General features: G+C 47.0%; 7 protein-coding genes across 19 annotated transcripts; 4 read left to right on the top strand and 3 right to left on the bottom strand.

Annotated features, from left to right (window-relative positions):
- Positions 1-3574: 3574 nt before the first annotated feature.
- On the top strand, positions 3575-95396 carry Ccnd3 (cyclin D3). 5 transcript variants are annotated; one of them, XM_057794581.1, is made up of 7 exons: positions 46236-46514; positions 54932-55039; positions 76773-76841; positions 91442-91657; positions 94089-94248; positions 94651-94787; positions 95218-95396. In XM_057794581.1, the coding sequence occupies exons 4-7, from the start codon at positions 91487-91489 to the stop codon at positions 95383-95385; spliced, it is 636 nt and encodes a 211-aa protein (XP_057650564.1). In that variant the 5' UTR covers positions 46236-46514; positions 54932-55039; positions 76773-76841; positions 91442-91486; the 3' UTR covers positions 95386-95396. The 5 variants fall into 5 exon arrangements, with proteins under 5 accessions (XP_057650565.1, XP_057650564.1, XP_057650563.1 ...); XM_057794582.1 differs by lacking the exons at positions 46236-46514; positions 54932-55039 and adding an exon at positions 3575-3715; XM_057794580.1 differs by lacking the exon at positions 54932-55039.
- A 967-nt stretch (positions 95397-96363) lies between these two features.
- Bysl (bystin like) lies at positions 96364-108724 on the bottom strand. The gene is made up of 7 exons (XM_057794577.1): positions 108187-108724; positions 103826-103988; positions 100500-100638; positions 100136-100269; positions 98969-99129; positions 98744-98846; positions 96364-98338 (listed from the first exon to the last, which is right to left on the bottom strand). The coding sequence occupies exons 1-7, from the start codon at positions 108449-108451 to the stop codon at positions 97993-97995; spliced, it is 1311 nt and encodes a 436-aa protein (XP_057650560.1). The 5' UTR covers positions 108452-108724; the 3' UTR covers positions 96364-97992.
- A 144-nt stretch (positions 108725-108868) lies between these two features.
- Med20 (mediator complex subunit 20) lies at positions 108869-122168 on the top strand. Its single transcript, XM_057751004.1, has 4 exons — positions 108869-108980; positions 112501-112655; positions 118120-118373; positions 120715-122168. Exons 1-4 carry the CDS (start codon positions 108967-108969, stop codon positions 120928-120930), a joined length of 639 nt encoding a protein of 212 aa, XP_057606987.1. The 5' UTR covers positions 108869-108966; the 3' UTR covers positions 120931-122168.
- Positions 112525-190276, top strand: Usp49 (ubiquitin specific peptidase 49). 3 transcript variants are annotated; one of them, XM_057750993.1, is made up of 9 exons: positions 112525-112655; positions 127368-127596; positions 149562-149636; positions 154143-154242; positions 174831-176205; positions 177553-177757; positions 182888-182996; positions 183495-183700; positions 184326-190276. In XM_057750993.1, exons 5-9 carry the CDS (start codon positions 174859-174861, stop codon positions 184514-184516), a joined length of 2058 nt encoding a protein of 685 aa, XP_057606976.1. In that variant the 5' UTR covers positions 112525-112655; positions 127368-127596; positions 149562-149636; positions 154143-154242; positions 174831-174858; the 3' UTR covers positions 184517-190276. The 3 variants fall into 3 exon arrangements, with proteins under 3 accessions (XP_057606976.1, XP_057606977.1, XP_057606978.1); XM_057750994.1 differs by lacking the exon at positions 154143-154242; XM_057750995.1 differs by lacking the exons at positions 112525-112655; positions 127368-127596; positions 154143-154242 and adding an exon at positions 132846-132929.
- An 84-nt stretch (positions 190277-190360) lies between these two features.
- On the bottom strand, positions 190361-191988 carry Tomm6 (translocase of outer mitochondrial membrane 6). Its single transcript, XM_057751005.1, has 3 exons — positions 191757-191988; positions 190788-190888; positions 190361-190610 (listed from the first exon to the last, which is right to left on the bottom strand). The coding sequence occupies exons 1-2, from the start codon at positions 191882-191884 to the stop codon at positions 190792-190794; spliced, it is 225 nt and encodes a 74-aa protein (XP_057606988.1). The 5' UTR covers positions 191885-191988; the 3' UTR covers positions 190361-190610; positions 190788-190791.
- A 356-nt stretch (positions 191989-192344) lies between these two features.
- Prickle4 (prickle planar cell polarity protein 4) lies at positions 192345-199191 on the bottom strand. Of its 5 annotated transcripts, none has more exons than XM_057750999.1 (8): positions 198996-199191; positions 198394-198574; positions 196209-196356; positions 195094-195201; positions 194350-194487; positions 193859-194062; positions 193083-193287; positions 192345-192676 (listed from the first exon to the last, which is right to left on the bottom strand). In XM_057750999.1, the coding sequence occupies exons 3-8, from the start codon at positions 196293-196295 to the stop codon at positions 192354-192356; spliced, it is 1065 nt and encodes a 354-aa protein (XP_057606982.1). In that variant the 5' UTR covers positions 196296-196356; positions 198394-198574; positions 198996-199191; the 3' UTR covers positions 192345-192353. The 5 variants fall into 5 exon arrangements, with proteins under 5 accessions (XP_057606982.1, XP_057606983.1, XP_057606985.1 ...); XM_057751000.1 differs by having other exon boundaries at positions 198394-198503; XM_057751003.1 differs by having other exon boundaries at positions 192554-192952.
- On the top strand, positions 192872-210953 carry Frs3 (fibroblast growth factor receptor substrate 3). 3 transcript variants are annotated; one of them, XM_057750997.1, is made up of 8 exons: positions 199300-199705; positions 201117-201158; positions 201248-201390; positions 203343-203431; positions 204204-204390; positions 208305-208466; positions 209217-209368; positions 209601-210953. In XM_057750997.1, the coding sequence occupies exons 4-8, from the start codon at positions 203366-203368 to the stop codon at positions 210510-210512; spliced, it is 1479 nt and encodes a 492-aa protein (XP_057606980.1). In that variant the 5' UTR covers positions 199300-199705; positions 201117-201158; positions 201248-201390; positions 203343-203365; the 3' UTR covers positions 210513-210953. The 3 variants fall into 3 exon arrangements, with proteins under 3 accessions (XP_057606981.1, XP_057606980.1, XP_057606979.1); XM_057750998.1 differs by lacking the exons at positions 199300-199705; positions 201117-201158 and adding an exon at positions 192872-192923; XM_057750996.1 differs by lacking the exon at positions 201117-201158.
- The last annotated feature ends 2379 nt before the right edge of the window (positions 210954-213332 follow it).

Genomic DNA, 213332 nt, shown 5'->3' with positions numbered 1-213332 from the left:
CATAAGGAGAACTTCCCTGTCTGAAAAATAAGTAGATAGAAAGCTGTTGATATGAAATAATTTATTATTAAAAATACACTTTTGTTTTTGTTTTTTTTCACCCCGAGATTGGGTTTCTCTGTGGTTTTGGAGCCTGTTCTGGCACTAGCTCTGTAGACCAGGCTGGTTTTGAACCCACAGAGATCCACTTGCCTCTGCCTCCCTGCACCTCCACTCCCGGCCATGTTTAATTATGCATTTGTTTTTGTTGTTTGTTTTTTGAGACAGGATTGTCTCTGTAGCTTTGGAGCCTGTCCTGGAACTAGCTCTTTTAGACCAGGCTGGCCTCAAACTCACAGAGATACTCCTGCCTCTGCCTCCTAAGTGCAGGATTAAAGGCGTGCATCACCACCACCCGACTAAGAATACACTTAAGAATGCACTTTTGAGGGCTGGAGAGATGACTTGGCCACTAAGAGCACTGACTGTTCTTCCAGAGGACCTTGGTTCAATTCCCAGCACCCACATGGGAGCTTACAACTGTCTGTAACTCTACCTCCAGGGTATCCAACTCCCTCACACAGACATACATGTAGGTAAAATACCAACGCACATAAGATAAAAATAAATAAATCATTGAGGCCGGGCGGTGGTGGCGCACGCCTTTAATCCCAACACTCGGGAGGCAGAGGCAGGCGGATCTCTGGGAGTTCGAGACCACTACAAGAGCTAGTTCCAGGACAGGCTACAAAACCACAGAGAGGGCTGGAGAGATGGCTCAGTGGTTAAGAGCATTGCCTGCTCTTCCAAAGGTCCTGAGTTCAATTCCCAGCAACCACATGGTGGCTCACAACCATCTGTAAAGAGGTCTGGCGCCCTCTTCTGGCCTTCAGGCATACACAGACAGACATACAGACAGAATATTGTATACATAATAAATAAGTAAATATTAAAAAAAAAAAACACAGAGAAACCCTGTCTCGAAAAACCAATAAATAGATAGATAGATAGATAGATAGATAGATAGATAGATAGATAGATAGATAGATAGATAGATCATTGAAAAAAAAGAATGCACTTTTGGGCTGGAGAGATGGCTTAATAGTTTAAAACATACACCATTATTGGAGAGAATCAGAGTTCAAAATCTTTTTATTAATTCATATTTTTAAATATTTATTTATTTAATTATTATGTATACTATATTCTTTCTGTGTGTATGCCTGAAGGCCAGAAGAGGGAGGGCACTAGACCTCATTAGAGATGGCTGTGAGCCACCATGTGGTTGCTGGGAATTGAATTCAGGACCTTTGGAAGAGCAGGCAATGCTCTTAACTGCTGAGCCATCTCTCCAGCCCCAGAGTTTAAAACCTTAGTATCCCTAATGGGAACTCACCAAGGCCAGCTGGACTGGGACTGATGGAGCATGTGATCAAACCAGACTCTCTGAATGTGGCTGTCATGGAGGGCTGACTGAGAAGCCAAGGACAATGGCACTGAGTTTTGATCCTACTGCATGTACTGGCTTTGTGGGAGCCTAGTCTGTTTGGATGCTCACCTTCCTAGACCTGGATGAGGGGGGAGGACCTTGGACTTCCCACAGGGCAGGGAACCCTGACTGTTCTTTGGACTGGAGAGGGAGGGGGGATGGGGGGAGGGGGGAGGAGTTGAAAATTTGTAATAATAATTAAAAAAAAACTTAGTATCCATGTTGAGTGGCTCACAACTGCCTGTGACTTCAGCTGCAAGGTGATCTGATATCCTCTTCTGGTGTTTGGGGGTATTCAGTTGTGCAAATACACACACACACACACACACAAATACAATAATAAAATTAAGTGCTTTTCTTAAAAATGCATGCATATATTTTATGTGTATGACCATTTTGCTGGCATGTATCTCTGTGAACCCCTTGCATGCCTGGAGCCAGAGAAGGCCAGAAAAAGACTTTGCGTAGCCTAGAACTGGAGTTGCAGACTGTTGTGAGCTGCCAGGTAGGTGCTGGGAATTGAATCCGGTATTTTTTTTTTTTCCGGTATTTTTTTTAACTGCCGCAACATCTCTCCAGTTCTTAAAGGCACGTCTGAAAAGGCTCTAGAGGCTGAATGCATTAGCAGGGCTTTCTCAGTTTGGCTGATTTTTTAGCTAGTTGGGCCAGCCCAATCCCAGTGACCTCACTCTCTCAGAGAGGGCCTTCATACTGGTTGTTTTGTGTGAGACTGTGTTGTATGTAGCCTGACTGGTCTCAGGCTTGCTACATAGCTGAGGATGACTTTGAACACTGCGTGGTTTGAATATGAATGGGCCACATAGGTTCATATATTTGAATGCTTAGTCACCAGGGAGCAGCACTATTTGAGAGGTATTAGGAGGTGTGGTCTTGTTGGAAGATATGTCAAACTGCGGGTGGGCTTGGAGGTTTCAAAAGCCCCCACCTGGCCTAGTGCTTCTCTCTCTCCCCTCCCCCATCGCTCCCCCCCTTCTCTTTCTCTCTCCCTGCAGATCAGACATAGCGTGGTGTTTTCACCCTCATTTATGCTGCCATGCTCCCCACCAGTGGGGATGACTGTGGACCAACCCTTTACACCTGTAAGCAAGCCCCCAACTAAATGCTTTCTTTTATAAAGTTGTTGTCATGGTATCTCTTCACAGGTATAGAACAGAGATGAAGACAGGCACCCTCCCCAGATTATCCTACCTTCTCCAGAGTGCTGGGGTTACTGGAATCCACCACCATACTCCATTTATGCAGTGCTGGGGGAACTCAGGGTTTTCTTACATGCTAGGCAACTAACCACTCTGCCAGCTGCAGCTTTAGTCTTATTACCAAGCTCCTTGCGATTCCCGGCACTATCCTCTCTAGCCCTTAGCCTGCAACAAACAGCTAAGTGAACAAGGAAGCTTGTCTCTTGTCCCTTCCACTTCCAGTATGTTGAGTCCGTTTTACCAACTTCAGCCTCTCTGGACTGGAAATTCCTCAGGAGAGACCTTGCTTCTTCTCATCCCTTCTGGCGGGGGCTGGGGGGGGGGGCGGGGCGGGAAGGGGGGGGCGGGAGAGGGGCGGGGAGGGGAGCCTGGCCAGATGAAATCACGAGCTTCAGTCCTCACACTTGTTAGCCCTCAGACTCTGGCCACATTATCTAACCTCACTGTGCCTCAGTTTCCCTGCGTGATAACTGGGGGTGGAGTGAGGTAACAGGTGTTGCAGTGCCTGGCTGTGTGGTAAGAGTTAAGAACTCAGACCTGCTGCTTACTTCCTGAGTAACGTGCACCATGAATTGCAGATGCCCAGAAGGCATCCTCTGGAGTGCGTACACCTGAACCTGGCGAAGTGGCACCCGCGCCTCCCACCACCACTACCTGGGGCTGAGGATCAGGTCTGTAGACCTCCGATGGAGTACAGATTAGAGCTGGATAAGCCTCTCCTGTCTGCTCTGGGGGTGTCAGGGACCAAACCCCAGCGGAGTGCAGCACCCAGCTCCTTTGTCTCGCCCGCCCCCTCGTCCCCACTTCCTGCCCAGCTTCTAGCTAGTGATCTGCGATGCGGTGCAGACTTTGTAAACACGCCGCGCCTGTGGGATGGACATTCGCTCTGTTTGGGTGCTGCGGAGTGCACGCCCCTGTCATGTCCGTGGCTGGCGGCTGTGATCACTCCTACTGCCCAAAAACAGATGTCCAGCAGCGGGAGAGAACGTGAGGCTACCGTCAGAGCTCCGGGGGACTCATCGGCCAAGAGGTAGGCTTGGGGAACTGGAGAAGCCAGAATAAATGTGACGTTAGCATCGGCTGCTTTGCCTGGGATGTTACTTAGAGTCCAGGTTGGAGACCTGGAGGTGGAGAAAGCAGGTGGGTGGTGAGAGGACCGGGGACTCTAACAGGTGGGTTCAATCGGTCATCGCTCCGCTCTCCCCTCGGTTTTGGCCCCAAAAGCTTAGTTCACTTTCCCACTGAGTGTTTTTTTTTTTTCCTCACCGGAGAAGCCCCCAAAGCCTTGAGCCTCCTAAATGCGTGTGCATCCTCACAGCTATCCGTCCAGGCTGATGTGCAAGGCCGAGGGTTTAGCAGCATACATCAGCTTTAGAGGTCGGAGGGCCAACCAGTATGTGTTTGAGTCAGCCAGAGCAAAAAAAGGGGGCCAAAAACTAGAACTTTACAGACGGTTCCTGAGGGACTGATGTGTACCTGGTCTCAGCCTAGACCAGAGAGTAACTGAAGACGGGCACTGCTGTTGCAGGGAGGCAGTGTTCATTGACACTGGCTGTGCGCCTACTGTGTGCTCGGTATTGTTTCTGTTGGTGGCTGACTTCTCAGCCACTGCTGGTGTTGGTCTCAGGTATGACAGAGATGCCTGGGAGGCTGGGGAGGGGACATCTGGGTTGGGTTTCAGAGGATGATTGTTGACCTCAGAGAGAATCTGGTGGGAAGTTTTGGAGGTGCTTACTCTCCAGAGGTAGACTGAATCCGAATGGTTTACTGGGCACTGGGATATACAGGTAACTGGAAAACAGTTCCTGCCTGCCCTGTCCTCACTCACTTCCAGGCATAAGGAAGTAGGAATAAACAGGAGCAGTTCTGGGAAAGACAAGTTGCAGAGCTGGAGCCCCTGAATCCAGTTGTGCGCAGCTGGAGGGTGCCCCTGGGGGTGATAGGACACCCACTCCCCATCCTGGGCCCCGGAACTGTTTTCTCCAGCAAGCCCTGCCCTTTGTCCATCACCACAGTGTCCTCTGGGACTGGTCCTGGGCGGGAGAGTGGTTCTTCGGCTTCTCTCCCACGCGCCCTAGCACAGCAGGTTACACAGTCACTTAGCATCTTCTCATGTAGCCACACTCTGCCGATGTTGGGGACATCATGGAGTAAAATCAGAGTTTCTAGCCAGAGACTGGAAATGGAAGGCATCTCTGATCATTCCATTAGGGCTCCAGTCCATGTTTAACCCTTGAACCCATGAGCATGGCCTTAATGGTTCCAACCTTTTTCTTGTGTGTTTCTCTTCATGGATGCTAGCACAGAGGTACATAGCACCTTCAAGGGTTTATGCTGTTTGGATGTAGCATCTCATTTAATGCCTCTGATAGCTGTATTCCATCATCAACTAGTATTAGCTCCATTTTATAGAGGAGGGAGCTTGAACACAGGAGGTAAAGAGAGCTCCTTAAAGAGGGAGCAAGAAATGAATGTCAGGGAGCTGGAGAGATGACTCAACCGTTAACAGCACTTACTACTCAAGAAGAAGACCCAGGCCGGGCGGTGGTGGCGCACGCCTTTAATCCCAGCACTTGGGAGGCAGAGGCAGGTGGATCTCTGTGAGTTCGAGACCAGCCTGGTCTACAAGAGCTAGTTCCAGGACAGGCTCCAAAGCCACAGAGAAACCCTGTCTCGAAAAACCAAAAAAAAAAGAAGAAGACCCAGGTTCGCTTCCTAACACCCACACAGGAACTCTCACAAGTACCCATTTCCAGGGGTTCTGATGCCCTCTCCTGGTCTCTGCAGGCACCAGGCATGACCACGGTACATATACATACATGTAGGCAAATGCTCATACACATAAACAAAATAAATAAATCCTTTTTAAAAAGTAAAGAAATAGATGTCAAGCTGGGTGGTGGTGGTGCACACTTATAATCCCAGCACTTCAGAGGCAGGGACAGACAGAACTCTGTGAGTTCAAGGCCAGTCTGGTCTACTGAGTGAATTCCAGAACAGCCAGGGCTACACAAAGAAACCCTGTCTCCAAAAACAACAAAGAGAAGGAGGAGGAGGAGGAGGAGGAGAAGAGGAGGAGGAGGAGGAGGAGGAGGAGGGGAGAGAGAGAGAGAGAGAGAGAGAGAGAGAGAGAGAGAGAGAGATGGGATGTCAGAAAGGGGCCTTAAATCCAACTCACTTGACTTGGGAGATCTGTTCTTTCCTCTGAGACAGGGTCTTGCTGTTAGCCTAGGCTGTTCTCCAACTCCCAGTCTTGACTCTATCTCCCAAGGGCTAGGATGAGAGATACCCATCACCACATCCAGGTCAGAGTCCCTGCTCTTGGCCCGCTTAGCATGCAGCTGAGCGTGTGCTAGCTAAAGGGAGTCTGGGTTTACACAGAGTCCCCTGAAGGTCTACTCAGGATTCTGGGGGCAGCACAGCACAGAGGTAGTATCCTTTCTTGTGTGGATGTGGCTGTATGCAAGGTGTGATGTCACACACGTTTTGTCCCAGCTCTAGGGAGGGAAAGTGCAGGCAGATATTTATGAGCTGGATCCAGCCAGGTCCACATAGCAAATTCTAAGCCAGCCAGTGCTACATAAAGAGACCCTGTCTCAAACATACACACAAAACTTACTTATTTTATGTTTATTACTGTGTTGTCTGCATTCTTGTCTGTGGATCACATGTGTGCCTGGTGCCCACAGAAGCCAGAAGAGGGTGCTGTATCCCCTAGAACTGGAGTTGACTTCTGTGAGCTATCATGTGGGTACTGGAAATCAAATCCGGGTCCTCCAGAAGACCAGTCCATGGTCTTTGCCACTGAGCCATCTCTCCAGCCCTCAACTTATTTTTTGAGGCAGAGTTTCTCACTGAACCAGGAGCTGGCCGTTAGCTAGCGAGCCCTGGAATCCGCTTGTCTCCCTCCCTGTTCCACCTCACTGCACTTGTTTTACAGAGCTTTGCGGCTTCTGCATAACTGCTTGGGATCTGAACTCAGTCCTCATGTGGGTGCACAACTATGTCCCCGCCAACCATCTCCTCAGTCCCATCTGTCCTTTGAGACAGGTCTCATAACCCCAATTGTCCTGAAACACGGATGTAACTGAGTGTGACCTTGGGCTTCTGAGCTGTCTGGCTTCACCTCTGAAGGGTGCCAGCATTACAGGCATGTGCTGCCATGCCTGCTTTGTCGTGTGCATGTTCCAGTCTAGAACCCCCACATTCTAAAACCCAGGAAGAGCGTTCAGACTTGGTATCTGAGTAAGAGGATGGCAGAGAAGTGGGAGACACTGAAGTACTGTCCCCTGAACCCCATGTCACTTCATGAGAGGCAGTGCCCGTGTGTCTGCCCACTTCCCGCAGGCTGGCAGAAAGCCTGTGACATGAGTCCCTCCACAGGGACGCCTCCCTGAATTCTCGCTATTTTCTCTGCCTCCTCTCTGAAACATTCGGCTCCTCTCGGGAACCCCCTGCACAGATTTGGGGATGCCCAGCACTCGGGACAGGCCAGTGTCTGAGAATTTGGGGAAGGGCTGGGGCTACATAGTGAGACCCTGTCTTAAAAACATCAACTTGGCTGGGCAGCGGTGGCCCGCATCTTTAATCCCAGCACTTGGGAGGAAGAGGCAGGCAGATCTCTGTGAGTTTGAGTCCAGCCTGGTCTACAGAGCTAGTTCCAGGATAGCTAAGGCTGTTACACAGAGAAACCCTGCCTCAGAGAAACAAAAACACCAACACCCTTCCTTGGTTTCGACTACACATACACATGATACACAGACATACACGCAGGGAAAACATGCATGCACATAAAATAGATAAAACTGCTTTAAAAAAATATCTAAGCACTGATCCCCAAAAGGGGTGTCTGTTGAGATGGGTGTCGATGTTGGGGTTTGAGGGGGAGGTTATTAATAATGCAAACAGAGGCTGCTCTGCCCCCCTTCCTCTCTGCTCTGAGTGTGGGGTGCAGTGGAACCCTGAGCACGCCCCCTCCCCACCCCCACCTCCTATCCCCCACTGCCCCCCCCCTGCCGCCCGGCTCCCCCACCCTCTGCCTTCACTTGTCCACAAAGAACAGGCTGTACCCTTGAGAAACCACAAGAGGAAGTTAGGGCGGCTTGTGGGCGGGGAAAGTTCTGGGACCTCTGCCAAGTTTCCCTCTCCCTGCAGAGCAGTAGGTATGTTTATCTCGCCCACGAAGACTTTTAAATTTTAAATCCTCCGAGTTTCAAAGCTGTCAATTCCCATCTGGGTCCCACTGCTGGCCCAGGGCACCCTTTCTGCCCTGAGATTGGAGTCTGCGTTTCTGTTCAGCAGTCTCTGGTCTCAGCCCAGCGCCTCTTTCCCAAAGCGCCCCTAGAACCTTCTAACTCTGAGGAACGTGGTTCCAACAGCCACGTAGGGGATTCAGAGTGTTCCCAGGCGCGCCTAAGCGTTTCTCCTATTTGATACTCGCTGTAATTCGAGGTAGTGCATACTCTGCCTCCGGGTTATCAATGAGAAAAACAGTTTAGAAAGGCTTAAGAACTTGACAAAGCCACACAGCTTGAAAGTGGCAGAGTCCAGGGCTGAAGGTGGATCTAGCTCAATTTAGAGTATCTGCTTTTTACTTTTCAGTGATAGAAGTTGTGATGTAAAATTTTGTTGTTTTTCAAGATTGGGTTTCTCTGTGTAGCCTTAGCTATCCTGGAGCTCCCTCTGTAGACCAGGCTGGCCTCAAACTCGCAGAGATTGCCTGCTTCTGCCTCCTGAGTGCTTGAATTAAAAGCACACGCCACCAATACCTGGCTTATCTTTTTGCTTTTATTTTTATTTTTTTAATTTATGTTTTAGGTGAATATATTTTTTGTTTTCTTATTTTTTAATAATTTATTTAAATTTATTTTATCTACATTGGTGTGAGGGTTTCAGATTCCCTGGAACTGGAGTTATGTGAACTGCCATGTGGGTGCTGGGAATTGAACCTGGGTCCTCTGGAAGAACAGTCAGTGCTCTTAACCACTGATCCATCTCTCCAGCCCTCTTTTTGCTTTTAAATAATGCTGCAGGGACTGAAGAGATGGCTTGGTGGTTAAGAGCACTGGTTGTGGTGGTGCACTCCTTTAATCCCAGCACTCTTGAGGCAAAGGTTGGAAGATCTTTGTGAGTTCAAGGCCAGCCTGGTCTGGTCTACAAAGTGAGTTCCCAAACAGCCAAGCTGTTTCACAGAGAAATCTGTCTAAAAAAAAAAAGAAAAAAAAAAAAAGCTTTTCCAGAGGACTAGGGTTCAGGGTTCAATTCCCAGCATTCCCTGGGCACTCACACAGGGTATGGTGTTGTGCCCTTCTTTAATCCCAGCAGAAGCAGGTGATCTCTGCGAGTCTGTATAGTTTCAGGGCTATGTAGAGACCCCATCCTAGAAACAACAGAAATACACAGGCTATTCTTCTAAAAGACCCGGGTTCAATTCCCAGCGCTTACATGGCAACTCATAGCTGTCATCTGTGACTGCAGCTCCTTTTATTGAAGTCTATGGATCTTTTTTTTTTTTTAAAGATTTTTTTATTTTATTATGTATACAGTGTTCTGCTTGCATGTATACTTGCAGGACAGAAGAGGGCACCAGATCTCATTACAGATGGTTGTGAGCCACCATGTGGTTGCTGGGGATTGAACTCAGGACCTCTGAAAGAGCAGTCAGTGCTCTTAACCTCTGAGCTATCTTTCCAGCCCCCAAGTCTATGGATCTTGATCGGGTTTATTTTCTCTGGTAATTAAAGAATTAAAAAGCAGGAGGACCCCAGGTAGCACCAGAGAAATCTCAAACACTACAAGCAGAGAGCGGCGGTCAACAGTAGAAGAAGGGTGTTTCTTGGGAACGAGGAGACATAGATATGCAGTAGACATAGAGATAAAGACCCTCTGCATAGCAGAAGGGGTATTTAGAACTAGAAACTCATCTCTTCTCAGGGACTGGAGGCTTTTTAAGTCTCTGAAGAGTTTTTCTCCCCTAGTGTAGGTTGTTTAGTTTGAAGAGCGACAGGGTGGTTGATTGGCCCACGATTGTCCTGTAACATGTCCAGGCCTTGAACGCCAGCCAGTCCAATCAGCAGGGAGTCTACTGGTGGGAGGGAGACACCTACAGTGCCTTTGTTTTAAGCTGCTGGGCTGTTGTCTCAAGGAGGGCGAAAAGAAGCTGTTCACTTTGGGAATTCATGCCAGCATTACTGTGCCAGAGCCCTTTCCATCTGTCTGCCTACCAGGAAGAAGTCTGTGTCATGCCTCATTCTGACCTTCCTGGGCACCAGACACACAAGTGGTGCACAAAGATACAGACAAAATACTTATCCACATAAAAGTTAATACTCACACGTATAAAACAATGACACAGTGTGATGGTGTGGAGAGGGGAGGGGCCTGGGTAGAATATAGAATACAAACAAATTCTTTGCAAGTAAATTTTTTGAAAAAGGTCACAGGAGCTGGAAAGTTGCTCCCTGGTTGAGTTAATGCTTCACTGGCTGTTCTTCCAGAGGATGCAGGTCTGGGTCTCAGCATCCTTTGGGCACTGCACAACTGCCCGTTACTATAGCTACAGGGGATTTGATACCCTCTCTGGACCTCTATGGGCACCTGCATACATCTGACAAACACATAAATAATTTTTTAATTAAAAGAAAAGGACAGCCAAGTTGGTAAAAAAAAAAAAAAAAAAGATAAAATACAATGGTGTTTGATGTGCTAGTGATGCCTATGGTCCCAGCACTCAGGAAGCTGAGGCAGAAGGATCATTGGAAGTTAGAGGAGACCTAGGCTATGGAGTAAGACCTTGTCTCTAATCAATAAGTCAATTAAACAATTAAGGCATTGTGAAAAAGTGACGTTAAATTCCAGAAAACTGACAGAGATATGCGAAGTGTTTGAGGTAGTTCTGGGAAGCACTGGAGTTTTAAAAGGGTTTATTTTGCCAGGTGGTGGTGGCACACACCTTTAATCCCAGCATTCGGGAGGCAGAGGCAAGCAGATCTCTGTGAGTTCTGAGGCCAGCCTGGTCTACAGAGCAAATTCCAGCACAGTCAGGGCTGCCCAGAGAAATCCTGTCTGGAAAATCCCCCGAAAGTATTTTATTTTAAATTATGTATTAGTGTGTGTATTTGTGCACATACGTGCAGCTGCCTGCAGGTTGTGAGTCACATAATATAATGTGGGTGCTGGGAACTGAACTTGGGTCATCTGCAAGAGCAGCACCAACTTTAAAAAAAAAAAAGATTTTATTATGTGTATGGTATTTTGCCGTGCTGTACATAGACCCACAGGCCAGGAGAGGGCCGGATCTCATTACAGATGATTGTGACCCACCATGTGGTTGCTGGAAACTCAGGAAGGACCTCTGTAAGAGCAGGCAGTGTTCTTAACCTCTGAGCCATCTCTCCAGCCTTGAGCAGTACAAACTTTTAACCTCTTTTAATCTCTCCAGCCCCATAACTTTTTTCTTGAGTGGTTGGATTTTGTTTTCTGCTTTTTAATCTTTTTGACTTATTATTATTATTACTTGATTCTCACCAGATAGCCCTGCTACTATCCTAAGTAGACCTGGCTGTCCTCGAATTTGTAGCAATCCCGTGTCTTTACTTTCCGAGAACTGGAATCACAGTCGTGGAAAGAGCCACGCCCACTTAGCAAAAAATGAGAAGACTTTCTCACAAATAACCGACCCCGGATTGATGACGTGAGTCCCAGCCTCCGGGGTCTAGAGCGCATGCACGGAGAGCCTCTGCCAGAGTGTCAAGGCGCAGAGTCCATCTCTTTCCGCCTGGAAACTGGGTTGCTCACCGGGGCCCCCTTGCGTCATCGCCGTCCCGGCCCATGTTTTTCACACTCCGTCCACCAGATGGAGCTGTCGCCCAGAGTGTCCCTCCAGGGGCCCCTGTTGGGTGAAGAACCCCACCTGGTCCTTCAGGCGCCAGCTGGTTTCCTGGGACCTCTGTCCGCCCCCCCCCCCAGCTGTTTACACAGAGAGCTGTTCTGACCGGACCTGACAGAATCTCCATAAAATGTGTTCTTAACAGCTCTGGCCCAAGTGTGCAAGCCTGAGAGAATGTGCTCCTTTCCCCAGGCAGGGGCCTCCCCACATCCCGCCCCCCCCCCGACCTTCCTGTGTCCTTGCCACAGAGGGACCCAAGTTGCTCCAGCGCCAGCGTGTCAGGGAAGCTACGCTGGAATGGCCGTTCCTACCCTTCAAAGGGTGTGACACTTATATTGGTGCCTGTAAAGGGACCTCGGAAGCCACACCTCTCTGAAACTATTAGCCTTCTGCAGCCTGACCAGCTCCCACGCTGGGTAAAATTCCCCAACAGTGTCTCCTGAGATTATAGTGCCGAGACTGAGCCAGGCTCTCAGAAGGTGGGGCAGAAGGAAGATGTTGGTTCCTCCCATCCTGGGCCCGATCTGATTGCTGCCGGTCAGATCTTTAAGACGGCCATAAAGGGCTCAGGTGTGGCGGTACAGGCCTTTAATCCCAGCACTGGGGAGGCAGAGGCAGGCGGATCGCGGTGAGTTTGAAGTCAGCCTGCAAACTGAGGCCTGCTAGGCATGCATAGTGAGAGCTTGTTTCAGAAAAGGCAGAGACGGAGAGAGAACAAAGAAAACAATACAGCCAATGGGCTCTAGGGACTCAGCAGACAGAGACCAGGATGAGCGAGATGCCACAAGCACCTGAGGACTGCCCCTGAACGAATCTTGCTAGTACTACCAAGCTTTTAGTAATCCATTCTTTCCTAACCTCATCCCTCAAGAGACAAGGGGACCAGAAAGCCATCTTAGCTGCGAAGTAGCCTCCGCACAGAGACCTTAGGCTCCTATGGCACCGCTCGGCAGGAAGGCTAACTGGGCTGTTCGGTTGCAAAGGCGGTTCCCCATGCATTTCACTGTCTGGAGTGGCGAGAGAACGGTCCCAGCGTGGACAAGCTGCCCAGCTCTGTGTGCTGGGCTCCTTCCTGGCTATTTCTTCGCCTGTTGTCCCTCCCTCACAGTGGCTAATAATACTAGCTAAATAATACTAGCTATATGCTAAACAGCATCTGTGTCCTTGCAGTCCAGTGAGGGGGCGGGGCATGCCGAAGCTGGAACCCAGGCCTTTGAGCATGCTAGGCAAGTACTATGTCACTGAGCCCCAGCGCCAGCAAGACAGGCATTTCTTATGCCTTTACAGATGATGAATCGCGCACAGCCTAGCTAACCTGCATTGGATTTGAGAGAAAATACACAGCCCAGGCAGGCCACAGATGCTCATGCATGAGGGTTGCTGTCTTCATAACGAGAGCAAGCAGCGTTTTCCAGTAGAGGTGGGCATGAGACTTATCCAAAAGCAGTCGTCTGGTTTCTTTTCTCATCATCCTGCTTATAGCTCCCTCCTTCCCTCCCTCCCTCTATCCCCCCCATTCTCTCTCTCTCTCTCTCTCTCTTTCTCTCTCTCTCTCTCTCTCTCTCACACACACACACACACACTACTTTCTTTATTTTTAGACAAGGCCTTACTATGTAGCTCTGGCTGACCTGAAACTCACTTTTTTCTTTCTTTCTTTCTTCTTTCTTTTTTTTTTTTTTTTTTTTTTGTTTGTTTTGATTTTTCGAGACAGGATTTCGCTGTCCTGAAACTATCTCTTGTAGACCAGGTTGGCCTCGAACTCAGAGATCCACCTGTCTCTGCCTCCCAAATGCTGGGATTAAAGGCGTGAACCACCACAGCTGGGCCTGAACCTCACTTTGTAGTCTAGGCTGGTCTTGAACTCACAGAGTCGGCCACTGACTCTCTGGTGCTGGGATTAGAAGTGTGTGCTACTATGCTCCATATATTTTTAATGCATGGTTTCATAAAGCCCAAGCTAGCCTCAAGCTTGCTCTGTAGCCAGGGATGACCTTGAGTTCTGACTCCTCCACCTCCCAAGTGCTGAGCTTACAGGCACACCACCACACCTGGTTTATGTGATGCTGCAGATCCATCTCAGGGCTTGGTGTGTTGGCTAAGCAAGTGTTCTACTATCCAGCCAGAGCCCCAACCCCACCCCACCCCCCTTTTTTTTTAGAATAAAAATAGACCTGCAAGTTCTGGCCTGTGGGGAGAAGGTTGGACAGAGTCCTTGAAGTTGGGGCAATCCCAGAAACTCCCAATTCTGGCCCCAGCGTTTTCTGCTCCAACTCACCCTCCCTCCAGTTCTCTGCTTTTCCAGGCTGCTCCTCCCTGCCCCTCCCCTGGGCTCCCGGAGTTCTGGGAAAGGAAGTCAGGCTGGGGCCTCAGACAGATGCAGGCCTTGAGCATCCACTTCAGCTCCAGCTGGAGGAGGGAGGCCCCGCCAGGGGAGGAGAAGGCACCTGTGGGTCCATCCGCCTGTGCCCTGGAGGTTTCTGTCTGCTGTCACAGACTCTCTCCTGAGCTCTGGTTTGTGGAGCTTGCTGGGCTTGGTGCTTGGAGTCCACTTTGAAAAAGACCGCAGTGAACAGTGCTAAATTGGCTTGGGGGTGTTGGGAAGGGAGCTGTTTGCTCCGAGCGGCTGGCTCAGTTCAAGGCTCCCCTTTCCTCTCAGCTCTACCCTCTTCCTAAGACACACCCTCTACAGACCCAGGAACCACAATGGAAAGGCTCTTGGGGTCAGGGGTCACGAACCCTCCGATAGACTAAGTGACAGAGCAAGAACAAAGGTGTAGACCATTCTCTAAGCCCTCCCTATCTCCAGTCAGCTGGTACCTGCTGGTCCTAGGAGCAGCAGCCATCTTTTCTTTGATTGACTTCTGTGCGCAAACCCAGCTGAATTTTCTTCTCAGATTTCTGCATCTCTAAAGAGATAGTCTCTTTGCGGGGTAGGCGCAGACCTGATATAACCACTAAACTTGGCCCTTGGCGCCTCTGGGCAGGCCTCAGAAAGTTTCCCCAGACACAGCCACTGAGAGTCGTTTTGGGTGTTCCTCTTGAGCATATACTGTGTGGATTTTCTTTCTTTTCTTAACAAACAAACAAACAAACAAACACACATATATTTCGTGTGTTGGTGAGATGTTTGTGTGGGGGCATGTGCTCAGAGGTCAGAGGGTAACCTGCACAAGGTGGTTTTCTGGTTCTATCATGTGGGTTCAAGGAATTGAACTCGGGATATTAGTAAATAAATTTGTAATCAACATGTTTATTTATTAACTCGATTCTTACTTATTCTTCACACGGGTGCTGCGCAGAGCTGGAGGGTGTAGTGCAGTTGGTAGAGACCTGGCATAAGGTAGCCCTGGGCTCGGTCTCCAGGACACACAAAACTGGATGTGACCCCAGCACTTGGGAAATAGAGGCAGGAGGATAAGATGTCCAAGGCCATCCCTGAACTTGCAGCCAGCCTGGGATACATATGTCCCTCTCAAAAAAGAAAAACAGAACAAAAGGCTGGAAGATTGCTCAGTCAGTAACGTGTTTGGTTGACAAGTTTGTTCCTCATAACACATGTCAAAGTGCCTTACGTGGCGCCGAGTGCTGGGGAGATAGAGACGAAACCCTGGGGGCTCCCTGGCTAGCCAGAGACAAAATCCTGGGGTTCCCTGGCTAGCCAGAGACAAAACCCTGGGGGCTCCCTGGCTAGCCAGAGACAAAATCCTGGGGTTCTCTGGCTAGCCACTTTAGCCCAGCTGGTAAACTTCAGGCCACTGAGGGACCTGCCTCAAAAGAGGTGATGGCCTTCCCGAAGTTGACACCCAGGATTGTCCTATGGCCTCCACATGTGTACACATACATGCACATGTAACAAGCGGGTGCTCTGAGGCTTTCTTGTTTCACATATGAAGAAATGGAAGTGCAGGGGCCAAATGACTTAGCCCAAAGCCAGTGTTGAGAACCCGATGGCGGAGACCTTAGTGGCACACAGTGTTTATCCCAACACTGGAGAGGCAGAGCCCGGTGGCTCTCTATAAATTCAAGGCCAGCTTGGTTGGCATGCGTGTGCACCCACCCATCAGGGGACTGTGAGGTGACGCCAAATTCTCTATCGTGACAGTGCCTTAGTCTTTGGACTAGCAAAGCAGAGGGTTGGGGCTCCTGGACTGGTGTGAATGACACGCACATGTGTCTTGGAAGTAGGTGGTGTCATGAGTGTGCTGTTCCCAACCCCCACCCCAAGCATGCCAAGGCATCCTGGCATCCTGGATCCCTTAGTTCTCCTAGCCAGAACCTTGGCCCAGCAGGCAGATTAGGTGTTGCAGAGGACCCAGGAAGCAGGATCTGGGGGTAGTGGTGGATGTGAGCTTTGCTAGGTGGGGCTGGGACTCTGACCTATCTGTGGAGCCCTGGATGAATCAGCCTGACCACAGCCACCCAACCGAAATGAAGGTACAAACATTTTCTTCTGACGCCTCCTCCAACGTTCATTTTCTTTTTCCTTGTTCTTTCCCATCACGGCACTGGGGCGTGGCACTGGGGCAGTAGCTGAGGGCATAACTCATGGTTACGCTGGGTTCTAGGGCTAAACTGGTGACTTGGACCCTGAGGAAGGTTTGAGGTCTCTCATGGTTCACCTAGAGATAGGCAGCAGGCCTGCCTAGGACAAATGACACATGCCCCCACCAGAGGACAGGCTACATCGGTATAGGGCTCAGCCACCTGATACTGTCATCCAGAAACATCTAAAATACAGAGGCTTTGAAAGCCTTCATTTATCTGTTCTTCATGTACAGTAGTGTTATGATGTATTCAGTAGTGGGTTCAAAAGTCAGGGGGAAACCAAACAGCAAAGCCCCTAGTATGGGGCTGCAGAGATGACTCAGTGATTAAGAGCACTTGTTCTTCTATAGGACAACACCCAGCACCCAAGTCGGGTGGCTCACAATAGCTTATAAGCCCCCAGGGGATCTGATGCCCTCTTCTGGCCTTCCTGGGTACTGCACCCACAAGTTTATATCCACACGTATACATACATACACATTAAGTAACAAATCTTAATCCCCCATCTCCCCTCCCCCTCCAAAAAAAAAACTTCACTATAAAAGCTAGACATGATGGTCTACTCCTTTAAACCCAGTACTTGGGAGGTGGAGGCAGAGGGATCACGAGTTCAAGATCATCCTTGGCTATATAGTGAGTTGGAGACCAGCCTGGGACACCTAAGACCCTATATTAAATAAATAAAAAACCCAGCCCCCCTCCAAATACCATTATTAAAACGACCTTAGTCTTCGCATACAACCCAGTTTTCATCTAAGAATCTGTAGCATGACTGGTTTTCTCTGGGATAGCCTGGGTCTTCATCTTGATCTCGGGACCATGTTCCCACAGCACGGACGGAGGCTTCTTTGATCGCCGTCCTCTCTCCCGCTTGCATTAGTCACTATTGAGCGTTCTTATTCAGTTCGCTGTGCACGCTCTTGTGGGATAGCAGCCCACAAGAAGGGTTTGTGTGAAGTCTTGTGGGAATTTGGAGAAAGGGCTGGTTACTTTTGCACAATGGTAGGCAGGTTAAATAGAATTTCCTCTTGCTGAAAAGTGTTCTCTGAGGAAACGGAAGAAAGGAGATTTGGGTTTTGGGCTGGTGTGGCCCCTGCTCCCATGCTGGGGAACCAAGCCCAGTGTCTAACCCATGCTAGACAAGGACCCACACTGAACTCTAGCCCCCAGCCCCAAGAAGAGGTTTTGGTGAAATCATTCAAGAGCAGTTTTCTGTTTTCATTTTCTGAAAGAGGGTGTCTATTTGCACACTCCATAGCCCAGGGCTTGTCCCAGTCTCCCGGCTCCACAGGCTGGCACTGCAGGCGGGTACCACTAAGTTTGAGGTTGTTAAAGGGCAGTTTTTATAAGTTAAAAGGAAAAAAAAAAGCTAGGTGTTGTGTGGCATTCCTGTAATCCCTGTCAACTCAGCTGCCAAGGGTTGGAAAGTGGAAAATCAGGAGTTCGAGGCCAGCCTCAGCTACCTGAGACCTTATCTCCAAAGACCAAAAGGAATGCACCTCGGTTACAGACCAAGATTATGCCTCAAAAAGCAACAAAAGTAAAAAGATACCAATTAAAATCAGTTTTCTAGTTGGGAATGATGGTTCATGCCTTTAATCCCGGAATTTAGAAGTTCCATGCCAGCCAAAGCTACATAATGAGACCCTATCTTGAAAACAAGTAAGTAGGTAAATAGTTAGAGCAGTTTTCTGACGGCGCCACATTTGTTTTGTAGAAATAATCCCCTTCTCTCTTGTTTCAATAACTGTTATTGGGCTCATTTCTTATTCTCTTTGTGAACTATTATTGATTATCTCCTTAAAAGATAGTTGCACCTAGCGGTGGTGGGGCACACCTTTAATCCCAACATTCAGGAGGCTGAGGCAGGCGGATCACTCTGAGTTCTCACCCAGCTTGGTCTATGCAGGCCCCAAAGCTACAGAAAGGCGTGTCTCAAAAAAAAAAAAAAAAAAAAAAAAACCATAGTCACTAGTTTTATAATCATCATTAGTTCTATGATAGCAATCAGTTTCCCTGCTTTGGTGCTGGAGTTGACTTAGTGTGTAACTGGATGTTCACTCCACCATTGGCAGACATCCCTAGCCTGGATTTTTTTTTTTTTTTTGCTTTGTTTTGAGATGGGATGTGGGGTGTGTGTGTGTGCATGTGATTTAAGGCTGATTTTGAACTCCTGTCTTCTGAGTGCTGAGATCATAGGTGTGTGACATTTAGCACAGCTAGCTATCTTGTGTTTTTGAGCAAGCATCTCGTTGTATAGTCCGAACTGCTCTGGAATTAGAATCCTTCTTCCTGCCAGGTGGTAGTGGCACATATGTTTAATCCCAGCACTCGGGAGGCAGAAACAGGCAGATCTCTGTAAAGAGACAGACAAAGGCCAGCCTGGTCTGCAAAGTGAGTTCTAGTACAGGCTCCAAAGCTACAGAGAAACCCTGTCTTGAAAGAAATCCTTCTTCCTTTGCCACCCCAGTGCTGGGATTATAGGTGTGCACTGCTACACCCAGCAGGACATAGGGAAAAATTTAAATGTTTACTATTAATTCCTTAAAAACAACACTAACTCATTGCATGTTAATATAAGCTTTAAATACTATGATAATCCTGCTTCCCCAAACACAAGAAATCAATGAGAAGCGTGGCCTTAGTTCACATTTCTGTAGTTCTCTTCAAATGCCTAGTTTAATGGAAGACAGCCAGATTATCATGGAAGCTTCTGCTTCAGTCCGTTGTCCTGCGTGGCTTGGGTGAATTTATATAAGGAAAATTCAGACATGCCATCAGAAATGGGGGGACCTGTGTACTGGGCTAGAGGACAGTGGTCCTAGCAGATCACCAAGGTGGAGAGAGAGAGTGTTTGAGACAATAGTCAGACGCTGAGGAGGGGGAGTTGGTGCTTGGCTCAGTAGCTCTGAGGGAGCCACATGATCAGAATGGTTCAAAGACAATTCCCAAGGCTGTAGCAGAATAGCAAGGGGGAGTCTCTATAAGATTACGAAAAGGCTTGAAATTAGGGTGTTGGTCGCCTTTCTCGAGACTGTGACAAAATACTAAGAAGGGCGACTATAGGGAGGAAGGGGCTGTCTGGGCTCTGCTCTGTCGTGGTGGGAAGAGATGGCAACGCGGGGTGTTTGCCTCTGCAGCCACGAAGCTGAGAGAACCACATGCTGGCTCTCAGCTGCCAGTCTCCTTCCTCCATTTTTATTCGGTCCAAGAGCGGCCCCTCTGTGAGAAGGCGCCTCTCACTTTCAGAGGGGCTCAGCCCTCCTCAGTTAAGCAGCTGGAAATGCCTCTGGGTGTGTTTCCTGACTGCTTCCAAATCCTGTCAATTAAGAGTGGAATCCTACTATCCTATAGGGTGGCCTCCGCAGAAATGGAGGTGAGGGGCCGTTTGACAGCTATTCGGAGGGCTTCAGAAGCAGCAGAGCTGGGTAACTGGGAGGAATTAGAGTCACCCACACTTCCCCCTGCGAGGCACCCTGCATATTTCTGCGATGAAGTATGTGGTCTGTGCTGTGCTGGCTGCCTGCATTCCTTCTCCAGTGCCAGGCTGTGTGCTCCAGCCCAGGAGCCAGAAGAATCAAGGACAGTTAGGCAGGAGTGGTAGGACAGGCCTGCAATCCCAGCTACTCAAAGGGCTGAGACAGGAGGATCGAAAGTTCAGGCCCAGCCTGGGCAACTTAATGAGACCCTGTCTCAAAGTAAGTTTAGAGAAAACAAACAAATCTCACCATGGTTTACCAACAGAATGCTAGTAACATTAATAGAGACAGTAGAATCCTGAGAAAAGGTTCTGATACCCTTAAGTCTCATTGAAATAAGGACAGGGATGCTGTCGAGCTATGAAGGGAGGAAGTCAGAGTGGATCTTGAAATATACTGTCTTCTTGGCTATATGTATATGGGTTTTCAAAACAGGGTTTTCTCTGTGTAGCCCTGTCCGTCCTAAAACTAGCTCTGTAAACCATGCTAACCTCAAACTCAGAGATTCACCCATCTGCCTCTGCCTCCCAAGTGCTGGAACTAAAGTCAGGCACCCTCATGCCCAACTAAGAAAACACCTTTTTTTTCTTGGTACTAAAAATTTGGGGAGAACTATCAAAGCCTTGTAAGAGGTCTTGACTTTGTTCTGAGTCTCAAGTCACTCACAATCAATTAGGGAAATGCTTTTCTTTCTTTCTTTCTTTCTTTCTTTCTTTCTTTCTTTCTTTCTTTCTTTTCTTTTCTTTTTGAGACAGGGTCAGCACTTGGAAGATGGAGGCAGGAAGGTCACGAGTTTGAGGTCATTCTCGGCTGTACAGCGACTTTGAGACCAGTCTGGACTATGTGAGGCCAGCACCCTACCAACATAGCCACATTCCTAGCCTGGAAATGTTTTTTAAAACTTCTGTTAAGTTGGGCATTGGTACGCAGTACAGTTTTAGCTTCTAGAAGGTGGAGGTAGGAAAATAAGGTATCCGAGCCTCCTTGCCCTCAGAGCAAGTTTGAAGCCAGCGTGGGCTACTTGAGACCTTGTTTCAAAAACCAAACCAAAATAGAATAAAACAAATCCTAGAAATGTTTTCGTTTTAAACCATTTTGTCCACATATGTACAGAAACACACAAATATGTATAAAAAAACTAAACAAGATGTGCTGTAATGTGCTTGTGCTTGCTACAGCAGATGCACTTTTAATGTCTTAAAAATCTATTGTATTATTTCATTTGTAACACATACGGTCAAGCTTAGCTTGCGGGCCTGAGACCACCTGAGCTGGTCTCCAGAGCTCACTGGGGAAGGAGAGAACCCACTCCCGAACGCCGTGACCTTCACGAGCACTTCATGGCATGTATCCATCCACACACAGGCATGCAGTCACATATGATGATAATAAATTTTAAAATTAGTTTCCTGACTTCAAGAGAAGCTGGGGAAACATCCTGTCCTGTAATTGGGAAGACGCCCAGTTTGGGCTGGGGGTGGAGATCAAATTCTAAGTCGGAGGTTCTGGTAGCCCCAGGAACAAAGTAAAGCAAAGGGAATGAATACCTGGAGACTTGCTGGAAGATGAGCCTTGGAAAGGCCCGAGGGTGGAAGGGAGGGCCCTGCAGGGATCTGGCTGGGCCGGGTGGGAAGCAGGTTTCTGGGGTACAGGTCAGGAGCTTGGCTTCTGGATGTATGGTAAGGAGCAGGTGGCAATGCAGTCAGGTGGGGGGCTGAACTTTCCACAACCAAGGTGACAGGACACAGCAAAGGGAAAGGAAGAGGATGTGTCAGGATGAGCGTGCGTTGAGCCTGAACCGCCATGCTTATGCCCTGATGGTGTCTTATCATGCGGGAACCTTCCCTTCAGAAAGGAGTCTGGGGTAGAGCTCGACATACCCAGGAAGGAGAAAGGGAAGGAGGGCAGCGAAGAAGGGAAGAGAAAGGGTTGGGAGCCAGGCATGGTGGCAGGAGCTTTTAATGCCAGTGCTTCAGAGACAGAGGCAGGAGGACCTCTGAGAGTTCCAGGCCAAAAGAGAGGAAGGGGGTGGGGCTGGAATGTCGCTAAATTAATAGGGGGCTTACCTAAGTATGCAGGAAGACCTGTTTTCAATTCCATAAACAAGTGATCCTGGAATTTGGGAAGTGGAGGCAAAGAGGGTCGGGCGTTCAAAGCCTGCCTCAACTCCATAGCCGGTTTGAGGCCAGCCTGAGCTGTGTGATGTTGATTTCCCCCAAAGTGCCTCCCATACATATGGTTTAGATATGCTATACACATATTTTAAAAAACAAAATTAAAAACTGAAGGAACTACACAAATGTTAACAGTGGGGTTTTGTTTGCGTGGGCTTTTTTGTTTTGTGTGTAATAGGAAAGTAACAGAACTGAAATTGCTTTGGGGTACTGTTGTCCGTCCCCCCATTTTTTTTTTTTTTAAATTTAAGACATGCTCTCACTGTGTAGGCCTGGCCAGCCTGGAACTTAGTATGTACCCCAGGCTAGCCTAAAACAATGCTGTGTTTAAAAGCTTCCAGCAACCACCAAGACACCGCTCTACTTTTTTCCTTTTTTAAAAAATTCCAGCTGGGCGGTGGTGGCGCACTTGGGAGGCAGAGGCAGGCAGATCTTTGTGAGTTCGAGGCCAGCCTGGTCTAGAGGCAGGAGGATCAGGGGCTCAAGGTCCCCTCAGGTACCGATCAGGTTTGAAGGCAGCCTGGGCTATATGAGACTCTGTCTCAAAAAAAAAAAAAAAAATCCAGTTCTATAATAATAGGGATAGGAACCGAACCAGGCAGGCGTGTGTCCCTGAACTGAGGGGCAAGTATCACTAGTTTGTGGCATCTCATTGGAAGCCCTTGGTGCTAAGAGTAAAACTGGCGATGAAGGGCCCAGTAAGACCCGGAACCTGGTGTGGACTCTGCGCCCAGCTTTCAACTCTGCCTAGTAAGTCTAGTTACAACAATTAAAACACTGGTCTGCCAGGCACTTCTGGGGTGACCAGCTCAGGCCATCATGACAGTTGGGGCGGGTGGGGTGAGATGAGGGAGCAGTTACCCTCGGAGGGGCCCAGAGGGGGTCTGAGGAAGGCCGGCCTGTGCTTCCCGTAGTCCTTTGGAGCAGCCTGGAGCTGCAAGGGTGGCGGGGTGGGGAAGAACTGCGGTGGGAGCAGGAAGCCGGGCAGCATCCCGCAGAGTCTGCCTCCCCAGCTCAGCAACAGAGGAGGAGGTGGAGTCTGGGTTGAGCCCTGAGATAAGGAACAGGCCGCCGCTGACAAGGGGATCAAAACAAACAGCTGTGCCCCGAGGAGAACAAGCTTTGCATTCCGTTCTGTGATCCCACCCCAATCCCTACCTCTCCCCAGCGCACCCCACCCCCATCCAAGCACACACGGCGTCCCCGTCAGCTCCGGGGGCCTCCCCTCAGCCTTGGCTTGGCTCCCTGAGAGCTGTGTTCCCACATCAGTCCCCTTAGGCAGAGGCTCTAGGGGCCTTTCTCCAGCTGTCTGGAAGAACTGAGGACTCAAGACAGGTGGCCGGAGGTGGAAGAAGAGGGGCCTCTTCCAGGGCCAGCCCCCATCTGCCAGGCCGGGCCACCCTCAGTCTCTCTCCCCTGGGTCATCTAGGAAGGCCTGGGAAACAGAGTGGGGGCTAAACTGTGATAGCCCAGCCGGAGAGGCTGAGGCAGGGTCTGGGGTCTCTCTCGTGGGGGAAGAGTTTTCACTGGGCAGAGACATCTGCTCCCTGCCCCCAGGAACTCAATCCTGGAACTCAGAGAGCAGCCGGACAGTGGCTCCTAAGAGGGGCCTCCTGAACTGGCTTATGGGAGTTCATTCCTCAGTGTGGTGCCTGAGGGCATCCTGGCTCCAGGGATCTGCGAGGCTCCAGGTCTCCTGAGGCTTGGTGCTAGTGCCCCAAACACCCCCCACCCTCCATTTATTTCAACACATGCTAGCGTGGGGGTTAAAGTCTAAGCTACTGAAGCTAATGCTTGCTCTTTCCCCAGGGCTAGGCCAGCTCCTGGGGCCACCGTAAGCAGCAACTAATACCCCTTCTTCTGTGATACCCCCATAACCAGTCCCAATCTGAAGTATGCAAGGCTTCAGGGAAGCATTGCGCGGTCACCAGAAAGTGTCTTCCTTGTCCTGAAGAGCGTCTGATCACTTCTATGTTCCTGAGCCTGGACCTGGCTTCTAGCCTGGGTGGCCAAGGGTCAGATCCAGGGGGCAGCAGGGGAGGTGTTTGCTTTGAGATACACCAGTTAGATGACCAAAAGAAGAAAGCATGTCCCCTCTCTTCTAGGGCCCAGGGAGAGCATATGCAAGTCTCACTCTCCTGAGCCTCTGACTGGTGGCACAGGGCACACTCCCACACCGCTGCACTCAAACACCTCGAGGCCCCCCGAGACCCTCCAAAGTCCTACATCTTCAATAGGACTGACTAGAGGTTTCAATAAATGAATGTCCCAAGAGCTAGGGGCAGCCACTTATATATAAGAATCTCCAGGTAGAAGTGAGAGAGCGTTGTGTCCAGCGTGGTACCCATCGGAGTCTCAGGAGACTGCAGTATATTCCGGCCAGGAAGCCAGCCCTGGTGGTGACTAACATTTATTGGACACTTGCTATATGCCAGACACAGATCTCCGTCCTTCATCCTAACAGTCCTGTTATCCATACTGAACAGACAGGGAGAGGAAGCTAAGATGAGTCACCCAGCTTGCTGAGCTCACTCAGCAGCACCTCCGCGCAGGAACTGGGGACAGAACCCAGCCTGCCTGTCTCCCTCCGGAGCCTTGGCTCTTTCCCACCACCACAGGCAGAGAACCTCCAGGCTGGAGACAGTGCTGCTGGACCGGCAGCTGTGTCCCTTCTTCCCTCTCAGGCAGGCACGACACAGCAGCTGACCACAGCAGCGTGGTAACACGTTCCTGCCAGTCCTGCCAGTGATGGTGGCTAACCCTGGGCAGAGGCTCCTGGGCGGGGCACATGCAAGATGGGCACAGGATTGTATGAGCTGCAGGCAGCTGATAGACACCTCAGCTGCTTCCCCGCCCTCCCTCATGCTTGGCGTGGCCATCACGGGGCTGTCCTCTTTTCCCTCCCCTGATGTCACCCCAGCTCTGCCTCTCTTCCTCTTTGTGACCACAGTTTCCTCTCCTCTGCTCTCTTCCTGGCCGTGGGAAGGTCATGCAGGTCTCTTCTCCAACTGTGCCTGTGACATTCCCATACCATCTCCATAGTAATAACATCTGAGGCGGTGGTGGTGGTGCACGCCTTTAATCCCAGCACTAGGGAGGCAGAGGCAGGTGAATCTCTGTGTGTTTGAGGCCAGCCTGGGCTACAAGAGCTAGTTCCAGGACAGGCTCCAAAGCTACAGAGAAACCCTGTCTCAAAAAACAATAAATAATAAAAATTAAAATTAAAAACTGCTAGCTACTTAATATGAACTCTGTTGTCTTTTTCTTGAGAAAGGGTCTCATAGCCCAGGCTGGCCTCAAGTTTCCTACCTAACCAAGGAAAGAAACCCTTGAACTCCTTTCTGACCATTCTGTCTCTACCGTCCAAGTGCTGAGGTTACTGGCATTCACCGACCACACTTGGTTTATATGGTGCTGTGGATCGAACCCAGGGCTTTGTGCATACCAGGTATGCACTCTACCAACTGAGCTACACCCCCGGCCAATATATGTGCTCTTAATTTTCCCTGTAAACCCATGAGCATTCAATACTAGCCCATCTCACAAGGGCTTAGAGCAGGTAAGATGTCCATAGCCCAGCAAGACTTGCTGAAGCTCACCTATTCCCCCTAGTTCCGTGTGCTTCCCTGAGCTCGGCAGAGCCTTTATCAAACAGAAGAGAAACCATCTGAGAAAGGTCAGTTGGAGGGATGAAGAGGATATCTACTGGGGAAGACTCACATGTGCTCTCCATCTGACTTAAATGGGGACAATGGACTGACCTGGTAGTTTTGTTTGTTTCGGTTTGTTTGTTTGTTTATTTATTTATTTATTTATTTATTTATTTATTTATTTATTTATGTTGAGACAGGGTTTCTCTGTGTAGCTTTGGAGCCTGTCCTGGAACTCACCCTGTCGACCAGGCTGGTCTTGAACTCACAGAGATCTGCCTGCCTCTGAATCCTGAGTGCTGGGGTTAAAGACGTGCGCCACCACTGCCCAGCTGAGCTGGTGTATTTTATCTACCTGGAAAGATAGTCTCTGACGCTCAGAGAACAGACCTGATAATATCGAAGGACTGGGGAATATGGATGAAGAGGAAAGCCCCTCTCACGCACTTATATGTAAGAATCTCAAGCTAGTGTTGTTCTGTAGTAGAGCAGATGCTTACTATGTAGGAAGTCATGGTTCAATATTCAGGACAAAGAAAATCATATATAAAAAGGCTGGGCATGGTGGTGTGTTCCTTTGATTCCAGTAGTTGGTAGACAGAAGAAAGCAGATCTCTGTGAGTTCAAGACTAACCTTGTGTACATTCCGAGTTCCAGACAAGCTAGGTTACATAGTGAGACTGTCTAAATAAATCAATAGGTTGTACCAGCGTTAGGGGGCTGGGCTTCTGCAGCAGACACCTCACAGTTAGTCACTTGGCAAAATGGAAATTTCCTACATGTTAGGTTGCAGATGGCCTGACTCCTTGACAGTTCCAGAAGCCCAGTGCTCTTTCATGCTCCCTCCTGAGGCCACCATGAAGCCCCACAGAGCTGCAGAGAGCAGAGAAGGGAGGAGGGAGAAGAGGTACTGTATTTTCTTTAGAAAATGATTTATATAGTCTTATTTTGGTGTGGGATGCATGCCTCAGTGTACATACAGAGGTCAGAGGAAGTTTGTAGAACTGCTTCTCTTTCCACCTTTCCATGAATTCGGGAGATTAAATTCAGGTCACCAGACGTACACTGTGAACCTACTTACCGGGAGCCCCCTCGCCATCCCTGTCCTCTGTTCAAGACACAGCCCAATCCTGGCCCCTATCAGGCTGGAGAGATGAGAGAGAGAGAGAGAGAGAGAGAGAGAGAGAGAGAGAGAGAGAGAGAGAGAACCCATGTTGAGCTGCTCACAACTGCCTGTGATTCCAGCTGCGTTGACTCCATAGGCTCCTGTGGCCTCTGAGACACCAGCCAGCATTGGATGCACGACACACAGAGATACACAATTAAAATAAAAACATAAATCTTTTTCTCTTTCTCTCTTCCTTCCTTTCTTTCTCTTCCCTCCCTCCTTCCCTCCCGCCCTCCCTTTCTTTCTTTATCCCTGTCTATACTGGCATTCATTCTGTAGATCAGGCTAGCCTCGAAACCAGAGATCTGCCTTTCTCAGCCTCCAGGGATTAAAGGTATGTGCCACTATACCCAGCTCTAAGATATAAATCTTTAAAAAAAATTCCAGGGGCTGGAGAGATGGCTCAGCGGTTAAGAGCACTGACTGCTCTTCTCAAGGACCCGGGTTCAATTCCCAGCACCCACATGGCAGCTCACAACTGTCTGAAAATCCAGTTCCAGGGGATCTGACACCTTCACACCAATGCACATAAAATAAAGTTAAATAAACCATAAAAATTAAAAAAAAAATTCCAGATCATGTTATCTCCTCCCCCTGGAAACAGAGTCTTATGTATCCCAGGCTAGACTCAGAGTCCTGTGTATCTGAGGATGACCTTGAACTTTTTTATTTTTGTTTGTTTGTTTTATTATGTTTTATTTTGAGACAGGGTTTCTTCTGTATAGCCCTGAAAGTCCTGGAACTCTCTCTGTAGACCATGCTTGTCTCAGACTCAGAGATCTGCCTACCTCTGCCTTCCTGGTGCTGGGATTAAAGGCGTGCGCCACCACACTCAGCGACTCTTGTAGATCAGTATATTCGCCTCATGTAGATCCCAGAGAGCTGGGGGCGGGGGCTACACATGGGGCTTCTAGTTAAAAGGTACAGACCAGGGAATTTTAGGGGAGGGGTCAGAACAGAGGAGCCCATGGCACGTGAATGCCAACGGCTCCCGTGTGGAGCTCACATCCCCACACTTTGGTGAGGCTGCTGGGAAGGTATGGGCTGTCAGGTGGGGCACCGGTGATGGAACCTCTGACAGGGTCAGAGGCAGGGATGGAGACTCCAAGTCTGTCCTGACAGAAGCAGGGCTGAGGCAAGGAGGACAGGACCGCCAGACATAAGAGGAAAACTCTCTGTGGCCAGATGGCTACAGGCCATAGGAACACATCATTTATTGAATACCTACCATGGGTGTGGAGGAAAGGGAAGGAGAAAGACAGGCATGGTCTCTTACCTTGTGAAATTTATGAGCTTTCAGTTGTTCTCGGTCCCCTGGCTACCCCTGAGAGGATGGCGTCTAGGCCGTCCCAGAGACAGCTGTGAGATCCCAAAGGGAGGCCAGGAAAGCCTGAGGAAGGCCCTGAGCTGGGAACTGGATGCCCGCCATCTTGGGGCACAGTGTGGGCTGCGGTACTGGTTGGAATGGGCATTGAGGTTGTGGGTTTGACTCTTTCCCACACCAGGCATGTGACCTGATTTCTCAGACTGAGATGAGTGACCTCATGTGGGCTGGGGGCATCAGCCCCCTTGCAGGCCTCCAACTCTGGCTGTCCCTTTTTTTATTTAAGGTTGAGTAGGAGTCCTCTTTCCCATCACCCGAGACCCCCAGGCCACCAACTATACCCCTATTTTCCAGTGTGAAGTGGAAATCCTGTGAAAACGCTTCTGTGAGGCCTCGGGGCCCCGGCTTCGGCTTCCTGGGCCCCTCTTGGCTTGGCTGGAAGAGAGGCCCCATGACTTCACCTCCTCAGAAAGCATCCCAGCTCCCAGCTTCCTCTCAGCGCATTCCAGACCCTCCGCCTGTCTGCCTGCGTGCCTTGGCCCGTCTCACACAGCCTTCCCTTTATTCCCCCTAGAGCGGCCTCCTCCAGACTCTGCCTGCCTTCTGCTTAGACTTCAGGGCTGCTCCCTTGCAGCCGAGCCCCACTGACAAAGCTGAGGAGCCTCTCCATGAATCCTGTGGCCATGAGACATTCTCTTGCTGATTTTCCTTTCTTCCTTCCTTTCTTTTAGTTCCTTTTTATTTTATGATAGGGTCTCACTATATAGCTACTGGCCTGGAACTTGCTACATAGACCAGACTGGCTTGGTACTCAGCGATGGCCCTGCCTCTGCAGCCCTACCCCTCTGCAGCCCTACCCCTCTGCAGCCCTACCCCTCTGCACCCCTACCCCTCTGCAGCCCTACCCCTCTGCACCTCTACCCCTCTGTACCCCTACCCCTATGCACCCATGCCTCCCACATATTGGGATTAAAGGTGTATACTACTGTCCTGGGCCTGTTTTCTTTTTAAAACCACTTTTGTGGGTGCAGATGCAGCGTGATTGGTAGAGTGCTAGGTTGAGGCTCTGCCATTGAGCTTTTCTCCAGCTCTCAAGAGCATTATGTGTGTGTGTGTGTGTGTGTGTGTTGTACGTGTGTGCGTGCACAAGAATGTGCTTGTGTAGAGGCTGGAGGCAGCAGTGGGTGTCTTTCTCATCGCTCTCCAGCTTAGTGTGTTAGAGTCAGGATCTCTTAGTGAACCAGAACTCAGTGACGAAACTGGCGGGTCAGGAGCTCCTGGCATGTCTGCCTGTACCCATTGCTGCCCAGTTCTGGGGCTACCACACCCAGCTTCTATTTTTGTTTTGTTTTTGTTTTGTTTTGATTTGATTTAGTTTTTGCTTTTTTGAGACAAGAGTTCTCTATGTAACAGCCTGGGGTGTTTTGGAACTTGCTTTGTAGACCAGGCTGGCCTCAAACTCACAGAGATTCTCCTGCCTCTGCCTCTTGAGTCTGGCATTAAAGGCGTGCAGCACTGTGTCTGGCCCACAGTGAATTCTTAGTCCCTCTGCATTCCTGTGCCTCAGTGTCCTTGTCTGTAAAATGGGGACTGTAGTGACTGTAACAGTTCTTAGCTACAGAGTCATCAGGAGAATTACATGCTATTAGGAAACTGTAGACCCATAGAACCCTCAGAGCAGGGCCTGGCCCATAGCAAACTGTCACATAAGTATTAAGTTATTGTTATGGAACATGTTTGCCCTCGTGATGAAGATGTGTGTGGGCAAAAGTTTTCAAGTCAGTGCTGGTCTATTTGCTTATTTATTTATTTATGTAGGTTTTTCAAGACAGGGTTTCTTTGTAACTTTAGAGCCTGTCCTGGAACTAGTTCTTTTGTAGACCAGGCTGGCCTCAAACTCACAGAGATCTGCCTGCCTCTGCCTCCCGAGTGCTGGAATTAAAGGCGTGCGCCACCACCGCCCAGCCCAGTGCTGTTTTATAAATGCAGGGATCCAGACCAAATCAGTCAATGAAACCTTCAGATTTCCATGGCCCATCTGTGTAGTGAGGATGGCTCTGGGATAAAGACCTGGGACACTACGCCCAGCTCGGTCAGTCCGCAGTGTTTGCTGTGTTCACAGTCTGCACAGTCACGTGAACACTGCTCTGGCGACCGCTGAACCTTGCTCCTGTCTCCCACACCATACAAAACCAATGACAGAACCAACCGTACACCCACGTGGGTTTACATTCCCCTGCTGCCTGGAGGAGCACCTCTGCCCTTGTCCTAACCCAGTAGAGGGCTCCAGCATCTTTGATGGTGCCCATCCATGCCCCTTGGCCAATCTTTGCATATCTCCCCCAGTAGGGGTAAGGGCTGCTGCAGCTGCCACTGTATTGGAGGAGGAGTGATGTAGCCCTACCCTGCCCCCCACCACTCCCTGCTTCCCCACTGCACCCAGGGCCTCCTTGGTGAACCAGACCTACACATGCATAAAGGGCGGTGGGGATTATTCCAGCCCACAGCCACCTGTGACTCTGCTAGGGCAGGCGCTTCGGCAACACCTGGGGAAGACCCTTGGCGGTTTGGGGGGTCTGTTTGGGTTTGATCTTTATTTTCTCCTCAGAGGAAGTAAATAAATAGCCCTTCATGTGTCTGGGTGGATGCAAGGATGCCAGACTGTGTGCCTGCTGCACACCGCTAACAGCCGTGACCCGGCCCTAGAGGAAGTGGTAACGAAGCGATTGCTTGTTTTATTTTCCATTTACTCTTCTGCCTCCTTCCCGCCTCCACCCTTTCTATATGTGCTGAGTGGCTTTCTCTGTTGGCCTGGGATCTAATTGTGAGCCCGTTTATTCTTTAATTCACTCATTGTGGTGTGAGGGGGAAAATGGGGACTTCAGAGGAGCTTGAGCTAGTCTGGAGGTATGCACCAAGATGGCAAGCCAGCTGCCAAGCCACTCTAGTCTCGTGGGGCTTTGAGTCACACCGCACCTCACAGGACTGCTGCAGTCATTGGACGGGGCTGCAATTTGCTTACCTCAGCACTCAGTCCCTTTAACCTGGCAGTGGGTGGCTGGCTGAGGCCTGACGGCCTGAGCTCAGTCTCCATAACCAGTGTGAAGGTGGCAGGAGAGAACCGACTCCACAGCGCTGTCCCTTGACCTCCGCATGTGTGCTGTGACTTGCACTCCACTGCATGCATGTGCACACACAAAATAATAAAAGAAACATTAAGTTGTTTTTTTTTTTCCCCTTAAAGATAACACTAGTCTACAAAGTGAGTCCAGGACAGCCAGGACTGTTACACAGAGAAATCTGTCTCAAAAAACAAAACAAAACAAACAAACAATGTTTATTATTATTATTTGTCCTGGGGTCAGAAAGGATGGTATACACTTGTAATCTCAGCACTTGGGAAGAGGCAGGGGGACAGCTGTGAGTTCAAGACTAATTTGATCTACAGAGTAGTAGTTCAGTACAGTCAGAGCTATATTCCAAGACTTTGTCTCAAAAACTAAGGTGATGGTGGCGCACGCCTTTAATCCCAGCACTCGGGAGGCAGAGGCAGGCGGATCTCTGTGAGTTCGAGGCCAGCCTGGTCTACAAGAGCTAGTTCCAGGACAGGAACCAAAAAGTTACGGAGAAACCCTGTCTCGAAAAATGAAAAAAAAAAAAAAAAAACTAAGGCAAGAAGCTAGGCAGTGTTGGCACACACCTTCAATCCCAGCACTTGGGAGGCAGAGGCAGGTGAATTTCTGTGAGTAGGCCAACCTGGTCTACAAGAGTTAGTTCCCGTCATGGGGTCAGCCGTGCCTGTAATCCTAGCACACAGGAAGCAGAGGCAGGTGAGCCTTGAGTCTTGAGTTCTAGGTCCTATGCAGTAAGACAAACAAGGCTGGAGGTGGTGGGTGGCTTGGTGGGTAAGAGACCTTGATCTGTAAGCATGAAGACATGAATTCAAGTCTCCAGCATCTCCATAAAGAAGACATGAGACATGTACATGCCTTTCACCCAGCATTGGAGGTGAAGGGAGGGAGGGGGCAGAGATAGGTGGATCCAAAGAGCTGCCATGCCAGCCAGCCTAGCTAAATTGGGGAGCTTCCAGTTCAGTGAGATAACCTATCTCAAGGCAATAAGGGGGCCAGTGCTGGAGGAAGACATCCTGTGTCCTGCTTTGACCCCTGTGTGTGCACACCTATATCATGCACACTACACACACGCTAAATAAACACCAAAAACTAGGAGCCAGTCTAGTGCCCCAGAAACTAAGCTGGGGAGCCGGTGCTGGAGGACTGTGTGTTCAAGGCCAGCCTAGTCAATTTAACAAATAAAAAAAGTCTCGAGGGCTAGGGACATAGTTCAGTAGTAACAAGCCCTAGGTTCCATCTGCCTTGCCGGGAGTGGGGGGACCAGGAACATAGAAGCAGGATGGGAAGACATGTAGTTTGGTAGTAGATTATTGGTCGTTGAACATTTCCACGACTCAGAAACCATTTGAGGCCTCCTAGATCCTCTCGCAGAAGTTCGGTCCATCCTGGGACTTCCGTGCTGGGATGGGGCTCAGGCCAGCCTTCCAGGCATTTTGCCCATAGTCAATCAATATAACTCTCAGCTACCTATGATTCTAGCTCCAGGTGATCCCATTCCTCTGACCCCCAAGGGCAGCAGCGCCCATGTGCACACATTACCTCCCCCACCACCACATCATTAAGAAAAAAAAAATTGAAGTTGGTATACGAGCCAGGCATGGTGGCTCACTTCCGCAATCCCAGCATGTAGTGGTTGAGACAGAAGGACTGCTGTGCGTTTGAGGCCAGTATGGTGGTGTATGTTTGCATGAGTTCTTTCCCCGTGCACACTCATTATTCTAAATAGAGCTGTAGAAACATGTATGATCACAGGTCGGGCTTACTTTGCATACCCAATGTTGCATTTCACACTCTCTAAAAATATATATTTGGGGCTCACAGGTTAAGAACAGTGACTGCTCTTGCAGAGGACCCAAATTTAGTTCCCAGCACCTACATGGTGACTCACAACCATCCATAATTTCAGTTCCAGGGGAGCTGACTCTTTCTTCTGGCCTCCACGGGCACTGCGTGCACGTGGTGTACAAACATACACGCATTTGAGACACTCAAAGTAATTTTTTGATGAAACTAAAACAACAAAAATCCTAACTCTGTGTGTGAGAGAGAGAGAGATGGATCAGCACATTGGTGCCTGCTGCTAATCCTGACCATCCAGAGTCTGAGCCCCCAGACTCCCTTGGTGAAAGGATAGAGCCAATTCCTGAGAATTGATCTCTGAATTCTGCGTTTCTACACTGGTGTAGACGACCACACACATGCACATAGACACACAAAATAAATACATATGTAATAAGAAGAAAATTAATCCAATACGTATATCAAAAAATAAATGTTTTTTTTTTAAAGACTATTAAGACTGGGGATGTAACTGCAAGGTAAAATGATTGTCTAGTGTACAGAGGACCGGGCTCCTACCTCTCACTGCAATAAAGCAGATAAGTAACCCTTCCTTAGCACTTTTAACACTCAAAATCTAGCCGGGCGTGGTGGCGCACACCTTTAATCCCAGCACTTGGAGGCAGAGGCAGGTGGTCTACAGAGTGAGTTCCAGGACAACCAGGGCTACACAAAGAAACCCTGTTTTTGGGGGAAAAAAACCACTTAAAATCTAGCTGTGATGTTGAAAAAATTTTCAGGTTTTGTTTTGGCATATGGAAAATCTACAACAGCATTCTAAGAGCTGAAGGGAAACGAAATGGCTTCTCTGGTCAACATTTTATTGGCACAATACAAGATTTAAGGGCTGGGGAATTGGCTCAGCAGAAAAAGACTCTTCCTGCCCAACATAGTGGCCTGAGTTGGAACCCCGGGACTGCAATGGCCTGAGTTGGAGCCCCGGGACAAATAATAGTAGTAAACATTTGTTTGTTTTGTTTTGTTTTTCCGAAACGGATTTCTCTGTGTAACAGTCTTGGCTGTCTTGGACTCACTTTGTAGACCAGGCTGGCCTCGACTCAGAGATCCACTTGCCTCTGTCTCCCAAGTGCTGGGATTAAAGGCATATGCCACTACCACCCAACAATAATAAGCATTTTTAAAGATGCTAATAGTATTTAAAAAAAATAAGTATTGATTCCTACCTATATAATGAACTTTAATGTACTTTAATAAACTGTTTTCTTTATGCCAGTATATAGATTTTGTGTGTGTGTATGTGTGTGTGTGTGGTGTGTGTGTGTTATGTGCATGTGTGTGTGTACATGTAGAGGTCAAGGTTGACATTGTCATCTCTCTTCACATATGTTTTCTAGACAAGGCTCTCACTGAACCTGGAGCTAGCCATTTTGGCTAGACTGGTTGAGCAGTGAGCCCCTGCGATCTTCCTGCCCCTGTTGCCCCAGTTTTGGGGTTATAGTTCACCCTGAAGCAACGGGCATTCACATCCATACTAGGGGTCTGAACTCAAGTCTTCATGCTTGCATTGCAAACATTTTACTTACAGAGCAGTCTTCAAGGCCCAGTATGTGGATGGCTAATGCTTGTATAATAGTCCCCCATTTCACTCAATCCTCGTACAATTGCCTAAGTTTTTGTGTTGGCTCAGGAGACAAACTACCTGATTTTTCAGGCCTCTTAAGACCCAACCAGTGTCCGCTGGTGACGTGTGGCATGATGATCTTCCATTGGGTGTATAGAAAGTTTCAGGGGATAGGGCGATTGGGGTCCAATCAGGGAGGTCTTTGTAGAGACCAGACGTGTCTGTGACACCTTGAAGGAGGATGCCAAGGCTGCGGACAGTTTAGAGGGCTGCCACTGTATGACTCGCTATCCTTTCTGCTATCCGTTCTGTCGGTCCTATCGCACGCACACCCACACCCACTCAGGAGGTTTGTTTCTGTCTTCCCTTTAGAGATGACAGATTCTGCAAACAAGGGCTCCAGCTGTTTATCAGGGCCCCTCCTAGGCCCACGTGCCAGGGACTCCCACTCCCTGCTAGAGAAGCTGTGGGGTCCTGATTAAGTCAACAGCTGAGGCAGGGGACTGGGCGGGTGTGGAGGAGGCTGGGAAGCACAGTAGCAGCAGAGGTAGGAGGCTGGAGAAGAGGCGGTGGTGCCCCATTGGGGAGCCCGGGCAAGGAGAGGAAGCCAACCATGCCCCTCTGTGCTAGCAGGGTGAGTCTCACCCTCCTCTGCCGGGAGTAACGATGCCTCCCTCAAGGCTGTGACCACAGCACCTGCTCTGCAACCCCATGCATTCTGTACTCAGGATTAATTCCTCTGCTTTGGCCCCTCAACAAATCAACATGGCTTCTGGATGTGAGCTTCAGGGGGCTGGAGATGTGGTAGGCTGTAAAGTGTTCATCTTACATTATGAAGGCCCAAGCCGTGATTACCAGCAACACAACCAAAACAAGCAAGCAAGCAAACAAACAACAAAACCCTCAGAACTGGGGACAGGAGAAATGAGTCCATGGGTAAAGGCCGGTGTTGCCAATAGTTCACAGTGGAAGGAGAGAACCGAGTCTCTGTACATAGGTGTGCCCTGGCTTGTAACAGCAGTAATCATATAACCTTAGGTCTGAGTGAGGATGGTGCACCTGTCGTTCCAGCACTTGGAAGGTGGAGGCAGGAGGATTAGGAGTTCAAACCTGTCTAGGCTACATGAGATCCCGTCTCAAAAAAAATATTAAAAGTGAAGCTTAGAATAAGTAAACAAAAACTAAAAATATGAAGGAAAAAATGAATGGGTTGAGGATGGTGACACATATCTCAAAAAAAAAAAAAAAAAAAAAAAGGCCTGATTTCCTGTCATATTATTGATGATTCAGGGAGGTTGGTAGAAGCCTGAACTGGATGGTCTGTATGATCCCTTCCGCCCCTCACTTTATCCCGGAGAGGAAAACCAAGGGGCACATTCTGTGAATGTCTCCTAGCATACAGAGCTGGACATTAACCTCATTTCTGTAGTCAGGAGCTACCAAGGGCATACTTAGATTCCCAGCTTGTGAAATTCGAAGTCCTCAGAACACACTAATGTTGGTTTGGGGTTCAGATGTGGACTAAGGAAAAGTTCAACAGGCAAGCCACAGGGCCGGGTAGGAGCCACACGACTGAGCACAGAGACCTAATCTTTTTTAATGCTTTTATTTATGTATTTTTAAATATCTCTTTATTTTTATTGATGTGCATTGGTGTTCTGCCTGCATGTATGTCTAGGTGAGGGCACCAGATCCCTTAGAACTGGAGTTACAGACGGTTATGAGCTGCCATGTGGGTACAGGAAATTAAACCCAGGTCCTGTGGAAGAGCAGCCCCCAGACACCAAATCTTAATTTTGACATAATTTCAGACTTATACTGAAAGAATTGTACCAAAAAATTTCCCTGGAGAGATGGCTCAGCAGTTAAGAGCACTGGCTGCTCTTCCAGGTACTGGTTCAAGTCCCAGTACCTATGTGGCAGCTCACAACTCTCTGTAACTCCAGTTCCAGGGGATCTGGCATCCTCACACAGACATACAGGCAGGCAAGATACCAATGCACATAAAATAAAAATGAATAAACCTTAAAAATTCCACTCTAGTCTTCATAAAGATTACCCAAAATGCTAACATTTAAAGAACTCTTTTCTTGCATGCATGGTGTGCGCATGTTTGTGTTGGTGGGTCAGTGTGCGGCACAGGGATGGGACACACAGCGAGGTGTATAGAGGACAGCCACTGATATCAGTGCTCCTCCCTTGTTTGAGACAGAGTCTCCTGTTGTTCGCCACTGTGTACGTCAGGCCGGCCAGCCGGCCCATGGCCTTCTGGGGATTCTCCTGCCTCAACGCCCACCTTGCCTTGTTCTGGGACAACAGGCATGCTGCTGCACCCATACTTAATTAGGTTCTGGGGATCCAAATTCAGGTCCCCCCACACTTGGCAAATTATTTACCCCATGAACCATCTCTCCAGACCAATTTATGTTGTTTTCCATGCTGGTGCATGCCCAAGAACTTCTTAAAGAACTCTTATTTTTGTAAGACCAGGCTGGCCTCAACTTAGCTGAGGATGGCTGTAGGTGAGGATGTCTTCCTGCCTCCATCCCCTTGGAGGAGGATGTCCATCACTACTCGGTTTATTTGGTGCTGGGGATGGAACCCAGGACCCCATGCTCATTATGCAAGCATTCTATCAACTGTGCGACATCTCTAGCCCCCAGGCAAAGAACATTAGAGAGATCCAATGAACTAAGATGAGGAGGTTTGGCTGTGAATTCGCTTGGGTTCCCTTATCAAGCTCCGTTTCCCCATAGCAGTGGCTCCAGGAGCATCTGTGCTAATCCCTGTGTTTCTTTCCACGGCATCCCTACACAGATACTGGAAAACTGTGGCGTCAGGTGAACAGGCCTCCAATTGCTCAGCTCTGGAGGCCAGAAGCCTGATAATGAAGTGTGAGCAGGACAGCAGGCCCTGAGAAGCTGCTGTGGCAAGAGCCTTCTTGTCTCTTCCTGTCTTATGACCCCAGGCACTCCTGGGTTTATAGCTGGATTGCTGCAATCTCTGTGTCTGTCTTCAGAAGTCATCGTCTCTCTGTGTCTTGCACTGGCCGTATCAGATCTGGTGCCCTTCCTGCTCTAGAACTGGCTCATCTAAATAACCCTGCTTCCAGATACGGCCACATTCTGAGATTTAGGGTTAGAACTTCAGCTTCCATGGAGCTTCAGGGAGAAATTTGTAACATCCTCTACCTCATTTTTCCATTTGGGGGGGCAATCCATCCACCCCTTCACCTCATTTTCTTAGCTTGGCCCTGCACTTGCTTGTGTATGGGCTCTGCTTCAGCCATGCTGTCTCTTCAGAGGAGTGACTGGTGGGGGTGGGGGTAGGGGTGGGGTGGGGTCTGCTTTCTCAGACTGGCTCAGTTCCTGCCTGTTTCTCCTGTGCCTCAGGATCCTTCCTTCCCAACACAGGTGCTAATGCTAGCCTTCACCTATCTGTCACTAATTATATCCTGGGGATACTTCTGAATTCTCCAGGAAGCTGAGCATGGAGTCCCAGCACTTGGGAGGGAGAGGCCAGAGGCTCTCCAGGGATCCAGGCCAGCCTGGGCTACATATAGAGAACCTGTCTCAAATTAGAATCAAACAAATAAAACCCAAAGAAACAACAACAAACCCAAACCCGAGACAAACGAAAACCACCCAGCCACCCGCACACACAAACGAAAACATTCAGTACCCTTTCAGCTCTGTCTGGAAAGGACCAGTGTACCCATCATTTGATGGTGAAGAACAGAGGACCAGAAAGCATCCCTGCCCGAGGACTGAGGACAGGCATTCCTGGTCTCGCTCCTCGCTACCTTCTTGCCGAGTCACTGGTATAAGGTATTTCAGGGCCCAAGAGCAGCAAGCATGTTCACTGTCTTCTCTCTGAGGCTTGCAGAGCTGTGACCCGTCTTACACGGAGGCATCCATCTTCTGCTATCTGCCTGTGCAGCGTGGCGGCGCAGTGAGGAGGGTAGTCTGTCAGGTTCAGAATCGTGTCCTCCATTCTAGGGCAGGAGATAGATACTTGGTGGTCCCTTTCTTTCCTAGAGAAGTTCAGTTGTCTTAGAGGTGCACACCATCCTTGCCTTCCCCAGAGGAAGCGCCTCCTAAGGGATGTGGCAGAAACACAATGGCTCAGTCAGTGGTCTACCACACAAGCACGAGAACCAAGTGAAAACACAGGGTACGGTGGTGGCTGCTTGTAATCAGAGCTGGGGAGGCAGAGGCAAGAGGATGTCTGGGGGCTGGTTGGCCAGTCAGATTCCAACGAGAGATCCGGTCTCAGAAAGTAAGGTTGGTGGCTTCCGAGAAAGGACTTCCAAAGGTGTCCTCTAGCCTTGGCACATGGATTTGAACATGTACACTCACATACATGCAAACACGTGCATGTAGAAAATAAAAATAAACGAAAAGGCGTCTTTGGATACTCAAATACGGTAGATCCAGTGACTTCTTGAACTACCACAGTGTTTCTTTTACAGTTCTTATTACGTTTTATTTATTTTGGGGAGACGGCAAGAGCATGGAATGCATGTGGAGGTCAGAAGATTTACAGGGTCATTCTCTCTTTTCATGGTGTGGGTACCAGGTATTGAACTCAGGCCATTTAGCTGGGCCACAAGACCCTTTCCCCCTGAGCCATCTCACAGATCTTTGCTGCAATGTTTGCCCCTATGAAGACAAGTCAAGAAGAAATATAAGATTTCGACTTCATTTTTACAGTGGAACAAACACTGATCTAAATTAAATCTATTAAATAATATAGATTAGGAAAAGAGGGGGAAGGAAGGACTAGGAATTGTCATGACGATTGTTGTGGAACTTTCTAAGGCTTATCAAGTAGGAATTCCTTGGTATAGATGACAGCCATATTTAGCTCAGCCCTAGAAGGCCCTGGCCCACACCATCATAGGTGTCTCTGCCCTGGGGTGACTGAAGGCAGTTGCTCCCCGCCCAGAGGAGCCCAGCTGTCTCTGCTTGCCCTCACTCAGCCACCTGGACTCATTCACAGTTTTCCTGTCAGTTGGGCTGTGCGCGGGAAGGGGCCCCTGTGGGTGGGGAGGGGCTGTGTCTCATCTGCTGTGGGGTTTGGTATCTTTCCTCGGGCTTCAGCAGAACAGGTGCCGGCCAACCAGCTGGGTGAATTGAGGACATTCTTCTCCCCTTCTCTCCAGTCCCTCCCCCAACCCTCCACATCCCATTTCCTCCCCCTCTCCATTCACAGCCTTCCCTCCCTTCTCTGACCTCTACCCTGCTAGAGCAGCGCCCCATGAAGGGGACTCACAGGGAAAATGGGCGAAAGTGTCCCACCGCCACCCTCCTGTTCTGTTCTATTCAGAGGGGAGGGAGAGATAGGAGGACCCCCGGAGAAGGCAGGAGGTGCTGTTCTAGGGATGGCCCAGGTCCCTGACTTTACCTACAGGCTCCATGCACGTGCAGTAAAGGCCATTCTGTAGCTAAATGACCATCCCTCCAGGGCTCCCTCCTGCTCTCCTAAGGGAACAGGCATGTGGGTGGATGGTGAAGGAGTCAGACTAGAGTCACATTCTAGAACAAAGATCCTCACAGTGGAGCCTGGAGGGCCTCACAGCTTCCCCTGAGAGGTGATGGTTCTGTGGGACTGGAGTGGGGCCCAGGAACTGCATTTCCAGGTTGTTCCCTGGCAGGTGTTGCTGCTGCTCCTGCTCGTATAGGGACCGTACTCAACACCTCTATTCCAGGGCTCCTCCTAAGGGATAAGAACTCAAGGCAGAGGGGCCCCAGGGTGGCCTCTCCTCTTCAAGGTCCGTATGTCCCGTTTTACGCAGAGGGGTAATATGGTGTAAGAGACGAGTTCAGGGCTACCCTTGGCTACATAGTGAGTTCCGGTCTAGCCTGGCATGTGAGATGGCATTTGCTATGATACCCTGCTACCTGAGTTTGATCATCAAGACCCACCAGATGTAAGCAGAGAACCTACTTCCCTAAGTTTTTCTTCTAACTTTCGGACACACAAACACACAGATGCATGCATGCATGCACACATGTACATACATGAGCACACACGTAAAGGCAACACAGCCCCTTGTCTGTTTGCCCCCACCTGGCCTGCCCTTCTGAGCAATGCTGCCTGCTCACTTGAATCTCTTGTTCCTCCCAGCCCTGGGAGAAGAGACGCCTCTGTCTTCTCTGGGGTTTGCTTTTCACTGGTCCTGTGCTGTGGAATGCTGGGCAACAGGTCCAGAGCACAAAGCTAACTCTGCTGCAGCCGCCCGGGAGGGACCCACAGTAATGTGTTAGAGGTGTCGCTCAACTCCAGGTAGCAAATGCTCCTGCTTTTGCAAAAATTAACTACCATAAAGTGAAAAATAATGCTTGCAGAAGTATTTACGTACATGCAGACAGAAGGACCACCAACCAGGGCTCTGCTTCGAGATTTTAGGGGGAGGAATGGAGTTCAATGGTGATGGTAGTAGCTTAGTCTTCAGCAGGTCCTAACACCTTGAAGAATGAGGGGGACTTCCGCGTTTATTTTCTGTTTTTTTGTTTTTGTTTGTGTGTGTGTGGTTTTGTTTGGGCCTGTTTAACTTTAATTTTTATTTATTTACTTTCGTGGGTATGGGTGTTTTTCTTGCATTTTTGTGCATCATGTGTGTGCCCAGTGCATATGGAGGCCAGAGAGGGCATCAGATGACCTGGGACTGGAGTTCCAGACAACTATGAGCTGCCACGTGGGTGCTGGGAATCAAATCTGGGTCCCCTGAAGAGCAGTCAAGTGGCTCTTAACTGCTGAGAGAAAAGTCCTGGCTGTCCTGGAACTCACTTTAGACCAGGCTGGCCTCACAGAGACCCGCCTGCCTCTGCCTTCCAATTGCTGGGATTAAAGCTGTATGCCACCACCACGTGGCTGATTTAAAAATTTTCAAAGACTGGCTCTCATTTAGTCAAGGTTGGCTTTGAATTTTTTTTGTTTTGTTTGGTTTTTTTTTGTTTTTGTTTTTGTTTTTTGAGACAGGGTTTTTCTGTGTAACAGCTCTGGCTGTCCTGAAATTAGCTCTTGTAGACCAGACTGGCCTTGAACTCATGGAGATCTGCCTGCCTCTGCCTCCTGAATGCTGGGATTAAGGGCATGTGCTGCCACCACCAGTCTTGGCCCTTTTTACATATCTGAAGATGATCTTGAACTTCCGATCTGTCTGTCTCTGTGCACCGCCCCTGCCATGGATAGGGTCACATAAATTTGTGAGCTTCTCTGGGTTTATATGACTATAAAGATCAAACCTAGGACTTGGTACATGTTAGGATAGCACTCAACAAACCAAACTAGACCTCCCGCTCATTTTTTGTTTGTTTTGCTTTGAGATGAGATGTGAATGTGTAGACCAGACTGGCTTTGAGCTCGCAACGAACCTCCTGTTTCTATTTTCATAGATTTGCGCCACCACTTTCAGGAACTTGCTGTTAGCGCCAGCTCAAAAAGTCTGCCTTGCTTTGTAATTAAAAACTGTGTTCAGGCTGGGCGGTGGTGGCGCACGCCTTTAATCCCAGCACTCGGGAGGCAGAGGCAGGCGGATCTCTGTGAGTTCGAGGCCAGCCTGGTCTACAAGAGCTAGTTCCAGGACAGGAACCAAAAAGCTACGGAGAAACCCTGTCTTGAAAATCAAAAAAAAAAAAAAAAAACCTGTGTCCAGTCTTAGGAGCACAACTACTCTAGATGAAGACCTGGGTTCAGTTCCCATGTCAAGCAACTCACAACTACCTCTAACTCCAGTGCAGGGTAGCTTACACCCACCTCTGGCCTCCTCAGATAGTTGAATGTACTAAATATCCACACGCAGACACATACTTAATTAAAAATAATAACATCTTAACAAAACAAAACAATGGCCAGGTATGGTGGGTATAATCTCAAAACTGGAAAAGCTGAGGCAGGAGGAGAGCTTAAAGTTCAAGGCCAGCCTTGGCTTCATAGGAATTCTGGGCTAGGCTGGAATAAGACCATTTCCCATTGTTTTAGGAAGTAAGAATATAAAAATAAAAACGTTCTATTCTGTGATACTGTGACATAGCATGTAGGGAGCAGGAGGTAGATAGGGCTCGGGGTGCTGGTATTTCATAGCTGTATAAACCTGTGCACCTCTGAACCCTTTGGGCTTGTTTCAAGTTCGTCTTTTTTAATTTAAAAAGAGATGGAGATGCCAGAGAGCTGGCTGGTTAGGAGCACACACTGCTTTGCAAAGGGCCCCAGGTCAGCTCGCAGCACTGCCCGGAGCTCCAGCTCCAGGGGATTCAACGACTCTTGCCTCTGAGGGCACCTGTGCTCCTGTGCACATATGCACACATTGACTCATAAGTCATAATTAAAACAAATGGCGTCTCGGGCTCCCTGCCCTTCCTGCTGAGCTGTTGGCAGCCCGAGGGATTCTAGAGGAGGGGCAGCCATTGCTTTCAGAGTGTAACAAATGGTGAGCCCACCAGGCTCCAATGAACAGCGTCAAACCTATAGCCACACGCAGTCTCTGTTTAATGGGAAGTGGACCTGTAGACAGGAGGAGGGAATAACGGACGGGAGGAAACTAAGAGACGGCGATGGCTGAGGGTAAACGGCGCATTTTGTGCATGTATGAAATTAACAGTGAATACATTCAACCAATTAAAAAAGAAAAAGATGAGGCCAGCGAGCTGGCTCATTGCGTAAGCATGCTGGCCACCAAGTCTGACAAACTGAGTTCAATTCCCAGAGCCCACGTGGTGGGAGGAGGGAATCAACCCCATAAATTGTCCTGTGCTGTGGTACTCACCCATAAAGCACACAAACAGGAAATTAATAAATGTGGTTTAAAAAATTAACATGCATCACCCAAAAGATGCCAGTGCAGACAGATGTGGTGGTGCACACCTATAATCCTGGCATTAGGGAGATGGAAGCATTCAGGTCATCTTTGGCATATAAGGACTTTGCAGGTTACTGCAGGCTAGATTAACACTCTGTCCCCTACCCCCACCCCCGCCTGGCCTGTGTCAGGCTTACCCAGCTGTTCCGCCATCTCATCCCTAGGTCCCTGTCTTTCCTCCCCGAGTGGCCTTCACTTGCTGGCTCCATTTCCTCACCGGCTACTTTTATCTTAAAGAAACACTGAATGTTTTGTTTGCCAATCAACATCCTTCCAAAAAAGAGGATCTGGAGACTTTAACCCAGCCTCCACAAGCAGGACTCCATCTTCTCTGGCCTCTCCGGGGCGCGTAGCACATGCGTGCCCTTTCATGATTGTGATCTGTATAAATGCCATTTGTGTCTTCAAACGCTTTACGTCACCTAATTTGGGAAGCCGTCTGTGTGTGGACACAGCGTCATTTCTTCTGGTGCTGGGGCTGTGCAGCCAGGCCCTGATTGTTACACACTTGGGTGCTTTCCAATCTGAGGCACTATTGAACTCCCTGCGTTCAGCCGCTGCCTGGTCTCCAGTCTATAAAACCTGCCTTCCTAAAGGTCATGGCCATGGGTCTTCCCTGCAGCAGAAGCTGCCTCTTCCATGTCCTTGGCTAAACCCCAGTCCGCACTTTAATTGGACCTGCCTGACTAAAAGACTCATGGCCACCCACCAGCCCGTCCATCAAACTGGAATTCCAAGCTCCTCTCCTTCCCTTGTTTTCTCTAAGACTTCCCAGCCAGCCTGTGGGTACTAGACCTATAATCCCAGCTAGTGGTCAGATTGCAGCAGGAGGGACTCAATTTCAGATTTTACCTGGGTTACAGAGTAGGTTCAAGGCCAGACTGAGCAATTTAGGGAGACCCTGTCTAAAACAAGTGAGAGATAGGACTGATAACATAGCTCAATTAAGAGAGCTTACTTAACATTGTGTGAGGCCTTGGATTCAAACCCTAACACTGAGGGGAAAAGTACAAAGTTGATAAATCTGATAAGCCAAGCACAGAATTAAGGAAGTAAGAAGTGAAATGAATGAATGAATGAATGAAACTGCATTGCAGGTATGGTTGCAGGTGACAAGCCTCAGTGACTCAGGAAGCTAAGAGTGGAGGATCCCTTGAATCTATGCCTTTGAGGTAAGTCTGGGCAACAAACCAAGACCTTAGCTAACCAAAAATAAAAATAAATAGGAGTAGGCATGATGCCATAGGCCTTTAATCCCAGGCAGAGGCAGGAGCATCTCTGTGAGTTTGAGGTCAGGCTGGTCTGATCTAGCTAACTTGTGTATTTATTGGTGTGGTCCTGGGATGGAAGCCAGGGTCTGGTGCATCCTTGCCAAGCTTTCCATGCTAAGCTATGTTCACAGCTCTGTGGGCTGCTTTCTTATTGTGTTCATTTATTTATCTGAGTGTATGTGTGCACGTATGTGTGTGCGGGCATGTGCATGCATGTGTGTATGCATGTGTGTATGTGTGTCCATGTGTGTGCACGTGCATGCATGTGCGTGCATGTGTGTGTGCGTGTGCGTGTGTGTGTGTCAGAGGACGGCTTGGGGAGTTGGTTCTTCCTTTTCACCGTGTAGATTCTGGGAATTGCACTCAGGTCGTCAGGCTTGGGGGCTGGGCCTTTACCTGCTGGGCTCTCTCGGTGCCCCACAACTGGCTTATTTCTGAAGTTCTGGGATGTTCTGTCAACTGTCTACATCACCAGGTTACCTTTTTATTTTGTTTGTTCTTAGACAGGGTCTCCCTAAATTGCCCAGACTGGGGCCTTGAACCTGTTTTTTTTTTTTTTTTTTTTTTTTTTTGGTTTTTTTCGAGACAGGGTTTCTCTGTGGCTTTGGAGCCTGTCCTGGAACTAGCTCTGTAGACCAGGCTGGTCTCGAACTCACAGAGATCCGCCTGCCTCTGCCTCCCGAGTGCTGGGATTAAAGGCGTGCGCCACCACCGCCTGGCTTTGAACCTGTTTTGTAACACAGAAGGACTTGAAATTGGGTCCTTCTGCCTCCGTCTGCCCCAAAGCTAGGATTTGGGGGGACCATAGGGTAGGTCCTGTACCACTGAGCTATATCTGTGGCCCCTAATTTTGGATTTTTAAAAAATTTTCTTCTCTAGTCAGGGGGTGGTGGTGCATTCCTTTAATCCCAGCACTCGGGAGGCAGAGGCAGGCGGATCTCTGAGTTTGAAGCCAGCCTGGTCTGCAGATCGAGTTTCAAGACAGCCAGGGCTACACAGAGAAGCCCAAATAATAAATAAAATAACATAAGATTAATGTGTGTATTTGAGACTATATAGCCCCCATTGGTGCAGCTTTCTTTTTCAGTCCTGTAAATGGCTTTCTGTATCTACTCTCCATAGCATGGAACACACAGAATCTCAGTCTTCTGAGCTTTGACAAATGGAAACACCCTCACTACCATCAAATCAAAGTGGAGGACATTCCTATCACCCCAGAAAGCTCTATGGAGTACATTTTGGAACCATTTCCATTTCCCCTCCAGAATTAGAACTTTTTTTGTGTAGAATTTCAACTAAACAGCATCCGGCAGTCTATTTTCTTTCTGTATCTAGTTTTGCACAGCCTGTACGTGGTGTGCAGAAGCGATTTGTTCCTTTCCAGAGCCAAGTTGCATTCCATATATGGCTGTATATGTGCTGTTTGTTTATCCGTTCTGGTGTTGACAGACACTTGGGTTGCTTCCAGTTTGGAGCTCTTAAACATCTATGAGCATCCTTGTGCAAGGGTTTGTTGTTGTTATTTCTTGTTATTTATTTGGTTGGTCTGTATGTGTGTATACGTGTGCAAGTGCACGTGTGTATTGAGAGAACAACTTAGGGGAGTCAGTTCTCTTCTATCGTGTAGGTCCTGAGACGCAAGCAAACTCAGGTCGTCAGGCTGGATGGACGGGAGCCTGAGCAGGAAGGTGTACTTCAAAACAAACAAGGTGGATGAGTTGTTCCTGAGACAGTGAGAAATGCACCAGTGTTACAGAGTCCCCACGGTTTGACGTGGAAGAAGAGGTAACGGAGTTGAGCAGAGGCTTCAAGGAGACCAGAGCCGGAAGAGATCTCATCAGATCTCTCTAAGAGCCATGCCAGGGAACGACTTGAATTAATGGCTTGGATTCTAGTCTGGACACTCGCAGGTATGGGATTTGGGGTGACTGTTTCATCAGTTTCCAGGCTCGTCGTGGAGTTTTAGACTAAGCACACTGGTGTAATAAAACACAGAGGTGCATGCCTGGAACCCTGACCCTTGGAAGCAGAAGATTGGTGAATTCCAGACCAGCCTGGGCTGCACAGTAAGCCATCTTGGATTCTGTAACAAGACCTCGTATCAAAAACATGTAGGAAAGTTAGGGAGGGGATTGGGATGTAGCTCAGGTGGTGGGTGCTTGCCTAGCTTTCCCAAGCCCTCCTTTCGATTCCCAGCACAGGAGGATCCAGGCTTGCTGTGCACGTTTAACGCCAGCATTCTGGAGGTGAGGCAGAAGGGATAGAATTTCCTTTTTCTTTCTTTTTTCCTTTCTTTTTTCCTCTCTCTCTCTCTCTCTCTCTCTCTCTCTCTCTTTCTTTTTTGTTTTTGTTTTGTTTTTCAAGACAGGGTTTCTCTGTGTATCCCTAGCTGTCATGGAATTTGGTCTATAAACCACGTTGGCTTAAACTCAGACAGCTGCCTGCCTCTGTCTCCTGCGTGCTGGGATTAAAGATGTATGCCACTATGCCTGGCTGGAGAATCAGGTTTTCAAGGTCATGCTCAAAACTATCTATCCAGTTTAAGGCCATCTTAGGCTAGATGAGACCCCGTCTCAGAAGGAAAAGCAGCCAAGACCAGAAATTATTGCAATGGAAGTGTGGACGAGCCAGTACTGGGGCAGGAAAGGACTGGCTGCTTGAACTGGGACAATGACAGGGAAGAATGGCCCTTAAATAGGTAGACTCTCCAACCTTTCCATGCTATGGAGTCCTCTGGGTAGTTCTTGGCCGTATCCAGCCAGACCCTCCTCCTATTTATGGTTTTGACTTTAAGCTATTTGGCAAAGTAGATAGAATTTACTTTAATGACCGTCCAAACCTGGCCCCCCGACCCAGGCCTTTCACATGGATCTTTACTCTGCCACCCTCTCCCAATCCCATAGTTTCCCCAATACCTGCCAGGGTCAGATTCTGTGTCTATTTAAGGTGACACTGGCTCATCTGACAGACTACAGTCACAGTGTAAAGGCTGGCAGCTGCCTACGAGACAGACAAGTGGGGACACTGGCAAGGAGCGACACAGGCGAGTGGTCATGAGTATCTAGATATGGCGGAAAATGCCTTTAGTCCCAGCGCCAGGATAGAGTCAGGAGAATCAGGAGATCAAGACAGGCCTCTGCTGCACAGTGACTCTGAGGAGTCGGAGCTGCATAAGACTGTGTCAAAAAACAAACAGATTGAGCGCCCCTGGTCAGCCAAAGCTACATAGTGAGGCCCATCTCAAAAGCAAACACACAGGTAAATAAATAGGATAAATAGGTAAGATGTCTGAACAAGTAAATATGCTTGCTGCCAAGCCTGATGAACTCAGGGTAATACCCGGGACCCACTTAGTGGGAAGAGAAAAGTGACTCCCACAAGTTGTCTGTCCACACACACCACACACGCGTGCGTACACACACACTTTAAAAATATCTAGACATGATGGAGGCAAAAGGGGAAATCAAACAGGTAAGACTTGGGAGTGGTCACTTATACCTGTAATTTTATTTTATTTTATTTTATTTTTTATTTTATTTTATTTTTTTGAGGCAGTGTTTCTCTGTAGCTTTTTCTTTTTTCATTTTTCTTTTTTTTTTTTTTTTTTTGGTTTTTCGAGACAGGGTTTCTCTGTGGTTTTGGAGCCTGTCCTGGAACTAGCTCTTGTAGACCAGGCTGGTCTCGAACTCACAGAGATCCGCCTGCCTCTGCCTCCCGAGTGCTGGGATTAAAGGCGTGCGCCACCACCGCCCGGCTATAGCTGTAATTTTAGCACTGGAGAGGTAGAGGCCGAAGACCAGGATCTCCAAGGCTAGCATTTTCTATATACTGAATTCAAGAAGGCCAGCCCAGGCTACACAGGATTTTCTTCTCAAAAAAAAAGTACCTGTCCCTGCCAAGGAGAGAGGGAAATCTCAAGCACATAACTAGTAGACAAACGCAATGAGCTCTGACAAGGGCAGAGGGAGCAGAGACCAAACACAGGCAAACAGGAGCTGCCCATTCGGCCTACAGAAGGCTCCACGAGGAGGGTGACAGCGGTAATTTCAGGAGTTTTACGAAGTACAGACATTTCCCCACTGGGACACTCACCTTGATGCTTAAAATCTCAGGAGGAGACATACCTTATAGAAACTAAAATATGTGGGTATAATACCTGTCCTCACCTTTTTATTTATAAAGAATAGGAAGCCTGCCGGGCGGTGGTGGCACACGCCTTTAATTCCAGCACTCGGAAGGCAGAGGCATGTGGATCTCTGTGAGTTCAAGGCCAGCCTGGTCTACAGAGCGAGTTCCGGGACAGGCTCCAAACCCTGTCCTGAGACGACAGACAGGCAGACAGACAGACGGAAGTCCCTGAAGCAGTGGCCAGCTTACTCACATACCTCTTCTCCCTTCCCAGCTGAATTTTATTTTTTTGAGACAGGGTCTCCTATAGCCCATACTGGCTTTGAACATGTGTAGCTAAAGATGTCCTTGAACCTTTTTTGGTTCCGTTTGGTTTTTTGTTTTCTTTTGTAAAGCACAATTAATAAAAACTCATAGAGCAATTAGGGTTCAACCTGAAGACCAGAAAAGCAAAACAGCCAGCCAGTTCTTACCTTGAGCTCAGTCGATCCTGCCTCCAAAAATCTCAGAATGAGACTGTGCCTTAGAGCTGTCTCCTCTTGTTTTATAATCCTCTCTAGGGCTGGGATTAAAGATGTGCACCACTGGGATTAAAGGCATGCACTGCCCAGTTTCTATGGCAACTAGTGTGGCTACTGGGATTAAAGGTGTGTGTCACCACTGCCTGGTCTGTAAGGCTGACCAGTGGGGCTGTTTTGCTCTCTGATCCTCAGGCAAGCTTTATTTATTAAAATACAAATGAAAACCACTACAGTTTTGTTTTCCAAAGTAGGGATTTCTCTGTGTAGCTCTGACTGTCCTGTAACTTGTTCTGTAGACCAGAATGGTCTGGAACTCACAGAAACTCACTTCTTCTGCCTCCTAAATTCTGGGATTAAAGGTTTGCACCACCATGCCCAGCCCAGCCCTGAACCATTAATCTTCCTGCCTTCACCATTTGAGGTCTGGGACCACAGATGTTCCCACCTCACGGGGTTTACTCTGTGTTAAGGATTAAAGCTCAGGCTTCCTCCATGCTGAACTGGAGTTCTACGTCTGTGAAGGGCACCATCCTCAGCCCTAACACTCTCTCCCCTCTTAAAAACACGGTTTGCTTCATAGCCCAGGTTGGCCTAGAAGTCTCAATCTTCCCTAAGCAGCTCTACTGTTTGGGGTTTCAAATGTATGCCACCTTGTAAATTCCAAGCTGGCCTTGGACTTGCAACAATCTTCTTGTACCTTCTTCCTGAATGTTAGGATGGCAGCCTTGTATCATGATGCCTTGCTTTGTGTATTAACTTTGTATCCTCCAATGTTGCCTATAGTTATTCATTAATTCCAGGAGTGTTCTTTCAGGCTTTCTACATTGATAGGTCAAAGAAACTCTTTTGTTTTGTTTTATTTTTTTAGAGACAGGGTTTCTCTATGTAACAGCCCTAGCTGTCCTGGAACTCCCTCTGTAGACTAGGCTGGTCTCGGAAATCTGCCTGTCTCTGATGTCCACTTAATGTGAGTGCATAGTGAAATATTGAGCAGCAATGTATAGATTAACTATATTAGTACTGGCAGAATGGCTCAGTAGGTAGGGGGCTTGTTGTCGGTCCTAATGCCCCGCCTGAGTTTGATCCTCAGACCCACGTGGTAGGAAGAACTGACTCTGCAAAGTTGTTCTCTGATCCCCATGTGTGTGCCAAGGCACACATGCTCTCACACACAGTCCTAGTAAATAATAAAAGTATGTTTCAAAAATACTGAGAGGGCTGGAGAGATGACTTGTTGGTCTAGAGCACTGGCTGCTCTTCCAGAGGACCCTGGTTCAATTCCCAGCACCCACATGGCAGCTCACAACTGTCTGTAACTCCAGTTCCAGGGGATCTGACACCTTTACACTGATACACATAAAGTTAAATAAATCATAAAGAAATTCTTTTTAAAAAATATTGAGAAACTGGGTGGTGCTGGCGCACGTCTTTAATCCCAGAATTTGGGAGGCAGAGGCAGGTGGATCTCAGTGAGTTCAAGGCCAGCCTGGTCTACAAAATGAGTTACAGGACAGCTAGGACTGTTAAACAGAGACCCTGTCCCAAAAAAAAAATAAAGCCAGACCTGGTGATGTAAGCCTCTAATCCCAGCTCTTGGGAGGCAGAGACAGGCAAATCTCTTGAGTTCGAGGTCAGCCTAGTCTACAGTGCTAGTTCTAGGTCAGTTAGGCCTACACAGAGAAACTCTGTCTTGAAAAAGATCACAGAATTAAAATAAAAATATTGAGAGAAAATAGGAAACAAAATGTAGATACATAAATGTATATGATATATCTCAGGAATTTCTCATTGTGTGAGAGCGCTTGCTGCACAAATATGAAGTCCTGTGTTCAGCTCTCCAGCATCCATGCAAAAAGCTAGACTTAGCCCAATGCATACATGTGACTCCAGCCCTGGGTAGGGACAGAGACAAGAGAATCACTGGCTTGACGGCTTCTCCAACGCGCTGCTGGCCCTGGGCTCAGTAAAAGACACTGTCTCAAGGGAACAGGGCAGAAAGCAATAGAGGAAGGTGTCAACATAACATTCTCCTCATGGGTGCACACACCTGCACACACAGCTCCGTGCACAACACACCCAAATAATGTACACACACACACACACACAAACACACAAGCACACATTTACCGTAGGCTGGCCTTGAACTTCCTATGTAATCAAAGATGACCTTGAGATTCCTGGTCCTGGACTTGCCCAAAGACTTGAGTTCCATTGCTTCCGTGTTAAGGTGGAAGGAGAGACCCAATTCCACAAAGCTTCCCTCTGACCGTCACACACAGGCCATGACATACACATGCCCACACAAATACAAAAAAATAAAAAGGTTTTAAAATCTCTTGATCCTCCTTCCACCTCCCAATTGCTGAGATTTTAAGCTTAGACTCCCAGTTTAAAGTTGCTTTTTAAATTTTTGTTTTGTTTTGTTTGTTTGTTTGTTCGTTTTGGGTTTTTTTTTTTTTTTTTTTTTTTGGTTTTTCGAGACAGGGTTTCTCTGTGGTTTTGGAGCCTGTCCTGGAACTAGCTCTTGTACCCAGGCTGGTCTCAAACTCACAGAGATCCACCTGCCTCTGCCTCCCAAGTGCTGGGATTAAAGGTGTGCGCCACCACCGCCTGGCCTTGTTTTGTTTTTTGAGACAGTTTCTCTGTTTAACAGCCTGAGTTGTCCTGGAACTGGCTCTGTAGACCAGGCTGGTCTTGAACTCACAAAGATCCACTTGCCTTTGCCTTCCTAGGCTGGTATTAAAGGTCTGTGCCACCATCTCCCAGATGGTTTTTAAATTTTTAATCTTATTTTATTGTATTCATTTCTGTGTGTGTGTGTGTGTGTGTGTTTGTGTCTGTCTCTCTGTGTGTGTGTGTCTGTCTGTCTCTGTGTGTGTCTGTCTGTGTGTCTCTGTGTGTGTGTATCTGTCTCTGTGTGTGTGTCTTTCTGTGTGTGTCTGTCTGTCTCTGTGTGTCTGTCTGTCTGTGTCTCTGTGTGTGTGCCTGTCTGTGTGTCTGTCTGTCTGTCTCTGTGTGTCTGTCTTTCTGTGTGTCTCTGTGTGTGGATCTGTCTCCGTCTGTGTCTGTCTCTGTGTGTCTGTCTGTCTCTGTGTGTCTGTCTGTCTGTGTGTCTCTCTGTGTGTGTGCCTGTCTGTGTATGTATGTGTCTGCCTGTCTCTGTGTGTGTGTCTGTCTGTCTGTCTCTGTGTGTCTGTCTGTCTCTATGTGTCTGTCTGTCTGTGTGTCTCTCTGTGTGTGTGCCTGTCTGTGTATGTATGTGTCTGCCTGTCTCTGTGTGTGTGTGTCTGTCTCTCTGTGTGTGTGTCTGTCTGTCTGTCTCTGTGTGTGTGTCTGTGTGTGTGTGTCTGTCTGCCTGTCTCTGTGTGTGTTTGTCTGTCTGTCCGTGTGTGTCTGTCTGTTTGTCTGTCTGTGTGTGTGTGCCTGTCTGTGTATGTGTGTATCTGCCTGTCACTGTGTGTGTGTCTGCCTGTCTGTCTCTGTGTGTCTGTGAGTGGGGATACACCCATGCCATGGTGCACATGTGGAGGTCAGAGGACAACTTTCAGAAGTCTGTCCTTCCATCACTAGTGGCAGGGATCAAGCTTGGGTCATCACATTTGTGCAGCACAGGCTTTAAATCCTGTGAGTCACCTCGTTAGCCCCTGAGAATTTGTTTGTGTGAATCTTTTATTCTCTTACAAACTCTTATTTTCTGTCTGTAAGTGTTTGTATGTATTACATCACATGTTCGCCTGGTGCTTAGAGGACAAAGGTGACCGATCCCCTGACATTTGAGTCACAAGTGGTTGTAGGTGCTGGGAACTAAACCAGGGTCCTCTGCAAAAGCAAAAAGTGCCCTTAACCAGTGAGCCCTCTCTCCTGTCCCCTGAGTTTTCAAAGTCTAGTGACTTCATTTCATCTAGTGTGCTTCCCTTTGCCCTAAGCCCTTGCTCTGAGCCCTTAGACGTACATACATACATACATATTAGGTTCTTTCCCTGATAACCTTACTTGGCAATAACCTTACTACTTCTTGGTCTCCAAATTTTGGGGGAAAATTTTCTTGGTTTTTGAAATGTAAATTTCTGGGAATTAGTCATGGGGAAGGCAAATAGTTTGGTGGAGAAGGTTCTCTGAGGGTGTCTCAGTTGAGGGTCACAGGCTGGTCCGTTCCTCACACTGAGTCACCTGCCAGTGGGCGCTTCCTTCTGGGGACTGGAGGGTGAAGAATGGCTCATCACAACCTTCTCCCCACCACTGAGTTTGGTTTCTTTGCATACACCTGCCTGACAGGTGGCCCCCTCAATAACAGGCAGCCTTAGGCATCCACACATTCAAATTAGCAAGCAAGTCTGGTGTGTGGGGCGCATGCCTATAGTCCCAGCACTTGGCTGGGGATCGAGCTAGGGCTCCTATGCAAGGCAGGCACTCTGTCAGCAGCTAGAGCCCTAACCCCCACTTAAATATTTGTTTAATTTTTTGGGCTCTTTTTGTTTATTTGTTTGCTCTTTTTTTTAAAAAAAAATAAAACAATTAATTATACACATGCGTGGTATACAAACATGAGTGCAGGTGCCTGTGGAGGCCAGAATCAGGCGTCAGATTTCAGTTACAGGCAGCTGTGAGCTTCCCAAAGTTCTGGGACATGAACTTGGGTCCTTGCAAAAGCAATACAGGTACTCTTAGCTGCCGAGGCATCTTTCCAGCCCTGCCCCGCCCCACTAGGTTTTTTTTTCTTTAGGGTGTTTGTTTGACTTTTTAAGACAAGGTCTCACTCTGTAGCCCAGGATGGCTTGGAACTCACTGTGAAGCCCAAGCTGGCCTGTGTCAACCTCCCGGGGTTTGGATTACAGGCAGAACCAGCGCTCCTGACTCTCAGTGTTTATAAGAAACTGAAGTCACTGAGTGAGGAGAAAGTGCATTCTACGGTAGTGAGTGCCTGATGCAAACCTATAGCCCCAGCCCTAGAAGGCTGATGTGGGAAAAGAGGGCATGAATCCTGGAGTCCAAGACCAGCATGGGCAGCAGGAGAGACCCTATCTAAAAAGGTGGAAAGTAAAATACTGCCACTCCTAATAAATGATTAAGCATTATCTATGTAAATTATAATGATCACGCACGTTTAAAAAGTTTAGAGTGTAATGTGGAGAGGTGCTCAGTGGTTAAGAGCACTGGCTGTTCTGCCAGAGGACCTGGATTTATTCCCAGCACCCACCAGGTGACTCAATGCCTGTAATTCCTGTATCAGGGAATCTGACACCCTTCTCTGGCTTCCGTGGGCACCAGGCACGCGTGTGGTGCACATACATACACAGATGCAGGCAAAACTCCCAGAGAACACACTACACAGATAACAGTACATACATATCATACACAGAGAACAACACATAAATAACTCAAAAACCAGAAAGGGGCTGCTAGAAGGCTCCATGGTTGAAGGTACTTGTCATGTATTCAAGCCCTCCGGAGCCCACATAGTGGAAGGAGAGAATCAGCCCTACAGTAGAGCGATCTACTGACCTGCTCTCCTTGGCACATACGGGATGGACACACATCATACAAACACACACAATTTTTAAAAAGTATGTGTCATATTGATTACCCCAATTCCGTTCTGTGCAGAGAGCTGTGGGAAACTATTAGCCCATGGCCGATGACACACACTAGCGTTTCTAGGACTTACTATTCTCTTCTAGGAGAGATGCCCAAAGGATCAGAATGCTGAAGGCCATCCTCAACTGCCCAGCAAGTTCAAGGCCAGCTTGTACGACATAAGACCCTGACAGGCTCAAGAGAAATACCAGGTTGGTCAGCCATCTTTGTACCCCAAGTCCCTTTCAGGGTTGAAGTGATAGTAGTGACCGAATTTACCAGAGGAAGAATCAAGATGGGAAGTGAAGTAGGTTGTGGTTCAACAGGTGGCTACCCCTCTGTGACCCTTTCTAACTTGGGCTGTTGTTGAATAATAACAGGGGCACTGGGGAGCCTCCTCTAGGGGCCCTCTGTAAACTGGCAGTGGGTTTTCTGTATAACTGGTGTATAAACTGCTTCTGTTCAACTGTGTGCTGAGTTCTGTTTAGTGTTTTCCGACCAGACCGATGTGAGCTCCAGCTGTTTCCTCTCAGAGGAAGAGGGAGCGGGAGGGGGGGGGGCTCAGACTTGTAATCCCAGGACTGGAGAGGTAGACTCAGGAGGATTAGGAGTTCAAAGTCATCCTTGGCTACATAGGAGGCTTGAAGACAACTCTTAGCTACGTGAGATCCTGTCTTTAAACAAAGCAAAGCACAAGAAGGGGGAGAGGGAGGCTGGAGCGGGGCTGAAGACGTGGGGGTTGGAGAGAGGGGGGCTAGAGAGGGGAACTAGAGAGGGGAGCTGGAGAGGGGGTACTTCAGAGACGGGGCTGGAGAAAAGGAGGTTGAAGAGAGGAGATGGAGAGACGGGGACTATAAGGAATGGAAAGATGGGAGCTAGAGAGACGGGGGCTGCAGACCAGGGCTGTAGAGATGGAGGCTGGAGAAAGGGGGACTTAAGAGAGGGGGGCTCATCAGAAGGGAGTAAGCTACTCTTATAAAAGACTGAAGTTCTGTTCCCAGAACCCATGTTAGGTAGCTCATAACTGCTTGTAGCTTTAACCCCAGGGAATCTGATACCCATTTCTGGAGGGCACCCAAATACATGTGGCAAATGCGCACACAAACACACACACACACACACGTTAAAGAAAAAAAAAACTTCTTAGCCTCAAATACTTGTGTGGGATATCCTGTTTACAGATGAGAAAACAAGCAAGGGATAGAGAGTCTACCCAACTCAGATTGTACAGCTGCAAAAAAATAACAGAACCAGATGTGAAACCAGGCAGGAGCTGGAGGCAAAGGACTTGCCTAACATTGTGAGACCCTGGCTTCCATTCCCAGCACCACAAACAGAACTAAACAAAGCAGATGAGCCAGGCAGGGAGCCTGGCTGTGGAATGAGATTTTGTTTTTGTTGTCATTTTTCTGATGTCCAACGAAAGCAGAGAGACACAGACCCTCAGCAAGGCCACACAGCTGGTACCTCGGACATCTGGGAATCAAACCAAGTTCAAGTCCAGAACTCACCCTGGTAACCATGACCCTATGCTAGGCCCATGGTAGTTCTTATTATCGCTCATACGCTTGTTCTTCTGGACTGAACCCAGGGCCATGCTCAGACCAGACTGGGTCTGTTCGGTGTTAGGACCACAGACATGTGCAGAGCTCTACCCCTAGGCCTCATGGGTGCTTTCAAAATAGAGATCATGTGATCTGGAGAGACTGCTCAGTGCTAACGAGCATGCACTGGCCTTCCAGAGGACCCCACTTCTGTTTCCAGTACCTGTGTCTAACTCCAGGGGACCTGACGCCACTGGATTCTGAGGGCACCGGCACTAACATGCGCACACCCTGACACAGACATGCATGCACACATAATTTATAAAAAACAGAAGATCTAGAGCTGGGGATAAGCTCAGTTGGTGCAGTGTTTATCCAGCATGAATGAAGACCTTGGTTCCATCCCCAGCACCACATAAACTATGTGTCCTCGTTCTCACCTGCAATCCCTGCACTTGGGAGATGGAAAGAAAGTCAGAAGTTCAAAGTCAGAAGCAAAACAAACAACATAAAACAACCCCACCAAGTAGTGGGGACTGGGGAATAAAGTACTTGTCACACAAGCATGAGGATCTGAGTTTGATCCCCAGAACCCTGGGGAAAACATAGGCATGGTGTATGCTTACAATCCTAGCACTGGGAAGGCAGAGACTAGAGGCCCCTGGGGCTCACTGGCCAGCCATGCTAGCCTAGGAGAGCTCGGTGAGCTCCAGGCCAATGAGAGACCCTGTGTCAAGGGACATGCATGGTGTTTCTGTGGATGATACCCAAGGATGTCCTCTGCTCTCCCGTGCATAAGCACACACGTGCACACGTGCACACACGCACACACACACACACATATAAGCACAAGTTTGAGGTAAGTCTAGGCTACATGAGACCCTGCTTCAAAAAATAAATGGGGCCGAATGTAGTGGCGCATGCCTTTAACATCAGCCCTTGGAGGGCAGGGGTAGGTGGATCTCTGAATCAAGGCCAACCTGATCTACGCAGAGACTCCCAGCTCACAAAACAAAAAGTAAAACAAACAGCAATAAAATAGGGCTAGGAAAATGGACCCGTAAGTAAAGGCAGACTCACAAACCTGAGGACCCGAGTTCAATTCCCCAAATCCAGATGCAACCGGGTGGTGGCGGCGCACACCTTTAATCCAGCACTCAGGAGGCAGAGGCAGGTGAATCTCTGTGAGTTTGAGACCAGCCTGGTCTACAGAGTGAGTTTTAAGACAGGCTCCAAAGTTACAGGGAAACCTTGTCTTAGAAAAAAAAAGACAAACAAACAAAAAAAAAAACAAGATAAAAAAAAACAACAGCCAAGGCCGGGCGTTGGTGGCGCATGCCTTTAATCCCAGCACTTGGGAGGCAGAGGCAGGCGAATCTCTGTGAGTTCAAGTCCAGCCTGGTCTACAAGAGCTAGTTCCAGGACAGGCTCCAAAACCACAGAGAAACCCTGTCTCGAAAAAAAAAAAAAAAAAAAAAAAAAAAAAAACAAAAAACAACAGCCAAGTGGTGGTGGTACACACCTTTAATCCCAGCACTTGGGATGCAGAGGCAGGTGAATCTCTCTGTGAGTTCGAGGCCAGCCTGGTCTACAAGAGCTAGTTCTAGGCAGGATAGGAACCAAAGTTACACAGAGAAACCCTGTCTCAAAAAACCAAACCAAACAAAACAAAAACAACAACAAAAAACAAAACCCAGATACAGTGTATTTCTACAAGATGGAATGCGGGACAGAAAGGTCCCCTGTAAGCTTTTTGACAGCTAGCCTGGAATATACAGTGAGAAGAGACAAGAGACCCCGACTTACTGAGGTGGGAGGGGAGATCTGACTCCTGAAAGTTGTCCTCTGACCCCCACAAGTCTGCTCTCACTGTGCGGGCGCACGCACACACACATTAAACTTGAGAACAAAGCAGTCTATATACTACGTCCCAACTCGTACCATGTATGACATCCGTTATAAGGCAGTTCATCTACTGAGTCTTCTACAGTTGGGACGTTTTGGTTGTTTCCTTTTTTTTTTTTTTTTTTTTTCAGAGAGAGAAAGGGAAATGACAGGAATGTGGTAGGGTTTATCAGCTTGCCTCTTTGTGTAAAGGCTTTCCAAGACTGGAATTAACGGCCTGGAGCCGACACTCCAGCAGGAGAGGAAGTTCTGATTAGTAATGGTACCAGGATGTAGAGAAGAACAGAGCCACGCTGTTCGCTGGGGATTTGGCATAGCTTGCTGAGATAGGAGATTTGGGATGCATTTCAGAAGTATTTGTAATTCTCTCTCTGGGTATTGTAGTGTTCTTCAGTGCTCTCCAGCCTAGCATCTCACTGACATTTCCCAGACACATGTGGGAGGGGCAGAGCAGGGTGGGACCATTCTCTTCCCAGCTCAGCCATGTGCAGCCATTTGGAGTCCCAGGGACCATTCATCCCATCTCCTTCTCTTTCCCTCTCAACTCAGTGCCCCTTTAAAGTCTTCCCTTTAATGTTCTACTTTCCGGGAACTGGGAGATGGCTCAGTGGATGAGATGCCTGCTTTACAAGCATCAGCACCTGAGTTTGACTCCCCAGCACCCCACATATGACAGCAGGGCCTGGGCTCTGTAAACTTGTGTGGAATGGATGAAGACAGGTGTATCCCCAGATCCTGCTGATCTAGTCTAGATAATGTGAGAAATCTGATCTTCAAAGAATGGTGGAGAGCCATCTGGGAAGACAACAGACACACACACACACAACGTGCACACTCACACACACATGCACACACACACATGCACATGTACACACACAACACACACATGAATACACACGCATTCAAACACATGCAACATGCACACTCACGCACACACATGCACACTTGCACACACTCACACACATGCACATGTGCACACAACACACACATGAACACATGCTCACTCACAACACAACATTCACACACACATGCACACACGTGCACACATGCACACTGGCACATGTGCACACGTACACACAACACACACGAACACATGCGCGCCCACACACGCACGTGTGCACACTCACACACATGCACACTCTTACACATATATGGACATGCTCACACTCACACACACACATGTACACGCGCACATTCACAGTGTCTTCAAATATCTCAGGTCCAAACTGATAAGAAATCCAAGACCATCAGATGAACCTCGCCCACGATGCTCTTCGTTTGTGGTATCCTCAGCTTGGTCCTGAGCACTTCCCAGGCTCTGTCCTAGCTGTTATTATACATAACTTTATATGATGTTAACATAACTGAAAACAAATTGTTAAACTATTTATGTACTTGTTTTTTTTTCATGAAGGTAGGTACCCACGTTGGCACACATGTGGAGGTCCAAGGACAGCTTTTGAGAGTCACCCACCATAGCAGGGATAAAACTCAGGTCAGCCAGGCGGTGGTGGCTCACGCCTTTAATCCCAGCACTCAGGAGGCAAAGGCAGACAGATCTCTGAGTTCGAGGCCAGCCTGGGCTACAGAGTGAGTTCCAGGAGAGGCCCCAAAGCTACAGAGAAACCCTGTCTTGAAAAAACAAAAGCCAAACAAAAGCAAAACCTCAGGTCATCAGCCTCAACCAGCATTTTATAGAGGAGGAAGGAGGAAGTTTCCAGGACCTAAGGTCTTATCCAAGCTGCCTTGGACAAGGTAGGGTTTATGACCTGGGATTCAAGAGCCAGGGCTGTCTAAGCTCCCGGTCACACCATAGTAATTACCACATATTCTTTACAACCTTCACGATGTCCAGAGCAAGGGCGAGCATAGCGAGGAGAAACGCCCCAGAAGCCACAGGAGACTTTCCTCACTGAAATCCACACAAGTTCACTTACAGAACGTGGGGGCTGCACAGGATACCGGGCACACACGTCTTTCTCCTTTCTTTACTGTTTTAGGGTAGTGTCTGTGCTGTGGGTGTTTAACTGTGGGCGTGTGTCATAGATGCCTGTGAGTTCTGAGGTTCTCTCCTTCCATTAAAGGTTTCTCAGGCTTGTATGGAAAGGGCTTTTACCCAAGCAGACATCTCGCCAGCCCATCAATTTTATTTCTCTTTTGAGACGGTCTATTTAGCCCATGCTAGCCCAGAGCTCACTGTCCTCCTGCATCTGTCTCTAGTGTCAGTCTGTTTAGCCTATGCTAGCCCAGAGCTCACAGTCCTCCTGCACCTGTCTCTAGAGACAGTCTGTTTAGCCTGTGCTAGCCCAGAGCTCACAGTCCTCCTGCACCTGTCTCTAGAGACAGTCTGTTTAACCTGTGCTAGCCCGGAGCTCACAGTCCTCCTGCACCTGTCTCTAGAGACAGTCTGTTTAACCTGTGCTAGCCCGGAGCTCACAGTCCTCCTGCATCTGTCTCTACAGACAGTCTGTTTAGCCTTTGCTAGCTCAGAGCTCACAGTCCTCCTGTACCTGTCTCTACATTCAATCTGCAATTCATTGACTATCTTTTATTTTTACTTATTTTGTTTGTAACATCTTCAGCATTGTATTGATAACTTTCCAGGCTCTGTTCTTGCTATTTTTACAAACAACTTTATGTGTATTTAGATATACTGTATAACAAATAACAACTATTATCTTGACCAGATCTTGACCTGTAGCCTAGGCAGGTCTCAACCTTGAAATCTTGCCAAACTTTGCCAGTGTTGAGATTATAGGTGTGCACCACCTCTGTTGGTTTTATTTCTATGTAAGATCTTAAATTACTCTGTGTCTCTGTTTCTTTAACCACAAAATGGAGATAATAAAGACTGATTGATTCTATAGGACCACGGGGAGAATAAAATGAGATAATGCTTCTATGTTTTAAAAAAAATAGGCACAAACCTCGAGTGTGGGACACACTGATTCCAGCACTCCAGTGATGGGAGACAGGAGGGTTCCTGGTATTCACCGGTCGTCCATCACAGCCAAACTGATGGCTGCAGGACCAGGGGGAGACCTGATGAATGGCTGCAGGATCAGGGGGAGACCTGATGGTTGCAGGACCAGGGAGAGACCTGGTGGCTGCAGGATCAGGGAGAGCCCTGTCTCAGAACACTATGATGGGGAGGTTGCAGAGACTCAGCGTTTCAGAGCATTTGCTCTTCTTGTGAGGATCTGAGTTCAGTTCCTAGCATCTATGTCAGGTGATTCATAACCTCTGTAACTCTAAGCCAGGGCATCTAATCTCTTCTGGAATCCATGGGCTCATGTGTACAGCCCACACACAGTCACACATATAGACATGTATTTATTTTTATAACAGCAACAACAATAAATAATAATAATAATAAGGATGGAGCCAGATGTAGTTGGTACTTGCCCTTAGTTCCAGCACCAGGGAGGCAGAGGCAGGCGGATCTCTGTGGATTCAAGACCAGCCTGAGTTACATAGTCAGTTTTAGGTGAGCCCTGTCTCAAAACATGAAAAAGAAATTAAAAAAAAAAAGGTGGGTAGCTGCAGAGAAGACCACCTGATGTCCACATGAACATGCATGGATGCATGCACTCCCACACACGTGTGCGCAAGCATAAACCACATGAGCACATATATACATACCACACTCAAGGATGTATTTCCTGCCTTGAATGGGGCAGAAGAATGAGAGGAAGTAAGATTATTAATATAAACTTGAAATGTAGATTTCCTGAAGGGTGTCCCCTCAGCTCTGTGACCTTAAATGACTGATCACAGTCTCAGTTGTCTTTTTACCACACGGAGGAGAGGACCACAGAGCAGAGCAGGCACCTTACATGTAGTATTTACTGAGTCCTCGGGACAGCCCTGCAAGATTTAGGTAGAAGGAAAATCTGAGATTCAGGCAGATTAAGTCCCGTATCTTTCGCCAGGCAGTAGTGGTGCACACTTTTAATCCCAGCACTTGGGAGGCAGAAGCAGGAAGATATCTGTGAGTTTGAGGCCAGCCTGGACTAGAGATGAGTTCTAGGACAAAAGAAAAAGAAAAGAAACCGGGCGGTGGTGGCGCACGCCTTTAATCCCAGCACTTGGGAGGTAGAGGCAGGCGGATCTCTGTGAGTTCGAGGCCAGCCTGGTCTACAATGGCTAGTTCCAGGACAGGCTCCAAAACCACAGAGAAACCCTGTCTCGAAAAACAACAACAACAAAAAAAAAAAAAAAGAAAGAAAGAAAGAAAGAAAGAAAGAAAGAAAGAAAGAAAAGAAAAAAATGGGGGGAAGAGTACCATACCTCAGACCAGCAAGCAAAAGGTCTGGGATTTTGGTCCAGATTGCACAGAAGAGAGCGTATGCTTTCGAGAATTGCAGAATTCATTCACAGTTTTATTTTTGAAACAATGTCTTACCATGTAGCCCTGGCTGGCCTGGAACTCACAGAGATCCACCTGACTCTGTTTCCCCAGTACTGGGGTGAGAGGCATGTATATCAGCAAATCTAGTTTATTTTTATTTTTTAATTATTTTCTTGCAAAAGTGTCCATGCAGTCCAGGCTGGTCCCTGGCTCTTCTGAAATGCTAGGACTACAGCCGTACACCATCACACCTTTTGTGTGGGATTATCACTTATCTTCTTTTCCTGGAAACAGATGTTCATGTAGCCCAGGCTGGCCTCAAAGTTGATACACAGCCAAGGATGACCTTAGACTTCTGCCTGTACCTTCCCAGCGCTAGGGCTGTAGTGCCTGCTTCTTTTCCTGCATTAAGCTGCATACTCATTGCTTGCAACTTCATATTATACTGATTTTATAAATACTTTCCTTAGAATAAAATAAAACTAGCCAGGCATGGTGATGAACACCTTTAATCCTAGCCCTGTGGAGGCAGTGGCCGGGCAGGGCTCTGTGAGTTTAAGTTCAAGACCAGCCTGGTCTATATAAAGAGACCATCTCAAAAAAAAAAAAGTATCTTGTATGATTGGAGATGTGTATGTTTGTGTGGGGGGGTCTGTGTGGATCTGTGTGTGTCTGTGTGTCTGTGTGGGTATGGTGGCATGTGTTTGTATATGTAGGTACAATTGGAGATCAATGGCATCAAATCTCCTGGAGCCGGAGTTACAGGGTTTTCTGAGCCTCCTGATATGAATTCTAGGAACTGGAAAAGGGTTATTTCAAGCTGGAATTTGTAAGACACTTAAGTAATCCTGACACCTTGGAAGCTGAGGCAGGCTCGCTTGAGTTTGAGGCCAGGTTGGTCTACATAGTAAGTTCAAAGCCAGCCAAAACTGCATAATGAAACCCAGATTTTTAAAAACCCAAAAATAACAGTAACAAGAGTTCACTTGAGCTTCCCAGGCCATTGTTGATAATACCATACCCCATCAGGGGCATAGCCAGTTGTGGTGGCTCACACCTGTAATCCCAGTTCTTAGGAGGCTGAGGCAGGAGGACTGTCTGGAGTTTGTGGCCAGCTTGGGCTACAGAGTGAGAAGCTGTCTCAAAAAAATTTTTTTTTCGGGTGGGGGTTTTAAGACAGGGTTTCTCTGCATAGCCCTGTCTGTCATGGAACTCTCTCTGTAGACCAGGCTGATCCACCTGCCTCTGCCTCCTGAGTGCTAGGATTAAAGGTGAGTGTCACCATGCCCCTCCCCCCAATTAAGTACTGCAATTTTTGTCAATTTTGAGGAAACACTCTCAGAGATTCTTCCCCATCTGTAGCATAGCGTTTCCTGGTTCCTAGTGTAGGGGCTCATCTGCAATAGCCCTGAAATTTCACACCCTTTGCTGCCAGCTAAGTGCTATCTCCCTCAATGTCAGCGTTTTGTGTTGAGCCAGCAAGAAGTAATCTCCACCAACACGGTTTCCTGTCTTCTGTGCTCTGAACGTAGTGACGATGGCCAGCATTATGGAAATAACGTACAGGGCTGGGGGTAGCTCAGCAGCAGTGCTTGCTACCGCTGCAAGGATGCACTGCAGGGTCTGCCTTGCATTCTTGAGTCCCTAGGTTCAACCCCCAGCACCTCAGGAAGGAAGGGAGGGAGGGACATGATGGCTATAGAACATGATGGCTGACTCATTTCCCATTTGGGAAGCGGAGGCAGGAGGATCTCTGACATTTGGTGCTAACCTGAGCTACATAATGAGATGTGATCCTGTTTCAAAAAGAAAGAAAAAGAAAAGACGAACTCCCTTTTTATTGATCTCTGACCTTTTGCATTTATTTATTTATTATTTGTTTGTTTTTAAATCAAAGTTTTACTATTGTAGTCCTGGCTGGCCTAAAACCCCTAGTAATCCTCCTGCCTCAGCCTCCTGAGGGTTGGGATTACAAGAGTGAGTTATCACACCTGGTAACTGTTTTATATTATTATTCTCTCAGCTATTACATTCTGATCACACTTTCCCTCCTTCCCCTCACCCCAGTCTCTACCCCACCACCTCCCCTCTCCCCTTAGAAAAAAAGCAAGCCTCCCAGGGGCATCTATCAAATTCAACATAACAAACTTCCGTAAGACAGCTTGTGGGGTCTGTTCTCGCCTTCCACTGTGTCCTGGACATGGAGCTCAAGGAGGTGGTCATCAGGCTTGGCAGCAAGTGCTTTATCCCCAAGCAGTCTCTCAAACCCAGTCTGGCCTTTCGAAGGACGAGAAAGCATCCCAAGCATTTATAGTGGTTTAACCTAGAAGAGGGGAGGCTGGAAGGCAGATAGTACCCATGCTCTGTTGCTGGGGACATTGAGGGCGTTGGAATCACTAATGTTGAGACTTAGATCCCAGAGACTGGAGAGGTGCTGGGCAGTCCCACATAGCCCATCACTAGGCCTAAAGATGCCTGGAGCTCCATGGCCTCCAGGTGGTCCAGCAGTTGCTGGGGAGCTGGGTGTGTTGAAAACAAGCCTAAGATTTATAATTAATATCAAGTCTCTGTGTGGTTATTTGGGAACTGAAGGCAGGACAGGAAAGGCCGTCCACAGGAGGCATCTCATCATATTGAGTCAGCAATTCTTTTCCCCTCAGTAGCTCACAGAGAACCTGGACATGCTCTTTGATTTCCAGCTACCAACAATGCCTGGCACACAGGAGCCACTGTCCATGGAATACCCACAGCATGCCATGATCTTTACCCCTCTCCCCTCACTCAGCATTTAACTCACACTTTTAGGCTGAAATGGATAGTCCTGTTCTACAGATGAAGCAACTGAGGCTCAGTCCCCTATCCAAGCTCAAAAGTGGTGGGGCTGGCAATCAAATCTTGGGGAGTCCCACTACAAGCTTTCCAAGAGGATCTAGCAATGCTGAGTTGCTTATATACTGAATTTCTTTTTAAGCATTTGTTAATACCATTATTTTTTTATTTTACGTGTATGAGTATTTTGTCTGCATACATTTCTATGCACTATGCACCATATATCATGTGTGCTTGCCTGATGCCTAGGATCAGAAAAAGTCATAGGATTCCCTGGAATCGGAGTCACAGATGGTTGTGAACCACCATGTGAGTGCTGGGAATTGAACCTGGGTCCTCTGCAAGAGCAACGAGCGCTCTCAAGCCTCCCCCCCCCCCCCCCCCCGGCATCTAATGGCATCATTTGTTTTTGATGAGCTGTAGGAGAGAGTGAAGAAGCCAGGCAGTGGAAGTCACTGTTTGCCGGTCAGGAGGAGAGGAGCTGTGTGGTGGCCCCACTTCCAGGGCAGAAAGCCCCCTTGCCCTAACCCAACCCCCAGAGAGAGAGACACTGCCGCCCCGGCTCCACCTCTTGTCTCTTTCAAGATGTTCTTCTCTGTGACTCAAGAAAGATACCAAGGGTCTGAAATCAGAGATGACCCAACAGAAACACAAATTCCTCAAAAATGTGTTCTCTTCCTAGAGGAATTTCCCTTCCCATGTCTTCTTCCCTGTGCTAGAGAGTCCCTGCAGTCTGCAGGCTGTGGTCAGCTCTGAGCCTTAGCCTGGGTTCCCGGATTCACTCATCCCCCTCTGGCTCCTCACTGGGCCTGGGAACAACAGCAAGCTTCCGTGCATCATGTCCCTGATTCTTGATGCTGCCTGCTCTGATCCACTTAGTTTGATCATTAAATCCTAATCTGGGATTCCTCTGATCTGGGTTCAAATGCTTTGCTGTACTCACCCGCAAAATGAGGATAACAAAACAATACATTTGAACATAAAAGTCTTCTAGGGGCTGAGTTTACTGAGAAGGGTCTAATCTGGACTCAACTTATTTTCTATTTAAAGTTTAAATATATTAGTATTCTCTCATGATATATGAAATATATTTTAAAATATAGTATTTACAGATACATATCTCCATAGGTTCTGCAATCAAACTTGGCTTCTTATGTTTATAAGGCAAACCCTTCACTGACTATCTCTCTAAGCCAACAAACGAAGGCTGGGACAGGGACTCATGCACACATTGTCTTAGATAAGGTCTTACTATGTAGACCAGGCTAAGCTGAAGCTCACTATGTAGACCACGCTGGCCCCTCTGCCTCCTCATTTCTGGGCCACCATAGCCAACCTACAGTTTATTTTATTTTTATCTCTGTGTGTTGTGTGCACATGTGCACGCTCACATGCATGCAGATACCACGTAAAGAGGCCAGAAGAAGGTGTTAGAGCCACTGGACCTGGGGTTATAGGCAGTTGCTAGCTTCCATGTGGGTGCCAGGACCTGAACTCTGGTCCTCTACAATAGCCACTGATCATCGCGACAGCCCCTTTCCTTTCCTCCTCTCCTCCTCCTTCAAGTCTTGCTCTGTAGTTTAGGCTGAAACTTGGGATCATTCTATTGCCATAGCCTCCTAAGAGAGGAGACTATACGGTTTTTTGCAGCAGTCTCCTGTGTCCCAGGCTGGCCTTGAACTGAGATCCTCCAGACTTTCTCTCCCAGAGGCTGAGGCTGGGCTTGTAGTCATGAGTCACTCTCTCTGCTTAGCTCCTTTCTCTTTTCATCCGTCCTAGCCCAACCCCAGAATTCTGTGAATTCTCAATTATTCATGCTGTGGAGCGCTTAGGGGGCAACTGCAAATGAGAGAATATATTAATAAATTAGGAAGCTCCAGTTGCCCTCTGATAATAAGATTATTGTTATGGATGAAGAGGTTTGACTCAATAGATTGTTGATTTGAGAATAATTATATCCAGTTTAGAAGGGGTCTGGCCCTCTGGGAATTTCCGATATGGGATGGATAGAACATCCCACGGAGAAGTAGTTTACCGAGCCAGTAAATCGTGGGTTTGTTTGTTTTTGAGACAGGGTCTTACTATATATCTCTGGCTATCCTGGAACTCACTGTGTAGACCTGGCTGGCCTTGATCTCCCAGAGATCCATGAACTGACTGGATTCATTTGTTTTTGTTTTTTGCCACAGCATCTCTTATAGCCCACATTGTCTTCAGATTCAGTATATAGCTGAAGATGACCCTAAATCTCTGGTCCTTCTGCCCCTTAATGCTTAACTACTGAGTTCATAGGCATCCATCACATATCATCATGCCCAATTATGTAAGACAAATTCTTTTTTTTTTTCTTTCTTTCTTTCTTCCTTTTTTTTTTTTTTTTTTTTTTTTATTTGGAGACAGGGTTTTTCTGTGTAACTTTGTCCTGGAACTTGCTCTGTATACCAGTCTGTCCTTGAAGTCACATGGATCCCCTGCCCCCTGCCTCCTGAGTACTGGGATTAAAGGGCCACCACCGCCCGGCTGTAAAATAAATTCTTTATACAGAGGTAGAGAGGTACAAGAAAAAGAGGGTTGAGTCCTGCCTGGGGAAAGTCCTGTTGCTCTCAGCTCAGTTTCAGAATCACTTGGGGATGATATCTGGCCTGATGGCATTTACCTATAATCCCACCATTTGGAATTCAAGACCAGCCTAGGATACCTAATAACACCATTACACACACACACACACACACACACACAGAGTTATGTTGCATACCTGTAATCCTAGCACTGTGTTATCCCAGTGTTCAGGCAGGTGAGGAAATGGATCAGGAGTTCAAGGTCATCCTCTCTCATGTAGTGAGTTCAAGTCCAGCCGAACCACAGAAGACCCTGTTTCAAAATAACAAAAAAGGAAAAGAGAGGGAAAGTAATCATTAGAGGACTGGGGACGTGGCCCACTGTGAGTCTGAATGCCTAGTACACATGTAAAAGCTAGGCTAGAGCCAGGCGGTGGTGGTGCACGCCCTTGATCCCCTTGATCCCAGCACTCGGGAGGCAGAGGCAGAAGGATCTCTTTGAGTTCGAAGCCTGATCTACAGAGTTCCAGGACAGCCAGAGCTACACAGAGAAACTCTGTCTTGAGAAACAAAACAACATAAAAAACCTAGGCAAGGCTTCACACGGCTGTGACCCCAGACCTGAGGGGCAGAGGTAAGGTGCTCCATGACCAGCAATCCTACCCAAAATGGCGAGCTTCTGTTTCAGTGAGAGACCTTGTCACAGGGAATAAAGCAGAGACAGATGTCCAGCATCCTTCTACGACCTCCCCATTCACATGCATGGATGCAAACACTGGCATCTGCACATATGTTTACATAAACACGTTCCAATTTTAAAAAATAATAATAGCCTTTGTAAAGATAAAGAACTGACTCAGCATTAGAATGCTAATCTAGCATGTAAGCGGCCTGTTACAGCAAGCCATTCAGTCAATCCGTGCTTCTAGGTGTAAACCCGAATTCAGTCCCTTTCCGTTCCTTCAGACAGGTTCTCACTGGGAAGACCAGGGCCGGCCTCAGTTTCTGCATTTTCCTGCTCTGGCGCCATAGCTGTGGAACAGGGCGTGAAGGGAAGCGCTAACATGGAATTAACCACACGCATTATAAGCTGGACATTTTAGACCACCTCTGCCTACCAAGCGATTTAGATTCCCCTGCTATACAGACAAGAGCCTTGAGGCTTATGTACAACACTCAGTTGTACTGTGCCCCCGGCAGAGCCTCTGAACCTGACTCGGAGTCTACTGGACTTGTGTCTCCGGTCACATCCCACACCATCATGGGAAGTCAGTGTAGAATCCTCTTCCCAGAAACTGAAATGGAGTGGAGATAGCTCACGTGTGAATTGGTCCCTAATGGGTCAGAGCAAAGATATGCAGCCGATTGAGAGAGACACAAAGGCTGGGAGGCTGAGCAAGCCTCGACCTTTACCCTTTGGCCTCTGTTAGCATATCTAAAGGAGGAATGTGTCCAGGGGGTGGGCCTCCGAAGGGCAAGTTAATACAGGGAGGTCTATTGGAGGGAGGGGTCCTGGCCCACCAGCGGCTCTGCCCTCCTAAGCTGCCCGGCACCCTCAGTGGCCTCTTCTCCACCTACTCCTTAAATGTAGTTGTTTGCTGCCGCCGTGGGCTCTCCCACATTCCTTGTGTGATAGCATCTACCCCGGCTCAGCTTCCTGTGTCCAAGACTGCAGAGGTCCTGACTCAGTAGGAACCAGAGAGAAATGAACCCACACAGGAGGACTGACTTCATTTTTCAGCCCCCTTTGGGTCTTAGTAATTTACTGACCTGGCACCTGGCAAGTTGGCATAGTTGGTAAGGGTGCTTGCCATCAAGCCTCGTGGCAGGTGTTTGAACCCTGGAATCCATGTGGTGGAAGGAGAGGACCCCACTCCTTCAAGATGTCCTCAAGATGTCCTCATTGCCACGCATGCAGTGAGGTAAATACACCCCCGCTTCCCACACACAACATGCACCCCCTACACACATACACAAATAAAATTTGGAAAGAGAAGTTTCGCCGGGTGATGGTTGTGCTCTTCCTTAATCCCAACGCTTGGGATGCAGAGGCCGGCCTGGTCTACAGAATGAGTTCCAGGACAGCTCAGACTGTTACACAGAGAAACCCTGTCTCAAAAATACATAAATAAGTCAATAAATAAAAAAACCTTAAAATTAAAAAGAGATCGAGGGGTTTCCTGGTACTTGTTTTGAGAAAGTGTTTTGCTGTGTAGCTCAAGCTATCCTTGAACTATCAATCCTGCTTTGGCCTCCGAATAATTGGGAGCATAGCCCAGGGAGCCATGCCCACTGCTCTTGGAATTTTTCAGGATTTTGTTTCCAAGAACCTTTTAATGGCTCCCCACTTACATGTCCCCAGACCCTAAATGCTTAGAATTCAGTTTCTGGTTTTGATTAAGACCCCTTAACAAGTTTGAAATGTACAATAAATTACTATTAACCCTTCCCTGCCTGTGCTGTAGCAGAGACTACTAAAACTTGAATGCACATGGGTGATATTGTAATGGAATTCATATATGTTGCTTGTGTCTTTTGAGATAAGGACTTACTCTGTAGCCCTGCCTGATCTGAAACACCATATGTAGACCACGCTAGCCATAGCCCTGCCTCAACTGAAACTCCACACATAGACCAGTCTGGCCTCTAACTCACAAAACTCTGTCTGCCTCTGCCTCCTAAGTGCTGGGACTGGGGGCAGTCCAATATGTGTCGATTTTTTCTAAAGCCTTCAACATAGTGTGATGTACCTGTAATCTTAGCGCTTGAGAGGTAGAAGCAGGAAGACTCAGAGTTTGAGACCAGCATGAGTTCCATGAGACACCATCTCAGAAGTCAAAACACATCATTTGTTCTTGGGCTGAGCATAGTGGTGTCCCCGGAACTTGAGGCTGATGGAGGAGGATTATTGCATGCTATCCTAAGGTACATAGGGTTCAAGGCCAACCTGGGCTAACAGTTAGACACTGACCTGAAACAGAAGCGCTCTGTTGCTTTTGGGCATTGTTCAAATCCTCCTCCTGGCACAGTCCCCTCAAGATTGGTCCCGCCTTCCTATCCAGCCTCTGCCCTTGCCTCTCTCTTATGTCTCTCATGGCGCTGGGGTTTGGTATCCTGAGTGAAGACAAGCACAGGCTGGTTGCCTAGTAGGATTTGGTTCACTTAGTAGCTCTGTGTTTTCTGCTCTGTGCATGCCTTCATGACCTTTATAGAAATGGTTGGCATCTGTCCTCCAGGCAGTCACAAAGAACAAGCTTCAGGCTGAGAACAGGGCCCTGGACTCTAGGCCCTTGACAGAGTCAGGGTCCTCTTCCTTCCCTGCTCAGTTTTCATGGTGACCCCTTTCTCACCACACCCATTCTTCACATCTCAGCAGGGAGCTGCGGTTCTTTGCAGATGGCATCTGACTGGTCTTGACGGGTACAGGACACTTCTAGTGTGGTGGAAAAGGGTGAGAGAAGGCTTTTAGGCAGACAGAAGTCTCTGAGCTAAGCAAACACACTAATACTGGGCACATTCAATGGCGCCAAGTCTAGATGCTTCTGTGCTGGGGAAGAGAATACAAGGCTAGAGAGAGAATTTGGGTCCAAGCGCCGCACTGCACCATGGCAGCCTTTGCCTTTTTTCTTTTCTTTCTTTCTTCTAATGACCTACTTGCCATATTTCAAGTCAGAGCTCAGTGGTCCTGAAGCTTTGGGAGTCTGGATTTTACCCTGTAGCGGTAAGGGGTTTGAGGTTTATAAGAAGTGGAGAAGGCAGTGTATTCCTGAAGGTTCTGAAAGACTGCTTGGGGAGCCGTGGGGAGCACAGGCTAGGGCTGGCGCTGGGAGATGGAGAGACAACTGCGCCAGTCCCAGGGTTAGATAGGAACGCCTGAGCAGCAAGAAGGACCAGATTCCAGGAGCATCTGGAAGCCGTGGCGACAGGACTCAGTTGCAGACTGTTTTATCCACTGGGACAGGAGAAGTCACTCAGCAGATCCCAGTTAATGGGCGCACAAAACAAGAGACAGGACAGTGGGTTTTGAGATCTATGGAGCATCAGTGTGATGTCCAGTGGGGATTCTGTGATGTGGTGGGGGTCTGGGAAGGAGACTGAAGCTAGAGAAAGGCGAGAGCTGACTAATTGAATTGAGCAAGACAACTCATTGAGGTGTACCCAAGGGAGAAACAGGGGCTTTGGCTTCGCCTGGACACCAGTGGAGGAAGAGCCAGTGAAAGGGTGGAGGGGTTAAAAAGTGAGTGGCAGGGTACAGTGTTGTCACCTGCCTGTCACTCCAGTACTCAGAAGGTGGAGGCAGGAGGATCACCCTCAGCTACATACCCAGTTCAACACCAGTCTGGGCTCCATGAAACTATCTCCAGGGTGGGGGTGGGTGAGGGCGAAAAAATGTGTTGCTCAAGGCATTTCTGGGGCTCCTAGGCAAGTCTCAGCAAAGGCAGCTGCCTATCAGGGCAAAATGGAGCTGACCTTTGTCTTATCTGCTCAGAGACCAGATGCTTCTGCTCAGCCCGGGCTTGCTTCCATGGTCTGTCTTCCTGCCGTGTGCTCCACCTTCTTCTGTCGAAAGGAAACTCAGGAGAGTGGGGATGCTCCAGCCTGGTCTACAGAGCGAGTTCCAGGCCAGCCAAGGCTACACACAGAAACCCTGTCTCTAAAAACAAAACAAAGAAAAACGTGGGGCTGCTGACCTACCCCCACTTTTCTTCAGAGACACACAGGAGCTCAGCACACGAGCATAGACCCTGAGCGACCCAGCAGAGCGAACAGCAATGTGACCTTAGTTCCCTGCTTTCCCCGGGTGAAGTCACTCTTTGGTAGGGTACCATCTCACCTTCAGGCATGGGTAGAAATTGCTCTGAATTTTGAGTTATTTACACTCGTTTCACCCCTCGTTTCATGGATCTGTCCATCTGCCCATCCATCCTGTAGTCTACCTAAAATTTTGTTTACACTTGTTGTCCTGTACTGTCAATCATTCATATTAAGCCACCAGAGAGAGAAAGTGACCATCAAATCGTTACGGAGACCGAAACACTTGTTTTTGCTTCTTTCTCTCTCTGCATGTGTGTGTATATGTATGTGTGAGCGTGTGTATGGGTGTGCACACGGACACTCACACACTTGAGGGCCAGAGGAGGTGTGGTTTGATCTTTCTCTGTTTAATTGTCCTGAGACAGGGGCTCTCATTCAACATGGAGCTTGTTGTTCTTTGGCTGGCCGGCCAGTGAGTCCCAGCAATCCTCCTCTTATGTCTATTTTTTGTCCCTACAGATTTTTACATTTTTCTCTAGATGGGGTCTCCCTGTGTATCCCAGGCTGTCCCAGAATTCTCTGTGTAGCTGAGAATGACCTTAAACCCCTGATCTTCCTGACTCCACCTCTCCAGTGCTGGGACTGTATGCGTGCACCACCCTGCTCGGCAGACTTCGAGGCTCTGTTTGCTTCGCATAAATGGAATCCTAAACCATGTATTCCTTTTGGGTTCTTAGGCTAATGTTTTCAGAGTCCATGCAGGTTGGAGCGGCTATTGGGGTTATATTATCTGTCTGTGGTTGTTTGTGGGCCACACTAGGGGTTGGGCGTGGGTCCTTGTATATGTTAGGCAAATATTCCAGTGTTAAGCTCAATACCCAGACTGTCTCTCTTTTTTACTTTTAATTTTGAGGTGCTCCTATATTCTTTTTCTTTTATTCTAAATCCAGTTAAATTTATTATAAAAAAAAACAAAAACAAAAACAAAAACAGTCGTGTGTATTGGCATAAGCCTTTAATCCCAGCACTTGGGAAACAGAGGTAGGCAGATTTCTGAGTTGGAGGCCAGCCTGGTCTATATAGCAGTTCTCAGACATCCAGGGCTAATCAAATATACCTGAATCAAAAAAACAAAATAATAAAGCCATATATGGGAAGGTAAAATGCTAACAGAACATTGCTACTTCATGGAAACTAGTATCTGTTGCTTTGCTTTTCTGGCCCAGAGAGAGGACGGCTCCTGTCCATGTGGCTGAATAGGAGCAATGTGCATCTTCAGAGCTCAGCGGTGCGCCCCATCTGTGCAGTGCCCTAGCCACAGGAGACGGAAGTGAACCCTAGCACAGTGAAGTCCAGTCTGAGTCTTCATTCTTAGAACACAGACCTGATGGTATTTAATGTAGAGAACGGCCCCATACATTTCCAGCTGTAAGTCACTATTTAGAATGGGGTTTAAATTAAAGTGGTTAGCATATCAAAAAATAAATAAATAAAATAAAAACTTGGACATAAAAACATCACACACCAAAATTAATGATAACCAAACTCTTGGTGAACTTCTATCCAGTTAGGACAGCCATCCTGAGGCTGTAGAACTTCACACTGGATTTTACACTTTCACTATCAAATACATTTTTATGTCCTTATCCTCCATTAATAGAACTAGAAAAGCAATTCTCTGTCATAATTTGTCCCCATTACCATGTTTCGATTTTGGAAAAACATTGGCAGTCCAGTGAAGTGGTTCAGTGGGTAAAGGTGCCTGCAACTAAGCCTGAGGACTTCAGTTCTAATCCTCAAAAACCACAGTGGAGCTGGTTGGTGGTGGCACACACCTTTGATCCCAGCACTTGAGAGGTAGAGGCAGGTGCATCTTTGTGAGTCTGAGGCTACCCTGGTCTACAGAGCTAGTTCCAGGACAGCCAGGGCTGTTACACAAAGAAACCCTGTCTCAAGAAAAGAAAATAAACAAAACAAAACAAATAAACAAAAGAAGGAGGAGGAGGAGGAGGAGGAGGAGGAGGAGGAGGAGGAGGAGGAGAAGAAGAAGAAGAAGAAGAAGAAGAAGAAGAAGAAGAAGAAGAAGAAGAAGAAGAAGAAGAAGAAGAAGAAGAAGAAGAAGAAGAAGAAGAAGAAGAAGAAGAAGAGAAACCATCATGGAAGGAGAGAACTGATTCCTCCAAACTTGTCCTTTGTGTCAGTACCCGTGTCACAGAGCTATCTCCCTGTCTCTCATACACACAATAATAAGTATATTATTTTTTACAAATTAAAAGAACGAAATGGGGCTGAACATACTGGCTTATACCTGTAATCCCAGTGGGGTTCTGAGGCAGGAGAACCAAACGTTAGAGACCAGTCTCATATATAGTCTCAGTCTAAAGATGGGGAAGGAAGACGTGGCCTGCTGACTGGATGGCTCAGTGAGTGATGAGGGGCTCGCTGCCCAGCCTGAAGCCCCGAGTGGATCCCAGGACCCACATGCAGAAGGAAGAGCTGACTCCCACAAGTCGCCCTCTGACCTCCATTGTCACACGTGCACCCCCACACATACACATAAATACAAAATGAATAAATATTTTTTTTAATGAGCTGGGTATGGTGGTGCATACCTTCAATCCCAGCATTCTGGAGGCAGAGGCCGGCAGATTCAAGGCCAGCCTGTTTTATAGATAGTTTAAGAAAAAGAAGAAGGTAAATTTTTAAGAAGGAAACTAAAGTGTATCTTCATCTATGCAGGACAATATTTTTTTCTTTAAGATAAACCTGGACCAGACATGGTAGAGCACCTGAGACACAGAGAGGGAAACTGAGCCCAGGAGGAGTTTGAGGTCTTCGGTCAGCTTGGATGACACAGTGTGACAACTCAACACAGAACACACACACACACACACACACACACAAAGCTGCTTGTGATGGCACTTGGGAGTCAGAGGAGGAATGGGGTCAGGAGTTTAGGGTCCCTCTTGATTGTGTAGAGTTTGAGGCGAGCCTGGGCTACATAAGATATAGGAGCTCATATCCTTTGCATTGTTCATGGCCCAGCGGTGTCTGAGGTTTACTGGGGGCTCAACAGAGACTCGCAGAGTGAGTCTAAGTGTGAGTAAAATGCGCGTCCAGAGTGAGTCTAAGTGTGAATAAAATGTGCGTCCAGAGTGAGTCTAAGTGTGAGTAAAATGCGTATCCTGAATGAATTGCCTGAAGAGGCTGAGTTTCAGGGAGGGTATGAAAATGATTGATTGATTGATTGATTGATTGATTGATTGATTGATTGATTAGATTGATTGATTGATTAGATTGGTTGGTTGGTTGTTTGATTAGAATTGGGTGAGGTCTTACTGTGTAGCCCAGACTGCCCTGAAATTTACTCTGTAAACCAGACTGGCCTTGAACTCACGGAGATCCACCCACTTCTTCCTAATTGCTGGGATTAAAAGCAGGAGCCACCACACCCTCCCCCTTTTAAATTTAAATTACGTTTATTATTTTTCTCTGCATATAGATGTCTGTAGGGTCACAATTTCTACAACAAAGGTGTGAAGGTCAGAGGAGATCAATTTCTTGTGTTCTTTCCTTCTACTTCGTGAGTCCCAGGAATTGAATTCAGGTCATCGGGCTTGGTAGCAAGCCCCTTTACCCGCTAAGGGGACAATCTTGAACTTTTCTCTTCTTCCCACTGCCACAACTCTATTGATTAGTGTTGTCACACACTAATAACTAATGTTAAATTGGAAAAAGAAATAACCCACGAAAACCTTGATATAAGGGAACTTTAAGTTAAACTGTGCAAATACTGGCTGGGGCCAGACAAGAAAGACTGTCTATGTGGGAATTACCTGAGCACCCATCTTCAGGTTCTTCCGGCAGGCTAGCCAATTTTGCAGCTACTCTCACTCCCACACAACTTCCAAATCTTTGAGGACAAAGAGGATTTATTTATAGGAAGCACGGAGAATAATTTAGAACAGTGGCTAACTTGCTGTCCCTGATCTTTTCTTTGCAGCCCTGAAAGCTTCTGGAAGTTGTGGACCAGACAGGGTTTCAGGAGGACAGAGCAGGAGGACAGGCAGTGGTGAGTGATAAGGCCCTAGGTGGGCTGAGTGCTGCGGGCCAGATAACATTGGCTAAGGCAGCCGGGGCCTCCAGAGGAGAACTTTAAAAGCTGGGCTGGCTGACTTATAAATTGACCCGATAAGCAGGTCCTTGGACTGGGATGAAAGAGGTGTCACTGAGAGATTAATCTGATGGCCTTGGGCCACCAGTTCAGGATCTCTCCGGGAGCAATGTGAAGGTGGGGTGCTGTAGAGACTCTGGCAATGGCCGTGGGGCCCAGCCGTTCAGACTTGGATCTCAAAACCCCGTTGAAACCCCTCTGCCACTTGAATGACTTGTAGCTTCTGTGGAGTTCATCTTTCCTTAACCGTAAGAATTCAGAGCCTTACGGAGGTGGCTCGGTGGGTAAGGCAGATGCTACCAAGCCAGGGGACCCTAGTTCAATCCCTAGGACCCACAGTTGTGGAAGGAGGGACAAATCCCTTTAGGTTGTCTCTCACCTTCACATGGACATTGTGACATGTATTCCTTCCCCATAAATAAATAAATAGAATAAAAACATTTAAAAAAGAAATAAAAAGACTAATTTATTTTTCTGTTATATATTACAATAATTGTGATTATATCCTAGACCAGAACATGAAACTATGTACTTTTCTGAGGTAGAATATAAAGTCTTCAAATAAATATCAGATTTGCATGGAACGTGATCAGACCATGGGATCAGTCCCTTTCTCTGCTGTGAATGAAATTATTTGGTGGCAGGTTTTAAGAAAGGGCAGAGTCTCGAAGGCCCTGGGGATGTACAGTGAAATCCCCCAATCCAGGCACTTGGGTGGTGGCAGGAGGATCAGGTACTCACCGAACCGCAGGGCATCCTCCTTCAAAACAAATGAACAAACAAACGGAAGGAGTGGATGAACTGGAAAAGTGGGATCTAAGAGATCTAAGGGAGCAGTTCTTGTTCCTACCAGGCAACCACTGCATCAGGAAATCAAAGCAAGGAAGAAATTCAACATGGTACCAGGGTTTAAAGAGCAAGTACCCAGTGGAACATGGTGGTGACTCACTATTAACCCCAGCAGAGGCAGGCTGATGTCCGTGAGTCTAGGCCAGTCAAGGCCCCATAGTGAAACTCTGTGTCTCAAGTAAACAAGCAAACAGATAATAATACAAAAATAAATAAACCCAGAAGTATAATAACAAACAGAATTTGTTACTAGCGCCAGTATAAAGAAGAAAAACAATAAACCAGCATGTAGTTTAGTATAAAGTCAACTTAATCACAAGATACCACTCTTTTTATTCATTTATTTTATTTTTTATTTTTTTGGGAGTGATATTTGTTTGTTTTGCTTTTGAGACAAAGTCTCACTATGTAGCCCTAGCTAGAATTCTCTATGTAGACCAGACTGGCTTTGAACTCATGGATATCTGCCTGTCTCTTCAGTACTGGAATTGTAGGCTTAAAATTACATGAATTAATTAGTTAATTAATCAGTGTGTGTGGGTGCCATGATGTGAGTGTGGAGGGCAGAGGATATTGTGAGATTTACGGGTTCCAGGGACTGAACTCAGGTCCTTAGGCTTGGCAGCAAGTGTCCTTACTGCTGAGTCATCTCAACATCCCCAATGGCTGCAGTTTTTATATATCAATGGGATTCATCTGCTGGCATCTTGTTTAGGGCTTGCATCCATGCCTTGAAGTGTACTTTTCTTTCCATACATTGCTCTTGCTTCTATTTCCCCCTGTGCTGTGGATTGAACCTGCTAGGCAGATGTTCTACCAAGGAATTATATCACAGCCCTGAGACATTCTTTTTTTTTTTTTTTTTTACTTTTGAGTCAGGGTCTCATGTATCCCAGGCTTGTTTCAATTCAAACTCACTATGGGAGCTATGGGAGGGTGACCTTGACTTTCTGACACCTCTCCCACCTTCCCCCTCCCCCTCCCCCCACTGCTCTCCTCCCAGGTGGAAACTACAGACAGGAATTACTAAACCCAGTTTACACAGCACTATGGAATGTCACCCAGGGCTCATACATGCTAGACAAGCACTCAGCTGAGCTACATCCACAGCCTAAAACAGGCTCTTGCTAACTTGCCCAGACGGGCTTTGAACTTGTAATATTTCTGTCCTAACTCCACCTCCTACTGGATTTTAGGAATGTACTCAGATACCTAGCTTCTCTTTGGATTTTGGAATTAATGCTACATAAGCGAGTTGAGAGCCAAACGGTGGTGCACATGTCTTTAATCCCAGCACTCATGAAGCAGAGGCAGGTGGATGGATCTCTAAGTTGAGGACTGAGGATTTAACTCAAGAAGTAAAGCGCTTGCCACACAGGCCTGAGGACCTGAGCTTGGATCCCCAGAACCCATGGCCTGTGGTGGGCAGCAGCTGCTGTCCCAGTGCCTGTGGAGAGCTGAGAGGCAGAAAAGGGAATCCCCGGAGGTAGCCCAGTGTACGCAAACAAGGGAGACCTTGTCTTTACAAAGTAGAAGGTGTGGGCTTCTATGACCAAAACAGATGTGTTGTGACATATTTATTCCTGTACACACGCACACACACACACACACACGTATGTATGTACACACACACGTTGTGCAAGCACACACAAAGATACAAGAAGGAGAAGAGGAGGAGCTAAGGCAGGTCATTCAGGGAATGCCTGGGATGTCTCCCTGTAGTGGGGTCCTAGCCCCAGGCTTTATCTGCTTTTGGCCAGTACACTGTCACAGACAAGAGCTGACCGGACCTGATATGACCTTCTTCTTCCTAGGATATCTCAAGTTCCTAATGGTCTGTGTGTATGTGTGTGCATGCACACGCATAGTTGATCCCCCAAGGAGCTAGAGTTACAGGTGATTGATAGCCATCTGACATGGGCGCTGGGATTTGAACTCAGGTCCTCTGGAAGAGCAAGCACTACATGGTCTTTTTTTTTTTTTTTTTTTTCATATTTTGAGACAGGGTTTCTCTGTGGCTTTAGAGCCTATCCTGGAACTAGCTCTTGTAGACGAGGCTGGCCTTGAATTCACAGAGATCCGCCTGCCTGTGTGCTGGGCTTAAAGGTGCGCCACCACCCACTGCCTGGTTCGTTACTACGTGCTCTTAGCTACTGAGTCATCTCTATAGCCCTTGCATTTATTTTTTTCTTTCTTTGTAAAAGGTTTTTATTTCTAGCCGGGCGGTGAGTTCAAGGCCAGCCTGATCTACAAGAGCTAGTTCCAAGACAGGCTCCAAAGCTACAGAGAAACCCTGTGTCAACCCCCCCCTCCCCAAAAACGTTTTTATTTTATTTTACTTTATTTTATTTTGAGACAGGATCCCACTCTGTAGCTCTGGATGGCCTGGGACTCAATAGGTAAGGCAAGCTGACCTCAAACTCACAAAGATCCTTCTGCCTCTGGCTCCTGAATGCTGGGGTTGAAGACATGTACCACCATACCTAACATTTTTACGTGAGTGTAAGAGTGTGTGTGTATGTGTGTGTGTGCACGTGGATACGTGCACAGAAGTGCAAGTGCACTGTGGATGCCAGGACGTTTGGAGCTGGAGTTATAGACGGTTGTGAGCCACTTGAACTTGGATCCTCTGGGAGAGTGACTCATGTTCCTTACTGTTGAGCCATCTCTCCGGACCCAAAACCTTGAATTTCTGATATCCCTGCATCTACGTCCAGCGTGCTAGGATTATGTGAACATATGGTCACACTTGTTTCACATAGTGCTGGGAATCTTCCTCGGGGGCCTTCATTCCAGGCAAGTACTGTAGCAACTGAACTAAGTGTTCAGCTTAAAACAGCATCATTTAATTATTTTTAAGATTTACTTTTATTATTTTGATTGTGTGTGTATGTGTGATGGTATGTGCAAGTGAGTGTAGATGCCCTTGGAGGGGTATTGAACCCGTCTGGAGCTGGGGTTAGAGGTGACTGAATGGTAGGTGCTCTTAACTGCTAAGCCCTGTCCCATGTCCCACCGATCCCCCCGTTTTTTGAGACAGGGTCTCACTATGCAGCCTTGGTTGACCTGGAACTTACTATATAGACCAGGCTGTTCACAAACTCACAGAGAGCCATCTGCCTCTGCCTCCTGAGTGCTGGGGTTGAAGGTGTGCACTACCATGTACAGCCCAAAATAAATAAAAATTAATAAAATAAAATAAATTAGTTGAGAAGTCACCCCTCTTGATATTCTCTGAGTTGGTGATGACACCTTTCTTGAATGTTTGCAAGACTCTGCCTGTTTGCTACTGAAGGCTAGCCCAATGTGCAGGTGAAGGCTAGCCCGGTGAATCAAACTTTTACTTGAAGAGTGAAAGTGATTTAAACAATAAGGAAGGGGCATCACTCCTTGCATCACAGAAAGTCCAGAGGTAGCCTCAGGCCTGGTTAATCAGTAGCTCAGTAATGTCACCCGGAGGGAGATTCATTCTGATAATCCACTAGGCCCCTTTCTTCATTGCAAGATGGCAAAGGCTGCTTCAGCATCACACACAGTGGTTAAGAGCATAGCTTTGTGGTAGCATTTATCTCTGGTCCCTTTGGTTGGGAAGCTGAGGCAAGAGCATTGCCAGTCTAGGCAACACGGTGAGTATCTGGTAAATCAGGGTACACCACAAAATCCTGTCTGAAAAAAAGTGAGAACAAAACAGAAGGGTAGGGAGTTTATAAATGGAGTGTGGGCCGGGCAGTGGTGGCGCACGCCTTAAATCCCAGCACTCGGGAGGCAGAGGCAGGCGGATCTCTGTGAGTTCGAGACCAGCCTGGTCTACAAGAGCTAGTTCCAGGACAGACTCCAAAACCACAGAGAAACCCTATCTCAAAAAACCAAAAATAAATAAATAAAATAAAATAAAATAAAATAAATGGAGTGTGGTTGCTAGAATGCTTGCCTGCTTACCTAGCGAGTAGGAAGCCCCGGTTCCATCCCTAGCAATCCATAAACTGTGCATGGTGCTTCATGCTGCAGTGACTCTAGCGTTCCTCCACTAGGGAGGTAAAGGCAGGAGGGTCAGGAGTTCCAGACCATGTCAAGTTTAAGTCTAGCCTGAGCTACACGATACCCTGCCTCAAAAGGAAAAGAAGTTCAAAGTTATCCTCAGCTACACATCAAGTTAGAAGCCAGCTTGGGTACATGAGATGCTATCTGAAGAAAAAAGGGGCCAGCAAGATAGCTCAGTGAGACGGCTCAGCAGGTGAAAGCCCTGTTTGATAAGCTTAAAAACCTTAGCTTGAGCCAGGCAGTGGTGGTAAATGCCTTTAATCCTAGCAGAGGAAAGGTGGATCTCTGTGAGTTCGAGACCAGCCTGGTCTACGGAGTGAGCTCTGGGACAGCCAGAATTGTTGTTACACAGAGAAACCGTGTCAAAAAACAAAACAAAAGTTCTGGATTTTAGGTTTGATTCTTGGAACCCACAGTGGAAGAAGAGACACACCAGAAAATTGTCCTCAGGAGTGAGTACATACACACACCCCAAATGTAATTTGAAATTTCTAAATATATCTGAGCATACTTGTGCAGGCCTTTAATCCCGGCACTCAGGAGGCAGAGGCAGACAGATCTTTGTTAGTTTGAGGCTAATCTGGTCTACATAGTGAGTTCTGAGACAGCCAGGGCTACATAGTGAGGCCCTGCCTATAAATAAATAAATAATTAAAATATAACAAAATATAATGGGGCCTACAAGAAAGCCATCAGGTAAAGACTCTTGCTGCCTGGTGACCTGAGTCAATCCCCAGAACCTACATAATTGAAAAAGAAAACAAATTCTCTCAAGCTGTCTTTTGACTTCTGTGTATGCAGTAGCATGCACAAACACACATGTGTACATTTAAAATAAAACATAACAGTTTCAGCGTGGAGATAGCCATACCTCAGTGGGTAGAGTACTTGCCTAGCCTGTAGGAGGCCCGGGTTAGTCCCCAGCATTGTATAAACTGGCCATTGTGGCACATGCCTGGAACCCTAGCATTCAGGAGACAGGGTCAAGCAGGATGAGAAGTTCTAGGGCATCGTCATCTACAAAGCAAGTATGAGGCTAGCCTGGACAACAGGAGATACTAGCTGAAATCTTTCTATGGGTATGGATACTCAGCTTTCCTGCTGGCCTGTGGTTGTATATACCTGTAATCCTAGCACTGGGAGGGCAGAGGCAGGATGGCCACAGGCTTGAGACCAAATGTGTTCACAATGAGTCTAAGCCAGGTAGACCTTGCCTTAGAAACATTAACAAAACAACAGCAATACCAGTTTTTATTTATTTGAGACAGTCTTTCACTAAAACTAAAGCTTGCTGTTTAGAATAGGCTAGCTAGCCAGGGAGCTCTACCCCATCTTTCCATGCTGGGGTTATAGGCATCTGCACCTGTGCCCAGCATTGATGTGGAGCTAATCAGGTCGTCTTGATTTCCCAGCAAGTTCTCTTTACCTCTGATCCCAGGCTAGAGTTAATTAATTCAGTAATTAATTAGGTTATAGTCTTCTTTCCTCCCTCCCTCCCTTCTTCCTCTCTCCCTCCCTCCGTTCCCCCCCCCCCCCACTTTCCTTTTGTTTTTCTTTTTTTTTTTTTTTTTTTTTTTTTTTTTTGGTTTTTCGAGACAGGGTTTCTCTGTGGTTTTGGAGCCTGTCCTGGAACTAGCTCTGTAGACCAGGCTGGTCTCGAACTCACAGAGATCCGCCTGCCTCTGCCTCCCAAGTGCTGGGATTAAAGGCGTGCGCCACCACCGCCCGGCTTCCTTTTGTTTTTCTTAAGACAGGGTCTTACTATGTAGCTCTGGCTGACATGAACTTATTGTATAGAATAGGTTCACCTCGAACTCACAGAGATCCTCTTGCTTCTGCCTCCTGAATGCTGGAATGAAAGGCATGAGCCACCTCTGCCCAGCTTTCTTCTTAAAATTACATTTTATCTGTTTCTCTCTCTCTCTCTCTCTCTCCCTCTCTCTCTCTCTCTCTCTCTCTCTCTCTCTCTCTCTCTCTCTCTCTCTCTCTCTCTCTCTCTGTGTGTGTGTGTGTAACACTTGTGGGTCCTGGATATTGAACTCAAATACTCAAATTGTCAGGTTTTATATCAAGTGTCATTCTCACGGAGCTATCTCACCAGCTCCAGAGTTTCTTGATCAATAGGGAAACCTGCCTAAAGCTGAATGATAGTGTTTTGGCCACTTGTAAGGCATTTCATTGTGAAGTGGGAAGAAACATTCATGTGTGGTTTTTACCTTGTTCTTTTAATATTATGTTACGTGGTACATTATGTATGTATGTCATAAGAACAATATGGACATAGTTTATCTATTTACTTATTTTTGGGACAGATACTCACTACCTAGCACAGGCTGGCCTGGAACTCCTTATGTAGATCAGGCTGGACTTGAACTCACAGAGATCCACTCTCCTCTGCTTCTGGAGTGAAGAGACTAAAGCCATGTGCTACTATGCCTGTCCAGAATGTAATAGTTTACTTTATTGTTTTTTTGAGACTGTGTGTTTTTCTAGCAGTCCAAGGGTTCCATGTTTTTTGTTTGTTTTACTTTTTTTTTCCTTTGCGATGGGGACTCATGTAGCCCAGTCTGGCTTCAGACTCACTAAACAGCTGAAGATGATCTTGGGCTTCAAACAAAATTTTATTTTTATTTTTAATTGTGTGCACATGTGCGTGTGTGTGCACATGTGTGTGTTCATGTGCCCAGGGCTCTCCATGAACCAAACTCTGGTCCTCAAGAACAGTAAGAGCTCTTCTCTTTGCTTGTTTTCTGAGACAGGGTTTCTCTGCATAGCCTTGGCTGTCCTGGAACTCGCTTTGTGGACCAGGCTGGCCTCGAACTCACAGCAATCCACCTGCCTCTGCCTCCTGAGTGCTGGGATTAAAGATGGGCCTTTGTTTTTAAAGCCTCAATAACTGTTCTTGTTTTTAATGGGTTATTCTAGCTCCTGTTGGCTTGGAATTCCCTATAGCCCAGGTTGACCTTGAACTTGGGAGAGTCTCCTATTAGGATTCCGCATCTATGCCGTCACACTCAGCTTATGGTATTGTGTTTATTTATCAACTTTAAGAAAAAACTTTTTATTTTGTGCATGGGGGTATTTTGCCTGTGTGTGTCTATGTGCACCACACACATGCCTGCTGCCTGTGAATGCCGTTAGATCTCCTAGAACTAAAGTTACAGATGACCTATGGGTGCTGGGAATCGAACTTGAACCTCTCCAATAACAGCCAGTGCTTTTAACCACTGAGCCACCATCCTTCCAGCCTCTTAACTTCTCAATTGTAATAAATGTTTGTAAAACAGTTATAAAAATGGGCCATATGGGACACATATTCTTGGCATCCAGGAAGCTCTGGGTTTAGGTCTAGCCACTATTATTGTATTGATGGTTGTAAATACCTTTACACAAGAACAAGCCTGCCTTTTAAGTACCCATAATCACAAGGAACTTTTTTTTTCTTCCTGTGGATCTGTGGATTGAACCTAGGAACCTCATGAATTCTGGGCAAGTGCTTTACCACTGAGCTACACCCAGCTCAGAGAAGGGTACTTTTGAGAGAGGCGGGGGAGGGGGAGGATTATTACAGAAACGACTTTCTTTGGGGGGGGTGTTGTTAGTTAGGAGGACAGGTTTCACTACTGGGTAGCCCAAACTGGCCTTGAACCTGAAGCAATTCTGCCTCAGACTCACCAGTACTAGGATTATAGGTGTGGCCACCACAGTTAGTTTAGAAACTACTGCCTTTGCGTGCTCACTCTGCCCCAGATGTGCAAGACACTTTGGGCCCTTTGGTCTTCAGAACACCCCTGGAGAGCAGGGACCTTTGCTGTTACCCAACTGGAGGAAAAGAGAAGCAGTCAAGGGAGGACTGGTCTTTCCTCAGAGTCATGGGTGTGGACCCAGATTTTGAACTGAGAGCAGCTTCTTCCTGTTTTGGGGTCATGTCCCCTCATCTTCGCCTATACCTAGTTTGTCTCCCTCCCTGTCATTTTAGTGGGTCTGAAGGTAACTGTGGGGTGATAGGCCTAGCCTGGTCCCCCCTTTTTGGGTCTCAGTTGGAGACATTCCAGTGATAAAGAGGTGAGGGAGTGGGAGGAGGAAGGAGGAATGGTGTTCTTCTTCCTTGGGGCCTTTCCTCTGGCGTGGGACATTTCATTCCAGCTCTCCTCTTTTGTGCCATTTCATAGAGTAACTTCTGTGATTGGCTGTACCTGGCCCGAAGCGCTTTGACGTACCTCCCTGATCGTGGCTCTGCTTCTTGTCTTTTGTCTTTTCGAGACAGTCTCCTGTATCCCAGGGTAGACCTAAACTTCGGATCTTCCTGCTTCCACCTGTGACTGCTGAGATTACCACTGCATGTCACCACACCTAGCTTTGCCCCGTTTTTCTTTGTTTTATGTGGTGCTGGGAATTGAACCTAGGGCTTCATGCTTATCAGTCTATATCAGTCTAACACTCTACCCACTGAGCTACATCTCCAAGCTTTGCTTTGTTGCTTGGTCTTCTTAGTTCTATTCTTTGAGGGGCAGCAATGATGAAACAGGAGTTCTCCGAGGAGCCATCTGCTGTTCCTTCAGCAGTCGCCCTTCATGTAGCTGGCCAGGTCCTTGGCCCTGAAAACCCCAGACAGAGGGGCTCTTGAACAGCTCTCCAAGAACACAAAGCAGCTTCTAGGACTCAACTGTCTCTGGATGCCCTTTCTCAGTTAAGGGACCAACAAGGAATAAATCAATAAACATCCATGGGACAACACCAGAGGCAAGGAAATGAAGTGGTCAGGAGCTGGGTAGGCAGGCGCTTTCCAGCCCTCACTGCTAAGCCCCCCTACTTTTCTAAATCAGTGTTTCGTTGTCTTTTCCCCCATTCTCTCTTCCAAATTCTTAAGCATGTTTGTCCTGGCGCTCTGGGATTCTCCCTGTTTTTTCCTGAAGATGCTCCCAGTCCATGTCTATGGATACTTCTCCATTGCTGATTCTGACTCAGCAGGTGTGGCTTGATTTCTTCTTCAACCCATCGCCCTCTTCCTGGCAGCTAGCTACCTTCTTTGTTTCTGTTTTCAAATTCTAATACAATGGTCCTCAAGCTTCAAAGTAAAAAGAAACCATGGGGTTAGAGATGTATCTCAATGGCAGAGAGTACCGGCCTAGCATGTATCAAGTCCTGGCTTTGAACCCCAGCATCTCTCCCCTCCTGGCCCCCACCCCCTGCAAGGGCATGAACTTTGGAGCCAGACTGTGGCCTGTCCTCACCACTTGCTAGCTGTGTGACCTCTTAATGGTTACTTCGTGGCTAATTCCGAGTACTAGCACCCCAGCTCCTGTTAGGGACAAAGTAGCTGAACAGTGGTAGTGCACATCGTTAACCCCAGCACTCAGGAGGCATAGGCGGGTGGATCTCTAAGTTTGAGGCCAACCTTGTCTACAGTGTGAGTTCTAGGACATCCAGGGCAACACAGAGAAAATCTGTCCTTCCCCCCAACCCAGGGAGGGGGTAAGATAATATACTTCCTCTAAAGTTGTGGTGTAGATGAAATGATTTATTACATCTCAGGTATGTTTAGTCCTGGGACATGGTTTATGTACATGAAGAGCTGTTACTGCTGCTGGTCCTCATAGAGAGGAGATGCAGCCGTACAGGACTTAAGGACAGAATCTGAGAGGAGGAGGCAGTAGGATTGTTTCTGGGGGCTATCCTGCTTGTCATGGGCCAGAGCTACATAGTGAGACCCTGTCTCAAAAACCTAGCAGAACGTTTGTGTGGGTGGTGCATGCCATTGGACGGTAATGGCAGAAAGATCAAACCCAGCCTCAGTCATAGAGTAAATTCAAAGCCAGCCTGGGTTACATAAGACCCTGTCTCAAACGTGCCCCCTTCCCAGTTTTTTTTTTTTTTTTTTTTTTTTTTTTTTTTTTAGTGTACAGTTTGCAGTTTAAGCATCATGGTGCACACTTTTAATCCCAGCACTTGGGAATCTGGGAAGTGGACTGGGGAGTTCAAGGTCAGTGTGGGGCTAAAAGGTAAGAAACCATTGGAGAGGTGACCTTCTGTGGACTAATCCCATTATGCCTTATTCATCCCACATGGGGATGCAGTGGTGGATTCTGACCCCTCCAGCATGCCGATGGGCTCTGATTATCCTTTGTCTATCCTTGTGTTAGAGCTCACTTGGGCTGAGGGACGGAGCAGTGTACTCATGGTTCGGTTCCTGTCTTCTTTCTTTCCTTCCTTTTCTCTTTCTCCCTTATTTTCCTGCTTTCCTTCTATTTTTGTTTTTGAGAAAATTTCACTTTATAGCTCTGGTTGGCCTACAACTCTCTACTTAAACCAGGCTGGTTTTGTTTTTTTTTCTTTTTTTTTTTTTTCGAGACAGGGTTTCTCTGTGGTTTTGGAGCCTGTCCTGGAACTAGCTCTTGTAGATCAGGCTGGTCTCGAACTCACAGAGATCCGCCTGCCTCTGCCTCCCAAGTGCTGGGATTAAAGGCGTGCACCACCACCGCCCGGCAGGCTGGTTTTGAGCTCACAAAGATCTGCCTGCCTCTGTCTCCGAAGTGCGGGGATTAAAGGTGTGCGCCACCACACCACACCCCGTCTTTTACCACTATCCTTTCCTCATCTGGCCGGCCTGGAATACTCCACAGGCCCCCTGCCTCCTCCCAAGTGTCTGATCACAGGCATGTATCAACATGTTCAATTCTGCAATATGATGGTTTTTTGTTTGTTTGTTTTGTTCAGAGACAGGGTCTCATTCTAGTTCAGGCTGATCTGGAAATTTACCGTAGTTCTTTCAGCCTCTGAAGTCCTGTTATTATAAGCACAAGAAACCACTTTGTTATTATTATTATTCTTTAGTTTGGTTGTTTTTTTGCTTTTGAGATCTTCTATAACCCAGGCTGGTCCTGAACTCATTAAGTAGCCAAAAATGACCTTGAATTTTTTTTTTTTTTAAGTTTTTCAAGACGGTGTTTCTCTGTGTGACTTAGCTGTCCTGGAACTAATAGATCAGGCTTGTCTCAAACTCAGAGATCTGCCTGTTTCTGTCTCCCAAGTGCTGGGATTAAAGGTTTGCACCACCACTGACCAGTGACCTTGAATTTTTGATCTTCCTGTTTCCACTTCCCAAGTGCTGGAATTACAGGTGTAGGACAACATTCCTGGTTCTACAGTGCTGGTGAACCCTTAGCTTCGAGCATACTAAGAAACTGGGTATATCCTCAGCTTCTCTATCTCTTTGATTCTTCTCTGTGTATGTGCACGCGTGTGTATGTGGTAGAGAGATAGAGGTGTGTTGGGGGGGGGTCTCATCAAGCCCAGACTGGTCTGAAGTGTCTGTGTAGGGGATCCTGATGACTTTGCTCGTTCCAGAATCACACGCTTGTGCTACCACATCCAGCTCCAAATGGCTTTTTTTGTTTGTTTGTTTCTGGAGACAGGATTTCTCTGTGTAGCCCTGGCTGTCCTGGAACTCTCTCTGTAGACCAGGCTGGCCTCGAACTCACAGAGATCTGCCTGCTTCTGCCTCCTGAGTGCTGGGAATGAAGGCATTTGCCACAAATGGCTTTTAATATGCTGATTTTGACCAACACTGTTCATACTGAAGTGTTCCACAAATCTCTAAACAATGCTGTGGCCTATCCAGCAGACCTGAGAAACTGCATTTCTTCTTTTGCTTTTCATTTTTGTAATTTAATAATTTCTATAATTTTATAATAGAATTTGTGTGTGTGTTGGAGGCATGTTACAGCGCTGGTGTGGAAGTCAGAGGACAGCTTATGGGAGTTGAATCTTTTCTTCCACCATGTGGGTCACAGGGATCACACTCAGGTTGTCAGACTTGGTGGCATGATCCTTTACTTTCTAAGCCATCGAATCAGCCAGATTCTGGTCAGCTTGCAGGTCTGTGGAATTCATTTAAGTAGACAAAGATTCTAGAGCTAGGTTTCCCCAAGGACTGACAGTGAGATCTTTGCAATTCACTTCTGTGCTTCAGTTTCATGGTCTGCAAAATAAAGCCCAACTCAGTTCATCCCTGGAAAGCACCTTAAGATAGGAGTGAGCCAACTATGCCGCTATTACCACATTCCCTAGAGCAATGAAGTACGGCACATACGTGAATGAATGAATAACTTTTGGCGACTAATTCTTTCCTGGGTAGCCAGAGTCACGGCAGGGCCCATTGATGGGTAAGAAGGCATCCTCCCAGAAAGTTCTCTCCACCCTCTCGGTCAGGAGGGCCCCGAGGGCCCGGAAGCCTGCAGGCCGGGCGCCCAGAGGACCAATGGGGCTGCGGGGAAGGAGGGGATAGCGCCCGCCAGCCCTTTCCGTCTGCGGCCCCGCCCCCTTGGAACGTTGTGACGTCGAAGCATTCCACGGTTGCTACATCGTCGCGAGGGGCGGGGCGCCTGTCAGGGAAGCGGTGCGCGCGGGTGGCGGGCGGGCTGGGGCTTCTCCGTACAGTGCCAGCGCCAGCGCCAGACCCGCCCGCACCCCGCGCTCTCCCTCGTGCGCGTCGCCTCTCCCAGGACTTCCCAGCCCGCACTCCTGCTCTCGCCCGTGAACCGTCGCAGAATGGAGCTGCTGTGTTGCGAGGGCACCCGGCACGCGCCCCGGGCCGGGCCCGACCCGCGGCTGCTGGGGGACCAGCGTGTCCTGCAGAGCTTGCTCCGCCTGGAGGAGCGCTACGTGCCGCGAGCCTCCTACTTCCAGTGCGTGCAAAAGGAGATCAAGCCGCACATGCGGAAGATGCTGGCATACTGGATGCTGGAGGTGAGGCCCGGACCGGTCCCCTCTCCTCACCCCACCCCCACCTCCGGCTCTGAGCAAATCGAAGTTGCCCTGTCGGGGCATCATGATCCGAACCACAATCTGTAAGATGCTTTGGCGGCCCAGACTTAAGGGGCCTGGCCTTTTCACCCAGGCACCCTAGCCAGCTGCCTGCGTTGTGTGCCTTTCCTTTCCCCAATCCCCATCGGCTTCTTCTGTGACTGCCAGTCACTTGGCACTGTAAACTTCACTTCGGGTCGGGAAAATGGGCTAAGGGCCACTATTTCCCCTCTGGCTACTTTGGGTGTCTCTTGCTTCCTTCCTTGCCCGGTGTTCTCGGGGAGCGCGTTTGGAAAACTCTGGGCTCGACCGCCTTCTCTCCAGAACTGGTTCCTGTGTCTGTCGCGGGGTTCTGGCGGGGGAAGCTGGTGGGGGTGGCGCGCGCTCGGTTCCGGTCCACAGGGAAATGAAAAGTGCAGGAGACCGCGCAGGAGTTCCCTCCCTTCCCCTTGGGAGTGTGTGTGCAGTGGGTGGTGGTAATGAGGGTAAGGTCCCAATTCTCTGTAGGTGACCCTTCCGTCCCCCTTCCGCTCGACGTGGGGGAGGGGAGTCTGGAATCCTTGGTGAGCTAGGGCTTCTCTCCTTTACACCCCCTCCACTCCGGGGTGGGGAGGAGGCCATGTAGAGGAAGTGGGGGGGTCACCTTGGGGAGGGCGCATCCTCCTCTGTTATAGATACTTGTCACTGTGAGTTTAGCCCCTCTCTGTTTATTTTTTGCTCCACATTCCACTCTCTCTCCACCCCGCATGCTGCTGTGTTTCACTTGGTCCTTCCCTAGCAATGACTCGTGCGCCATCCCTCAGGTGTGTGAGGAGCAGCGCTGCGAGGAGGATGTCTTCCCTCTGGCCATGAACTACCTGGATCGCTACCTGTCCTGCGTCCCCACCCGAAAGGCGCAATTGCAGCTCCTCGGTACCGTCTGCCTGTTGCTGGCCTCCAAGCTGCGCGAAACCACGCCCCTGACTATTGAGAAGCTTTGCATCTATACGGACCAAGCTGTGGCTCCCTGGCAGTTGCGGGTGCGTGTGGAATCCCCCCCTTTGCAGCCCCCCCTCCCCCGCTCTCAACATACTGTCGCCCTATGTACTAGAAAAAGGAATGCCAAGCTCACCCCCTCACTCACCAACCCTCCCCTTCCTCCAGGCCAGTGTTTTGGAAAAGAACTAGGGTGGGACAAAGGCCATGTAGTGTGGTATAGTTGTGCTTCAGTTGCAAGCTTGAAACTAAATGAACCCCCTTCTCTAACCATAGTGGGGTTCCACTCCTAACTCGTCTTTCCCCCAGATAGCAACAAGTCCTGTTGCCGGTCTATACACTAGTACTTTGCCTCCGGGTTTACACAGCCACTGTGAGTTATTTATTGGCAGCAGCAGGGCATGTCTGCACACCCCCACCGGAGTGGAATGTGCTTCACGTGGGGGAGGGGCTGCCTTGCACGGGTCTTTATCCCCGTGTGGACTTTGTGATGGAAAAGCCTCCCGGAGCTGATTAAAGCCAGGCCCTGATTGCTGGAAGGAAGTGCTGAGGTGTTTTCAGCCCTTTCGCTTCTATTCCCAAAGACAGAGCCCCTTCCCTACCCTCCCTTCCCCGGCTTCTCAAACACTGGAGCAGCTGCCCTGGGCCCGTGGAAGGGTTGGTTTCTCCCTTTGCCTCTTAGCCAGAGGCCAGAGGCAGACAGGGAGCTCAGCTGCAGCTGCTTCCGATGTGATAATATGATGCTGGTCCCCCCGGCCCTCCCACTCAGACCGAGGGCTTTCATAACCCTGTGGGGAGCTGCTGTCACTCCAGTGGTTTGGGAAGTGGCTCCTTGGGGCCTCTTGCTGGGAACTTGGGCTGGGCTCCTCCAGGCGGGGCAAAAATCGGTTGGGTTCTGCCCTGCCCCGGAGGAGTCTAGGGAGGAGGTGGAGGAACTGCTTGGATCTGGAAGAGAGCATGAACATCATCTCCCACAGGGTCTGGGGGAGAGGGTGGGTGAACTGGCACCTCCCTCCACCTTATTCTGTGGCTGGCCAAGCCTTCCCTGACCCTGAAAGGACTCTCTGGGCCCCATCTCCTAGGGAGGAGGGCAGCAGGCAGACTAATGTGATTGGCTGGCTGGGAAGCTAGGGTACTGGGGCCCCTGACTGCTGTGAGTCGGGGAACTGGATTCCTCTTCCTGTCAAGCAGCTCTCACGGATGGGAGGCCTGAGTTGGGAATCCGGGAGGCCCCACAGCTCTTTGTGAGGAATCTAGTAGTTTCCAGAGCCAGGGAGCAAGATGTTTTTGAGGGACTGAGGCAGGGAGGTAGACTTTGAGAAGAGATTAGGGTGGTCTACACGAGTGTGTGAGGGGAGTTTTTTCAGAATAGGCAAGTCCTTCTCCTACGGGCCCGCGCTCTGAGTGGCCTGCGGTCAGAGTTGTGAGGGACCTCCAAGAACACCAGCAGTCTAAACCCTTGCACAGCCGAGGCTGAGGCCCAGGAGAGGAGGGGAAAATTCCTACTGCACAGCGCGGACCAGAAGGCCTTAAAGCCAGGGCTGAAATGCACTCTGTCGGCCATGGTGTTCTGGAAGTAGGGTGGTGGTTTCCATGTTGTCCGGCTATGGGGGGGTGGTCACCTTCCCTCAGTGAGGACCCCCACACACACTCTGGTTGCCTCTTGTTCCCTCGAAGACTGGATGCTATGGTTACCAGGGCAAGCCTCTATACCTTACTTCTGGCTCTAGCCCAGGCGCTGTCTGTAGGGTCCTCTAAGAAGCCTGGGGCTGACACCTAGGTCGGGAGACAAAGAGAGGGACAGCTGTGGCTGGGGTCCTGGAAGAGGTTGGGTGGGGCTGACATTGCTACCTCATTGAGGAGTCAAACCCATGAGTTCCTTCCTGAGATAAAACAATGAAGAAATCCTCATGTGTGCAACTCGGAAATGCAACTCAGGCCCGGACTGGGAACCCCAGACGAATGAGCCGGGGTTAGTGCTCCTAGCCTCCTTCTAAGACCTCTCATTGGCTATGTAGGCTTGGGCTGGTTCCTCAGGGATCATCTGGATTCATCCTGTTTGACTTGGCCTCCCTGTCTTAAGACAGGACCCACCCCTGATGTCCCACAAAAGGGGTGTGGGTGGGGTTGGGTAACCTCCCTCTGAGGAACCTCAGGGGTGTTTCATACTGGTTCTGTCTCTTTAAGAGGCCTGGCTGAGAAGCAGGGCTGGGGAGGGACAGGCTAGGGATGATGCCCTCTCAAGTTCTTGCAATTTACAGCCTGCTTCAACTCAGGCTGTCCTCAAGTTCCTGAGGACTAAGGGATGCCAGTCATCCTGGCACCCAGTGATACTGAAGGGATGCTGAAGTAAATGCCCCAGCTCCTGCCTGCCCTCAGTGCCAACCCCTGCAGCCAGAAGCACAACTGTGAACCTTCCGCCATGTTCTCATGCCAGCCACTGACTGTATGCTTATCCTAACCCCCAATCCCCAGGAATGGGAGGTGCTTGTCCTGGGGAAGCTCAAGTGGGACCTTGCTGCTGTGATCGCACACGACTTCCTGGCTCTGATTCTGCACCGCCTTTCTCTGCCCAGTGACCGACAGGCCTTGGTCAAAAAGCATGCCCAGACCTTTCTGGCCCTCTGCGCTACAGGTAAGGGTCTTGGATAATCAGGATTTGAAGGATAAGCAGTATCCAGGAGATTGGTTCAATACTCAGAGCTATTTATGTAGGATCTTGGCAGTTCTGGGATGGAGGTGAGGCACTGTATAGTGACTTGCATAAGGCTTCCACCCCAGGGTTGTGGGCATTCTCTAGCCTGGGTGGATGGAACTGTTCACACAAGGTAGGGTGGGGTATAGTGGTTCAGTGGTAGATGCATGCCTCAGTCAATTGCCAGCACCATGCACACACACCAAACCCTCCCCTTGGCCCTGCGTCACCCCACCCGCTTCTGGGGGTTCCCAGTATGCTGTATTCATGCAGTCTGGCATGTTGTAACAGGGAGTAGGAAGTATAAAATGGCTCTTCTCACGGTTCCCTCTCTTTTACAAGATTACACCTTTGCAATGTATCCTCCATCCATGATCGCCACAGGCAGCATTGGGGCTGCAGTGCTAGGCCTAGGTGCCTGCTCTATGTCTGCAGATGAGCTCACAGAGTTGCTGGCAGGAATCACTGGCACCGAAGTGGTAAGTCTCAGGTCCCATTCACAAAAAGCTGTGCTATCTCTTGAATCCCCAGAAGAGGGCGGCATTCACTCCCACCCCCAAATTCCAATTGTACACTCTTGCCTGCTTCTGTGGCCTTTATCTCCTGCCTCTGGAGAGGACCGGGTGGGGTGAAAGACACTGCATGTAGCTGCCCCTCTCTTGCCAAGTGGTATGCTGCTGCGGCCTGGGGTGGGGGACTTGGTGTCAGATGCAGGGCTGCTCTCACACCCTTGCCACATCCTCTTGCCAGTTTCTGAGAACTAAAGAGCTGATTCCTGGGCTGGGCTGTGGCCTAACCTCCCCAGACTTCCCGGTGTGCAGGGAGGGGGAGGTGGCCTTTCCCTCCACCAGGCTGCTCTCAATGCTGTGGGGAAGAATCCCATCTGCTGACCTCGGTTCTTCTTCCTAGGACTGCCTACGGGCCTGTCAGGAGCAGATCGAAGCTGCGCTCCGGGAGAGCCTCAGGGAAGCTGCCCAGACAGCGCCCAGCCCAGTGCCCAAAGCTCCCCGGGGTTCTAGCAGCCAGGGATCCAGTCAGACCAGCACTCCCACAGATGTCACTGCCATCCACCTGTAGCTTGGAACAGCCCCTTCAGGTGGCCACCAAGCAGAGGAGGGGCCACTGCCACGCCCTCCCTTCCTCTAGAACAATCCATGCCATATCTGAAGAGGGGGACCCTTCTTCCTCTCACAAAGCCCAAGGGGCCAGGTCCTGCCTATCCCCACAGTGTGCACTAAGGTGCTGGCTGGCCATGAGGGCTCTCTGCATGGCCAGTCAGCTCCACCTGACCACCTTGGCTCTTCTGGGCCATTGCTGGTTAGAGAAATTCAAACAGGTAAAACTCATGCACCAGCATTCCCTTTAGAGTCTCTCCTCTCTGGGGGTCTAATCTTCTCAATTGCCAAAACGCCCCAATTCCTTCCAAAGGTGTTGCCCCTCCCAGATCAGTGCATTTGGGTTTGGGTCCTTCAGGCATCCTGACAGACATGCACGAAGAACCAGACAGATGGCTGCCGAGTAATCCATGCTCCCAGCTGCTTAGAGGAAACAGCCTAGGCCTTGGTCAGAGGGGCAAGAACCTACAAAATTCTTGCTTTGCTTCCTGCTTAGCTTCTGTGATTGAGGGGTCTTGAGGGGTGCTGATGGTCATTTTAATTTATTGCTTTGAGTACAACTGTAAGAGGGTACAGTGAGGCCTGTACCCCACAAGTGGTGGTAACCCTGGCGGTTGCTGTTTCCCTCCCCTCTGCTACTGCTTTGTGGTCCAGGAGCTGCTACAGCCTGGGATGGGGCCGTGCCTTCCTCTCCTGAGGCTCTCTCTGTACCTCATCTTCCATCTGAGGGCTTAAGCAGGGATGGATGCTCTGGAGGTAACGGGGCCTATCTGGAGAGGGCAAACCCTATTGACACAGGTCTTTCCTTAGGCCACAAGGTTTGGGCTGGTGGCCCATCTCTATCATGCTGCCTTAATAAAGATTCCGGAATAAACCTGGCTTTTGCAGTCACTGGGATTGTGTATAGAGGTGGGAGGCATGAGTCAGGCATCTCAGGCATGGAGTGCTAAGGCAATGTGGTCCTCTTTTAAATTATGGCCTAAGGAGTGGCTACCATACCCCAGAAGGCTCATGTGAAAATAGGGCTGGACAGTTTTATGTGAAAATTTTGCTGTGCTCCCACATAATGGGATTCCTGTAGTCTTTAGAGGAAGAAGTTCTAGGGTAGCCTGTGCTACATGGCAAAATTCTAAGACACGTGGGGCTGGAACAGTGGCTCAGTGCATTTGGCTAATCCTGAGAATCTGGATTTGACCACAGCCATCTCTAACTCCAGTCCTGGGGGATGTGATGCCATGCAGGCATGATGCTCACATATATTAAAAAATAACTGATGAGGGCTGGAGAGATGGCTCAGAGGTGAAGAGCACTGGCTGCTCTCCCAGAGGTCCTGAGTTCAATTCCCAGCAACCACATGGTGGCTCACAACCATATATGGTGGGATTTGGTGCCCTCTTCTGATGTGTAAGCATACATGAAAGAACACTGCATACATAATAAATAAATCTTCAAAAACTGATGAATGGGGTACGGGTGTGTCTGGAAACCCTTCCCCAGTACTGCAGGGAGGCAAACTGCTATGGTGAGCAATTTGGCTTGCTGAACTAGGTGTAGTTTTCTTTGCATCTACCTACTGTTTCCGAGACGAGACGGACTAAAAGTGCAAGCAAATGTGAATGTATCAACAGACTGAAACTGTTTCCAGATAAACGAACTGGACTCTAACTGGTGCACTTTTTTGAGAGCAAGAGTGGTATAGTAGGATGACTGGAGTCAGTTGTGCAAAACAGGGGGATGTAGATGTACCTCCCACCCCAACTGTTTGAGATAGGGTTTCACTGTATAGTTAGTCCTGACTAGCCTCAAACTTGCATATCTATGCTTGCTGCAACTAAGATTTCATACAAATTTCCCCAAGCCATTAAAAACTATGAAGGTTGTTCTTTGCTCATCATCTATACAAACAGGCTTTTGACCCTGGTTTGTCAACCACCTAAAGCTCTTGTTGCTGAGAGAGCAAGGAAGAAACCGCTGGACTTTGACTCTGCTGCTGTCTGCTTGAGAAAGGGTCTGCCCCTGCAGTCTTCACTGACAGCGATAGCTGTCGCCTTTCCAATGGACAACTCTATGGCGGCAGCAGCAGGTGTGCCCCCAAAGGAGCCCATGAATGTCATGTCAGAGGTCGGCGGGGCACTCACATACACACAGACAATGGTGAAGAGTAAGGGGCAGGGTGAGGGCTCTGACCTGGAAAAAGCTACAAGCGACTCTCACCTCTAGCTCCGGGGGAGGCAGGAACCTCCAGGGACTGTACCAAAACACAGAGCTCCAATAAATATCTGCCTTTGTTTTATCTGCACCCCAGTGAGCTGACATAGTAACTAGAGAGAGCAGCCCTTAAAGAAAGTGCCAGCTGGGTTGTGGGATTACTGAGCTGGGGTAACTCCTGTTAGCTCCCAGAAGTGAGTAGGGACCAAACCCTAGAATGGCAGAGAGCCAACCAGATTCAGTCTTCCTGCCCAGGGCTGGAGCCACAGATGCCATCGTAACCCTTCAGTGCCCTGACCTAGGTTTTTACACCCTGGGTTACCAGCTCCCATGCCCCCTGGACTAAGAGTGGTGACTGTTCTCATTCCATGGTGACGGGGACATCTTCCACATCTCTGGGGACTGCACTCTGAAGCTCACGTCTGACTTCAGGAGACAAGTGTGGGTGGGGCTGCAGGCGAAGCAGTTCTAGGAGGGCCTCCTTCTGTTCTGTGGCCAAATCAGCCTTGTAGCGTTGTGCCAGTGTCAGAAGGCACTGGTGCCAGAGCACAGGCAGCTGGCGCTTCTCTGTCCGGAAGCCCAGAAAATGGAAGACCAGGGCATCTAGCACACGGTAGGGCAATGCGTACTTCTTATCCAGCAGTAGGCGCAGGAAGATGCTGTTGGCACCGCTGTACTCCATCTCAGCAATCTTCAGCATGGCCGCACTAGGAGGGAAGGTGGAGTTACGGGCCACAGAGGAAAGTCTCCCCAGACTGAGCCTTACCTACAGCATGTTTAAGGTGTCACCACAGGCTCCTCATCTACTCATGACTCCACTCCAGGATTCGCTAGCCCATCTCTCCGTCCACACCTCTGCGCCTGGCTTGGATAGCAAGCAATCCCTGTATTCTCACACGTTCTTCCTAGGTATCCATTCATTCATGCAACCATTCGACTATTTACTGAACACCTACTATGTACCAGGGCCCAGGACCCTGTTCTTGAAGACCTTCTCTTCTACTAGAGTAACCATACACCCACTGGTTTAGAAAGCCAATCTTGCCAAGTCCTGGCCTCTCTACTACACGGCTCTCCACACTGGCCAGTCCCCTCCACCTCGCCAACACTACCTGGAGTGCAACACAGGGATGGAGCACTTAGTGATGATGCTGCCCACGATGATGGCTTCTCGGAGGGTACAAGTGCCAGACTCGCACAGTGGGATCAGGATTCCTAGGCAAAGTCATGGAATCCTGCGGTAAGGGAAATGAGGCAGTACCCAACCACCCTGAATCTAAGGACCACCAATGGAATACAGCCATTTGCCAAGCAGGACCTTTGACCCCTCCTTTCACCTTTGAACCAGGCTCCGGGCTTGAAGAGGGCCTTCTTGAGTGCCATGTAGAGGTGAAAGTTGAGCCGTTTGTATTCAGCAATGTCGTCTCGTACTCGGGGAAGCAGGACAAGGTTGTAGAAGCGTTGAGCCATGCGTTCTTTCAGGTTAGAGGCAAAAATCCTAGCAGGGTGGGAGTTTCCAAGTCACAAGACTGTCTGGTCCTGGCCCTTTAAATATCACTGTGGATGGTGCACGCAAGAGGGTTTTATAGTAAGATATGGGGACATCATTTCAGAGAGCTGTATATGGGAGCTGTGTGCAGACCACATCCTGGTCAGCTTAAAGAGAAGAGGTCGGCAATATAGGATGACCCCCAACAGAGAGCATGCACTGTCTCCCTGGTGTTGTTTTTTTTTTTTTTTTTTTTTTTTTTTTAAATATTTATTTATCATGTATACAATATTCTGTCTGTGTGTATGCCTGAAGGCCAGAAGAGGGCGCCAGACCTCTTTACAGATGGTTGTGAGCCACCATGTGGTTGCTGGGAATTGAACTCAGGACCTTTGGAAGAGCAGGCAATGCTCTTAACCACTGAGCCATCTCTCCAGCCCCCTGGTGTTGTTTTAATTTGTTATTTTATGTGTGTGGGTATTTTGCCAGCATTATGTCTGTGCACCATATATGTGCCTGGTACCCATGGACACCATAGGAGAAATCTAACTTCCTGAAACCACCATGTGGGTGCTGGGAATTGAACCCAGGACTTCTAACCCACCGAGTCACCTGTCCAGACCCTATTATTTTCTTACAACGACTGGGGCTTGAACCCATGGAGTTCTGTGCATTATTTAAGCAAGGCACTTCAAGCCACTCCCGTAGTCCAGTTTTTGCTGGCCTCTCAGCTACTTGCTCTCCTTTCCCCATCATGAAGGACCTGCCATCACCTGGAGAATCAGAATTCTCAAGCTATTCTCCCACACCAGGGCCATAGCCTGGAAGCTATCTAAGCCCTTCTCATAGAAGTGTACCACAGGACTTTGTCCTACAAATCTAAGAGGAGAATAATAAGTTAAGAGAATAATAATGGGGAGAGGGATGGGCTGGCCCATGGCATGGCTAAGGGAGGCAGAGCCTGCACACCCACACCCTGTCCCATAAGGCAGCCACCATAGCCCATTCATGCTACCTGGTAGCTTGGTACATGGCAGCTGCAGTCCAGGCCTCGGGCTCAGTGACATAGAGGATTTGCTCCCAGTTGGACAGTGCGGGGATGATCTTAAAAGCCTTGGGCAGTTTCCCACTGCGGTACTTAGATAATACCTGGGGACAAAGGAGGCAAAGTCATCAGCACCCACGGTTGTGGCCCTGGCCCCATCGCTGTGTTTTCATGCGCTGCCTCACCTTACCTTCAGAACAACCCAAAAATGCTCATTTTTCAGGTGACCAGAGTTTAGTGACTTCCAGGTAAGAGGCAGCGCAAGAGCCTGAGCCCACCAATTCTACCTCAGTCAGGTGCCATGTGTGAGAGCCCTCCTGTTTTTAACCCTTACCTCCCGGACCCCTCTGTAGACCTCCAGGACTCGGGGGTCCAGCTGAGGCATGGGCAGGCCTGACACCTCTGACATGACAGTCTCCACCTCTGTCTGCTTCTCAGTCAGCTTCTCCATGATGATGTCAGCCAGAGTGCGCCTGTGGAGACGGGAGGGACAAAGAAGTAGGGTCACTTTCAGGAAGCTTTAAAGTCCCCTCACCCTTTCATGGAAGGGCGGGAGGGAGAGGGAAATAAACAAGCCAGCCAGCCAGCCATGGTGGCACAAGTCTTTAATTCCAACACTTGGGAGACAGGCAGATCTCTGTGAGTTTAAGGCCAGTACGGTGGCCTGCATAGGGAATTTCAGGTCAGCCAGGACCACACAGTGAGATCCTATCTCAAAGGGAAAAACGAAAGCCACAAAACAGTCCCAAAACAAAACAGGGATGCTCCACAAACTTGCGTGTCATCCCTGCATGGGGCCACGCCAGTCTCTTACTGTTTCAGTTTTAGCATAAGTGCTGTTAGAAGCAAACAACTTACAATTCCCCGGATGCTGACAACCTGCGATCCCACTGGGATATGCAGCCTCAACTCCCCAGTATGTCCACTTAGCCACCACAGACTGCTGCAGAGAGCGAAGGACCTGAACGTCACCGTGGTGTGGAGGTTAGGTCCTTGCACTCTGAAGCCAGTCTAATCAGGTGTCACTCTTCTGCCCCTGTGCGACCTTGGGCCTGTCCCTTGACTCCTTTACGCCTCAGTCTCCTAGCTATGAAGTGACGACAGTAACAGGAAAACCTTGCCCAGTCAGCTGAGGGGTGAGATCCGAGATGCATGGGCACCACTCAGAACCACCAGTCTAGAGTCAGTGTGTGTCCCAGGATGCCTACTTCAAACACACCTATCACCGCTGGAAGAATGGGGAGCACTGCAGAGTGCAAACTGGAGCTCTGGCCTCGTGGACATGACATGCATCTCTATCCAGGCAGCTTCATTCACTAAGGAGACCACAGCAACAGCTTCCTTCCATCATAGAAACCAGTCTTTAAGTCAATAGCCCACTTCTCAGCCTCTTTCAATTACCTTGAAAACTTTACTGTTATTGTTGTGTGTGCTCATGTGAAGTCAGTAGACTACTCTGTGGAGTCGAGTTCTCCTTCCACCTTAAAGTAAGCTGCGGGGACTGAACTTAGGGACCAGGCTTGTGTAGCAAGCATGTGCCACCCACTGAGCCATCTTGCTGCCTCCCCATTTCAGCCTCTTTAAACAGAAGCTATCAAATGAGGATCCAAAATTACCACGGCCTGGAGATGGAAATACAACTCAGAGGTTACGAGCACTTACTGCTCTTGCAGAGGACCTGGGTTCAGTTCCCATCACCCACACAGTGGCTGTGACTCCTGTTTTCATTCTTCTGACTTTCATGGGCACCAGGAATGCACATGATGTACATACATACAGGTAAATACTCATACACATAAAGTGGTGTAGGAGTTCCTTCTGCTTGTGTGTTGCTTTCATTGGAGAATGAATAAAGAAACTGCCTTGGCCTAGTTGACAGGACAGAACTTAGGTAGGCGGAGTAGACAGAACTGAATGCTGGGAAGAAGGACAGAGTGGAAGACACCATGGATCTCCTGCCTGAGACGGATGTTGGTTAGAATCTTGCCGGTAAGCCACAGTCACGTGGCGATACACAGATTAATGGAGATGGGTTAAACTAATATGTAAGAGTTAGCCAATAAGAAGTTAGAGCTAATGGGCTGGGCAGTGTTTAAATGAACACAGTTTCTGTGTGATTATTTCAGTTGTAAGCTAGCCAAGCGGCTGGGAGGGAACAAAGGGCCACCCTCCTTGTGCAACAATAAAGTAAAATGAAGAAATCAAAAAATAATTACTACCATAGTAGGTTATAGTCTGTTGATGGCATCTGTGTCCTATGATCTGAGGACACAGATTTTTTTGAGACAGGGTTTCTCTGAGTTCCCTGGCTGTAGATGCCTCTGCCGGGTGCTGGGATTAAAGGTGTGAGCCATCAGTGTGGCTGATGGGAGGTGCTTTTATTCCAGACATAGACGTAGGACTTGAGACTCTGAGGTTAACAACCCACCTAAGGCCTTAAGGCTTTATTAGGGAAAGGGTGAGATTTCAGTCTTTCAACCTCTAGTTTGGGAGCTTCCCAGTGCCTCCAGTGTGCCCTAGATTACAGGGCCCGACGGAGCTTCACAGCACCTCCAGTGTGCCCTAGATCACACGGCCTGACATCGCTTCACAGTGCCTCCAGTGTGCCCTAGATCACACGGCCTGACATCGCTTCACAGTGCCTCCAGTGTGCCCTAGATCACACGGCCTGACATCGCTTCACAGCACCTCCAGTGTGCCCTAGATCACACGGCCTGACATCGCTTCACAGTGCCTCCAGTGTGCCCTAGATCACACGGCCTGATGGCTGTGTTCCCAAAGAACTTGACCTGACTTCGGAAGATGCCAGCAGAAGTGCTTAGAATTCCGAGTCTCCTTTTCTACTGTCTTGTCACTAACAGCAAATTGTAGAAACATATTCTGCAAAGTTTATCAGAATCACGAAAGAGCAGATATGAGGTGGGTCCGAGAGCCGTCTGGGGACAGGCACATGGCCCAGATACACGCTTTGTGACTTCTATTAGAGCTGTAGACATCGTCTGGGAGGGCTCCTCTCCATTCTATACACTCAAGCCGCTCACCATTTCACATACACACTTGGAAGAACTGAAGGCCACATGTTTGCAGGGTCAGAATAAACTGGATGAGGGCCTTCTGCCCTAAACTCACTCCCCTCCACTGGGCTCAAGAATCTGACCAGAGGCAGCCTAAATACCTGCATGCTTTAGAAGCAACATTTATACCAGATGGGGATGAAGATGAATCTGCGGTTCTGCCTGAAGGCAGTTTTACCCTCTGGTGATAGTTAGCAATGCCTGGGATAATTTTTCATTATCACCACTGGTATTTAGAGGCAGATGTCAGAGGAGCCTCAGGTTCTAGCTTCCACACACAGTAACCCAGCCCAAATGCCAGGGTCGAGACTGAAAGCCCCGAATTAAAGGACGCCTAAGATCTGAGAACAATACACAAGAACAAACACAGTGGAATGGACTCCAGATATTAAAAGGAACTGGGTAATCTAGGGAAGTTCTACATCGGATGCACAAAGGGCAGATATTTGGAGTCTGAGTGACGCCCATTCAGAAGGTTTGGTATCCTACAGTTGACAATGCTCAAACCAAAAGTTGGCCAGGGTATTTACTAGTCTGTGGGGACTTTCTACCAGGATCCACTGTCCCAACACTGAAGCAGCCCTACCTGACGGGAGGGTTCTTGTTCATGAACATTTCAATGGCACGCTCATCCTCGGGGTCCACGACCACCTCTGCTTGGTGGTCCACCCCGGTCATTCTGGCTGCCTTCTCCAGGGTGGGCCACTCCTCATCCTCATCATCAGATCCATCCTGTGGCACTCCCGGCCCTAAAGAGAAAGGTAAAATGGTAAGCACAGAGGGTAGGGGCTTCTGAGTCCGTTCACTTCTGCCATGCGCCACATGCCTGGGTGCTGGAGACACACGTGTGCAAAAAGAGGGAGCACAGCGTTACCAACTATCTTTCTGTCTTCTGAGACTCGGAAAGTTTCTTTGGGGGAAGGGGAGGTTGAGACAGGATTTCTGTGTAGCTTTGGAGCCTCTCCTAGAACTCTCTCCGTAGACCAGGCTGGCCTCGAACTCACAGAGACCCGCCTGCCTCTGCCTCCCAAGTGCTGGGACTAAAGGCGTGCGCCACCACTGCCTGGTAAGACTTGGAATCTTGAGAGATAAAATACAACTACATGAAACAGAGTAATGCCAGTAAATAATGAATGACATGCTGCTCCCAGTAATCTAGAAGGATCTACACACATGTAACCTGGTTAGTCAGATAACCTCAAGAAATAGACACTATTGTTGGGCAGTGGTGGTGCACGTCTTTAATCCCAGCACTTGGGAGGCAGAGGCAGAGGTAGGCGGATCTCTGTGAGTTCTAGGACAGCCTGGTCTACAGAATGAGTTCTGGGAAAGCAAGGGCTACACAGAGAAACCTTGTCTCAAAAAACCAAAAAGAAGTCGGCACTATCACTGCACCAAGTTCAAACTAAGACGGAAAAGTTGATGTGTCCAGAGCAGGCAGGTGGGATCCCGACTGCGCCTTCTTCCCTGCTAGCGGCTTGCACGGTAGAGCTGAATCCTGCGCTAACACTAAAAGGATGGTAGAGGCGGCAGGTGCCACGCACCGATGAGGCTCTGGATGGGCGATGTAAGAGCTGCAGTGGGTCTCATGTCCTAGAAAAGGACTTTAATACTATCAGAATGCTGGGCATTAAAGAGTCAGAGACAGAAATAGGACCACAGGGCCAGAAAGGAAAGGTACAGCCAACCTGGAAGGCCCCAAGGCTAGGCAGTGGTATTCAGCCTCTAATCAACCAATACACGTAAGTTACCGACTTGGACCCCCAGGCCCCAAATCATGACATGACACTGTGAATGCTCGGCCTCAGCTTTAGGCTTCTTTCTATCTAGCTTTTTTTTTTTTTAAACCTAAATTAACCCATTTCTATTAATCTATGTGCTGCCCTAAGGCTCATTCACCTCATCTAGGAACTGTGCATCCTGCTTTCCTGCTTCCTCTGTGTCTGGCTGGCAGGTCCATGCTGGGCTGGCCTTTTTTCTCTCTGCACCCCAGACCATCCTATCCCTCTCCTGCCTAGCTACTGCCTATTCAGCTTTTTATTAGACCGATCAGGTACCTTAGGCCGGCAAGGCGAAACAGCAATACATCTTTACATGGTTAAATCCAATACATTTTTAGATAGTTAAACAATTATTCTGCAACACAAACAAAAGTAACACATCCTTACACAGTTAAACAAACATTCTATTCTGCAGTACTCACTCATACAGTCAAGGATGACCTGGAATTCCTGATTCTCCTGTCTCCACCTCCCAAGTATTACAATCATAAACATGTGCCACAATGCCTAACATTGAACTCTTGATTTTTTTTTGAGAGACAGGGTCTGACCTTGTAGTCTTGGCTGGCATGGAGCTTGCTCAAACTCACAGATATCCATTTGCCTGTCTCTGCTTCCTGAGGATTTATAGTCATGTGCCAACATACCTGGCTGACTTTTGAAACACCACACATAGCTGGCAAAGCACCTGGAAAAGAGTCTAACAAACCAAAGGAGTAGAAATACCATACAACAATAGGTCATTTGCACCAGAACTGGAATAAGGGTATACATAGCTCAGTAGAGTATGCATAACACGTCCAGTGAGAAGCGTTTTTTGTTTTTAAATTTTGTTTTTAGATCTATATATATTATTATATGTGTATGCTGTTCATCACAAGTGTGCCTGGTGCCCAAAGAGGTTAGAAGAGGGCACATGATCCCATGGGATTGGAGATATAGACAGCTGTGGTCTGCATGTGAATATTGGGAACCAAACCCAGGTCTTCTGCAAGAACAAGTATCCCCTCCCCCTCTTTGAGACAGGTAGCTCCAGCTGACCGGAACTTACTATGTAGTACAGGTTGGTCTCAAGCTTGGAGATCTGTCTGCCTCTGCCTCCTAATTGCTGGGATTAAAGGTGTGCATCACCACTGCCCAGCTACGAACAAGCTTTCTTAAGATCTGAGGACCAAATTATTGAGAGTTTTCCCCTGCTCTCTACACATCATGGCACACAAAATAAATAAATAAATAAATGTTGGCAAGTGTTGTGAAACGAACAGGGCAGAGCTGGCTGTTGGCATATGTGGGGTAGGTATCTTAGTTCTGCATGTGCACTCTTGTATCGTGTGTGCAGCAGAGGTGAATCTTCGGTGTTATTCATCAGCATGTGATGACCTTGTTTTTTTTGTGACCGGGTCTGGCTGGGACCTGGGATGAGCTGATTAGGCTTCAGCCTAGAAGCTTTGGGATCACAAGCTGCCGCGGGTGGAATTCAGGGCTTCATGCTTTTCAAAGCACATATTTTACCAAATGAACTACTAGTTTGTTTTTTTTTTTTTGTTTTTGTTTTTGTTTTTTTTTTTTTTTTGGTTTTTCGAGACAGGGTTTCTCTGTGGCTTTGGAGCCTGTCCTGGAACTAGCTCTGTAGACCAGGCTGGTCTCGAACTCACAGAGATCCGCTTGCCTCTGCCTCCCGAGTGTGAACTACTAGTTTGTGTTCAGACCGACAGCAGAGGAGGGCCAAGCAGAGCGCCGCTGATCTCTGGCTGTTGAGTGGACTACAGAGGTTACAAAACACAAGTATGATGCTACCCCAGTAATTAAGGGGAGAGACCATGATCCTTTAAACAGGAAGATGTTCTGAGTTAATGGAAAGTGATCCGGTTCTGGATATATTCTGAAGACAAAATCATCAGGGTTCACTGACTAATCAGATGTAGAATGAGGAGGAGGAGCCAAGATTCTGCTTTGAGCCTGGGAAGGCTAATGTGCTAACAGACTCCATGGAGCAAGCGGAGAGATGTCAGGCAGACAGCTGGATATAAGGATGTTTACTGGAAGAGCAATGTCTGGGAGAAAAAGCTGGGAGTATTTATCAAATAGATGGCTTCAAACTGGAAATCTGCTGACAGCAACACAGGAGGACCAAAAGCTCAGGCCTGCCTTGGTCACAGAGCAAGTGCAAGTTCAGTATGAGCAAATTAAGGAAACAAAGTATAAAAATTAAAAAAAACAATTTTTTAAGAGCAGGTGTGGTACTAAACATCTATAACGCCACCACTCGGAATCAGAGGCAAAATCAGCAGTTCAAGGCCATCCTCACCTACACAGGAGTTTGAGGTCACCCTGGGCGTGAGACCCTACCTCAGAACACCTAAAAGAAAGCAGGTAAAGCTACTACGGCCCTACAGCCATAATCAATGATCTCAATACTGCTTTCGGGACAAAAAAAAGAACAGAGAACTAAGCAGCTGGAGACCAACAACACTTCCTTCCCAATGAGACAAGAATCAAGCCCTTTTCACTCATCTCTGCGGCCTTCGCGCTTCTAAAGCAGTGTTTGCCTTCCTCTGATACTGGAACATTTCCCGTTTGCTTTCCGGATCTTAGTTAGAAAGGCACGAAACCTGGGATACCCGCCCTGGAGAATTAATAGCGGTTTTGTTTTGAATAGGAATATATTCATTTTCTTCCACTCTCTTGAGGGACAGGGTTATACCATGTAGCTCAGGCTGAACTGGAACTCACTACGTAGTCCAACAGGGGCTTCTGCTTTAGCTTCTCGAGTGCTGGGATTACAGGCGAGCACCGCCGCTCCTGGCTGGAATATATTACTCTAATTATCTACTTAATGTTCTCTGCTTTGGGATAGACTTCTGATGCTTACAGCAGGGACGAGTATCTTGTTTATTTTGGTATTAGAACTGCCTAAATTCTTAGCACAGTTAAAAGCATTAACGCAGGTAGCCCACATATACTTCAAAAGCCCAGAGAATAAATATTAGAACTTGGTGTGCGCGGTCACTTCCTGTTGGCTTAACTCTGGGGTTCCGGAAGCCAGAGGTGGAAGTGAAGGACCACGCGGGAAAGAAAAGTTGCCTCTTCTTTTTAACTCCAACCCAGTATCTGGATGGACTGCGGTAACCCAGCCCAACCCACCACTCCACCTTCTGTCACTAACCCAGCCGCGTGGAGCGCTCTCGCGGTTTTGCAGGCTGGTCTCCAGCGCCGTGCTCGGTCTCGAGTTCCTCCTGCTGCTGCCGGGCTTGCTGCAAGATCCGTCTGCTCAACCGGGGTCCCACATACTCTTCCTCCTCTTCGACCCCGCGACCTCGCCGTTTGTCTCGGGTTCCTGCGCGCACTGCATTCCCAGCCAGAATCTGCTCGGCTAGAGGTGCATGCTTCTCCTGATTCCCGGCCCCTCGGGCCGCCTTGAATTTGGGCATTTTTCTCGAAAAACTTGCCCACAAGGTTTACACGTGGGGAGCCGGCTTTAAAGCTATGATTGCGCTTGCGCGCTGAATTCCGGTGGCCAAGAGATTACTGAGAGATCACAGCGCCCCCCAGCGTTCGGAGGCCGGAAGTTCCTCATATACCGCCAAGTCTCGTAGAGCTCCGGGGCTTGGAGCTGGACTCCCCAAATTCTCAGGTACTCTCATTGTCTGGAAGAGGTGGAAGTCCGAGTCACCTTTTCCAGACCTCATGAATGTAGGCTAAGGTGTCCTGTCAAAGCAAAGCGCGCCTTGGGGGCGGAGCCGGGTCGATGACGTACTAGAAGTGTCACCGCTGGAGCGCTCGGACACGCCCCTTTCCTGTGGGCGCGCCGCCCTGGCGCCCAGTATTTGCGTATTTCCGGAGCCCGATGTACGACTGCGTCCTGCCTTAGGTGGCTTCACCTCCTGTGGGCCTCTGAATTCTCAGTTCGGGTGGTTTGGAAGTGCCTCCTTTTTGACCCTACGCCATGGGAGTGACTTGGTAGGACTGCAAGGGCTTCTGTGGGGCGGAGCTTGGGGTCGTGAAGGCTCCTGTAAGCTTGTAGTGGCCCCGGGAGGGAGATCGGGACCGAACTTCTCGGATCCTCGCGGGCTGACAAAGATGTCCTCAGGTCGTGTGGAGCAAGGGACACCGTGTGGTGCTTCTTCTTTCCCAGACGCATCCCTTTGGCAAAGAGAGTGCTTCGTCCCTAGAGGCTGCCAGGAGTTGAACTTTCTTTTTCTTGGTATTTCTTCCTGTCCGTGAGGACATAGTAACTGTTGGGAGTAGAACCCAAAAGTTGCATATAGGGTTTTTGGACTAGGAATTATTTGCAGGCAGGGATAAAAAAGGGCGCGAGGAGAAAGTGCTTTTTACATTTTGCTTGCAATTATAGCAGCCTGGCTTTAATTTGTCCACTTTAAGATATTGGGTCTAGCGTCAGGGGGAGGGGAAAAGGAGCTTTGAGGATTTGGAGATCGGAGTTCAGGGTCATTAACTATTCAGTAATCACTTCCTAAATGTTTGAGTTAGTTTTGATTATTGACTTTTTATCTTAAACATGTTTTAAATCTCACTTGGAAAAAGAGAGGTGGCTTCTTTCCCTCCCTCCCTCCCTCCCTCCCTCCCTCCCTCCCTCCCTCCCTCCCTCCCTCCCTCTCTCTTTCTCTTGGTTTTCCAGACAGGGATCCTCTCTAGCTTTGAAGCCTGTCCCGGAACTAGCTCTTGTAGAGCAGGGTGACCTTGAACTTACAGAGCTCTGCCTGACTCTGCCTCCCAAGTGCTGGACACTGTGCTTTTTCTGGGCATTAATTTTTTTTTTTTTTTGGTTTTTCGAGACAGGGTTTCTCTGTGGCTTTGAAGCCTGTCCCGGAACTAGCTCTTGCAGACCAGGCTGGCCTCGAACTCACAGAGATTCGCCTGCCTCTGCCTCCCAAGTGCTGGGATTAAAGGTGTGCGCCACCACCGCCCGGCTGGGCATTAATTGATACTAGGTCTCACACTTTAAAAAAAAATCTTGGCAGTGGTGTGCATCTTCCCAGTTAGAGAGACCTGGAGGCCAGGGTACGTGAAGTCATGAACAGCAGGGTTGTTCTGTGAAAGTTGCCTGTGGGAAGTTCTTCAGGTAGCCCAGGCTCTTGCATGCTTTTTAGTGACTACACGTGCCCACAGTTGATGCCTGAAGCCTTATCTCAACCTTATCACACTGTAAATAGTGTCTGTCAGCGATGAAAATAGAAATCCCAGCCGACTCACTGAGCCCTAGAATCCCACCATGCCCCATCTTTATGTTTAATGGACCTTTTAGGCCAGGCTGCTCTGTAGCTTCTGATTCTTTGCCTCTGACTGCTGCATCCTGGGATTACAGGAGTGCGCCGCCATGCCTGCCCACCTTGGGTAATTGTACAGAGAAGGGAGTCCCTGGCAAAAAGGTTCCCTGCCTACTAGTATCACTTCAGCTTTCTCAGGATCCCAGAATTTCTGTCACAGGGTCACTTTAGCAAGTCTCTTCTGTTTCATATATTCCTCATTGGTGCTTTTTTCATAAAGAGAAAAGATTTTAGTAACAGTAGGGTTCTCCCTTAGTAGATTTATCTGATTGATTGTAAAGGAAGACAGGGTTTTTAAAACATAGTAGTTTGGGGGGAATTTTGATTTTATGAACAGTTAAATATCATCTGTGTTATTATTTATTCATTGTTCATGTTCATAGGTCTCAACCAAGTGTGTGTCTGTAATTCCAGTACATAGGTGAGCAGCAGCAGGATTGCTAAAAGTGGGGGGTCAGCCCCTGCTAATGTAGTGAATTCCAGATCAGCAGTGGCTGCAATGTGAGTTTGTAGTCTCCAGCAGTCTCTTTAAAAATATTTTAGCAGATTGCTACCTTGCCAGTCATTGTGACTCATGTCTTTAATCCCAGTATTCAGGTAGCAGAGGAAGGTAGATTTCTGAGTTAAAGACCAGCCTTGAACTTGGTCTACAAATTGAGTTCCAGGACAGCCAGGGCTACACAAAGCAACCCTGTCCCGGAAAACCAAATAAATAAATAAAATTGAATGAGTATTAGCAGGTCATGACATCCCTAGAGGCAGTGTAGGAGAGTGGGTAAAGAGCACAGGTGAGGCCCTTGGGAGGCAGAGGCAGGTGGATCTCTGTGAGTTTGAGGCCAAGCTGTTCTACAGAGCGAGTTCAAGGACACTTGGGTTACACAGAGACACCCTATCTCAAAAAAAAAGAAAAGAAGAAGAAAAGACAAGAAAACCAAATCAAGCAATACACTCACAGATGTGGAGAAATCAAACCAAACCAAACAGTCACAGATGCAGAGCCCAGCTGCAGGACTTTGAATCTTATCTGTACTATCCATTAACTGTACGACCTTGTGCAGACTGTTTAGCCTTTACAGTGCAGTTTCTCCAGTTGCAGTAAGTTGAGGTAGGACAAGACCTTTCTGGGGGCCACTGGAAAAGTCAGTCACTCCATCTGAAGGGCCACACCTTTGATCCCAGTACGTGGGAGGCAGATTTCTATGAGTTGGAGGCCAGCCTGGTCTACATAGTGAGTTCCAGGACAGCCAGAGCTACATAATGAGACCTTGTCTCCAAAAATAAAAAAGAAAAGAAAGAACAATCATCCGAAGGCTCACAGGTCTTACACATAGCTGGTGCTTGACAATAATTACCTACCGCTCCATGGGGAAGCTACCATAAGGTAGAAACCTGGAAAATAGTTGCAGTTCTTGAAAGAACTGTTGGGTATCTTTTTCTAGACTTATACCCTTGAGGGCTGCTTCACACTTTTAGTGCTGGTAAATGAGAACCACCACAGTGTCCAGAACAGTAGCCACCAGCCTCCTGTGGTTCAGGACCTGACAACAGCAACCTGTGACAGTTTATTTTGACTCACTGTTTGAGCCAAAAGAGTATGAGGTGGCTAGTTACATTGTGTCTGTAGTCGGGGGTGAGGGGAATGTCCCGCTCAGCTCTTTTATCCACACCTCAGTTAAATATAGACTCTCATAGATGTGGTCGGGAGTCTAAGAAATAGATCTCAGCCAAGTGTACCCTGTAATTCCAGCCCCTGGGAGGTTAAGACAGAAGGGTTGCTAAAAGAGTGAGGTCAGCTTGGGCTGCGTGGTTGTGAGACCCCGTCTCCAACAAGTAACCAGTGGTTGTCTCTCAGGTTGGCAGCATACATCATCACATTCATTGAACAACTCAATGATACTGGATGTGTGCAGTGGGTACCACCTAGAATCTTCACAGAATGTTGGCACACGTGTCTTCCCTGGGGATGTGGTAGAAAGCTTAATGTCCACGTGTGAAACACTTGAGACCTGTGCTCTGCCTCTTAGAGGAAACTCTTGCAGACTGTGGGCCTCTTGTCAGGTTTGAGGGGCAGGGATCAGAGTTAGTGTTATCTAACGTAACACCTAGCCCTGTTGGACTGTGACCTGTCTGGAATGAGTGACTGAGCCAGAGCACGTGTGCTCTGGATATCGCTGACTTGTTCTGTTTTCCAGTGTGTCCCAGATGCCTGTGGCTGAGGGCAAGAGTGTCCAGCAGACAGTGGAGCTCCTCACCAGGAAATTGGAGATGCTCGGGGCAGAGAAACAAGGGACATTTTGTGTGGACTGTGAGACTTACCACACAGCTGCCTCTACCCTGGGCAGCCAAGGTCAGTAGATGGCTGTGAGCAGATGGTAGGCCCTGGCTTGGAGTCCCACACACATTTATATTTATTGGCATCTATTTGCGGTGCTCAGATTGCAGTTTGAACCTACTTGTTTGTTTAGTTAAAATTTTGTTTTTATTTTTAATTGTGTGTGCATGCGTGTGTGCGCACGTGAGTACGCGCGTGCTCGAGAGCATGTGCTCCTGTGTGTGCATATTTGCACATGAGTGCAGGTGCCTGTAGAGGCTAGTGCTGTCAGATTCCTTGGAGTTAGAGTTACAGGTGGTTATGAGCCACCTGATATGGGTACTGGGGACTGAACTTGGATTCAAGCCCAGCCTGGGCTAGAGAGTGAGAACCTTTCTTGGGAAACAAAAATTGTCTACAACAACCAGAAGTACTTTCTTCACTAAAGAGTAGGTTGGGGCTGAGGGGATGGCTCATTAGTTGAGAGTACTGGCGGTTACTCTAGAGAACCCAGGTTTGATTCCCGGCATCCACATGACAGCTCACAGTCATTGTAACTCCAGTTCTAGGGCATCCGATGCTCAGTGCCTTCTATGGGCGCCTGATGTAAGTGGTGCACCGACACACACGAAAGCAAAAACAGTTGTATACATAAAAGTAAAATATTATAAACCAGCGTCCCAAGAGCTGATGCTGTAGTGGTAGAGCACACGCCAAGCATGTGTAAAGCCCCGGGTTCAATCCCCAGCAGTCCCCCTTTCTCAAAGTCCTTAGCTGATTTTTAAAAAGTTCAAGGCAGTACAGCTTCATGTAGTATGAATCAGATATGTAATTACAGTGTATAGTATGTTTTTTTCTTTTTATTTTTTTTTACACAGTTTTTTTGGGAGGGAGTTGTTTTGTTTTTTGTTTTTGGGTTTTTTTGAGACAGGATTTCTCTTTAGCTGTAGCTGTTTTTTTTGGAGCCTGTCCTGGACCTAGCTCTTGTACACCAGACTGGCCTCGAACTCACAGAGATCTACCTGCCTCTGCCTCCTGAGTGCTGGGATTAGAGGTGTGTGCCACCACCTGTAGCATGATTAATAAAAACCCAGAGACAGGTATTGGGGTTCAACCTGAAGGTCAGAAAAACAAAGCAGCCAGCTACTGGCTTTTACCTCTACCTCAGTCTGAAGTTACAATCCTGCCTCCAGGAATCTCAAAATGAGACTGTGTCTGAGACCTGTCTCCTTCTGTCTTTTATTCCTCTCTAGTACTGGGATTAAAGGCATGCGCCACTACTGCCTTTTTCTATGGTTTCTATGGCAAACTAGTGTGGCAACTGGGATTAAAGGTGTGTGTCATCACTGCCTGGTCTGTAAGGCTGACCAATAGGGCTGTTTCACTCTCTGGTCTTCAGGCAAGCTTTATTTAACATCACTACAACAGTGTATAAACCTGAGAACAGAATAAGATCAACTTTGAGTGACTCTGAGGGATAACATGCTATTAACTGGATTTGTTTTGTTTTTTGTTTTTCAAGACACGGTTTTAACTGGGTTTTAAAAGAGATGGAAGGTGTGAGTTGGCAATACAAACAGAAGGGATGGGTGCTGGAGATTCAGTGCAGAGCCTGCTATATTCAGCAGGGGGCAGCAGAGAGGCCAGTGCTGTACAGGGAAGGCCCTGAACTCCCCTACTCCCACCATCTTTCCCTCTTCCCATTACTAACTTTTTAAACAAAACCTCAGTTTTACTTTATTTATCTTTTGTTTTTAAACAGGGTCTCATTATGTAGCTCTGGCTGTTCTGGAACTCACTACATAGACCAGGGTGGTCTTAAAATCAGAGATTTGCCTGCTCTGCCTCCCAAGTGCTGAGGTCAAAGAAGTGCACCCTATACCCAGCTTTATTTTATTTATGTAGATGGGTGCCCATGGAGGCCAGAAGGGAGCATAGGATGGATCCCTTGGAGCTGAAGTTGCAGGCACTTCAACCCAGTGTGGATGTTGGGATCTGGACTCTAGTCCTCTGACAGAACAGTAAAGGATCAGAACCACTGAGCCATCTTGACAGCTTCTTGTTATCCCTGCTAGAATTGGAATTCCATCTTTTCTGCCCTGTGGGTGGAAGACCTTCCACATTCTCCTTCAAGTCCTCTTTTTCCTTTGATCTTTTCTTATGCTGACGTCTTAGATTTCTGGTCCCTTTCAAGTAATCACTCTTTTTAAATTTTTACTTTATATTAATTAATTAGGTCTTTTGAGGTTAGGTTTTCTGTAGCTCAAGCTAGCTGTGGCATTGCTTTGTAGCTGATGACTTTGTGTTTATGCTCTTTCTGCTTCTATGTCTCTAGTGCTAGGATCTTAGGTGTGCATCACCACATTCAGTTTATGTGGTGCTGGGACTAGAACCCAGGTCTTCATGCATACATACTAGGCAAGGACTATCATTACCAGATCCTTTTTGTTTGTTTGTTTAGTTAGTTAGTGTTTGTGTGTGCGTGCGCATGGTTGTGTTTGCCATGACATGTGTATGAAGTTCTGACTGCCTGAATATCTCGAGACAGGACCGCCCACTATGGATAACTAACTGGCCAGTGGATCTCAGGATCCACCTCTCTCTGCTCCCAATGCTGGGATAACAGGCGTGTGCAACCTTGCAGGCTTTTTACCTGGGTGCTGGGGATTAGCACTTAGGCCCTCACTGAGCTATCTTCCCAACCCCCATTCCCATTTTTAAAAGTAGATTTTTGCATCTATTTATATTTTTATTTCATGTGTCTGTACATGCACCCTAACAAGGAAATAAAAGTCAGGACAACATGCAGACATTGGTACTCTCTTACCATCATATGGGCCCCAGAGATCTTGTTGTCAGTCTTGAGAGCAAGAGCCTTAACCTATTGAGGTATCTTCCCGGCCCTATTTATCTTTTTCCGACAGGGTCTTGCTGTGTAGCCCAGGCGGATCTGAAACTTGAGGCAATTGTACTTCCCAAGCCTCTTGAGTACCCATGAGCTACCATATGGCGTTTACTTGGAGACTGGGTCTCCTTTCGTGGCTCTCCCCACCCCGGTCTCAGCCTTCCCAGTGCTAGGATCACAGCTTGAGTCACTTTTGTTTGCTGTTGTTGACTCCTGACCTTTTTTTTAAAAAATGTCTTGTTTTTTGTTTGTTTTTGCTAGGGGCAGATTGTAGCAGGTAAAGGTGCTTGCTGCTGAGTCCGACACTCGTGTTTTATCCCCAGGACTACATGGTAGAAGGAGAAAAAAGACTCTCCCAAGTGCCCTCCTCTGAATCATACACATCCTGTGACCCGCATGTGCCCATGCTGCTCAACATAAATAAATGTAAATTAAAAGACTTGGGGGGGGGGGGCTAGGGAGATGGCTTCATTGGTAAGCTTCTTGCCTTGTAAGCATGAGAGTTTGAATTTGGATCCTTAGAACCCACTTTAAAAGTTGGGTGCAAGCCAGGTATGGTAGTGCATACCTTTAATCCCATTCGAGGCTATCTTAAAAAAAAAAAAAAAAAATCCCAGGGCTGGAGAGATGGCTCAGAGGATAAGAGCACTGGCTACTCTTCCAGAGATCCCGAGTTCAATTCCCAGCTACCACATGGTGGCTCACAGCCGTCTGTAATGTAATGAGACCTGGTGCCTTCCTTACCAGCAGTACATTGTATGCTTAATAAATAAATAAATCTTTTTTTAAAAAAAAAAAAAATTCCAGAACTGGGGAGGAAGAGACAAGAGGAGGATTCCCTAAGGTTTGCTGGCCTGATAGTCTTGCTCTGGGTTCAGTGAGAGGCCCTAAATCAAAAAATAAGATGGTGACTCCACACTCGTGCACATATAGATAGCACTAATTGGACTTAGTGCATTCTTGAGAACAAAATAGGGAAGGACATGAAGGAGGAGGAGCAGGCAGGGTTTGAAGATGGATGCTTTTAAATGTATAGCAGATATTTCAAATTGTGGGCCTCTGTTCTCTCTTGTAGTGTATTTTGGTTTTAGTGTTTTGACTTCTTCCAAGTCCTATATAACCAAATATATTCATAGCTCTCCCTCCTTGGAGAAAGTCTGTAGAAGACCAGGTAAGAAAGGCCAAGTCTGATGACCTGAGCTTGATCCTCAGGACCCACAGGGAGAAGATGGATAATTCTATCCTAGGGTGGTGCTTTAACCTCCACCTGAGGGCTATGGTCTGCGCACATACACTGGCACACACAAATAAATGTCTGCGGGTAGGGGGAAGAGTTTAGAGCGGGGTGGTGCACACGCCTTCAATCCCAGCATTGGGAGGCAGAGGCAAGGGAATCTCTGAGTTCGAGGCCAGCCTGATCTACAGAGCTAGTTCCAGGAGTTCCGGGATAGCCAAGGCCACACAGAAAAACTCTGTCTCAAAAAACAATAATAACAACGTGTGGGGGGGTGGGGGGTGGAGAGATGATGCAACCATTAAGAGTCCTGTTCTTCCAGAGCACCCAGCACCCACATGGCAGCTCACACTTGTGACTCCAGTTTCAGGGCTTCTGACACCCTCATACTTGCAGGCAAAACACCAATAAACATAAAATAAAAATAAATTTAAAAAAAGAATGAAGAGAAAAAGACCAAACCAAAGCCAACCAACTAAACAACAGTAAAAATGAAGAAACTCACTTGACAGACTGGAAAGGGGCTTCACAGTCCAGCTTGAGGTCCCAGAGCCCAAGTTCCTCTGTGGTGTGCTTGCTTTCCTAGTTGTCTTCACTGACGTTTGCAAACATTGCCCTCACTCGCAGGAGGCACTGCTAGCTTTTTAAGGCAGCTCAGCTTGGCTGTGGCCTGCTGTGCTAGCCTAAAGTCCACAGTCCCCCATTCCAAAGCCTCTGCAAGAGCATTTAGATGTCAGATGAGGCACAAGCTGAGGTCCAGAGAGATGTGCCAAAAGTTGTTGCTTCTATTTTTAAGTTTGAGGTTCTGGGACTGGAGGTTGGGGCTAGTCCAGTACCTATTGCTAAGCCACACCACCAGTCCTTAGGCTTTTGTTTTTGTTTTGTTTTGTTTTTCTCGAGGCAAGGTTTCTCTGTAGCTTTGGAGTCTGTCCTGGAACTAGTTCTTGTAGACCAGGCTGGCCTTGAACTCACAGAGATCTGCCTGCCTCCTGCCTCCCAAGTGCTGGGATTAAAGGCATGCACCATCACCACCCAGCTTCAGTCCTTAGTTTTACTTATTATAAATGAGAACATAGAAAAGAGTTTCTGTATGGTTTACTAATCATGATAAAGTAGCCATCTGCAAGCTGCTCTCAGCACTCTGAGAATTGCCTGGTGTTCTTCAGGTGTATTTAGCCCCTGTTATCTGGCCGGCTTTTCCAGTTACCTGGCTCCTCTGGAAAAGGTAGCATTTAAGGATCCTTCCCCTTCTCAGACTGCCAGGGTTCCAACTACCAGCTGGCCTTGTTTGGTGCACTTGACCTGTCCTGGGGTTTGTTGATAAAAGTCCTGATCATGAGTGGGCCATCTGTCCCTTGCAGGCCAGGCCGGGAAGCTGATGTACGTGATGCATAACTCTGAGTACCCCCTGAGCTGCTTTGCCCTCTTTGAGAATGGCCCTTGCCTTAGTGCTGACACCAACTTCGATGTGCTCATGGTGAAGCTCAAGGGCTTTTTCCAGAGTGCTAAGGCCAGCAAGATTGAGACCCGGGGTACTCGCTACCAGTATTGTGACTTCCTGGTGAAGGTGGGCACGGTCACAATGGGGCCCAGTGCCCGTGGCATCTCTGTGGAGGTAAGACCTTGGTGAAGGGCAAGCAGAATATGCTGTGGGCTGCACAGTAAGGGCTCTGGAACTTTTCCAAGCCCTACTTAGTTCAGATGGACTCTTCAGTATCTCCCCTGCCTCTGTTACAGGGGTCTTTTGTTTGGGGGATGGGGGCGGGCAGATTTATGTCTCAGGCCTTGAACTTACTATGTAGCCAAGGATGATAAATTTATGATCCTCCTGCTTCTACCCCCAAGCCCTGAGATTACATGATATACTACTACAGCAGCTTTTTTCTAATGGTATTTATTTATTTAAGGCAGTCTCATTTGGCTTGAACTCTAATTCTTGTGCCTTCACCTCCTGAGTGGTGGGGTTACAGGTATATTTTGCCATGCTTGATTTGTGTGGTACTGAAGTTGCAATACAGGCCTTTGTGCTTCTGAAAGAGAGAGAGAGTCTTAGTCTATAGTTCAGCCTGGTCTTGAACTCATGCAATCCTTTTATCTCAGCCTACAAAGTACTGGGATTATAGGAGTGAGCCACCATTCTTGTTTCTCCAAGGATTTTTTAGATTTGTTTTTTATTTTGTGTGTGTGGGGGTGTTTTGCTTGTGTGTATGTCTGCTCCACATATGTGCAGTGCCCACAGAGACCAGAAGAGAGCATCTGACTGATACCCTGGAGTTGGAGTCAAAGACTTAAAGTTGCGAAGCACCATGTGGGTGCTGGGAACCAACCCCAGTACCAGGAGCAACAAACAAGTGATCTTAACTGCAGAGCCATCTCTCCAACACCTTGCTAGGATTCTTTTTTTTTATCTTTTCTTTAGCCATTCATCTCTAGCCTAGAATTGAAGTGAGTTTACGTCTAGTAAAAATCTTAGAGAGGCTCTCCTGCTGGAAAACTGAAGGCAGAACCAAGGAAGCAGAGGAATAAGGATATGGATAGGAACCAACCACCCTTCCCAAGAAAGGCTGGAATAGACAGTTTTCTGAGGGGTGTTTAGGAGGTGGGATGTCAGTCACGTGTCTGTATACCCCTCCTTAGTATGTTTTATGAGAGGTCTCCAGAGCTGTGGAACAAAACTGTCCCTTTTGGTACCTATCAGTTTTCATAGGGAACAAGAATATGCATATGAAATGCCTTCATCTAGCTTTTTAGTTTAAGACAAATGGCTACATTTGTTTCTTGTGGACGTAAGTGTACATATGCACAGCATGTAGGCGGAAATCAGAGTCAGTTCTTTCTTCCTACCATGTGGGTCCTGGGAATTGAACTCAGGTTCTCGGGCTTGCAGACAAGCATCTTTATTGACTGATTGCCTTCATCTTTGAACCTACGTATATCAGTATTGAAAGTGGAATATGGGGAGTATAGTGAAGGTTCACAGCCCCTCATGTGTCCGGCATTAACTGAGATTCAAAAAACAAAACAAGTTTGTAGGGCCTATCTTTTGAAATGTGTCATTTAGTAGACAAACAAAGCTAAAACACACTTTTGTTTTGTTTTGTTTTTCGAGACAGGGTTTCTCTGTGGCTTTGGAGCCTGTCCTGGAACTATTCTGTAGACCAGGCTGGTCTCGAACTCACAGAGATCCGCCTGCCTCTGCCTCCTGAGTGCTGGGATTAAAGGTGTGCGCCACCATCGCCCGGCTAAAACACACTTTTTTGAAGCTAGTTTAGAAATACCAGCTGGGCCGGGCGGTGGTGGCGCACGCCTTTAATCCCAGCACTTGGGAAGCAAAGGCAGGCGGATCTCTGTGAGTTCGAGGCCAGCCTGGTCTCCAAGAGCTAGTTCCAGGACAGGCACCAAAGCTACAGAGAAACCTTGTCTCGAAAAACCAAAAAAAAAAAAAAAAAAGAAATACCAGCTGGGCGATGGTGGCTCATGTCTTTAATCCCAGCACTCAGAAACCCTGTCTCTGAAAAGCCAAAAAAGAAAAACAAGAAAGAAATATCCTGAAAGGTATTTGGCTCAAGGGGCTGAGGCTGTTGGATGTCTGTAGTTGCGCCATTTCTGTAGAGCAGTGTAGAGAATAAGGGACCCCGAGGCTGGGAGTGCTGATGCCTGCCTCCTGTCTCAGCACTTATCACAAAGAGGCCAGCTTGGCTGCATAACTAGTTCAAGGCCAACTTGAGTTGCACAGTTAGATCCTGTCACAAAAATAAAAACCAGGGGGAACTGAGTCTGGGGAGTGTCCCAGGTAGAAAAGAGGACCCTAGTGGCAGTTTCTTTTCAGGACCCTCCAGGGCCAATATTCTCTAGCCTTGTCAGTTTGTGACTTTCAACGGTGACGGTGGCAGGAGGAGGGAGAGAAGCAAGCCTCATCCTCGTCCTTACCCTTGCCGTCTGTTCTTCTGTCCCAGGTGGAGTATGGCCCTTGTGTGGTGGCTAGTGACTGCTGGAGCCTCCTGCTTGAGTTCCTACAGAGTTTTCTAGGTAGCCACACACCAGGGGCCCCCACAGTATTTGGGAACAGACACGATGCTGTGTATGGACCAGCAGATACCATGGTACAGTACATGGAACTCTTCAACAAGATCCGAAAACAGCAGCAAGTGCCAGTGGCTGGGATCCGCTAGTGACTGGCAGCTGTCCACCTGCTGAGCTGTCACCTGGGTACTGCCCAGGAGGAGCAGGCTCCTGGGCCTCTGGCCCCAGCTGGTTCCCAGCTGTAGCTTGTGTTCTGGGGCTCTGAACTCCCCTCCTGACCCCGTCACAGCTGTTTTTTACTTCATCCCTTAACTGGATTTGGCTTGTCCTCAACAATAGTAATTGTGAAGGATGGAGAAACTTGGGCCTTTCCTGCTGTGAGGTAAAGGTAGGACAGGGTTGTTCCTGCCAGCCCTGAAGGGGAAACTAGTATGTGTCCCCAGATTCTGAGGGTTTGTTATCGGCCACACTGCTGTGAGAATCCCCGCTCTCCCCTTTTGCTTGATGACATGGCTGGCCTCCCCTGGAGATGGATGGGCGGCACGACTGGATTGCTCTCGCTTTCCGACCTGTTGGCTGCGGTGATTTGAGAACAGAACTGAGTCTGCTCAAGTGTTGGTTTCATCCTTTGAACTCTTTACAGTTTCCCTTTCTGTTTTGAATACTGTGACCCTATAGGCTAAGCTGCTGTAGCAAAACCAAAGCACAGGGCTCTTACTGCACATTTTTTTTCTTCCCTAATAGCTCAAAGGCAGTCAGTTCCACAGGGCAGAAGTAACTCTAGGGTTAGCACAATTAGGCTTCTTATGTCTTGTTGTTCAGGCACTGCCATACTGGTTTGCTTACCACAGGATCTAAGCACACTCATTAGCTCCGTATCACTTCTAGAAGAGAGAGGGAGAAGGGTGGTTTCCTTCCAGCATTGCTCAGATCTCTGCAGACACGCTTTTCTGACACTCGGCACAGCTTTGTTAGGGTCGTCTGTTGTGCTTCACAAGTTGTCCTCTTGTCACACTCGAGTGTGCCTTGAAATTATTCATTGACACCGTTGCTCACCTCCCTCTTACCTGCTACAGAAACAGTTAGCCAGGCTGGTATTTGAGATCCGTGTAGATAGGCTTGGGGCTTGGCAACATTGCTAGATATACAAAGTGTAGTGTGTCCCTGAGGAGTCTGTGCTCAGAGGACATGTTTCTGCAGCAGCTGTGAGGCACTGCTCATGTGCTCCCTGGTATTGACTGGCAGGGAAGCTCAGCATCCCTTCCTACCTGTAGGATCTGCTATCCACATCGGTTACTGTTACTTCTTGCTTTTGTTGTTAATGTTTATTTTATTTTTGTACTTTAAAAATTGAGATATGTTTTAGATATCACAATAAAATCTACAAATACTACATTTTGGCCTTCTGTTCTATATTTGGTCTTGTTGCAGTGTATCTACTTTGTACTTTTGATAGGTTGCCTCAAATCCTTTGTGGATGAGACAGTGTGCAGGCAGAATTTTAAATGTGCATGGTAGTGAAAACACAGATGTTAAATGCAGTAAACATGGACTCTTGGCTCCCACATAAGAAGGGGCTCAGTTTCTAAAAGATAAAGAGAAGTGTACCCAGTCAACATCTTCATTTTGGTGTGTGTGTTTTTTTTTAAGATTTTGTTTTTAATTTGTGTGTGTGTGTGTGTATGCTTATGCGTGCGCAGTGCCATGGGAGGCCAGAAGAAGGCATCAGATTCCCTGGATATGGTGTTAGATGCAAATTTGGGAGCTGAGAATTGAGTCAGTTTTCTGTAAGACCGGTAGGCACGCTCAACTACCAGGCTGTCCATTTGGTTCTTTTCTATTTGTGCTCACATGACTGGCTTTAAAATTGTGACATGAGCTCAAGCTTGAAGAATGGCCAGCCACACAGGTACTTTGCTTTGTCCTTGTCAATTAATAGAAACACCACACTGAAGGAATCTGGCTAAGCGAGCACCTGAAATGGAGCAGGTGATGACTCTGCTGGCAGACACTGGAACTGAACTGACTGCTGGGAAAGTCTGTATGTCACCTGGCTTTCATGTGCAAGTCTGTGGTGGGGCTTCTGAGAATACTGTAGGACACAGTTGTCATCTCTTTCTTGAAGGTTTGAGTTGCATTAACGTTGGGGTTATTTGTATAAGTTTAAGGGAGAAGGACATGGTTATCATCATTTTATATGTACTTGAATCTGGGGCTACTGATTTGGCCAGGATGGTTGGCTAGCAAGCCTCAGGAATCTGCTGAGATTGCACACGTATTGCTTTACACTTGCCTTTTTAGCTGGGTTCTCAAGTGCCATGCAAGCACTTTACTGACTGAGCTATCCTCGGTTCTGAGTCAAAGATTCTTGATTTTTCTTGCATTTCATTTCATTTTCCAACATAGCCATCCAGGTCCTATCATATAGCACAGTCTAACTTAAAATATGTAAAAAATTGTGAGTGTGGTGTGTGTGTGTGTGTGTGTGGTGTGTGAGAGAGAGAGAGAGAAAGAGAGAGAGAGAGGAGAGAGAGAGAGAGAGAGAGAGAGAGAGAGAGAGAGAGAGAGCGCGCGCATGTGCTTGGTTGTGTGCATTTAAGTGCAGTGCCTGAGGAAGCCAGAAGAGGGCATTAGATCCCCTGGAGCTAGAGTTATATGCAGTTGTGAGCCACTTGACATGGATGCTGGGAATTGCACTGGATTCCTCTACAAAAGAAGTATACACTCTTAATTCCTGAGCCATTTCTCTACCTGCACATTGGCTCATTTTTAAGGGTAATATAAATTATACTGAACTTTCTTTAGAGTCCATTAAAGCGAGAATTTAGCCCAGCACAACTTTAATCAGGAGGCAGAGACAGGAAGAACTCTGAGTTTGAGGCTAGTCTGGTCTACATAGTGAGCTCCAGGACAGCCAGGACTACATAGACACTGTCTTAAAAAAACAAAAATAAATAAGATAGTTTATGGCCTGCAAGATGGCTTGGCAGGTAAAGGCATTTGCCACCAAAGAGAACCAACTCTGTAAACATGCTGACTTTCACAGGTGCAGGTGCCGTATGCCATGTGTATACTTGCCACTAACATATGCACACGCTCGAGCACACATACACACACGTGCGCACACACTAAATACTTAAAAAGGAAAATTTGGAGAGTACATTTATGTTGTCCAGGTTTCCCTGGAGCTGAATTTAACAGTGAGAATCTGTGTAGGAAAGGCAAGGCTCGGGTTGACAGATGTGCTGGGCTGCCGGTTAAAGGGATGAGAACGCTGGTTTAGGAAGACAACTGTCTGGGAGCTAGCTGTAGTACTAGGCTTAACGTAATCACATTTGCTTTGGGTTGTAGCTATATAGCGGGATTGTAGAGATGTTGAAAGGGAAATAAATATGTGCTTTGTGAACACAAAGGTGAGGTCTCTGGATTCTCTTTTCTTTGTTAATTTTACGTTTTGTCTGCATATATGTGTGTGTACCACATGCGTGCCTGGTTTGCACAGGGACCAGAAGAGGGCAGAGTTACAAATGGTTGTGAGCACCCATGTGGTGCTAGAATCAAAGCTCAGACCTCTGCAAGAGCAGCCAGTGCTCTTAACCACAGAGCCATCTCCCCAGCCTGTCTCTGGCTCATTTTAATAGTTCTGATGTTGATGATGGAATAGGATGTTTAGGATGGAAAGTTAGACTGATGTGGGATTCCTCTCTATACTATGAATGTTTTATTACTGTTGGTTAATAAAGAAGCTACTTTGGCATGGCAGAATATAGCTAGGTGGGCCCCTGGCTTCGGGAACAGGCAGGCTGGGGAAACCCGCAGGACAGAGAATACTTATAACTACATTTGACACTGAGGCACATGACTGTAATCTGGCCACAGAGAGGCTGATACAATTGAAGGGCTAGCCTGGGTTACAAAACAAGAACCTATCTCACAAAAGAGACTGGAAGAAAAGTTGGGAGGTTGTGGAGCATTGCTTAAGCAGGGTAAATTCACTTGAAACAAAGAATGTTCTGCATTAGAGTATGAAAGCTGTGAGAGAGATGGTGTGTTATACAGCTTTCTTTGTAAGACAGTCTTACTGGGTACCTCTGGCTTCCTGGAACTGGCTGTGTATGCAAGGCACACCTCAAACTCATATCCATTGTGAGTGCTGGGATTAACTGTGGGCCAGCATGTCTGGCTGATGTTATTGTTCTCTTTTGGTTGTTAGAGACAAGGGATTCCCCTGTGGCCCAGACGATTATATCCTGTAGACCAGCCTTCAGTCCGCAGTGATCTCCTGCTTCGCCCTCCTTAAAAAAAAAAAAAAATGGGTGTAGTTTTTGCAACCAGGCAAATGAGTACAGTTGTATAGATCATCTGTGAACTATATATATGTAATAGATCTTTTATTTATTTTGAGAAACGCTTTGTTGTTAGGTTTTGAGAAAGACCAGTCTGTAGCCCAGGCTTGTTTAGAACACAGTGTGTACTCCAGGCTTGCCTCCAATCTAAGGTGATCTTCCCAGCCTCACCCCTCCAAAATAAATAAGTAAATATATATAAAATTTGGTGGTTTACTTGGGTTTTTGATTTTTTTGAAACCATCTCACTTATCTAGATTGACCTTGTACTCTCTGTGGAGCTGAGTATGACCTTGAACTCCAGGGAACTAAGTTTTGGAATCCTGGGTGTGTGCCACCAACCTGAGGCCTGTCTACTTAGAATAGCTTTTAGTGTTTAACCTGAAATTTAAGTGAAACAGTTGTTTTTGTATCGTGCCATCAAAGAACACTTGGACGCTACTTAGGTTTCTTGTAATTTGTGCTTTTGTGGCAAGTCAACAGCAGTTGTATTCGTTGTTGTTGTTTTTTTGTTTTTGCTTTTCCAAGACAGGTAACAACCCTTTCTGTCCTGGAACTAACTTTGTAGACTTGGCTGGCCTCAAAATCACAGAGATGCATCCTCCTGAATGCTGGGATTAAAGGAGTGCGCCACAACCGCCCAACTTCACTATTGTTTTTAAAATATTTTTAAAGTTACATTCACTTATTTGTATGTGGGCACACACATGTAACTGTGAGAGGACAACATCTTGGAATTATTTCTCCTTCATGTAGTCCCTGAATCAAACGCAGATTGTGAGGCTTGGTGGTAAGTGTTTATAGGCTGAACCATCTTGCCAGCGTCAACCTTAAATCACATTTGTGTGTGTGATGTGTTTATTGTGTGGAAGCGCACACAGTAGGACAACTTGCAAAACCCTGTGCTCTTCTTTCGTGTGCATCTAGGGATGGAACTGGAAAGGCAGGCTTAGCAAGAGCTTACCCACTGGGCCAGCAAGTTTCACCCTTACTGTTCTGTTTTTATCATCAGTCCAATGACATTCCCACAGCAAATCTTTTTTATAAGATTTATTTATTATGTATACAGCGTCCTGCCTACATGACAAAAGAGGGCACCAGATCTCATAGATGGTTGTGAGCCACCATGCGGTTGCTGAGAATTAAACTCACAGCTTTTGGAAGAGCAGCCAGTGCTCTTAACTTATGAGCCATCTCTCCAGCCTCCAGATTACTTTCAATATTATTTTAAAACTAGTTTGTGACTCAGAGACCCTCCGAATGGATCCCCGGCAGCAGACTTGGAGAACCACAGGTGTGATGTGTGCCGACAGTGGTGGGGCTGTTTTCCCCCTACCTATTCTGAGCACATAACTGCCTCAAGTTTTAAGTGGCTTCCAGATTTCTCACTCAGAAAAGCACCATGTTAGGAAATGTTGAATAAGATGCTTAACTGTCTTCAAGAAGTTGTTGGGAACTGGGGAAAGAGAACAAAAGACAGCTTTTAAAATGTTTATTATCACATCCACTTAAGGTAAAGAGTTACAACTTAGAATCCCATAAAGAGAACTGTTAAAGGTGCATGGCCTCCACTATGGGAATTGAACCTTGGACCTGCGTCCTCACCCAGGACGCTCTTGTTACTTCTCCAAAACTGTCCCTGAATCCACCATGCTGTCTATAGAGTCTAAGAACTCAATGCCATACTCTGCCTCCTGATTGACTTGATTACCACGTCCGGCTTTATTTTTTAATTTCTGCCATTTTTACTCATTCCACATTTACAGACATAAAGCCTTGAACCACTGTAGCATATAATATACATTTCTTTTTGTTTTTATTTTTTCCTTTTGTTTTTCGGTTTTTAGAAACAGGGTTTCTTTGCGGTTTTGGCGCCTGTCCTGGAACTCGCTCTGTTTGTAGCTTTGGAGCCTGTCCTGGAATTCGCTCCTAGACCAGGATGGCCTTGAGAGTTCTGCTTCCTTCTGCCTCCCGAGTGCTGGGTTTAAAGGTGTTTGCCACCACCCGGCTTCTTTTTGTTTTTAAACTGAAAATGTCTTTGCCTGCCTTAGCCTTGTCTTGGGTGTTGTAACACTGTATCTTCTTTGGAGGGATCCTCTCCCGCAAGGTTGGTCAGGACAGTGCCACCCAGGAAGCTTACCTACTTTGTGAGTCAGTCTTTACTTTCTGTTTCAGAATGGATTTCATCCTTCTTGGAAGTCCTTAGGGCTACCGCCACCTCGGTCTGATTTATTTCCTAGGCCCCATTTGGGGAGCAACGATCTTTTCCTTCTCCTGTTGAAGAGGATTTTCCATCAGTGGCAAAAGTTCACACGTGTGCGCTTGTCCAGGCGCCAAGAGTAACTTTTGCAAACGCTGCCTCGGGGAAACTCCATGGTTCGCTGGCTGCCGCTGCACCGTAAAGAAAACAAAACCAAAAAGCAAGCAGGAGTGGAAAAGGCCTCTCTGGAGCGGTGAGACAAATTAAAGGTAAGCCGCAGAGTAAACGAACTCGCGTAGAATTCCTTTACAGATCCCGTAGACTAAGGGCTGGGAAGAAGGGGGTGGTGCTCGGCAGAAGCCTGGCCCTTTAAGGAGGAGGGCCAGACACTAGACTCTGCACCTTTAAGAGTCTCTTTGTCTAGAAATCTTCTGTACACTCTTGTGACTCAACCAAACTTTACCGGCGATTCTCCCGCGCCGCTCCGCGCCTGCCCCCTCACGCCGACCGGCCGACGGCCGCCTCGTCTCGGCTGACCCGAAACTTGGTGCCCGCGGCGCGAACCCGCGGAGAGGGCGTAGAGGCCAGGGGTCGCGGCCAGGAGGCGCGCCGTTGGCGCATTGCGGGACCCTGGGGGCGGGGCTATAGTAGGCGTACCAATGAGCGATGGGGGGTGTGGCCTGCCCGCTTGTCTCGCGCCCTGGTGACAGCTCGCGCGTGCTGATGATGGCGGTAAATATAGGGGGGGTCTGGGAAGGGGGCGGAGGGCCGGCGAAGCGGCCAAGGGGGCGGCCCGGGGGGCGTGGGGGTCCGCGGTGGCTGGGATCCCGCGCAGACATTCGGAGGCGGGGACACCCGGCCCCGGCATGCCGGCCCTCCCCTTTTAAAGGAGAAAAAAAAAATCCTCTCACACACCGGGTGAGGGGCGACAAAGGCGGCGCGCGCCTGGCGGGCGGGAGGAGCGGCGGCAGGGGGCGGGACCGCGACGCCGGCGGTCCTGGGGCGCCCGGGGCGGGGACGACGGGCGGCGACAGCGAAGGCGCGAGCCCCGGCGTGCGGGCGCTGCGTTTTGGCGGGGTGGGCGACGTCTGGGTTCTGAGGTGAAATCCTTGAAGGGAGAGAGGGGAAGGCAGGCTGCTGCGGGAGCGGTTGCTGAGTATAAGATGAGGAGAATTAGGAGAAAGGGTTAGAAGCCGGGAGAGGAGTGAAAAAGAAACCCAGGCTGGCCCCGGGATGAGGTTAGGAAGCCCGGGGCTGGGATGAGGGATCCGGGGTCAGGGCTAGGAGCAGGGGTCTACAAGGGGCTTGGCAAGGTGGGTGGTGTTGGGGTGAGGGGTACCAGGGCCAGAAGAGTTGCACGGAAAGACAAGGAGCAGGACCTGGTAATAGTTGGGAGTAGGGGAGAGAGAGTGATTAAGAGCCAGACGTGACAAGGGTGTGAACTAGTGCCGAGCCAGGGATGAGCTGAAGGGCTGGGATCAGCTGGGGTAGGATCGACAAGGTGTGGGTCAATAGCTGGGTGATGGGTGTAAATTCTGCAAAGTGAGGGAGGCAGGAGACCTGGATTACAACCAGGTGGAGTCAGAAATTGGAGCGTTAGTGAAAGGAAAGCGAGCTTAGAGCTGGGCGTTAATAGGACAGTTGTGGGAGAAAAGAAAAGCTGAGCGGACGCTAGAAGCACGGTTTAAGGAGTGATGGTGCTCTGGGACAGGGAACCTGGGGACATTGGAGGGCTTCAGCAAGGACTGGCTGAAAAACAGCCTGAGAAGATGAGTAAGGAAGAGATGGGCCCTGGAATTTAGAGGATGGAATGGGGAGTAAGGGAAGAGAAACGAGATTAAGGGAAGCGGGGAGAGTCCTGATGGGTGTCGAACTGGGGTGGTTGCACAGGAGTGGGAGCCGAATGCGCAATTTGCTCTGAGGTGCCCCAGAAGGTCTGGAAGGGGCAAGGCACAAATGCTGTAGTGAAGAATCCAGGGTAGGGGCCTTTGGTGCAGAAGATAAGGAACCATGGTGAGTGAAAGGGGCCCTCGAAACAAGGGTAAAAGCGAACAGTAGGGGCCCAGGTGGGGTGCAGCACAGGAGTTCTTTGTTAAGAGAAATGAGTATTGAATTTGTGACTCCTTTTGTCCCTAAAAGTAGGAAATTCCAGATCCCGTTTCTCTCTTCAAGGAGTCTTGGATCCAGTTTCCATCTTTCATTGCTTGAAAATCCACTCTCTTGGCCACTTTGAAAAGATGGGACCCATTTTGACTTGATTTTGTTCTTGTGTAATAGAAAAATGGCAGCGTTAGGTGTTTAAAACCTTGTGATTTTACTACCGTGCTAAGGGGTAAAGGGCTATGTTGATTTACAATGCGCCTGTGTGCTGGGGTAGTTAGGGTGGGTCTCGTCAACAGGGTTTTCTTTCCACTGAAGAGTGAACCACTGGGGTAGAGACAGCTAGGACTCTGGCTGAATAAGGAAAACAGAAAAATTTCTCCTTAGTTGTTTTCAGGGGCTCGAGAATAAGGAGAAACCATTCAGGGAAAGGTGAATAACCAACCAGGGAACTGTGCTAAAGGGGGATTGAGTTCCTAAGCTGCTCTCAGCTTTGTGTAGAACATTTTTGTGGAGTTGCTTACTCCTCAGTTTTGCAGACTGTGAGAAAGAAAGGTGGAGTGGAGAGTTGTGGAGAGTTTTAGAGCTGTGGACTCATCTTTTAGATTGCATAATGCATTTTTCAATGTCTCTTATGAAAAAATTCTGTAAGATAAGATCGCCATCCCTCTGCCTGCTGTATTTTATGATTGTAACTAGGAAGGACATATCAATATTTAGAACCTTTTGGTTTTTAAGACTTATTTTAAATTAAAATATTTACATTTATTTATTTATATGTATGTGGAGCACATGTGGTCGGAGACAACTTACAGAAGTTGGTTCTTTACATCATGAGGGTACTAGGGATTGAACTCAGACTGTCAGTCTTGGCAGCAAACTCCTTTACCCAATAAACCATCTCCCTTGCCCTATAAGACCATTTTGGAGATTAAAAGGAAGATTAGAATTTTGGGGCAAAATTTAGGTTATTCTTTCTTGGTAGAAGTTTTTAATGATTTTCATTCTAAAGCGTTTACATTTCACTAAGAATATTGATGAGTATTTACTTTGCATTTGATAATGTGAAGGACAGTGTATGATTTCCTGTAAGGGGGACAGAGGGTACAACTATTCTTTTTTTTTTTTTTTTTTTTTTTTGGTTTTTCGAGACAGGGTTTCTCTGTGGCTTTGGAGCCTGTCCTGGAACTAGCTCTGTAGACCAGGCTGGTCTCGAACTCACAGAGATCCGCCTGCCTCTGCCTCCCGAGTGCTGGGATTAAAGGCGTGCGCCACCATCGCCCGGCCGGTACAACTATTCTTGACAATCTTGTTTGAAATTTAATTTTATGTGTATAGGTGCTCTGTTTGCATGCATGTATATCTGTGCCTGCAGAGGGACACTGCAGAAGATGGAATCAGATCCCCAGGAATTGGAGCTACAGACAGTTGTGAGCTGTGTGTGTGTTCTGGGTCTTCTGGGAAGAGCAGTCGATGCTCTTAACCACTGAGCCGTCTTTCTAGTCTTGAGTTTATTTCATTGGTGCACATTCAGAGCCACAGTGATGCCTTTTCTCCCTCAAGTCCTGTAGAGGTTGCAAGTGTTGCTGATGGTGGAGCACTTGTCTATCATGTGCAAGGGCTTGGGTTGGCCCTCAGCTCGGCAAGCCAGACTGCAAACCTCAACAACCCTTATTTTAGGGACTTGGGATGTAGCTCAGTTGGTAGAGTGCTTGCCTAATATTCACGAAGACCTGGGTTTAATCCCCTAGCACTGGATGGTAGTGCATGGCTGTCTTCAGAGGACTCCCAAGGTAGCAGGAGTCAGCCTTGCCTACGTGAGTGAGTATGAGGCCAGCCTGGGTTACATGAGACTCTGAAACAAACACACACACGTAAGGCCTAGCCCACTTCTTCAAAGTTGTGTGACTTTAGATTGCTCTCACTTGGTGGACATTTGCATAAGTAGCAGAAGATAAGTTTCTGGCATTAATAAGGGTTAGCAAAGTTTGCTTTTGATTTGTGGATATCAGAAATGTCACACACATATATTTGGATATTTTAGAATCTGAACTCTGGGCTAACTTTTAGCTGTGCTAAGGGCAAGTGGTTTATTTTCTGGATTATTCTAGGCAGATTGAAGGTAGGTAGATTTATTTGGCAACTTATAGAAGAAATTTAATTACAAATATTTGCTTCTTAATTTGAGACTAGTCTGGAAATAACTTTGAAAATGAAGTGTGACTTTAATATGAGATGTCTGTTTCTGCAAGGTATGTACACATGCCTTTGTAGCTGTGCTTGGGCTGGCTATACTCTGTTTAAGATATTGCCATTTTTATGATGCATTTTTCAAAAGGTGATCTCTTTATCTGGCTGTCTGTCAAAGGAAGGAGCTTATTTGAGTGCTTATTTTGTTTCTGTTACATTGCTACAGTGTGCTAAACCACTGTTGCTGTGAATGATTGTTTCTCAGTGATCTCCTCTCTCCTTTTCTTTTTCCTTCATCCTAGTTCCTTCCTTTTTGCTTCTTCTGTGCTGGGAGTGAACTCCAGAGCATCACACATGCCGACCACACTCTCAGTCCTCAGTTCATATTTCTAAAACTGTTTATGAGACACTGGTCTCACTGTGTAGACCTGGCTGGCCTGGAACTTGCTATGTTGACTAGACCATGATAGCCTTTTTTTGGTTTTTCAAGACAAGGTTTTTCTGTGTAACAGTCCTGGCTGTCCTAGAACTAACTCTGTAGACCAAGCTGGCCTCGAACTCACAGAGATCCACCTGCTTCTGCTTCCCAAATGCTGGGATTAAAAGTGTGTGCCACCACCGCCAGCTCAGGCTGACCTTTAACCCACAGAGATCGGCCTGCCTTTGCTTCTGTTAAGCTGGAATTAAAGAGGTGGGTCACCATGCCTGGCTGAAAATGGATGATCTTTTAATACAGACATTATTACTTATCATAAGGACTCCAGTGTTAAATTTAAGCTGTTTTCTTTTGTTCACCTAGTAGAACTATTTTGTTTTGAAACCAGGTCTCACTATATCCCTGGCTGGCTTGGAACTTACTAATTAGACCAGGCTGACATGAACCATAGAGATCCACTTTCTACCTCTTCTGTCCTGGGAGTAAAGATGAGCTCTACCACATCCGACTTGTCTCTAGTTTTCTGTGTTTGTTTTGAGATATGACCTCACACTGTAGCCTGGACTGTTGAAACTGACTACATAGTCTAACCTAGTCTTAAAGTTGTGGCGAACCTCCTGCCTAGTCTCTCTGAGTGCTAGGATTATAGGCACTGGCTACCATACCCAGGTATCAATGGAACGTCACTTTTATTTTGGTTATTATTTTATTTGCTAAAGATAAAACTTATTTATATTTCTAGATTAGGATGAATAGGTTGTACATAATTAATTTTCTTTTCTGGTTAATCTTAGAGTCTTTGGATGGGAAGAGACGTTGAAAGGATCTTGGGTTTATTCTGCAGCTTCAGTCAATATCCCACCTAAGTCATCCCAGGTAGATCAAAACTCACCCTATTTTCTTATAAATCTTCAGTGGCAAGATTACCTTATAAATAATCTCTTCTAGCATTTTATTATTTTCAGGAAGTCTTTTTTTTCTAATCAGCACACATTTAATGCTATATTTGTATTTATTTATTTTTGCCTTGCCAACAATCTTTTACTAGGAAAAAATGTTTGCTTGTTGTGGTATTTATAAAAGCTCTAACTGGTGTGGTAACCCATGCCTGAAATTCCTGCGTTTAAAAGGTTGAGGCAGGAGGATTTCCAGGCTAGTCTGTGCTATAAGGTGAGACCTTAAACAAATAAGCAGGCAGCAGACAAGCAAACAAAGAATGAAACCTTACTTACTCATGGCAACAGAAGGAGTCCGTGAGGTGTCTGCAGGACTCTCCAGTGCCAGATTCTGTTGTAAGTCATCCCCTCTCAGTGACCTTGAGGCAGGGGGCTGTTAATTGTTTTGAGATAAAGTGTCCTTTGAGATAAAGTGACCTGCCTATTTGGTCGCTATAGTCTTTGAGCACAAATACTATTTCTGTCAGTTGTTAACCCAGTGATACATTTACTCTTTCATTTCTGATGGTCGTCATTGCTCCCACTGCTTCATGTACACTAAGATTATGCTCTACCACAGATACCCTTCAGCCCCTCAATCTTGTGTGTGTGTGTGTGTGTGTGTGTGTGTGTGTTCACGTGCGCGCGGGTGTAAGTGTGTGTTCTTCCTCAGTCATTCACTCCCTACCTCTTCTGGGACAGGGTCTCTCACTAAATCCTGACTTCACCAGCTAGGCTAAGCTAGCCAGTCAGGAAGCTCCAGGAGTCTGTCGTTTCTGCTTCTCCGGTACTAGAATTACAGACAAATGTCACCCTGTCTGCCTTTTTTGTATGGGTACTAGGGATCTAAACTGTGAAATTAGTCCTCTTAGCAGGTCTTTCCCAGTCTTAATGATCTTCTGGAATCTGTTAGGAAACAACTCCCAGGAATTGAAGGCCTGTGCCTTCACCTCTGGCTGATGTTGAATTCTTAGCCTCTTGCTTCAGTTCTGAGTTCTAGGTACTTGCTGCCACACTCCACCCTACTCTGTTTCTTTGTAAGTGGTGAACCTAGGACCAACACCCCAAGGGTGCCATCTAATACACATATTACATCAAGGTTCTCCTGTGCTTTTATGTATTTTTTATTCCAAAATTGTTTTTACAAAGCCAACAACCCCAAACCAATTTCATAGCACCTTACTGTGTTGCAAATTGCCTGTCTACTTTTGAAGTTGGAAAAATATTTTATACTCAGTTGAAAGATCATTGCTATGTGAGGAAGAATGGAAGTTATGCTTCAGTGCAGATATCCATAAGTAAAAATCTGTTCAGAATACTGCTGTTTTATTTTCTTTTTATGTATGCCTGTCTAAGAAATGTACCAAATACTCTGCTTTCATTTGGTGAAGTAAATTAATTTACTCACTAAAATTAAAAATGTAGCTTGCTGAGTTTGGTGGCTCATACTTGGAATTCCAGCACTGGGGAGGCTGAAGCAGGATTTACCACAAGTTTGAGACCAGCCTAGACTAGATAAGTTCTAGCTCAGCTTGGGCTGCAGAATGGCCCTTTTCAAACAGACAGAAAGCAAACGAAATTATTTAGGGTTTACCTTAGGTAAACATGAAAATTGTAACCGGAAGCAACCTGGCAGGGGGCTTCCATTAGTGGCTGGCCTGAACCCACGGAGATGGGCCTGTCCTAGCATCCTGCCTGCTAAAGTTTAAGGTGTTTGGTGTAGCAGTAACTTGCCTTGGACTCTTGAACCTCCTGCCTTCAGTCATACAGTCTCTTGAACCTCCTGCCTTCAGTCATACAGTCTAGGGGTATTGAAATGATACAGTCCAGGGGTCTGGATTGGATTCATTTTTTCTGCCAGTTAAAAAATAACGAGACAGGAACAATCTAAAGCATAAAAGGTTAACACCATGGAAACTTCAAGCACCACAGACAGTTAAAAAAAAAAAAGGCGTTCATTGGGGGTAAGAAGACATATGCCACAGGCAAAGCAGAGGGCCACAGAAAGCTAGAGTCCAGCTGTCCTTAGGGCCGAGAGTTTTAAAGCTGTGGAAGAGTTTTCCCTCCGCTATTAGGGGTTGGTCAGTTTGAAGACAGACAGGATGATGGTTGATTGGTCTGTAACTGTTGTGTGACACGTTCTGATATGGCCTTCAATCAGCAGGGGCCTGCTAGTAGAAGACAAAAGTCTGAAGGGTGAGGAAGGAGCTGCCATCTTGGAAACTTGACACCTCTATTACCTATACCTGTGGCCCCTCTGTCTGTCTGTCTATCACAGAGTCTAACTCCTGGTCTCTCACTACCATGACCTGAAAAACCTTTTTTTTTTTTTTTTTGATGACTATGGGTTTTATTACAATTTTTCAGTCTTGAGGAAAGTTACAGAAATGATACACAGATTTTATATGTCTTTTCTCAAAATCGCTAGTTGTTTTCATTTCACCTGACTTGCTTTATCATTTTCTAAGTATTTTTAAACAAATAAAATAGGAGAAACTTATATGAACACATTCGATTTAAAAAAGAAAAGGGAGGGGACTGTTGAGATGGCTCAGTGATTAAGAGTACTTACTGCTCTTGCAGAGGATCTGAATTCAATTCCCAGCACTCATGCTGGGTGGTCTCTACTGCTTGTGATTTCAGCTTCAGCCTCAGCGGCATCTAACAGTCAAATGTGCACATCCACACACATAGGCATAAAAATAAATAAAACTAGGCTTTCGGGGGGTGGGGCACTTAGCGATGACTCATTGGTTAGGAGCACTTGATGTTCTTGGAGAGGACCCAGGTTTTGGTTCTCAGCATGCCCATGGCAGGTCACAATTGCCTATAACTCTAGTTCCAGTGATCCTATGACTTCTTATGGTTTCTAGCATCACCAGGCTTGCATGTAGTGCACACATGTACATACAGGAAAACACACTTATGTACATAAAATGTTAAAATAGAGGCCAGGTGTGGTGGCCCGGTTTGGAGGCAGAGGCAGGAAGATCTCTGAGTTTGAGACCAGCCTGGTCTATATAATAAGTTCCAGGAGAGCCAAGGCTACATAGAGACCCTGTCTCAATAAATAATATATTGAGAATAAGTGAAAGGGAATAAGTTTGGTATATATTTTATTTTAGTCAAAGTCTTTAAGGTAAAGTAATGTCAAGATGGAATTTAGAAGTCAGAGATATTGGTGCAAAGCCTGGAATCCCAGCACTCAGGTTGGGGCATAAGGGTTATCATAAATTCCAGGTCAGCATGGGCTACATTATTTCAGTCCAGCTTGGGCTAACAGTGAGACCTTTTCTCAAGAAACCTAAATCAATAAATATTAGGAGGACTTTGTGAGGTTATGCAGTGTGCTTTAGTAGATTGTGGGAAAGATTCTGTCACCTGTTAATGACAGATGTATAGGCCCTGTTATTTACAAAACATTGTGTTGTCAAATGCTTTTCTGTTGGGAACTTGTGGAAATCACATCCTTAGAATGTGGTAGCTGCTAATATGCATGATGATTGTGTGAGAATCAGGGCTGGGGTTTTTGGGTTGTTTTTATGTTGTTGTTTGTTTTTCGAGATAGGGTTTCTCTGTAAAACAGTCCTGGCTGTGCTGGAACTCACTCTGTAGACCAGGCTGGTCTCGAATTCACAGAGATCCGCCTGCCTCTGCCTCCTGAGTGCTGAGAATCAAGGCTGTTAAGCCATACCATGAAGTATTTGAGATGAAATTCCTACCTTGGAGATCTTTATGCAGCTTCAAGGAGTTAAAAAGAACCAATGCACACAAGGTCTAACTTCTGAAATGTTGACCGGGATTCATACAAATAGGTCTGCCTTACGTGGAGGTGGTCCATAAAAGTATTAACATGGCCACCATCCCCAAACCTAAATTTTGAGTCTTTTCCATTGTTTTCACTTAAGGAAATGGACTGACCCCATTTCACTTCCAGTCACCCCAGTGTGTGCGATGTTAAACGTGACTGTAGACAGCCTGTCTGACTTAAGCCGTAAGCCTAGTGGTTGCATCCTGATAAATGTGAGACACAGACCTCGTGGGCTCCGTCTCCTTTTCTCCCCTCTTTAAGCTGCTATCAGAGCTATGAAATATAGCTCCTTATAAACGCTGATTGTAATAATTAGAAACACTTCCCTTTCATAAGGACGAGAAAATTACAAATTATTTGGGAAGCATTGTTTCTAGTCATGTGTTATTGTTTCTGAGACATGGACAGTTTTTAAAGACTAATACCATTCCTTTTCCATTCACGTGTTAATAGAAGTCTGGGAAGTAAGGGTTCCTCTGAAATGTTCCGGGTTGTTTGTATTATGTGTCAAGTTGTAAACAGCACTCTGTGACAGGTATTCTCTCTTTGTCTTCCTTTGAGCTAATTAGTAATTTACACTCCAGTAGCATGTCTCCCAGTCTCACTGTGAAAATGCTTCCCGTGCAAATGATTAGGGGCAAATGTTGGCTAGCACATTAGAAGAATCAGGGTAAAAATTAATTTTTGCATGTTTTTGGTAGGCTTTTGTACATGTGTCTCTCCCTTTCCACCATGCCTTCCCTAGATATAAGAATGTTAGGAACTAATGTAACCCAGAACTACTGCCCATGGTGCAGTTTGATAATTTGTGTGCTGTTTCCCACCCCCACCCCTGTGCTGTGGGACTTGGGGAGGATTAGCACAGCACTCTGCATAGTTTAAAGTCCAGGAAACTGGTCTTTACTGTTCCTGCCCCATTAGAATAGCGGGCTTCCAGCATTGTGTTCAGAAGCTGCCCAGCAGTGCTGCTCTAGCAGGGCAGTGACTGCTCCGTGGTGAGAGGGCTGCACAGCTGCTGGTGCGGTAGGAAAGGAAAGGCAGTCCTGCCATAGTATCAGCCTTTTCAAAGGCAGCTGAGTGACCAAAATATAAATTACAGCTAAGTTTTAGCTGCGTCACATAAAGATCCTGCTCTTTGTAGCTTCTTGCTCTCTTTCTTCCTCCAGTCTCTGACATGGGGAGTATGTGTAGGGGTCATTTGTGTGTGTTCACTCGACAGGCCCATGTGGGGGTGTTAAAGCAGCAAGAACATTTGACTTTAAAATAACCCAAAGGAGTCTTTTGTCTGTGAATGTAAATTTTACTTGAAAATTAAAGCAAGGATGGGTAGAGGTTTATTGGTTTATCAGTTTTGAGCTAAAACTCTTCTAGAATGATAGATAAATTATGGTACTTATTCTTATAATAATAGCTACTGATTTATCAGGATAGTAAGGTCAAAGTCCTTGTTAGAGCTAATTTGATTCTCCTTTTAAAAAACTGTTACCTGGAGGTAATCATTAAGAGAATTGGGTAAGAAAATGTGTGAATAGCTTGTTTCAGCCATCATTGCTAATAGGTTTATCATCATAGGCATTGAGCCTTTGACAGTGAATCAGCACTTGTGAGTAGAGGTCATCTCTTTCATGTGGGCACTTACAGAGTATGTGGGTCTGAATTAGTGGTTTGTTTTTGTAAATCCAAATCCCAGCCAGGAATGGTGCATTCTAGCACTTGGGAGGTGGAAGCTTAATGAGCTGGAATTCAAAGTAATCTGCAATTGTAATACCTAAGCATCATGGGAGACTAGATTTTGATTCTCAGGACCTTCTTTGGATGTCTGAAAACTCTGTTATTCTAGCTCCAGGGCATCCATTACCCTCTTCTGACCTCTACAGGCACATAAACCTAGTGCACGTAACCCTCACTGCCCCATACATAGAACACAAGATGAAGATGATGACGATAGGCTGGAGAGATGGCTCAGTGGTTAAGAATTCTTATTTCTCTATGTAGAAAATTCAGGTTTGGTTCCCAGCACCCACATTGTTCACAGCTATCTGTAACTACGGTTCCAGGGACTCTTAACACTGTTTTCTGCCTTCTTCGGGCACCTGCACCCATGTAATGCCCATAAATTTATGCAGGCATCTTCACTACATATAAAATAAGCAAATCCTTTAAAAAAATAACCCTTTAAGTCTTTTAGTGTTCTATTGCCATGAAGAGACACCACATCATGGCATTCTTATGAAAGAAAACATTTAATTGGGGCTGACTTATGATTTCAGAGATTTGGCCCATTATCCTCATGGCAGCATACAGACAGACATGGTAGCTGAGAGTTCTACATCTGAATCCAAAGGCAACAGGAATAGAATGAGCCTCTAGACCTGGTTTTGGCTTCTGAAACCCCAAAGCCCACCTCCAGTGACACACTTCCTCTAAAGGCCTCACCTGCTCCAACAAGTCACATCTCTTACTCCCTCTCCAGCAGTCCTACTCCCCAACGACCAAGTCTTCAAATAGATGACCGTATATGAGCCTATGGGGGCCATTCCTATCCAAACATCCAAGAATGTCTAGGATATCCTCATGGATACCCAACACTAAAATTGAGTCTTTTTAAAAAATATTTATTTAGTGTGTAGTCTGCACATACCACAGATTATTCATGGAGGTCAGAGGACAACTCATGGGAACTGGTTCTCTCCTTCCACTATGTGAGTTCCAGGGATCACACACAGGCCACAAGACTGGGTGGCAAACACCACTGAACCATGTTGGTCACCCCAACATTTACTTTTCTGCTCCTTTTTCTATGTTCATTACAGCTACCTATACCTTGATTTTATTGGATGCTCATGGTTAGACATTAATTACTAATGTTAGACCTTTGTACTTTATAACAAAAGATCAGATTTATTATTGGCAAATAAAATGTCATCCAGATGTATTGATCAGAGAGTAAAGAAGTTATAAAGGCTGGGGTGTAGTTCAGCACTTCCCTAACATGGGCAAGGCCTGGGTTCTATTGCCAGAGTGGCAAAACTAAGTAAATGCATAAAGTTAGGAAGGTGGATACATGAATGTAGGACCAAACACAATCCTAAATGTTCCAGATGTTTGGCAGAGCCTAATGAGCTTGCCACTGCATCTCAAGTGAAAGGCATAAAGTATGCCATAAGACACATCTATGCCATTTGTGTTTGATGCCATGCTATACCCCGTGCTGAAATTCTTAGTTGCTCAATCGACATCAGCTTCTCCAGTTACACTGTTAATGTGACTCTTGACTTTTCTGTAAGCAGTTTATCTTAGTATACGTCTATTATTAGTTGTAAAATATACCCGAGCTGCCGGGCGGTGGTGGCGCACGCCTTTAATCCCAGCACTCGGGAAGCAGAGTCAGGCGGATCTCTGTGAGTTCGAGGCCAGCCTGGTCTACAAGAGCTAGTTCCAGGACAGGAACCAAAAACTACGGAGAAACCCTGTCTCGAAAAATTAAAAAAATATATATATATATACCCGAGCTTTAAATTCAGTAGTTTCAAGCATTTAAGTATAAATATAAAATGAAACATAGTTTCCTACCCTTTTACCTATAAGGCTGACATTTTAAGCCATTGCTTGCCAGTATTGTGGGAAAGCTGAAAACCTTGCCCACTGCTGTCAGGAATGGAGACTTTTCTGGAGGTGGATTTGGCAGTGTTTACTGGAATCTAAAATGTATATATCCCTTTCTAGGAATTTTTCCCACGTTCATGTATTTGAGATAAAAACAGAAGTACAGGCCAGGCAGTGTGGTACATGCCCTTAATCCCAGCACTCGGAAGGCAGAGGCAAGTGGATCTCTATGAGTTCGAGGCCAGCCTGGTCTACAGAGGGTGTTTCAGGTCAGCCAGGGCTGTTACAGAGAAACCCTGTCTCGAAAAACCAAAAAAGAAAAAGGAAGAGAGATACAAAGCCTGACATGGTGGTGCCAGCACTGGGGAGGCTAAGACAAGATGACAATCACATGCTTAAATTAGCCTGGGCTACATAGCTAGACCTTGTCTAAAAAGATCAGAGAAAAGGGGAAGGTAAAGAGTTTTTGTTTGTTTTTTTTAAACCTTCATGTTCTGTCCTAAAAGATTGTGGAGTAAAACTGTCACTTTGCACTGAACATGTTATTTGTATATATGCAGGCGTGTACTTGTGCATGTTCAAATGTGTGCCTGTGTGTGAAGGTCAGAGGTCAAACTCAGATGTCATCCTTTAGGAGCCATCTGTGTTGGTTTTTTGAGACAGAGTCTCTTACTGGGGACTGGGGCTGGCTGGGGATTCTCTGTCTGCATCTTTCCACCACTGGAGTCCCAAGAGAATTAGCCACCATGCCTTACTTTGTATGTGGGAACCCAGGACTTCATGCGTGTGCAGTAAGTGCCTAACTGACAGCCACCTCCCAGTGTGAGTCAGCTTGTGTTAGTGCGTGGCAGCGAGCACATTATAATGCACAATGTGTCCAGCAGTCAGCCTGTAAAATCTCTCAGAACGTGGGAATCTGCTGAGACGGTTCCTGAGCAATTAGATTGATTTCTTTCTTTATTTTTTCTTTTTTTGAAAATTCTCCAAAAAGTAGTTGTTTTCCCAGTGGAAGTGTGAGGGAAAATGTATTCCCTGTGGACTGAGGTATGGCTGTCACTGGAGCTTTAGAGTTTGCCTTTGTGTCCCATCCCAACTTGTTCTTTGAGGAACTTGAAGCTGTCTTAGTATTTTTGTTTGGTTTTGTTTTTTAAAGATAGGGTCTCATGTAGCCCAGGCTGACCTTGAATTTGCTATGTAGCTAGGACTAGTCTTGATTTCTTGATCCTTCTGCCTCTTCCTCCCAAGTTCTGGCATTTGACTCTCAAAATATATTTCTATTTTATATAAAAAAACTGAGAGACAATAACTTAGTGGAATATAGCACTTACCTAGTGTGCATCAGGCTCGGGTTTGATCATAGCTTAGTGGAATATAGCACTTGCCTAGTGTGCATCAGGCTCGGGTTTGATATAGCTTCATTTGGTAAAACTTTTAAGAATGATGAGTTCTGAGGCTGGAGAGATGGCTCAGTGGTTAAGAGCACAGAATGCTCTTCCAGAGGACCTGGGTTCGGTTCTAGAGTATCTGATGCCTATTTATGACTTCTGTGGGCACACATGTAGTGCATATATGTACATACAAACAAAACACTCATACATATAAATAAAATAAATTAAAAAAATATGATTCCTAGAGGGTTGTTTAGTCAGTAAAATGCTGCCCTGTCCTGTGAGGATAAGTTCCTTTTCCAGATGCACATGAGGAGCCAGGCATGGTGACTGCTCCTACAGTCCCATTGCTATAGGGCCATGGAGCAGAACTCATGAGCCAGCCAGCCTAACCAAATCATGAGTTTCAGTGAGACTCCAACTCCAAAAATAAATAAGTAAGTAAGTAATGGTGATGGGTGATCAAGGAAGGCTATCTGGTATCGACCTCTGGCCTCCACATGCATATCCACACATATACAGGAGCACACACACATATACAAAACCACAGTGACAAGTGCATACAACACATACACATGCTGAGCTTCTCACTTTGTAGTAGTAGTAGTATATATAACTTACTTTTCCTCATAAGTCTATTTAAACGGAACTCTTGCCATGTAAGAGCTATTTAGAAGGTTTTATTGGATCAATTAATATATGCATGAGTAAAAAAATGTTTTTCGACTTTTGCGAGGTTTTTGGTTGGTTTTGTTTTGGGGGTGGGGTGTTTGAGACAGAGTTTCACTATGTAGACCAGGTTGGCCTCACACTCACAGAGATCCAGCTGCTTCGGCCTCCTCAGTGCTGGAATTAAAGGTGTGTACCACAATAACTAGCCCTTTAAAAAGATTTTTTTTTAAAGTGTGTGTGTAGGTTGGAGGATAACTGTGGGTGGGAGTTGGTTCTCTTCTACTGATACATCCCAGGAATTAACATCAGGTCATCAGATTTGGGAACAGTCATCTTTACTCTCCCATGGCTTGGGCACTCTTGCTTCAGTGGACAGAGGCCTTCTGTCCACCTTTCGAGTATTCCTTCTCTACCGACTCCTCTCTAATGTAGCTTATATGAGCTCTTAATTCTATATGCATCTTTGTAAACATTTAGTAATGGCGGTGGTGTTTATCTTTAGTCACAGAATACCTGGTTCCACCCTGCTATTGTAGAATTTGGCTTTAGAATCTCCTGGAAATGCCATCTTACTCTGTTTTTCACTGTTTACTAGTTGAAGATCTATTTATGCTGGATGCAGACTTAGCTAATTGGTCTTAACTGTTACATAGTATTCCATGGTGTACATAGATCTCCATAGCAATGGGTACCTAGGCTACTGTAAACAATACTACCAGTAGCAGTTTTGCAGTGTCCAACACAGACTTGTTTTAGAATTCCTGGGATACAGACGCCCCCCCACCCCAGGATTGCCATGATGGCATAGATTCTGTTAGGAAATGAATGGATGTATCACTTTATACTCCACAAGCATGGCATTTCTCTGCTGCCCTAATACTTCCTCTACTTTTTGCCATTTAGTAATGTCTCAGTGTAACTTATGTAAGGCACTAATGAGCTGGAGCATTTCTTCATGTTTCAGTTAATTGCTTTCCTTCTGTGTTTTGCCTCTGTATGTTCTTTGTTTCCTATAGAAACTGGAAATTATATATGATATAATAATCATAAACTTAATATCTAGACACAGTTGCACAATCCCTGGTGGTTTTGAGCCATAAGAATATCATCTTAGTATCATCTATTAACTTTGTGTGTGTTTTTCTTTATTGAATACAAATGCTTGAATTTCATGTACTCAAATCCATCGCTTTTAGCTTTAATATGTTTTGTTTACACTAGTGCTTCTTGGACTTAACATTCCCAGGTTGTCTCCTAGATTTCTTTCTTTTAGTTTTATGAATTTACTTTTCCTGCTATATTTAATATGTGTGGAACCCTTCCTTCCTTGGTTTACATCACCAAATGTTCTTTTAGTTTACTGTTTTGTTGCAGGGTCCCTCTAGTCTCTTCTCTAGTGTTCCTTTCCATACCTGTGTGATAGTCTCTGAAACAGCACTCCGTGGTGCTAGGATTAAACCCAGGGCCTCAGGCTAGGCCAGGGATCTACCATTGAGCTAGATGGTCCAAGTTGTCTGCAAGTGATCTATCCACGAATCCCAGAAGAAGCAAAAGGAAAATTAGCCAATCACGTCTATACAATGAACATGTTATTACATACATACAAACACATACATAGTGCACATATGCATACATAGACGGCACAATAACCAGACCCAGTGAGGTGACACGTCCTGCTCGACATTCAGCTGTGATTTTTTTCTGACTTCATCAAATGAATAGCTTTGTGTTACCTTCCCATTCTTGAAAACCACATGGAGAAGATGGACCCCACATTTTGTGAAATTTAAAAGTTATATTTTTCTTCCTTATTGGGGTCTAGTTTTATGTTGATGAATTTTTTTTGTTTTCAAGACAGGGTTCCTCTGTATAGTCCTGGCTGTCCTGGAACTTGTTTGTAGGCCAGGCTGGCTTCAAAAAAACTCTACATGCCTCGGCCTCCTGAGTGCTGGGATATAAGGCGTGTGCTACTACTGTCTGACTTATTTTGATGAATTTTAAAACTGTGAGAAATCTATGCTTTATGTTTAAAGATTTTTTTTTCCTTTTGGTTTTTGTACTTATTCTGTAGCTCAGGCTGGCCCTAGAACTATATAGCCAAGACTGGCCATGATATCAAGGCATTTTTCCTGGCCCAGCCTTCTGAGTGCTAGAATGCCAGTACTGAGCCACCACACTAGACCAGAGCTTTTTGTTTTAAAGAACTTAAATCAAGCATTAAAGGGCTTCTCTTCTACTACTACTGTTCCCTAATTGGTCAGTTCATTGTGGAAAAGGATAGGTTCATTGTTCAATTATTTCAAACCATAGGCACAACAGTATAAACTATATTTCATAGTTACTGGAATGCACCAGTAAAGCACCTGGCCCTAAGTGCCTCTATTTCTGTGGCCATGCATGGGCTAGTCATTGACTGAGCAGTTTGACCCTACTTTGTTCTATAAAATACCCTTGACACCTATCTCATTTTAATACATGACAGAGCAGATGTGTTTGAAACACTCCAGCAGGAGTGATGTCTGGGAGGAGTACAGTGAGCATGTTCCCTCCCTGCTGAAGTTGCAACTCTGTGCTTGTAAAACTAATGTCTAGTGTTTCTTCTTTACAGTTTTCGTGTGTGTGTGTGTGTGTGTGTGTGTGTGTCTGTAGGTAGGGATTTTGGATATTGGGAATGTGAATGAAATGCCCACAGACTCCAGAAGCGGGTCCCCTGGAGCTGGAGTTACAGGTACTTATGAACCACCTGATGTGGGTGATTGGGAACCAAACCTGGGTCCTTACCAAGAACAGCCTTTGCTCTTAACTGTAGGTGAACATTTCTGTCCTGCCAACCAGTTTCCAAAAAAACCACATATAGACTCATTAATAATTATAAATACTTGGCAGATATCTCATGGTTATTATTAACTAGCTTTTAAAAAATTGTGTGTGTATTTATATGGGTGGCTTTTTCTTGCATGTATTTCTATGCACCATTTTTTTTAAGATTTATTCATTTACTATGTATTCAATGTTCTGCCCAGAAGAGGGCACCAGATCTTATAGATAGTTGTGAGCCACCATGTGATTGCTGGGAATTGAACTCAGAACCTTTGAAAGAGCAGCCAGTGCTCTTAACCTCTGAGCCATCTCTCTAGCCACTATAAACTAGCTCTTACATTTTAAAATTAACTAATATTTCTTATCTATACACTGTCTCGTGGTGGTACCTTTTTTCAACATGGCAAGTTCATCTTGCTTCTCTCTGTGTCTCTTTGAGATTCCTTTCTTTTTCTTTGTACTTTCTTTTTGTCCGCAAGTCCAGCCTAACCTCTACCTGTCTGGCTATTGACCAGTCAGCTCTTAATCAATGAGAGTAATACATATTTACAGTGTACAAGGATTGGTCCATACCATTTAACCACGGAGGTCATCTCTCCAGCCCACTGTCTACTTGGTCAGAGTCTCTCCTTATCTGTCTGTCTCTTCTCTCTCATTTTTAAAACTTTAAATTTGTTTGCTTGTTTGTTTATGTGACGGGGGAGGATACCCTTGGAAGACAGAAGAGGACATTGGGACTCCTAGAGCTGAAGTTATGGGTAGTTGTGAACCTTCTGGCATAGGTGCTAAGATTTGAGGCCAGGTCCTCTGGAAGAGCAGCATGTGCTCTTAACTGTTAAGCCGACTTTCCAGCCCATGTTTTAGTATTTTAAAAATGGTGTGGCTATATGTAAACATTAGACTTTACCGATTAGCAGTATTTATTTTATGTAGAGATATAAAAGGATTACAATTCTGAAGTGATTAAATGGGAACTCTGATGCATGCTAAGGTGATCGTTGTGCCTGCTTCTGCTGCTGTTCATTATGGATGCAATTTGGTATTGCTTTCATTTGCATTTAACTAGTATGGTTGGGAAGAGTACAATCATACTAAGCCATTGCTCTTAGATATTATTGTTTGTTTTTTTTTTTTTTTGGTAAGAAGGAATTTCTTAGTCTAGAATTCTTACCTAATTATGTCCTTTAGTCCCTATGAAGCTTATTGGTTAAAACTAGATATTATATAGCTAAAGTAAAGAACCAAATGTCAAACGTACTTCAAAATCCTTTCAATTCTGCCTGGAAGACCTGGCTCTTGCATCCCAGTTTGCTCAGAGCTCCTGGAATGTTTAAGTACCAGGTTCTCCTCTAACCAGAATAATATCACACATGTACAGTTCTTGTCTATTTGTAATGCATTTATACACAATTTCTTATTGATCTTTGCAGCATCTTTGGGAGTACAGCTGATGTTATATCCATTATAGGGAGGAAGTGTAGAGGTCTCAAGTCATAGATGAATTGTCCAGGGCTTCTCACATCATAAGCCTCGGACGTAGGCTCAAGCCCTCTGATTTTTTTTTTTGTTGTTGTTGTTGGTTTTTTTTTGTTTTGTTTTTTGACACAGGGTTTCTCTATAGCTTTGGAGCCTGTCCTGGAACTAACTCTTGTAGATCAGGCTGGCCTCGAACTCACAAAGATCCACCTGCCTCTGCCTCCCGAGTGCTGGGATTAAAGGTGTGGGCCACCAAGCGCCCGGCTAAGGCCCCCTGATTTCTAAATCTGCGGCTATTTTAAAACTTTCATGTTCTTGTGCCCCTTAAACAAACAGATACTTCTAATGGCTTATTAGATATAATGAAGTACAGAGTGAGACCTCATTTGAGATTTGTTGTAACAGGAAGGACCGCTTGTTGGTTCCCGGTTCACCCAGCTAGCTTATACCCGAAATAACCACACAGAAACTGTATTAATTAAATCACCGCTTGACCCATTAGCTCTACCTTCTTATTGGCTAACTCTTACATCTTAATTTAACCCATTTCTGTTTCACCATGTGGTTGTGGCTTACTGGCAAGGTTCTGCATCTGACTCTGGTAGGCAATCCATGGCGTCTCTCTAATCCTGCTTTCTTCCTCCCAGAATTCAGTTCTGTCTTCCCCGCCTACCTAAGTTTTGCTCTATCAACAGTCCAAGACCGTTTCTTTATTAATCAATGAAAGCAACACAGAGACAGAAGGACCTCCTACATCAATTTGTGGTGCTGGGATTCAAACCAAGGGCCTTGAGCATGCTAGGCAAGCACTTTATCACTGAGCTACATCCTCGACTTCTCTTATGAAAAGTGTAGGTCATAGGCTAGGGATACAGCGTTATTGGTAGAGTGCTTGCCTGATGAGCAAAGCCCTAGATTCAGTATTCAGTTCTATACTTAGCACCATACAGCCTTGAACTCAGAGAGCCACCTGTTCAGCCTTTAAAGCATTGGCATTAAAGGCATGTGCCACCACACCCAGCATGGCCGTTTGACCAAGATCAAATATAGGATATTAAGCATAATTTCCATGTAGTTACACATCCTGCATGCTATTGAGTATAAAGGTGGTTAACATACTTAGCTTAGGAGAGGCATCTCGAATTAAAATTACTTGGTCTTAACTGTAATTAGTTTTTGGGGGGCTTTGTTACTTTGGAAATCAGGTTTGGATGGGAGAGAGGGGTACTGTTTAAATTTGAGGCTCCATTCATAGTTTTGGGGTGGTTTGTCTGAGTAAGTATTGCACATATAATATATAGTAGATAAAAGCTCTCCCTAAGAGCATTTGTGAGTTTCATGGTCTTGCGCAACTTTTTCTGCCATGTGGGGCCAGACCTTCTTGCCCTGTATACTGATTTGCACCATTGCACCCAGATGTAAAACTTGGTGCCTCTGATTTTCAGAAAGGCTCTATTCATAGAGCACATTGTGGATTTGTGTACCTAACTAAAGAAAGGGAGAGAGCCTCACTTTGCATTAATGCAGACAACTTTGAGCTGTCCCTGGCCTGAGCTCTTCACCCCCACCCAATCCTAGCTTTGCCCTATTGTACTAGCTCCTCTTTTCTTCTCTGTCCTCTCATCATTCTTCTCTCAGTCCCTTTTTGAGATAAAACAACAAATTCTTCCCCTTGTAGAATGCAGAGCAATTTCCTTTTCTTGACAGCTATTCTGGGATCTTGACAGCCATTCTTCACGGAACCACCCACTCTTGGGGAACTGAACCTGAGAGGTTGGGGCCCCATATCAAGGGTGCATATTTTCGCAAAGAAAGTTTCTTTCAAGAGGAATTCTGTGTTCACTGTTAGGCTGATAAAAGGGAGAATTTTCCATCCTGTTATATAGCAGCTAATACACCGATCAAGTTTTATTAAATTCCCAATAAAGTGTCAGAAGTCTAAAAAATGATTACATCTGTAATTTATTGAACTCATAAACTCTAGTTATCTTTGCTTAATATAATATTCTGTGTATAGAGTATGTTGCTTTAAAGATACTTGCTGCTTGCATATAGGTCATAACACAAAGGAATTGTCTCATACCTTCTCTGAACCATTATGCATTTCACTTATGCATAAATAAGTTTAGCTTTTGATACTCGAGTATTTCTATTAGCATGATTTTTCAGCTCTGACAGTTTTAAGTTATGTAAAGATAGTGTGTATGCTTTAGAACTCCATTTATTTTTAGAAGAAAACCTTTATTTTTTTATATTTATTTAGTTTTTTGTTTTATTTTGTTTTGTTTTCAAGATAGAATTTCTCTGTGTAACTGTCCTGGCTATCCTGGAACTTGCTCTGTAGACCAAGCTGGCCTCGAACTCAGAGACCCACCTGTCTCTTAAAGGCATGCATCACCACCACCTGGCTAGTTTGTTTTGTTTTGTTTTTGAGACAGGGTTTATCTTGGAACTCACTCTGTAGACCATGCTGGCTTCGAGCTTAGAGATTGACTTGCTTCTGCCTCCCAAGTACTGGAATTAAAAGCGTGCACTACCATCACCCAGCGAGGAATGCTTTAATCCTTTAGTGCTTGTGTTTATGACTCATTTTCCCTGTAAATGACTGAATCTTTGGTTGTTCTTTGCTGAAATATGGATCATATTTTTCCTATTTTTAAAAATGTCAGTGTCAAAAAGGGTTATAGGGATCTCACTGTTGTAATATATTAATCCTTTTCTGAATTTATAAATAAAATGTATGAAATTGCTTTTTTCTTGCCATGTATCAGCCCAGACTCACAGATTGTTTCCCTTATAGGTAATAGAGAAAAGGAAAACCCAGCCAATGATTATGTGATAATATGGAAGAAGATGGGAAAAAACTGTTTAATGGGTAAGGAACAATGCTGTGATATAAAATCTTATTAATGAGAATCATTCCTGATGGTATGACCAACCTGTCTTTGGTTAATTATGATCTGTGTCTTAGTGGTGTTCTGAACTTCTGCTCCCAGCGTCCATCCTGGCACATTTTTCATACCATAAATTAAGAGGTAGTACAGTCGTATTTAAAGATAAAATGGACCTTGAGACCAGCAAGAATATTGAAAAGGGATTTGAAGTGATTGGTTGTTGACTGAAGACTGCACTTGCCATGGCCTGTCAAGAGTAATTACCCACCCTTCTTTTTCTCCGAATACTGCAGCTGCTGTGACAACAGGCTCACCATGGGGATCTTGTTCACTTGAGCAACTGCAGATGTGTGTCAGGCAGTAATCAAAATTTCAAAAGCCCATATATTTTTATTGTCTAGAATTCAGATATTCTAGATAACCAAAACTGTCCATGAATGCTAGGTCCCTACCAGAGTCTAGAAGTTTATGCAGCATTTATTAGATTAGGGCAGCTTTCTTCTCTGTCTAAGCACTGGTTCCCAACCTTCCTAATGCTGTGACCCTTTAGTACAGTGCCTCATGTTGTGCTGACCCCCAACCATAAAATCATTTTTGTTGCTATTGCATAGCTATAATTTTGCTACTATTATAAGTCATAATGTAAAAAATATCTGACATGCGACTCCTGTGAAAGGGTCATTTGACAACTTGTCATGACCCACAGTTGAGACCTTTGGTCTAGTGGTTGAAAACATGAGCTTTGATCCCAGACTACTTTGGGATAGTTGTTTTTAGCTTGCTTGGGCAAGTTGATCTCTGAGCTTCAATTCTCCAGCTTAAAGTTAGAGACAATAAAATATTTATAATATGATGATGCTGAGGATTAATTAGTCCATATGAAAAATGCACAGGAATGCCTAGAACACAGTAAGTACTTGGTAAATATCATCTCCATGGGATCACTCTGTGATGTTGCACTTTGGGAGTTAGCCCATCTTAGGGAATGCTAGTGCTGAGGGCAAAAGATTCTTTATGAAAAGTTTTGTTTTAGCCTAGTTTCTTTTCTCTTAGAGTGTATTGCTCAACTGTGAGAACAGAGTTATCCACTTCCAGCTCTTACTGCATATCTTATGGTGTATATGAATAAACAGCCATTTCCTGGCTTTATATAATAGTTCTGCCTCAGCTTGTGTCACCTGCTGGTGGCATGCACCAGTTTCCAGCACTCAGGAGGCTGAAGAAGAAGGATCATGAATTTGAGGCCAAACCTCAGCTCCATAGTAAGGTACTATCCACCCTATTCCCCCCCCACCAAAAAACAAAAGAGATTCTGTCTGTGCAGGATGTATGTAGTTTTTCTTCTTTCAAGATAGCTATGCCAGATTTTTGGTTCAGAGCATGGCAGTCTCATTGAACAAAAGAGTCCCTCTTAAATTTTTTTTTTTTTTTTTTTTGAGACATACTGGCCTTGAACTCACTCTGGAGCTGAGGGTGACCTTGAACTCCTGATCCTCCAACCTTCACCCCAGTGCTGGGAAGCAGGTGTGTAGCACCATGCCCCTGCTTTTGAGTTTTTTTCTTTTTATTACAGTATTTTTGTACCTTTGAAAATGTGTGTGTGTGTGCTGTTTACATGTATCTGTTTACCATGTGTGTGCTTGGTGTTCATGGTCGCCAGAATAGGGCATCGGATCTCCTGGCACTGGAGTTATAGGTGGTTGTGAGCTACTATGTGGGTGTTTGAAAGAGAACTCATCCTCAGGCAGAGTAGCAAGTGCTGCTCTTTGTCACGGAGCCAGCTTTCCAGTCCTTCAGATTGTCTTTGATGTCTCTCCCATTGCTTGTCACCTCTTGCTGAAGTCAGTAAGTGGTACTCACACCTCCTACCTGCTCCGTTAATAGTGATTCCTTCTCAGGTCTCTGAGGGACTTGAAGACCAGATAATTACAGATTTCCTTGTTTACCAGACAGAGAAAGGGAGTTATGATAGAAGATAAATTAGGCACAAGACTTTGGACTCACCAAGATAGGAAAGATATGGAGTATTTTCTCATAATTTGTCAAATGCAAATGGACTAGACATTGTTGATGTACTTATTGCTTGTATATATTATATATAGCTATTATACTTACTGTATATAGTTTTCTAATATTAGTTATAGCCTTTTTTATTTTAGACAAAAAGTGAAATTTAGTGATATTTTATTTGTTTTAATAAAGGAAGTTTGCCTAAAAATCAGAAGGGCAAAGCTAAGCCACTAGAGGTCAGGCAGTGGTGGCACACACCTTTAATACCAGGATTTAGGAGACAGAGGAGAAGGATCTCTGTGAGTTCAAAGCCACTCTGGTCTACACAAGATCAATGCAGAAACAAATCCAAGTGGTGGTGCCCCATCTTTAATCCCAGTACTAGGGAGTTATGCCTTTAATCCCAGCACCAGAGGGAATATAAAATGGGAGGAAAGAGAGACTCAAGCTGCTTGATCTACTTAGTCTGCAGTCGACTCAGCCTTGGTAGAGGTAAGACTTCTCTAGTGGCTTGGTTGCTTTGATTTTCAGGTTGAATCCCAATAGCTGTCTCTGGGTTATTATTTGTGCTCCAGGTTTTTATATTTTTTACTATTATTATTATTGTAATAGAGTATAAAGAGGATTGAGAGGAGATTGCTTGTCATATGGCTCAGTACAAAATTTAATAGTCTCGTTGAGTGTTTTCCCTTTGTGAATGAGCCTCTCCATTTTCCATTTTTAGGCAGTAAGATAAATAACCAGGTGAAGGATGCAGATGTAGAGAGAATCACACCTGATCCTTTGTAGTTGAAGGTGGCAGTCACTGAGCATTTGCTGTGAAGCCACAGATTCCTACCAGCTATGCATCCCAGCCTATGATTCACAGCCACAGGCCCACATTCCACACTTGGCACAGTTTGCTCCTACCATCTTCAAAAAGACTCTAGATGCTCACTAGGCCCCCTAAGGTATATCTGCTACTGTGATTCCATGTCCCCAGTGAAGCTGTATCATTTGAAGTACATTTCCGTGGATCTTCAAAGTCTTTCTCTGGCAAATTCTGCTTGATATTTTTCTGTTCACCCAGTAGCTACTGAAGCATGCAAGGCAGAGGCTTTCAGAAACAGGATGCTCGAGAGGCTGCCCAAGTGTTGGAGCTCCAATACTACAGGTTGTCAGAACCTCCCAGTGTGCAAGCAGACAGTTGAAAGTCATAACCCATAGTCATAGCTCAGTGGCATGGTAGGTTGTGTGGAACTAAGCGGTTGGGTTTCATTTGAAGAGAACTAGCAAGAACCCAGAGTAATTGTTTCCCCAGTCACACTTTGTTACCTTGTACCGTTTGACCAGTAGGAAGGGGAGTTTGTGAGGTCTGCTGAAAGGACCTCAGCAGGAGGTGGCTAGTCAGGGTTAGTGTGCTCTCAGTGTCTTCTGACTGTAGGAAATAAATGTTTCCTGAGCTCTATTGGTGCCAGGCACTGCTTGAAGCATTTCTTACCTGTTAACTAATTGAATAATTTAACAATTCTATGTATACTCATAGGAATATTCTGTTTCCTGAAGAAACTGAGGTCTGGAGACTGCCTGTGGGTCATATAGAGCTAACAGGAAAGTGATAGAATCCCAAACTAGCTAGCTTAGCTTGACCTAACTACTGTGCTGATGCTGTTTGGTTCGTTTGCAAATTAACATTTTCTCTATTCACATTTTATAGTTGTAGGACCAGAAAATTTTTAAATTAAAAAGTATTTTTAATTTCTCATAATAGTATACAAAAGAAAACTCTAGCAGAAAGCCCAGCACCAGTGCTCCAGCTCACATGGGAGGCTCCCTAAAGTACTGTGTTTTAGAGTCGTAGAACCAGAGGCTGGCAGGGCTCTGCAAGCTTGCTGCTGCTGCTATTTTTTTTTTTTTTTCGTTTCAAAAAAAAAATATAGCTCTAGCTGTCCTAGAACTCACTATGTAAAACAAGCTAGCCTCAAACTCACAGAGACCTGCATGCCTCTACCTTCTGAGTGCTGGGACTAAACATGTGAGTCATCATGCCCAGCCATTTGTTTTAACATTTATTTTATTTGTGAGTGTGTATGTGTACACACATATGAGGAGCTCAGAAAACAACTTGCAGAGTTGGTTCTGTCCTTCCATCATGTGAGTCCCAGGGATTGAACTCTGGTGTTCAGGTGTGTCAGCAAGCACCTTTACCTTCCTAGCCATCTAATCAGCCTGGTTTTGTTTTGTTTTGTTTTTTGAGTCTTGAAGCAACTATATATTTAACATAGTAAAAATATGAGATATAGTAATAAATACTAGTAATAAATTCACAAAATATAGTGATTCTTCTATTCTAACAACCACATCTGTTTCAAAGGGATGACAAGTACATGTGCCAAGACTTTGTTCTTGGATGCTTTGACCTGTATCAGTGGTTCCTGGTGATTTTAATTTCATGGATCTTTTAAATACACACAATAACTACAACCTATTGTTTGCAGAACAAAACACTTTAACATCAAGAATGTTGGAGATAAAATCTATTTGTAAAGAACCAGGGTTTCCCAAGGACAGGCACATCCTGGCAAGTGAAGACTTGTGGTAAGATTCTCATTTATCTGGGTTGCTGGGGTCAGATTCCATTTGGACCAGATGACCAGTGCAGTATAGCATCCTCCTGTCCATCCAAAGCATGCACAGGGACATGGACCGGCAGAACCCCTGCTGTAGGGCATTCCCACCCTGCCTGACCACATTCTTTTTTTTAAATTATTATTTCAGATGTACACATGTTTTGCCTGATGTATGAATGTGCATTGCATGTGTGTCTGGTGTCCTTGTGGGCTAAATGAGGTTACTGGATCCCTTGGAACTTGAGTTATAGATGGTGTGGGTGCTGGAAATGGAACTTGTGTTAGAAGAGCAACAAGTACTCTTACCTGCTGAGCCATTTCTCCCTTTTTGTTCTAAAAATGACCTGAGTGCTGTTGCTTCTAGGCTCTTTAGGGTTTCCCCAGAGGTATTCTGGTTCATACAATGCTGTTAATAAGTTAGATACCCTTCTGATATCTGACCTTGTTCAGACTGTCCTCTTCTAAAAAGAGCCTCCACATCCCGGGACCCACCCACCCAACCTCCCTCCCTCCCTCCCTCTCCCCTCCCTCCTTTTTTCCTTTTTTGGTTTTCAGTACAGGGTTTCTCTGTATAATAGTTCTGACTCTTATTTTGACTAGATATTCTTTTGCTATTAGAAATATTGTATGTGTGGAGAGGGCATAGTGCCTGCTATCTCCATCTACGGGAGAAGAACCTCTAGCTACCCACACCATTTTGTTTACAGCACTCCTTCTACTGCCTTTTTAAGAAAAATTTTGTTTTTTATTTTGTCATCTATTGTCAGAGGCTATTTGTTTGTTCCTGGCTGCCCAGACCCAAAATAATCACTCAGAAACTATATTATTGCAATTCTGTTCGGCCAATAGCTTAAGTATATTTCTAGCTAGATCTTACATCCTAAATTAACCCATTTTCATTATTTTATATTTTACTATGAGGCTTGTGCTGCTGGCAAGGTTCTGGCTGGTGACTCGTGTCTTTCTCCTCTGGTGGCCGGCCACATGGCATCTCTCTCTGACTCTCTCTCTATATCTCTTTCAGCCTGGTTTTACTCTGTTAAGCCATTGGCTGAAAGCAGCTTCTTTATTAACCAATGGCAATAAAACATATTCACACCATACATCACCTCCCACATCACAACTCAGAGTCTTTATATGTAGAATAGGCTGGTGCACACATGAATTTTTAATAATTAATGCATGGCATTGGAGACAAGAGGAAATGACAGTTACCTTGGAATCATTTGCCTTACTACTGAGAAGAGATGTATTTATAAGTTGAAAGTACCTGTATCTGGTAGACTAGTGAGTAACAGGAGCTAAGCTCAGAGGAGGACACTAGCTTGTGGACCTTCAACTTAGTAATGGTACTAGCCCATCTGTCTTTGGAGGCAGTTTTTAATGGAAGAGAATGTTTGAATGGAAACTTTTCCTTGAAGGTGTATAAAGTAGAGCCCTTCATTGGGGGAGCTGTGCATCTATTCATGGAAAGGGGACAGAAATAAAGGGGGCAAGAGCATTTCAGTTTGTTTTAAATAGGACAAACTCCATGTTTACCGGTCAATGTGTCTTGTTTCAGGGCCTCAAATCTTGTGAAGACATTTAATGTTCCCTAAGTGCCCAGAAGTTCCTTCTCAGCGTCCTTCAGGCACACTCTGCCTGCCCTTGGCCAGTCCTGTTTTACCCACTCAGTTGTGTTGTTGAATAAGGTTTCCTTTATTTCCTGTACCATTTCTTAGCTTGCCCTCTGGTTTTTCTCTTAGACAAACAAACCAATGAAAGGCTGAACATTGTATTGTTTTACCATATGCTACAATCAATGTAGATAAAATAGGTATAACCTCTTGAAATAAAGATCCATGAACATTCAGAGAGGCTACTATTAAGACATTATAGCAAGCAGAAGACGTCTATCGTGCTGCGTGTGCTGCACGCTGCACATGTACTTCTCCTCGACAGTCTGTGGTTCATCAAAAGTGTTTCAAGAAATCTCTGAAAGATTTGACTACAAAAAAGGAACAGTGGGGGCTGGAGAAACGGCTCAGTGTTAATAGTGTTTGCTGCTCTTCCAGTACCCACATGGTAGGTCACAAGTCTGTAACTCTAGTCCCAGGTGATCCAATACCCTCTTCTGGTCTCCACAGACATGTAGACATATAGTGCACATACATATATACAGACAAGACACTTATACATACATAAATAAATAAAATTTAAAACTTTAAATATAACCAAAAGAATAGACTTTGTGGGGTCTGTGGGGATCGTGTTGAAGACATCCCATCTGCATGGGTCATGTTGAACATTCTGCAGACAGAACTGTTCTGAGTCTGCAGCTGCCTGGGGAACCTTCCTGAGTTCCTCCAGCATCACCTTTGTGATGAACCCATCATGGCATGGCACACTCAGAGCTGGGTCGACTGTCCAGGGTCATCCTTTAGATCTTAAAACAACAGTTGTTTTTGCATTTCAGTGCTTCCCATTTTCCAGTAACCTAGCAAACCTAAATTGCAATAAAATTTTCTGATTTTTCTGTCATACTACCTTTCTGAGTTTATTGTTTTGTTTTGTTTGTTTGTTGTTTTGTTTTTCAAGGCAGGGTTTCTCTGTGTAGTCCTGGTCTTTCAGAATCTTTTAATGGTGATGTTAATGACTTGAACACTCCTCTCAGTTGACTAACAGTTCCCTTACTGCTGAGCGTGGCCTTGTCATCCTTCCGTCTACTCATCCATTCATTCAGAAGGCCTTATTGAGCCATCGCCTTTCTGGGAAATGTCAGATAAATGAAACACATGGCAGCTCCATAGCAAGCTGTGTTCTGTAACCTAAGGAATACCTGGACAGTGGGAAGAGACTCCACAAAACTCTTTCTTCTGCTATCATCTTTCCATTTCTACTGTTATTTTTCCCTCTATTCATCCATTCCATTCTCTCTCCCTCTCCCTCTCTCGCTCTCTCTCGCTTTCTCGCTCTCTCTCCTCTCTCTTTCTTTCTTTGTTTCTTTCTGTTTCTCCATTTTAGAGGTGGTTGACTTAGGGCCTCTTACAGCATAGACTGGCTTCAAACTTGATCTTGCTGTGTATCTGAGACTGGCTTGAATTCCACCTGTCAAGTGCTGAGACTGTGGGAATGTGCCACCACTCTCCTGCTTAAGTAGTGAAGCACAAAATGCTCCCAAATCAGGCTACCCGAATTTTTACTTTCTTTTTTTTAAAACTTTACAGCGATGTGAAAGCAATGCATATTACATATAGAAACTGTACTTCAAATTTAGGTGTTGCTCTTTTTCTGGACTAGCAATCTGCTCTATTAACAACTTGGACAGTGGCAACAAACCACAGCTCCTAGTCTACCACATGATCATGAGAGTGACAGGCCTATGTACAGATGATGAGATGGCTCGGTAGAGAAGGTGCTTGCCATTCCAGCCTGCTGATCTGAATGAGATTGTGGAAACCTCAGTTAAAGGAAAGTCTGATTCCTGAACATTGTCCTCTCACTGCCTCATTCACACCACGGCATGCACATGCACACACACAGATACAATAAAAACCAAGCAAGAACTTGCACACTTGCAGGGCGGTGGTGGCGCACGCCTTTAATCCCAGCACTCCCAGCACTCGGGAGGCAGAGGTAGGCAGATCTCTGTGAGTTTGAGACCAGCCTGGTCTACAAGAGCTAGTTCCAGGACAGGCTCCAAAACCACAGAGAAACCCTGTCTCAAAAAACCAAAAAAAAAAAAAGAACCTGCACACTAGAGAACACCATGCTCTCAGCTGTGACATCATGTGCATCTGATATCACACACCATTCTGATTAATAACCACGGTTTTCTGTATGAACTGTCAGCACATTCTTCATCATTTGTTGGGTGGTAGGTTTTGTTTGTTCTTTCATTTTGAGTTATATGTCTGGGTGGGGTGTATGTGAGAGTGAAAGTGCTCTTGGAGGCCAGAAGCTGTCGGATCCCTAGGGCTAGAGTTAGATAGTTGTGACCCCTGGAGTGTGTCTTAAGAACCAAGCTAAGTCCTCTGCAGGAGTAGTACTTGCTCTTAACTACTTATTCATCTTTCATGTTTTTTGTTTATTTACACATCTGTGTGTATGTGTACATACATGTGTACGTGAGGATGCCAGAAGACAGCTGAGGTTGATGTTGGATGTTTTCCTTAGTTATCTTCCACTTAGAGACAGGGTCTCTCACTGGACCAAAGTTCACTAGTCTAGCTAGCCAACTTACCCAAGTAATTTGGGATCCACCTCTGGAGGCCTCCATGCCCATTTTTACATAGGTATTGGGGATCTGAACTCCATGCTTGTGTCTCCAATATCTTCTCCTTTCCCCTCCTCATGCTCTCTTTTAAGACAAACTTACTCTGTAGCCCAGGCTATCTGAGCTGTCCAGGTACTACAGGTGTCAACTACCACACTCAGCTGCAGTTGAACTCTCAAGAAAGTATCTTTGGGCAACATTGTATAAGCTCATTTTAGATTTCATAAGTATGGGACAAAAGTAGTCAAATTACTTTAGAAAAGATTTCATGGAGAGACTATGGTTGGGGCCAACAAGATTTGCACAGCTTGCGTTGTCCTAATCGGAGTGGTGTAATGATGGGAGAGGAAGAGTACAGTCGATCACCCAAGAGACATGCAGACCAAGCGGGCTGGACATAAACAGCCTAAGTCAGCTAGAAAAGAAACCAGAGGGGATATTTTTATTATATTGTAGCAAAACATCACATGAGGACATTAACTATAAATCTTATGTATGAAAAGACATTTGAAACAAAAGACATGCCACAGAAAAAGATTTTGGTAAGACCTCTGTCTGGTAAGTGTTTGTATATAGCTTGTATAAAGAATGTAATTATTTAATGAAAAAAAAAGACAACCCAACTGAAAACAATTGCTTGATCTCTTGGACTATGAAATGTTTGTTTCTACTAATATTTAATCTCTAGTACCTACAAAGTAGTAGGTAAATAAAGAAATACATTTAAAAATTCAAAATCAGATAGTGAATAATCATATTTTTTAAAAAAAATTTTGTTTATTAATTCCTTTGAGTGTGCCACCTGTATGTATGTCTGTGTGCCTTGTGTGTGTGGTGCCTGAGGAAGTCAAAGGAGCTCATCAGACTCCCTGGCCTAGAGTTAACAAGCCATTGTGAGCCACTGTGTGGGTGCTGGGAATCAAACCCAGGCCTCTGAAAGAGCAGCAAGCACTCTTACTCTTAATCACTGAGCCATCTCCCCAGTCATGTTTCTTTATTATTATTTTTATTATTATTAATATTGTTTTATTTTTGAGACTATAAATTCATGGCTTCTTATTCATTGTTATTACATATATATGCATATGTGTGTTTATGTTGTGTACATATATGTGTATGAATGTATGTATTTCTAAATACTCAAGTACAGTGTGCTCACTTGTATAATGTTACTTGTGTACATGTTGTGTATGTTTCAGGGTTGACCATTTGGAACTACAATCAGTTGATATGCTCTTCCCTAGGGAAGACTGTTTTTCCTATTCTCATTCCTTAGTTGCTTGTAGTTCTTTGTGTAGAGTTGAGGACTCCTGCCCCCGACACACACACACACACACACACACACACACACACACACTAGTATGTCTAGTGTTGTCCTGGTTCGTCTCACATTTAGACAGGCATGTTAGTAAGACTTGATGGGTTTGAGGGGGGAAGTTTATTTTTGTTTTGTTTTGCCTTAGACAGGATCTCCCTGACTGTCCTGGAGCTCACTATGTAGATCGGAGTGGTCTCAAACTCACAGAGATCCATTTGCCTCTGCCTCTTAAGTACGGAGACCCAGCATACCCAGTTTTTCAAAGCCAGTTTTGAAATCTGATAAACAACTTAGTCATGTACCAGCAATACAACTTTGGAGAAGGTTCTTTACTTTTTCTAAGCCTACTTATGCTTAAAAAGGGGGTTACAGAACCAGCGAGATGGCTCAGCAGGTATTCTCATGGCACCTGCCATCAAGCCTAAATGACCTAAGTTCCATCTCTGGAACCTACGTGATAGAAGGAGAGAACCAGCTCCTACAGGTTGCCTCTGACCTCCACAGATGCCCTGTGACACATGCTTGCCCCACCACAAACATAAATATAAAATAAATAAAAACGTAATAAAAAAATAGATCACACAAAAAGGGATATAGTCCAGTACTTCAGCAGCTTGTCATGAGACGTAAATGATACTTATCTTAAGTTTTAGATTAGTTCCAGGATATAGTTTTTGCTAATTGAGAATAGGTTTAATCATTTATAATGCCATAAATTATATGAATGTAGAAAAGCATCTTTCCTTCACTAAATTTATCTGTGTTCTACATGGAGAGTGTGGATGGAGAGCTACCTAGTCTGAAAACGCAGCTAGCTACAAGCCTCTTACTTACAGCCCTCTCAGATGGCATTACCCCAGTACAGTCATAACTAGGGTCTGGACCTTAATGCTGGAAGTTCAGAACCTCAATTTTGTGAAAACATGATGTGATGACCAGCTTTCTTGGGAACAGACACATGTGGTCATAATCACAGAGTGAAGATTCATTTACAGTGAGGAATAAGACTGTTACGCACACTGATCCTTGAGTGTGGTGGTTATTGCATTCTGTCCCCGAAGGCTAGCTCTATGGAAAATCAGTTTTGGTTTTCTGCACAAGCAGTAAGTGCAGAGAGAACCTTAACCTTGTTGGATGGTTTTAGTAACTGATTCCATCAGGCTCTTTTATGCTATCAGCAGGCTCAGTCCTGTAGGAGGAACACTGACCAATTAGTGCAAAGACTCTCTATGCACACACACTGAAGACCACCAGCCTGTGGTTAGGCATAGGCTCATAGTCCTTTACAGTTACATTCTCTCTGGCTATCTAAAGTTGTACCTGGATCACTTTGATCAGTTTGGGGGTTCACAGAACTCTGAAGTCAAAGTCAATTAGATGTCTGACATCTTGTTAATACTAGACCTCAGTGTTTTGCTATTTTTTTAAAAGATTAATTATTGTGTGACCATTACATAACTTTCTTCATTCTCAGGTGTTAACCTAAAGCTGTTATTGTAGAAGCATTTTATGTCATTGCTATGTATAAACATAAAATACTCATGCTGTCTCTGTTGTAGGAGGCTGCTTATTCGTTCCCCGCTACCCAAGATCACGAAATAATCACTCAGAAACTATATTATTTGCAATACTGTTAGGCTAATTAGCTTAAGCATATTTCTGGCTAACTCTTATATCCTAAACTAACCCATTTCTGTTAATCTGTATATCGTCATGTGGCTGTGGCGTACCGGCAAGGTTCCAGCTGGCAGCTTGCGCCTTTTCCCACTGGCGGCTACATGGCATCTTCTGACTCTGCCTTCTTTCTCCCAGCATTCAGTTTAGTTTTCCCCGCCTAGCTCTGGTCTGCCCTGCTATAGGTCCAAAGCAGTTTCTTTATTAATCAATGGTAATCACAGCATACAGAGAGGAGTCTGTCTGTCTGTCTCCCTCCCTCCCTCTCTCCCTCTCTTCCTTCCCCCTCCCCTCTCTGTGACTGTGTGTGTCTGTGTCTATATACACTAGAGTTTAGAACCTTGGACCTTGTGCTTGCTAGGTAAATAACAGCTACATCTGCAGTCTCTCTCCCTCCACTTGTCTCTCCTTCCCTTCCCAGGAACTTGCTACCTAGACAAGGCTGGCCTCAAGCTCATAGAGATCCATCTACCTCAGCCTCCCAAGTGCTGGAATTAAAGGTGTGGACTGCCATGCCTGACTTCTTAAATCTTGACTATGTTCAATGGTTTTATGATGGTTAGTCTCAGTTGTCACCTTAATGAGAGATCTAAAATAACCTGGGACAGAAGCTTCTGGGCTTGCCTGTGAGGGATTATTCTGATTAGGTTCACTGGGTGCCACTATCCCCTGTGCTGGGATTCTGGACTGTATAAGGAAAGCAGAGGGAGCACAGTAAATATAAAGATCAATCACTCTGTCTTTCTTACTTGGGATACAATATAAACCATCTGCTTCAACCTCCTGCCACTTGGCCTCCCTGCCATATGATCTCTACCGTGGAACTGTGAGCCAGAACAGGAAGAATATCTGTACAAACAAATCACTTAATTGGACCTCCCTCCGTCTTTTCATTCAAGCCCACCATGTCTGAGCCTTCCTCTGGGTTAGTATCCCCAGGGATATAAAATAATAGCACTATTTTACTCTGCCAAATTAGGTAGCATGTTTCTAATCTGTAGTTCCTTCAAAGCAATTTAGTTCTTATTTGCTGTAGTAATTTCTTCAAATGATACAGGGAGTGAAGATATATAGGTTTGTACAGTTTGGTGGTATTATTTATTTAATTATTATATTATAATAAGCTATTATTTAGCCAACCATTAACTTAAAGATAATAAGCAGGACCTGTAGACCACTTGTCTAGAATCTGAAGGACCTGGTTGTGATTCATAGTACCACAGACAAATAAGAAAGGTAAGAATAAGGGTCAGTGAAATAGCTCAGCGGGTGAAAGTATTTACAGTGCAAGCCTAATGACCTGAGTTCAGTTCCTGTAGCCCCCAGTGGAAGAAGAAAACCAGCTCCAGAAACTTTCCCAGGTTCTATACATACCATTCATGCACGTAATAATAATAGGAACTAAAATAAGGAAAATAAAAGTAAGTTAATAGGGATAAAAGGTTCAGACAACATGTGGATCATACACAAAAAGTTTAATTTTAGAATAATTACCCCTCTTAACTGCTATATTCTGTATTTAACTAAGCATAGCGTTGCACTCCTGTAGTCTAGATACTCAGGCTGATACAAGAAATAACCTGGAGCCTGGGGTTTGGGGGCTGGACTAGGCAACTAGTCTTAACAAATAATCAGATAAAGTCTCAAACTAATGAATTATCTTGTTTTTTAAATTTGATTTTTGTTACAAATATGCATCATTGATGTTATTATTTGGTCAGTATCTAGAGGCAACATAGGGATGTGGAAGAAAATGAAATCAACAAGATTCATGTTTTGCATTCTCATCCTTTACTTGTCATGACCAATGTCGTGAGTCGTGTCAGCACTACAGCTCAGTTCCTCCTCCTGTGGGGTCTCAGGCCACGATTCACACGTCTCCCTCTTCTTTCTTTCTGCCTATATTTGCTCATGTAGTAGCCTGTCACCCAATTCTGCTTTCTGATCCCTGCTGTGGTCAGTGAACCTGCACTAAGTTATTAGCAGCTGATTGGCTTATTTGTTTCCCTAATAGATTATATGTTTCCCTTGGTACAGACTTTGACACCTTAACTTAATGGTAGAACTGGCTGGCAATGCAGAAGCTGTTTTTGTTGTTGCTGTGTTTTGTTTGATTTTGATTTTTTGAAACAGGAGCAGAGGTGCTTGTGGGACTTGAACCACAAGAACGTTGCCTACATGTGTATTGGCCTTTGTGTGAGAGCCGGGCCAGTCCTCACCTCGTGGGCCTGCTCACTGTACTGTGTTCATAGTACACAAGGGATAAGAGGTCATGCACAGTTCATGTCTTTGACACCCTTCTGTGTCTTACTGAAAGAAGACTCCTTTCTATTTCCACCACAGCACATTCTGCAGATTCAGTGTACACCCCCACTAAAGGCCGAGCTGGGGCTAACTCAGCCTCTTTAATTCAACTGCACTGAGTTTGCTTTTGACATCTTAATTGGACTTTTACTATCCTTGCTCTGTGTTGCTATTAAATAATTTTGAAAGACTTTAGAAAAATAAAAAATATTGGATAAAACCTTTCCATTTCTTTTGAAAAGCTCGCTCTAAGTTTAACATGTTCTTTAATTGCTTAACAGCTCATTATGAATGCCTTGTTGAATGATACTCTCTGGATGAAGTCAGGACCAGCTTCTTGGTTCATATAGGACTCCAGACTCTGTAGAGGCCCCAGGAGAAAGCCTGCCTCAGAGACAGGGCCATTGTTGACCAAGTCTACCATGGACTTGATTGCATCAGTGATTTATAAAGTATAGGGAGTCTGTGAACAGTCTCTTCACTGAGCCTCCCCTCGCTGAGTCTCCTTCCTAAGTGCCTGTCCTTCCCTCTGTCCTTCAGAGTGGTTAGTTGAGTATTGGGGAAAAAAAAATACTGACCGCTAAAGTGGACTATTATTGGAGCTGTCCCATTGGGGGAAAGACAGTCTTCTCAAAAATTCACTTCTATGAACAACTATTGGAACTGGCCCCTGGGAAGAAGAGAAATTACCTTGCTACCTTGGTTGATATGAAATGTGAGATGATTGATACTTCACTGATGGAAGCTCCGTTGTTTTTCCACTCCACTTACTGCTGAAGAGGGTTGTACTTTGTCACTCATCGACAGGGAATTGGAATGAGGAGAGGGCTCTTTTAGAAATGACTAGTTTTTAAAAACAGAATTTCTTAGTGTCATTAGACTGGCTATATTATGTTTCCTAGTGAAAGTGTGGTCAACTATATTGCTCTATGCTTAACATAGGGCACCTGCCTAATGCCTGAATGTTCACTTTTGTTTGCACGCACATGTGCGTGTGTGTGTGTGTGTACTGAGCCAGAGGCATTGAATTCCCTGAAGCTGGAGTTATAGGCAGTTGTAAGCCTTCTGACATGGATTCTGGGATCTGAACTCAGGTCCTCTGTCAAGAGCAGCTAGTGTTCTTAGCCATTGAACCATGTTTCCATCCCATCATGCCTGAATTTTTAAGACAACTGAAATATCAAGTCTCTCAGTGCCATCTCCTTTTGAAAATAAGTAACAATGTTTTTTCCCCTCAAAAGGGAGTCTCTTTTCCATCCCTACCCACACATGAAGACACGTGTTATAGCTCATTTTTTTTTTTCTTTATTCTCTGGCTTTCATTAGGTCAGAGGGCACTCATGACATATAATACAATATTTTTCCGTTTGTTTTTCTTTTCACATGCTGTATTTTTAAGTACACACAGAGCCACCCTTTCTCTGCATTTTAAAAAATGATTAGTGGATTCCATATGTGGCTGATTTATAACATCTTACTGTTGCCTTTATTTAGCTTTTTAGACAGTCTCATGTAGCCAGGCTGGCCCAAACTCACTTTGTAGCCAAGGATGGCCTTTACTCCATGACTCTCCTGCTTCTACCTCTCAATTTCTGGGATTTTATATGTTTACATGCTACTGGGGACAGGACCCAGGGCTTCATACATGAAGGGCAAGCACTCTGCCAACTGATCCACATCCCAGTCCTGACTTATAGTGGCCCTGGCCTATTTCCTGTTAAAGTGCCTGATTGTTCTCTTTGTCACTTTCCGTTTTCTCTTGTAGTGTGCATTTAACAATACAGTTTTTTATATTTGTCATCTTTACTCTTGAAATCAAATGCTGAAAGTTTGTGGTTCCATTCATGCAAAATTCAGTGGGTTTCTGTTCTGACAGATACACCTAGGTGTGCTGAGAGTAGACAGGGTGCACAGGATTAAAAGTGTCCCCATGTCTTATAACAGCCCAGTGAAGTAACCAGCACTGACATCTATTCCAGAGGATTCCTTTAAATATTCTAGTAAGATGAATTTTTTTAATTCACAGAAATTATCCTTTCTTTCCCCTTCTACCAGTGGTTCTTAACATATAAATGTGTCTTCTGTGCAGACAGCTGTGTGTGGAAAGTCATCTTCAGACACGTGGAGAAAGTAGGGAGATTCCCAGTTTCACTGCTTAGGCTACAGCTGGAAAAACAATTGCTGGCATCTTAAGTTTCAAGTTTGAATTAATTTTTTCAAAGAAAATATATTTGAGCCATCTGTAATCCCACTACTTGGGGGGCTGAAGTAGGAGGATCACTACAAGTTCAAGGCCAGCCTAGTCTACATCAAGAGACCCTATCTTCAAACAAAATACTTTCGGCAGCTAGCTGCCAGTGTGGTAGTGCTGATACTCTAACCTCATAGACACCTGGTAGGTTCAATGGGATTTCTAAAAATGTTTTTAGACTTATTTTATGTGTATAGGTCTTTTGCTTACATGTATGTCTTTGCACCATGTGTGTGCAGGGTCTTTGGAGGCCTAAAGAAGATATCAGGTAGGTAGGTCACCAAGAGCTGGAGTTATGACAACTACCATATAAATGATGGGAATAAAACCTTCATCCTCTAGAAAAGCTGGTGCTAGTAACCACTGAATCATCTTTCCAGCCCCTCTATCGTATGTTTTGAGATAGGATCTCTCACTGAACCTGGGCTCACTGATTCAGCTACCGCAGTTGTCTAGTGACAGCTAGAGTTACGAGCATGCATCACCATGCTTAGCTTTTTCATGGATTATGGGGATCTGAACTCAGGTCCTCTGTAGTTGGAATTTTCTTTGGTCTGCCAACCTGCTCCCAAATAAAGACATGGAGACTTATTTATTGTGAGTGCTCAGCCTTAGCTTAGGCTTACCCACTAGTTCTTTTCACTTAACCTGTTTCTCTAGTCATCTACGCTTTGCCTTGGGACTTTTTACCTTTCTTCCATTCTGTATGTCCTACTTTCCTGTTTCTTCTATGTCTGGCTAGCTGGCCTCTGGCATCTCCCTGGCATTTCTTTCTTCTTGAGCCCATGAGTTCTGCCTATATCTCCTACCTCACTGTTGGCCATTCAGCCTTTTATTAGACCAATCAGGTGCCTTAGGCAGGCAAGGTAAAACAGCAACACATCTTTACATATTTAAACAAATATCCACAGCAGTCCTCAAGCTTGCCTAACAAGCATATATCTGTAATACCAGACTCCTGAAGTAGAATGGGAGGTAGGGATGGGGACTCCCTAGAAGCTAGCAGGCCAGATAACCTGGCATACATAATGATGGACAGCAAAGAGATTTTGACTCAAACAAGGGTGAAGTCTTGTAGAAGGAGCTGCGGGCTGCATTCCTGCTGCCCTGCTCCTGGCCGCCTGGCTAACTTATACCCCAAAATAACAACACACAAACTGTATTCATTTAAACACTGCTTGGCCCATTTCTATTAATGTGTGTAGCACCACGAGGTGCGCTTACCAGGAAGATTCTAGCCTACGTCCATCCTGGGTTGGCACTTATTGCGTCTGCCCTAGAGAGCAGAGGCATGGTGTCTATCTGAGGCGTCTTACCTCACTTCCTCTTCCTCCCAGCATTCTGTTCTTTTTACTCTGCCTACCTAATTTTCTGTCCTATCAGGGCCAAGGCAGTTTCTTTATTTAACCAATGACCTTCCTCCATCAAAGTCTGACATCTAAAGCTGTCCCCTGACTTTCACACATGTTCTTTGGAACACATGTGTTGAACTCACACATGAACATGCACACATTTACATAGCTGCGTATCATATACATACCATATACTGCTCCCCCAGGAGGAAAAATTGGACCAGTGGGATGTCTTAACAGGTAAAGTTAGTTGCCATGCAAACTTGACCACATGGGTCCTGTTCCTAGAACCCATAGTAGAAGAAGAGAACCATTTCCAGAAGTTACCTCCTGACCTCCAGACATGACTCAGCAAATATTCAGACTACTGAACTTGAAGCAGGCTCACATATGTAATGTTTCCATGGCAACCTGGTTTCGTTCTCTCAGCTGCCATCTCTCTGCACAGAGTTGTAGGCTGTCTTTCTTGAGATTCTAGGGATTGAACCAGGGGCCTTACCCATGTTGGGCAAGTACTCTACCATTGACCTTCTTTTACCTTTTATATTTTGAGACAGAGCCACACTAAGTCGCTGTCTTAGTTACTTTTCTACTGCTGTGACAGCCCCATAACCAAGGCAACTTGAAGAGTTTATTGGGGACTTACAGCTCCAGAGAGTTAGTCCATGGCCATCATGGTGTGGAGCATGGCAGCAGGTAGACTGGCATGGAGCCGGGACAGTAGAGCTGAGAGCTCACATCTATCTGATCCACAGACACGGGGGCAATGGAGAAAGAGAGAGCACTAACTGAGAATGGCACTCATGAAAACCCACCTCCAGTTACACATCTCTTCCAACAAGACCACACCTTCTGATCCCTCCCAAACAGTCCCACCAGCTTCAGAACAAGCATTCAAATGTATGAATCTATGGTGACCATTATCATTCAAACATTACATTCCACTCCCCAGCCCCCATAGGCTTATGGCTGTGTCATAATACAAAATGTATTTAGTCCACCTTCAAAAGTCCCCATAGTCTTTCAGTCTCCAGACTGTTTAAAAGTTCAAAGGTGAGCCGGGCGGTGGTGGCGCACGCCTTTAATCCCAGCACTCGGGAGGCAGAGGCAGGCAGATCTCTGTGAGTTCGAGACCAGCCTGGTCTACAGAGCTAGTTCCAGGACAGGCTCCAAAGCCACAGAGAAACCCTGTCTCGAAAAACCAAAAAAAAAAAAAAAAAAGTTCAAAGGTGAGTAGTGGTGGTACACACCTTTAATTCCAGCACAGGGGTGCGGGGAGCCCGGGGGGGGGGGGCGCTGATCTCTCCAAGTTAAAGGCCTGCCTGCTCTACAAAACAAGTTCTAGGATAGCCAGGGCTACACAGGAAAATCCTGTCTTGAAAAAAAAATTTTTTTCTAAGTCTCTTTTGATACTCAAGGAAGTCTCTTAATTGTAATTCCCTGTAAAATAAAAAATCAAAATACATTCTTCCAAGATACACACAGAATATACATTACTATTCCAAAGGGGAGGAATAGGGGCATAATGAGGAAATATGTGATCAAAGCAAGACTGAAACTCAGCAGGACAAACTCGGAATCCTGTAGCTCTATGTCTGATGTCAAAAGGCTTTGATGGTGACTGCAGTACAGTTTTTCTCTTGGGCTGACTTTGCTCCTGTATGCAGCGCTCCTTGTTGGACATCTGTCCGAACCTGTCCCAGCAGTAGCTCGCTCCCTGCCTTGAGAGTATTAGTTAACAAACACACACCCTGTGTGGTCCACCACATCAGGCACAGGGACAGCAACCTGAATGCAAGGGGGGTCCTGTAGCACAACAGAGCTGCAGGCCAGGCTGCCTAAGAAGCTGGCACTACTGAAGACATCAAAAAAGACAGGCCACAGTCCTAAAGACACCAGGAGTTTGCAAGTGACACCACAAACCGGCTGGTCTTAGGGAAGAGGAGGGCCCTGCTCTAGTCCTATGGCACCTAGAACAGTAGTGAGCAAGTGCGCTTAGGCTGACTTCCAGGTGCTGAAGATGTACTCAGCTTCCTCTGGTCTTGGGGGAGTCTTTATTGGTGATAGACCTGGCTCTAAAAAAGCCACCCTCATTTAACACTTACCTTTAAAAGCATCTTTACTATGTCGCCTCTACAGTCTGTGTAGATTCTGTGGGAGACTCAAATCTGGGTTCATTTAATGAATGGAAGGGCTAAAATACCCAGCAAGATTGCATATGGCAATGAGCAGAATCACAGGTGTTGATGACATCACATAATTAATATTATTTTATGTAAATGAAGGCTGTCAGCATGTTACCATAGTGTCTACTGTCTGAGTTGGGATATATGCCATTTAGTCTCACCAAGACCAAGGAGAAATTCCTTGGTCCTTAGTTAGATAAGAACTGAGAAAAGGGAAATATAAAAAAGAGAGAAATAGAGATCTTCCTGTAGAGATTTCCATAATTTGTTTCCTATTTTATTCATTGAAAATTTTGGTGATGTAGTTACACATTGCTAACATATTTTCTGTGTGAGAATAATGGGAATGACCCAAATTAAAAGACATTTTCATGGGGCTGGGAAGATGGAGCATTGGCAGCTCTTCCAGAGGTCATGAGTTCAATTCTCAGCAACCACATAGTGGCTCATAGCCATTTATAATGAGATTTGATGCCCTCTCCTGGTGTGCAGATAGAGTACCATATATATATATATATATATATATATATATATATATATATATATAATTTTTAAAAAAATATTGTATTGAAAAGACATTTTCATGCTTTAGGTTTTCTTGTTTTTTTTTAAACAATAATTGTAATGTTCATTCATCTCTTGAAGAGATGACTTAGTGGTTAAGAGTGCTTCCTGCTTTTCCAGAGCTTCCAAGTTAAGTCCCCAGCACCTACATCTGGCACCCTCAACAGCTTATAACTCTAGCTCCAGGGCATCCAACTTTCTCTCCTAGTGTCCATAGTCATGTACATGTACATATAATTAAAAAGAAAATAAATTTTAAACAATATTTATATGATATAATAAATCAAGAAGTTTCTTGTCACAACAAAAGGCAATGGTTAGATTTTATTTGACACTTAGGGATAGTTAATTGTGGGATCATTTAAAGCTTGATTCTGGTTTTATACCCAGCTGATTCAGCTTTTGGCTTCCTCCTCTCTTCCTCTCCTCCATGGTTTCTGGGGATACTGAATCTAGAGCATCATGACTGCTAAGCAAAGCACTCAGCTACACCTACAAGTGTAATAAGGTGCTGGAATTGTGGTTTATACCTGTAATCCCGTGTACTGGCTAGTTTAACATCAACTTGACACAAGCTAGAGTCATCAGAGAAGAAACTGCCTCAGTTGGGAAAATGCTTCCATAAGATCAGGCTGTAGGCAAGCCTGTAGTGAATTTTCTTAATTAGTGACTGATGGGGAGGGCCCAGCCCATTCTGAGTGGTGCCATCCCTGGACAGATAGATGGTCCTGATTCTATAAGAAAGCAGAGCAAACCATGAGGAGTAAGCCAGTAATAACACCCCTCTATGGCCTCTGCATCGGCTCCTGCCCTGCTTGAGTAGGAACTGACTTCCCTCATTGATGAACTGTTACCCAGAAGTATAAGTGAAGTAAACCTGATGGGGAACCTCCTTCAGCCAGTGACCTTGAAGAGGCTGGACCAGGTTGGGGTGTGACCTTTTGGGTACCCAGAGAAAACTGCTGGCCTGCCCAGCTCTTGCTCTCTATTTTCACGTAACACACCTTGAAGTTGGACTTCTCGCTCCTATTCTGTGAGTTTTCCCCTTACAATAAAGAATAATAACTGGAATCTTTCAAAGTTAGTTTGGGATTGACTCGCGCTCACCCCCCTTTTACACATTCAGTTACATAAACCCTTTCTTAGTTACTTTTGGTCACATTAACCCTAACTAGGACATGCCTAGTTAACCCTAACCCAGCACTTGACAGGCGGAGGCAGGAGGAGTGCAAGGACAGCCTGAACTGGGTGTCAGACCCTGCTTCAAAAAAAAAAAAAAAAGAGAGAGAGAGAGAGAGAGTAAATAAACAAACTATGATGATTAAAAAATCAAATGCTAATACTTGCTGGATTTACTTTTACATATACACCTGAATCCGGGGTGTGCAGGGCATTTGTAAATGAAATGTCTGGTCTACTCCATTGCAGAGCTGCTGAGAGGCAGTCCGTTCTTTGCCAGTCACACTTAGGTTCGTTTGTTTAGAGTATTGAGTACCTGTCACAATGGTGATGTATGTGTCAAGTGAAAATTTAGAATTATTGTGGTCTTTGAGAATATGGAGAGAAGAATGTACATGTCAGAAAAATACAAAGTAGAATTCCCTTTCTGTTAGTGGGGTTTGGGCCTGTTCTGAAATAAAGTCAGAATGCATGTGGGAGAGTCACACCTATTAGAGGTTGTGTTCCTTCTACTCTGTCTTGTATTGGATAAGGTACTTGTTTTTATTTGCATTACTTTGTGAGATTTCCATTTTGAGATCAGATGTGCTGTCCTTTGAGAAGCTCGTCTGCCTAGCTGGGGTGATTGGTGTGGTGCAGAGTGGCCTAGTGTTTTCCTGAATGGTGTACTCTGCCATGTGGCAGGCTTAGTGAGTCACCTTTATAGATTTGTAATGGGGAAGGAAGCTGAGCAGGAAAGGGTATGCTTGACCAGCAGTTTACAGATCATCTCCACAGAGACAGTGTGGGTTGTTGGGTTGTGGTCTGTGTTGTTTCTCTAGTTCATTTTAGCCCAGAAGCTGACTTTAAAAGACATTAGTCTTTTGGTGCTGTATTTCACAGTATCAGATTTGGTGGCAGCTAACTTCTGAAGATACACTAGGACAAAATGGGCATTTTCTGGGCATCAGAATCTCGTAAGAAGGGGTCATTAAGATATAAATCTGAAAGCCTCCACTCGGCTGGGCCTGGTGTGTTTAAACCTGTGTTATCACAGACTGTAGTCACTAGCCAGATAAGACTATATTGTTGTGGGGTTTTTTTTGTTTGTTTGTTTGTTTATTACAGGGTCTCCCTGTGTAGCCCTGACTGGCCTGACTGGCACTTGCTCTGTGTAAACCAGGCTAGCTTTGAACTCACAGAGATCCACCTGCCTCTGCCTCCCAAATTCTGGGATTAAAGGCATGAGCTATTCTCAGCTTCTCCTGACTATCTTAATTAAAATTGATGAAATTAAAAGTTGAGTCCTGCCAGGCAGGCAGTGGTGGCGCACATCTTTAATCCCAGCATAGGAGGCAGAGGCAGGCAGATCTCTGAGTTCAAAGCCAGCCTGGTCTACAGAGCCGAGTTCCAGGAATGCCAAAGTTACATAGAAAAACCTTGTCTCAACCCTGCCCCTCCCTCCAAAAAAAGTTCAGTCCTTTAATCCCATTAGGCACATTTCAAGAGCTTGGTGGTCACATGTGACTAGTTACTACAGTATTGGAAAGCAAGAGAGAGAATATTTTATTATTTTAGGCATTGTTGGTCTGAGTGGAAGAATTTAGAAAATAGCCAGGTACAGTGGAGCACACCTTTAATCCCAGGTACAGTGGAGCACACCTTTAATCCCAGGTGCAGTGGAGCACACCTTTAATCCCAGGTGCAGTGGAACACACCTTTAATCCCAGGTGCAGTGGAACACACCTTTAATCCCAGGTACAGTGGAGCACACCTTTAATCCCAGCATTCAATGGAGCACACCTTTAATCCCAGGTACAGTGGAGCACACCTTTAATCCCAGCGTTCAATAGACAGAGGCATGCCAATCTCTGAGTCTGAGAAAAGCTTGCTGTATGTCACAAGTGCCAGGACAACGAGGGCTGCCTAATGAAATAAGATCCTGCCTTTGGAAGGGCTTTGGAAAATAGAATTCTTTTCTGGTTTCTGAGTTCTTCATCCTAATTTGTTGGGTTAATGCAATGTTTATGTGTGAGAGACTTATCTCTGGAGTTTGTCTAAAATGGATATTTTGGCTATCTGCAGATTCCGACTCATCAGGTATGACGTAGTAGGTGGGTGGGAGCCTGAGGAGATGTGATGCTGGTGGAGCTCAGGGACTGGTTTGAGAAATAGAAACATGCCATTTCTGCTGATTCTGTGTTCCAGTAGCTGGTTTGAGAACATCAGAGGCAGATCAAGCTTGCACTGTCGTGTGTTGAGTAGCATCTACCCTTTCATCTCTTCATCAATATGTGTGTTGTAATTTGTCTGTGCCCCAGAAATGCTTATTTCAGGACTGTTTCAAACTGGGAGAATAATTCCTTCCGCTACTAGTGTTGAGGATTAACCGTGTGCTCTGTCAGAGCTGTATTCCCAACCCCCGAGAAAGTCATTCTGACAATACTGGTCAACCTGTAGTTGAACACTCAGGTCTTTGCCTTGTGACACACGAACTCTTCTCTAGAGATTATGTCTCACCAAAATAAACAAACACGTCTAGAGAAGTTACTTAACAGGTGCATAGCTCTAAATCAGTAGGAAATAATGAGGATAAGAATGAGTAATGAGAGGACCTTGGTCTTCATGTAGAGCAGGGAATTTGGACTGCTCTTCAGTATCGAGAGGGAGGGGGAGTGGACTAGGGGGAGGAGAAGTGGAGTGGGGATAGGGGGAAGGGAGCGGGGGGAGGGGGCAATATGTGGGAGTTGGGGGAGGGAAATGGGAAACGGGGAGCAGTTGGAAATTTTAAGTAAAAAAGAATAAAAAAAAAAAAGGAAAAAAAAAAAGAATGAGTAATGATTAGAAAGTAATACAGTAGAAGCTAGTACTCAACACCAGCCTGGGCTCCATATGAGTTCCAGGCCAGCCAGAGCAACATAGTGAGACCCTATCTCAAAACACAGGCAGAAGGATTGCTACCAGTTTGAGCCAGCCTGGGCTACAAATTAAGTCAGTATCAAAACCAAAGGGAAGCAAGCTTGCCTCTGTTTTCTTATTTGTTTTGACTGGGTGGTTAACTTGAAAACTGCCATCCCAATAGCCACACCACCTCTTGTCCTATCAGATTTATTTGTCTATTTACTTTTCCGGAAAGACAGTGAGAGTTTGGCGATTCTTTCTACAAAATGTATCCTCTTCAGAAAGGCTAGCTTCTAAAATTGAGGCTGGGGCGCTGCCTCATTAGTTGTCATTTGACTTTCTTTTTCTTATCTTTCCCTGATTCTGCACCTCTGTTTTGAAATACACTGAAATTGATCTAAGGTTGTCGGGTTGGTTTTGAGACTTTTGTCTCTCTCCTGGTGGTACTTGAAATACCAGTTTCTGCTTTCAAAAGAACAAATTTTGAATTTAAAAATAAGTCTTGCACAGATATGCCAATTACAACCCCCTTTTTTCTAGGAAAATATTTTGCTGAAATTCTGCTTTTTTTTTTTTTTCCTTTTGGGGGGCAGATTAAGAGAGTGGCGACTGCTCTAAAACATGGATAGATGCAAACATGTAGGGCGGTTACGGCTCGCCCAGGACCACTCCATCCTAAACCCTCAGAAGTGGTGCTGTCTGGAGTGCTCCACCACGGAGTCTGCGTGGGCCTGCCTCAAGTGTTCCCACGTGGCCTGCGGCCGCTACATTGAAAACCATGCACTGAAACACTTTGAAGAGACGGGACACCCGCTGGCCATGGAGGTCCGGGATCTCTACGTGTTCTGCTACGTGTGCAAGGATTACGTGCTCAATGACAACCCCGAGGGGGACCTGAAGCTGCTCAGAAGCTCCCTCCTGGCGGTGCAAGGCCAAAAGCAGGACCAGCCCGCGAGGCGTGGGCGGATGCTACGGTCTACAGCTGCAGGCGAGGACGTGGTCCCACCGCAGCGCACTCCTCAGGGACAGCCACAGATGCTCACCGCTCTGTGGTACAGGCGCCAGCGCTTGCTGGCCAAGACGCTGCGACTGTGGTTCGAGAAGAGCTCCAGGGGCCGAGCGCAGCTGGAGCAGCGGCGGCGGGAGGAGGCGCTGGAGCGCAAGAAAGAGGAGGCCCGGCGGCGGAGGCGCGAGGTCAAGCGGCGACTGCTGGAGGAGCTGGCCAGCGCGCCGCCGCGAAAGAGTGCGCGCCTGCTCCTGCACGCGCCCGGGCCTGTGGCCGTGCGCCCTGCTACCCTCGCTACCTCCCGGCGCGCGCCCGCGGCTACACTTAAGCCGCGCCGGCAGCCGGCGGTGGCCCCAGGTGTCACCGGCCTACGCAATCTGGGCAACACCTGCTACATGAACTCCATCCTCCAGGTGCTTAGCCACCTTCAGAAATTCCGGGAATGCTTCCTGAACCTCGACCCTTCCACCTCTGAGCATCTGTTTCCCCAAGCAACCAACGGGAAGGCTCAGCTCTCTGGTAGGCCAGCCAGCAGCTCTGCCGCAGAGTTATCAGTAAAGAGCGACCCTGCCCAGGGATACGAACCTCAAGGCTTCTGCTGGAACAGTGGAGCCTCGATCAGCAAGAGCCTGGAGCTCATTCAGAACAAGGAACCCAGTTCAAAGCACATTTCCCTCTGCCACGAACTGCACACCCTCTTCCGAGTCATGTGGTCTGGGAAGTGGGCACTGGTATCGCCCTTTGCCATGCTTCACTCAGTGTGGAGTCTCATTCCCGCCTTCCGTGGCTACGACCAGCAGGACGCACAGGAATTTCTCTGCGAACTGCTGCACAAGGTGCAGCAGGAACTTGAGTCTGAGGGCTCCACGCGCCGGATCCTCATCCCCTTCTCCCAGAGGAAGCTCACCAAACAGGTCTTAAAAGTGGTGAACACCATATTTCACGGGCAGCTGCTCAGTCAGGTAGGTGTGTACCTACCTGAAGCAAGGTGGGAAGTTTGGGTGGTAGTTGGACTTCCAGATCCCTGGGCTAACTAATTAGTATAGCCGGTATTTTTGAGACTTTACATGTTTCAAAATGGTTGTTTGTACCTGACACTGTATGCTGGTGATGATGAAGGTGAACTTGAGGTTCTGTCTGTCTTGATCTTTAGTCCAGTTTATAAAAGTGAACAGTTTGTGTAGAAAACTGTTTCCAGAGTCGTTTGAAAGAGCCTTTCCTTTTATTTATAAGTAGTAATTGGAACTATGCCGAAGGCCAAGTAAGCCTCCTTCCCCCTACCCATAACCACCCCAAATATATGGTCTCCAGTAGCTCAGTGTGTTTTAACTATGCAGCTGAGGTTATTAAACTTTTGGTCCTCCTGACTCCGTCTCTCAGTGCTGGATTATAGACTTCATGTCCTTATTATCTTTCATTTTCAGGATCAAGACCATGTCAAGACTTAAGCAAAGATTCCCAGGCCTAATAAAAATATGCACAAAAAGAATTATCATAGATTTTTAAAAATAAAGGGTGGGCAACGTAAGGAGAATTGGGTAAAGCCTCTCCACTGAGTTACAGAGGTTTTGGGAAGTATGATGAGTAGTCTAGGAAGGGAAACAGGGCTTTCTCCTTCCTTCCTGCATGTGAAATGGCATCTAGGAATATTGTCCTATAAGAGCAAGTCTAACCACAGCATTTTGAGGTGCAGCAGACGGGACATTGTAGGAAACGGGTAGTCACCACCGCAGCACTTGAGAGGCTGAACTAAGAGAAACCAGAATTCAAGGCCAGCTGGGCTATATAATGAGTTCTAGGCCAGTAAGAATACACAGTGAGATTTTATGTTAAAGGAAAATAAGAATGAGGGGAGTATGGGAGAAAGGGAAGGAAGGAAGGAAGGAAGGAAGGAAGGAAGGAAGGAAGGAAGGTAGGAAGGAAGGAAGGTAGAAGAGGTAAATTTGCTACCTGGAAGGACCAAGTGAGAATTTGTGGGTGCACAAAGCAGACAGTGACCTGCCAATTCTCTTAGCCCAATGAATGCCTCCGAGGTAACTTGCTATCTCCACTGAGGCAGCATTCATTGGGAGAGAAGGGGAAAAGCAAGGGGTGCCCTGTGGTTCCTCAGTTACAGCTAGTTAGTTTCAGCATGCTTAGAAATGCAGCCGTGCACAATATGTCCCAATGCTTTTAGTACAGTTATTTAAGTTCTTATTAACCTTTTTGGGAGAAGTGGTTGGTGATTTTATGTCTTCTTTACAACAAACAAAATTGTATGTGGGAAGCATGGAAACTATATAATCTGCAAACCAATCTTGTCATTCTAGGTTACATGTGTATCATGCAATTATAAATCCAATACCATTGAGCCCTTTTGGGATCTGTCCCTGGAATTCCCTGAACGCTACCACTGCATAGAAAAGGGGTTTGTCCCTTTGAATCAGACAGAGTGCCTGCTCACTGAGATGCTGGCCAAGTTTACCGAGACAGAGGCCCTGGAGGGGAGAATCTACGCTTGTGACCAGTGTAACAGTGAGTGCTGCATGGAGAGGGGCGGGGATTGCAACTGGAGTACAATTTAAGAAGCTGCTTTTGACCCTGTAGTCAGAAGAAATGTGGAGACACTAGTGGGTCTAAACCATCTTTTCAAGATATTTTTCTGTATCTATAAAAAAAACTAATATGGACTTTACACATTAAAAACAGACCTGGGCCAGTGAGATGGCCCAGTGAGTAAAGGTTCTTTTACACAAGCCTGGTGACCTGAAATTCAGTCCTTAGAACCCACAGAGAGGTAGCTAGAGAGAACAGACTGCCATAGCACACACACCTATGTACACACACTTTAGCACTGAAAACAATGGCCTAAGAATTGTGCCTCCTTTGACCCTTCTGACTGCTAAGTGTATGAATGTGGTTTCTGAAACAGGGGCTGTGGGAGCATTAGTACTTAGCTTCATAATACTGTGGGGTCCCAGGCTCACACATGTAGTCTGATAGTTCTTATTTAGCCTAAATCCAGGTGGCATACCCCATTTGAGTGCTGTAGGATAAGAAAGTATGTTTTTGTACTGAGTCTGTAGATTTAAAGTCTGTTGAACCTCTTGTTAAAAAATGGCATAATGGGGTGGGGAGACTTCTCAGCTGTAAAGGGTTTCCTCTACAAGCAGTCAGCTGTGGTGATGTGTGCTTTAAACCCTAGCACAGAACAGGAAGGTACATGTGTATCCCTGAGGCTCACTGGCCACCAGGCTAGACTTCTTAGCAAGTTCCATGCCAGTGAGCAACTTTGTCTTAAATAATAACAAAAGCACCATGGATGGCTCCTGAAGAATGACACCCGCAGTATCTGCTGCCTCCAGAAGCACATGGCACAAGCATCGCCATACACACATATACATACACAGACAAAAGCACCATGGATGGCTCCTGAAGAATGACACCCGCAGTATCTGCTGCCTCCAGAGGCACATGGCACAAGCATCGCCATACACACATATACATACACAGACAAAAGCACCATAATGGCCCCTGAAGAATGACACCCGCAGTATTCTGCTGGCCTCCACAGGCACATGGCACAAGCATCGCCATACACACACATACATACACAGACAAAAACAAGATGGCTCAGCAGGTAAAGGCACAACCCTACATGGTTGACAAAGAGAACAGACTCACACAGGTTGTCAAGTGACCTGCACAGACACACACCATAAATGAATGAATGGATGGATGGATGTGATTTTTAAGATATTGGGACCACATAACCAATGCAGCATATTTTATGGCACTTGATAAATGGCAACCTCATGGATGTTTTCTGCTTTTTTTCTCACATGCTTGCAAAGTTTGTATTTCAGAGAAAGTCACAATGAAGTGTCTGTGTCATTGGTTTAATTTAAGTTGGGTCTCTTTCTGTGTGGTTACATGGACATGTGCAGGCCCTTCTTTGTCATTATATTCACACCTAGTGCTTCTGCTGGCCCAGCATGCACAGATAGACGTGCATAGCAGATGTATGGGTGCTTGTGTCTGGTGATGGTATTTAAAGATTGGCTTGTTTTTATGTGTGTATTTCCCTGTATGTATGCCTATGCACCATGTGACCATTTGAAGTCAGAAGAGGGCTTCAAATCTGCTCGAATTGGCTTTGAGCAGCCATGTGGGCCTTGGGAACCAGACCTGGGTTGTCTTGCAGAAGCAGCCAGTACTCTGAATGCTGAGCAATGTCTCCAACCCTGGAACCCTGGTGTCGGATTTTATGATCTAATAAAGATTTAGAAATGAAAAATACAAAGTTTTTTTTATTTTATGTATTTTTATGTATTAACACAATTGTTAATCCCACCAATTGAGAATAAGACCACTACCACAGTTTAAAGCCAAATTTGAAGCAATTTTTAATTAAGTAATGGCCAGGTGGGTGGGCTCTGGCCAAATCCATACCCAGATTCCTGGGAAATAGCCAAGAATAACAGTTTGCAGTGGCTTAAGAAGGAAAACCCACAATTCATGGCATTTCCCATCCGGTCCAATCAGGGGCAAGCATATATACTGACATATTTCCTGCCTGCGAACCCCTGCCCCCATGTTACCAAGCACATCCGGGACAGACAGGTCAAACAAGGGTAATGAAGAACAAGTGTCTTGTCATCTCGCATAAACAACAGCCTCCAGTGTTTAAAGAACTGTCTGTCCTTGAGCAAGGGACTTGCAGACCAGAGGCATTTTTTATTTCGTGGATCTCTTAGACATAGTAATTAAAATTTAAAATGTAACTTTGGCTCTCACACAATGACCTAGGTATCAGTTTATTACTTTATATTAATTGTTTGGAGTATATGCTGGGTTTTTTTGCGGGGGGGGGGCATTTTCTATGTTTTTACTTTGTTTCTTTGTTTAATACTGGGTTTCTCTATTGTATAGTCCTGGCTGTCCTGGAACTCCACTATGTAGACTAGGCTGGCCTCAAACTCAGAGATCTGCCTTCCTCTGCCTCCTGAGTGCTGGGATTAAAGGCATGCACCACCACACCTGGCCAAAGCTTTTTACCTGTAAGAAACAGAGGGGCATTAACAACTTTGTATCATTTTTGGATGTGACAGATTAGGCAGGAAATACTCAGTTTTTTTCAGGAAGTAATTTTTTTTTTCTGGAGTAGTCAGGACTTCTCTAAGCTCTATGCCCTGCTAATGCAGAAGAAAGGCCCAGCAGGCTTAAACTGCGTTGGCGTGGTGCTTGTGAAGCTTAAGGATTGTCTCTCTTCTTCCTCTCTGTGTCTTACCTTAACTAAACGGAGACAGAGCTGGTCCATCTCAGCTGGGTCAGCAATTTCTTCTCTGTCTTTCATTGAGGGAAACAGACAGTCCACATCATTTTCATCTTAGCTCATGTCCTCCCTCTGCTGTGGACTGTGGTCATTGCCAGCTAGTCCTTCTCAAAGGCTGATGAGCAGGAGTGGGAAAGTCGGGCAGAGCCCTTCTCTGGGTGCTTCTTTGCATATTCCACATGTCATGACTGCATGGCTGGTCAAAGTTCTGTAGCAACACATGCAGTCTGATGCAGTCTGCCCTGAGCAGCTAGCCCTCCCTTCATGTCTTGTCACAGAGGGCTGTTCTCACAAGTGCTACAAACAGGACTTGAAATCAGATGCCACGCTTTCTACTCTGAGCCCGGAGAGCAACAGCTTAGAGACAAGCAGCTGGACCACCTCTGAGGGATCAGTAAAGTGCTTACAGAGGTCTCCAGTTGAAACAGAGAAGGTTTTATTCCCATTGTGTATTTTCTAAGGATTTAGGGCTCCATTTCACTCACAAGTCTATAGTTTAGAAACAAAATTAGAGTCAGCATTTGTTCTTTTGGTTTAGACCAGTGGTTCTCAACCTTCATAACGCTGCAACCTTTTAATACAGCTCCTCATGTTGTGGTGACCCCACCAATAAAATTATTTTCATTTCTACCTCATAACTGTAATTTTGCTATTATAATGTAAACATCTGTGTTTTCCAATGGTCTTTGGCAACCCCTGTGACAAAAGGATCATTTGACCCCTTTGGGAACCACTGGACCAGATGAACCTGGCTACCTTCCCACCTTGTCTATAAGAAACACACTTCAGGGGCTGGAGAAATAGTTTAGAGGTCAAGAGCACTGGCTACTCTTCCAGCGGTCTGGAGTTCAATTCCCAGAACCCACATGGTGGCTCACAACCACCTATAATGAGATCTGTATGCCCTCTCTTGGCATGCAGGCATACATGCAAATAGAACACTGTATATATAATAAATAACTCTAAAAAAAGAAAAAAGAAACACATTTCAGCCAGGCAATGGTGGCACATGCCTTTAACCCCAGCATTCAGGCGGATCTTTGAGTTTGTGGCCAGCCTGCTCTATAGAGTAAGTTGCCAGAACAGGGAGGCTAAGAGGGTACGGGGTGTGAGAGAGAAAGAAAGAGAAATACATTTTAAATCCTGTGGCATAAAAACACAGAACTACTGCCCTAGTTAGCTTTCTGTTGCTGTGATAAACGACACTTGGGGAGGAAAGGGTTTATTTTAGCCTATAGGTTATATGCAGTTCATCATCAAGGAAAGTCAAGGAAGGAACTCAAGGTAAGAGTTTGAAGCAGAAACCCTGGGGGAAAGCTACTTCCTGGCTTGCTTCCAAGCTCCAATCAGCTACCTTTCTTATGCCATCTAGGCCCAGTTGCCCATCGGTAGTGCACCTACGGTGGGCTATACTCTTCTATGTCCATCAACAATCAAGGAAATCCCACACATACATGCTCACAGGCCAATCTGATGTAACCACTTCTTCAATTAGGATCCCTCTTCCCAGGTGTATCAAGGTGACAACTAAAATTAGCCATCACAACTACCAAAGTTTTTTTTTTTTAAAGTTTATGTATAACATAAACAAACATGTTGGACAAAACTGCTTTCGTATTCTGTCCTTTAGTAATGATAATTTATCATCTTTTTTTAAGCGTTAAATATATGTAACATTCAAAAAATATATCTCCTTGTGAGGGAGCTGAGGCTCAGAGTTTAGTTATAAGGAGGAAGTTCAGCTAGGCCTGTCCGTGAAAAGAAAAGGCCCTTTAAACATAAAGTGCATGATAATTTAAGTGATAGGGATGTAAAAGCATAGAACCCTGGTGTTCAACTCAGTGTGTTCACTGTGGTAGCAGCCGTCTGTTGTATTCCAAGAAAGTCATGACACCTGCAATATACTACCTAGCACCCATATCACCTCTGGAAGCTGTTGGTGGCAACAATTTAAAAGCAGATGTATCAGGATCAGGTTTGACTGCTTTTAAAAGCCCAGTAACAGTGACTGTCATATAAAAGAATCTGGAGGACATCCCAAGGCTAACATGTGGCTGCACAGACATCAAGGAATGCAGGCTCCTACTGTTTCATTATCGGGGTTTAAAGCTCCTATCCTCAAAGTTAACTCAGGGTCCCATCACCCTTTTCATCTTAGCCACAACTTCAGAGCCACTGCATTTGGGCCTGTGAAGCTGGGAAATGCAGACATATTTGGGATGAGTCACATTACTATCATAAATAAAACTAGGAGAATGTCTATTGAGTGGCCAGTGACTGTGGTTGATGCTCCTCACTGCCTATGTCTCACACCTTTCCAAACCATATAGGCAAACGACGAAAATCTAACCCCAAACCCCTTGTTCTGAGTGAAGCCAGAAAGCAGTTAATGATCTACAGACTACCTCAGGTCCTCCGGCTGCACCTTAAAAGATTCAGGTGAGCTTTGGGATGAGCTGCCTCGAGGGCTTGGGGAGGACAGATGTCTTATTTTGGTATGGGAAGGAGAAGCCTGTTTCTGTGGCACCTTGCACTTGCTGTGGAGAGTCAATGGTTCTTGTATGAAAGGGGCAAGTAACAGACTATCCAGAGGCCATGCATGAACTGTTTCTTTCTTAGGTTTTTTTCAAAACAGGGCTTCTCTGTAGCTTTGGAGCCTGTCCTAGAACTCACTCTGTAGATCAGGCTGGCCTCAAAGTCACAGAGATCCTACTACCTCTGCCTCCCAAGTGTTGGGATTAAAGGTGTGTGCCACCACTGCCCAGCTCTGAACCGTTCTCTAGGGGTTTGTAGGTTCAAATACTCCATGGAACTGTCACAGCAGATATGCACATGGATTAGCGGGATGGGGGGGGGGGCAAAAGGAGAAACAAAAGTTATTTTCCTAGCTTCTTGTTTAACTAGTTTAATGAGTAAGAAATTCATTCCATGTTCTAGGTGGTCTGGCCGTAATCATCGTGAGAAGATTGGGGTCCATGTCGTCTTTGACCAGGTATTAACCATGGAACCTTACTGCTGCAGGGACATGCTCTCCTCTCTTGACAAAGAGACCTTTGCCTATGATCTCTCCGCAGTGGTCATGCATCACGGGAAAGGGTTTGGCTCAGGACACTACACAGCCTATTGCTACAACACAGAGGGAGGTGCGTGCGCTTTACTCTGTAGGGTCGGGGACATGGAAAAGGGTTGGTTTGTTCACACTGTATTGCTTTGCATTATTTCCATCCCCCTGGGTCAGCTAGGGACAAATTAGATACATTAAGATTCAGTGAGAAGCATTATGAAAGTTAGGGGTTTGGTAAGGATGTAAGGTTATGCTTAGGAATGAACAGAACTAACCATATCTAAGTACTTAGATCTAGTGCTGGAGGTTAGCACAGTATCATCAGTAGTATTGATTACTAATGGAATTTCTGCAGACCTCAGCTTCCTTCTTGGTCATGCAAAAAGAATGGGGCCTTTTAACTTCACGGTGATATGTTACAAATCTCTAGTCTCACTCAAATGACTCTGAGGACATTTGGGGCACTGGAGGCTTTAGCAGACAATAAAAAGAGATAAAGGAAACAAGGACAAAATTGGTCCGTCAGTACCGAAGACAAGAGTCTTTTTGGTGATAGTGGGGTGAAAGGGATTACAGTGACCCTGCCTCCCCACCAGTAATCAGAAGGTGGCTCTGTCCCCTGCGTTCTCTCCCCATCTCCTGGCAGCACCTGTCTAGAGAGATAAACTAGCTTGTCATTTTCTCTCTCTCTTTTGGTTTCCTAGGTTTTTGGGTCCACTGCAATGACTCAAAGCTGGATGTATGCAGTGTCGAGGACGTGTGCAAAACCCAGGCCTACATCCTTTTTTACACTCGAAGAACAGTTCAGGGCAGCGCAAGACTCTCAGAAACCCAACTCCGAGCTCAGGTGCAGTCCAGCAGCAAGGACGAAGGCAGAACATACGCACTCCCCTGACTGGGAGGCATGCATTAAAATGTCCTTACCTTTTTCCTCATGGGTAATAAGGCTTGCACAGTAACAGATCACTGGGCTTGCCTCTCTAGGCCTAAAGGAGAGAATGCCAGGTGATTCCTGCCCTGTCAAAAAATTGGTAGTCACTTTCTTTTGAAAACATTTGAAAATTCCCTCCTTTCATAAAACAAATCTAAAGGAGTAACTTCTATGAAGATTCTTTTGTCAGTTGCTTCTGGATAGTTGAGGGACCTGGAGGGGGGTAGGCAAGTGATCACCCAGCCAGGAGAGCAGCCATGCCTGTCTTCTCTCTGTCGTGAGCCCCCTACTCATCAGGATCTTTCTGCAGCACTGCAGAGCACATGAGGAGGGGCCCAGGGCTGGCAGCTGGTGGGAAAGATTGGTTCCAGAGTGGAAGGTAAAGTCACAGGATTTATCTCACAGAAGAGGTGACCATCAAGGGAGTGAGGGGCATGGAGCAGATCTCCTGTGCCAAATAGGAAGGCTTTTCAGAGCTGGGTTCCTCCTGAGCTGCTGTCATCTCGCTCTACACGGACTGGGAGACAGGGCCTAGCAGTCCCTTCCCTTTGAAGAGGCAGTCATAGGAGGCACAGACCAGCGCATGGTCGGTCTGTGCATGTTAAGCCAGACACTCCTGACTCCTCCAGTCCTGTAGCAGGACCCTGGCTCAGGTCTGGAACCAGCTCGTGGTTTGGGTCAGTGGTCAGAAGCCTTCTCAGAATTCGGGAAGGCGAGTTGGGATTGTCCCAGTGCCTGCTGCCCTATGGTCTTACCTTGTGTGCTACGTAGCTTCTCTCCTGCACCTACAACATTGGTGCTCACAAGATTTGGATCTTTCGCTTCCCTAGGAACTGACCGTGTGTCCAGCTCTTGGTTGTGGCCTTTCATGTTCTCTTCCCACTCGCTACCCATTCTCTCCAGCCCTCAGTCCATGAAGTAGAGAGACTCCTGTCTTTTACTCTGCTATTAGTAAAAACACATCTTTAAAATTTGCTCCATTTCTAAATGGAGTCAAATGCCCAGGCAGAAGCACAGTAAACTCTCATTCTCTCTGCAGTGACCTGTGCAATGCCCACAGCCTCTCCTGTGAATAAGTAGCTTGTGTTAAGTAGTACAGTTGTCACTTGAAGGGAGTTGAAGGGGGGGGCACAGAGACAGTGAGGCTGAAGGAGGCACTGTTGCGTTTCCCAGGCACACCCGTAGTATTCACTGCTGCCCTCAGTGGAGATGAACTCCCGTAGGCCTGCCAGACATCACTGAGACATGGAAGAAATCAGACAGAAAACAGCTCCCTGACAGGGATGAGTGGCTAGATTTAAACTTGCCTTTTTACAACACTGTGAGATTTCTGTATCAGCTTTTATTTGGAAGCGATAATGTATGGCATTTTTGTGCTGCTTGGTTTTTACTGTCTACTGCAGGCTTTTTTGTGAGCTTTGCACGGCCTCCTCCTCTCCAGGACACTGTTTTAAAGTGTCCCGGTTGTCCACACTGCCTGAGGTCCACATTACCAAGGTACATGATAGTGATTTGTTACCATGGTAGCAAAGCCCATTCAAAAACAAAGCTCGGTGTGCTGGTACACCCCTGGAAGGACGGCACTTGCTTGGGTGAGGCAGGAGGATTATGAGTTTGAGGCTACATCGTGAGACCTTGTCTGAAAAATGAAAATAACAAACTATTGGGAGTAAAAAAGGAAACAAGACTGGATTGCACCTCATCTTAAACCCTGTGTTGTTTATTCTAGAAAGAGAACTTGCAGGCAAAGAATACAGATCTGACTGTTTAGAGGGGAAAACATTAATCAATATAAACACTTAAAGGAAAATTAGAAGGTTCTAATTCAATTTTTTAAAAAAAAAAAGTTTTTTGTTTTTTTTTTTTTGTTGTTTTTTCGAGACAGGGTTTCTCTGTGGTTTTGGAGCCTGTCCTGGAACTAGCTCTTGTAGACCAGGCTGGTCTCGAACTCACAGAGATCCGCCTGCCTCTGCCTCCCGAGTGCTGGGATTAAAGGCGTGCGCCACCACCGCCCGGCCAAAAAAGAAGTTTTGTATCAACTATCAGCAAGACCAGTAAGCAGAATGGGGACTTTATAAATGTTTAGCTGACCTGAACACCCACATATGAGATTAATGAGTTAAAATGAGTTCTAACTAAAACTAGCTGTCTCCACTGAGCCACCCTCATGAAGGTGCCACCGCAACCAGACAGCACTTCAGGCAGCAGGAGCAGTAGCATGGATCTCTGTTGTAGAAGCACTGTGCACTGTCTGGGCTGCTGTGCTGTGCTGTGCTCCCTCTGCTGCCTGCAGCGCCTAAGAGGGCTGTGTCAGTTGGCATCACACTGAGACATTCTGAAGAGAACAGATAGATCATGACTCGCTGGCCCCAGGCCAAATGCCAGGTGCTGCTTTGCCAGCAGCAGTCTCTCTCTGAACCCTTTGTAATCGGCTGGTGTGTTTACTTACCACTGTAGCCAGCCAAGATGAATACACCCCAGCCCTCAAAAATGATTTCTTACCTCAGTCTAGCCTGGCCCTCATGCTCGTGGTTGCCCCTAAGAGCAGCACCCATGCTAGTGCAGAAGTAGCAGGGATACCCGTGGCAGCCAGGAACTGCAGCTCTCATCAAGCCGCAGGCAGAGCTCTTGCCAGCTTTACCAGCTTTAACCAGCCCCTCTGGCTGAAATAGGAGGGCAGTGCCACATGGTAAAGAATTCTAGATGTCTCTAAAAATGCCATGAATAAAGCTGTAAACTGTAGAAGTGTTCGTGTGTCCTATGGACTCGATAGCAGAGTTTATTTTTGTTCACGGTGGCAAGGCTTCTAGAGTCCATGATCGTGTGAGTCCCCTGCTCTGGTTATGCCTTCAGCTCCATCCACATTCAGGGGACAAACCAATGTGGTGGGCTGGCTGGCAGTGCTCCAGAGTGCTGAGAGGTCGACAGTAGTGCAGAATGAAAACTTGGTGGCGGGGGTGGGGGGAAGCCAGGGAGATCTGACATTTGTTTTACTGATAAAGCTTTGTGAACTAATTTTATACAATTCATAAAATTTGGTGCCTTGTTCTTAATTACAGTTTGCATGAGATTGAAAAGTTAAGGGGAAGGGTTCCTTTTTGTTATGTCAAGTGGCAGGTGGATCTGTAGTGTTTAAAGGGTATGTGTTATCAGATTTTATAGAACATTCTTATCTCCTGTGTATGAATGCAAATTGTCCTTACCAGCAAGTTCTTGAGTTCCAGTGTCCATAATTGTATTTATAATCATCCATCAGATAGCTGTCTTTCAAGGCAGCCAACATACACTACTGTTGTTCATTGCCTCTTGTATATGCTGAACATTAATGCTGACCTTTTCTGGAAAGTGACCCTTTCCTGAATGTGTACCACATCCCTATCTGGGGTTGCAGCTTATGTGTGGAAGGGTTTCCAGCTAGTTGGGAGAGCCAAATGATCAGAAGTTAGGCAATCAATGGCAGTGGAATCTTCATCGATTCTGGAGTCCTTCTGCACAAACCATCAGGAAGCAGTGTAGGAAACAATCCCCCCACATGTGAACCTTTAGATTGTAAAACAAACCAGTACACTGTGTAATATGCAGAGTGAGTGATGCAAAAATGATGTCCCTGACATCACCACTCAGGACTTCCTGGGCAGATGCAGCTGGGATGGTGCTAAGTGACTGGAAGGTTAGCAAGACTTGGGCTGTTCACAGCCTGTCTTTCACGCCAGCCCAAGGGTTTCCAACTGAGCTCTTGAGACTTCCCCAAAGGTGTTGACAGGTTCGCCATTCAAAGCGCATTTGGTATTGGGTCTCTCAGCCCAGTTCCTAATTGGGACTAATTAGGTAAAGAGTGCATCTTTGGGGTGAAATTTTCCAGGGTCACTTGGTTTTTACCAGCTAAGAGTGGATCTCTCGGGTGGTTCTCTTTTTGTCAGCGCTAAAGCGCCTTCTCAGAGTTGTGCACGTCATCTCTTCCACATTCCTGTCTGCTCTCAGTCCAGAATTATCCTTTAACCACTATTTACTTGTCAACTCACACATGGCTGTAACTACACGACAGCTTAGTAGCCATGGGCAAGCGGTCACTTTTGTTAACTCTGTCCATACTTATGCTGGCATGTTTCTTTTAAAATACAACAGCTGCTGACGAAATAGCTCACTGCTACGGCACTTAGCTAGCATGCCTGAGACAATGGGTTCCAGGTCACATAAACCAGTTTAAACAAAAACTGCCAAACCAGCGTTATGACTTCAAAAAGCAAGAGTAAAGTTACTTGAGATTCTATCTTAAATTTGGAATGAAAAAAAAACTATATTTTTAAAAGCTATGTCTTAATTCTATCTCGATTCTGATTTTCAAATTTTTAACTAACTAGACTACTCAGCTATAGAATCATATAGCACACTTTAAGGTTTTATTCTTCAAAACAACAAAACCAGGCTGCTATTTCCTAGCTTAGCTGCGGTCCTGTGGGGTTCTGCATCTATAATACAGCTTACAAAGCTGCTTCCTAGTCACTTTATGGGCCTTTGGAAGTAATGGCTTCAAACCCAAGCCTTATCCATGTATCATAGTCATGACCCTGCTCCCCTCCCCTTTTTTTTCCCAAGTCATGGTCTCACTGTGTAGCCCTGGTTAGCCTGGAACTTTAGACGAGGCTGGCCTCAGAGATCCACATGCCTCTGGGATTAAGTATGTGCCATGAAGCCCAGTCTCTTAATAGTTTCTAAAACAGACTTCAGAGTATCTGTGACTCAGAGTAAACTCTAGATTCGTGTGAAGCCAATTCTAGGCCTGAATTTACTCACAGTTTCTGCTGGCCCGCATCACATCACACAGGTTCTTCATTCACAAGAAAATGGTATCCCCAGCCCATATCATACATGGCGTAGTCAGTGCAGTGCTTACCTAGCAAGCCTGAGGCTCAGAGTTTGATCCCAGCACCACGTAAAACCAGGCATGGTAGAGCACACTTGGACTCCCACAGTTTCCCACAGTTGGTGGAGGCAACAAGATAAGGAGTTCAGGGCCATCTTCAACTGAGGCTAGCCTAGGCTGCAGATATCCTGCCTCCAGAAAAGAAAAAAGAAAAAAAAAAAAGGCTTTTTCCCCGCTTTCTTTCAGTGGGTGTTTGGAAGTCACATCATGAGTGTCTGGAAAGCAGCCAGCAGTAACTGTCATCGTCATGCAGCTGTGGCCCAGTTACACTGGCCCTTCTCATTCGTGCCCTGTTATCCAAGACCAGTTCCAAAAGGGCCTTTGCACAAAAAAAGCAGTATTTTTTTTTTTTTTTTAATGCCAGTAAATTTGACTAAATGAGACTCTGGAGAGCCTACTTCTAGCACCAGCTTGTCCCCCGGCCACAGGAGTCTGCACAGAACACAGCCAGGCACTAGCATGAGTCGGGGTAGGTAGTTGCTTCCCACTAACAAGGTGACTCCACCCACACATCAGTGCTCTCTTCTGCCACCAACTCTCTCTATTCCAACAACAGTGCCTCCCTGGTGCCTGGAAAACCCATCTGGTGAACTAAAATGCCAAACAACAGCAAATGGCTTCTTCCCCAGGAATGCTCACCAGCAGTAACTGCTCGAGAGTCAGCTGCGCAGCTCAGCTTTATCACTGTGCAGCAGGACGTTCCCTTTCAATGTCTTTTTTTCTATTCTCTTTTTTAAATGAGACAAACATCTCCATTACAATTCATGTTTGGGGCTCATTGCTGTCTCTTGAGTGTGAAACACAAATCCATGGTTTTTTTTTTTTGTGTTTTTGTAAACTGACTTTTTACACCGTGGTTTTGAAAGAAGTTTCTTATTAAAAGAATAAAACGTCTTTGTGTGCAGGCTTTATTTGAAATCTGTTTTCAAGAACTATGACTACTCCTTGGGACAAGGGCAGAGATCACCCTCTGCAGAAATGTAGGGATGCACACACAGTTGTGCAGTCAACATTTGAGCTGAAGCTGGGGGCTGCCCAGGGGGTGGAGGTTCAGCTGCCATGGGAGTAGTATCTTGTGGTGGTCCTAGACAGTAGGCTGTCTTGGGAAGTTTGAGTACACAGGAATTCCGTTCTCTGCAACCAGATAACAGGTGGTATTAGAAATTGGAAAACAAAAAGGAAACTGCTTTCACCTAGAAATCCAAGAGTGAGGATTTATACCAAGTCTCTCTCCTACTTTCTGTGAATAGCTCAACAGAACTGCTGTCTTTTAGAACTGGAATAGGCAGAGACAGAAAATTAAGTGCTTACTTGGCTACACCCCTGGCTGAGGTGCCATCAAATCAATGTCACTCAAGTTCCTGGCCAGCCAAACTCCCGCAGCAAAGAGTCCCAAATTGAGGATCAAGTTCCTGAGTAGAAAATATATTTCATTAACCCTGAGGTCACTGAGTTTGATGAAGCTAATGACATACCATGGGAAGTTTACGTCAGTACCACCTTCTGGGAGGTTTTGATCAACACTCAGTATTGTGTATTGTACGTCACACAATACGCACGTGAGAATTTGGAGTTTACATCTATTCCTAACACAAGCAAAGGCCAACTTAACACTCTAACGTAAAATTCTGATTTATGCCTTGGCATCTCTTTCCTGCCTTCTAGGTCAGGGTGACTTTTTAAAAATAATACATTCAGGGCTGGAGAGATGGCTCAGAGGTTAAGAGCACTGACTGCTCTTCCAGAGGTCCTGAGTTCAATTCCCAGCAACCACATGGTGGCTCACAGCCATCTATGAGATCTGGTGCCCTCTTCTGGCATGCAAGAATACATGGGAGGAATGTTGTATACATAATAAATAAATAAATCTTTAAAAAAAATAATTCATTAAATTGTATGTGTGTGATACTGCATGTTGACACAGTGCAAGTGTGGATATCAGAGTACAACCGCAGGGGTTGGTTATCTCCCTCCACCTTGCAGGTATCAGGAATCGAACTCAAGTCCTCAAGCTTGGCGGCAAACGCTTCCACCCGCTGAACCACCGCTACAACCCAGGTCGACATCCTAGATACCTTGAGAAGCACGTGACAGATATTTTTTGACATCAATGCATTTTACGAGCCTACGGCCTCAACAAAACACAGAAAGTTACCACGAAACCACTATGTTGTCAATGTGGTTAAAAAACAATACAAAAAAACACCTAGGATTGCCAGCCTCAGTAGGAAGGGAAATACAAGTTTATGAGGATCAGAGAGAGGGGCCAGCCTCGGTTACCTCCGGAAATCGTTCCGATCGGTGGCGAAGCGATAGACGCCGCGGAGCCAGTCTCCCACGTTGTCTGGAACCTCGGGGGCCTCGCTGGCCGAGCCGGAGGCGCTCACCGCCATCCCACTAGAAGCCATAACAGCACCGAGCACCTCCACAGTGCCTGCGCGCGGCTCAGAGTCGGCGCAGACTGATCGCGCAACTTCCGACCTCGCACTTCCGCCTGCCGGTAGTAAGACGCAAGAAGACCCGCCCCCGGCTGCTTCCACGAGCTTGGAACCCAGGTCGGAGGTGGAGCCGGTGCTCGCTGCCCCACCTTCCCGGCGCCTGGGGCGTGTTACTCGTGTAGCGCCACCATTCCGTTAGTTTAAGCAAGGTGCTGACGGTGGGGCTAAACAGCCCTTAGGGATAGGGGCTAGCTCACCCAGGAAGTTCTGGGCAGTGGTGTTTCTCCAACAAACTTTTCTACAGGTTAGAGAATGTGAGTGTGGATGGGACTGTCCCGCGTGTCTGCCTGCCTTCAGTCTCGGGTTTTTTACACTGCAGTCTTGTTATCCTGTTTCATAGGTTCCCCCATCTCACTACTCTGCTCTCCGGGCTGCCCCACTAACAAATGGTGCAGTGCTTCCTGGAGATGTCTCTGTCATCTGTCTGGAGGTTTTGGGAGGACTTCCAGGGACCTGGAAGGCGCTGGCCCAAGAAAAAGCCTTCGGGTTCCGACTCAGAGGAAGAGGAGCAGGTGGGGCAGGGGCTGTGCTCTTTGGCGTTTCCGGGAGTCTTAGGGCTCTCTCTGCCCTGCCTTTTGGACGCCCCACTCGGGGTTTTCAGAGTGGAGCTGGCTACTGTAGAGGGAAGTGTAACTTGGGAGGTGATCTTGTCATCCGAGGAGGCACCATTCCAGCCGACGCTTGGATCGGGTTCTGTTTCCCCTGTTAGAAATGCTCATCTCAGAGCCCCCAAATCTTTGTGCAAGAGGCGGGCCAGGGTTGCGTGCAGCCTCCCGCCCCGCCCCAGGCTGGTGCCGTGCGCGCCGCCGCTGCCGCCAGTCTACCCCAAGGGCCCCCGCCTCCGTCCACCAGTGGGCGACGGCGTCCCCAGCCCGGGAGCGAGTTTGGCGCCGCAGCCCCGCCGGGAGGGTTCAGGAGGCCTTCGGAGCGCGCAGGCCAAGGACGCGCGGTGAGAGCTTCGGGTCCCAATGCTCGCGTCTGGGGGGTGCGGTGGGAAGACAGCATGGGGAATGGGACGAGGGGTTCTGGCCCGGGAGATTCCCCGCTTCTATGATCAGCCTAAGCCGCCGCCCCCTCCCCCTTAAGATCGCACCGTCCCCTCCTTTACCAAGGGACGCTAGCCCTTCCAGTGCCTCTACTGAGCTAGAATCTGCACTCCGGTAGCGGCTCACGAAGCAGCTGGGGCAGCAGGGGCTGCCCCCGGGCAGGGCATAACGTCCTGCACCCAGAGGCCCGGCGCAGTCTTGGCAGCAGAAGTGGTTCTCGTGCCAGCGCTGTCCTTCGGCCTCGGTACAGCTCTGAGAGAAGATCAGCTGGGAGAGGTTGAGGAAAACGATTGATTCATCCATCCATCCATCCATCCATCCATCCATCCATCCATCCATCCATCCAGTAACCACACCTTATACCCATTAACGCTCAAAAAAGAAAAAATTGCCCACAGGCATTCCGATTTGGAGTACTTTGTAACTCTAGGATTCTGGGAGGGTGACTGGCTTTGGCCGGATCCTCCATGTAGCAGGTGGCATAGCCAGAAGTTGGGCCCCAGAGCTTTCCTGACTCCCAAGGCTCAGTACTGTCTTTCATGTTGTTAGGGTGGTTCTAGCATGGTCAAGCTCAGCACTGAGCATCTGGCATAGTGATTATTCAGGGATCCAGAAACGTTCTGAGTCTAAGAGAATTTACAGACCCGTTTGCACTGGGGGAGCAGAGGTAAAGGTCCCATGTGCGCAGAGCTCTTGAGTGGCCCTGGCTAGTTCCTCGTTCTCTCCACCCTGTTCTCCACTTCTAGAAGACCCTCCAGCCTAGGAAGGTGACAGCTGCTCCAGCATTGCTGGCTCTGGGGAGGAATTCTCCCAGTGTCTCTCTCCCCTTTTGCTCTACCTGGTCACAAGCAGGACATCGAGGTCGCAGCAGCTCTGCGTGATGGCGGCCACAGTAGAGATGTCCATCGTGATAAAAGTAGATGAGGTTTATCAGGGCCTGTCCACAGGCCTGGCAAGTAAAACAGGGTCTGTGCCAACAGCACTGCTCACCAGCCCTGGCCGCAAACACGCCGTACTCTCCTGGATTCAGCAGCTTCTTGCACTGCCAAAGCAGAGGCCCTGGGCTCTTAACCTGAACCTTCTTAGCTTCGCTCATAGCTCTCCAACCACACCCCAATCCCCCAATCCAGCTGTTCATATTATGCTGCAGGCCCATCTCCACCGCAGAGGCCAACTCCCCAAACCTGGCTTCCTCTTTTCCCTAACATTTACCAAATCACCAATCCTGAAAACATTTCTCCGCCAAACTCCCCCCAACCCTTTCTGCAGAGCAAAAGGCGGAGGAAGGGAAAGGCTCAGGGATGGAGAAGGGACAGACATACTCCCTACCTTCTCACAGGTGTATCCTTCAAGCTTGGGAGGTAACAAGCGAGCCACCCCCTGTCCCATGGATTTCTGCTTCCGCTGGGCACAGAAGAGCCGCAGTTGGGTCAGTTCCTCCTCCCCTAGGGCCAGACAGTAGCGCTCCTAAAGGAAAGGCCCACATGCACCCAAACCTTAGAACACTGCTGGATTGACATGTTCTCTAAGGTTGATGCTGGCTGGGAGAGAGGCAGAGCCTTGGGAGGGAATGACGCATGTGCTGCCGCGGAGAAAGCCGGCACTCGGGGCTGCACAGGGTAGCACTTAGCACCATCACCACATAGTGTGGCCCTTGTTCCCATTGAGCTAGGTCCCAGAATCCCTTTCACATGTGTTCTCTCTGCTCCATTGACTGTCTTGCCTCTCGATGAATTGTAAGTCTTTAGGCTGCACATGCTGGGGCCCTCAATAAACACTGAACAACCACATTTCTACATTTGTGCACCCCATTCTTGGTTTCAGATGCCGTCCATGTCCATTTCCCCATTTGCTCTTAAGCTAAGCCGTGTGATGCGCAGGACATGTATTCCTGCACCTGTCTGTCATTAGCTGTGGAAACTCAAGCTAAAGGGAATTGCTTCCTCCAGCTACGGACAAAATTGAGCCTTTTAGTCATACATCTCGAATTCTAGACCAAGACTCTTACTACACAGTAGGTAACAAGGTGTGGAGAGAGAGCGAAGGAAGAGCGAGGGAAGGGGGGGGACCCACGTCACTGTCCTGTGGAGGAAACTGCTGAAGGAGGGCCCGAAACTGGCGCCAGCTTGAGGCTTGGTTGGTATCCAGGCAAGGTGGGCCCAAGCTCGATCCTGGAGGAGCCTGAGGAGGCACAGGAGAAGGGGGCTGGGTCTTCCCCTCCCCTCCCTTCCCTTCCCCTTATCACCTGCCCTCCAATCTACAGCAGCTCTTAAGCGTTCCTCTCCACTTGCAGGAAACCCCCTCCTGCCCGTCACTAAAAACAGTAGATCTGTCCGGCATGGTAGCGCACGCCTTTAGTCCCAGCAGTCGGGAGGCAGAGGCAGGCGGATCTCTAACTTCACGCCTGGTCTACAGAGTGAACAGTAGGTCCATCCTGACCCGAGACCTGCCTGGAAGGAGCCCCCAAACACCACTCCATGTACTGGAAGCCCCACATTCACACACTCCTGGAACCAGGCTCTGACAACCTAGGCGGACTTGGGAGAGGTGCTATTATGTTTGCAGGAATGAATTTCAACCCCTAAGTCCTGAAAAGAGAACAAGTCTACAAAGAGTTAGGCAAAGCTGAGGGGGTGTACAGCCCCACCCACTGGGAGGCTGAGGTAGGAGGACAAAGTTCAAGGGTTACATGACAAGGTCTTACCTCAAAGTGGGGGACAGAGGACCAGGGATAGCAAAATGGCTCAGCACGTAAAAGCACTCAACACCAAACCTGGGTTTGATTCTCTGGATCCTCATGGTGGAAGACTGACTCCCGCAGGTCCTCTGACCTCCACACGTGTTGTGGTTCACAACACACACACACACACACACACACTGAGTAAATATTTAACAAACTTCGGGTTTGGTTTTGTTTGAGACAGGGTGTGTTTCTACAGCCCCGAGTGGCCTAGAACTTGATACTCATCCATAGACCAGGCTGGCCTTGTACTCACAGAGATCTGCCTGCGTCTGCCTCCTGAGTTCTCCTGGGTGCTAAGACTAAAGGTGTGCCCACCACACCTGGCTAATAAAGGCTTGGTTTTGTTTTGACGGAAAGAAAAATGCAAACATCTCCTGGTTGGTAGGAGGGGAATGAGGACCAGAGGATGAGAGCATGGTGGTCTCAGAAAGAGTGGGACTCCTACCTCAACAGAGGTGTCTTCATCGCCCTCTACTGGCTGCTGGCCTGCGCCACTGTCTGAGTTAACTGGTGGATCTGGCTCCCTGAACATAGAACTGTCCTGCTGGAGGGATCAGTCAGTTCTGAGCTGACACTGGTGACCGACAGTCTGCCTGGAAAAGACAGAAGATCAGCTCGTTCAGTGAGCCTTCCCAGAATGCCAGGCAATGCCAAGTGCTTTCCAAGCGCCATCTCAGTCTTGTCAACAGCCAGGAGACTGAGGTAGGCGTTGTCCCCAGCTTACAGGCGACCAGGCTGGGGCTCAGACAGCACTGGTAGGTGTGTGTATCCAAGGTCAAACAGCTGTAAGTGGCAAGGTCAGATCTTTAGTCCCTGAGCTTGTGAAGTTCAAATTCTTGGATATTACAAAGCTGGGTGGTGTAGAAGAGAAAGCAACCATGGAAGGAACCATTTTGCTCTCCCATGAGCCTCTGGGTAGGCTGGAGCTCTCCTACTCACCTTGCCAGTCTTCCCAAGGTCCCTCAGTGCAGCCCACCACACACACCCATCTCCGCACTACACCCTACTCAGGCTGTTCCTCAGTCACCCCACACATACTTGCCTCCTCACTACACCCTACCCAGACTGTTCCTCGGTCACCCCACCACACACACACACACCTGTCTCCTCACTACACCCTACCCAGGCTGTTCCTCAGTCACCCCCCCACACACCTGCCTCCTTACTACACCCTACTAAGACTGTTCCTCAGTCACCACACACACACCTGCCTCCTCACTACACGCTACTCAGGCTGTTCCTCAGTCACCCCACACACACACCTGCCTCCTCACTACACCCTACTCAGGCTGTTCCTCAGTCACCCCACACACACCTGCCTCCTCACCACACCCTACCACACACACACCTGTCTCCTCACTACACCCTACTCAGGCTGTTCCTCAGTCACCCCACCACACACACCTGTCTCCTCACTACACCCTACTCAGGCTGTTCCTCAGTCACCCCACCGCACACCTGCCTCCTCACCACACCCTACCACACACACACACCTGTCTCCTCACTACACCCTACTCAGACTGTTCCTCGTCACCCCACCACACACACCTGTCTCCTCACTACACCCTACTCAGACTGTTCCTCGGTCACCCCACCACACACTCACCTGTTTCCTCACTATACCCTACCCAGGCTGTTCCTCAGTCACTATACCACACACATACCCATCTCCGCACTACACCCTACTCGGGCTGTTCTTTTCCAGCATTGCCCTTGCCCAGCATTGCCTGGCTGAAGGCCTCCTTGCCAGGAATCCTCCTCATCTTCTCTGGTCTGTACCAGTTCTCCCTTCCTGAGTTCTCAAAGGAAGCATAGTCAGTGGCCCCAAATTAGTACCCAGTGTCTCCTCATCTAGTCTAAATGTCTCAAGGGTACAAGAAAATTCTGTGTCTACCCCATAGCCCCTCACAAACCAGACAAGCCCTCTTCCACCAAGCTATACCTCCTGTCCTTATAGCAGCATGAAACAGGGTCTCACAGAGCCAAGGCTGGCCTTGAACTCCTGATCCTCCTGCCTCAACCTCCAAAGTGCAGAGATCCAAAGCATGCACCACCACACCCCACTTTATAGCAGCAATTTTAATGACTAGTCCCAGTGCACCTCTTTAGGCACAGTCAAAATGGGATCACGGTGTCCCTGGGCGGGACTAACTACTGATGCAGAGAAAAGATGGGCACTGCTCTGGATGAGGTCGCAGGCTAGTGAGCAGGAACCAGAGAGAATAGAGTTCATGCACCTGTATTCTGGGTGAAGGGCTGGGTTGTGTGGGATGGTGACAGCCGAAGCAAACATTTACAAGTTTACTCAGTGTCCGCGACTATTCTAGAACTTTATATACTAGGTCCATTCTTACCGTCCATTGAAGCAGTTTCTTCTCCGCTTTTACAGTTGAAAAACCAACCAAACCATTGACCAATGAGCAAACTACAAAGTTCCGGGAGTTTTAGGAGGTACCCTACCTGGGGGCAGCAGCTGAGCTCAGGAGAACCAACAGTGAATCTCTAGGCTTTGGGAAATCCTGAGGTTCCGTGTATAACCACCAGAGCGCCACCCAACCCCATGGACACCCCCCCCAGCCCCCTTCAAATATCCAGTGCCACCCTTCCCTCCTTCCTGGCTCCACACCCACCTGTTTCCTTCCTGTCAGTCCCTCAGGGCAGGTTTCCTGTGGAAGGTGGCCAGGATGGACTCCATACTCAGGGATAGGAACAGCCACACCCCTTAGCAGCACTGTTTCAGCTCCACAAAACAAAGGGGGAGGAGGTTTCTGGGGTACCCTCTTCCGGATTAGTTCTAGTTTGCATGGAACTCTGGCACAAAAATAACTCTCAGAAATCAGACTTCTACCTGTCACCCTTCCTGTACCCCACCTCCGAGCAACCTGATTCACCTCCAGCTACCATTGAACCCCATCTTACTAACACGCTGGTTTCCTCCCATAGTTCCCCTCCTCTCCTTTCAGATAAGATCGGGTCAAACACTGGCTCCCGCCTCTCGCCCCAGATGCAACCTAGCTCAGGGGTTCAACCTCCCCAAGCAACACCCATTCTTGGAAGGATGAGCCCCAGAGGTCCTAGGCACTAGAGAGCAGTAGAGTGGAACGGTATCCCTGAATCAGAGGGAAAAGGGAGGGAAATATACGTTCTTATCAAGTGGCCTCTCGGCAGAGCCCCAAAGTTTTCCTAGGACTTTGCGGACCACCCGCAGGGCGGAAGCTCGACGTGTGCTTACCGAGTTCGCTTGGGGTCCCTGTCTAGCTGCTGGTTTAGGAGTGGGGTCTCAGCCGCCCGGGCTGTTCTGGTGAGACCCGCCGTCGGGCCACAACTGGGTGCTGCAGACTGAGGGAAGCGCTCGTGGGTCTCAGGGAGGGAAGGGCGCAGGTATCCGCGGACTTGGCGACGCGATGCGCCACCGCGAAGCCCGAAAGGTCTAGAGTCTCTCGGCCCGCCCCCGGCTTCAGCCCCGCCCCCCCTGCGGGCCTCTCCAGCTCCTCCCCTCTGTCCCCAGTGTTCCTCGCTACTTTCCCTCCTGGATTCCGAATCCTGTCCCGCTTCAGTCCTCCGATCCGCTCTGCTATCTCTCGAGATTCTCTTCTGCTAGAGAGACTACTGACATCTCTGCTCCCCGCCCCACCCCGCGTCGGGCCCCTCTCAAGACAGGCCACGCCCCTCAGGATTCCCAGCCGTCGGCCCCTAGCGCCCTCTGGCGTCTGCGCATGCTCTCTGCCCCCGACTGCAAAGTCCTCCAAAGGGACCTTCTAGGCAGCCTGCCGGTCGCCCCCGCTCGGGTCGGCCGGCCCGCAGCGTCTCGTTGGTGCAGCCCGCGACCTCCGACCCCGCGGGAGCGGGGCGGGGCGGGGAGGCCTTAGCTGCGGGCGGGCGGCGGCTGCTGCAGCGGGACCCGGGAGCGGGGGCCCGGCGCAGCCCGGGCCGCGGGGCGATGTGAGTCGGGGCGCGGCGGGGCGGGGACCAGGCGGCTCTACCGAGACCGTGTCGCGCCGCGCCGCAGTCTCCGCTCCTATCCTTAGAAAGCCCCAAGCGGGCGAGCTAGCGGCGGACCCGGGGGCTGGGGGCGGGGATGCAGGCTCGGAGCGCGACTGCGACCTCCGCATTCCGTCTGGGTATCTAGAAAACCTGTAACCAGTTCTGCCTCTCGCTCCCCAGATCCCACCCTCTCCCCTCCCCCTGGTTACACCTTCAGGTCTCTAGGATTCCGCAGAACCCCCACACTCACCCACCCAACCTCTTGAAATACCCACAGACACATCTCGTTCTCCCTTCAATGGCCCAAAGGCTTTCGCAGTCACCATCCAGAAATTCCTCAGCCTTTTCATTTCTGCACCATGCCCAAATCCAGAATCTCCCAAGCCCATCTTCTCCCAAAGCTTCGAATATATATTTCAGACCACATACCTCCATCTAGTGCCTGTCCCTACCTACCTCAGACCAGAACCTCCCCCACCCCACCCAATGTAATCCATCTCAATGGATTATCTAATAATGTGTTTGAAATTTCAAAGAAAGAGGGGAGTCGGAAAGGTGCAACCCCTCCCCCATCTTGCATCCAGTAGCTCTTGGCTTCACATCCTTTCCCAACACCCTGTTGATGGTTTAAGCCCCCATGGTCTTTTCAGTACCTGCCCTTAGCCTGCACACAATTTCTTTAACCTCCTTACTCCTTCCAAAGAATTAACCAGACCAAGAGGTGTGGGGTTCTTTTACCTAGAATTGTGCAGGGCTGGTAGGGGGACACTGGGAAGTGCTGTTTTCCTGAACCGGGAGGGAGGGATTTCAGGAGTTTTCTTCAGAGTCCTGGTCTGTTGATTCATCTACCTAGGGCTCAGATAATCTAAATATTTGCATCTTGTTGTAACTGTCCCTTCTGACACTAGGAACAGAAAGCCTGACCAGCTTTCAAATGGGAAGTGCTTCACTAATACCTGCTTCTAGAAGTTACTTCAGCTAGAACTCCCATAGTTGATGGATATTTCCTCAGAAAAGGGGAAGGGTCAGGAGTTGGAGATGGTGGAGGGAGAATGACAGACCCTCCCCCAGATATAGCAACAAAACGTTCTAGAATGTTGATTTTCAGAATCTTAAACTGGTGCTCTTGCTGGACTAGCATATTGTTATTGTTCTTCTGAGAAAGAAAATTTTTTGTAGGGTTGAAATTCTCTGCAAGGTCAGGTGGTGGTCTGAGCGGCAGGATTCCGAGGGGACGCCAGTGATGGCTGCCAACTGGAGGTGTTGGGCATCTCAGAGTTCATTGTCCTTGGTCATAGGGAGGTCCATCCAGGGCTGCAAAGTTGTGGTCTTTCGTCTGAGATCGTGTTGTGTTCATTGGTCTTTCTAGCTGGACCCAGGACCCACTAGGACCTGGACCAGATAAATCCAGGTGGGAGACACTGATAAGTCCGTTTCATGAAGAGTTTGGGGCTGAGGGTAGGTTTCCATTAACTGTATGGTCTCTGTCTCCTGTGCTAGGTGAGCCCCAGGTGTGACCCACAGGGATCCAGGTGATTTTCTGCAGACGCTTTGCCATGACACCCCTCCAAGGACAGGGGGAGTGAAGTGGGAATCCTTTCCCATGCCCCTCCCAGGGCCAGCTCCCCAATGGCCTGGGTGAGGTAAGAACTGCGGCTAGGTGTCAGTTTTGTAGAGTTTCTTAACTTGGGAGGAATGTAGGGAACAGGTCACTGGGTTGTCAAAGGTTCTACCACAGCAACAGAGGTTCCTGGATAATCCACTACCTTGTGCTTTTTTGCAGTAAAGTGAACCTCTTAAAACTGCTGGCTGGGGGGCTGGAGAGATAGATAGCTCAGTGGTTAAGAGCATTGCCTGCTCTTCCAAAGGTCCTGAGTTCAATTGCCAGCAACCACATGGTGGCTCACAACCATCTGTAATGAGGTCTGGTGCCCTCTCCTGGCCTGCAGGCATACACACAGACAGAACATTGTATACATAATAAATAAATAAATATTTTAAAAAAAAAACCTGCTGACTGGGCTGGGTGGTGGTGGCGCACGCCTTTAATCCCAGCATTTGGGAGGCAGAGGCAGGTGTATCTCTAGGAGTTTGAGGTCAGCCTGGTCTACAAGAGCTTGTTCCAGGACAGGCTCTAAAGCTACAGAGATTCCCTGTCTCGAAAAACCAAAAATAAAGATAAAAAGCACTGTTGGCTGGGCCTAGGAGTGTAGCTGGGCAGCAGAGTGCTCATGTAGCGAGCACAAAGCACTGCAATGGATTTCCAGCACGAAGAACAAAACCTCTGTTTGGGTTCTGTCCGTGTGTGTCTTGTTCCCTTAGGTCACAGAGGTCTAAGTGGTTTCCTCTCCATAGTAAGGCAGAAACCTGTCTGTTGTGACTGTCTTCCCATTACCAGTAGCCTGAAGGGAAAAGCCAGCTAAGGTCTCCTATCTCTGCTCCTACCTTTGGGAAAGCAACCCAGCCTTCTGTGAGTTGCTTTCGTGGAGTGCTGGGAGTTCAGTCTGGAGCCTCATAGGAAGTATCTACTGCTGAGCTACATGCTCAGCCCCAGCATTTTTCTTCTTCAATGAAAAAATATCTAACCAAGGTTTTTTTAAAAAATCATGCTAGTTTGAGCCCAGCCTGGTAGTGTTTTTACTCCCACCACTTGGAAAGCCGAGACAAGAAGATCTCTGTGAGTCCCAGTGTTCTGTCATTAAGTGTGGGTTTGCCTTTTTTTTTTTTTTGGTTTTTCGAGACAGGGTTTCTCTGTGGCTTTTGGTTCCTGTCCTGGAACTAGCTCTTGTAGACCAGGCTGGTCTCGAACTCACAGAGATCCGCCTGCCTCTGCCTCCCGAGTGCTGGGATTAAAGGCGTGCGCCACCATCGCCCGGCTTGGGTTTGCCTTTTTTTGTTGTTTTGTTTTCATTTGGTTTTTGGTTTTTTCGAGAGAGGGTTTCTCTGTGTAGCCCCAGGTGTCCTGGATCTCTCTCTGTGGACCAGGCTGGCTTGAACTCACAGATATCCGCCTGCCTCTGCCTCCCGAGTGCTGGGATTAAAGGTGTGCACCACCACCGCCTGGATTGTTGGGTTTTAGGATCACAGTGTACTAACAGTTTACTTGAAGAGAACACCAGAAATACTCATTTCTGGTGGATATTAGGGTGGAGCAAGGGAGGAAAGAGAGAACATGGCTGGAGTTAAATGGGTAAGGTGAAAAATGAGGGAAAGAAAAAGGAACAAGATAGTATCTGCGACACGCAAGGGACACTGTTGGCTGACTCCAGATAAGGATCACAGCTGTGACAGCCACTCCCCATGCCCCTTATAGCCTTGCTGCTCTTCTAGTCAGTCACTCCACAGGCCAGACCCCTGTGTGCTTCCCAGGCCTCTGAGAAGCTTGCTGTCGCCCACCTGTAGGAGTCCTTCACTCATTCTAACTTGAATTAATGTTTATCCCAAGTGTGTTTGACCACGGGTTGAGAGAGCGTTCCCTCAGGGTGCGTCTGTGTCCTGCAGCCTCTTGGCTGGAGGATGTGCTCACAGTACAGTGTCTGCTCAGAACTCCTTGGCAGGGTGACTGGTGACCTGCTCATCCCTTGTCTGTCCCTAGGGTGGAAAGGCTGCTTTGACACCATGGGGAGCTGCTGTAGCTGCCTGGACAGAGACAGCGTGCCACACAACCACCCTACCAAGTTCAAGGTACCCAGAGCCTCTCCCTGCTCAGGTTCCCAGGGCCTGTTGAGTTTAGGCCTCCAGTATGTCTCGGGAAGGAGAAATGACAGGCTATGGTGTGGACTCAGTAAGGTGCCTTGTGCTTGCTCTCTGATATCTGAGGTGGTCTGGCAGGGGCACCTAACCCCTTTTTTTAATTTCTGGTTGTTCTTTTCCTCCCACCCCCTTCCCACCAAGAATAATGTGTTTAAAAGAGAGCATACATAGCCCTGAAGAAACACTATATTGGTGTTTTATGAACCTTAGCTCCCTACATCCCATAGGAGGCGCCTTCTCCTCACACTGGGCTTTGTCAGGGCCAATGTTTCTCCTTCCCAACTAGAGAGGGAGCCCTCAGCAAGTTTGCACAGTTTGGGGATTGGAGGGTGGCTGTATCTGTTCAGCAAGTCTTTCAACTTTGAATTAACAGTTAACCCCTTCTTTGTTGACATCCCGGCCTTTGAAATTAAGCCCCAGGAAGTTCTTGAGCATCGGACAGCTAGCCACCTGGCCTTGGAGGTCAACAGGTGACCTCTTTCCTGTCTGCAAATGTCAGAGCTGAGAGCCATAGAAGAGATTACCCCATAGAACTGTCATGCCCCATGGCACTGCTCCGTGTGACCCAAGGGGGGCAGTGTTCCTGTGGTACAGCTGAGAGCCACTCAGTCTCCTGGCCCTAACCCCACAGTCACTGTCTCCCAGTGGCCCTTGCATACACTTCTTGGGTTCTTTACTGACCCTGTGTCCATTCTCCCTGCAGGTGACTAATGTGGACGATGAAGGGGTGGAGCTGGGCTCAGGGGTGATGGAGCTGACCCAGAGTGAGCTGGTGCTGCACCTGCACCAGCGGGATGCTGTCCGCTGGCCCTACCTCTGCCTGCGGCGCTATGGCTATGACTCCAACCTCTTCTCCTTTGAGAGTGGCCGCCGCTGTCAGACAGGCCAGGGTGAGTACCAGCTCTGCCCTCCAGGACAGGGACATGGGCTTGTTACAGAATTGGAGCGTGGCCTTTCACATGCTGACATCAGACATCTGACTTGGTGGTGTTGCTCAGAGCAGGGAAAGATCCAAGCATCTCTGCTGTTCTTCCTCGAGCCCTGTGGGAACATGTGGTGTGCAATCCACGAAGTAGCCAGTGCTCCGCTACTAGGCCAGAGCCTACCTAGCAGAGACAAACCACTCTTCCCATTGTTGCTATGGTTTCAGGGTTCTACTGCCGTTGCAGTAGAAAAAAAAAAGCCTTCTGAGCTACCATGTCATACACCCTGGGTCTCATCCACAGTGGAAGAGAGGTCAGGAAGAAGACTGGCTGCTCTGGGCTGAGATCTGGGGAAGCAGGAGCTTGGGTCTCATATACAGATTAGCCTTCAGGAGCCCAACATTTGTCTGTCATCCCCTGTGGGCAGTGGAGAGTACTGGTTCCCCCTGGGCCAGCCAGAGGTCAGGGGCTGGCAGCTTGTTCCAAGAGGCTGAGGTTAGGACGTGAGGTTTGGGCTTGTCCATTATGTCCAGGTGTGCTCAGCTCCAGAAGTCCTTGAGGTTGTGCTGCAGGCAGACAGGTGGAGGAGAGCAGCGTCTCCTGAGACAGCCACAGGCCAGTGAGTCTCCTGGGTTGACTGCTGTGCGGCCTTTCCTCCTTGTGCCTCATTCCTGTTGTTCATGGACACGAGAGGGCACAGGAGAACATGGTGTGTGAACAGAGATGAGGCAGAGCCGCTTGATCTGCACTTGGCACCTGAGGGAGGCTGTCCTAGATCCCAGTGTGGGGCTTCTCCTGATACCAGGCTTTCTCTGCCCCCTCCCTCCTCCATCTCTCACCGCCTGTCCCCTTTGAGATGGTTATGTGTAGCCTTCACTGATCTCTAAATTCATGGTGAGGCTCCTCTCACCTCCCAAGTGCTGGGTTCACAGCAGGGTGTCGCCACCTCTTCCTGTCTTTTCCAGCTTTTACATTTCCTGCCAGAAGAGCCCTTTTTTCTTCCCCTTCTTTCTCATTCTGTTTCTACAAACTTCAGTTGCCCTATACTCGGGCAAATGGGCAGCACTATAACAGTAATATGCTTTGTCCATATTTCCACTTAATTGTATTTATTATTATTTGGGTGTGGTGCTGGGACTTAAACCAGAGTCTCTGCATGCTAAGTAAACATTTTACCACAGATTCCACCCCTCCCCCCCCCCTTTTTTTTTTGAACAGGGTTTTAATGGGTAGCTCAGGCCAGCCTTGAACTTTGTGACTACTTATGAGGGTGTGGTGCCATATCTGGTAATATATCTATCTTTGCTGTGGATGTGTGCCCACTGTGTCCCCAGAGCTGCCCCTGAATCCCATGATCCTGTGTTGTGATGGAGGAAGGTCATTGGCTAATAAAGAAACTGCTTGGCCCTCATAGGTTAGAACATAGGTGGGTGGAGTAAACAGAACAGAATGCTGGGAGGAAGAGGAAGTGAGCTCAGACTTGATAGCTCTCCTCTCTGGGGCAGATTCCATGAAGCTCTGACCCAGGATGGACGTAGGCTAGAATCTTCCCGGTAAGCGCACCTTGGGGTGCTACACACATTATTAGAAATGGGCTGGTCCAGGTGCGAGAGTTAGCCGAGAAGAGGCTAGATATAATGGGCCAAGCAGTGTTTAAAAGAATACATTTGTGTGTTGTAATTTCAGGGCATAAGCTAGCCAGGCAGCCGGGAGCTGGGGGACGGGAATGCAGCCCACAGCTCCCCACAACAGAATGGCACCCGAAGTGGTAGCAGCAATTTCTTGGGTCTGCTCTGCTTGCTAGATGCAAGCAAGCGCTCTCATCTAAGAGAGGCTTCCTGATTCAGCTTTAGCTGCAAAACCCTCAGCTCTTTCAAGAGGTCCTGCCATGAGACACTTAAAACGGTGTTGGTGAAAAGCTGACTGCATGCTTGTTTGTTTTCAGCCGTAACAGGAAAAAAGTTGTGCTGTTTTAAAATGCTGGCTTTCTGGTCCGTCCTGCCAGGGCAAACTCTGACTCTTTCAAGCAGGCGGTCCTGACTACGGAGCTTTTTGAGTGTTGCTTAATAACTGTTGCTGTTTGCTTGCTGGCAGGGACCTTGAAATGCCTAGAGTTGTAGCGATAAACATGGCTACAGTCGGTACCTCAGCCACGAGGCTGGAAAGCTAAGGAATGGGCTGGATCCAGCCATCAAAGCCACTGCTTTAGTCCTACTGAGATTGCTTGATAAATTAAAGACTCATATGGTCAGAAAAACAGAGAGAGATACAGTAAAGAGAGCGTCAAAAACAAAGAAAACTTCTAAATGGTTTACAGTATGTTAAAAATATATGCAGGCTAAAAGTTAAAATTCTAAAAGTAAAAAAAAAAAAACAAAAATAAGGAAGAAAGAGAGTAGTTGGGTGTGGTAGTACACACCTTTAATCCCAACACTTGGGAGGCAGAGGGAGATTGACCTCTGTGACTTCAAGGTGTGGTAGCACATGCCTTTAATCCCAATGCCTGGGAGGCAGAGACAGAAGGATCTCTGAGAGTTCAAGGACAGCCTGGTCTACAGAGTTATTCCAGAACAAAGATATACAGAAAATCTATCTCAAAAAGTAAAAATAAACAAAATAGAGTTAAAATAAAGCTGCACAAAGATGGAAAATACACAGAGAATCTTGATACTGTATGCTATTATGCTCTCTTTGAATTGTTTGAATGCTGAGGAAGGAGCAACAGATGCTAAAAGATATTTGTTTATAAATGCTGCTGAACTAATCCAAGATAGATATTTTCAAAATACCTTGACTTCAGAATTTGGATCTAAGGACATGATGCTTTGGAAAAGAGTTTCTTCTTTTGTTTTCACGGAGGATGAGACACTGTGGATTGCTTTTATTCCAATATGGTATGATGGACCACGTCCTCCTGAAGGTGTTCACAGTGAATGCCTTTGCTTTTTGTTTAAACAGAAAAAGGGGAAATGATGGAGGAAGGTCATTGGCTAATAAAGAAACTGCTTGGCCCTCATAGGTTAGAACATAGGTGGGTGGAGTAAACAGAACAGAATGCTGGGAGGAAGAGGAAGTGAGCTCAGACTCGACAGCTCTGCTCTCTGGAGCAGAGGCCATGCTCCCCTCTCCTGGGCATTCTGTTCTGTTTACTCCACCCACCTATGTTTTAACCTATGAGGGCCAAGCAGTTTCTTTCTTACTTAACCAATGAAATCAACAGATTAATATATGACACTCCCACATCAGTGTTGCAGAGCCCCAGGCTGGCATCTTCAAAGCCATTGAATTCCAGGTGCTCGGTCCATTCCTGCCACTTTGGGGACAGGTCAGACTTGGAAAGGCTTAGAGGCTGACCATACGCAGGAACCACAGGACTGCCTTGCTGTGTCTCTCTTCAGCTCTGCCCATCTTCTCCCCTTTTCACCAGAACCCAAGCTCTGCTAGGACCCTGTGTGCAGAGGCAGGAGGCCTAGCCTGTGAATGACCTGTGAATGATTAGAGGGCATTGGGTGAAGCTTGTTTTTCCTGGAGTGCAGGGAGTAGTAGGTACAGGAAGGTGGGGGGCAACCCTCTGTGGTTTTCACTTCACCCCTGAAGGCAGCCATCCTCATGAAAACAAGCATACCTCAGGGAATATGGCTGCAGTGCTGGGCCTTGGAACGATAGCAGCAGGTAGTATAGAGAGACAGGTGCCAGGGGTTCATCTCCTCCCGCCCATCCCTCCAGCGTCTCTGGGGTTCTGGAATGCCCTGAGGATGAATGCTTAGGAAAGGAGAGGCACAGGGTGGGATTGAAGTTCAGGGACATTTCCTTTTGACTGGCTGAAGTTCCCTAGCCACTTAGGGTTGGCGAGAGCCTTGTTGCTTTTTTGCCTTCTCCAGGGATCTTCGCTTTCAAGTGCTCACGGGCTGAGGAAATCTTCAACCTGCTGCAGGACCTCATGCAGTGTAACAGCATCAGCGTGCTGGAAGAGCCAGTTATCATCACACGGAACAGCCACCCCCCAGAGCTCGACCTTCCTCGTGGGCCCTCACAGCCCACTGGTAAGGAGACCCCCACCCCAGGAACCGTGAGTCTGGGAGGCCCAAGTCAAGCTAGCAGGTAGGGGATAGCTGGGTTGAGCCAGCTTTCCTGGACATTCCCCCATCATCAGAACCATTCCTGAGGATGGCTCAGTGCTGGGCAGGACCAATTGGGTGACTCAAGCTGGAGCTGCAGAATCCTAGGCATTGGGTCGACTAGTGGTTGGGAAGCAGACAGGAAGACGTTGGGTTGCCATAGAAACAGCAGTCTGGAGCTTTTTGCTTCTGTCTGTCTACTGGGCTAGGTTACACACAACATGTACCTCTCCTGCCTTACTGGTGCAGCCTTCTCTGGCCATGACTGTGTAGGGTTCCCCACAGTTTGTGCTCGTTGGGTCTCTGACTACACAGCTGCTTATTGCTCTGCATTCCCTGGCCAAGTCTGGGGGAAATAGGAGGGATAGAAACGGTCCCTGCATTTGTGGCATTTACGTGGTGCTCAGGGATAAAGCCTGACTGCAGTCATGGATGGTGCCGGGGTGACAGGTGTACCTTCCGTGCTTAAAGTAATGCTGTGATGGAACGGGAGGCTGGGGCGGCCTCAGACCTCAGGGTGACTTCAGAAGGTAGGCCAGGGCTTCCAGTTCACTGTGGCTTAGTCACACGAGGAGCCAGCAGAGTGTCTTGCCTTGCACTCCACAAATGTGTGCATCTGATTGTAAATGATTGTCAGGTGGTTCCCATACCCCTCCCCTTGGCTGTCACCCCTAGGCTACACTGTCTCCAGCCTCTCCAATGGCTGCCCTGGCTGCCCTGGAGAGGGCACACGGTTCTCCGCTCCCTGCCAACCCTCCACAAGCAGCCTCCGACATCCCACGCTTGGGGAAGAGTCCACCCACACCCTCATTGGCTCTGATGAGCAGGTGCGCATATGGTAGGCTGCACTCCAGGTGGGGATGGGGCGTAGGAAAGGTTGTGGGAAGGGGAAGAAACCCAGCAGGGCTCCTTTCTACCCCAGAAGGGTGAGCATGTTGGGAGCTTGAGAGGCGGCAGAAGAAACGTGGCTCTTTTCCTGTTCCTCTGGTTCTGTCCCACTGCCTTTCCCACCCTCCTAGTCCTTGAACCCACTTGTTCCCTTGGCATCTTTCCCTGCAGTCCCACACCTATGTCAACACACCAACTGGTGAAGAAGACCACCGCAGGAGTCGCCACTGCCTGCAGCCACTGCCTGAGGGCCGGGCACCCTTCCCACAGACCCGGGTTTCCGACCAGCGGGACCCGCAGGTGTTCTTACAGCCAGGGCAGGTCAAGTTTGTGTTGGGCCCCACCCCGGCTCGGCGGCAGGCGATGAAGTGCCAAAGCCTGTGTCCCAACATGCATGACCCTCCCCATCACAACAATAACGAGGGCCCTTCTGAGTGCCCAGCCCAGCCCAAATGCACCTATGAGAATGTCAGCGGGAGCTTGCGGCAAGCAGCTGGCTGGAGACTGAGCCCAGAGGAGCCAGGGTGGAATGGCCTGGCCCACCGTAGGGCCGCACTACTGCACTATGAGAACCTGCCCCCGCTTCCCCCTGTGTGGGAGAGCCAAGCTCAGCAGCTGGGCCTGGAGGCCGGGGATGATGGGGACTCCAGGGATGGGTTTACACCATCCTCAAATGGCTTCCCCGATGGTGAGGAGGATGAAACTCCACTACAGAAACCTACCAGCACCCGGGGCTCCTCTGCCCGTAGCCACAGCAACTTCCCTGTCCCACTGACCCGACGCAGAGGCTCTCCAAGAGTCTTCAACTTTGATTTCCGCCGGCCTGGCCCTGAGCCCTCAAGGCAGCTCAACTACATCCAGGTGGAGCTCAAGGGCTGGGGCACAGACCATCCCAAGGGGCCCCAGAACCCCGCAGTGTCCGGAGCTCCTGGGCCCACCCCACACCCTGCTCGCAGCTCAGACTCCTATGCCGTGATTGACCTCAAGAAGACCGTGGCCATGTCCAACCTGCAGAGGGCTCTGCCCCGAGATGATGGCACCGTCAGGAAGACTCGGCACAACAGCACCGACCTGCCTCTGTAGACCTGGTCCTTCCCCGCCCGCCTCCTGCAGGGAGACCTCCACCTCACCCACCAGCCCTGGACTCAGCTGCTTTGCAGACACTGGGGCGGACCAGATGCTTCTCTGCATTGCTGGAGTCCCCACAGATATCAGCCACTGAGTGTCCAGTTCCCCAAGCTGGGGAGAGGGGAGGGTGAGCTGGAGAGGAGGGAGCCATGGTGTAAACTGTGAAGGGTTCCCAAGGTTGCATTTTGCACCCTTCCCTAATGTCCATTTGTCTAGTCTGTCAGCTGTCTGTATGTGTTTTCCCTTTTTCTTTTTTCTTTTCTTCTTCTTTTTTTTTTGGTTGGAGTTTTGAAACATTTTGTACCTGTTGGTTTTATTTATCAGTTTATTTTTCTATTTATTGTTTTAAATGTAACTTAACATATTTATTATTAATATAATTATTTTTAAATTCTGGTTCAGTGAGTCTATCTTCTTGTGCAGTCTTTCCTGGCAGGGGTCTAGACAGGTAGAACGGGCAGGCCTGATGGAGATAGGGTCATTCTGGCAAAAGCAGGGTGGTTGTAAAGTCTGGTCATTTCTTTTTCTTCTCTAAGAAGCCTAAAACTTACAGTTGCCAGGGATGGACGGGCTCTTGCAGAACAAGACCCCATTGTTGGGAGCCCAGATGTAGAAGGAAACTGGAGGAAAGGCGCCCCAAGAGATGATGTTCTTATCCCAGGCTAAAGTGGACCAGGGAGGGGAGGAGAGACATTTCACCAGACTCTCCTCTGTACCCCTCCAGGCAAGCCCCAGGGGCAACTGCCACCCCTTAACATGTTAGCCCAAAAGTAGACCACAGCTTCTTCTCCACAGCTGAGCCCAGGCCAGAATCTTCACACAGAATTTTGCTAAAATCCCAGAAGTAGCCCAGGGAAAACCATATGACATCTGCCCAGCCTTCCAGCTTGTTGTTGGAGGCTCTCTTGGAGGACCGCCCCAGGATGGAGCCCCCAGGGACCTGTACCTTAGCTCAGGCCCAGCAGGCCCAGCGGTCTCCTGCCAGCCCCTATCATTCAGACCACCTGGTGCCCTCTTGTGGCAGGGACTCCGTTCTTCCTCAGGCTGTGCCTCCTCCCTGTGATGAGCTCTGAAGTCTGAGTGAGCGTGAGAGCCCGTTTGCCCAAGACATATAGACAGGCCTTTTCTCTGGGTGCTCCCTGTGTGGCTCCCCGTCCTGTGCAGTGATCATGTGGCCCTCTCATCAAGGCAACAGTCCGGGATGGGGCTCCTCGGTTTTCCTCTGCCACCATCTTCTGCGCGGAGATTAGACTGAGAACGCCCTCCTGACAAGTGGATGTCACCTGCACTCTCTAAAATGCACAAAGAGGATTGGTCACAGCAGGCTGCAGGAGGAGACTGCTGCCTCACCAGGAGCTCTGGCTGCAGAGCCTTCTCCCTCTTCCACCCCTCTGGTCTCTGCCCTGGGGGATAACCCTCTGCAGATCAGACTGGCTTCAGCACTGGCAGGGTGCTCCTGGCCTCTGTAACCTCCCGAGGCAGCTTCAGTGCAGCTCCTGTGTCCTCCAGCACATGTCCTTGCTCTTGCAGCCTCTCGTCAGGAGGGCTTGTGTCTAGAACACAGAAAGGTCAGTCGGGGGCTGGGGGTGCAGGGTGGAGGCAGTACAGCTGTGCCAGGGTCAGGCCTTAGGACCCTAACCACACTTGAGCAGTTATGGAGCCATGCTGACAGACTGGCTTTTCCCTTCCCTTCCTCCCTCCCTCCCTTGTCTCTTGCCCTCTTTCTCTCCTCTTCCTCTCTGCCTATGGGAATGGAACCCAGGGCCTCATGCGTACTAAGCAAACAGTTCGTGCTGAACTACACCCTCAGTTCTCCAGACTCCTCCACACTGACAATGGGCACTGCCGAGGGGTGGTCAGAGGATGCTGTAGTCAAGACACCCAATTCCGTCCCTGGCTCTGCCACTGAATGGTTAGGCAAGTGGGCCTCATTCTGCACACGGAAGACCCGGAGCTGATATGACAAGTAGCCAGGCAGATGAGGAACGTCATTCCACTTGGATAGTGGACAGATTTTAAGTGTGGTCCCTGCACCTTTAGACCTAGCACTTCGGAGGTTGATGCACATGGACCTCTGAGGTTAAGGCAAGCCTGGTCTGCGAGCCAATTCCAGCCCAGCCAAGATACACAGTAAGACCGTGTCTCAACACCAAAGAGCCCAGCTGTTCTTGAGGACAACAATCAACAGTTGTCCTCACTCTTGAGGCCCCCAACTTGGGACTTGCTGCATTCCTTTAGAGACACTTAACCTCGTTCTCCTGGTTCCAAAGGCTGCTCTGACTTCCTGGCCCCCCCAGAACAAGTCACCATTGCTTCAGTGGGAAAGTCCAAGACACAGGCCCCAGAAATTGGATCCCAGCCCAGTGGGGCCCTCACCTTTCCCTCGCCTCTGACCCACATTTACTATAGGAATTTTCCTCTCTCAGGGATAGGGTAGGGTGAGAGAGGACAGCTTTCCTACAGGAAGGGATGGATGGGCAAATGGGCACAGTGCCCAGGAGGGTAACAGCTGCCCTTGTGTTGGGACCTGTCCCTCAAAAGTCAGGGCTGGGAGCTTAGATGGAATCAGCCATTTCGTCCAGAAATCATAGCCAACACCAGTGGCTGAGCACCCGTTTTCTTCTTTAGATGCTGGCGATGCTGGCCCCCTGGGCTTCCCTCAGGAAAGCAGAGGCTGCAGCATCCTGTCTATGAGTGACATTTCAGGTCAGACCGGAGAGGCCCTCCCCTGTGTAATAACAAGGCTTCACCAAGTCTACACAGAACGGCTGAGAC

This window comes from Chionomys nivalis, chromosome 19 (assembly GCF_950005125.1).
Source record: "Chionomys nivalis chromosome 19, mChiNiv1.1, whole genome shotgun sequence".
In the NCBI taxonomy this organism is placed as follows: Eukaryota; Metazoa; Chordata; class Mammalia; order Rodentia; family Cricetidae; genus Chionomys; species Chionomys nivalis.
Note: the sequence above shows the minus strand (reverse complement) of the source record. Positions and strands in the feature narration are given on the sequence as shown.

What these genes read in the sequence shown, in the direction of transcription:
- Ccnd3 (XM_057794578.1), top strand. Translation starts at nt 90,384, where the DNA reads ATGGAGCTGCTGTGTTGCGAGGGCACCCGGCACGCGCCCCGGGCCGGG. An exon ending in TCTGGCCCTCTGCGCTACAG is followed by an intron (nt 94,249 to 94,650) that starts GTAAGGGTCTTG and finishes CTCTTTTACAAG; the next exon opens with ATTACACCTTTGCAATGTAT. An exon ending in GAATCACTGGCACCGAAGTG is followed by an intron (nt 94,788 to 95,217) that starts GTAAGTCTCAGG and finishes TCTTCTTCCTAG; the next exon opens with GACTGCCTACGGGCCTGTCA.
- Prickle4 (XM_057750999.1), bottom strand. Translation starts at nt 196,295, where the DNA reads ATGTTCAGGGAGCCAGATCCACCAGTTAACTCAGACAGTGGCGCAGGC. An exon ending in ATGAAGACACCTCTGTTGAG is followed by an intron (nt 195,202 to 196,208) that starts GTAGGAGTCCCA and finishes GTGCCTCCTCAG; the next exon opens with GCTCCTCCAGGATCGAGCTT. An exon ending in GATGTCCTGCTTGTGACCAG is followed by an intron (nt 193,288 to 193,858) that starts GTAGAGCAAAAG and finishes AACCTCTCCCAG; the next exon opens with CTGATCTTCTCTCAGAGCTG.
- Tomm6 (XM_057751005.1), bottom strand. Translation starts at nt 191,884, where the DNA reads ATGGCTTCTAGTGGGATGGCGGTGAGCGCCTCCGGCTCGGCCAGCGAG. An exon ending in GATCGGAACGATTTCCGGAG is followed by an intron (nt 190,889 to 191,756) that starts GTAACCGAGGCT and finishes TTTTCTACTCAG; the next exon opens with GAACTTGATCCTCAATTTGG.
- Frs3 (XM_057750998.1), top strand. Translation starts at nt 203,366, where the DNA reads ATGGGGAGCTGCTGTAGCTGCCTGGACAGAGACAGCGTGCCACACAAC. An exon ending in CCGCTGTCAGACAGGCCAGG is followed by an intron (nt 204,391 to 208,304) that starts GTGAGTACCAGC and finishes TGCCTTCTCCAG; the next exon opens with GGATCTTCGCTTTCAAGTGC. An exon ending in TGGGCCCTCACAGCCCACTG is followed by an intron (nt 208,467 to 209,216) that starts GTAAGGAGACCC and finishes TGTCACCCCTAG; the next exon opens with GCTACACTGTCTCCAGCCTC.
- Bysl (XM_057794577.1), bottom strand. Translation starts at nt 108,451, where the DNA reads ATGCCCAAATTCAAGGCGGCCCGAGGGGCCGGGAATCAGGAGAAGCAT. An exon ending in TCTACAGAGGGGTCCGGGAG is followed by an intron (nt 100,270 to 100,499) that starts GTAAGGGTTAAA and finishes CTTTGTCCCCAG; the next exon opens with GTATTATCTAAGTACCGCAG. An exon ending in GCCATGTACCAAGCTACCAG is followed by an intron (nt 99,130 to 100,135) that starts GTAGCATGAATG and finishes CCACCCTGCTAG; the next exon opens with GATTTTTGCCTCTAACCTGA.
- Usp49 (XM_057750994.1), top strand. Translation starts at nt 174,859, where the DNA reads ATGGATAGATGCAAACATGTAGGGCGGTTACGGCTCGCCCAGGACCAC. An exon ending in CTGCACCTTAAAAGATTCAG is followed by an intron (nt 182,997 to 183,494) that starts GTGAGCTTTGGG and finishes TCCATGTTCTAG; the next exon opens with GTGGTCTGGCCGTAATCATC. An exon ending in TTGCTACAACACAGAGGGAG is followed by an intron (nt 183,701 to 184,325) that starts GTGCGTGCGCTT and finishes TTGGTTTCCTAG; the next exon opens with GTTTTTGGGTCCACTGCAAT.
- Med20 (XM_057751004.1), top strand. An exon ending in CTCTACCCTGGGCAGCCAAG is followed by an intron (nt 112,656 to 118,119) that starts GTCAGTAGATGG and finishes TGTCCCTTGCAG; the next exon opens with GCCAGGCCGGGAAGCTGATG. An exon ending in CCCGTGGCATCTCTGTGGAG is followed by an intron (nt 118,374 to 120,714) that starts GTAAGACCTTGG and finishes CTTCTGTCCCAG; the next exon opens with GTGGAGTATGGCCCTTGTGT.